We start from the raw sequence: 286,192 nt of genomic DNA on the forward strand, positions 1-286,192 counted from the left end.
CGGTTTTTTTCCCAATAATGTGCTATAACTGATACCGCATTTAAATGAAGCAGAGGTGTGAATGTGTTTACGAGCTGACAGCAGTAAAGCGAGCCCACATCCCCGCCGCCATTAAGAAAGAAGAAAAAAAAAGAGTTTGAGTTTATTGTCCCATTAAAACTGGATCCTCGGCATTCTTGTCCCATTGATATCCAGAATGAATCTAAATGATTACATACAAAACCTCCCATCCGTTAAAGAAAAGGGAAAAATATATTAAAATATCACCATTTCTGCAGGAATCAAAAAGTGAATTCAAGGCTTTTCTGTGAGAAGGCTTAATCTGATTGGTTACGATTTCCAATGACAAGTTAAGTCGTTTGTGTTCTGAGCAAGTACCAAGTGGATAAAGTGGGTTGATGTGGATTTACCCCGTGATTCATGTCTGCCTGCTGAACAAGAAGGCTTGATCCTGTCAACCACAATGCACTTTAATAAGCCCTCTAACACAACCAATGCATAATGTCATTAAAAGCATGACTAATTTTCTCTGCCTAAGGGATGGAAATAACAGGCAAATAGTAATTATCACGGGAGATTTCTTTACAAACACAAGGCTTCGGTTCCCGTTTGATCCAAACAGGCTTTACGTTAGCCGCCGCTCGCCACCGATCCAGATTTCTCTGAAAGCTCAAAACAAAAAGCACCCGACAACTGATTTAAAGAAAGCGCCGCAAAAAACAGCAATTACCACACTGACTGTGAAGGAGCCAGCATTGTGCAGTCACTCATCGCCTCTTAAGTACATGTTTGTGACAAAACCTCTCGGAGCATGACTGTAAATCCACAGGCGAGGGAAAAGAGCGCGCAGCAGCAGGCTCGACGTGGCCCCCTGTGACTCACCAGGAGGAGGGAACGTACCTCCGCTCGCTCGGGGGGCCAAAAGGGACCATCCGGGTTGCTTTCGAGAGGACTTTTGTCACTGTAACAGTCTTAAGAGAATGGGAAGATAAGGCTAGAAAACCCGTTTTGGATGGTTTCAGCCATGTCATGGTTTCATGATGGTTTTCAACCAGTCGGGGACCAGAGGGCCAGATTCATTGGAGAAGCGTAAACTACGATGTGGCACCAAAGGAAGTAAAGTAGGCTAGTAAACCCGAAACCTAAACTGACTTCTTATGACGATGTTTCCGTGTTACCTTGTTTATCTGCATATTTAACAAGAGAAAACCACTTCTGTTGCATTAATGGAGCGGCACGAGGTTAAATGCAAGGTGTCATCTAGGACAAGTAAAACTAAAAAAATAAATAAAACATCTTCTAATAAACTGTGTGGACCATTTTTACCATTTATTACCAATTACAAAATGTAATTGATGAGTAGTTCCATTTAACCTCCGTTTGGTGGCAAAAACTCCAAACCTGAGGAACTAAAATCTGCCTGCAAGAGATGTGAGTAACTGACAAAACACTTTTTTTTTTTTTCTTTTTCAATTTGGTTGAACTGACCCTTTAAAAAGGAAGGAAAACTACATGTTGACACATCAGTCAAAGGAGTCGATCCTCCGACAAATTGTCACCATAAGAAAAAGATAAAACGCCAAGAATCAATCAAGTGCAGAATGCTGCTGGTCGAGCAATAACAACAGGGAGCTTTATGAATGGGGAGAGCTTTTTCAGTCTAGTAGCTTCCAGTTTCTGGGGCTCGGAGGAGGGAGGGAAGGGAGGGAGCAAGGGGAGGGGGGGGGGGGGGGGGGGGGGGGGCACTCAAGAGTTGGGATAAGGTTACCCACCCAGATTAGCTGACAAGAGTGAGGGAGTGAGAAAAACAAGCAAGCAAGTTAAAGGTCTTAGTTTACCTGGCCCGCTGTGCTCGGCTGCCAACCAAAGTGCTTTAGGAACCGACCGCTTCAAACGGGGGCCCGGAATGACCCCCCTACCCCCCCCCCCCCCCCCCCCAGCATACGGCAATTCTATTTCAATTTGGATGAAAAAACAAATGGGACTTTTAGAGGCCAATGATTTTATTCAGACAAAAACCCCGGGCTCCTTTTTCGGGGGCCTTTTGAATTCGCACCTCGCCGCGTCGCCATGCAGCTATGAGTGTCGACGGCGACGGGGCTGTGGGAACGTCCCCGAGGACCTCTCATTGAGGCCGAGGGAGGACGCATCTGAAGGCGGGCGAGCGCTCGGCGGTTCAAAGGGCCTCTGGCAGGCATTTAGCGCTTGACAAAAGAACTTGGCAGATCAGTAAGTGAAGCCCAATGTACTACATTAGTGTCAGGACCCCCTCCGCGTCCCTCCCACTTTGCACTTTCATCTCTGACACGGACGTATTGACTTAAAGGAAAGGAGGGGTGCCAGGTCCGCCAAGGTGGGGTGGGTAGCTGTGTGTGTGTGTGTGTGTGTGTGTCCCATTCAATTCCCGAGGTGAGGCGACTGATGCCGAGGGGTGACCACTGACTCGTATAAGCCACCCAGAAGCCCTTTTTTTTCCTCAAACTAGAAGTCACAGGCCGACAAGCGTGTGAGACCTAAACGGGACGGCCCTTTTCCTCTCCTCTCACTGGAATCAGCCTCACCCCATTAGGATATGCTGACCCTGCCGCCCTCCACCCTCAATGAACACACATCCCTTTTCACACCGTCGCCCGCGCTCTCCCGGGGGCTACTGAAGTCCAGCGGCTAACGTGGGTTTGGGTCGTAACGGGGTCGCGACACCTTGACATTGCGGAGGGTGACAGGGAGAGGAGCCAGGGGAGGGAGGGGGCAGCTACCTAGGAGACCTTTCAAGTACTACCTTAAGGAGTAAGATAAAAAAAAAAAGAAAGAAACAAAGTGTTTTAGTAATTTCTCCCCCGTCACACGTTGTTTGCATGGAGTCATTAAGGGCCATTTAGGGTTTTGCCTCAGAGGGAGGAGGCCGGAGAATGTGGGTGCGGGCGCTCCTCTGGGGCAGGGGGGAGGCCGTGGGAGTGGAAGGGTGAAAATGAAAGCTTCGCTCTTCGACAAATCATCCCTGAGTGCCGCTCTGCATGCAGAACATGTGAAATGCCCCCCCCCCCCCCCACCCCCCCCCCCCCAAACACCGCCAACCTCCCCCAATTCAGCAGGCTGTTGGACATTAACGACGACTCCGCTCCTTCCAGTCCAGCGGGGAGTCCAGAGTTGTTGCTCTCTTGTCGCTAAGACGTGAAACAACTTTGTGACTACATGCGTTTCGAAGACATCGCTAAACTATTTCTCGCTCTGACAAAAATTCTCTGGCCGTCGCTCGGTGCAGAGAAAGTGCCAGAATGTGTCACGGAGCAGCAGCTGAATAACAACCCCTGGTGTTCCAGGTCTTTTTTGGCCCGGGGGTTGACGGATAAACGTTGGGTCTCTTGGACGAGCTGAGGCAATCAAAAAGTCTCGCTTCTCAGACTTTTTTTGCTGAACAATGTGAGTGCCTTAATGACATAATAAGCCTTCAGAGCTGGCTGGACCGGCGGTGAAAGACTGGGAAGTCAAATGATGTAAGTAATTCTTTGTCAGCTCTTAAATTTGTTTTTCCTCCCGGAATTCGACGACCCCATAATTGTTTTCTTGGATTGCCGTAATTATCTAATTAAGGGGCTGGTTGTCTGTAATGTGGCACAAAATTGCTCTGAGACTCAAAAACTGGCTGAATGGTTTGACTAATTCTCACAGAGGGGCTGATTTTTGGACCGTTTTTAAGACAACACCTAGCGTGTTCTTTGAAATGCATCTTCAGCCCTTGATGAAAGGCCGTCTTCAGATCTCATTAACGGCACAAAGGCCGACAGTAAATCAAAAAACAGCTTTAAAACAGCTTTAGAAAGGTGACGCTTTACAATCAAAAGGATGTTGGAGCCCAGCAAGAGTGTGACCCGGACCCACCCACATAATTTGATAAGGACTTTGATTTTAAGTCATTAGCTTAATGTTCGGGGTGAGAAGTACTAAGTGAGTGTTCAAAGGAGAGACCTGTCAGGCTAATGTTTATCTGATTACCGAGCTGTCTGAAAAGAACTTCCTCAGGTGCGACTGGTCTGTTGGGGAAACGCACACCATTGGCCTCATCTTGTGCAACTCTCTCAAAGTCAGTTTGGAATTTTGAATGATAACAATGGCACTTCCAATATTGTTAAAGACCCTGCACTCCATCTGTCAATTACAACATTTTGGAATTAAAGCAGGTCTTTGTGTATTTGGTTCAAAGCCTTTTCACACCCATATTTGAGGCCATTGTGCGTGTTTTTAAAGCTAAATTCAGCAGGTTTGCAGCTTCTCAAAGATGAAAGACGGGAAACGGCAGAAAAAAAGTCCACAGTTTTTGCTTCTAATCAATTACTTCCTGTTTGATGAAACGTGTCCAAGCCTTTGAACACAGCCTCATTAAATAGGACAAATATATGGCATCCGGTTTGGGCAGAGTGAGGTGTTTTGCTTTACTGCTGGCCCATCTCTTGTTTCAGGCTAACATATGCCACTAAATGTTTGCTTTCAGGTTACGATGAACAGTTCACGACAAATCAACGACAGAGGTTTCCTCTTTTGCATCTGGACCGAGAGAGAAACCCAATCCAAAAGGAATTGGAGGGGTCAGTCGGCGCTCTCTCGACGTCCCCGATTCTCCCCTTTACAATTTAACCTCAACAATAAGTCGCACTGGAGTGCGGCCGGTGCACAAAAGTCCCCTTTTTCCCAGTGGAGAAAGGTCCCCCGGCAGTTGGGAGTCGAGTCGCTCCTTGAGCCGTTCTCTGCTCCGGCAAAGCTAGCCTGAACCTGCAGTTCCACTCATCCTAATCGCTGAGCCCAATCCATTCCCCTGTCTAGCACCTCTTCAGAGGCCGCTCGCCCCTTTGTTCTGACAATACACAAACGACCATTCAAATGGAGGGACTCTGTAATCAGTGAAATACTAGCCTCTGGGCTTTGTAGAATAGAAAAAAGGGAGGGAGAGAGAAAGAGAGGAACATAGAAAGAGGGGAGAGAGAGAGAGAGAAAATCCATCCATGACCAATCAACTCTAACTACCTGTCTGGCTTTTTAGCTGCAGATGTTATTTGTGAAAAAAAAGAGGGAAAAATGTGCCCGTTCCAGATGTAAGATGTACAAAGGGAAGGCAGGCTGGTACCTCCACCCACCGAGAAAAGGGCTGGACCGCTCCACGCCCATGCAGGTTTTGATATGGCTGATGTTGTTCTTGCTCATGCCTTACGCCGTTTCCCCTCAAAGAACTATGTGATGCATTGCGTCACCTTACGCTAAATTTAGACAGCTTGGAAGATAAGATGAAATATAATTGATGCAGTCTCACTGTCGAAGCATGCTGAGATCTTACTGGATCATTTGGGGTTGAACTTCACATAAACATGTCTCTATCATTTATCCCACTAAAGCAAATACATAAATATCCCTACAAATGGGTTAATCTCTTTTAATGTTGTGAGATTATTAGGTATAAAACATTCAAGGCACTATCTTCTCTATAAATAGTGCTGAAATGTTATTTACTATTGTGATCAGATCTGTCATCTGTCTATATCTTGTTCATGTGTTCTTTCTTTAAGCTGTGAGCTGTTGCTCTCACATAAAACTACTTAGAAATTAAAAGAATTCCATACCTGGGATTATGAGCGTCCTTCAGTGTATTGAGTGCAAGCTTTCGTTAAGTGCACGACGAACGAACGATGGTGGAAGTTTACTTTGTTGTATCCGTGTATTTGGTTCAATTAGTTTCACTCGGCAGTACAATGAACGTAACCCAGTGGCAGAATCTACTAAAAAGACCTTTTTTCACGAGTGTCGGACAACATTACGGAAACAGAGCAAAACATTTGGTCTTTCCTTTTCACAACCTCTGACTTTTCGTTATTATGTCTTACAAAGTCTTGTTCTGAAGTCTGAATGGAATCTCATTGATTAAACCATCTCAAGGATGAAACATACGGAAGTTACATTTAACCGATCCATCGAGCGGCCAATAAGAGAAAGTAAATACTGTTCACAATCACTTAAACTCACACTCAAATATCTTGACATTTTACCTTTGCCTTCTATTCACATGGGATTACGAACAAAATTCGTGTGTCCTTATAATTGGTAGCTTTACTAAAAAAAAGGAGTAGCCGTGCTCAAATGAAAGCAGTTGAACCAGTAAATCAGGGCAAAGCCCAGCGCAGCTTTGTGTTGTAGGTCAAAAAATGCATTAGTTTAACCCAAATGAAGTGTGGGACGTCCCGCGTTGCCAACTGTACGTCATCCCTCCTCCGCACTCCTCTCCTGAAATCCATTTTCTAAATGTGAATCACAAATTGTGTGCGGCCCTGCAGCTTCGCCTACCTGTGCAGGGGAGGAACACATGGTTGAGATACTGAGGGTTCTCTTCAGGGTCTTTTCAGGAGGCCCTTAGAGCTTCCATAGGTCCAAACATTTATTTTCGTGTAGAAACCTCCTCCTACGTGTGCAGTTAAGGTATGATGTATTATTTTACTATTTAGTGGTTTTTAACAAACCCAGCTATGTAGTGAGGGTTGGTGAACTGAGAGCCCACACCACATTAAAGCATCGTAGAGAATGAAGGAAACTGGAGATGTCGAGCGAGAAAACATGCAAGGTGCATGACGGCCTCCCACAGAGCTCGGGGCTTAAGTCATTACAAGGTATCAGCTTTTTGAAGTTAAGGGACTGACAAATTACCTTGTTGCACGACACCGGTGTGAGTGAGGCATGTCTGTCAAATATATGATAAAAGGGCTCCCTGGGGCGGCTGCTGATCTCGGAAAGATAAGTGCGAAACAGATAAATGTGTGCTGAGTAAAGTAAACTTGTGTTGGTTTTGTATACTGGTGCATGGTTTCAAATGGAAGATAGATTCTGACTTCCACCTGTGGTCCCCTCGAGGTAGCAGAAAATACATTTGTCAACATTACCATCACGTAGAAAAGATGTTACTCACCACTTAATTGCTGCAGACTGAAGGAGGCAGGGAAATACTTGACTGAAGACCTTCATGACGGCAACAGGAGTACGTCGATATTGTCCCTTACACGTCAAGGATTGATGATTCATCTGAAACCTTGATCTCAATTGTCCACGGCTCACCTTGGTCCGAGTTGCTGGCCCAGTTTCCACCTGCACCGTCTTTAAGGGGCAATTGAATGTTCCCTGTGCTGGAAAAACAACCGATGATCATATCCAGGGTCTTCTCATCCACCGCTGCCACAGCAGACCCCTTCGGACTGACCTCAACCAAACAGAAGAGGGAGGTTCCTCCAGAGAAGTCCGGCTCTGCACCTCCACGGCGGCCCCCTGGAGTCAGTGGTTTCTCCTGAGCCGGGAACCACGCAAGCGAGGACCTTTCTCCCGACCCCCAGTCAATGATGTTGCTCAGACATTGGCACATTGACATACTACGCCCAAAAAGATGAGCACCGAGGCCCCCTCCCCACCCCCAGCTATGCCTCCAGGAAATGCACACGGTAGCTGCCCCGTGTTGGCTCTTTGGGCTTCAGAGGGTATGGCTCCAGGAAAGGGCCAAGATTTGACCAATGTGGGTGAGCTTGACAGTTTGTTTTATGGAACTTGGGAACATGACCAGTAATAATTGATTGTCATTGATGAAGACCAAGCTGGAGGCCATAGTTAGGACAACTTCCACAAGGAAGTAGGTTTGATTGTGGTCTTGTTCTGCCATTGACACACATCGTCACTCGAGACGCATGTGAAGACGCAGTCCATCTCCAGAGGACAACTGGCCAAGTCCTGCAGTCTTCCATTGGATTTGATCTACAAGATATCCCACTAAGCTCTTGTAACAGTGTAGCTCTTTCGTAACAGTGAGATGTTAGAATTGAATTATTCCCCTTCTGGTTGGTTTACTCTTTTTTTAAGGTAGAGCATGTGACATTCAAAGAGCGCACTAAGTCACCGTGATGGTAACCTGATCAAAAACAACACTGAGGTCACATGGAATCTGACATTTTACTGGAAGTAGCTGCGCACTGTCGTACCTCACCCGGTCCAACCTTCGCTGAACAAGCTACAGACTCGTCTTTTCTCACTATGCACCCACAAGGGAAAAAGTGGGAGATAAGGCCACAGGAGAGAGCGGAGGTGAGTCTCTTCACAGTTACTTCAGTCCTGAAACTCCCCCAGACCTGAGCCCCCCCCCTGCTGAAACATAGAGGAGAGGCTCCTGAGTTTATGGGCAGAGGAATGCAGCTCACATCTTTGCCATAGCAGCCGTGGCGGTAATGCGCTCACATGTTGGCGCTTGTCGAGGTGAGCGCACCTCCCTCTCCTGTATTAATAACCGAGTGTCCTCTTGCTGTACCAACGGGGCTGTTTTTTTTTTTTTTTTTTTTGCTTACGGGAAGATAGATGACGGACTCCCCCACCTCTTTAATTTACACAATTACTTCCCCCCGTGTCTGTTTTTCTGAGATGTTCTCAATCCCTGAATGAACAACACTCAACCCCCCGCCCCCCAGGAGCAGACTTCAGCTGAAGTAATGCGACTACGGCATGAAAATAAATGTGACAGCAGAGTGCAAGGAGTGAAATACTTAAAAATAGCTCTTTTTGTACTCACACTGTGATAAGGCCACATATCCTGACAGGAAAAATTTTTACACAAGCGCATCAGCCGTGACAATCGACTTATAGATATAAGGAATTGTTATGAAGATACAGCCGACTGTCAAATTCTGAGCCCTGAAAGAGAAAATCACTGGCGATGACAATGATGGCTTCCTTTCCGTCTAATATAAACATACCAGCATGATCTCTTTTTCCCCCCAGGGCAAAGTCATTGTTCCAATTTGAAAGCTCCCCGTGAACGCTTGAAATGTTCCCTGGATATTTTTTCCCTGTGCTCCTTTATTTGCTCGTATCCAGGTGATGTGCCAGCCTGTCACATCAAGCACAGACGGCCTTATTTCCTCAGAGCAAAGGTCAAAACAATTGGTGCTGGTTTGAACACCAGTTTGCGTTCGAGGTGTTACGAGCTACCCGAGGAAACTGACATTGTTAACGACACACTCAAGCGTGACACCGGTTTTGACGTCCTGTTGTGCGAAAATACAAAAAATTCTTCATCAGTTTATCAGACAGACGTTGGCCGACGTGCCGCCGTGCGTTAAAATAAAATCTGCAAGCTTATTTGAAGAGATGTGGGAGCGGGAAAACACTCGTCACGCCACGCGGCCGATGAAGGGTAAATAAGTTCAAACACCAAAGTTGAGTCTCGGTGCCACTTGGGGCCGCCAACGTGCACATCTGCCCGTGCACGTTGAACGGAACACATCTGCATGTCCCGTTGCAGAGGAAAAACACTGAGCTGCGTCTCGACCTTCATGTGATCATGCTCATCACTGCTTACAGCGCTGACCACACGTCTTAACCACTGAATTACTACATAGTAGTAACACGTGCTAACACCTGTTGTCATAACATGTCTGTCTTTTTGTCAAAGTACACGCACAGATGTGTTTGAAATCACATATTCCTCATGGTCGTGAGTAAAAGGAAAAAAAAAAAAGGGGCGTAAATGTACATGCCTGCAGAGACATGACCTTACATTTCTTTCCAGCAGAGAATGAAAATATTGTCCTCAATTAGACGTCCTGCAGCTAAATCCTACAAAAAGACAAATTGACTGACTGACACGAGTTTGCTGAAGTTTTGAATAACTTCGTTAAACCGTGATCAAAAAGAGCTACCAGTTAAAATATACACATGTAAGGTGACGTTACATGAAAACTAGTATATAATAGTGACACTGGGTTTAGTGTCCATCCACCACTGCTTCGGTAGACACGCAGGCTACGGCCTTGTGAGTGGCGTGGAATAGTGCGACAGGGAGGTTAGCATTCCCTGAAGGCACTTTAAAGAACAGTGTAGAGTGAGGTTGCACAGTCTCGGCCTCGGACTCATGGAAAAAGAGACCCCGGTCTCTCAGGGAGACGGACTGACACTTCCAACACGTCTGGAGGGAAGCGTGTGCAGGATCACTCTTGGCAGCGAAACACAGGTGATTGCATCAAATGGAAATTTGTAGATGAATTGATACTAGTTGCTACAAGCTGGACTAACACGACGGGGTAATGCAGCGATGGCACACATGCACATCTAAATGTGAGTTTGAGTTTGTTTCTTCAAACACACCAATCCTGGAGATACCGTTTCATTTAAATTGTAAAATGTCAGCTTTGTGAGTCAAAAATGACGAGGTTTAAGGAGTGTAGCGACGGGTTAAATCACATACGGCTGGTAGATCGCACATACTTAGGACTTCTTCTGCCAATATTTGCGGCGTGTACATTACCGTCACGGCTCATTGAGCAGGTAAATCCAGGTGAAGGCTGTAACACGGTGCTGCTTTCAGGAATCAAATCATCAATCAACTGCAGCCATCACAAAGAGGAGACCGGGAATAGAGGAAGTCTGGAGGAGTTCGATCCGGATCCAGAGAGTCTACAAACACGTTGGTTCTTAGGTTTGGTTGGTTCCTCGGCCACTTGTGTAACATCATCTTAGAGCGCCCCCCCTCTCCTTCTCCTCACGTTGAACTCCCCATTGCATTGGTATGGTCTTTTTTCCAGTCATGAATGTAATTCTGGTTGGATTGCACCTTTAATGTGCGCATCATCCCAGAAAGTTCTCCCAACGCCATCTCAACACAATCGCACGCAATGTACATTTTGCTTGTGATTAAACGGCCCGGAACAGTACCGATGATTCGCTATGGATAAAAGACTTTTGAACAACCCCCCCCCCTTCACCACGCCGACAGACACACAAGAGGAAGGCTTTCCACTCGGATGTCGCGTCTGGACGGTTCCTCCCCCCGTGGGACTGCTGGACTTCGGGGAAAGGGCGATATTCCCCGATTGGCCCCGTGTTGCGTTTGGCGGCCTCACACGGTAGTGACACGTGCACGCTCACATGCACAGCCCACTTTCCTTGTCCTGGTGAGCTTTTACTGGGAACTGAATGAGGACCACCATTACCATCAAAGGGTCAGGTCACCCAAATTACAACACAAAGCCACATTGTGGCGTAGCTCTCGGGTCCAAGCGGCTTTAATGAACTCAGCGTTAAAACTAATTCTCCCTCCACTTGATGTGCACCAACTAGGACAACTTTACACATGGATATATAAACACACACGCTTGTGTGCGTGTGCCAATACCTGCAGGCTGGCTCAGTCGAACCCAGGACTGGAATTCAAGACAACCACAGCGGGGGGGGGGGAAGAGTCGTCTTGTTGGGAGCACGACGTTGTGAGTCATCCCGCCGCTCTTCTTCGTGGCTACGCGTGACGGCTGACTCACACTTCGGGTAAAAGGTCAATTAATTAGAATGTCGTTATGTCTCCCCTTGAAGTCAACGCCCGGGCTTCAGTGCCATCCAGTGGTGGTCGCAATTAAAGGGGACGGCTCACGCGCTCGCTTTAAAACACGACTCGTCACGCGTGTGCGTCTGAAGCACTTTTCCCTGCAGCCATTCTGAAATGAGCGGACGTCGGGGGCCTTGATTAACGCTATTAATGTCCAAATGGAAAGTTCACTGAGGACACACAAAATACAATAACCAGGAACAAGTTCACAAGTCAGTATATTTTCTTTTGTGGCTTTTCCAGTGTTGCAGCTCAATAACATAAAAAAACAAACCTTGAACTTATCGTGAATTCAAAAATGTATCTTTAAAGTGGATACAGATGCTTTTGAGAAGTTTTTATTTTTATTTTACCAGTCTGAATACATAAAAAATGAGAATTAAGAATAAAAAGCAGTAAAGGCAACAAAACACTTTCTCTCTAAAATGAGTGTTGTGAGACTGAAATGATATTTACTGGTTTACCTGTTTAAAAAAAACATCCACATATTTGACTCAAAACTGGGATTTACTTTATTCAGGTCAATGTTACATGTAGATAAAAAAAACAACAATGGATGGATACGTTCATCTCAACAAAGCATGAATGAATGAATACCCATGAACCAATGAAATGGGCTAGTTGGACCTTGTTGCGACACATTCAGGCCAGCTAGCGTCTGAGCATTCCAACATTTCACTGTGTCACAGTTTCATCTGCGTTGTTTCTGGCCGTGAATCGCATGCTGATGTCCTACAGACGGTTTCTCAGCTCACAGCCGAAATGAAATAACTGGATGGAAACAGCACGGATCACAGAAAACATCAAAGGACTTTAGTCGGGTACTACCGTAGATACTTGAACTACTCATTTTAACCACAAGTTACTAAATGATGAACCCTAAACACACAAAGACCAAAACTGGTCTTTTTTTTCGACCAGATGAAGATATTTAGGTCCTGGCTTCAAATTTTTAGAATAAAAAGTAGGACAAGTTTAAAATGACAAAGAGGACAGTATTTTGATCCAATCCAATGAAGGAGGGGGGGGGGGGTTACATTCATAAAACACTTCAAACTAGAACACAACATTTCAAACAAAAATGCAAAACCAGCTTTTAGCCGGGGGCGGATTACACAAAAATATCATTGTTTAGCTGCCGGCTGTTAAATAAAAGATTTGCTTACAGGAAAAAAAAAAAAAAAAAAAAACGTTCATTGGCTTTGACAAACGGAAAGTAGAAGATTAGAAAATCCTTCTTGAAGGACTCAACCATGAACTCGTAGGCAAGCCAAAAATAATTCCTAGAGTCGGCATCCAGCTGCTACTGAAACCTCCCTCCAAAAGAGGACAACAAAGGAACCAAACAATGAAACATTTAGGTGGATTATCAGGGAGACTTCAATGGCCCGAATTAGCTGCAGAAGGGAAGTTTTCCGACTATCCTTCTCAGACAACCGGAGGGTTAAAGATGGTCCAACGGCCAACATTCGGCTCATAAAAGGCTCGTGAAAACCGAATCAGGATTTATGATCAGAAACACGTAAGCACGGAGCCATTGAAACGCTCATTGTCACCCGAGCATCGGTATAAACACTGCAAACGATTACCTGCTTCTTCATGTGGTTTCTGCTCAGCTGACGTGGTTTTCTGGCCTTTCTGCACCTCATGATTATGTTGTAATAAAGGAGATGCTCTGTGATCACAGTCCTGTAGCTGTTATTCCATTAGAGTTCATTGAAAACGGTGTTCGCATTTGCTTTTTGAACCCTGTGGATTTCTTTAACAGGAACACTTGAGTCGGGGCAGCTGCGTTGGTTTTATAAAAACAATAACAGTATTATTAAGAATGTTTTCTGTAACCACTGAAACAAGAACTCTGTCAAACGAAATGGGGTTGATATGAATTCACGCTGCGAATAAGTTCATGCTAATTCAAACTTCAACTGTATAAACTCATCTACTTGAGTTTTGAAAGATTATAGGTTTAAAAAACCCCGCCGACATCCCCCCCCCCCTCGTACATGCTCCTCAGACTCACTCATCTACCTCAGTTCACAGAAGAGATATTTAAAGGCACATTCTGCAATATCTCCTATTGCATTGTTGACTTAGCGAGGACACACAGTGTCACGGATGCGAAGCACCTGAAGCCGGACTCATCATCAACACCGCAGAGCGTGCGGCAAAGACGTCTGCAGGAAGTGAGGGCGGGGAGCTTTTGAAAATGTGATTTTGAAATGTGGTTTAAAAGTAGAGATTTTTAGCAATGACTAACTTTACAAAGGACTTTTGCCAATTTAAATGTCTGTGAGTGGTTGCAGCTATAAAAAAAAAAAAAAGAAAATCTGCAGGTGGGACATTTATTGCCTGCAGGTGGCGCAAGTGTGATTGAGCGGCAATGTGAGTGGATCAGGGACGAGCTCCGGGAGGTGCTTTGCATCTCAACAAAAAAAAACAAAAAAACAGTGACACCTGCATCATTAATGGCTTCACCCACTTGACGCTCCGCGATGACGATACGTTAGGACGGAAAGTAGGAAATCTCGCTGACTGTGCCTTTAAATGTCTTTCAGGTTGTAAAACGCTCCCACTTTGTTACTTCTTCTCAATCTTCAGTGTTTGTACAAAATCCCAAAGGTCCTTGGCCACCTGAGAAAGAGGAACGGGTGGGTGTGGGGTGGTGGGGTGGTGGGGGTCCAGACAGAGACACAGACATGGAATTATAAACCCTGCAAATGAAGTGGTGTACAGCGGTTGACGTGGTGTTGGGAGCGCCGACTCGAGACGGACGGGGCTGCTGGGGAGCGACGAGGGGTTGGGTGGGGGCAACAGCGCATACCAGAGCGTATGACTCGGCGCTCCAGGTCTGACACATCTCAGACCAGAGCGCTTCCACAGATGTTGCTACACACTGGGAGCAACAAGCCCCGCCCCCCTTCACTCTTTTCCATGTCCGTCCCGGGCCTTTTTACTGGTCCGAATCGCTTTCACCTGCTCTCGTAGCTGTACGGCTTTGAACAATGTTCAAATGGCCCTTTATAACACTTGTGACACGGAGCCAAGAAGCATTTAGCCAGCGGTTAACATCTAAAAGGGTCCCGGGTGATTCATTCCTGCTCCACCACACAAAGCAGGGGCTGTTGTTTTTCTCCCAAAATGACAAGCAGCATTAGAAAAGATTTAAGTCCTGCATTGAAGAAGGAAATGGGGTTGGTCAAAGGCCTTGAATGTGAAAGAGACTGGTACCATCCACATACCACCAGTCCCTTCATTAAGGCTACAACAGACACTCTCTCCAGTAAATCACAGGGAAAGAGTTCGCCGGGGCAGGTGTACTCCCGTTCCATCTCCAAATAGCCCGCTGACACAAAATGCATATAATTCAAAGTGAACACACTCTGGACGGCGTGAACAACGGTGCATTTGTGCAAACAAAGCCCTTGTGGCTTAAAAATGGAAGGCGGCTGGAGACGCGCGCCCCGGCTGCCAACCAAACAGCTGCGTCGCGTTTGCGAGACGAAATGCTCGGGGCGAAGAAAAATCCCAAAATTGCCACGAATTGTCACATTTGATGTCGGAGAGAGCTTCTCGAGGTCGGGACCCTCAAAACCATCAGAGCATCCATCGGCTCACCATCGCTTACCTTTTTGTCCGAGATCCTGAAAGAGCTCCTCACGTAATTCTCAAACTTCTGCTCGGTCTTTGGCAGCGGTTTTCCCTGATGGAAAAGAAAAAAAATGGTCAATCGTCAGCTCAACCACGGCTTTCAAATTACGCGGGGCGATTGGCGGCGAGAAGGACTGCGGCATCACCTCCTTGGCCGCCTTGGACAGCTTGCTCTTAATCTCGCTGGGGGAGAGCGGTTTAGACGGGCCGGCCTGGGCTTTGTCCCTCCCCGGGGCAGGTGTCTGGGGGAGAATACATCAACCAGATAAGAAACACGGAGGGAGACGTCTAATACAGGGAGAGTTACAGGCGCTGTAGATGGAAAGATAACTTCATATTAGGCTCAATCACCCGTCCAGCTGACCAGCGGGCCGGTCTGGGCTACAGCCGTGACCCGTTGGGTCGGGGTTTACGGGCTCGGCGTGGGCAGCCAGCTGGACGAGGATGAAAGCGCCAGAAAAGGACAACAAATTCTGGTCTAATTACACCGTCGTTTTCAAACAAATACATCAGGTAGAAATTATGCTTTTATTGTTTGCAAGCGGGAGAGGGCATGCCCCGACTCCCCGATGAGTAATAGAGATTTGTTTGTCAAAAGCGGTTTTCCCCTTGATGTCAAATCGACCAAAGGAATAAAATGTTAAGAGCTTTTTTTTTATATTGAAAGTTATGCTCAAGTGAACGACTTCCATAAGACAAGATTAAGACTTTTACACTTTTAAGGACGGTCAAGAGTGAAACAACACTTCTCTCCCTTTTATCTTTATGACATTCTTAGTGACCCACAGGTGTGTTCGGACCCCCCCCTCCCCAAGAGGAAGGCCTCTGAATGTGACACAACAACGCCGACACGCACAATGTTACACAAGCAGAGGAGCTTGTCTCTGCACGTGAAGCAGGGGAGGAATCCGGGGAAATTGCAGGGCTTCATTGATAGCCAGAGTTTTACACTGTATTATTTAACGGGAGGCAGTCGGACAGCGTCAGTGAAGGATGAGAGAGTTTCTTAATCTCCCACTTGAACTGGTCGTTTGGATGAAAGTGAACAAATATCAAGAAAGTCTTCTTACTTCAAACAACTTCAGCAGCCACGGGACAAGACTCAAAATCGTTAAAAACAGGTGGAATGTCCTGGGAGGAAATAAATTGTCTGTCCCTCGTTTTGAAAAAAGAAAGACAAAATGCAATCATCTGTCCTTGTCCCCAAGAGAGCAGCCTTTTACGGCACAGATCAAAAGCTATAAAAAGGGGGAGAAAGCCTGACGCACACATACCACACCACAAAAGAGACGGCGCGTATGCCTCTGGCTCCCGGCCAGACGAATGTACTACGCATTTATTATTTATGGGAAGCCCTGTACTTCCAAGGGACAGCTGTGGACCCGAAAAACAGCTGATAAACACACAGCACCGGCTTTTTCATCTGGACCGGACGCTGATTACAGATTACAGCCACGAGACACGGAACTTAATCACAAGCACGCGATCATTTTGATGAGCCGTCTGGTCCTCGATCCGCGGCGCACGCACGGCGGGGCACCTCAGCGCATCGGCTCGGACCAGCGGCGGCACTTTGGATATTTTTTTTTTTGCGCCTTCCGAGTTGGAAGCGAGCGTTTCACCCCCCCCCCCCCCCCCCCCCTCCCCCCCTCCCCCTCGCGGGAATCGTCAATAAACCCCAAACAACACGAGCACCTGCTGCAACACATGCCAATCAGCCGGCGCAACAATGACTCACACCCTTTCGGGATGAGCCCGACGCGAGCGGCGCGCTCGCTTTACGACCGTGACGTGTGCTGCGAGGCGTCGTCTACTCCCAGAGCCATCAATCAGGGGACGCCAGCTGCCAGATGAAGTGACTTCGGATCAGCGAGCCGGTTCTCACGTCCAGCCCGTCGCCGCCGCGAGCTGCGGCGGCACGCTGGGCCCGCGAGAGGTGAGAACCGCGGCGCTGGCAACACATCTGACAATCCGATCTAATGACCAGTCACCTGTGTTTAGGAAAGAAGAAGAAGAAGAAGAAAAAAAGACAAGACATCCACGCCCGCTTCCTCGCTCCTCGGGGGCATCTGGAAGCGCAAAGCTGCACCAGACATCAAACGCTGGTAATGGGGAGCAATTGGGAGAAGGCGTGTCCAGGAAGTGAGGGGTGTGAAGAGGTTGCAGAGAGGGAACAGTTGTTGTGTAGAGCAGATCGGGGAGGAGGAGGAGGGAGAGAGGGGGGAGGGCGGCTCTATAAGGAGGGGGAAGAGGGTTAAACTGGCGGGATGGTTTCTGCTAATCCCCCGGAGCATTTCAAGAGCCACTGTTGTGTTGTGTCCGGACAACGGCCAGCGCAGAATTAGCTGCACTCGCCGACACGCGGCAAGAAGAAAAAAAAAAACTGGGGCCATGGCGGTGGGGTGTGGGGGGGGGGAGTTGTCGCTTCATCGCTCCAGAAACTCAGCAAACCAGAACACGATATAGAAGTCACAGATCTTTCCTTCCAAGGCGTCAGACAGGAAATGCACAAGTTGCGTTTTTTGGCGCGGTCGCCATTCTCGCCTTCGCCGACTTGTGAAATGAGTCAACCTGCACGGCGGCTGGCCGATTTCCCTCGTGTGCACGTGTGCAACGGGAAGCTGTGAGGACATCAAAGGGGGCGGGGGAGGGGGCTGCAACTCAAGACGCCGGGGGTCAGGCCAAAAAGGTCACGGGGTTTAAACCTTGCCCCGGGAAGCCCGCTTGGAGGTCAGGTGTGTTTGCTTAAAGAGAGGCAGAGTTCAAGCTGTGGGTTTTCAGAGGCGGCCGCCCGAGACATTCCATCCGAGAAATTAACTATCAGGTTGAGCTAATTGCAATGTGCGTTTATCACATTCCTCGACTGGGGGGGGGGGTGTCTTCTTTTCTTTTCTTTTCCAGGTATGTTTTAATTGTAAAAGCCAATAAATGCAGATGCGGAAGAGACACCTTTTGTGTCGCCAGTCTCCAGTTCGAACCGCTTTGACAAAAGGAAAGCTTTTTTTCGAAGCATCGTGTGACGCACTCAGCTTGAGGGCCTCGTCGGGGTTTTCACCCCAGACACACCGTTACAGGTAGGAGGTCAGATCGCAGAGGCCACATTTAAAAATGTGTCTCTCCACCATTTCATTTGGTGAAGATTTTCCTGCTCGTGTTTACGTTAGCTCACACTGCCTCCTCCCAGCAAAGCGGCTCCTCGGTTATCCAGTATGTGCATTGCTCTTCATGGACACCATTACCACTACGTTGCACGGAGAGACTTTATGTGACACGACCGCATGAATAATGAATCAGTCGGATAACAAAGCCATGACACATGAAACAACTCTTCTAGGTGTGAAGTCTGTCCATCAACTGATGGGATTTTCTCTACCTTCATCTGGGGTTTGACTGATGATCCTGAAGGTTTTCCCGCGGGGCCGTTTTGTTTCACCGGAGTCTTGTTGGGCTTCTCTGAGCTCTGAGAAAACCAAGAACACAAATTCATGAAGAAGACGTCTCCAATATGACAGGAAGCATGTGAATAAATGTGTGTGTGTGTGTGTGTGTGTGTGGGGAATAATAAGGAAACAAGCAACCTTTTTAAAGCTTTCAGACTGTCCCTTCTGCTGAATAATAAAAAATGACATTTTAAGCTGAGGAAATAAATGCAAATGTGGGATGGGCCCAGGCGGGGGTCCCACTGAAGATAAAAGAAGCTGACAATTGACCCATCGCGAAAGAAAGTGCTGTGACTAACTATGAAGAATGAACCGTTTTCTTATTTGACGGCAACTGAATGAAGTTTGTTAACGTTGTTTGAAATATTCACGTTAAAACAACTTTTGGGGCTTTTAGTATTTGTCATGTTGTCATAAAACCTCATTAAAGCTGAAATTGCTGCGCTTCTTTTATAGCTGAAACATTTTACAACAAACAAACTACATTAGTGGAGTTTGCACTTGTCGTTCTTCTTCAGTCTTTTGCCGTCAGGTATTTTCACTCATCCCTGTAAAGTCATAGTTTACAGGGATGAGATACAACTGTATCTATGACAAAAAGGTCGGCACGGTCCGCACTGTCCGTTAGCTCATACATGAGCTCGCAAATTTGGAATTTAGCGCCTTGAGAAATGATGGTTTATCTCAGCAAGTATCTCGTTAACAAGGCCTGTGTGATACACACATAACTGGAACCAAATCAGACAGGTAATGATACTGCAATCCTCTCCACGTGGCTGAGATGACATCACTGGGTAATTTGTCCGTGGTCATTGTTCTGCACTCTGGAGGCCTTCCTGTCAGGTTACCGTTGCTCTCAGTCACCTGTGTAATTACCTCGTAATAGCCGAGGCAGGTACCTGCATTTCCTGAGCACCAACCCTCTCCTCGGAACGGGCTGGAAGTGTAATTGCCTGTGTTGACATAACTGCTACAAGGCAATTACACATGTTATTTCCTACAGCCGTGGCTGGTAGCAGAAGAGGCTGTAAGGAGCCTCCAGTCGGGTTGCCAGATTTAATTTAGCAAATTATAAATGTAGGGATATAAATATACAAAGCACACAAACACATGAAGTAGAGAACTGTTATTCAAATCCTTCATAGATGCTACTCGGGGTATGAGGTTGGTATTCTCAAGTCAGATTGTGTTGGGTCTCTCGGTCTACATCTCAATACATGCTCCCAAAATCCCTTTGATTCTACCAAAAAGTGAAAGACTTTGTGGGCGTTTCTGACGAATGAGGAACTAATTCTTTAGGCTGCTCCTGCGGCGTTTGGTAGTAAATTTAGGAAGTGGAAAGATTTTACCACAAAGGTGAGACGGCGGTCTGTGTCGCACTGAGGACGCGCTTTCACACATTGAAACAATTATACAAAAAAAAATGTTTCAGTGACTCACACACCCACTGTGTCTTTGTCTTAACATCAACACGGCCTGCTCTGCTTTTCAGAACGGTGATCTTCATCATCTCAATGGACCCAAATGTCGTTGCCACGGCAATGCGGTCAAATAGCAATTGAAATATTTTAATACAAGGCAAAGACAAGCTGAACAACCGGTTTCCCTCTTCACAAAAAGCAGAAAAAAACCAACATTGTGTGAAAAGAAATAAACAGAAGCAAACTTTCAGATGAACGAAATGTGTTTGGATCAGATATTTCTGATCAAAGAACAAGTGCACTATAGATTAAGAACCCGTTGAAGCATTTGTCTCTTAACAACCCCACGGACACGCAAAACAAACCCGACTTGCTGACTTGGCATTCCGAGCATAAAAGCCGCTCCTACTTTGTTAAGTTCAGTTCTTTGGTAACTAAAGAAGGGAAAACCACGGCGCTGAGGAGGGGACGGCTGAAGGAAAGGGCTTAAGGTCATGGGGGAGGAGGAAGGGGCGGGGGAGGGACGAGGAGACGGGAGGTTTTGGACGTGAAGACAACAGAATAAATCAACAGGTGACAGAAAATGCTCAGCTGTCATCTGACCCCGAGGCCGGGATGGGCGCTCACGTCGCAGGTATGCGCATCTGCCCCGCTTTGATCTTCCGCCTGGCACACTGAGCGCTTGGATGGCGTGTTTTTAAAAACAAAACCAAAAAGAAGAAGAAAAAAAACAAAAAGGCAAAGAAATCACAAACAGACAGCGACGTAAAATGAAAAAAGGGGGGCAGATAGACACATGCGTCCAGACACTTGCAAACAATTGTGGTAACACGCAAAAAAAAACAAGTGCTCAAAGGGAAAAGGCCAGGTGCAACGCCACAACGGCACGAGAGACGATAAAAAGGAGCGATCGTATTAACAGTGGGATGACAGAGGGACAAAGATATGCGGCGGTACACAAAAATGTGGTAAGAGGTTTCCCATCACTGAGGTGTGTGTGTGTGTGTGTCTATTGTAAATATATCCGGTTATGTTTTTCAAAGCATGTGCATTTTCCTATGCTTGTGTGCGTACACACATACAGTAGGTGTACATTGTGTGAATAGACACACTACGTCCGTGTGTGTGTGTGTGTGTGTGTTGGTGAGAATTCAAGCAGATTACAGAGGAGAAATCCGATCATTACGCCACACACACCCTGTGTTTTACTCGGGGAAAACAGGTGGGTACATGAGCGAACAGGATGGAAAAAACGCTCCGTGCAACAAAAAAAAAAAAAAAAAAGGTGTCCGGTCAGTGAGTGCAGCGATGGGACGGGCCTGCTGAAGGAAATGCTACTATAGGACACGGCGGGTGGGAGTCTACGCGATGCGCTGCAGGCAGAACGCAGACAAATGCCCCTTTCCAAGAAGACGTAGCCGAGGGGGAAAGCCCTCGGCTACTGTGACACCTGGTGGACGACCGGGGGGCCGGAGAACATCCGAGCTCCTTTCATCCGGCGTGAGACGTTTAGTTTGAACCGCCACGTCTCGAAGCACAAGTATTTATTGCACTCCAATAGAATTTAACTTTATCCAAACGCAATCTAAAACAACCAATGTTATTTAGACCTCATTAGCCATTAGAGAAGCTGCATCGGTTCACACTAATTCTATATGGAGAGGCCCTGAAAAAACATGTGAACCTCGTCCTCCTAAACCCTTTACCGAAGCGCGGACGGAAATGAATCCTCGGTGCGACCGTTCGCTCCCACTCGAGTTCAAATAACGTTTTCCGCTGCCCAGGAGAGGAAAACCGAGCAGCAACGAACAGAAGCTCCAGACGGACGTCCCCGAAGCAAAAAGTCGTGCAGATTAATGATCGGTGGAGTGATTGATTATCGGTGACGTTTGCTTCTGAGATGCAAACTTATTTTTGCTGTTTTGTGACATCAAACATTTTACGCGCTTCCATGCGACCACATCGGTACTCATTGAATTAACTCTTGTGTCCTAATGTTTGAAAAAGAGTCAAGCTCACTTTTTTTTGTTCTTTTCCGGCATTCTTCTGAGGCTTCACATCATTTTCATCGCTGTCGTCATCTTCATCATCACTAAGAAAAAAGAAAGGACAAACAAATATTACTTAAACTTACTTATTTGTGCGTAGAACTTTAAATTCTCTCTTTTTTGGGGGGGTTTGCGCCACGACAGGAAGAAAATGATCCTTAAAAGACATACTCGTCCTCATCCTCGTCACTGTCGTCTTCATCATCGTCAGAGTCCATCTTTAGTTTTTTCTACAAGAAAAAGGAATCAGAATCTCACTCCAGGTGAATCTCCTCCTTCGGGAAGATCTGCCTTCAGTTCTGAAGCAACTAAATGAAAGCACCGAGGTAGCTACCAACGGGGGCTTCTTCCCCGAAACGAGGCCCGCGGGCCGCTTCACCGGGGAGCTGTTGTTCTCCTCCTCTTCATCCTCAGAATCCTTCACGCCTACAAAGCAAACACTGGCTACTAGTGATCAAAGTTCAGGTTCACCTGTAGAGCTTTGAACGGACACAAACATTATTGGAAACAGAGAATGGTATTGAGTATAGTCTGAAAGTGATGAGTTTTACAGTAAAAAAAATAAATAAATAAAAAAGAGTAGAAATGCTTTTTCTATTTGAAAAATGGCAAAGTTCATTTGTTTTACTCAACTGTAAAGAAGCAAATCAAGTCCACCCCAAAATAGACACCTTATGTTTTGCGGGTTTATAAAATAAAGCCAACTTCACCCCCGAGCTACGTGGAGCTAAACGGCTGCTTCCGGCTGACTTAGTGTGAAGCAGGAGAGTACTTCTTTTAAATGAAGTGAACCAGCACCCCAAATACTCACTAATGAAATGCTGCCCGCTGATGTGGACCGGGCCGGAGCCGGACTGGAGACGGAAGGTAACTGGAGGCGTGATCTCAAATCCACCTAAACTCATCTGGACAAGAAAAAGAAGAATCACACCGCAGCAAAAATAATCATTGTTAATACACCATTTGTATCCTATTTCAGGGTGAAGAAAGAAGAGGAAGATTCCTGTTTTCTATAAAAAACTGCTATAATAAGATAAAGGTATTGCTTAATAGATGTGTATTTTCTTTAATACTTCACGTGTTCACTCACGGAGGGCAGGACGGACGGCTTCAGGACGACCAGCGGCACTTTGGTAGATTTCCCATCATACGTGAGCCCTTCGATTTCCACCATGTGGAACTTGTCCTCGGCCTCGGCTCCCAAACACACCTGGAAGAGCAGCAGGCGACCCTTTGACCCTTTTACTGAACTGATGGAGACTATTTGATGTTTATGCAAATAAATAATGTTTTATCGGTAAGTAATTGGTAAGTTATTGCGGTAAATATTTTCATTATGAAATGATAAACTAGCTGTGTGAAATCATGAAAACAACAGCAATTACACTTGCCCCATCAAAACAAAGACACATTAACTGTGTCCAAACATTCAAGAGCGAGGGACACCAAACGTGTGTGAACAACGTGTATTCTCTGCGATGTCTGAAACTAGTACGCGCGACAAAAAGCGTCTTCCTCACTGCTTTGAGTGACAGCTGCTGCTCCGCATCATCGTCGTCCGGGTCGACTCTGAACTCCCGTTTGTCCGATTTGAGGGTGCAACCTGGAGAAAACGACAACCTGGCGTTGGCACCTCTCTTGAATAGCGCACACACAAAATGCATTGAACAGTGTGTCTGGTTTTTTAGTGCGTTAGCTGTGGCCGCGGGCTCTGCGCGCTTCGCTCGGCTAGCTAACAAAGGGGCTCGATTGGCGCGCGGGCAGGGAGGGTGAGCAGGTTAGCAGCTATTTAGCTTGACTTCATCTAGCTAAAAAAAAAAAGAAGATAAATGGCTATTTGTGCGTGATAACATGGCAGTTAAACAAATTGTGTAGCGGATGGTTTTCTTTTAAAGGTATTTCATTATAAGAGAGCTCACCAAACAAATACATTTGAGGTCTGCTCAAATCTGAGATATCGTCCTCCATCTTTGTTGTGGGTGGTTACACTTCCGTGAACTGGCTTGATGGAAATGTCAACAAGCCAATGAGGAAACAGAACGTCACCGCGGTTTCTGGAGTGCGCGGCCAATAGAATTAAAGGCTAGGCGGGACTTTTGAAATGATGCGTTCTCATGGTAGAACACTAGATAGAGCTCTAGTAATAGAGATTGAGTAAATTACCCTAAAAACAAATTATAACCATCATAATCAGGGAGGTTTGAGGCCATTCATTTCCTTTCACCAGAGGCTATTACAATATTATTAATGCGTGTAATATAATATAATATCATGACAGTAGGCAGCTGAGGAGGTAAATAACGTCCAAATGTTGTTGTTTTCATATCAATAGGCTATAAAATTAGATAGAAGTAGATGCATTTGTACTTTGCATGACCCCCAATTTACTACCCGCAGGGTCCTTTTTACAGTAGTTTGTATTTTTCCTAATTTGCAATGTGGCTTCCTCAAATAATCTTTACAACTTCATATCACTTAATGCACTGTTTGGGTGAAATAAAAGAGGCCTTTGGTCAGTAATATTAAAAGGGCAGCCCAGGGGGCAGTTGCAGCTTTAAATGAGTCTTCTGTGGTTGTTAAAAATGTTGATAATAAAATGGCGAGCAATTGCAGTCTCAGATATTACGGAGAAGATAAATTAATCAGGTTTGGAACTCACCAAACACATATTTTCGAGGAAGGGCTCGTTTTCAAGGAAAACACTCAAGTTTCACGTTTCTTTTGTAATTTTTGTATTTTGGGATTATATTCTCATTAAATTTGCACAATATGAATCAGATCATTAAATATGGCCTTTGAACCACAGTGTGCTAGACACTTTTTAACCTCCCAGTTCAGGGGTGACAGATTATTTTTATTTCCTTGGAAGGTGAGCAGCCTTTCACCTTGACTCATCTGGCACACTTGGCTTGGATTCAGTTCTGTTGCATGACAAAACATCAGGGAACGCACTCCCGTGGCCTCCAGAACATCCGAAATGGGGCAACAGCAGCTGTGTTGCTTAATTGTGAAAGCGGTGTGACCCTAATTAGCGCCTCGGAGTGAGTCAGCATGGCCGGCCGGCGTCGAGCAGGTGCTGAGACGACGCTGCGCAGTGCCAGTACAGTGTGCACCCACGAGGAATGACTTGTCTTCATGCATGCCTGCAAGCTCCAAAGGGTTTAAAGAGCAACAGGCTGCCAGGACACGTCCGCAGATCCCCTCTCATATCACGCTCACGTGAACACATTTTTTTCGTGCAGATTCCTGGAGGTTTTGATTCCCATTTGTGCCCATTTAAAGATTTAAAGACACCTGAGAAGGAGCGTACTTAACAGTGCAGTAAAACGTTCCCTTTCATTACTTCAATAATATATGTATGTACAAGTATGATGTTTCTGTAATCAAATCATTGCTGTATTATCATGTTTTTACTGCTAGATGTTCATGGTTGTGCAAATGATTTAATATGGGCCATTTTAATCGACAGCACTGCTTCATATTCCAGATCGCCACATGTTTGTGGGCGTCACTGCCACGTCTGATCCAGAAGAACACCCTGGATCTTTCTACTGATTCAACATGATTTTAAAATAGTTTGTTTTGATTGTCTCTCAACACATTGAGGACGAGGACATACTTGGTTTTCAATCGACAGGAAGGGTTTTAAAAACGGCACACTAAAAAATAAGCTGTCGGACAAAGTGGAGTAAAAAACCTTCATTTCCCTCTGAGGTGTAAAAGTGTGAAGCTGCTTTAAAGGGAAAAGCACAGTGCAATGATCTTTAATGTGTACTTAGGTGTACAGTACAAGTATTACTCATGTGTTATACATGAAGGGGTTGAAGAAAGTTGAATAATCGTTAAATAAATCAAACTAATCTTTATTTCCACATTACTACTCTTCTCCTTTGTATGAAGTAACAATTGTGTGTACCTGAAAACACTCGTTTATGTTGTGGGACTAAAATATTAGTGCTACTTGATTCCAAGTACGCGTGAGCTTTTGTATGAACAACGTCTGATGAAGGTTTCAGCTGGTTATGTTCACCTTTCGTTGTTGTCCTATTTGTGTTGTGCAGGACGTGACACGCAACTGCACACCTTGTTTTCCCACTATTAGTACCGAATAAACTGCATAATCTCACAAAGTGACCATTTAATACTAAATATGCAACGTGATCTCCAAAACCTGTTCGTAAAAATGTGTACGAAAATCTTGAACATATAAATTGGTAACAACACGTAGGAACTGGCGGTGGTTAACCACGCCCCCTGAGCGAACAACATGGCGGACCATGTCGGATTCTTGAGTGAACGTCTCTCCGCCATGTTGGATTTTTTGAGGGGGTTAGGGTTAGTATTCTGTTCTTACAAGTTAACATTGATTTCTCGTTAAAAATGCAATCATAACACGTTTATTTTACACCGTTAGACTTCACAAAGTGTGTTTACGGGGCGCAGGTCCCCGTTCACTTTGAACAGGGTGACGTCATCAGTTGCCAGTCCGTATTTATTTCGTATGTATCACTACGAATTTGTATCTTCAAGATTTTCGTATACATTTTTACGAACAGGTTTTGGAGATCAGGCTGAAATATGAGATTCCCCGGAGGCTTTTTGAAGACCTAAATGTCGACTGCGTTTCACAAGAGCGGAAAGAAGCGATGGCAGCGTGACGCAGCGTGGCGCAGCGTGACGCAGCGTGACGCAGCGAGCGTTGGTGAACAGCTTTTGCTGTCGGCCCTGTGCTAAAGAGAGTCCTCGATAGGAAGTCTGATAGACCCCCGAGCCGCTCTTGTTCATCTTGTGTGGTGACATTTTATTGGATAAGGACGGGGCCCTTTGGCGGCGGGAGAGACGGGGGCGGAGAGGGGGCGAGGGAATGAAAAGCCGTGACAAGAAAAGAGGAAAAACAAAACAAAAACCAAGCTTTAAGCACCTGTAGTGAGACACAATGCACGGTTTTGAAAAACCGTGCATGGGAGGAATTTTTGGGAGGAAATGGGAGGAATTTTTCTAAAACGGCCCGAGTCACGTCAAGTCAAGGCGCCCGAGACGGAGAGAAGAAAGCAGGAGTGAGCGGAGGAAATGGGGGTCGAAGAGGCGTCGCCTGGAGAACTGCCCGCCATTGACAGGATCCCAACCGGGCGAGACGCCCCGAAAACACTGACTGAACACAGGAGCTGTGTTCCAGAGGCGGCAGCGCGGTCGTCGGGGGGACCTGATCACCAACCCCTGGAGTTTGTAAACCAGAGCCTGTGGCCGAGGTCGAGGCGACATCACGCTCACGGTGCAGCGACTGGATGTCGAGGAGAAGAGCTCGGCCCGCCGCCAGGCCCCGTGTGCTGCGCCGCCCATTCACGGGCCAATGACCGTGGGTGACGCGTCTCGCTCTGTTCTTAGATAAGTTGCTTTTGTTATGACGGCCGGACGCTGTGATAAACGGAATGTTTACGGCTGTCTGGTGTCTACGTGGACAACAATGGCAGCCAGAACCCCGAAATGGTGGGGAAACTTTGTTCTATTCCACAAGAGAGTCATTTTGGACTGTATAATACTGTGTGTGTCCACTTAGTTTACATGTTTGATCCGCATTTAAAAGAGCAAAAGGTGTAACAACCAGCTAAAGAGACACCAGCGTCCCAACGGAAATAAAAAGATGTGATGATAAAGTTTGCCATCTGACAGGTCGAGGGATTGTTTCCATTCCTCCTGCAGGCGTGAGCTGATTAACTGGAAACAGCTTAACGTGAGCTTCTTGCTTACAATGACTAACAATCTGATATCAATGGTTGTTTTTTCCAACAATCCGAGGCAGCAAGATAGGGCACGATGAGGAAGAGCCACACAGATGTACAATAGAAATGACTGTGCACACTCTGGCCGTAAAAGGTAACGCGTTGAGGGACGACCGTGACAAAAGCAACTTGAGGTGAGCGCTCCTTTAGGAACAAAACAAAGACATAAATAAAAACCAGGCCGCTGCATTCAAAGCGCTCCCTCGGCATCTGCACAACGTGCACTTTACTCTCATTCTAATCGGAGCAGGCGTCGGCTTTCCGGCCTTTTATTCACCCGGGGAGGGTCTCGCAGAGCGGCCCTCCTTCACGCTCACGCCCGGGAGCTGTGCTCATCAGTTTTTATGGATGAAAAAAAGGCATTGCGCTGTCCTTCTGTTGCATTTCAGGAGGGTATCTTACCTTTGGGTGGTTTGAAACTTTAATGTGTAATTATAGCTAAATCCCACGGGGCTGACTTACCTGCTAAAATCATAGAGCATTATTCCGCGGTTTTCAACATGGCGACAAACGATACAAAGGAAGAGCCAGAAAGACAAAGAGAAGCGAGAAAAACAGAGAGGTTTGTCATCTTTTCAAAAAGTCACAATGTCATTTAATATAAAACACCTTTAAATTGAACACAATGATGAATTTGTCATCAAGAGTTCCACCAATTGAATATACCACTTTGAAAACTGCAGTCCACCTCGGCGGCAGCCGGCGGTCCTTCCGGGTGCACACAGAAGAGGGTTTGAAACATGCATTTACTACATTGTACAAAGTCAAAAGCAGGAGTTTTTTTTTTTTGTTGTTGTTGTTGCTGTTACTGGCAGAGAGTCTCTGCCGCCTCGGGAAAGGATCCAGAGGCAACAGGGAGGGGAGCGCAGGGGGGGGGGGGGGGGGGGGGGGCAGTCTTGGTAGTTGGGCATGTACAGAGGTGTCCATTTGTTTCCCGGCACTTATGGGTAAAGTGCCCTCCTCTCTTTTAGACCGTCAACTGAAGGGAAAGCGGAAACTTGGTGTAAGGCAGGAATTTGACTCAACACACATTTCTGTCAACAGTTGCTTCATTTGGACAAACGTGTCGGTGCGGCTGTCTCTCTCTCTCTCTCTCTCCACTCGCCCGCCCCCCCCCCCGCACCCGCCCGCCATGTTGCTGGTGGCGATTAATGAGTGAGGAAGCACGATGTCCATTCAATATGTGTATTTATTACTCCCTCATTAATGACGTCCCACAGCGGTGCTCGTCCTCTCCCTCCGCTTTCCTACACACACACACACCACGCTCACACTACAGATGCCGCGGAGGTGACGGAGGTCACCTTACTGTCATCCGCCCAGGGCTGCAGGTTTTGCAGGGCGTAGAGGGAGGAGTTGTGCAGGCAGAGGGGGTCCGGCTGCAGGGGCTGGCTCAACGTCTTCTGGAAAGCTTCCTGCTGAAGCTGCAGCATCAGCCGGTTGGCCTGCTGCCTCTCGGCCTCTCTCTCCTCTGCAGTCTGTCTCCTGGGTGGATGGGGGGGGGGGGGGACAAAAGAAGAAGATATAAGACCTTGAGAGTGGGGGGCTTTTATGAGGCATGTACGCAAGATGTATTAATACCGCAGCTTTGTTCGTATTGTTGGTCTCACGTCCTCAAAGAGAAGCAATTACGTTACGAAAATACGAAATAATCTTTCAATGTTTAATATTTAAGCGGTGGCTCCCAAACTGGGGGGGTCCGGGGTCCACGTGGGGGTTTCAAGCTAGAGGGGACATCATGTATTTTCCTCGACAAATGTAAAAATGTGCAAGTGTCTGCATTCACTGAATGTTCAGTACACCTGCGCCTGATACTCCAGCTTCAGCGAAGCAACAGCTGATCGGGATGAGTGACAGCTGCTGGCGAGGGGACGTGACTAACAGCGGGTGGGGGAGGCGAAGAACACGTCCAGCCTCAAGGTGTTAACGGTAACACAAATCCTGTCAGTGCCGTGTTCCCGCGAAGCACACGGAACCAGTGTGTTTTAAATGACACCCACTTTTATACGAAACAAAAAGCACAACGAGGGAACGAATGAAATGACAATAAAGAAGAGGTTACCTTCAAAATGAACCACAAAATACAAATGGCAGGTAGAAATCACAGGAGGAAGCACACCTATAAAAACACTCTTTGCACACCGACTTCCATCCATTAGCCACACATTATTGTTAACAGCATTATCATAATCTGATTCCCCGGCTGTTGATTTGATCATCCTCTTGTTACTAGCGTGGTCGTCACGCAAAGACATCCCTCATGCTCGTCCTACCAGGTGCACACTGCATGGCGATGGCATGAATGGCAGCAAAACTAAGAAATAAAAGAAAAATCCACTTAAGCCGATTTCCCTGTTACCTGTGACAAGCTGTTTGGTCTTGGATTTAGTCAGGCTAGTTTTATTTCGTTTTTATTACATCTTTTAGGAAAAATATAGATCTTGGTTTTTCACTGCTGGAGAATGTGATAATTCATTAGGTGACTTTTTCTAAGGGGATCATCAAACTAGTGCAAAGACCAAAGTTGCCAATGAACGTTAACCAGCCACGAAAAGAACGATGTTTGTAAATGTTTTCCACGTGTGTTAAATTCAAAAGTCATTGGAAAAAGCTTAAGGATCATTTAAACATTAAAACCCTGTGAGGTAATTTAGCTGTTTGTAATACGCTGATGAAAAATGTGTCCCGTCCCTTTAACTAAGGGCGGGGCTGCATAATTAGATTTCCTACTCATTTACTTCCAAATGGCTATAAACAACAGTTAGAGTGAAGTGAAGGAGTGTGTGTGTGTGTGTGTGTGTGTGTGTGTGTGTCTTCTGTCCATGCAGTCGATTCCTCCAGTGAGTGTTTCAGTATTGCTTTGGACAGCAGCTTTCTAAAAGGCCTTTCAGGAGGCTCGGGAGTAATTGTGCTTGGTCAAGTGAACTGGCCTCGACCGGCAGCCTCGGTGCAGCAGAATAGGTGTCGCGTTGTACGACGCCCTCGCCCCGCCTCCACCCGCCGATCGGGCCATTTTGCTCACGTTTGAAGCGACGCGCCGGTGAGCCTTTTGCAAGGCGAGAACAAACGCGTGAGACGCGCCGGGAGGGAAGTGAGACGGAAGGAGCGGCTCCTCCGAGTGAACATCCTGCCCTCATGGGGACAAACTCGAGCACATCTTGAGGGGCGACACGAGCCGCGTGGAGGAGAGAACCGCGACGCCTTTGCATCGACCCCACTCCCCCTTCCCTCTAATCTTACCGCCATTTTGTCCGCCTGTTCTGAAACCAGGTCTTGACTTGTGCGTCGGTCATCTTCAGGGCCTTGGCCAAGGTGGCGCGCTCGGCAGACGCCAGGTACTTCTGCCGATGGAACCGCTTCTCCAGCTCGCAGATCTGCACCCGGCTGAAGGAGGTGCGAGGCTTTTTCCTCTTGGGCGGCGTCCGGTTCTGGTAGGGGTGGCCGATGCGACGGGTCACGGAGAAGGGTGACAGGGCTGCTGAAAGAGAGGGTGGACTTAGTCTGGTTTCTTCTCATGCGATGCATCGTGGATGTGATTGAAAACGCCACGAGAGCATCAGGCAAGAGGTTATTGTCGCTAATTGAGACTTTCCGACTTCATGGCGCCAAGATTCATTTCCGCCAGCGGAGTCATTTCCCTTTCAAAACCGCAGCTTCTGAAATATAAACTTATTTCCCTTGAGGTTTTTGTTCGTCTACGCTCACGTTATCAACACAATCTTGTTTTCCGACCCTTGGTTCAGATAAAAGGATTGTCCATTTCGTTCTGACTCTGGAAAGGCCGGTGTTGTTTGGGGAGTTTAGACAAAAGGCCCAGAAGCTGCCAATTGAAGGAGATATATGTAATTACAACTAATATTCCCCAGCAAGCCGGTTCGTATCGAGAGGACGCTTGAGGTAAAGTCAGAGGCAGAGATATTAACAAAGCCGGGATGAGCGGCAAATTCAAGATGAGATATACCGCTTTGATATAAGTCAAAGGAAGAGTTTTACACTTCAGAAACACAGTTCAATCGGTAAGCTGCACACAAGGAATACACTTGAAAACCAGCTGTGACACAGGTGTGTGTTGGTGGGTGGGGAGGAGGAGGAGAAGGAGGAGGGGGGTGACTCACCTGGACAAGCCCCCTTTGGAAAGGGGTAGTCTGCTAGAAGGCCACTGCCCTCTCGCAGGTGAGCGAGCTCGGGGTAATAGCACTTAGCTAACGTCTCCACTGTGCTCCAGACGGGGACCCTGCCGATGTCTCCCTTTGGGAGAGGACAGAGGGACCCGACGGGCCCCGGGCCCCCCGCGGCCTCTCCAGCTCGGCTCTCCTCTGCCTGCTCCCCTAAAGAAAAGGGAGACACAGTAAGGTCCCACATCTGGAGCTCGTGCGGGCGCCAACGCACAGCAGCTAATCACATGAAGGCTGAACAGAGTCCCCGTTAACCTCATTTACTGCTCCCCTCTTAAGTCAGCGTTTGCGAGGGTTTCGCTCCAAAACGTCTGCCGTTTAGAGGAATAAGTGACAGCAGAGTTGCAAAGATAAATCCCGCATGCTGCTCAGCCAATCAGCATCAGGCAAGCAAGTCGTGATGAAGGTCAAACTAGGGTTTACAAGCCAGTATAATAATATCAACCTATTAAACGCTGATGCTAGCAATCTATTCACTGTCTGTTGTACATATTTTGGAGGATAACAATGTTGTAGTTTTATAATTTATTTTACACAAATGTATTCACCGCGTCTTCCACAAAAAACAATACGCATTTGTCCCTGAAAGTCTCACAATTATGACAGGATTAATCATCAGAAATGACACAACTTCACCCACTTTTGAGAGTAGACCTCATTTAAAGCTGTTGAATTGTTTTTCAATTCATTACATTTCCACATATGTATGTATATATATGTGTGTGTGTTTGTGTACGTGTACTATTTCGTGTCTTGTGTTTCTTGCATATGAATGCGAGCCGTGTTTCTCTCCTCTCTGCCCGGTGGCTTCATTTCACCGTATTAATAACAACGTATCTCCTGCATCATAAAATATCTATGAATCCTGTCTATTTTGTCAGCCGTGGGTAAACAGAAGATCGATGACTGTAACCGGATCGTTCTTGGCCATGGATCCACTCCCGCAGACACATTCTCAAATTTGGAGGCACAACGCAAATCGGGGAATAGTCTTTTTTTTTTCTCCTCCCCGTGTCGTTCCTCCCCGCTGCACGCTGTCTTACAGGCTGTTTTCGTCTGTTTTTTTGTTTTTTTTTGTGTGAGAAAAGTTGCCCGGAAGCCAAACCGAATTATGCAAAAAAAACAAAAAAAAAACATCTGGAGTCCGCCGTGGGGAGCGAGGCCACGGGGCCTCTGCTCTCAGGGCCCCGACGACCCGCACGGGCAACCCGGGCAAGTCTTGAGACGGAGCATCGTCTGCGGGGAGCAGCCAGACGTCAGTAAAGAACACATGGAGATGAACAGCTGCAACGTGCAGTTACGGGAGGTCGCGTTAAGTTAACATTACCTGAGTGCATTTTAGAAATGCAGATTTGGTGCCTTTGATTGTGTTTTCACAGACTCTCCTGTCGTTAACAGCTTTAATCTCATATGTTAATATCGCGCTATATTATCATTACGGGGTTATCTGGTGCTCAATGATAGTAAAACCAACGCTACCCGTGTGACAGTCCTCCCGGGACTTAAACATGCTTCTGTGGTATTTAATCATGACACGGTGTCTCTGACATGCAGATGCTGCGCGCTGCAGACTGCGGCGCCTCTGTGCCACCTTTTTATGCGGAGTTCCCGGTGACTTTATCGCGCTTCTCGCTCCGCGTTCGAAACCCACGGATGTCTCGCTCCAATAGGACTTGTCCCCCGATGGTTCTCACGCGTGCACGCGGTGCAATTAGTCCTCTTTGGTGGGCGTCGCGTCGCCCCACGAGCAGCCCTGCGGGTCACAAGCTGCGAGCGGACGGGCCTGTTGTTGCTCCCAGCGGCAGCTCTGGCTAAATGATCCCGCATTAGGAGGCTATTTCGGGCCATCTGTGGGCTGAACTAATGGACCAGGCACATGCGAGCGCGTTCAGAGGCCTCCCGACGTGCAGGAGGAATAAAGGTTGCCGGGTTAATAAAGCTCAACAGAAGGATGAGAAATATCCGTTCTGCATTCTGATGTTTTTGCACACGGATGTGCACATCTGGGTTCCCCCACGAAATCATTATTATTAAGAGTGAAAACTACTATGAGAAAGGATGTAAGGTCTGGGTATTAAGCCAACATCAAATGAAGACTCGGTAAAATGAAATTATCTTTCGTGGCCCTCGAATGTGGCCCGCGATTGTGTTCATGGTACATTAAAAGACAACGTTGAGTTAAATTATATTTCACTGCAACATTAAATAGCTTTAGAAAATATCCTAATAATCCTGTCATTAATGCCACAATCCCATATAAAAAGTGCACATTTGAAAATTAAATACATCTACTTATAGTGTATGGAGCTTTAATGTCCTATAAAGTCTAAATCTCACGAGATAAAAACGCAATTGTGATGAAAAACGCAAAATGTAGATCAAGATTTTTCTTTTTTTTTTATATAGGATATTCATTATTTTCGACACAAAAAGAATAAATCGTCACATTGCTTCGAACAGCGTGCAAAGGACCGTTTAATCCTAAAGGGTCTCACAACTGAACCACATCGGACTATTTCGTATTAAAAAGAGAGGACATCGTATTCACATTAAAAAAATAATAATTAAAGAACGGAAACAAAATGATCTGACTTTTTATTCCTCTTCCTGAAATGGAAAAAAAGAGAGAAATAAGTGAGAATACTAAATCTGCTGCCTCTGTAATACAATTTAGCATGAGCATAAAAAATGCTGCCGCGTAGGACATGTTTCCCTTAATAATAAAACCAACTATACTTAATAACACTTCCCGGTGACAGCGCCTCCCTTCCCCACTGCGGATATTACCTTTGTAGCAATCTAATAAATATATCCGTGAAGGATTCTAAAGGGGATATTGAAATATAACATGAGCATGTATTGCTATTTATTACACTGCGCGGGACAAAAAGCAGGGACACTGTCTTTTGTCACACCGAGAATCATGGCGGCGTGAAATCACGAGCAAATCAAATCGGATTTGTTTTTATTGGCGCTCCGTGGAGTGTAATGTGCCTCTTTCTGTTTATTGTCAGGAAGCCTTAATAGTCCACTTTATTTTTTATTCTCTCCATTTTTATTATTACGGTGCTCGTTGCTTTTTATATATTTATTGTATTAGTTTTTGGCCCTGTTGATTATTTGCATCAAATTAAATTTCATACACATAGGTGTAAAATACAAATTATAAATAATTTATTTATTATATTATATTGTTAAACAGCTTGACCACTGCTTTTATTTCTATTTTAAGTATTTAAAGAGCCTACAGCAGGTTTATAAGCTCATAAGCATTTTTTAGAAGATTGGCAGAGAGAAATGACGCTGCTGTGGCCTAAACTGCTGTTCCTTTCAAAATAATGATAATAATATTCATAAATTCACGCTGAAATTCGGGCAGCAATGACTAAAAGAATGAAGTAAATATAATGAAATTGCCCATGTGATATAACAAAAACCCACACGTATTAGTTTCATTCAGAGATGGATTAAATGATTATTGTATGCCCTGAAGTTTAAACCCTTCCGTGTGAGTCTGAAAACGCTTCTAGTGATTTATAACGAACATTTAGGCCACGAGACCGAGAAACTAGAGAACCATATTGTGCAATTTGAAAGGTTTCGTTGACGTCCATTAAAGAAGAACCAAAAACACTCCCATGGCTGCAGAGCTGGGAGTGTTTGGCTCAATGTTTAGCTGCTCAAAGCTGCACAAAGACGTTTTTTCTCCTCCGGTTTCAACTCGAAGAGAAAACAGAATAAAACAACACCAACGGAGGGAGAGAGAGAGAGAGAGAGAGAGAGAGAGAGAGAGGAGGGGGAGGGGGGAGGGAGGGGGGCGTTTAAAATGCGCTCTGCCCGTCAGGATGGATGATAGTCCATTTGATTTACGGCCTTTTATAGGAAACAGAGCAGGCTAAATCTGGATAGCGAGTGGGCTATGCGTGTGTGTAGGTGTGTGTGTGCGTGTGTGTAGGTGTGTGTGTGCGTGTGTGTGCGTGTGTCACTACTGCAGCATGCTGCCGGTCTCCTCGGCTGATCAATACGGTGGAAAGATATAAGCTGCGAAATAATTACAGCGACACGAAGCTGGGAGAAATTAAACGAGAGGCCCTCGGTGACTATGAGCAGAATTGATAAGCCTATTTACACTGTATCTTTTTGCAGTTGACATATCGTCCCCCAGTATTTAATAATTAATCCGATAGAAAGAACGGAATTGTGAATATTTAATGCGGTGGAGGGAGACAGGGAGGTGTGTGTGTTGGGGGGGGGGGGGGGATGCTCTTCATTTTCATCTTCATAAGGATGAGGTCATGAGAAGCAGGCCAGTGGCACCATCCCCTCCCACAACGAATAAGGAGAGTACAACATTAGAGACATGGTGCTCCACTCTGTAACTCATAGTATATACATACATATATATATATATGAAATGTTATGCTGTAGAACGGCAAAGAGTAAGATACATTATAGTATTTTCACTGCCACATTTTGTTCAATCGATGGGCATCTACCGGTCAAAAAATAAGTAGAATGAAAATGGAAGCTATGAAGACGTGATTCATCCTGTTTACGTGTAATATATACAAGTATGTCAACGATAAGAGTCTGTGCAAATTCTTGACGTGTGTGGAATTAAAATGACATCATGTTAACAAATATCTATTGAATGTAACACAAATGATCCGTATACTATAACAGTAGAAAGGGATTGGCTTATAGGGAAATATACTTATTATATTATTTTATTTTACACGTTTTATAGAAGCAGTTATTTGGTTAGAATGTTTTCTGTAATTATTTTCTTCTTATAAACGGGGGAAAGTGAATTCTAAAGGTCATTACGTAAAATCTAATCTACAAAATAGTTTTATGATTCCTGCGCCATAAATATTAATAAAACCAAACGATAAAAGAAAAAATCTGGAGAGTTTATGAATTATGGAAATTAATTGATGAGACTAACACCCAATCAATGTATTGCTTTCAAGTTATTTCCTTCTCTAAATGAAAACAAAATGTGCTACGTCACTCTGAGGTTCAAGCATTGTGATTGTATGATAATAATAACAATAATTATACTGATTGCAATAATAATAATAGGTGTCATTTCAAATGCCACGTGTTATTACAACCATGACTCATCTTTCTCAATTGTATCGCGGACGAAAAGAAAAAAAAAAAACCTAAATCATTCTTCCTCATGAAAAGCTGGAACGTCGTTATCCGTCATCCCGTGTAAATGGAGAGTGATGGTCCAATACGGATTCATCAGAACGTCCGTGTCAATTTCCCCTCTCGTTCATCAGACTGCCCTTCCAGCGCAATACAAGTGCATATTCGTTATAGATTACAACCTGGGGAGGAAAGCGCCCCCCCCCCCCCCCCATCCAGCACACATTAACATTCAAAAATCACATCTCACACCTGTAACACCAGGAGGTAAATTGTGTGCAATAAAGCGGGATAACCCGTGTATCTGTTTTTAAAAACACATCCCGGGCGGTGTTGCAGGATCACCAGATCATTATTTACCTGTTAGCCTGTCCTTGGCGAACCTCCTACTGCTCTCCATCCACGGGAAGGTGAAGTTCGTCGCGTTCCCCATCCCCATGCCGGGCACCGAGGCGATGCCGGGTCCGATGCACGGCGGATGCGCGGAGGGGGGCGGATGCGGCGCGGCGGCGGCCGCCGTGGCGGGCGGCGGCGGCGGCGGCGGCGGCATGGGCCTGTGCGCCGGCACCCGGATCACCCCTCCGGCGCCGCCCGAGTTCACGTTGACGTTCATGTTCATGTTCATGCTGACGTTCATGTTCATGTTGACGTTGTAGGAGCCGGCCAGACCCGCCGCCATGGAGCAGGCCGGGTTGTAGACGCTGTTGTACCCGTTGCTGTAGACGTTGGGGGCCAGCGCGTAATCCGGGTCGCCGGTCCGGTTGGGCAGCATGCAGCCGCTGGACTGGTCCGAGCTGTTGAGGATCTGGTCGATGCCGAAGCTGATGGGCTCATGCTGCTGCTGGTGCGTCTGGTTCACCTCCTCGGTGCCGGTGTGCTCCATAGTGGTTGTATTTTACGGTGGCGCGTGTGTCAGATTTAGATCAGCTCGCGCGTATATCTGTCATATAGTGTTTTCAACGAGTTGCTTGTACGGGCGCTGCGGTGACGGACTGTGTTTGGGGGATTTCAAGCATCGACACAGACCGGATCTACTCCCAGGAAACCAATAACGCGACCAGCGCTTTCCAAAATCTTGCCATTATTTTTTGTTGTTGTTGTTGTTGTTGTTGTCCAGCATCGGGATCAGATGTTCCCTAAATAACATGCCTATCCATCGGACCGAGAAGCAGCGTATCCATCTTTAACAGCGCGTTCTTTCCCAGAGAACTACACACTTACACGGCGGCCTAGCAACAATAAAATTAAATTTAAAAAAAAAACACACAACCAAAGAAGCCAAATGGTTATCCGGAGTACTTACAGGCCAAAAACACATCCGTGATTCAGCTCTCTGGAGAGCTTGACGCGCTTTGTTCGCCTGCTGTGGCAGCGGCGGTCCACGCGCAGGGAGGGCAGATACCCGAGCCCGTCGCATCCAAATGAAGCCACAGGCGAAAGCAAACAAGAACCAAAGAGGCGCCGGCGATGCGCGCAGCTCGCCGGGGCTGGACGTTAACTGGAGTCGGCGCAGCGAACCAGGGCTCGGCGGCACTGAGTGGCGGAGAAGTGCGTTTCAGCAGGTGAGACAACCCTCTGCGTAAAAGCTGCCATTCAGTTTTCCACCCAAACCTCGCCTCCCTCACCTTCTCTATCCCCCTCCCTCCTCCTCCCCTTCGGTGGGGCCGTTGGGTTTTGCTCGGATCTCTTAAAGAAGCCGCAGCTGTCTTTCTCATCTGTCGCTTCTCCGGCGCTACGCCGGGAGGTTGTGCGCCTTTTAGTGCTGCTGGAGGCCCAAGTCGCCAACAAATGCGCGTCTACATGTTCAAAATAGTGAAATAGAGGTCAATACAAAGCAGTTTGGATTTATTTTTAATAGCATTTTTTAATTTTCTGTTTTCTTTCTTAATTTATGAAGAAATATTATTCTCCTAATATCAAAATGTGATAATAACTAAAACATGTATGTTTTATTTATTCATTGTTAAATCCTTGGCGGTCATTTATTAGCATTATGAGTTTATCAGGTATTCAGTTAGTTGTATATGTGAGTGTTGATTTTCACTCTAAGACTGCGCATATTAGGTTTGCTTCTTTGTAAATATTTGTTCTAAATGATGTAATCATTCACATTCAGGCCTTTGAAGAATATTCCACGATCCCACCTGAATGTTTTAGAACAAAATGTTAGAGCAGGTGCACAATTTTCTTTTCAAGCCGGCAATAAAACATGAGAGTAGTCTAACGTGATCTCCAAAACCTGTTCGTAAAAATGTGTACGAAAATCTTGAACATATAAATTCGTAACAACACGTAGGAACTGGCGGTGGTTAACCACGCCCCCTGAGCGAACAACATGGCGGACCAGGTCGGATTCTTGAGTGAACGTCTCTCCGCCATGTTGGATTTTTTGAGGGGGTTAGGGTTAGTATTCTATTCTTACAGTTTAACATTGATTTCTCGTTAAAAATGCAATCATAACACATTTATTTTACACCGTTAGACTTCACGAAGTGTGTTTACGGGGCGCAGGTCCCCGTTCACTTTGAACAGGGTGACGTCATCGGTTGCAGTCCCTATTTATTTACTATGTGTCACTACGAATTTGTATCTTCAAGATTTTTGTATACATTTTTACGAACAGAGATCAGGCTTGAGTAGTCATGTGTGTGTGTGTGTGTGTGTGTGTGTGTGTGTGTGTGTGTGTGTGAAGGACCCCTACAGTTTCCCGGTACACCACTTTAGGATGCACCAATATTTGGATCAATGAACGCTGAGCGAATATAAAACAAAATGGCAAGCAGCATCAGATGCTGAGAATGGGCCTAAATGGGATCCCCTTGTTGTTTATAGCAGCCTACATCAGTACACAGTGTCCCGCAAGATACAACAACTAGTGCAACACACTTAGAGAGGTTCAAGCAATAATCCGTTGCATAGAATGAAGCCATAAATCAAGTTGTATGATGGGAATTGAACGCAGGAGAGGCCTGATTTAAAGCCATGATAGGCCCATTCCAGACAAAGTAATGAAATGTAAAGCAATATTTAGTCTGTATTAGGAAATAACATAACGACTCAGGAGTGGTATGAAGGTCTTAAATCTCCAAATGAAGAGGTAAAGATAGATGGATAGATGCATGGATAGATAGATAGGTGGATGGATGGATGGATGGATGGATGGATAGATAGATAGATAGATAGATAGATGGATGGATGCATGGATAGATAGATAGGTGGATGGATGGATGGATGGATGGATGGATAGATAGATAGATAGATAGATAGATGGATGGATGCATGGATAGATAGATAGGTGGATGGATGGATGGATGGATGGATGGATGGATGGATAGATAGATAGATAGATAGATAGATAGATAGATAGATAGATAGATAGATGGATGGATGGATGGATGGATGGATGGATGGATGGATAGATAGATAGATAGATAGATAGATAGATAGATAGATAGATAGATAGATGGATGGATGGATGGATGGATGGATGGATGGATGGATGGATGGATGGATGGATAGATAGATAGATAGATAGATAGATAGATAGATAGATAGATAGATAGATAGATAGATAGATAGATAGATAGATAGATAGATAGATAGATAGATAGATAGATAGATAGATAGATGGATGGATGGATGGATAGATAACAGCTGGAGTCCCATCTCGGAGACGAACATGCTGATTTGAACCAATTATTCAAACTTTTTCTAACCAATAAGATGGCGCGGATCTTCGGTGTATCAATTCAATAAAAATGAAAAATGTCTCTCAATAAAAGCGCGACACGGGGAAAAACGGATTTAATATATCACCGTTTTATTACGCACTTATTTCACTTTCCGTGCGAATAAAGATATCTCTCAACTGCACAAGGTGGCTAGGGGGAAGCATAAAAATCAATTGCGAGAATGCAGGGGCCATATCAATAACGTGCGGGGGGACGAGAGCGGCTGCTATTAGGCCTGTTTATATTTGCGCGTTACAATGAAATGAATAGAGAGGAGAGCGCGCGGCGGGCCGCAGATCAGCTTACTGACAAGGCAATTGTCCTTTTATGCAAAACCAGGGAGATCTATTAGCCTGGAGGCGGGGACGTAATGTTGGGAAGCGTGTTTGCAGGAGCACATCCCTCCTTGTTGTTGTCTGATTGTGTGCGACACAAACAGGGTTGTTTACTCCAGCACGGGGGTTCCCAAACGTCCGTCCGTCGGCCTGGTTCCCGCCGTGTATTTGTCAGAAGGTTAGTTTTCAAGGAGAGTTGACACTTTCCCGCACATTATATTTGAATACATTTTTGGGGGGTGGATCGAGATGCTCAAAGTATACGCTTTTCTATTTTTTTTTCAATCTTTTAATTATGGATCCGTTTCCATATCAAAGACCTATAAGTGGGGTTTTTTCCGGTTTCAGATCGTTATTATCATCTCACATCGGTAAATTCCTGGACAAAGCCCAGAAGTAGTTGCATAAGACGACCAGTCACTGTGTGAATAGGATCACATGAGACAGAATAAAAGGTCAATGTAAATATAAAAAGAACCCACTTCAATCTACTTCAGGATCAAGTAGCACACATATAATGGTAGACTCATAAAAGTCATTGTTGGATTAAAAAAATAAAATCACCTTCAGCTCAAAGAAAAGTGTCACATTATTTGGTGACCCTGCACGTGGACGAGCCGTTGTGTTATTGTATAATGGAATTGTGACAGCACCGAAATATCTCATTTATTTCTTCTTTTATTGCCGATTAAAGACTATTTCAAAGACCAAGACAAAATATAACAAGAAGAAAGTAAAAAATGTATTTCTATTAGTAAGAAAGAAACAGAGACAAAGAGACATCCTGGGTGTGAGAAAGCTTGCCTCATCTCATCACGTGATGCTCTTTAACCTGTAATCATCACGAGCAATATCACAGTTGTCTTTATTGAGCCGGACAACCAGATCTCACACTCAACAACACACCGAGTGTCTCGTTGCATTATTGAGTCCGTTCTCTGGGATCAGTTCGAGCTGCTGCTGTAATGAAGCACAAGGGGATCAAAATGGTTCTTAAGAGTTATCTGATTTCTGATGTGCAGTTTGGGACTCTTCGGGCTAATATGTCACGTTGAACTCCACGTTTGTATTAAAGACTCATCAGAGCAAAAAAAAAACAAAAAAAAAAGATGACTAAACGGTTCTTTTTTTAATCGAAACTACAAAGTAAGCCTCGTTATTCGCCCGCATGTCCCCTCGCTTCTTATTTCCATCAGAGCTCCATAAGAACATGTAGGGTCAGCCAACACCTTCTGCACCAACCTGACCACGTAGTTCTCCCTTTTCAGAAGCACTCTCGTTGTTAGTGGATTTAATGAGATTATTCAGCATGAACTGCTCTTAGTCGCTGTGTTCTCTGAACGCTTTGTTGAAGAGTTCATTTCTCTCCATTCTGACACATCTCTCCCTCTCTCTCCCTCTCTCCCTCTCTCTCCCCCTCTCTCCCTCTCTCCCTTTCTCTCGGCTAAACCCTCTTCCCCCATCTGAATCATTAAAATTCTATCTAATAAGCCATGGCTGCAAAACACCGGGGACGTTAAATGATTATTATCATTATTTAAATGGAGATCCCTTACTTATTATGGGACGCCACTTGGAAAACTAGTTATAAAATAGGCTAATAAGAAGTCCACCTATAGCTTTTGAATGCAAACGTGAAATTATGTTGTGCAAGACAATCAGCAATTTTACTAATGCAATAAGGCCCCATAGCCAATTAAGGACCCCAGCACCCCCCCTCTCTCTCTCTCTCTCTCCCTCAATATGTGAGCGCCTCTCTGCCTTTGCCCTGAGGCGTTGTCTATGGTTGCCGGCTGTGCGTGATGAATCGTTATCTGCAGGCCACGCTGCTCGTCTGGGTAATAAAGTACCAGCAAAGCGCAGACAAAAGGAATTTGTCACAGGTGCCTCGCCGGTGTAGTAGCGACCTGCCGGTCGGCTCTGGTCGGCGTTTTGGGGGGACCAGGGGCCTGCAAACCACATTTAAACGAAGAGAAAAATAAATCGAGAAGCAGAAAATAAATAAATGTGCATGTTATAATGTGAACGTTTTCTTTATTTGTCATTTATTACTATTTTTCCACAATCAGTTTATTGTAAAAAAAAAAACCCGCTTCTTTTGGACCGTGATTGTGATTGTGTTTTTATTATTACTCTGCTTATAAATAACTATCTGGTTGGATTTGGTTCTTTCATTAGACCGAACTGACAGATACTGGCAAACACGCACGCGTGTATCAACAGAACGTGCACGCGCATGGTTCAACTCCTTTACCCGCTGTCAGCTGGTTGTGTGGAGTCTTGTCCGAATTGTGCCCTGACAACAAGGAGAAAAACAGGGCTGAAGGGATTATGGATGTCTAGCCGCTAAGTTGTCCGATAACAGACGCATTTAAATTGACAGCAGAAATGATGGCTGACCTGAGGCAGAAGGGGGGGGGGGGGGGGGGGGGGGGGCTCTGTAATCAAGGATGTCACAGGTTAGCTTGACGAAGCCTGGCATCCTCCCTCCCGCACTGGTCCTGTTTGGCTCTCTGTTCCCATTTGGTGGAGTTTCACAAGTTACACCCAGAAATAAAACTGTAGAAAAATAATTAGTTCATGCATTCATTCATCCATATTCCATTTCAGATGCAACTGCAGTGAATAAGTGCAGCATTCATTTTCAGGAATGTCACCAGACGCCCAGTTCGTAATAATGCGCAACTACTTTTGTGCGTCACTTCGGCACAGAGACCTCCAAAGACACGGTCCTGCTTTTTAGATCCATGCTGCAGATTAAAAAGTCTCCTCAGCCCAAAGATCCACCGTGTGATTCTGTGGTCTTGGTGGAAGTTTCCATTGAAAGGCATCAAAGTTCTCCGTGAGCTTCTCATCATTCTGCAAAGCCAACTTAATTTGCCTCTTATACATCTGTTGTTGGAACACAGGGTATAAACATTGTAAGAGCATGATTATTATTATAAACATTATTTACCCGTTTTAACTTGACTCTTTAATGCATAAAAAGGAAGCCTAGACTTTTAGAAAATAAAACAGGTCCTTTAGTTATTTATGTATTCCCCCAAACTCATTTTTTAAAGGGTGGATTCCCTCATATTTTATTTTTTTTAATCACCAGTGAGCTTCTATAAGGACGCGCAACCTGTGAAACCTCTTTGCTTCAGAGTGTGGAACAGAACGGAGCAGTAAGCACCACCTTTCTCCACCCTTCAGGCTCCATCTTCCCCCAGCGTGCACGCGCGCCACGTGGAACCCTTTTCACTGAGAGTGTGGAATTACATTATTCTGCATTTGGAGGGTTCAGTCCTTGACTCCTCGCCTCCCTCGGGGGAAAACCTGGCGCCTCCTGCCCGGATCAGACGACTCGGAGCTGGACGGAGTGGAGAGGGGGAGGCGGGGGAGGCGGGGGAGGAAAAACAGTTTTTAAAAAAAAAAAGGAGAAAAAAAAAAGGAGGAGAAATCGGTGAAATGTGGCGCGGGGAGGATGGAGGGATGTCATGAGTGGCAAGAAAAGCAGGTAATTCCTTTGTAAATATTTACTACTATTATTATTATTATTGTTACTATTGTTGTTGTTGTTGTTGTGGTTGTTGCTGTTCTGACTCAATCGTTATTGATAAAGCGAGTTCCGTTTTGGGAAAAAAATCAAATCGAAACCAAAGGTGAAATAAAACCCGTCATTTCATTACCCGACGTGAGATTTCTCAACGTCATCTTTCCCACTTTTCCTTTTAAATAGAAACCGATTCATTGGGCTCTTCCCCGCTGTTTGCCTCAGATAAACCTATCGATTAGACATCAGTGAGATTCTCAACCAGAGCTTTATTGAGTAAGTTGGTGAACCTTAAAGTGAATCACAGGAACTGCTCTGCCCCTCCGGTGAACTATTTAGTTGAATCTAATTTACTTTGATAAAGACCATCTATTTTATTCACTCCCATCGCCATTTTCATCGGGGTTTATAGTGCGACCGCGAGGGCATTGTGTGGAGGAGCTTTGGGTAGAAAGAAAGTGAAGACAGTCCCTGTATTCATTGTCACGGTCATTCATTCAATAGAAAATACACCTATAATTATCATATTATTACTAAAAGAAGGACTTAGGAGAACTTACGTACTTGCTATAATTAGTCAAATATGAATCAATTATGTCAATGAGTCAATGATGTGCTAAAGCACCATTCATATTTTCTAAATCAATACTTAGTCAATACATTCACATTTTAATGTGCATTTCTCTTTTGTCTGCAGGAGTCACGACGATGGCACAACTGCTGCAGGAACAGGGACCGTCCTTAATTTGGGGAGCTGCATCCTGCTTTGTTACTAAATCTAAACAGATCGACCATTGATGGTGTTTCATCGAGATCATCCATTCATCATATTAAATAAACAATTCACGGGGTAATACAGTTTTTCTTAGCTTACATTTTAACCTGTGATTTTTCTTTATGCAGTTACCGAAATAAGAAAAACGCGTAATCATATCATAATATTTATATACGTTTATACGTTTTTATATATTTTCTATATATATTCTTTCAATGCTGCTGCAATTGTATGCAAAGTGCTCTATATTTAACTGAATAAACTGGAGATAGATCCCTCCAAAACAAATAAAAACAAAAACAAGTGTGTGTGCAGCGTGTTTGCGCTCCTCGCGCCCTCATTCCACGGCCTCCTCTCCACGTGCGTCGCCTGGAAGCGTAATTGGCCGTATCATTGGCTTTTGTCGTGTTTACAAAGCGGGCAACAGGAGCGGTAATTCAATTTCCTCTGGCGCATCGAAGAGCCACCAGCCGCCTGTCAGGCCGAAGATCAGCCTCCGCAACCCCGGGCGGCGGGCAGGAGATGGGCCCGGGGCGATTCTGGAGAGGTGGGGGGGGGGAGATCTGGGACATCTGCCTGCAAACAAAAGTGAAAATGAACGAAACCCTGGGACGTCACTCGGTGTCTGGTGACATAAAGCCGTGGCCGTAATAGTGTTTATTCAAACGTTATAATCGTTAATAAGGAAAGATGCTTCATTGTGTACATTTCTTTTAATCAATGTCACTTTGTTATCATATTATTTTTATTAACATTTCCATTATTGATGTATGTATTATTTATTATATTCATTTACCCATATTCATCTCTTGTTTTTACTTACTCAATATTTTCTTATTTTCCTTTTACAATTTTTTTTTTAACAATCAAATTCATAATGGAGATTATAATGGACATTAAGAGCCGGGAAACGCAAATAAATTATTGTACAGGATGTCATTCTGGGTGTATCAGCTGTTTGGGTGATAACAAACCTCCTTCAAGGGCCGACAGACTTGCAGAGCCAAATTCACATTTCATATTCATGTGGACACATTATGTGAAGGACTATCAAATCATCACAGGGATGTGGAGTCTGTGAAGAGGGAAACATACTGCTGATTTTCTAAACCACAGGAAATTAGGCTTCGGTTTTTAATGATGATCAGCAACTAGAATTTATCCCCCGTTTCATTAACCACAGATGCTAATGGGAAGGCTTTATTTCCAGAATGAGGAGATTTGAGGATTTAGGAGCCGAGAGGCAGCAAAAGACAAAATGACCACAGCCCATCAAAATGATTGTGTTAACATGCAAATATGATTCGTTCTTTTGCAAATAAATAGTGTGTGACAGTCAGTTATTGAAGACAAATGAACATTATAGTATAACAAGTATAAATCTGCTCTTCCCTATTGTACCCAGATTATGTCCAAAATCAATTACATTTGGTCTACAAAACCCTTCCCTTGTATATGTTCCTGAAATGTAATAATACATTTAAATGTACTTGTAACATGGAGGAAAAAATGCCTCTTTGTTGGCATCGTGCACATCTGAGGAAGAATGAAAGATGTGCCGTGCTGTGTTTGCTAGAACACAGAGAGAGAGAGAGAGACATTGCCCATTAGGCCTGAGGGTACATATTTATTAGAGAGCCTGGCTCGCCCCCCTCTCTCTCTCTCCCTCCCTCCCTCCCTCCCTCCAATCAGGGGCGGTCCAAAGGACGAACAGAGGCGGGGAGGCCGCGGCGGTGCACCAGCTTCCGTCCGGTGTTGGCGCCCAGTTTCCTGCTCTCTAATTACGCCGTGATACAACGCAATATTCCCACATAAATCCACCGCGCAGCCCATTAAAGATACAGCGGGTGGAGATCATTCACATCACGGCCTCCCGGTGCAATGCAGCACAATTTACTGGCGTCCGCGGTGCCTCCAAATGTGCCAGGTCCCCCCCCCCCCTCCCCCCGCCCCGGTTGAACGGCAACCATAGGCATTAACTCAACATAATGTCTCACAAATTAAAGTATTGCTGGGGCTACCACCGCCGCGTCAGATAAATGTGCTCTATTAGGAGGCCTCAAGCTGTGCGCAAAACAATTGATTGCTTGTTGGTGTTTTCATATGGCGTCCGCGAACCCCGCGGAGCCACGGGGGCCACGGGGCCCCCGCCACCTGCAGTCGGTCTTAGTCGATTGGTGTTTTTCCTTCCCTTGCTCTAATAGGATAGCTGGTTACACACACACACACACACACACACACACACACACACCGTTTATATTTTCTTTATTGAGGCTGTAGGAAGACGGTGCAGAAGGGGGCTGGGATTTCAACCAGGGCCAATAAGGGCAGATGTGATTGCAGAGCCAGCAAGGTGTTGACTGTTCACTTTCTGAGATTTCATATTGTTGTTGGTTCATATCTTTTTGGTTTCTTTTGAGGATGTGACCGGTTTCTGATTCCTGACATGTTCATCCCGCAGAGTGCAACAGCAACATGAAGGTGTCACATCGGTTTGCTGTAAATAAAGCTCCCCGGCTTCCTTTGCCAACATGCCAACACGGACTCATTCCTCGTGAGGATTGAGGAAACAATGAGGAATGAGAAAGGGGAGGAACTGAATTCAGGGTGTTACACCTAACTTATGCGCTAAGATATTAGCCACGCTTTGAACATAGATACTTTAAAGGGTTCTAAGCTTGTAATAATCAGCCATCATCATCATGGAAGAAGCCGTCATTGTTCACATTGCTAAAGTCTGTAAGAGGTAAACAAACCGAAGAGTGTTTTGTTTGAACATGGCTGCGCACATACAACACACCAGAAAAAAAAGAAGTAATTCCCCCGATTGCAAATTTGCATCGTTCATCTCAGTAAACGAACTCCGTTATTTGTTGCACTCCTCTCCGGATTGAAAGGAAAAAGCTCAATGCACCTAAGAGCGAAAGCACAGCACTCCGAACCGCCGTCTTCCATCAGTGTCTGCTGGTTGGACGCGGCCATTACTGGAGTCAGAAGCCGGGTGAGAGCGAGCCGGCGAGGACGCCACGGCATTAATTGACGTTTAGCTCGATCCGTCTCATAGGTGTTTGACTGCAGGTGCGGCAGCGGAATTGATGCGAATGCCCCTCCAACCCCCAAAACCCCCCCACACACCCCGCTGCTCTTCGCCATCCCTCACTTTCGCCACAGCCATCAGCCTCCTCCGGCCCTCCGGCCGCTCCTCGCACGCCTCTGCCCGGTGATGAATAATACGAACACGGGGCCGACCGCGACCTCCGGTATTTGGTCATCATTAGGACACAAACATGCTCCTCTATGTTTATTAGCAGCCACTTGTCTCGAATAAAAACGCAATCTTAATACTTCCTCTATAAAGAGAAATATAAATCATTGATATCTTGAGGGTACATATCAGCTTTAACATTCACGACATCCTAATGAGACAAAAGCGTGCTTGGACAACAGAAGGAAAGGGTGCAGCCCTTCATGCACTATAGATGCTGAGCCTCCCGCTGTAAACTGGGTGTTTTATCTTGGGGATGTGAGCGGCCAAAAGGAGGCCTGGCTTTGCAGCGCCAGCCAAGGCGGCTAATTGCATTTTCCATCTCGACAAGAATGGAGGATTCCTTCCTACGTTATTAATCATAATGAGTGGAATATAATAAGCTACCATACATCATGCCGTTGACAGTCGTAGTTCACCATTTGCAAGGCTAAGCATTCTTTTTTTTGCTTATAATGGCCGTAAACTGGATTAAGTCACCCTGTGTTGGACGGCCTTAATCAACTGACTTTTGGCCTCATCCGCCGAGGTTCTGGACTAATATCAAGAAAGTCACTGTCCAGCTTTCAAATGCTGTTCATGAATCTGTGGGACGAGATTCGAGAACTGTTTCACGCATGGCTACCATTATAATCATTGAAAATGATCATATTTAACAGCTTTTTTGTAACATGTTGTAAGTCGCTTTGGATAAAAGCGTCAGCTAAATGACATGTAATGTAAATGTTATGTTAAAATGTTGGATGGAAAACATAGCTAAAAGGTCCCAGTCAATGATTTCATTTCTCAAAGTAGGAAACAAAACACGATTGAGATATTTATGATTTTAAAAAAAAGTAAGTATTTATTTGGTGGCTCCGATAAATGTTCTGTTTGCTTAAGGGCTGAATTGTTAGAAAGTGGAAGAAAGTGGAAGCGTTCGCGGGTGGTTAGCTTAGCCTACCTTGCGTTAGCTAGCTTAGCTCTGCTTAAAGTCATCGCAATCTATAGACCTCTCTGACAGAAAGCAATAAACAATGTTTTCCTAAATGTCAAACAATTCCTTTAAATGCTGATGAATTATAGTCTGATGAATAATTACTTTACAGTCACTTTTCCCTGCGCTATATACCAATAATCCCTGGATTATCTCTGAAGGATGCAGACAAGCCGCACTATTTGTTAGTTGGATGTTAGATGTTTGCAAGCATGTGCAGGTGGTCCCTTTTTTCGGCAGGTCTTATCCCAGATATGATGTTCAAGGTGACAGTGACAAACAAAAAGCCACGTTTCTTCTTTTGTAGTGGTTTTGTAGTCAACCCTGACATTTCTGAATCAACCAGAGGAAGCCGATTCCATCGCCCTGTTTAATAAAGCCCCCCGAAAAATGAAAAGATCCTGAAGAGTGGCAATGCCTCCTGAAGGCCATCTGGAGAGAGAAACAGCACTGCATGTAATTCATCATGACTGAGCTCTCTACCCCCGGGCTTCTCCTACAAAGGAAAACGAAAATCTAAGAAACTAACAAATAGGAAATAAAGGCATTTCTCCTCTTAATCCCCCTCAGCTCAAGGGTGAAAGACACAGTTTAAAGACTTCACAGCCGCGCACCAGCGAGATAAGGTCTGAGTCATTCTGGTCAGTATTTTCGATAACTTCATCAATTGTGGGAAATGCAATCAGATCCAGTCCGACTCTTCACTGCTGTTGCCCTCTGGGAGGCTGAGAGAGACATTCATTTTGGCGAAGAGGGCACACAATCTCCCTTTTGTAATTAAGAGTACCCAAATAAACTGTGTGTGTTACCCCTGAAGTGGAACAGTTAGAAACAAATAAAAGGCTAATGAAGAAATGATTGCTCTCATACAGGGAAGGAATCTTGAGGCGGAGAGCTGCTTGCGTGCAGCACTCCCAACTTGCTTTGCTCGTGGTGGAAACCCGTTGAAAACCAATGAGGATGTAAATGTGCGCAACTCAAGAGGTGAGCTAACTGACCTCTGCCATCTGTCTGTTGTAGCATGTCTAGGTGTTCTATATATTTGCACGATATTCCCACATCGTGCGAATGTTTGTCTTTGTCTCCACACATCACGAAACCTGACCAATGGATGAAAGAACTGTCAAAGTTTTCCGAATCTGATCAAACTACATCTGATCGACTCCATGGCCGGTTGATTTGCTCCAAAGCAGCTGACGTAAAGTCCAATCAAGACGGTCTCATCCAACGTCGCCGTAAAATGTTGGGTATGTTAATTTAAAGGACACCTAACTTGCGCAACGTATTTATGGCGCTTGTTTTACCCCAGGTGACGAGTAGTTTCCAGGGACGGAGGAAGTTTATTTCTCGCGTTGATGGCGTTAGGTCCCGCCCCCGAGCAGCTAGTCAGGCTCTCAATCCTTCTGATGCCACGCTATGATTGGCTAGTCTGCATTCACATGGCGGGAATTTTTTACAACAAATGTTTGGTTAAAAATGACATAGTTGAATAGAAACATGGCTCTCAGCGACAGTAAACAGGACGCTAGCTTGCCCTGGCCACTTCCCTGCCCCCTTCCTCCCTCCTCTTGTCTTCCACGTCCCCGGCTTGTTTCTCTACATGTATATAGGAGTGTGTCTGCGTCTCGTCTTGCTGTCAGCCTGGACCCAGTCTACCTTCACACCTGCCTGCGATCGGCTCATCGCCTCCGTCAGCTCGCACATCTGCCATTCCTTGGCTCAGCAACGCATCCGCCTCGGCCTTTTACCCGTAATGATCTTATGCTCAGCTGCCTTCCAGTCTGTCAACCGTCGTCCTCGCCTGTGCCTCGTCCATTCAGATGTTAAACGTATTGAAACACCTGACTATTCATGTGAATTTAGTACTTTTGGTAAAGATCTGAATACTTTGCCTCAGTCGGTCTCCAGTCACTGCGAGCTGGGGATCACTGGAGCACGTCAGGCGTCCAGGAGCTTCCCATAATTAAAATGTTTCTCAGCGTCTCCGTTACCTTATATTTCTTAAAGTGTGAGCGGTGTTGACTTTTCCTCGGCAGATAACTGACGGCACATCAAGACGCTGAGCCACTGGCGCTGAAAGGTTTCGACTGAAAGGTCTGAAAGTTTGCGAATTCCAAAGTACAACTGCGTCTCCGGTTACAAAGCGAGGTCAATCCACTTGCGGTGACTAGATTTTAGCGGTGAGGGCGCCATAGGTGGATGAAAACACAACATGTCGGCTATTTCAGGGATTCCAGCTGCCTCGCCCCGTCGACACATTTCAATATCACCTCTTTCTCTCTGGGAGTGCCGCAGAGAAGGGGTTGAAATTTGCAAAAGTGCCATGAAAAAGTGGACGGCCCGTGGAGAGCGTGGCACATACCTCCACCCGGGGCATTTGCAGGGGCTTGTTGGGCATATTGGCGTATCAACGCTCATCTGAAATGTGATCTTCCACATCTGCGCCGTTGCACCGCGGCCAAATTCCTGGCTACTGTAACTAAGGGGATTGTTTTGTTCCACGGCAGTGCAACTTCTACACTCCTTTGACTGTCCACACATAAAAGTGTCAAGATCGAAGGGTCTGGATTAAAAGTGAGTGAAGCGGCAGCTTGTGTGATGCGTGTCTGTCGTCGGCAGCACGGCCGTCCAGCAGGAGGGAAACGCATTAGTCCCGACGGATCGCAGTCCCCCGGAAACCAGATATGCCGCTTTTATTAAGAAGGACACAAGTTAATTTATGTCAGAGCTTAAAACGAACCCGTTGCTGCTTCTTATGTTAATGATGAAGCAGGTGTGGTGGGGTTGAACCAGAGAACAACAACTGGCTCCGTCTCGCGGTCCCCCAAATGGATCCTTTAGACTATCAGCCATTTGAAGGGTTTATACCGTTTACGTTCTAAATGGATCAAACCCACGGGGACCTTTTAGAAAAATAAACACAAGAGCGTGCAGGTACAGGTTTTGACCTCTAACAAGTCCCGGGAAGGATGTCAGGCGAAAGCGTTACTCAGCAGCAGAGTCGGAGGAGGAGGAGCCCGACACCGGTGAACTTTGCACGGCGTGTCCGTGCTCGCAGAGGGCCTCCGCTTATGTATCGACACATTCCCATCCGCCGTTGCCTCGGCAGAGCAGGAGCTTGATGATCGCAGTTTGAAACCATCTCCCTCCCTCCTTCACGAGCAACGGTCGACACGCTGACTCGAGGAATGAGCGACTCCGACTAATGCTGAAGAGAGGCATCTGGATAGCATCGCCGGTCCGGATCCTCCGCACTCTCCGGCCTCTTGAAAACGTTTTGTCGCCATGCTGTCCAGGCTGCGCCATTTTCATTCCAGCGCAGCCGCTCTGCTCTTCCACCTGTCATCTGCACTCTTGGCCAGGCCCCCTCCTCCCCGGCCGACCTGCTGACAGCTCCTGAACGTGAGCGGAGTCACAACAGCAGCAGCGCCAGGGGAGGAGCGCATTGATACGGCCCACAAACTGTATTTAGCTGCCACCGCGCTCCTCTGCTGATGGAGGACTCAATATTCTCGCACAATTAAAACTAACCTTTGTGGGGGACTAATCGTTCCGCGAGTTACTGAAGGGAACAGAATTTTATTAAGTAGAATATCAATAATAGTTAGAGCTCGAGCCCCTGATGTCAGCGAGAGGCAGCAGCTCGGAGAAATTAGAGGCTTAATCATGGAGAAATAATAAAAACGTGAGCCCTGCTGCAAATCCTTTTTTGCTACGTCATTTACGTTTTAATTGAACTAAATAAGTAAAAAGAGTTCAAAATGTAATGAAATTACAATACATTCAACAATCAACCTAAATATTGGCGAATTTAGCAGTGCATGTTCGACAGGAAACGCATGACTTCCACTCAGGAACCTATTTTTTGGTTTATTTACAAACTAATTGATGTGACAAGTAGAAGTAGAAACAAACACAAAACCGACGCCTGAGAACAAGCGGACATATAAATAGATTTGGGTATAATTTGTTTCTGATGAAAATATTCCTAATTTTCTCGCTTATATAAAAAGGTAGAGTTTGATGCGTAAAAAAAATGACAATGCTCATTTTTCAAAAAAAGCTACCTACTGAGTAAGAGCACCTTCCCTGACTACTTCGATGTGGTTCCCAGACGCCCCGTACTCATTTGAAGCCGAAATTCCTCCCAATTTGTGTGAGGAAAGAAATGTAAAGAAAAATGAAAGAAAAGTACCCTTGGAAAGCGCTGTTGGAAATAATCTTACATATACAAAATACTGGTTAATAAATGTAATTTCTTTTCTTTTCTTGTAACACATACCATGTTTCCTGGGCCTTGTGGGCGCTATGAGCACTCGCGCACTGCTGGAGACTGTTCGCATTTCACTCTTAAATTTCAATTTGTATCTTGCTGTTTCCTCAAGTGCCCGTATGCTATAATTACATTTGGGCAACGGGGTCCACGGTATTTCAATTAGGAAGAACGGGGCCCGTTCCACCGCTGCAGCCCCACTTTGTGAGGCAGGCTGACAGGAATGCAGCGATGTCATGTGATGAAGGCCAACCAAGCAGGACACTCACCTGGGTGCAATTTTACAGCAAAAATATTGCCCAGTTAAAGCACTGCAGCAGCGAAATTTACCTTGGTGCAAAACTTTAGTAATGAAGAAACTGCATTACATGGCAGTCTTATTACAAATGTTCCATGTAGGAATAATTAGAAATAGAATAAACAAAAATTAATGTCTGTCTCTCTGCAGGTGACAGTAAATTATCTTTGCCATGGTTCCTCGGTGAAAACACAACAAAAGAAAAACAATTATACACCAAACAGATACACGCAACATTGGTTTTGAGCCCCCCCCCCCCCGCCGAATCATCACGCTCAGCATGTAGACCTGCGGGGGGGTCAAACATCTCACAAAAATCTCATAAGAGCATTTGACCACACCAGGAACAGGACAAGATTCGCAGTGGTTAACATTCGCCTCCATCAACAGGGAAATAAATTGGACAGGTTGCAGCTTCGTAGCTTTTCGTAGAGCCTCGATACTGATCTCTGGGTCTTCACAGGATGTCTCCCCCCACAGCGGGCGTGGACGCCCTCAGCCGCCGCAGCCGGAGGCGTGACATGTGCGGCTCGAACCATTGATGTCGGCCCACAATAACCCGGAGACGAAACCGAGGGTGTTTGGAGAAACTCAAACGCTACCACCATGGCTTTTGCTTTCAACAAAGCCGGCCCGGATCGAGTCACCGGCCTGGCTCTGATCTCCTGCTCCAGTTGCGTTTCCCCCCCCCCCTCGGGTTAATGGCCGTTAATGCTGAAGATGGTAACACGGATGAAATTCTCTGATCTTTCCCGATAAGGCCGACGACTGCACGAACAGTCGACGTGTAAACGTTGCTAAACACGAAGGATCAAAAGACACTGTGTTAGTTTCTGCTCTCTTCCAAGAGGAATTTTTCTTCCTCAACTAACACCACGTATGTAAGTGGCTTTACGCGTGTGAGGTAAACATTTAAAAAGAATATTCACCATCTTTTACTAAACTTGATCCCGCTGCTGCCTGAACACGTTTTGCCCTGCAGGTATTCGGTGAAAAGCCGGTATATCTGATGAAAAATATGAACAATAACTGTTTTATGTCATGCGATACGAGTTTATGTTTGTTGGGTTCCACGTCCAGTGTGGGGGGCTCGCAATCATTATCTATGCAAAGCTTATCCTGCCCACCATTGCGACCATATAACAATAATTCATTTCCATAAACAAGACATGTGGTCACACTAATATGGATATTATCTTTTGTTGGTTATTTTTCACCATTTTCTGTGCGATGGATGCAGTTTTTTTCCAAACGAGGACATTTTAAAGTAATTATCTGTTGTTTTTTAGAGTCAACAAGTAGCTTTATTCTCAACACTTTTACCAAACCTCATTGAATCTCTCCGCTGAAGTACATTGACGCGAGTCAGTTTAGTCTGCTGCGAATGTTCACCTGACACTCTCCCCTCTCAACATGTTTTTAAAGCCTGGATTGGCTAATCTGAAGAATCTAGATAAGAAGAAAAAGCAATACTTAGGGAGGAAGTACCCCTATGAGACCAGCGAGCCAAACAGCCGTCATCCTCCCGCTCTCACATCTCAGACCGCTGCAGGTCCACACACACTGAGGCGAGATAGGGGCCGCAGGAAGGCTCGTCCAATTGCACATTTGACTCATGACTCGCCCTAATCGTGCAATCTGCTTTGTGAAGGACGGCGGTTAATGGGGCGAGGATGGTAGTTTCTCACTAAGTGCCATCATTCATTGGTTTGAAGCCTTCGCTTCAACTGTCAGAAATGAAATGCTTAATTGAGGAGAAAAAAAGAGGCTCTGCATTCACCCCTGCACAAGAGGATCAACTCGTTTTACTTGTGCCGTACTCATTTGGAACCAAATCTTTTTTTTCTTTTCCAGCACATGGAGCGAGGCACCCGTGGCAAAATAATATTGTGCATTTAGACGCTGTAAAATGTTAATAGCTGATTCTGTGAGACGGCTGAATGGTCGACAGTCAAAATCCACATCCCTCAAATTGTACCCCAGCTGTTTGTGTAATAATAAGTGTTTTGTTTTACTTCTGCTGAGTGAATGAATGAATGTGCCATTCCACAGAACAAAGGCCGATACAACATTTCACCTGAAGCGAAATAAAAGCACAGAAAACTCCCGTCACGAGGAAACCAACTATTAATTTCTGGCGTTCGCCTGGCAGCGACACAACCTCAAACCCGTGTGATACGTGATTACCTTCCTTACAACCAGATTCTCATAACAAGATAAGTAAAAGCGGCCGCCTCCCCCCTCGGTTACCTCCCCGCTCAGCGCCCCGCCTCCACTAATTGGAACAACAACCTAGCTAACTTTTTCGCCGATGTCAGCAACATGAGCGCCGAACCAATTGCATCCAATCAGTTTAATTCGCGCTGGGCTGTGGTGGCGGACTCACGCTGATCGTGGCCTGGTGGTTGAAATGAATCTCTGAATCTCTGCCCTTCCTCCTCCTCCTCCTCCTCCTCCTCCTCCTCAAGCTGGAGCTCTGCTACTGCAAGAAATGGGTCCGTCTTTACTTCTTTTGTTATTGTTTTTGTTTATATGTGTAATAAAAGAGCAATTTGGTTTAATTGGCAAAGGCATTTGCTCTTTTTTTTTTACTTCTGATGATGATATTCAACAATAAAGCATCTTCCCCCTCATGGCAGATTATTTGGCACCAGAAAAAAGGAGGAATAATTGAAAACCTTTCAACTAAAGAGCAAATAAGTGTGAGTTCACTTTTGGGGTCTGTTTCCACAAAGGAAAGGAGCCATTTTTGAAACGAGCTTCTCATTTTTGCATTCGATGCCAAAGCGGGCGGATCCTGTAATGAACCAGCGGGTATCAGCAGATGTGGGTCCATAACTTAATTTCCCCCCTCAGCTATAGAGCAGATCCTATGGCGTGTAAGTGGCCTTGATGGATGAGCACTACAGCTCATCATACCCCCACCATCAGCACCCACCCCCGGCATCCAGCACCCCTCCAGCCCCGTCTTCACTGTCCCTCTTTATCCACGTAACTGCGTAACATTTTTCCACTCACTCTTAAAGCGGCCTTCATGATAGCGAATTGAATATGTGCAATGTGGTAATAACGGAGGGCGAAATGGTGTGTGTGTTTATACCACGTTGTCTCTTCTTAAGCCCCGCCCACTCCTGGATGCATCCACGCGTGAAGCACTTCGTCCCAGCGATATGAGCGAGACCCTAAACAGATAAAGTCACTGGGATGTGGGATCCAGCGTGACGGCCCGCAGTGTGAACGCAGCCCGAGAGGTGGCGGAGAGGCCAACGAAACACACGAATCCAAACCCACGTACGTCACGCAAACCCAAACACGCACGCACGCACGCACACATCGTCTTCTCGACATATCCTCTGTCCCTCTCAAGGGCAGCGAGCTGTGGTTGCTGCTGGAGCGCCGAGGGGGGAGCATGTGGCGAGGCGTCCATATGGGGTAACCCGAGTAAACGCGGGGTAGGCCCAGCGTGCGTCGGTGCACTCTGTTGACTGTTTCAACAGACATGTTTTCCCAAAGCAAGAAAAGAGTACACTAAGAGGGGTGCCTTAAGTCACGGCTCGGCTCACTGAGCTATCTGATCTCACTCACTTAAGGACCGCGGCTTCCCTCAGCTGCACTGCTTAAAGCGCTCCTCCTGCTTCCGATTTCAACCTTCATTTAGCTGTTAAATTAAGGAATTACTCGTGCCAAATGGGGGGGGGGGGGGGGGGGGGGAGGAGGTTTAACGTCTTTGTTTATGAAATGTGACATTTCTCCGCCGCCACACGCTTCTCCGATGTGTAAATGTAGTTTGTGCTGGTCTTTTATCTTTCCCTCCCTATAATTCACCTGCGGATGCAGTTGCAATCAAAAAAGCTAATTACCCAAGTGGCTTAATCAACATTACAATAATTACGCCATTAGAATACATGCAAGCTGTGATGAATATGGGTTGGAGAACTCGTGTAAAACATATGCTGTTTATTTGATTAACATCCGGATGCAAAGATGGCTCCCCAACCGCCAAAACAGGTGATTGATTGAGCCTGAAAAAAGTAAATAGTGGCGAAGCAATGCAGAGGCGTATTTCTTTAGTGCGGAACGTTTGATGCGTTCCTCTTGGTCCTTGTTGCTACGTTGGCGATGTTTGTGGCGTGTTTTCCAAAACCTTAGCGAAGCACTCCACCGCATTTGTTGGCGTCGCATCTCCAAACTACGATTCCCATGAGCCTGCTATGAAGAACCAAATGTCGGAACCGCTTTTGTCAACTTTCGAAAGGCTTTCTTGTTGCCGGTTTAAACAAAACAAAATCCATCAAAGGGAAACGATCAACAATTGTCTGCCGTCGTCGGCCATTGGCGGTTCACGCAATGCATCGTGGGAGTTGCGTCCAGGATGTGATGCACACAGGCTCCAACCTCTACGTTTTTAGTGAGCAACATTTTAATGTTAAACGACATCTGAGAAGAACTACAGTGGTACACGGAAATATAACTTTCATATTTTTAGAATCAGTGAAATCAATAAAAAAAAATAGTTTTCAAAGTTGTTTTAAAATTACTCCAATTTACAAAATGAACGCAGAGCCTACTTCCCTTTTTTTGAGAAACAATTGATTTCCAATTGAACGGGAGGCTCACCCACTCAGACCATCATCAATATTTAAGTGAGCGGGGAATAAGTGGGTTTTGAGCACTGTTTTGCTGACGTTTTGACCTTAAGTGTCTAATTTTGGAGACAAGTAGGGAAAGCGTTATGGGGGGGGGGGGCGGAGCCACGTTAATATTGAGCCTCACAGAAGTCAATTAATGCCGTGAAGTGTCTTTTCTCCTCTTTCCCTGTTCCTCGTGAGTGACAGGCTGAACTTTAAACACCATCTGCTGAGAAATCTCCCCAAACTTGACCCCCAACGGCCCGAGGGGGTCAGCCGACCTCTCGCCGGACCATCCAGAAAAACAGAAACGCCGGGCGTGTGTCAACTCGACGCGGCGTGAAGGGGTTTCGATGATCCATCGCGTCCCGGCGAAAAACAGGTCACAGGAATACAGCGGGTGAAAGGGGAGGACATTATCAGCCCATAAATCTGCCGGAGAGGTCCTCGAGAGTTCTGTCTCTGCTGCCGTTTGAGGTGACGGACACGAGGGCCAGACATCACGTTACCCAGAATGCATTCCACTCAGGCGTCGGGGTGGGGGGGGGGACTGATGCACTCGCGCCGACTCGCAGTCGTCTGTTCTTCATCTTTTCTCACAGTTTGAGACGGTGCCTGAGACGCCGCGCCCAGAGGCTGCAGACCGGCTTTTAATTACACGGGAAAAGGTTTTGTTTTTCTTTTATTCAAAACAGGAAAGTAATTGATTGTGTCTCCAATATTGTTTTAGAAAAGGCGAGAATGCCACGATACTCATTAAAAGTAGAGGTATTAGCATTGTTGCTTTCCTCTAGGGGGCATGCGGGGCAAAAGGTTTTGTGTATAAACAGTCACGTAAAATTATTCTTATTACGTCTGTTAATGAAAAATTTGAGTTACAGAGCATTTCACGCAAAATCCTTGTTTATTGAAATTGCCCTCATGAATGTCTGAATGAAGTTTGAATCTCTTTAAAAGTTTGTACGACGGATGACGTTGTTTTGCAAGTAAACCACATAATTAATAAACCTTTGAAACCGTAAATTCTAAAATCGGAATCATGCTCAAACCTTGGGATTCACTGAAATCCTGCATTCCGTCACATCCGGCATTCGATCTGCAGCCTCAACAGTTTCCTGTTTTACCAACTACAAACACTTGTTTGCTTACTCCAAAGGGAGAAGATTACATTCATGTTACGTTTCATGGGCATGTTTGAGTGAGGCGCAAGGATTAGAGTGTAAATGTAACACCACAAAGTTCCTGTATGTCATCAACATTAACGGGGGACATGACCAGTATACCCAGCAAGCATTGAGGTCTTCATTTTCAGGTCCAAAGACATCTATTGGTTTGGATTAATGGGCTTTGGTGAAAAACCATTGTCACTATTACGATAACTAAATCTAAACGTTGTTTTACCTTCATGTTTATTCACGTTTGCATGTGATTTGAGCTAAAAATCACCGCACATTCAGTCGGATCTGCCACAGGCGAGTTCGGGATCTATCTGGACAACAGACAACATGCTGCAGCTATTGATCTCTGCTGGTATTTTAAGTTTTGGGTGAGGGGCGCTCTATCGGGTTTCCAGGCACAACTGCTTAGTCTGCCCGCTAGCTGCCCCGCCGTCGGAGCCCCCTTATGTTCCCAGAGCCGGAACCCCAGTCTGGGGAGGAAGGGGGGGGGACTCAGGCAATGCTGAAAGGAGTACAGATAGAAGCACAAAACCCAGTGTGGCATCAGAAATAGCCTTAGCTATCGGGAGGGATTGAACAAACCTGTTGGCATTTGTCCACAGTGTCATCATTGGGTCCTGTCCAAGCACAACTAAAGACACACACATACGAAGGTATCAGTCCACATCAAATAACCAAAGATACAATCACACACATTGGGAAGTTCGACAACCAAATGCCAAATTCCCATTTCATTGTGAAGGGAAGATAAGTGCCATCTATTATCTTGTGTTTAAACATAAAGCGGCTTGTTCAGTAATAATAACAACAATGCTTTTAAAACTCTGGCTAATGACCCAAAAGGAAACATTTCATCTGCAAATCCAATGCTTTTTCACCAGCGCCAACGTAATCAAAAGCAGCACAAGTGGGAAGAAACCAAGTTATTGGAGAATCCTACATATCAAGATGTGTTATTTTGAACAAAATATTCTCAAAAATAACTAGAAGGATGAACTTTGGTCATAGCTGAAGATGCTGTATAAATGGTTAATAACTGCATTGTGTCCTGCCCTTAAATCCAGATCCAGACACAATCGCATTCACAACAATGGGAAGAATGGATGCGATGGCTAATTTAAACCCATCAGCCACCATTAACACAGTGAGACGCAGAGACCCTGACAGCGGATCTCATTACAAATACTCGTGTGTTATTTAAGAAGTTTCTCATTTGGCAAATGTTCGTGTCATCTGAAACCTACATGTTCATTTTCATCGATGCGTTCCATGGGATTTGTTTTTAATTCAAACCGACAAAAGAGAATCCAAAAAAAAGAGACATATGGAGGGACACATAATCATCGACGCATAACCATTCGACGGTAGAATTGAGCCTCGCATCCAACCTTGATAGACACATCCCTCAAAACAAAAACATACGACTCACCGGGGAAATAAGCAACAGTGAGCCTAATGATGGAAACAACTTAATGTGGCTGCAACATCGCCCAGACTCCTCCCCGACAGCGCAGTTTGGCATCGCGTGCGCGCGTAATGTCCATCTGGGACGGGCGAGCTAATTTAGCGCGAGACAACACCGTGCGGCCCTAATGATCGCCGAGCCGCCGGGGGCCCGCCCCAATCGCAACCGTTCCGGGGTCCAGTCGCAAACCCGGGCGCGGCTGCAGAGAAGGTGGGGGCTCGTTTGAGAAGCGAAGCCGGAGGGGTTTGGGGGGATGACCTTTGCCCGTTAAGACAACCCGACAGGAAGTACGTGGACGTTGATCAGGCACCTGGCAGCGAATCACACTCACTGGGTCCCAATTTGTGGTCCCGGTATTCCCTTCGTGACTCCCTCTCAACCCGCACTTGAGCCCCTGGACTGGAGTTTGGGCCGGTGTGGCCTGTGGTGTGTCTCCAAAAAGTCCTCCCCCAGGGAAACGTCTTCTCCACCTCGTTCCGCTGGCCTTCTCTGTAACGCTATATCCAGGGAGGATGGCCCCATTGATTTAGCACTTAGCTCCATCGCCCCATATGAACAGTTATCCTTTTGTGGCCGGGGGCCAGAGGCCACGCATCAAAGTTACCGATCGATGATCGGAACTTTTGGTTTTGGATTAGATTGCAGGAAATAAGGCGTCTTACTCACCTGGCTTTTAAATATCACTGCACATGTATGTAAGTGTTACGGACCAATCGTCACATTCCTTTTGTTTAGAACGTTGACTAAATGCACCTAATTCAACAAATGCGTTTCAGATCCTCGTCTTCATCTAAATGTTTGCTGTTTACTCTTCATTTTTAACGTTGAGCACCTGGTTGATCGGTGAAGCAGTGACAGTTTTCTTCTTCGTCGCGACTCTCTTAAGACTGCTGGGCAACAGCCGGGCGAACCGCCGCACAACTTTTTTTTCTTTCCACAAAGAGAGTTTCGGGTGCACTTCCTAATTTCTGGGCAGTCTGTTTAAGCTCTCCCTCGGGACCGCGGGGCAGCATGGCGGGGCAGATGGGAAGCTTTGCTTAGAGATCATCTGCATGAGATGTGAGACCTGACCCCTTTCACAGTGGCGGCCGCTTGTCTGCATGTTTTCATGTCCGACTGAGTCGGTCTGTGTGACCTCTGAGGTTTCATTTAGACTGGAGACATTTGTTACACCCTTCACCGAAAACCTGCTCTGAACAATTCATTAATGACGTCAAATTGGCTAAACGAAAGTTCTCACGCAGGTAGCCACACGTTTACAAAAAATAATGCGCCTTAAGCTGTAGCTATCCCAATTGTTCGATGTGTTATCCGAGCCAGTGACAGCGCAAAAGCAAACAGCGGTTGTTGTTTCCTGTGAAGACGGAAATGTGAAGACTATGAGGTCCTTTTTAAGATGTCGTATGAGCCATCATCATCTCCTGTGAATTAAGTTCATTGGATCTCTGCAGCACCATTCAGCGCCGGCCCTTTTATTTAGGAATGTCCAGCGTATGTGTCGCTCTAGCCACAATCATTTACTGGTCTCAGGATTGCTTTAATCAGTAAAATGTTTAAAGTTGTTCAGTTCCGTCTTAAGCTCAACCATCCAGCAGCTCTGGAATGTGGTGTTTGGCAGCCTTAAGTGGAACCATGAGATAACTTTGAAGTGGTTCATTAAAGTGTAATCTGCAAAGTGTCATTAGTTAAATCTGTATTTGCTCGACTAATTAACCAGGGACACGAGTGATAACAGAGAGAAGGCAGCAGCGGAATCGAGCATTGGTTGATTATTCCTCAGCAGAAAGTTGTGTATCTTCATCCTGTCACGCTCACTTAGGTTTCTTAGGTCTCACAGGAGAGGGACATTTCTGCAGCATAATGTCTCCATTTACTGCTGTCAAAATGCAAATCTAGTCCAATTAGATGTGCCACAGGCCTGTTTGAAAGAAATTTGTCATTTTACGAATATGACAAGCTGCTAAGTACCGTTAGAGACATTTAACTTGGAAGCAGACAGAAGTTCACATAGTAGGTGTCATGAATCTGCAGACTGCTGTCGGATGTTCTTCATCCTTGCAGCACGCTACATTGAATATATTTGTCTCCTCCTTAAGTGACATTCGTAATTCAAAAGGTTTGCATATCAAAGCATGAAATGCATATTTTCACTGTGTTCATGCTTGTTTATGACGGCGGTGACTCGGTATTCATGTAAAATCTAAGCTGTTAAAGGAGGATTTTGTTCCCAGGATTTCCATCATGGACAAATATCCCTCGTTAATCATTTTATAAATAAACACATTTTCCAACCCAACATTTTTCTCCCAAAAGGAAGCACGTCTTGTTTAATCCAATGTTATTACCCGTTATTGGAAATGCTATTAAAAAAGAAGCGCGGTAATTAGAATTTTCCTCCCACGCTGTCGGAAATTGGGGCGAGCAAATTATGTTATCATCGTCTTGTTAATTGATTTAATATTTTTTTATTTTATTTAGATGTTTATTTATATTAAACAAATAACATCATTGGCTATGCAGCACCTCATACAGGTTTTCTCTGTATAGAAGCGTGCAATGACCATGTCTTCTCAGGAACCCGCAGGTGGTTACCAAATTCATATAAAAGGATTTAAATATCCATTTAACGTGTTCCGGAGTTCATCCTGTACAAAAGAATCCGCCTGCAGCCACAGCGCCTCTACACTGTTTGCAGACATATTTAAATACAACTGCAGAACATCAACAGCAAACTAAAGCAAACTCTCCTGCAGACATTGTTCAAGTAAATGAATGAATTAAAAAGTGTTAACGCAGTCAGAGCAGAATGTAAACAGTAAATTAAGATGATTGTGGAGGTTGAGGTGGTTGATGGTTGAGGAGAGTTTGACTGTTTTTTTCTTGTCCCACCTCACGCTTTTAGTCATTGTTGACACCTTGTTTGACTGTTAACTACCGTCTTCATGTAAAACCTCACATCCATTCACATCTTTGCATCCAAGCCTTCCAGAGGTTATGTCAAGAACGTCTGTATTTACAGCATAGACACAAAAGGTCGGCTCACTACGCGCTACGAGCTCACTTCACTGAACAGTGAGCACTTTAAACATAATTAGGAGTCCGAGTCACGGCGGCTGTCTTGGACTAATACGGCTCCAAAGGTTTTGTTTGACATCCTTAAACTAAATTATTAACCCGCAGGCTGATTTGAGTTCTGCTCTTTGCCGGCTTGTGGCAGATAGCAGAGAATATTCTGTAAGTCTTAAGTCCTTACGCTGAAAATGCAATTAAACTGAAGACGTCAAATGTGGGTTATATCCATGCAAATACCCTGAATTGCGTTTTTGTTTGCATGAATAACACGCGTGAATGCTGTTCTATTTGTCTTTACGTGCATTCAATTTGTGCTTTCTGTAAGCGTGACTCATACCTGACATGAAATGCATTGAGTCGTCATTCAATTGGTGGCGAGGGCCAGATAGGTCGTGGTTATGGGAGGGTGACTAGACAACAAAACCTGTGCTCAAAACTCATCAGCAGCTCCAGTTTTCTTCTGCGCACTCCCTCAATTTCTCCCTGTTTTTGTAATGTTTCATCGCACTCACAAAGCGAAGAAAAGCTTTGGGAAATGCAGGAAAGTCAAACAGACATATTTTGCTACATGAACTCTGTTGAAGCTGTTGCACAAAAGAACCAATTGTTTCCTTCTTTCCCGGCGTGCCCCCAATTTACCAGCCAGACCTTGCAGCTTGCATTGAGGTAAGCGACCAATTCCTCTCTGGACACGTCCCACTCCATGGTGCTAAGTAAAATACATTTAATATAAAACAAATAATATGATCAGTGAGAGGCAGCCAGGAGGGAAGCAGCATCGTACAGCACTCCTTAACTCGGGCCGTACGTCTCCGTTTAGGAAGCCTCGTAAAGATTCGCAGAGTTCTGTGCTATGAGCCAGGAGAAAATTGCGTGCCATTTCGACAAATGAATACCGCCGTGTCTCGGAGGCAAATGAAAACCCTTCACTCCGAGTGGATCTGAGCAGCCAGGAGTCATCGCCGGCCCTCCCTGGTGTCACCTCCAGCCTATTAGTCTCTATAAAGGATGATGAATTAGAGACTGAGGGAGAGCAAAGCCTCAGCACCGATGCCTGAAGATGGGGGTCATAAGAATGATAAAGTGAACAGCGTGAGCGCTTTAATGGGCGACGCCAGCAGAGAGGGCGGAAAGAATGAGGAACGGGAAATCTTAAAGAGGGGGATTTCCATGTCCTTCCCTCCCTCTCCGGTCCGGAGGCCAGTACGAGTACGGGAGCATTTCATTCTCTCAGGCGCAAGTATTTTCTTTTGCCCAAGTTGACATAGCGGATGAAGGACTACTGACGGGCGGAATATAAACACCAAGTTATTACCAAGACGAAGAACGACAGGAGCCATCTGTCTTGGCCCAGATAAAAAAAACAGATCTGCAAAATCAAACACGCCGTTTTGCCATTTCTTTATCAAGATGCACTGACATTTAGATAAAGAGATGAAAACAAGTCCTTTTACCACTGCTGCAAATGTGAATATTTATTCATCTGACAGTAGATCTCACAATTACATCACAGTCCGCCAATGGTCGACCAATTCACACATGCAAGTGACCGGAGTTGTAATTGTGTGCCAGTTGTCACAGTTGTGGTGTCCTTAACGTTTCACTCTTCGTTTTCACACTTGTACCAAGCATAACAAACATTTCCTTACCAAGCTTTGCAATATTATTAGCACTACTTCGTCCTAAATGTTGACCATGTACATGGACTTTGAAAGTCTTTGGGGTTTGCTGAAGGAGAGATTGGCATCCCTTCATGGTCGTTACATTAACAACTGATGGTGGCACATCACTCGGAAATAAACCTTTTTGTCTCCCGAGATGAGAGTCAATCATGTCTCCGCTATGTGAGGCAGTGAAAACAAATGGCGATCATATAATATTCCGAAAGAAGAAACATCTAGCCTGAGCTCTTAATGGGTCTTTGTCTTGCAAAACCTTTCATCTGACGTTGACAAACGAGGCTCAGTCCTACCTGGAAAACAGCTCGTGCATTACTTTAATGCTAATGGCAGGACGCAATGAGGTCATGTGTTTTTATTGCTTTACTTATTCACATTGCAGCACTTCTACTCTTCCGTAAGGCTAATAGAATGCAAAATAATCAAGACAAGTTTGAAAAAGCAGAAATCCATCGTCCTAAAATTAAATAAAAAGAATTAGCAGGTCAATAGATTGTACATCATAAATCTGCAGCTGAAGTCAATATATTTAAATATTCAAAAGAAAGAGGAAAGACCGTCTGTCATTTCAATGAATGCTTCAAAGGGATTTGCCATTTTTCATCCGACAGCTGACATTTGTTTTGCTTTTCAACAACAATGCATCAATAACAATTAAGTTTTGCCGTTATTACAAGTCATTTATCAATAGCCGGTAATCTGCCATTCTGTCGGTGTACACATTCACTATTTTGGGGGGAAATATTTGCTCTTGCTGGAAGGGAAAGTAACTCAGACACTCAGAAAGCAGATGTGTGACACATCCTCTCTGCGAGTGTTTTAACCTCTGCTTCGGGCTCCTCTGCCACGTGAACCTGCGGTATCCTCCTCCCTGCATGCATCGCTGACAGCTGAGCAGCTAAGTATTGTGTAATTGCAGGAGCCGCGGCGGCATGCTGTGCAATAATACGCTAAGTGACTATTAATCATTTTGGTGACCAATAACAAAATAAAGGCGAGGTGTGGGAGGAGGCTTCGGTTTGATTGATTGCTGGTTGCTGTTTTCTTTTTACCCTCTTTGGAAATCCACTGCATGAAAAATGTGACAGCAACTTTCACAATGTAATTGCTTGCTTTTGCATTATTGAAATTTAAAGAAGCAATCAAAGGCCGACTCTTCTTAAGTGGAAATGTTGTTCTATCTTCTCTCCTTGGAAACTGTCTCCTTTGACATCTTAAATGCTTGTTTTGACAGGTGAAAAGACGTTGAGAGGTTCAAAACAGCTGAGTTGACTCTATGTTTGCTCATCGCTCAATCATTTCTGTTCTCACAACTACGAAGAGGAAATGATCAGAATCAAGTTAAAGTCATGTGATTACCAGCGGGGAGATAATCCTGGTGACTGTTTGACATACTGTAGGATGATAAAGTGGGTACCACAATGTGTGTCGTCTATTACGCTTCTGCTGAAGTGCCCTTGAGCAATACAAACAAGTTAAGAATCCACAAAATATAGAGAAGGAAAGTAGTGAAGGAAAGTGTAAATGTATGAATCAGTAAAAACGCCCAATGCACCCCGGACTGATGAGTATTACCATCGCGCTTTATGGTTTGACTCCAAACGGACCATCACCTACTAAACGGACATCAAGCTCTAGCGAAGAAGACCTCACGCCATAAACTCGTGTTTACAGTGTTTACTGAGGCATTAAATGAATTCCCTCTCAAGTTCCGAGTCGCCCCCCTATTGGTCAGTGGAGGTATTGCAGGTTGAAAGCGCCATTGGTATTTGCAGTTTTGAGAGCCGCCTGATTTGCTCTCCGGCAGAGGAGGAGCAGGTTTAACTTTACCGTTCAAACAAAAGCGATGGCTGACTGAGGATGAACAGTGATGCAGCCTGATGGTCTCTGCTCAACAACACCCCCCCCACAGCCCCCCCCGCCCGCCCGCCCCCTCCCTCCAACCCTCCTGCTCTGGATGAGGCCTGAGAAGAAAGTGTCCCACAGTAGACGACAGAATTGCTTTTGTTGTGCAACAGACACGCGTCTGTCATCCAGAACTCTCTCCTCCTCCTCCTCCGTCCTGGACGTTCTCCATCACTGGGTGATTAGGGCTCAGGGATGATGGATGGGGCAGAGAGGAGCTCTTCCTCTTCGCCTCTTCTCGGGCCCGCGTTGTCACACACTCGCTCCCCGGCGGCCATCAATCTGGCAGCGCGGCCTCGCAAACCCGCGTCCAATAACGCGACGGCACTTCAGACTAAAGAAGAAATAAGCGGCGTGTCGGGGGGGGGGGGGGGGGGGGCAAGAAAAGGAATCAGAGGGAGGGAACGAAAACAAGCTGTTCATGCTGACATCAAATGTACCTCTGAGGGTCGTCAAGAGGAAGCGCTGAGCGAGCGGCGTCCCGGTATGAGCGCCCACAGACGGGAAGTGAGCGCCAGGCGGGGAGAGTCTGCGAGAGGAGAATGAGCTAATGCATAGAGGGGGGGTGTGGGGGAGGGAAGAGGGAGGCAAGAGAGAACCTCTTCCTCCTCTTGATTCCACTTGATTTATGTGACAACTTTAAAAACATTAGGCACAAATAAAATCGCAGAGCGTCGTTTCGGTAGTAGATCAAAGACTTGTTAGTGCGATCCACGCGATGCCCAGCAAGCGTTTGGTGAAGCGAGTGGCGAGGACGCGAGGCTGCACGCAGATGGGGATCGAGTAGATTAATTGTCCGAAGGCAGCAGCTCATCGGCGTTTTTACGACCTGATACCCTGGACGTGTTGAGTGAGGAGGAGTTCAGGGCCCCTCAACATAATGTAGACCTTCAAGTGAAGCTTCCGTTTGTAATGTTTTAGCTCAAGGTCCTGAATTGATTGTGTGGATATATTGAAAGACCTCAGTTACTTTAGGCAGCGAATTGGCTTCCATTCACTTCTCTTCATATGGGTATACCCTCAAATGTGCTCGAGTTGTGTGATCCATCACTGTGGACATGAAGTTTGTATAAATTCTGTCAATGTTGCATTATCATTGTGTGGTAATGCAGTTTAAGAGCAGCGTGATTTGATTTGAAACATCTGCACTACATTACCTCATGCCGATTATGTAACTTTGACAAAAACGAAGCCCGACTTGGCGCTCACTGTGATGGACGACACGACCCACAAGAGCTTCCATAGTTTCATGGCAAACAGAAAGTCGCCGTAGTCATCGTTGTGTTACAGTATGGAGCCCAGCAAGAGAAAGCGTGTCGCCTTTTTAATTCTGAGCTGTTGTTACGCCACCAGGTGTATTGATTTATTGACTCTGCTTCAAAGCTTCTTTATGAGTTAATTCTTGATGCCAAAAAGCGAGAGAGGAGGGACTCGTGGCAGCACTGACGGGCAGCGATGTCATCAGTGCCCTGGTGGCAACCGTCATGGACGTGACTGTCACGGCCTCTCGGGCCTGAATACACTGTATTTAATTGAACTGTCATCATCTTTAGGTCAAAGTGAAATGGTTCCAAATGGCGAGATGCTGAGTAAGATCACCTCTGACAGCAATTACAAGCGATTCCATCTCCAACGATTCTATCCGCCACTTGGCCAATGTCTCCCGTATCTGATTGATTGTCCCGTATCAATCAAACTGTCGTTTGTAAGAGGAAGTTAATATGATGAATGGTCACATCGTGAAGTAATACTTCTCGTTTTGCCATGGTTGAATTAATTTCGTCTCGACCGTTGACTGACAAAGAACATCAGTCTTTTCTAACTCTCCATTGTTTATACAGATAGATAAGAGGAAAATATCCTCATTTTACATTTCCAGTGGGCGGAAGCATCCATCCAAGGCAGGAAAGCAGGAAAGCTATTGCTGCTAATTAGCATTAGCAGCAATAGCTTCAATGGTTGAACAAAGGGGGTAAACGTCCCAAACAAGTATGTGGTGCATACTACATTTTAACAAGGGAACTGAATTTAAAATCACAAATCTCAAACCGTTTTGGAACGCGCTCTGTTTCTACCGAACCCACGTCGTTGGCTGAGAGAGTATTAAGTCATTAGATTGATTTAACCCCTCTCCAGTGACTCCCCAACCATCGAGCCAGACGGCAGTGACAACAGCTAACACCCAAAGCGTCGTTGCAGTCGGACGGGCTTCAGGAACTGACGGCTGGACGGGTTTCTCCCACCGATAACGTGTCCTTACTGTCACAGAGCCGCTGCTTTCCTTCCTCTCGCTCCGTCACAGCGCTCCCTGTCAAAACAGCACATGTGTCTCCCCAATGAAGACGGATGACTCTGTCGGATGGATACAGAGGGATGCAGAGGAGAGGAGTGGGGAGGGAGGGAGGAGGCCGGGGGGGGAGAGACAGAGCCCAAAGAGGTGGTGAGGGAGGGGCAGCCGAGGCAAAAGATTAAGACAGCAAGAGGGAGAGGAAGGGGAGGCTAATAGGGGAGGGCAGGAGAGAAAAAGATAGGGAGGCCAGAAGAGAGTAGAGATGGAGGAGGTTGGTGCTTCCTGTGTAGACGGAGCATTCATTAAGATGTGTTTCCTGTGTGGGCGCGTTGGCCTTGCACCAAAACCAAAGAATGGGAACCTTTATTTTGATGATCTCCCAATACACAAGACACCAAAACACAGCTGATGTCAGCATTTCTCGTCAGAAGATAGTAAATGTCTTTTTGCTTCCTGTTTTTATGTTTTTCTATTTCAGGGATGTCAAGCTATGTCAATTCACGTGAAAGGTTTTATCCTAAAAAGAAACAAAACACAATAGTATGCATTATAACAGTGAATGTAATGCCTTACGAAATAAGGATCAAAACCTGCTTTCCATATCAATCTCAATTCCTTAAATAGTAATAAAAACAGAGTGAAGCGCGTCTTCGATTGTCTCCATATTGTACCCTAGCTGGGATTCTAAAAGTCACATCAAACTACTTTCATATGACAAAATACCACAGAGGCATTTCTTAGAAGATGCCACACATCAAAATAACTGCCAACATGACAGGAAACTCCCACAGTCTTTATGAGAGTACACAGCACACACACACACACACACACACACACACACACACACCCTGACACAAAGCTGCTTCCCGTGGCGCACCATCCATTAGCGTCGACCTTTGACCTGACCAGTTGTGATCATGTGATTGTGCTACACAGGGGTCACGCTGGCTTGTCAAAACACCGGTGCTGATGCGTGACAACGCGATAACCTACGTGCCAATCAGTTTGAGGCCATGCTGCTGACTCACTCACTCCATCGCTGCACTTCCACGGCTCTCAGGCTGAGGAACATGCACCGAGTACTTTAACAGCAGAAGGTCCGTCATGGTGAAAAACACGGTGAATCAAAAGGCATCAGGAGAACACTTCTGAATCATTTATCGTGCAGAATCCCGTCCTGTGATTGAGGAGGCTGCCGGCGCACATTCTTTCTTATATTTGTCCTCATAAGCGCGCTGTTTTTGTGTCGGGTTGGAGGTGGATTGTGTCGTAGTTTGTAAGTTTGTCCTCGTTTTCTTGCAGTTTGTGCAGAATAGGCATTTTGTTCTTCAGCATAGCAGCATTCTCCAGCCATCTGCATCATTGGCATTTGAACATTTTGTTGTTCCAAATCTCTCTCAAGTCCCTCTCTCTCTGTCCAGGAGGCAGTCAGCCACCTGACATCGCACCGCAGGTGTTATTCACCTTGTCAGAACATGAAGGATTAGTTGAGGAGAGGGTTAGTTGGAGCTCCAGCCGCGGTGATTCAGGTAGCGGATCGGTTGGAGGAGATTGGAGGCGGGGAACATTCCCTGACACTAATGAATATCAGTTTTATTAGGATATGATTGCGGCCATCAAAAAGGTTATTGCTTTCATAACATTGTATATTAAAAACAATTTAATCTCATCCTTGTAAACAGTAATTCAATATCTTTCAGCCTGCATCTCTGGTGATTGATAGAAAAAGCGCACGTATATCATCCATACAATGTCACCGGGAGACAACTTGGAGACGAGAAGCATCTCTGCTACGCACTGACAGAAGAAATACAGTCAAGAATACTAATTGCAAAGATGAGAATTCACATTTTCCAACCCAAAGGTCAACGACACACGAGCACATACACACTCTCTACATGGGGCGTGATGGAACGTAACGATTCCCGAGACGACTAGAAAATTGACGGTGACCTCAGTTGTCCTCAATTCGGGCCTCCGACCATTGTTCACGCCGCCTCCTTTCGCCTGGTGACATTAAAAAAACTCTCACGGCAAGAGTTGTGTCTTCGCAACTGTGTCCCAATATGACCAGAAACGAGAGGGAAGGCCGAGGCGGCAAGAAGGGGAGAGATTAAGAGGAAAAGAGAGGGAAAGAGAGAGAGAGAGAGAGAGAGAGGCTTTTGAAAGGATTTTGTCGGTTATTGACTGGTTGCACTCTTCAGCTAATAGCCATTTAAAGATTATGGGCCTGCTGGTGGAAATCAAGGCCTCCATTGTTTGCCTTATTGCATTCTGGCAGATGGGGGCTGACACAACAACACGCAGCATCCCTCCGGGCACGCTCGCCGAGCACCGACCCTCCATCAGCAGATCTCCTATTGAACCGGCCCTAATAACCGGCCATGAATTATTAATCCACGCACCATATTGAAGACAGAGAGGGAAGAGGGGAAAAACAAGGGCGGGCTGCGGGTGGGTTGTAGCGAGTGTGATTGGCGTGCAGGTGCCAGTCGGGAGAAAAAAGGTCCGTTCAAAAGAGTCCCACGGCGACCATTTCTCGGAACGGGGAGGACATTCCGATAACTGGCACGAGAAGATAAAATATATATTCATTAAATGTCAGATTGCTGATGAAATGGGTCCGATCCATTAGTGGGCAGCGCAGCGGCCGGTTAATGTTTCCCGGTTGCTCTTGGGTTGGGTGGCTTTTAGTGTTGCTCTGGGTTGCTGCTGGAAACAGAATCACTTGATCTAGAAAAGGAAGAAAAAAAAGTTTCCCAGAGTCGGAGCAGGTGCTACTCAAAATAAGAATGAGACGCTTTTTGAAGTCGAATGCACCTGTTGGTGAAACCCAGTAACTTTGTTGTGTTTGGCATTGAGTGAACACGATCGCTGACTTGCAGTTTATCCGTCTTCCCTCGTCCGGTCAGGTGATTTATCTCGGGGATTGATTGCTGACTTTGGCTGGACTCACTTCTCTTTTCTTTAGGCTGCAACATAAATTGCTGGTGGGCAGATTATTTTAGGTTGTTTCGATTATAAACAGGACAGTTCAGAAAACTACAAATTATCTGCTTCATGGTAAAACAAAAACAAAAAACGAATCGCGAGAAGATTTTAAAAGGAAAAAAAACAACCATAAAAATAGTGAGAATATACCATGAGTGAAGAGGTCTAATGGTTTGTGTTCGACAGGTTCTACAGGTTTGATAACGGCCATCTTACCTTCAACCTGTCAAATTGGCCACACCCATAAAGCACACCTCGCTTTATTATCGATTTGACTAAACGAGACCGTAAACTCGTGTTTACTGAGGGAATAAATCTAGAGAGAAGAAGAGTCATTTCCTCATAAACTTCTGTACAACCAGACTTCTTTTCTAACCAGAGGCCATTGGAAATAATGCAAGTTGAAGGCACCTCTGCATTGTCTCCATAGACATGAAACAGGCCCAACGTGTCACATCATGTCCCGTATCATCAACACGACGTTGGAGTTTCTTTCTTGGTCTTTTCTTTCCCCCGGGCGACATTAGAAACGTTTACTGAATTTTGTTTCATCGATATAACGGTTTCCCAATTTGATCGGTTATTTTTGGCCGTACTTTGGCTATTTGTTTGCTTGTTTGCTGGGGCTTGTTGTCAACGCTTGCCACAGAAATGTGTCAAAACATGTCAATCAAACAGAGTTGCACAGCACGTATTGATCGCAGAGCAACACACACTTTTTATTTTGACTTACAGAATCGTACTTATTAAGAATCTTTATCTGAAAAGCAACAGTCACAGTGAAGGTTTTTCATGATAACTACAAAAACAACACTATTTAACATTTGAGGCGCTTTCCAATGTTTTCTTTCTTCTTTCTTTTAGTGTTTCAGCCGCAAGCTCCCAGTGAATTAAAAGTCCTTCGGCCGGGCTCGTTCTCGCTTCCCGTTGATTTGAAATGAAAAGTCCACGCAGGGCCTGATGAATTGAATTTCCTGCGTCAAAAGCCTGCGATTTCAAAGAAAATAACGAACAACGCCTTTCAGAATTCATTACGAGGGAGCGGTTTCTAATTGCGAGGAAATTAAATTTCCGCCGCTCCCTCTCTCCCTCTCTCCCTCTCTCTCTCTCTCTGTCTCTCTTGCGGGGGTTCGTTTCAGCGCGACACTTTGTACCCTTTTCAAAAGGCCGATCGCCTCGTGCCAACCGAAGCCACGGCGGGAACAAGACAAACAACGACACGCCGAGGTGACTCGTCCCTCATCTTTCTCCCCCCCCCCCGTAAGCTTGCCGCTTGGATGAGTGCCCCCCCCCCCACCCCCATTTCAACGGATGCACTGACATCAAGAGCACGGAGGGAAAACCGCAATAAGCAGCTGAAAGGGAGCCAAGGCTGAAGACGAATGGACTTGGATCCTTTTCAGCGCTTTTCAACGGCCTCTCAGTCACATCCAGTCGAGCCAGTCGAGGGAAACGTAATCGCTTCACAGCGTTTTCGCAAATGTTGATGAAGCATGAATATTACCAAATGGAAAAACACTAAAAGCACCTAGTGGGTACATCAAAGTACACTTTAATCGTAACCTGTATACGTTTTTTCTGAACTTTTTCTTGTGATTACACCACATGCTGCTGTGCAAAAAAACCATTTTAAGTTTCATTTCCTGTTTGGGTTTTCCCCTCGAAAGACTTACCTGATGAAACGAACCTGTTTGGAGGTTCAGTGCCTCGCGTTTAGACTTTTATTTTACCGTAGTTTAATAGATCGTACAGATGTACAGGGATTTTAAAAAGGCATTTTTTGCACGTGAGGCCTCAAATGAACCGTCAAAAAAGTGACTTTTTAAAATCTCATTCTAGGTTCATGATAAAAATAGTTTTTAGCTTCTAACTGTGTTATTCATTAATTATGCCGTTACTCATGTTGATGATTTAAAAAGAGCCTATATATATATATATATATATAGGCTCTTTTTAATATATATATATCTATTTCTTTAATAAGCATACTTATATGTTTTCACAGCAGTCAAGGGGCACGACATGGTATTAATATTGTGTCCTCATTTGTCAGACAACACCAGTCATTGCGCGCCTCTTTACCCTCTTTCATCTGCGTGATAGAAACAAAGGGTTGGCGTGATGCAGGAAGCCTGTTGAGCACCTCATTGGATATTCACCACAGGAACACGCGAGCTGCACTTTGGATCACAGCCGCAGCGCAAATAAATCATCACGCCGCACAAAAGCCAAAGGCCACGAAAATGAGCTTCAATCGTGCGCCGTGAGACAATGATGTGAGTGAACGCAGTGTGTGAGAGCGGAGGGGAAGGGGATGGGGGGGTGGGGGGGGGGTCGCCTGCAGGCAGAGAATGAATGGGACGTGGAAATGGGGAGGTGGAGGAGGAGGAGGGTGTGGGGGGGGGCAGCAAACACAGAGCAGGTCAAAATGAACACCATCTGGGTACATGAAAGAGAGACGAGGAGGTGGAGGGAGGGGGGGGGGGGGGCAAACAAAAGCACCAGTGCTGCCAGCATGTAGCCGTCGACGCCACAACACCAGCACCTTCGACGTCCCACCCACCCTTCTCCAATCAGGTGGAGGAGAAGTGGAGGGGCTCCCCATCACTCATGCCCCCCCCCCCCTCTTCTCTTATCCCCCTGTGGGTTCAGATCATTGCCAAAGGAGCCACAGGCCACTTGCAGGCTGACAGTCAGCTCCTCTAATGGGCCTGGCTGTTTATTTTGTACCGCTTGGAAGTGGATTAGCTGGAGGTAATTATGGTTAATGATCTGCCCGTCTCACCCCGCTGATCCGTAGTCACCCGCTTGCTTGGCTAGCGGCGGCGTGTAGCCACCGGCGCCATTAATGCGGGGTAATGTTACCTATTAGAGCGACAAAAGGGAAAGGGGAGATGGAGATTTGTCAGATGGATCAGAGTGTGAAGGGGCTTCGGAGCGAAATGACACGGATCCATTTTGGATCAAAAGTGATGTTCGCTGAGGTTGGCGGAGGCTTTTTCAAATTAACATTTGATTACGTCCTCTGACACGTTGTTGTTTTGGAGGGAAGGGCCTCGGAGCACACGTTATTAACTTTGTGATCAACTCTGGGTATTACGCCGCGGGACGCTCATTTGGAAAGCAGCATTCTTTTTATAAACCGTGTGTTAAAATTCAGACTTGGTTGAAGTTATATAAATAGAATTATACCCAACGTCCCACCAAATTAACTTAAAATACGTTTGAAAAGCCTCAATTGCGTAATATCGACCCGCTCTTTTTCTTTGATGACTTTGGGTTTTAAAGACCGAAGTTAATCTGTTATGCATTCAGGAATATTTACGCTATTCTCAACCATCTCTGTTCAATCCAACTATTAGTAAAAACTATATTCTGCACTGAGAATTGGTAATGGGTATTACCTCTTTTCTCAGTTGTATGGTCATAGAAAAAATTTAAATAATAATAATAAAAATGTAACAATCTTAAGGAGAAACACATCTTTTGTTGAACTCTAATGTTGAAATAAGGACAAAGTTGAATGAAAAGAGACAAAAGAAGGTGGTACAGACTTTATTTAGCTCTACCTCTCAATTTGACAGTAAAGATAAATATACATTTAGCCAGCTAAGCGCACCTTGTTGTGTTGGGAAAACACTTTCACATGATTGAAGACACTTTTTGATGTTTTTACTTGGGCTGTTGGCTTCAGGATTAGATGCTTAATATAACGGCTCAACTAGGAAAAGGAAATATTATCCTAAATTCCTAAATGCAGTGCTCCTTTTTTTAAATATTCATTACTTTAGTTCTCTTAATGTATATTATATTATATTAATCAAATAAATTGCGATAGAACACAGGTTTGAGTTCAAAATGACGTAAATGTCTTTAAACCTAATTTCTCAGACGGATGTTGTTAACTGGCACATTTAAGAGTTAAATGTAATCAGGAAGTGGTCCTCACTTATGGTCAATGTAATTCATGGTCATCCTAAACACGTTTGTCTCAAATTGCTGCATTATGTTTTATGGAAATGTGAGAGTCTCTCTCCTTAAAACAAGACGTGCACGCACACACACACACACACACACACACACACACACACACACGTATAGACCGCCTGTCAAGTGAACCAGCTGAGAGTGACATCAAAAAATGAGGTCTTGTGCAGTTCGCATTTTTTTTTCCTTCTTGAAAATGCGGCTGTAATAGCAACAAAGTGGTTTTTCCCCTCAAAATGAAGTTTTACTTTATCAAATCAAGGGTCAGAGAAACATATATTCGCGTGAAAAGGACAGGACACATCAGGGTTAAACCGATTACGTCCTGTTAAACACGCATTTTCAGAGTCTCCATCTCAGACACATTTTCCTGCCTTTTCCAGTAATTTTTGAAAGCCTCGAAGCTGTAATAAAATATCACTTTTTGTGCATTTGCGCATTAAACACTCTTGGTCTCATTGCATTTTTCTGATGATAATCTAATTTACCCAGAATCCTCCCCTTGGTCTATTCCCATCTCCCCTTTTAAAGCACTTTGCTCCTGTTTCAGTGAAGATGACACTGGCTCGGGGGGTGGAGGGGGGCCTCCGGCTAACGGTTCCAAATGGAAAGCTTTAGCACGCGGCCTTGATGTGCAGGTTACGTGGCGTCGCGTCTCATTTTGACTGAGCCTCCCCCCCCCGTCGCCACCACCCTCTCAGGGACCCTCTTAAAGTGCTCTGATGCTTCATAATGCAGATCATTACCCTGAATGCCTCGGAAGACCCCAGGTCCCCACTTAAACGCGGAGCCTCCCAGAGCCCCCGCCGTGTTATGTATCCCCGCAGATCCCCCGCCGGCGCTCTGATTGTCCATTTTGTTGCCCGCGGTCGCCCCGCCGGCAGCGAGGTTTATTGACACTAAGTTGCCCCCACAAGGCGGTGTTAATACCAAACGACAAAGACGCTCCCTTCCCTCTGTGTCAACCTGAAGGTGCTTACGAGCCGGAGGTTATTGAAACGCGGAGCCATAAACGGCGATATGACTTGGGTTTGCCTCCTTTCACCAGGTGACCGTCGTGTGAGTGCAATCAAGCCGCGGGTAATGACTTCACAACGAGAACGAGGAGCCGCGAAGCCGGCGCGGAGGCCTAATGAGCCCCGCCCACTGACAGTAAGGCCGAGCAGAGCCCCGCCCCGAAGCAGCACGGTGTAAATGGACCACAATTTACTCAATTAGCATAATTGAAGAAGACGTGAAACTAGACATTGAGCCCCATGAACTCATGTTCATGAGGAGCGTTTTTCCAGAGACTTCTTCACAATCCGATTGATTTTTGCAAACCGCAGAAGTCGCCCCCTACTGGTCAGTAGAGAGAATGCATGTTTATGACACTACCGCTCAACCTTTAACCGTCTGATTTCTTTCCAAATAGCAGCTTCCTTCACCTTCCGAGTTCTCTGAGTTTTCATTTTTTACAAAGGTCACAAAAAACCCCAATGGCACCCGTAACCATGCACAATCCTGTTACGACGTGACATGTTTAGTGATATTATATTGAATTATGTGGAGGCCAATGTAACACGTCAGACATCAGACTTTTTTTTAGGAAGATATTAGATATTTTTGAGGCCACAATTATCTGGGGCCTCTATCAAATGAGTATTCGCACTGTCCTCCAGCGATCATTTATTCATCCTCACAATTAGAAACAACACGGCCGCTGCTGTATTAACTCTTTCCCTACCTGGCCGCTGTTGAGCGAGCGCAAAGAGGGCTTCAGGTGTTCAGGCGAGAGCGAGCGAGAGAGAAGGGAGGAGCGGGATTTAATGAAAGCTCTGGCATCTGTATCCGATTCATCTTGTCAACGTTGCGCCACCATCCCTGCCCCAAACCAAACCCCCGGCATGCCTCGCCCGCTCACTTTAATTACTTTTCCTCTTTGCGTGGAAATGGCGGACCCTCGCAATTGACAGACAGGTGCAGCGATCCTGATTAATTAGAATAATAAAGAGAGGACGAGGAGGGGGAATATCAATGGTGCGTGGACGACTTTTCTCGACGGGCGAGTAGCGAGGGGACGTCGGGCCGGGGCGGGAACATTGATTTACTTTGTGACAACGCGGTTGGCCCTCCGGGCTTGACAGGGCTTTATGGAAAGAAAAGGGCAGAGAGTTTAGGGGGAGGAGTGGCGGGGGGCAGGAGGGGCGGGGGCGGGGGGCAGGGGTCCCATTCACGTCCTCGGGGCCTCGGTTTGGCTCCCAGTGTGAGGACATGAAACCCCTCGGTGCCTCAGCAGCTGCAGTGTCCCCCACTCCACCGAAAACACTGGTGCCATCACACCTAGCGTCATGAGACGGAGTTAATAAAAGCCTCCTCCTGGGAATCATCAGCTCTAACAGCCATATATTATTTCAGCAGACAAAGGAACCATCTTTTTGAATGATAGGCCCTGAGAGAGTGCATACTTATTGTCCTGTCACTTCCTCCTCATACATCGATATCACATAATGTTTGCGGACCGCACAGCGGACTACAGGAAAACTAAAAAGGCATAAAAGCACGATTGTTAATGGACGAATATGTCCAAATAATTTTATTAGCTTGAAAACTGCATTGAAGTTATTTGTTGGTTTCATCAATATTTTAATACATCTGAAAAGTCAAAGAGGTTTTAAATTCAAATCGTGAATGTAGCTTTAAGGAAGCGCTCTGTCTTAAAAGCCAAATAAATCAACCGACCAGCATATCACCCTCTATTTACCCCCAGCAGCTTCCCGTCTGGTGGAGAACCGCGTCCAGTTGATGCAGCTCGTCAGCGTTTAACGCCAGGCCCGGCGAGGGGGACACCCGCAGTAGCGTTTCGCCCGTATCGTGGAGCTGAAACGTGAGAAGCGTTAAGTTTGCTTGTGTGAAAGCCGACCTGCGGTGCCCACATCCTCGAGGCCGACACTTTGGAGCGGCTCTGTCTCAGCTGAGCGTGTCAGAACAACAGAGACGTGGAAGAAGGCCGGCGTGTTCACCGCCTCTCTGTGAAATCAAATACAAGCTGCTCGCAGCGCCGCGGCCTTGTGAGAGCGACACGTCGAGTCACGCGGGAAATGCACATCGGGGTTAGAGTATTTGTGGTAAAAGAAAAAGAATTGTACTAATAGGATGCTAAACTGCACGAACACTACTTTTAGAGATTAAAGTTTAAAGTTTTTCCAAACAGACAAATGCTGTTCACACATTAATGGCATCAGTTCCACTCAGGACATTTAGTTTGCGTTATGAGTCACTTGTACATACATTTAGCTAGTAATCATTTAAGTGACATTCAGTGCAGGAGATTTACTTCCGCTAGTGTTTTTTTCAAAGCGCCATGCTGCTGCTTTTACTTCAGTAAAACACCTGAACGCACCACCACTACTTTTTAATCACTGAAATTCTCTCACAGTTATTGTTCCACTTTTCTCTAATTAAAATAAACAAATTGAAACACATCATCAGCCTTCAAAATGATTGCATTTCTGTAATTGAAAGTAAATACACAAACATTTAATGTCCATGTTTCAAAGGGTTCTCGTACTCTTGATCATCCTCCCGTTCCTCCACTGCAGAAGGACACTGAATGTAACACTATACAGTTTGTTGACATCGCGGCAGTAGATCTGAATGCTTCTCTCCCACCACCGGCCCTCTGGGTACCAGATGGTATTTTTGGGTGACATGTTTGCTGCTCGTGCTGCCTGGTGTCTTTCGCAGCAGAAATCAGACCGGTCGGTGTGGTGAGTGAGAGCGTGATACGCCACCCAATGGACGAGGGATGCTTCGCACGCTGGCTGCTGCCACTGAGCTGAGAGCAGCTGTGTAGCGTCACCATGACCGATGGCAGACACACAAAATGGATTTCTTTCTCACACTCTGAACCTTTTGTGACTTTTCCCAACATGACTAATAACAAATACACCATTACAGCGAGTAGTAGGGATTATGATCCCACGTGTTGTTATTCTGCAGAAGGTGATGTTTTTGTCAAAACCTCAATGAAACAGAAGACCATGAGTATCACTAAATTAGGTTTTTAATAATCCAATTCTTTAGCAGAGAGATAATGCTGTACGCTGCAGAGGAGAAGAAATTGATTTTCACTGTGCCTATTAATGCAACAAAGTCAAAAGCTCTCAAAGTAGCTGCTATTTGATATATTCATAATCAACTGCGCTGATGTACTGCGTAACGGCCTTTAAACGCCGATGGATGTGGCAGGAAATGAAAGAAATTCGATTGGCTTTCTGCTGCGTGCACTGAAGATTAGCTGCTTTGTTTCCCTTTGATTGGTCAATTAAAAGTGCGCTTCCACTTTCAAAAGCCCGGGCCCATTACAGAAAGTAATTTCAAGAGCCAAGCTGTTTGGCCCGCGCTGTCTGCTGCGAGGAATTCCCTCTCCACTTTGGCCAAGTCCGGCCGAGGGAGAGCGAGTTGGTAATATTAGCTCCCGTTTTATTGAGAGATCCATTAATCGCAGCCTTCTGCCGCTGACCCTTTGACCCCTGCTGACCTGCGGACATCATGTTACCAGTCGGGCAAACTAGAGTTAAAGCCAGCCGGGCAGAAGCAGCTCCCCCCCAAAAAATGAAATAACAAAAATCAGCTCACGCGGGTTTGTCTGACTTCAGCGCTCGTTATTGTGAGTGAAACATGGCTGAACTGAACTCGCGGGGTCATTATACAGGTATTGCCGATTGTTGTGTCAATAAAGACATTATATACTGACATCATGTTATTAATATATTCTGTTTTTTTCCCTTATATATTATATTATATATGCATATAAAATATGTATTTTTTAATTGTATTTTATGTTGTCAGAGGGTCAAGATAGTTCACCAATGAAAAGGAATGAATTGTTAAAGATAAATATATACTGTCCGTGTTGAGGGAATACATATTGGTTTTTATGATAGCAAAAATAAAAGCGTATAGATTATTCTCCTCTTGTTTTTATTTTTTATTACACTGTATATTTAAATTTATGGTAAAATCCCTCACACACACACACACACATTTACTTGAGGAAATAAAACAAAAATAAAACAAAAATCAATGCGAGTTATTATTTTCTTGGAGCCACAGATTGTACTTCTCAAAACAGGGAAGCAATCCTTGCCCCTCATGAACGTTTTAGTTTGTCATGTGATATCCAAAATGTCAGGAAAATATCATCCTGTGTTGTGTCCATTTCTGTTTTAATTAAGATGCACATGGTGTCAGCAGTCTAAAAGATGACAAATCTGCTTCCACAGATCTCCTCGAGAGCTGAAAAAACATTAAGGCAGCACGAGAGCACATGCATTAGTTGATGGAAAAAACATCTCACCAGGTGGGGTGGGGCTACGCACAGTAATACACCCCCATTAACTATCCTACTCGTCTAATACCATTAAGGATGCCATGTCTTGAGCAGCAGCAGCATTTCTTCTGAAATTACCCCGCCGTGATTGTGAGGACGGGTGTGCAAAATTGTGTTGATAACACGTGTTGACAATGTGAACTTCTTATGCAGGAACCCGGGCGCTATTTCATTTCCAGCTCCTTGACAAGCTATTTTCCGAGACGATCGCTGAATACATTTATTGCAGCTTCATGATGGGTCATTTAGGAAGTATCATTCCTCCGGTGCTTTGCAGAATCTCTTTATCAGCTGTCGAGCGGCCCACAATAGAAGACCTGTGTAACTTTATATACGCCTTTGTCTGATGGCTACATAAACTGCACTCTACCTGTTTTTCGACAGCCGGGCCCGGGCCCGGGACGGGCGTTGAAAGCAAATACCTGATTGTATTAGTGTCTCCCCTTTAAGCTGTTGTCACCTAGCTGACCGATTATGGGCAATTACCTGCTCTGTCGGAATCCTAGCCGAATAGATTGAATTCAGATTGATTTTTGCCCAGGAAAGAGGAGGGAATTTAAAGCCTTTTTTAATTGGGTATTTGGTGTGTGCTGATCTGAACACCGTGGCCTTCCCGAGGGATCCTTTATGGGCCAATAATGGCATTGGAGTGGGGGGGCGCTGCAGTCTCGTCTGCCGGCTCCCTCCCAAGGCCATAACCCTGCATTTGCTCTGAGTGCTTTTCTATTATGCATTGATAGTTGAGCATCAATCAATAAGAGGGGAAACAGAAAACCCAGCGAAACCAACTTCTTAAGTGTAAAATGCCTCTTAATACCCGGGGCCTTTCAAACAACTTAACCTGGACGCTTTTTACCCTCGCCCTTCCTCCCTCTGCTCTTTGAGGGACACTTACCGGCGCCTGGCGACACAATGTTTTATTTAGGAGGGCTGGAAATGTGCAGCTCTCAGGTTAAAATGTACCGCAACCCTCTGGTTAAACCTCAGCAATACATCACTGTGTGTGTGCAGACGCAGACGCGAAGAAGCAAAACAGACGATTGCATTTCCATTACAGATACACGCTCTGTTTTTCTCCTGCTCCTGAAACCTTACAAAAGGAAAGAAAATGTATAGAAAAGGCAGTTTGTCTGTGATTTACTTTGGGATGGGTTTTGTTTCCATCCGCATCAAATGGATAAGCATCCTGAAGGTTGTTACGGTCAGCAGAAACCCAGTTGATCGGATTATGAACGCGTCTTGAAATCAAATCCTACAATGGATTTAAAGACGACACTAAAAAGATGGAAAAAAAAGAGGACCACAAAGTCACTTTTCACGTGACCGATGCCTCGGTTCACTGAAGTGGGACGATTCCAGGAAGGCATGGGGAGAGAAACTAAGTCCGACCCGCCAGATAAGAGTAGCGGTGGGCATCGGACCCCCTCAATGGAAGAGATAAGAGACAGACAGTCACAGCAATGGCCGGCCACATAATACACAAGCCCACCTCCAGCCGTCTAAATCTCCCATCAGCACCAGTCCCCACCGGCCCCCCCTGTCACCACTAATGCGCCTTTTCCTGCAGGACGGAGCCCCAGATGCAGTAAGGTTATCTGAGGCTTTGCACGACTTCTCGGAATTGGCTAGTTCACCTTTCGTTCAGTCCAGATGACAGTAGCTGATAGAGTTGGGTCGGGGCGAATGGGGAGGGAGGGGGGCGATTGTTGGTCGCACTGCGCATCTTCGTTCGACATCTTCGATCTTCGTCAACAGCTGATTGCTATTGTTAAATTTAGGCTTGTGGACACAAACTAAAAGACAATTTCCAAAGGGAAATTATTTCACAGGCCGTCCCCGTCTCTTGCTAGATTACATTCCCAACTGCGTTCTCAAAAAGTTAGGCAGTTTGAAATAGTTTGAAACATGTGCTGAACGTTGTAAATGCTATAAATTCAAACAAAACTTTGGAAACATTTGGTACAAATGTCACGCAAACGTAATCCACAGAAAAATTAATTTGCACTCGAAACGTAGATCAAAAGGTTAGTGGATACTTATCGTACTCCTCTCTAGTCCACGGTGACGTCACAGCCAAAAGTACACCAACAAAACATGCCTCTGATTGATCATCCCCACAGAAAATTCCACATTCTAACCAGCAAGTCATTTTGTAATCAGCACATTAAACGGCGTCATTGTCTCATCCTGGCAATGCCCCCCCCGTCCCCGCTGTTCGAAAACGGGCGGACATGAAGCTGGTTGGGGGAAGGTGTAGGGGGCCGAGAGACGATGCCCCCAAACTACTTTGGTTACACAAACTTTGTTTTCGGCCTGGGTGCGTCAGAGCCCTCTCCCTCCCCGTCTGCCATCTGCTGCTCAAGAATCTGTTTCAGTCGATGAGCCAAGCCCAGCCTTTATTGGTCCTAATGGCACTATCAGCTGAGCCGCCAAACCCAATTACCTTTTAAAAAGGGAGGCCACCCCAGCTAATCATAGCTGCCTAACCTGATTTGCCTGTGATGAAGAGACGGGATAAAGAGCAGTTAATGGAGGGAGAATGATCTCACAAATACAAAAAACTCAATTCATTTCTCCGGGAGAGCAATCTGTCCGATTCAGCGGTAATGGAGTGGAGATTCATTAGTCCTCGGGCCTTAGTAGCAGCACCGTTTCCTTATCAACTGGATGACAAAGGAACATTCAGGCTGCTGGTCTTGTAGCACTCATGTCGTTGGGAGAGACGAATGGACATCACAATGCGATGGTGCTGAAGACTTCCTTGTAGTGTCAAAGGCAAGTAGTGCTTGATTTGTCCTTTTCAGGCAAAAACGCTCCAAATGGCCAAGACAAGACTTGATTACAAGACTGTTTCCCAAACATGTGCAACATTATACAGATTGTATTGTTCTGTAAGCCATGTTTTTTTTACATTGAACCAGTGTTTGGCTAAAGTGAGTGATCTCAACTGTGTATCCAGCCACGGGAGATTACTGCCTTTGCAACAAAACATCCCCTGTCTGTTTGCCTCATTTGATCGATGTCCACAGTGTCTCTTAAAAAGAATCAGAGCTCTCAAAGGTCTCATCGTTCAGCATCCGGGCCGAAAACTTGGCGCGGGATGTCACCAGAAAGACATCCGACATCCGCTCTGAGCTCCAGCAGTCTCATTCACACGCACGTCTCCCCTTCATGATGTAAGTCGCACGCATGAATGACCAATTGATGACCAGGAATGTCGTGCGGGGCATGAGTCACCCGAGAGCACGAGGGCGAAGGACAAGGATGACCCCCGACCCCGCAAACCCCGCCAAGTCCACACGCCGCCTAGATATGATCCAGAGGACGTCTAGATGGGGCATAGGGCCACAGCCAGGGTTTGCAGACGGACATTAGGCCAAAGCCAGAGTTAAAATCCTATTAGTTTGAGTTGGGAATCGGATTATCGTCGTTGAGAATCACTCGTCTGGCAACTAGTGTCTAATTTACGCCAATCAACGGCAATTATTGAGGGGAAGGGAGCCCCTATTAGAGAGCCTCATCCACTTAGTCTAATGAATGGGGAAGATTCAATCTCGGCTGTGGAGACGCATCGGAGAGCTGCAGCTGAACGCGACTGCACCAGCAGGCTAAAGAAGAGCCGCTGTTATTTATCAATGCTGGGGGGCTGTCAGACTCAACGTGCGTTAGCCACGGGGCGCTGGGCTCTGGTTTCTGATCGTCTGGGGGCACTTTACCGGGCAGTGTCCAGTAAAGCGGTTAGTCGCAGCTCTCTGCAGCCCATTATGCGTAGCCCGTATTCTGACGGGCCCGAGGCTTGAAGATTAGCCGGCGTCCAATAAAGTGATGATGTGGGATACAGTCAACGTGCATATTACCCAGCAATCATCACTGCATGTCTGTATGGTCATAGTAGAAAAAAGGAAATGAAATAAAGTGAAAACATTCTTTGGAGGTTGGTTATAGTGTGTACAGTTCATGTTCATGTTCTAAAGAAGGTTCAGCTAATGGTACCACCATGATATCATTTGGATTTCACTGAAAGGCCCTTTAGATATTGGCATTGACTTCAGTTTCTTGTCCATTGCTACACTGCCCTCTACTGTCAAAAAATCTAAATACGATGTGAATACAGCAGGAAGTTTGACTATACAAAAAATTGTATATTGCAGTATTATACAAAGGCATGAAAGGGATATTGGAACGTCTTAAACATTGTTAAATTATGTTTAAGAAAGCCAGTTATAGGTATATCGACCAGAATTGCTGCCCTGTGTGTGGAAGCGGAAATAAGCTTGGAAGGCTGATATCTCAATACACATCATGAGTGTGCACTCATGTGTGTTTGTGGGTATCTCAAAATGACATCATATCCTGTGTGACCTCATACCTGTGACCTCTTCTGGTGCTACTCTATCTTTTTTTTTTTTGCAACATGCCTGGTTTCAGGCTTCAATGTTTCTTGAGTTTGATGGTGATGGTGGAGTCCTGACAATTTCACTTGGGTGGAGGGGGGGGGGAAATTCCCCTGCGACTAATGGCTTGCTGCTGGGGTTTAAGGTTTTCCAAATTTTGTGGGAGGCTGCAAATGTGCATCAAGTTATTAATAACAGCCAATATTTCCAGAGTTGCGGGTTTCAATTCCGATTGAGGCTGTTGCCGTCTTTCCATGCTGAACACACAACCCCACAATAGATTGATACTCTTTCTGACCTTTTTTCCGCCTTAATCATTTTTATTTAAAGCACAAGCATACATTCATTTAACTTTACACCTGTTTACTTCTTGTTTTGCAACACTCTCTCCTCCAGCTTCATCATCAGGAACTCGGGGTCGAGGTTAAGGTCGAGACTCAACCTTTCCTCAGTCTCATGCTGCTTATGGGCAGACCAAGAGAAGGAGGGAGCGTGCACACTCATCTCAGACCACGTCCTTTCCCTTTTCATGCGTGACTGGTGAGAAAGTCAGTTCAGAATTTGTCCCTTTACAATCTGCGGGGGCGTAGTGTCGTATTTGTTCCTACGGGGACCTTCACTCTTGCTGGCTGTGGGCTGCTTGTTCCAAACACTGACGCCGGTGTCCTGTCGTAACAACCCCTTCTCATACAAAAGTTTCATTTCTGCCAGTTCCTGACCACACGGACCGTCAAGCCCCTAACCACAGCCTGCCACCCCCTCGAATCCACTGCTCAGCACACCGTGGTAGAGACAACCAGGCACCGATTAAACTGTTCAAGGTCAGAAACACTGAATCAAAGATTCTTAACTTAAGACAAATCATATTTATTTGCCATCAAAGATGCAATTCTCATTTCACTGCTTCGCTCTTTGGCAGAAAATACTGCTGTTTATTCATCTAAGTTGTGGAAAGCGAAACACAGTCATCTTCAGCTGGGTCAGGCGTTTGTTGTTGTAACAGAAAATTAGGCCAAGTACCTGCCTCCTCGTTTTACCGTTGTCTTTTCTATAAATAGCGAATTGGGAGAGTGTAAAAACCCCTCAGCGTTTGTATCAGAATGAGGTGACTAAAGTATTCGAAGTGATCCGCATGAAGGGAAATCCCTAAACTATAGTTGCTGGGACGTAAAGAGCTCCACTGAAGGTCTTTAAGATGAGTTAATTTAGTCAATAAAAGGGAACCCCTTTTCAATGCCTCCCACTTCAATGTTCCACTTATTACTCTGAGCTGCATTGGAACAAAACCCAAACACATCTCAGGCCTAACAAGTGCTGACAATGCCGATACTCAATCATTTTCTATAAGCTCATGGTAGAGGATGTTAATATGTGAGGCTCTGAACTCTCTCCCCATCAGCATCCAACGAAAGCACCATCGGGAAAGGAACGCGTGGCGCTGCAGTCCGTCCTCCCGCGCAGACGGTCTCTGCAGGCGCGCCAGACACGCGCACGCGCCCCAGACACGCGCCCGGGGGTCCACGCGAGCCGCGTGCGAACTGTTCAGTCATCTAACTTATAGCAGCAGTTTCGAACCAGGCGAGTTGGGACCATTTATTTAGAACATTGGGGTGTGACGTCTGCTTCTATTTAAGTTCACTTAGATTTTAACTTCAACTTGACGTCAGGCAACATGCGTGACTTTTTAATTTTTTTAGCAGGTTATAGAAAGAGTGATATTAATAGCTATAGCTAACGCTAGTGGGCCTGATACGCAATTAGACGAAAGGTAACTAGCTAACAGCCAACAATGAAGCTAGCTATGAGGCACGTTAGCCAGCTAACAGCTAACAATGAAGCTAGCTATGAAGCAAGTTAGCCAGCTAACAGCTAACAATGAAGCAAGTTAGCCAGCTAACAGCTAACAATGAAGCAAGTTAGCTAGCTAACGTTAGCAAGTACACATTGACGTCATGATAGAAAACTCTCAACTTGTAGCGATGTAACGTTAACTACTCCATGTGTATTTGCGGATAATGGTGATTCTGTTGTATGATATTCCGCCATATGTTTTGATGTAACGCTAGAATGTCTATTGACGTTACACCACTCTTAACATACGCGGTCACAGCTGGTCACACTCGTCGCCCTTGAACCTTTTTGCAACCCAAGCAAAGATGTCATTATCAGTATTTATTTAGGTTCACTTTCGGGTCAGTTATAGAGTTTAGGATTCACCTTCTTCCCACAGTAATCGTCAAAGCCTACAGGATGTCTCATCGAAGTTCCAGAGGAACAGCTTTCTCTGAAATGTTCATGAAGAACGATCCATCTCGACCGGCTGACTCTCACAGAGATCCATCGACCTTGAGTTCTCCCACCAAAGACCATTTCTCCCATCAAGGGAAAAAAACGTTTAAACGTGGTGAGTTTGCTTGAATGCTGCTCCGCAGCTTCTAATAATAAATGCAGATGATATCCCCCCAAAGGTCAATTATCTGCTCAGGTGCGCCTTATTAATCTTTCATTTCTACACTTTTTCTTGTTCCGCTAACTAAGGCTATGCTTCCAAGCCACCAGTTTCATCCAAAGTTCTGATTGACAAATACACTGAAGGCGAGTTGGACGCTGTGTCTTTGGTCCATCAGCTCAGCAGCATTTTGGAGTTCCACCTGGAAATGAAGGAGACGGTGACCACAGGTGCAGTAAAGTTTACAAGGGAAATTCCAATTAACTGCGGTGCACTGTTGGTAATGGTCCAGCAAATGCCTGTTGGTTTATTATTTATTACTTATTACTAATCTTGGTCTTGTGATTCCCTCGTCTGTCAATGAGTAATTCATTATTAAAGTAATTTGATTTAGAACAGCGGCAAACTATTTTCTTTATTATTCATTCATTTAATTTAACTTCCCCGTTATCTTAAGCCCACGACGTGTGTACAACACTGTAAACCAAAGATGTTCAGTTTCCTATCATAAAAGACAACAAAAAACATCTGTAGATTAGTTCATGTATGCAGTTTCAACCAATTGTCTTCTCAGGCAACCTACCAGGACTTTATTTTGCATTTTGTGTGGTCATTGATGGGGTCGAGTACAAGACCGGCATCGGCATAACGAAGAAGGAAGCTCGCCAGAAAGCAGCGCAGCTCGCTCTGCTGGACTTCCTGCCCACCCTTGAAAGCCCAAAGTTTTTACTCCCTGAAGCATCAGGTTCGGAAACTGCACAATATGTTTTCACAACGTAGATAATATAAATGAAAAGGGACCTGTAAACCATTTCTTTTAATGCATACAAATACTGTATTTTATGTCCTTATTATTTTAATTGTTTCACTGAAGAAAAAAACAATCTAGGTGACTATAACTAAGAAATATAATTTTGTATTTGTGATGGTTTACACTGACTTAAGACCGCTGTTGTCAGCATACAATTCTGTTGACTGTGTATTTTATCTGCTATAATCAAATAACAAAGGGATTGACGGTGGCGCACGGGTAGAGAGGGTGCGCCCGGGCAAAAACGTAAAAGCCATGGGTTAAAAATGCAATGTAAGTCGTTTTGGATAAAAGCGTCAGCTAAATGACCTGTAATGTAATAATCTTTGTCCGCCAGCACGGATCATTAATGATCAGCATTGATGAGTGCAAAAAAATTCAGGGATTTCTGAAAGTTACTCTTGGGACTCGGATGATAAAATCTAATAAGTGTACCGCTGCTGCTCTGGTCTTCATTCATGTCCACGCCTGATCTTCTCTCCAGATGTCCCTCCTCCACTGCCAGTAAAAGAGAAGCTCTCCATTTCTGACATGCATGGTAATTTAGAATATTTATAAGACCCTCTTTTTTGAATCTGTCATTAGCGAGATGGCAAATCTCTCTCTCTCCTTTCTTTTTCAGAAAAGACCTGTTCTGTCAACCTCCAGATTTCAAACGCTGTCCGAGATCAGCTCACTAAACAGATGAACAGCCACCCGGAGTTCTCGCCTTGTGCAGGAACCACAGCGGCGTTCATTATTCAGACCTGTAAGTGAGCTCTCACAGTTTCCTGGTCCGTTTTTAAAGATAAACATATTGCTAACTTTCAGTCAACTTCAATTAGCATGTAAATATTTTACTGGTGATTTTTTTTTTTTCGCTGGATAATTTCAATTTCGCATGGTAACAAAGGCAGTCGACACTGTGTCGACTTGCACGTATAATAAATATGATGCCGCATACTGAGTAAAGGTTGTTCCATGCGTTTCCTCCTGCACGTATTCTTCTCTCTCCAGCCAGCGGTTGCGAGGCGGTCGCTCTGGGCACAGGCAACTTTAATGCCAAAGAGAGCGCTTCGACGAGTGGGAGAATCGTGCACGACTCCCACGCGCTGGTTAGTGCAAGGAGGTCCCTGATGAGGTAAGCTGATGCAGCCCATGTGGTCAACACACAGACTTCTGTTCTGATGCAAGTGCTCTTATTGATACATATAGGTCCTATCGGATTCTGAAATTGCCTTGTTGTTGTTGTTTATAACAACAACGATGTTTCTGACGCTGTACTTCTAGGTTTCTGTACCGGCACCTGCTGATGTTCTTCAGCAAAACCGCCAATCTGACCGAGAAGTCCGTCTTTGAGCAGAGCGGCAGCGGCCTCCTCAGCCTGAAGAGCGGCATCACGCTCCACCTCTATGTGAACCAACTGCCGAAGGGCGCCGCTCAGATCCCGTCCCAGCTGTGAGTGTGTGATTGTTGGCCTCATGGCATTGGTAGCTTCACGGTTGCCAGTAGGTGAAAGGTCATAACACCCAATTGTTTTGGAGTTGTCGTTTACTCGCCCTCTTATGACTTTGCGGGTCTGTAGTTGGGTCTGTTTGGCTCGGTTTTCCTCAGCTCTGTGCTCTGTTCATAGGCGCCTCAACCCGCTCTCCATCTCGGCGTGGCAATTCAACAACGAGATCAGCCTACACCTGTCGGTGGAGGGAAAGGTGCTTGTCCTGTTCCTTTCTCGCCTCTGGGGGCTGTTGCTCTCATTATGTATGCAACCAAAATGAAGTTGTATATTGCGTGATTACAAACTGATTTTCTTGTTGAAGGTGTTCTCGGTTTTCTCGTCGACCTTTGATCACTCCGCCTCCAAGGTGGTCAGCATGTCCGCCACGGACAAACTCACCCAGTGGCAGGTGCTCGGGTTCCAGGGGGCCTTGCTCAGCCACTTCATCGAGCCCGTCTATGTCCATAGCATCCTCGTTGGTAGGTAAGGTCCTAATGGGACAACTTTAATTCTACTTGTTGCCGAGATGCTTCGGCAACAAGTAGAAATGGAACCGATGCTCACTCCATGGAGGGCGTGGGGTCAAACAATAACAATAGATCTTAATTTGTGAAAAAGCAGCAGTTCCAATATATTGTAAACGTCTGAAATGTTGCAATGCCACACGATTGTAGCATTAAATCGTGTGTTAACTTGAGTGTACTGCTGAAACCTCATGTCATTTAACTCAAACCACTTTTATTGCGTGTCTTCTGTAATGAGAACATTGATGTGTCCTGTACACCTTTTTATTAAAGAGCATTAGTACATTTACAAAACAGAATATGAAAAACGTCTCGTAAAATGGACTTTTTCAAATTTATTCTTGAATTTCCAGTTAATGTTTTAAGTAAAACATTGACACAATCCCAAAGTGAAAGAAGAACGAAGTGATTGAGCTAACCTTTGAAATGTCACAGGCAACGTCGGCTGCAGTGACGTCCGTGGCTTGAAGATGTCCGTGAGCCAGCGCGTGGAGGGCATCACCTCCCAGCTGCCCATGTTCTACTGCATGATGACGCCCCACATCAGCCTGGTTCCCGCCGTGGCCTCCAACACCTCCGACAGGGGCCAGTTCACCCTCGGTATCAACTGGAGCGAAGGAGACAGCTCCCTGGAGGTGGTCGACGGCCTGGCGGGAAGGGCCGTTGAGCAGTAAGGATCACTGTAGAAAGTTCGGGACGGGAGTCAAACCGTAGGTTACTAGGGGCGACAGGTTCCCCAGCCTGCTTCTTTACAGCGACTCTCCTGTTGCAGGTCTCCCTTTAAGAGCAGCCCTTCTCTGGCCAGCCGCCTCTGCAAAGCGGCGATGCTGCACCGCTTCAAGTTGGTGGCCAAAGAGGCCCGGAGGCTGGACCTGCTGGCCACGAGCTCCTACAGAGAAGCCAAGGTAGGTTCAGCCCCCCCCCCCCCCCCCCCCGCAACCCCTCTCCCCTCAACCACTGTATAACGTTTACCTAAAGCATCACTCACAATCTACCATCAATGCAGGAAATGACACATTTCAAAATTGAATCGGCAGTTTTCATTTTACGAACTCGACTCACCCACCCTCGCACCCAAATTCACCGTTTCACATCTAAAATGTATTTTGTGAAGTTGCATATTTGCTTCTGGAAGAGCTGTCTGTAAGAACCTCCGTGACGCATCCTCAATTGCAATTTTTCTTTTCACTGAAGCGGATGGCGAAGCCGTACCAGGAGGCCAAGAACGTGCTGCGTGCGCATCTGCTGCAGCAGGGCTTCGGCCCGTGGCTGGAGAAGCATTCTGTTAGCGATAACTTCAACATGTGAATAAGAACCCCCAGAAGCACTAGGACAAGGAGCACCGCGGGGCCTATCACGCCGGTTATTGGTTTCTGTTGTGAATGAGATTAAGATCTCTACACCTGTTTATTTATAAGGCGTGTTTTGTTTGGGAAGTTGTGGCGAAAACCTTTAACCTTCAGGGTTAGGTCTGACTTTCAAAAGAGTACAAATATGCAACATTTGTATAAAAGGGACATTTGTAGAGGCATTGTTTTCTAGCCCGCTATTAGCTTTAGTCTACTTAAGAGTTCTGCTTTATTGACATGCATTGTACCTGGTGATTACTGCATGCGTCATTTAAGCATTAATCTGAGTTCAAATAGATTTAATCTATTATGTCTAAGGGAAATACCTATTCCGGAAATACCAGAAACAAAGTTACTGTTTGTGTCTTCATTTCTTGGAGAAACATTATTTTGGTTGATGTTCAGTGTGTGTGCTTTGAGCCTTAGTTTTCCACTGTGCATGAATATATATCAATAAAAATAAATCCATCCAAGCTCAAATGATGATGTTTAGTTTGCCCCGACTACGTCAACCCCACAAACCCCACTTTTCCATGTGCTCATGTCTCATCCCTTCGGTGGGCTTCTAATGCGAAGTGGCCTCTGCTCATTCACAGCCCGTCCTTGCAAACACGGACTGGTGCAAATAGTCGTTTTTTGTCTGGCTGTGTTGAAGCGCATGCAGGAAATGCTTTGGTTTCCTGTGTTGGCGACGCAGTGGCTCGTTTACTGTCAAAGCGTTGAGTGCTCCTGTGAATGGAGTAGCGTGTTTCGCTTCCTACTAGTCGGGGGCACAGATGGGATTACCAGTGCATTCTGGGAGCTTGGATCCAAGGATCAAGGCTTTCAGCTGTATGTACAGCTCCAGGTTTTCTACTTGTTTGTTTTTCATTTTTTTGGATCACTCATTACTTTTTGACTTGCGATGTTTCTGCTGATATGTCATACTTGGGTTTGTTTTTTTTCCTGCAATAATTGATGATGCAGTGGGGAAAACCTGCACGGCAGCACATGTCTAAAGCCGTATCCGTGTTATGCTAACGGTCCATGATGTTTGGAGGCACTGCATGCAAGTTACCCTCCTTCCTGCTGCAGCTGGTACTTAGTAGTAAATATTTCGAGGGGGAAATTCCTTTGCTTTGCCTTTGTTACGAGGGAAATTGGCTGCTTTGTCATTCAGGGACCAGTCCATTGTAGAACTGAAGGTCATGTAGTGTGTGGGTGTCTAACGTCAAGCAGCCAATCACTGCTGACCTTTATGTGGAATGTGACGATTGAGTGCTGAGATCTCTGCTGAATCTAAATGTTGCACCTGCAATTAAATACTGCCTCCTCTTTTCAATCTTGTGTTGGACTTGACTTTATTGTGGCTTTTGGAATATTTCATCATGTCACAAAAACTAATGTTAAAAGTTCATTTTTCTTGCTATTAGTGTTATTTCATGCAGTAGGTTTCCCCGATTCAGTTACTCCAAATAGAACCAGGTTCATGTCGTGTAAAATATGAACGCGCGCCCATTTCTGAGGTGACACTACTAGGTTTAGAGATAAACAGGATGTGCTACTATCTTGATGTGGTTACAAAGTGAAATCATTTGAGAGCCGTGCTCTTAGAAGCTGTGCACTTAAGCACAGGAGGACGTGTAACATGTTCAGCATGCTGCTACATCGTGGCTGGATTAACCTCCTGCAGGGCTTTTCATTCCTGCCAGTATTTTGTTGTGTCTATTGTTAAATATTTGAATAAAATATAGGGAAAATGAGATCAAGGCATCGACAACATCGACTGTCTTTGCCACCTTTTCCATTTGATAAATATACATTTTCTATACGGATTTCATCTAGATGCTCATTTGAACTTTTGGCACCACAGCTAGCCGTGCACACTTCAGAATATGCACACATATATATATATATATTATATGTATATATTTTATATATTATATGTATATATTTTATATATTATATATATTTTATATATTATATATATATATTATAACGACCCATAAAATGAACATAAAAGCCTAAACTATGCGCCTACACTGCCCTCAGATCTTGTTATTATCAATCAGATTTTTGGATCTAGAGTGGATCTAGAGTGGATCTACCTTTTGGCTCAAATGAATGAGCAATGTGGGACTTCTTAAAATGACATGACAGTGAATGCATCACTGTGACTTTCCATCTTCAAACCTGGACAGACCGAGTGGTTCGACGTTAAGGAAACTCTGCCTTGCCTACTTCCCCACATTTTTGCATCACTGCTGAAGTTAGGGGGGAACGTCTGTCCCTGAAGGCCCTTTACACAAAGAAGCGACAGTTTATTTAAGTCCAGAATGCTGCGAGGACTTTAAAACCGCTCGAACCAGCAGCCTTGCGAATTTACAATATGAAAACTTTTTAAATAAAAGTTTTGTAGATTTGTCCAATCTGAACTAAATACCAGGTTCCTTTTTGACCAGCGTTTTATTTTTTTTTTAATTTTACAGCCTGAACCATTGTAAACTATTCAATTTAGTCAAATATTGAGTTTTGTCCCTCCTCTGGTACACCGTTGTGTAGTAAATATTTTGAGCTTTTATTGTGAAAGATGCATCCGTTCTGTCCAGGTTAAGAGGAGTAAAAGTTAAAGGTTTATATATATATATATATATATATATATATATGTATAATTATATTGCGAGAATGAAAAGTGTGTAAAGGCCTGAACACACACACAACTACATATTTTGTAAGTGTTCAACTCAAATAGTTTATGTATGTACATAATGGCAACACACACTTTGAAATAACATTTTATTAAGTTATACCATCAGGTTTAGCGTGTCAAGTCAAGTTGTGAAATAAATAAATCAATAAATACATGCAGAGCTTTCCATGAGCTGACATCAAATAGGTCCTCGTTGATGGAAATTTATGGAGCACTTTTAAATAAATTTCACAGCAGATTCTTGTAGAAAAGACAGAGAAATATCTAAAATAGTAATAATATAGAAATAATATGCTTAATAATTGTAGTACAAATACATTCATGAATAAATAGTTGCTTTCTCTACACATTACAATGACTCATTTCACAGCAGTGTCAAATAAAAGGATCATTAAATAAACAGATGCCTGAGATCAGCCAGATACATCTTCAGACCGCGACCACGCACGCGAGTTCCCCCTCTGGTTTCATTTGGCGGCGGAGGGAGTGGGGGGGGGGGTTATTAACCCATGGTGTTTGTCATTTGAAGTAAATTTAACGTATTTTCCTTAAACACAGCGTAAGAAGCTAGAGGCCATCTCTCACAGGTGCACTCGTTGGAATCTGTCCGTGCCTGGGGGAGGAGAGGGAGGAGAGGGGAGGGGGGGGAATCAGTTCGGTCCATCACGCACGCTTCTACTCCCTCAGCGCTTGATTTGGTATCACACACAGAGCCTAGAGTCACTCACGTGGCCGGCCGTCGTCCGGCGGTTGATCACGTGATTCAAGGACTCGACTGCGTCCAGTATGTCCTGCTCGGAGTCGTCGCACTCCTCCTTGACCGTCCCATTGAGTTCTCTCATCACGCAGTCCAGCGCCGTGGTGATGCACGCCTCCTGTGTTTTGTTAGAGAGAGAGAGAGGTTTTCTTTTTGCTTCCTTCTACGGAGGGCCGCTCTGCGGCTGCACCGGCAGAAATCGGGTGAAGTCAGCGACAGCCGCCGCGCTCACTTCCTGTACTCGAGAACCTTTCACATGTGGTTGAGAAAAGGTTTGTCTACACTCTGACACTCGAGCTCCTTTGATGCTGAGGAGTAACCAAAGGGACTCCTTTTGTGCTTGGCTTAGTATTTACAATCTGATCAACCATCATGATGGTGATGAACGAAGCGGAGTCAATACCATTGATTGCACAGTTTCTTAAAATGCGATGGTAAATTACAGAATGTCGTCTTACCGTCACGTCACTTGGAGCATAGAACCTCGAATCTGACCGCTGCATGGAAAGAAAGAAACACACGGCACTGTTTTAGCCACTATTGGAAAAGGTAGAAAATTGATCGACTGAAATGCATTTGGCTGAAAAGGACTCACGCATTCGACGTGCGACTGTGTTATGGCCCTGAAGTCACTTAAGGGGAACGACCGAGCGAGAAGGCAGTCTGAGAGAAGTATCCAATAGGCCATCTGAATAAAAAAAAACATCTTCAGCTTCAAGTGTGATGAGCAGGTTGTCTGGTGCAGGTGTTGGGTTGCTTTACTTACCCCCCACCGTGTGCAGTTTATATATCCTTTGGGTGGAAAGGGTGGGCTGAAATAATTATATTTTGCTTAATGCGTGCAGCGTTGTTTTTTCCTCTTTAGATGACACTTGGAATTTTTTTTTCTATTTTTTTTTTTTCTTCTTACCCGGCTGCTACAGCATGGTAAAATCCCTCAGGTGGCCTATTGCAGCTCAACCTGCAAGACCTTCTGAAAGTAGGTTGGCCGTCACTAGTTTGCGGTGCACAGGGTTTTTTCTTTCTTTTTTGGCCCGCTCTGCTGAGGTGTTTCACTCTGCAACACCTCCAGCAATCCGTCTCTACCCAAAGAAGTTGTAGCCGCAGCTGGTGCCGTTCATCGCATTAAAAAAAAAAAAACTGGACTTTGTCCTGTATTTGATTATACTTTTTTTTCTTCCAATGGTGGGACTAAGTTGCTAAAAGTCTCTGAGGAAATCGGCACTGACCAATATTACCTCTCAGAGAAACTATTAGATGGTTCTACTAACACTTCTATTAATGTGTGCGCATGCATACAATATCCTCAAACTTGAAAGACTGTTGCACGTCTCCTGACGTATGCGCTCATCATTTTGCCTTCATCACCTCTGACGACGAGGTGTGTAAAACCTTCAGTGCCTCTAGGGGAATTTTAACAATGACACTCATAAATTAGTGAACTTCTTTCTACACCAGATTTATTTAGCTATGACATGTAAAATGAATTTGCAAAAGCTATATAGTAAATGCCGGTGCGGTTAAACGTGCACCTCTTTGTTTGCATGTTGTGTTTGTGTGATTCAAATGGGTGCGTGTGTGCAGAACAGTAACATCAGATCCATCAGGTTCCTGATGGCGTCGCTCACAGCGTTAACACAGAAGCATAAATCAGGCTTTTCAGAGCGACGCAGACGCAAGACCCCCTTGCGTCGCTTTTCACACCTCTTTGCGTCCTCGCGTGTGTCGAGACGTCAGCAAGCAACGCAAGCCTCCCGCAGCGACCAGGCTGCGATTGGTCCGCTAACTACGTCCTTTACGGAGTCTCACATTTCCGCTTTTATAGCTCGATGGCACCGTTATTAAAACGAAGAATGTTTACGAGAGAACGGAGCAGATTTAAGAACTTTTGTTGGAAGAAATGGTCGAGAGGTGCACAAAGTTGTGGAGGAAAATACGGGACAAATGTGTCCGCGATGAAAAGCAGCAGTGGCGATGCACGGGGGAATAAAGTCTATGATAAATAAATAAATCGACGTGATTCTCTAGGTCGTCTTCAACAAAACACGTCACTCCGCCTGTTGTTCTGGCGGTGAATTGCTCTGCAACACACGCAGAACCATGAATTGAAACGAGTGCGTCGACGCAGACGCAGAAGAATGCGCAGCCTTTACAAATGGACTCATTGAGGAAACTTCAGAGGGCAGCTGTCGCTTTAGTTTCCTTCCTTCTCTACGCTTTGTCAGATAGACGTCTACATGTCCCATGATGAGTTAAAAAGCCAACCAAGGGATTTCTTCACTGCTGAGATCGCTCACATAGTGACTGATATGGAGGGTGAAAGGACGCAGCCTTGTGGCACAAACCGTAGGTTTATTGTCACTTTGTGATATTTGCTTTATACGTGTTGGTTGTAAATGTGTGTGTGGGGCAGCTTGAAGGAACCTGGAATTCTTTAACTTTAAGAAATGAATGCAGTAGTACCTGATGATGATGATGATGAAGAAAAAAAAAACACAACTCACTGTTGTAATTGCTCACAATTTATTAGTTCATTTTTACTTATCGTGCACACACATGTAGTACATCAGTTGAATAATAAATATATAAATAACTGGAGAACTTTTTGCAGTGCTTCAAAACTGCCGCCTAAAGGCTAATTGAATTTTAGTGCAGTGTGTAAATATAAATAATAGCAGCTGAAGTAGAGGGGGCATCAGCTGGCTCACTTGTCGCCGGAGGCGTTGATCAGTTGCACAAGTCTTTCGAGGTCTTTCACAAAGTCCTCAAACTGTGACTCCTTGGTTTGCAGTTTGCAGTTTGTGGAGTCGGTCTGGGGAGAAGAGGCCAGTTTTAGATTCGCTGTCGTGCCTTTTTCTATCCGAACGGTCTGAAGTCAATACTCACGGTGGGGAACTTCCAGGCCAGGGACTCCAGAGTGTCCAGAATTGTCTCTTGGTCATCTTGACAGTCGGTTGTGGCGTTATTCAGTCCCTGCACGAAGACTTGCAGCGCGTCACGACTGCATTTCGCCTGAGGAGAACGACGCGGCCCATCGGGTCACACTTTGTCCAGTGAGGAAATCCACACACGATTTATTGTGAGGTAACGTGTCGAGCTGCTGTGATCTCTTACCTGCACGTTGATTGGATAAGTGAACGTCACATTCACCTACAACGAATTGGAGAAAAAGACCGTTACCGTTGACTTCCATTAAACTGGAACAGATGTTCCGGGTCAGTTAAAAAAAAAAAAGTGGAGATAAAAAGTAACGACTTACACATTTGACGTGTTGTTGTAGAAAGCAGAAGCCCAGGTCGCCCTGTCCGTAGCAGGGAGGTGTTGCTTGAAGAAAGCCAAAGAGGCAAAATACCCAGAGGGCCGTTCTCAGACTGTGCTCCATATCGATTGCTGATGCAAGAAAAAGTTTTAAGTCTGTTCACCGGTGGCTTGTGGTGTCCTCTGATTTGCTCTGATGCCGCTCCCTAATTTATAGCCAACAGCAGATTAGAAAACGAGTAGGCCGGTGAAGGGTGTTTTTTTTTTTTATGGTATGGCTTATTTTTTCCTATTAATCATAGTCTATTTTCAACTGCATTGTGAAACCCCAAAGAGAGAGAAAGGCTAGGTGGGAACGACCTCTCTGTGGGTGGCTGCTGATGACGACATCATTTACTTTTCAAATGGAGATACGTACATCAAAGGGTGTTGTGCATTTGTAGTAAAATGTTTGTCTTTATTGAAGAGATTTGTTTTTATCGAGCATTGCTTTGGGTTCCTTGGCGAGAAACCGCTTGCAGAGCCACACACCTCATCAGGGACATGCGTGTCTTTTTACACTTTTGGGTGAGGGTTCGAGGCGTTGCATCACAAAATGATCGGGCTGCTGAAAGTGAAACAACTAGTAGAAGTAAAAAAACAAAAAGTTACTGTGTTTTGTATAGCACAAATCAGTAACAAATGTTGTACGAATTACCATAATTGTTTTGCACGCTTGTGCATCCCACTAGGTAAAAGCGTTGAGCATGTCAGAAAAGAGAGAAGGAATGAATGGTTTCTCCTCCACCTCTGACCACGTGGGGATCCCCCACAACCATCCCAGAGAGCGCAGGAGCCAAACCGCTGCTTGTTGCCCCGGGCGAAATAGGGTCCAACCCTTTGATAAGGCGGGGGAATTTCTATCCATGGAATAAGTCGCTCCGCGGGGGCATCCCTGCTGTTTCCATGCCCAACAGGGAAACCCTCGCCCACGCCTCCATGTGGAGATACCGGTCTACTCAGTTAGCTAAAGACCAAGAAAACATATTTTAACTCACAGTGCCGCTCGAAGGCAAACAGCAACTTTTAAGGTGGAATATATATATAAGTTTTTTTTTGTTACCTAATTAAGTAATTAGAATCAAACAGAACGTCAACCTGGCCACTTTGACCTTTTACGTCCGTTTTTATTGGCTCTCATAAATGACAACAGATTGCAAGGGCTGCAAAAATTATTTCCAAATTTTAAATGCATGATGGAACATTGAATATTGTATCTTACTTGGATGAAACTAGTGGAGCGTCATTCCGGAAGCTTTCAACGAGCTGAAGGCCGGGTGGATCCGTTCAATGGTGGTTCAGTGTACGTAGCGGATCAAATACGCCTCATTAAAAATGGTTTTGGCTCTTCCACTGACTGAGTCAGCTACGTCGTATGAATGACAGTGAATGAATACAAAAGGAAATAAGTCTCAGTAGTGATGTCAGGGAAGCTGCTGGAGGTTTGGTGACCACAGGCCACGTCAGAACCAACTTCTGATCAAAAATGCATCCCAACTTTCATTATATTTGTTCTGTTTCCTACAAGCTTGTGTGATTTGAAGAGGAGGGGTCATTGTTCTTTGTTTTAGTCAAAGGGGTTTTACATTTGACATCCCCCCCCCCCTTTTTTTTAACTAACTCTCACTTCAGCACTTTCTCCCTTTTTTCAGAGTAAAAGAATTTTTAAAATTATACCTCAGAATATTGGGTGTGACCTATTTAAGCAATAAGGTACGAGAGGATGTAAAATAATGTGTTGTTAAGCCAGACGCGCAGCCTAACTTTTATAATACAGTCACCAAAGAAATCATAAATGGTAAGTAAATCGCTGCCTCTCCACACAAAATAGTATTTGCCACCAAACGTTCAGTAGCATAGAGAAAAATCGTCTCCTTGCAAGATCTCGCACCATCTCATTCATTCACAACGCTCATGACGTCCACCTTAATTGTCCGGTTGCAAAAGCTCGCATTGCCCCAAACCGATCGTTGGATGTGGGATTTCCATGTCAGTGATACGGAACGCTCGGGTCAATGTGAACAGCAACTGTACATTATCGCTGAATAATGCATCCTCCATGACCCACTCTCAACCAATCAGAACGCTGGATTTCATCAACCTGTTTTAATTTGATTTATATCTATATATGTTGATATCCAGATATGTCTGTCTATGTAGACCCATATACTCACCAGTCGCTTTATTAGGTACACCTTACTAGTTAAAGGGTTGGACCCTATTTTGCCTTCATATTCCATACATTATGTATATATATATATATATATATACATATATAATCTTTTTTACTTCAGCACAGCCTCGTGGGATGAATGCCCGTTTAGATGCATAACTGCCCTCTCGAGAGCTTGCAGGGTGCATCTTCTCTCAGCTTGAAGTACGGTTGCATAATCAAGCAAACAAAAGCATGGCACTTCCTCACCGACTCAACATGTTGGAGCATGCTAAAAAAAAGTTGTCTAAAATGATGGCTCAAACCACAAAGGATATATAGAACTTTTAATTGTATATAAAAAGTTAAATTTATAAACCAAAAACCCAATTTAGCAGCTGAGTAAGTACTTTGACAAGACCATTTGTTTTGTAACATTTTTGAATTGTGATTTTAGTACTTTTAAGTCAAGGATAAACAAAGCAAAGAGAAGCTCCTGCACAAACCCGGCCTGACCGTCCACTCAACGTGTCAAAACAGTGGTTCTTTGTGTGTGTTGGTTAGATAGTGTGGAGTGAGCCCATATCCTCCCAAGAAAAACAACATGCATTATCATTGCTGTTACTAAAGCATCATGTCCTGACGGGGGGGGGGGGTCGACCTGAAGCACATGGCTGCCTTGTTTTGGCAGCGCTGTTTGCTGGGTTCAGTTCAGTACACACATTACTCATAATGTTGTGGGCACCGTGGAAAGCCCAGAGCCCCACGTAGCACAAACACCAGCGGGGAAAAAGAGAAGAGACTTTGGTTTGGCCGGTACGCAGTGTGTTTTTCTCAGATTCACTTTTTTTTTAACCCAATCAGATTAAAAACCAAGCCAGTTTTTTTTGTGAATTCATATATCATACTTCATGCCTGCAGGGTGTTTTGCTTGAACTCTGATTCTACGTTCAAACTGATTCTTTTATCATAAAACATTTAATCAGAGCAGCATAACATCAGCAAGATATATGTACATCTATTTAAATAGATACTACTAATAACTAATATTGTCATCATTGCTGATTTTAAATATTCATGTCGAGAACCCCTCCTGCCAAGAATATCCTGTAACTACAATACATCCAAAACAGCGCTGCCAGGATCCCAGGAGTCCGGAAATATGAACTCCCATCCTACACTCGCTGCACTGGCTCCCTGTCTCATTCCGGATTGACTACAAAATTGTACTACTCATAAATGGACATGCACCTCCCTATCTCCTTGCAGGTCTTCCAAAAAAAAACTGTCAGGCAGCTCCAGCTTGTTCAGAACGCTGCTGCTAGAGTTCTAACAAAGACCAAAAAATGTGAGCACATTACACCAATTCTTAAATCCTTCCATTGGCTCCCAGTAAGTCAGAGAATTAATTTCAAAATCCTACTGCTCACATATAAATCACTACATGGTTTAGGGCCAAAGTATATCACTGATATGCTTCCACTACATAAGCCTTCAAGATCACTAAGATCTTCTGACACCAATCTGTTAGTGATTCCCAGAGTAAATACAAATCATGGGAAAGCATCATTTAGTTACTACGCAACAAACCGCTGGAATAAACTTCCTGAAGATTTAAGACTTCTGACCACGTTTAAAACAAGACTGAAAACTTTTATGTTCAGCTTCGCCTTCTGCTAAATTTGACCTACATTGCACTTTTAACCTCTGGTTTTAATTAAACAATTTAAATAAGATTTTAATTTATAATTTTATTTGCTGTTTTTAATTGTCTTTTAATTCCTGCATTTTATTTCACTTTATTGTATAAAATGTTATAATGTGAAGCACTTTGAGTCTGCCTTGTGTATGAAAAGTGCTATACAAATAAAATTGCCTTGCCTTGCTTACCTGCAAGAACTACTCACTCCCCAAACCCCCCTCCCCCCCCCCCTTTTACTTTATTTTGAACTATTTTACCATCTGTCGCACTCTTGGTTGTGATGATGAAGAGTGCGTTATAAATCAAATGTATTTTTATTATTACTGACTACTACTAACAGGACAAAATGTAATTGACATATATGTGTATTAACTAGCCTATCAATAAAGACCCAAAACCCTTAGATAGATCAACTCAAATTAGAATCCATCAATGCTTGTCTCTCTCAATCAGTGCTAATGGACGTTTTTTCTCTATTAATGCATTGCTGCTGTCAGCCATTTGTCCAAAAATGCAAAATTATAACCTTATATATGTAGGAATGAGGTTGCGTCCTGACGTTGCGTCAGGATAAATGAGGGGTACCACAGGGGTCTGTGCTGGGACCTTTTTACATAAACTATATCATCGCTCCCACAGACTCTTTTCACATGAATCTATTTTAATATTCCATTATGGGTTTATACGTATCGTCTGGCTCCTCTGCATTTTCTTACACTCTTTACGCGATGCTGATAAAAACACTCAACAGGCTGCTGTGTTGAGATTTCTCTCACAGGTGTGAAATACATCTCTCTGAAGTGTGTTTGCCCGTGCAGCTGGAATGCCCCTCTTACAACTGGGAAGTCCGCCGCGAGGTGTTTTGTTGTGAGGACACCTGCTCGCGTGTTTGCACCTGTCATTGTGAGAGGTTTCAGAGTTGTTCGGATTGCTTTGTTGTTGCGCATACAGCTGCGTGTGTCAGTGTCTTCTTGCGGTAGTGGTAGACGCCCCCCAGCAGTTAAACACACAACTAGTGCTTGATGGTTTGAGGTGACGTTAAGTGTCCGTACACCCTCTTTAGGTGCGGTTCAGCATCACGCTGCACGAAGCCGTGCAAAGAGGCCCACGAACCCGTTCCACAGATCCACCAGAGGGAGGGGAGGTCCCTCCTCTCAGCGGCAGGAGTAGGGGCTTTGTACGTCTCTCACTTGAGTGTTTGGAAAACCTGATGTTTTAATGGCGTCATATCTATGGCCAATCTCAAGAGGAAATTGGTCCACAAAGCTGGTCTTTCCCACGGGGGCGTGCGCTCCTGTTTCCATGGTGCCGAAAGAACCCAGAAGTACATCAACCTTTTATTTTTTGACCGGGGGCAATGTTTCTTTAAAATATTGAAACCTAAAATGGGAATGATGGTCATGGGAGCGTAAAAGACCACTCAGAAAATACCGTCTAATAGGAAATTAATAATAAACCAGGCAAACCAAAACTCAGTGTAATCTTTTTATTTTCAAATGGTACAATTATTTTAAAATAAAATAAGTCATACATAATAGAAATGCAATAATATACTTTAGATATTCTTTGAGAACTACAACATAATCAACTTTCACTTTCAGTGAAAACGAGGGGAAGGATCTTAACTGCCAAAGTCCGCTGGGGGGCGGCAGAGGAGCTTCCCCGAGAATACAATCTTCATAGCTTTAGTGAGTCTGACACCACCATCAAAATAAATAATAAATAGGTTAATTATTAAGGAGACTATAGCACGGTTAGCATCTTTTCAGCCTAGTGTCATTCAAGCCTTGGTCACGTGAAGATCTCCACCTCCTCTCACTTCATGCTCAGTCTGGTTATGCCCTAAAAAAGGAAAATATATTCTCATAAATCGTTGTTTCATATAGTTAAACCGTTAACACTTTAATGTAGTGCTACAGATCTCCACCCCTATTTATGTTCAAACAGAATGTGTTGGATAAGAAAAGAAAAAAAGGATTTACCTCTTCAATAAAAGACTGGAGTCTTTCGAAGAATACCTGCACCGTGCCCGGATGCGAGTTGTAGGTTTGGCAGTTTGCCTTTAAGGGGAAACGATCAAACACAAAGTTCAATAAACAAACTCATGACCATATGAATGTGTTTCTATGCCACAGAAATACCCAGTAAATGTATGTATAGACTGTTACCTGAATGTCTCCTGAAGGGCAGAGAGCTCTCTCCTGAGAAAAGAATCAGAGCGGGGTCATTAGCTTGTTGCGTAGCCACATGTGGCTTTGTGCAGGGCATGCTTCCCGTTGACTTACAGTTTTGCGCTGCTTGAGGCTCCTGTAAAGTTTGTCTTGCGACGCGTTGAATTGCTTTTCCAGATTTTCCAGGAAGTATTTCAGCGTTGACACACAGCAGCGGTCCTGTTCACACCAAAGAGAGCATCATCCGTGATTAGACGCAGCTTATGTGAAACATTGTAAACACTTGCACTTGTGATCAAGTTGCAGGGGGAATATACAAAATCTTCCACAATTTCTCAAAAAAAGAAGATGACGGTCTTGTTATGACTGTTGAAATTGCTTTTGTGTTTGATATATTAGTTAAGAAAAGTTATATTGAAGAAAACTGGGTTGTCGTCCAACGATCTATACATTTGTTGGTTTTAAAAATTGTGCTGTTCTACGTGTGTTCATTTGAGGGAAAAATGCTCTCAAAAACATTTCCCAGAAAGCAGTTCTTTCTGGTTTCATGTGATGACATCATCGCAGCAGTTGACTTTCCAGTCCGATACATGCATAACACTTTTACTTTAAAAATGAAACTTCACTTTTTCAGAGATAGGTTTCTGTTCCCAAAAGTGCTTTGACTGTTATTTATTTAGTTTCCGCGCAGAGATCTCAATGAAGGAGTCGTTAATATGACACATTTCTTCCAGCTGATTGTGCAGCAACGTGTGACTGAACCCAACTAGCTCGGGTCAGATGCTGGTTCTGCACCCCAGCGTTCACCTCAATTGACTTGATGCTTCTTTACTGCTGTTTGAGCTCTAATCCCCTTCTACGGAGGTTCTGTAGTATTAAAATCCAGTGTGATCTTCGCTCCGTTGAGTGGGGATCGTTTTTCCTGAACATTAAGTATGTTGAGCTTTGTTGTGCCCAGCGGTGGCTTCACGTCCCCTCGGGCATCCTTTGCGGTTTGAGCCATAACTTTAGACCAAAAGTTGACTCAAATCATTTTTTTTTTTTAGCATGCCCGAGCACGTTTCGAGTCGGCGAGGAAGTGTCATGCTTTTGTTTGCTTGATTACTCAACCGCAGTTCAAGCTGTGAGAAGTTGCGCCTTGCAGGCTCTCGACTTGACTCACTCAACAGCCGGCGCAGAAAGAGGGCAGTTATGCACCTGAAGTAGCAATGCATTTCCTTTCAGGCAATTAGGCTTTATGTAGTTTGTTTTGTGATTATATTTTAAATTAATCTGATTGACTGCACAGTATTTTGCTTTTAAAAAAAATAAGTGCATAATGGTTAGTTTGTGCATTCTCTATAGCACTAGTGAAATATAACATTTAATAACACAGGCCTAATACGTTATGCAAATATATACAATTACAATGGTGAAAAACCGTTGGTACTTTTGATGTTTTCCTTATCAATTACAAAAAAAACGTTTTATCTTTTTTTTATACCTTTTTGTGTAAATGCGTTGTATGGAAAACATAAGTCAGTCTGAAATAAATTTAATTTTCAAATGTATTTGTTCAAGATAAACTGGCACATGATTCGTAATGAGAAACAAAAATGAATGCATTAAAATAATGATCAATTTGCAAGATGAACTTCCTTGTTTTATTTTAAAGCTGATTGTAGTAAGCTAGTAATTAAATTGTATGTATTTATATATATGTATATATATAATCTAAACCCAACACCTTTCTTTTCACACACTGTGTGATCTACTCCCACAATGGCGGGCACATGACTGTTAGCATCTTCAGTAGGTGGGAGAATATCAACGATGACTAAGCAAACCCAAATATTAGGTGTCAGTGACCATGGTGTCAACATTCTAGTAAAAGTTGTCTTACCTTGAAAGACTGCGGCGGAATATTCAGCGTCTTCTCATTGTGCTGTGAGAAGCAAACCGAAAAAAAACTTAGTCACGAGAACATGCAGGAGTATGAAACATTTTCTAAAATGAGTGTAGAAGAAGCTACCTGCTGGCTCTCTTTCACACGATGCAGATGTCCCAGGACCTCTTCCAGCTTCCTCCTGAACATGGGGGGCCGAGTGGTGGGCCGAGAGGTCGACGCGCCGACCAAAGAGCCGCACCAGGCTGCGAGGAAGCAGAAAACAACCAGCTTCATATTCACTCTTTCTCAACCGAGGGAAACGAGATCACCGAAGGGAGGCTTTTTCGAGACGAGATTTACTGTAAATGCAGACAGTTGTGCGGCTCACCCGTTTTATACTCATCCCTGAGGACACAGGAAAACCACTTGGAAATCTGCAGAAACTGGCGCGAGTGAGTAATGACACATTCCTTTCCACCGGCAGTCGCCACTACGTGATACGAGAGTGTCGTCAGGCCACGCCTGCGTGGGACCCTATAGGTGCGAACGTAAAGCCGCTCTAGTGCACCCAACAGGAAGACGCCACTTCCCATTTTCATTCTGAATCAGTGGAGCCGCATCGTGTCATAGATGGCACTCGGATAAGATGCGGTATCGACAACCTAAATGTTTTCACGGCATGAAGGCCACCTACACAAACGCACATCAGAGCATGTTTCATCAACAGGAAACCCCTTTTTTTTTTAAGCGCCGAACCAACAGAGAAGTGAGGAGGTCGTGGGTTATGTCATTGGAGGAAGTCCACTGCTCCACAATAAATATAAATACTTTGGATTATGACCTAATGCCTTTATGTCGGCCTTTAGGCTGCAACCTTGGTATCGTTTCAGGAGTCTCAGGAATTATGTGAGAGCCACTGAACTGGAGTACGAACTCATAGTTGTCTAATTATCAAATGTTGATCACAATATATTGTCACATTTGTGCACATACTGTGGTGCTGTGTGAAACTTTTCCAAAGAGAGAAAAGAGAACAGCAAACTGTCAGTCCGGTACAGACGCACACTCTTTACATTGGGAGAGGAAGTGAGGCTGAGAGAGAAAACCCCTCTCGTCTGTTCTCACTCCGTCAGCGTAAGGGAAACGGTGGGTGGAGGCTCCGGCTGGTTAGAGAGGTTTATCACCCTTACACAGGAGTCCCTTCTGTGATGCACATGCACCAGGGAAAACCTCAGGTAAATTCACAAGAACACCATGCAAGGCCATTTTATTTTTTGATATTTTGGTTTTATGTGAAGCATAAACATAAAGCAATACAAACCGTTAAGAACATTGATGGAAATACTTAAAAAAATAAACTAAAAATTTAATAAATTTGCGATATAGTTTTAGAACTGGAGTGACTTTCCTGGTCCTAGTGAAACTCGAGCTGCAGCGTTCTGGATCAGCTGTAGCTTTCTAAATGACTTCTCACAGAAACATGTAAAACACCACAGTAGTCGAGTCGACTGAGGATAAATGCTTGATAAATGCATGGTCAAGTTTTTACAAATCTTGTTGAGACATAAGTGCTCTGATCCTTGATATATTCTTTAGGTGATAGTGGACCGATTTTGTAACTGTTTGGATATGTTCAGTTTGAGGTCCAAATCCATAATTACATTACATGGCTTTGTTCTTTAACGAGATTAAAGCTCAGTGCTGACTTTCAATTGTTCACCCGTGTTACCAAGAACAATTACTTATCGTTTACTTGAAAGTTTTGACACATCCAGTTGTTGATTTGTTGAATTTAACCAGCCACTGGATTGAAGTCCCCTGGCAATATAACGTTAGTTACAATTTGTGTGTCATCTGCGTAATAGAAGCATGTAGATGTTGAACAGAAGGGGCCCCAGTAATGAACCTTGGGGAACGCCACATATCTTTTTCTACAGCTTTGTGTAATTAGCTACAGACACAAAGTATTCTGTCTAATGAAGTACAATTCAAACCAGTTAAGTGCTGTGCCAGAGAATCCCAGTTATTAGTATGTCCAGTTTGTCATGGTCGACCGTGGCAAATGCTTCGCTGAGATCCAGCTATACTAAGACTGAAATTCTGCCATTGTCTGTGTTTAAGTGGATCTCCTTAACAAGAGTAGTTTCAGTACTGTGGTGCTGTCGGAAGCGCGACTGGAAGGCATCTGTTATTTACGCCCAAGAAGTAGTTTAGCTGTTGAAAAAACACCTTTTTAATTATTTTAAGGCAGTTTTCCTATAATTGTTTGTGGCGGTGTGTAAATTCACCCTCTTTAGTAGGAGAACCCACTTGTGTATGTGATTAGTAATTACTAAACAACTCTGATAAATTGAGTACAATGAAATTAGAAATAAAATTAAACCATTCCTATATATACATATATAACTTGAGCACAGAAAGAAGAGACTCAGCAGATTTAAAGAAAATTGAATTTATTTTTTGGGTTGCCTGGATTATAGTTTTGAAATGCTTTTCGACCGTTATAAAAAATTTATGAAGATACATTTTCTGGTTGCCTTCACTAGACCTCATCTATCGACAATTAACATTTGTAGAAATACTATCAAAAACCTTTGAGTTTAGTTGAGCTAAAAAGAAAAAGTAACACCAAATACATTTTTACACGCCAATTACAATTTACAAACACTTTATGAAATGTTGGCAATTGAATTACTTGATTTTATTAACTTATCAAAAGTGTTGTTTGACAAAGCCCAACGCAGCTGTTCATCTCTCCACATGGTGACAAACGCAACTCCTCTCGCAGTGGAGGAATCTAACTGTCACATGTGCCTCATGCTTTTTCCACCTAAATTTACCTTTTTTATCGTCAAACCTTTGTACAACAACATCTGCTGCAAGGGATGTTTTGGGGCGATGACTAAAGCTCTCGGCCCAGGGGAGAGTTTCTCTTTGTGGTCAGTGTGTTAAACGCAGCGCACAACGTGTGAGTCAGTGCCTGCCTGTTATCTGACCGAAATCCGACCTTTTAACAATTCATTCATTATTGTTGAATTGAATTATTTTCATTGAGACTTCTGAGAATCTGAGCAACCGGGATAATTTTTAAACCAACAAGAAGGAACAGCTTCAAATTAGATTATTTGTGTCAGTGTGTGTGTGTTTGTGTATAATTTCTCTCCTTTGTAGCTTTGAGCTGTACGACTTACAAACATTTTAATTATTTTTATCTCTTGGTGTTCGGACTGTTATTTAATAATAAAGTTTAGTTTTTAACTACAACAGATAGAAGTTAGAATTTACAAATGGTCTTGAATGAGGTAAAGTCATTCTGAGGGAGGGTGGGGCCGCACTCTGCTGCCAGGAAAAGAACAAAAGAAGAACATAAAGATTTAGAATAAATACAATCTCCATCATGGGATGAAGTAGTTCAGATAAACATTGTATTATTGGCAGAAGTCTGGTGACGCTCTTCACACTTACGTCACTTACTGTGAACACGGGCCGAGCCGGACCGCTTAATGTCATGTGATGCTCTTCTGCACACACATTTCACTATTACACCTTCTGGTTTGTTCTGTTGTGATGATGGGTTTTGTTGTTTCATGGTGTGTTTACACACAAATAAAATGTCAATAAACAAGCGAATTATTGCTGTGTAATTCATTTCTGTGTGTGTGTGTGTGTGTGTGTGTGTGTCAACCTCGTGCTCTCTCTGTTTATTTGGCCCTTGTCTTAACAACGTAGTCTACTTCATCCTCCCCCGGTCTGTAGTATGATTTTTCTACACTGCGGTGTCCCCTTTGTGAACACTTTGCATTTTCCGGGGTGAGTGGGTTGAAAATCAACTCATATTACAAAATGTTGTTTATTTGCGGTTCTTTTTTTTTGCACGCGTCGACTGATCTGGAACAAGGACGAGTGAAGGTGATTTGGAAAAGGAGTGTGCTCGATATTACCGTAAGTGTACAGGAAGAGCTCAGGGAGGCCGTGGGTGGGGGATCGCCTCGTCTGGGGCGACACGGTTTGTTTATGGTTCGCTTTTCAAAGTCGCCGGTGGCGAATCAAAAAACTGATCCTAGCAGAGCTGAGTTTCAAAGTACAAATGTGGAATTTATCTCTATTTGACATCGTACTTGGGCTTATTATTTCATATTAACCAAATATGACAGATACAAAAAAACCTCATGCAGGATGGAGATGTTTGTGAGGTGTATTATAGTCCAAAACACAGATTGCAGCAAGCTTCAGATGTTCCTTTGAGATTATGGAATAGGGGGGATGAAATCTCAACATCCTAAATTATGACTGAATTTCACCACGTTAATCAACCATTAATTATTAATTGATTTCTGTCGTTCTGCAACGACCGCCTCGTGATAGTAAAAATGTTTTGTGTGTTTGAAGAGAGTGAAATTTCCCTTCGTCGCGTTGACTCATTACATCTCTTACATGTCTGTCTTTTGTTTGTTTGTTTCAGTTTGTGTCAAACTGCGACACTTTGGATGAGATTTTGGCCGGTCGATGTGGCGCTGGGATAGCGCGGGCGTGCCGGAAAACCGCGAGGTTTGCTGGTTCGAGTCCCGGCTGCCCCATGTCCCATGTCGTAGTGTCCCTGAGCAAGACACCTGACCCCTAATTGCTTCCCGGGCAAAAAAATGTATTAAAAAAAGAGCCATGGGTTAAAAATATAATGCAATTCGCTTTGGATATAATTTTATATATATTGTTGTATAATGTTGTGTTTTTTTATTCGGTTTATTCTTTTTTATCTTTAATCACATTTAAACCGAAGTTCTTAACAGTTTGTAAATCTCCTTGTTTTATGTTTGGATGTTTTTAAGTTTCATGTGAAGCGCTTTGAATTGCCTTGTTAATTTGTTAATGTGCTAAACAAATAAAATTGCCTTCACACTGAACAGATTTTCCTCTTTCATTTTGTCCATCACGTAGTTGATCAGACAGCGAGACATCTTAAAGTAAAACTCATTTTTCATCTTATCAACCATTAATGTAAAGTGAAAGAAACGATCATTTCAGAATATGAAGACTAATAAAAATGGAACAGAATTAAAGTTCAGAAAGCCAGATCAACATAATAATCTCAGACTATTTTTCAATGTAAACTCTCATATTCAACATGTATTGCTCTTGGAATCCACTCTTAAAGCTTCTGACTTCCTTCTACCTCCTTTAGGACGCTGTGCTCAGTAATGCTGTAAATTAAGGAATAATGTCCTGATGGTTGTTGAAAATGTTGAAGAACAATCTGTCTTTTAATACAAAAACTTGCAACCCTCAAATACTCTTTGTTGAGCTAGCTCTTTTTCCACAGTCCTGCACACTCGATCTACCTAAATGCTCCTAGGTGATTGGTTAGGAGGTTTAGACTCAGATCTCCACTAACACTCAAATCATCATTCATGCCTCCGGCAGCACATAAAAAGTCATTAAGGCTTCAAAGGATTCATTTGCACGTTTTCTGTGCATTGTATCCAAAGATGGCAATGAAAAGAAGATGTAAAACAAAAGCATCACAGTGTAAAATATTAAAAGACTTGCTCAAATGTTGAAAAGCAAACGTACCAGCAGTGCAGTCAGTCCCTCTTTGCTTCTTCTGGGCACAATGAGGCTTATTAGCTTTCCTTCAGCTCGTCTTACTTAAAAGGGGGTTTGTGAAAATAGGTTTCCTACTTAATGGTGACACATTCTTGACCTTTAAGCATTAATAATAAAATCACCGTTTACCAGCAACGACCAGACTCTCGGCGCTTTGTTGTTTTGGAAATTGATCATATTGTGGGAAAAGAGAAAGCGTCAGTGGGAGTATTGCACAGACGGTGATGTGAACGCCGTTTAACCACACGAGCAGGGGAATAACGAGGGGCTGTGAGCAGACTGCAGGCCCTGAAACTGCCGTTTCACAAACGCCAAACTCCGAAAGAAGAGTTTTGTTCTAAAATCAAACACCCAACGCTTAAAAAAAAAACGCCCAACTGATCCGAAATGCCGGCTCCACGCAGCTGAAGCACCTTCTCCTCTCCCGGCGTCTGAGTGATCGCCTCATTCGCCCGCTGGATCCGCTTCTGAATCGGACACGACGCGTTCTCAGAGCGAGGGGTTAGCTGGAGGGGCTTCGGCGGGACGTTCCTCCACGATGTCAGGTCGCACTGTTTGAAAATCAACATGAAATCCAAATGAGACTCGTACGGATTGGTAAAAAAAACGGTGCTGCACGATTGAATCATTTAAACTGGTTTTCTATTGGCACTTGTGGCGGGTGGTCGCTCCTTCCTTACTGCAACTGGCCCATTGAAACCATTCCAAGAATTCCAGTATTGGATCTATGGGCAGACAAGGAGGTGCCTCTTGGTCTCTGGGCGGTGGGGCAATTCTTTCTTCAACTATTCATAGTTCATGTTTTCAGTCAGGTTAATATGTATAATATGTATACCTTTCACTTCTTCGTATTGAAGACAACTCCTGTGGAGCTTTGTTACATGGTTCTGTTCCCACGTTGCTCTAAAAACACAAGTAAAACACCGCCTTAAGCTGTCATTCTGTTGCCTCAGGTGGAGTAACCCGCCGTTACCAAGCAACCAAACCCAGCGCGGCGGCGACGGAGTTTTGGAAATTTAGCAGCAAAGTCCAGGTGGCTTTTTTCTCCCCGATGCGTCTGCGTCCGTCTTGGATGGTAAGAGTAAAGAGTAAAGGGGGAAGTCGCGGCGCCCTCAAGTAAAAGGCTGCTTTCCAACGATACGACATGCGAACGGCCCCTTAAAATACAGGCTTCCCGCTGCAGCGTCTCCTCGCAGGTAGGAGGCTGACGACAGCGGTGCCATCTCCGTTCTGTGGTGTTTAGCACAGGAAAGGTGCTGGAACGGCCCTTTGGGGCACAGCTGTGGTTAAAGTAGCGAGTCCGCGCACCCGCAATGCTGTGAAGGGTCAAACGGAAAGTCTCCTCTCGCAGAGTTTCACAAGTGCCGTTCAGCAGCTCTCACCTGGCACGAGGGGCCCTTTGAACTCGGAGAAGTTCAGCAGATTTGAGTCACGGGGGGGGGGCTGACGGGAAGTGAACCTTTGAAATAGAGGCCTTTTGACTTGGCTCATCTACATCAATTCCAAATTTCAGTTTGGGCAGATGAGCAAAATGAGTAGAATTCATATCAATTCCATATTCTGGCACTTTTGGTATGAAGCAAAGACAGTTATTTTAACTTAGGTCTAATAGGAATTGTCTGAGTCACACACGTACACAAAAGTGCCACGTAAAGGACATATCGTCTGTAAAAGTTTCTATGAGCGTATGCACACTTTTACTCTTGTGCCAAACATGTCATGTGTGGAATAATCTAAAAATGAAAAATCTCATTTTACAAAGGACACAAATTGTAGATCTGGAAATCTAAAACTTCTACGAACCTTTGCACACTTTTATTCTTGTACCAAACATTGCATGTGTGGAATAATATAAAAATGAAAAATCTCATCTTTACATATTTTCCACCTGATGTTCCTCCGCCGTCGACAACAGGTTATCAGAACTTTCACAACCGGTGGCGAGCATCCTCAAAATCACAGAGCGCCGTCTGACGGCTCGGAAAAACACGTCACTGCAGTATCCTGTTTATTTTGACGAGGCACGGAGCGTCGGTCCAAAAGACGCCTCCGGCGGGAGCGTCTTTCCTAGAAGACGATCAGAACCTGCAGGAAGGAGACGCGCTGTGTCTTCTACAGACGATGACTTAGTTCAGTAGCTCGCACCATGAAGTGAGAGTGACTTATTCTGGGTTACTCATGTCAAGTTTCCGCTTGTCATTACTGTCTACAATAACTTAATTCTGGTACGCTGTGCCGAATGCACTGCAGCGTGTACAAAGGGAAACGCTCAACTCCGGCATTCAAGAAAGTAACACGAGACAAATGTCAGGAAATAGATTTATTTTTCTTGCCACGTAGAAAAATCTGTGCAAAAATACGGCATCTCAAAAACATTTATTCACAAACGGCCGAGAAAAATCACAACACAAACTGTTAGATGGAATCAAAGGGTCCCACATGGGGGCAGCGGTGGGGGGGGGGGGGGGGTCAGTAAAGCTTGGTCTTCTGCATTATCCTCAAAAACTCCTTCTCGTTGACCTCCCCGTCACCGTCTTGGTCCGCCTCGTCGATCATCTCCTAAAAAGGACGACACACAAGGTCTGAATGTCCACATAAGAGACGGAGGACTTCCCGATGCATCGGGTATCACTTTGACCGACGGCCTGAGAACATGACGGCAGGAAGGGAACCAGGACGCGGCAGTCTGCCAGTCCGTCTAACAAACAGGTTACCGTTACCACCGCTGAGGAGTCTTTATTCCTCCATTTTACTTTAATACGGTAAGAAGATCTATTTTTTAAGCGCTGTGCTACAAATCAGTTACAGTTCATCACCGGATCATTCTGCTAACTTTACTGTGGCTTGTAAAATGTATCTGCAGCCCCCACTTCTCTGTAATTGCTGTGAAAACTATTGAAAAGTGTGTTCCTCCACATGCTGCCCCATATTCAGGGTTCCGGTAGCTACAAACAGACACAGCAGGAGCATCAACAGCCTGCATGCAGGAATGCAGAAACTGAATAGATGTCCATTGATGTCTTGATATCTCGAGGAGGTAATGGGCGCCTTTCTTATAGTCAAGATGAAACCCGTGCACTCTGCTCTGCATCTGCTAAGCTGCTTGTTCCTCCCTCACTGAGAGCAGAACACTCGGCTAGATCACGAGTCTTTGCTGTCCTTGCTCCGAAATGGTGGAACGAGCTCTCTGATGACACCAGGACCGCAGAGAGCTTCACATCTTCAGACTAAAAGACTAACAAACTGTAGCACTTGAATTGTACTTTTAATGGCACTTAACTTTAGCAAATTGTAACTTGGCTTATTTGATGAAATTGCACTTTCTTGCTCTTCTGAGTTTGTATCCTTATGGTTGAATGCACTTATTGTAAGTCGCTTTGGATAAAAAGCGTCAGCAAAATGACATGTAATGCAAAATATCTTAAAAGTAATTGCAAAACAGCAATCAATAGAAAAGCTAATATATTGTACATGCACCAGTGTATCGATCGATGCAAATGCAGTCCTTGGAGGTTGCTCTTATAATAAGGTTTATTAAATATCTTTCATCTGACATTTCTACACATACTTTCTGAAAGCAAGATAGATACTTTTGGGCAGTGGCAAGGCTGTGTGACATCATTCTATTTAGTACGTGGAAAACATTACACGTCATTAGAAAACAAAAATACCTTTAATTCTTCATCTGTGAGGGTCTCACCCAGCTCCTTGGCAACTCGCTTGAGATTTTTGAATGAGATTTTCCCCGTGCCGTCGTCATCAAACAGACGGAACGCCTTCAGTATTTCTTCTTTGGCGTCTATTTCACTCTTACGACAGCAAGGACATGACAAATGACAAACGCCTCTATTAGTTTTCCAATGCATTTTCTTGACTCTGGTATGTTTAAACACTTTCACTGTAACTTCATTGGAGTATTTGCTTCTGATATACTGTTTAAAAAAAACAACAACTGGTGACCAAAAGTGATGAGATGGGCAGATTTGTGACTTTATTTGTGACTTTCCCAGATGTGGAAATAGCATGTTTTCCAGCTCACCATTTTATCGGTCATCATAGTGACAAAGTCACGGAACTCGATGGTTCCAGAGGTCGCCATCTCACTTTCTGCGGTCATCTTCCTGATCTCCTCTTTCTTTGGTTCAAGCCCCAGCGCTCTCATGGCAACCTGTTGCTCAGACACACGGGGACATCCGTCAGGGTATTTGTTCACCGTGGCATGAATACATGCACTTGTTTTACATCGGATCCAAGCCCGATAGGACCAGGAAACGAACCTTTAGATCCTTCACGTCTATGCTCCCACTGCCCTCCGTGTCAAAGAGTTCGAACGCTTCTTTGATTTCTTGCTTTTGCTCCTCGGTCAAATCTATTTTAACGAGTGTCTTCTTCTTTTGGCTCGCCGAAGAAACTGCTTTTCGGAAACCTGTAGCCTGAAAGCACACACAAAACGGCGTAAAGACGTGGTCGCTGCTTCATATAAGGTATCTCCTCAGTCAGCAGTGCAGCAGAGCTAAACTGTTGCTGTCATGCTAGCTAACGCTAGCTGCCGTGCTGCTCCACGAAACCAAATAGAAACACGTTTTAAACTATTTTATCGAATAGCTTTTCACTGTAAATTTAGAAATTTCACGGAATTTTAATACAGCGTACGATTAACACTCGACATTTAAATGAATATATACCATTTAAATGAATGATTCGGCCGGGAAGGTTGCAATTTTGTCTTCTGTGATGTCAACAAAACATTCAGCAACGGCGGTACTTTTTTTCCCTGTTGAAATGACAGGGGAGATAGCCAATGGAAATCACGAACGCACCGAGACGCATACGTACTAGCCAATCTGAAAACGCAATGGGCGGGCCGTAGTCGTGTGCGCCAATGGCTGCGATCGTTTCTTGTTGCCCAGCAACCAGCATATATAGCGCATGCGCAGTCTTTCATCGCTCGTGCAGGCAACTGGATAGTGGCAATCGGAAACTATACTGTAAAACATTATTGAATAAGGTATCATTATTTATTTTTATGTCTGGATACAGTTTGTTTAGCAGAATGATCATTTGGAGAAACTTCCATATGTTTTACTGCGCGCTTGGTCTCGTTTGAGAAGTGAATTTTTTTTCTGAAGTCAATAGCCTGTTAGCTTAACTTGTTAGCTGCTCGTCAGGTAGCTTTACAGGCTAATCTTAGTCACCTGCTCATATAGATTTTATGTTTTGTGTTGTACAATGTTCATTTATTAACTAGTAGTTGCAGTTATATCTATGCTGTTGACCAAAAACGTAAACAGTGGTGGAAGTATTCAATCTATTTATCACATTTCCTTTTTAAATATACTAAATAATTATGCAAATTGGTTAATGACATGACTAATCTTTAGCGCTAAGCATGTTAACTTGTACTACCTATCTTACTTGGAATAACATATAAACCAATATTAAATGTCCTTTTACAATTCAGGCCCCTCGAGCAATGCTGGCGTGTACAATCGTAAACCACCGGCAGCATGTTGGACTGCAGAAGCTCTCGGCGCTGGCAGGAATCACACATTCCTCTCTGGGCCCCAACAAAATGTACAAGTTTATCCGAGATGAAACGAGCGGGGAGTCGGCTCTCGCGTGCTCGTGCTTTCGCCTCTTGGAGAACTTGGAGCTGACCTGCGGCGTGGGTCAACTGGTCTACGAGACCGTTCGAGCCCACCAGAAGGTCTACGGCGCCGGGTCGGGATGCCTGCTGTTTCTCGCGGGGGCGTGGAGCCGCGCCGCCACCGAGTGCCTGCAGAAAGGAGTTCCGGTGGCGCGCATCATCTCTGCCATGTCTGAAGGGATGGATGTGTGCTTGGATGTTTGCAGGAAATGCAGCGTCTCAACTGAGAGCCTTGGTGCGGCGCCGGCGGAGAGCTGCGCCGCGACCTCTCAGGGTTTGGGACTTAACCTCTTAAAAAAAAACACTGCAGAGGCCTCACAAGCATCGTGCCACCTGCGAGGCACAAGACAGGCTGCTGACAAGACTCTAAATGCCAGTGGACGAAGGAAAATAAAGCTCAGCAGACATTTTTATGAGACCGAGGCTGAAGACGCCTCCACGGCAACGCAACCTCCTCGGCGCAAGGCTCCTGACGTCGCTCTCGTTGCTGCGGGATTGAGTCACGGTTATGTCGGAGCAATGAATTTAGTCATCGAAGCCAGCCGTTTACAATCCAAGAATAATCCACAAGATGTCAGCGGTTCTACCTTCGATGTTTCTAAAGTGGCCACTTGTGTGCTGCCTGGTTTGCCAGAGGAGAATTCATGTGTTTTACAAGGCTGCGTTGTTCACGTGTCTGATGAACAGGCCTCAGTCGCCCATCATTTAAAAGAACAGCACTTGAAGGTTGCTCTGATCAATGGAGATTTATCAGATACCTATCGCCATCTCGGCTTCAAAAGGCTACAGGCTGTACAGTGTGTGAGCGACCGGGTGCACTTTTTGAGTTCTAGCAAAGCGGAAGAGTGGACGGAAAAAGTGTTGACACTTCTGCTGAACCTAAAAGTGAACCTGATAGTCGTCAGCGGGCTCGCTAGCGAGAAAGTGATTCAGCGTTGTTGCAGACTCCACATTCTTGTGGTGGAAAAAGCGAATGTCTCAGTTTTGAAGGCCCTGGCTGATGCGACGGGAGCGGTTCCGGTGACCTACGCCACGCAGTTGAGTAATCGCTGTGTTGGAGCCGGCGTGAAGGTCGCCATATGGGGCGACCTCGCCGGCCGTCAGAACAAGCCCTCTACGGCTGTGAGTGTTTCCACCGGGGAGCGCGGCGGGTTGGTCACCGCCGTCCTCGCGAGCTGCGTGCCGAGCAAGCTGCAGGCCCTGGAGGACCAGTTCTGGGCGTGTGCGTACCGCTTACACCACGCGCTGACAGACGCCGTCCTCCTGCCCGGTGCCGGAGTGACAGAAATGCTTTGCGTTCATCACCTACGAGAGCGAGCGGAGCAAAGGCACGACGCGGGGAGGAGTGGGGGCGGCGTCCAGCAGACCAAAGCAGGGAGAGCGGCCAACCCGTACAGGGGTTTAGTGATGAACCTCATGGCAGAGGGTTTAGTGGATTACATATCCACCGTAATGGTTAACGCCGGGGGGGTTTCAAAAGTCCGAGCCAGGACCGCTGTGAGCCAACGACTGAAGAACCATGCGGAAAATCAAGCGAAATTCTCACAACTGTCTTTTGCAGGCGAACAGGAGGATGGTTCCCTGACATGTAGTGACGCACCAGCAGCACAGGTCTACGACGGTATGAGTGTGAAGCAGGAAGCGTGGAGGAGAGCCTTGGACCTGGTTCTCCTCGTCTTACAGACGGACGCGGAGATCATCACAGGCGTCGGCCCAAATCATGACGCTGCGGAGGGAGATATGATGCTGTTGTGACCTCCAGGCAACATCTGGAACGTTTCAGACTTTTCAGACGGCGACAATGGATTTATTTTTTGCGACTGGCACACGGTGCAAGCAGACTAAAGCGTTGCTATTGCTGTAAAGTGATAAAACTTATACCACCACTTGGGGGAGACAAACAATTATCTGACGCTGATGCAGGCAAATAAAATGAGGAGAATTCTGTCTGTCTGTAGTTTCTGAATGCTGACACACTAAACAATTGAAGGGATATTTATTTGATTGCCCTTTTGACCTCCAGTTAGTTGAATAGCCACATCATAAAAGTAGCACAGAACCTTAAATATGAACTACTGTTATGTAGTATATGTTTACATATTAAAATGATATTTAACTTGCCGTCTTATCATGTTCTCTCCCTCGTAAACGCTGCATATTGTTCTAATAGGAGGTACAAGTTAAGTTTATTTGACTTAGAAAAAGTCAACACGTTGAAATATCATGGGAAAAAAATAAAGAAATATTACGTCAAAGTGTTTTGGAAAAATTCAGTCTAAAAATATCATGGAGAATAAAAGTCAAAATATTTTGGCTCGAAAAATGTGAAAAGCAACAACTCGTAGCTCTTGTGACAAAAAAGTGTGTTAAGTACCCCCCCACAGCTGCTTATGGGGGAGAGGAGAGTAGTAATTAAAAACCAGTCTGTGCTAGTTTTTCTTTTCCACTCCTCTCTCTTCTTTCTCCGGATGAATGAAAAAGCTGGTTTCAGGTTCACTTGCCGGTCACTGCTTTTGGCGCTCTGAGGGGTCCTGAAGAGTCCATGCCCCCCTCCCCCTCCCTCTCTCCCCCATGCACTTCTTCTGCCAGGTCGGTTGATTAAATCAGTGGAGCATAATTCAATTAATTTTATTTTGTGTAGCCCAAAATTTGCCTCAGAGGGCTTTACAGTCTGTACACATACGACATCCTCTGTCCCGAAACCCTCCATCGGCACAGGAAAAACTGCACAAAAAATGAAAAAAACCCTTCCAAGAGGGAAAAAAAAAAGAAACCTCAGGGAGGACGTCAGAGGAGGGATCCCACTCCCGGGATGGACAGACTACAATGGATGCCATGTGTACAGAATGAACAATGTCTAATACATGCAATCATATGACAGAAATGATTCAAGTAATTGTGAGTAGTAAGCCAGGCGCACAGCAGGACCACTGCATAAGTGTCTGTGTGTGTTGGTGCTCCTAGAGCGCATGCGAACTGAGGCCCAAAGGGGAAAAGCCTTCCACACAGATCTAAGCCAGCTGCCCTGATTCAAGCACTTCATTGCAAGAGGAGTGGAAGCGAGGTGGGGGCCGGGGGGGGCGCACATACTAACAGTGTGCTCAAACTGCACTGGCGAAGCAGTCGCCAGCTCTGAAGGAAGAACTACGGACCGGCAGCTGGACGCCGGACTTTAGACGCGTGCTGTCGGCTCGAAGCCTTCAGGTTTAGGAGTCCTTCTGCCTCAGGACTCCGAGGGCGGGTCGCCGGCCCTGAGCAGCGGGTGAGGGGGGCGGTGGGACGCTCCGTGGGGATTACCGTGCAAGACTCTGTGGAGGAGGGGAGGAGGAGGAGGCCCGGCGGCAGTGGGTGGGAGGTGGTGGGAGGCCACGGCGGGTTCTCCTGCGCCGCTCCAGAGGGAGACGAGGCAGTCGCCGGGGAAGCGGGCAGCGAGGAGGATAATGGCCACGGCAGGCTTCGCGACGCTTCCCTCCACGCCCGAAGACGGCGGCAGCGGCGGCTTCACCCCCGGGGGATTCAAGGATCCCAAGAGGCTGTACTGCAAAAACGGGGGCTTCTTCTTGAGGATCAGGTCCGACGGAGGTGTAGATGGAATCAGGGAGAAGAGCGACGCCCACAGTAAGTACTTCCAGTCTTCTTCTTCTTCTTCCCCTCTGTGCTTTACACACACACAAAGCTTCTTTATGCACTTTTTTCCCTTTTCAAAACCATCACGGAGGAACGATGTGAACTTTCCAGCCGTGTGAGGCTCACACGCCACGATGTGTGCAGGCCCTTGTTCTGGAAAGTCTAATGAGAGAAATACACCACACATGTGTCTGTTAATCAATGCACACTCTGATGGAATGTGGGTGAGCATGAAATAAGGAGCCACAATAAGTGTATCCCTGGTCGGAAGATCCCTGTTGGTGTAGGTTATAGGACTTTATCCACTTTTAGTGCGGAAACAGTAACGTGCTGGTCTGGCCTTCAGCTGCGATACCCCTCCGTGCCCCCGTACCGCCGGTCGCTTTGCACCGTGTGTGTCTACAGTTGCATCAGTAAGTGGGAGGGGGCGGACTTCAGAAAAATCAGGGTAAAAATACGCGTACCGGCCGAGCTGCAGGGTGACGTATCGAGCAGGTGTGCCCAAACTAATGCCTGATATGCAACCTCGAGGAGAGACGAGCTATTTTGAGGATAATCAAACTTTTAATTAACCTTCAGAGGGACCTTGCTGATGTTTAGTTTGGTCGTGTGAAAAATAAACTGCTGCTTCAAAGAGTCCACATTGTAGCTTCAGAATATAATACATCCCCAATGAGTCACTGACCAGGAATTGGGATTAATCATTTAGCTCTTTACCATAATGCATTGTTCCAGCTAAATGCGCCTCGAGCTGTGTGTCATCAATGGTCCTTTTGTTGAGGCGGGAATAGGCTCGCCAACGTTTTGGACAACGTAACGCACCTGCCAGTTAGCATTGGAAACGTTAGCGAGACGCTTCCAAGAACCCTCGAGTGGGATTGTTGTGCTACGGCAGATGGAACCTCTGGTGGTCCTTTGTGTTTCCCCACGCGCCAAAGCTCTGCGAGGACAACGGTGCACGTGACACCGCCGTTCCCAGTAGCCGTGGGACACATTCTAACCAGTAAACCTCCAACACAGACCAATTATAAATGCTTCTTCCAGGGAAGAACCCGTCTTTGATCTGTCCCATGAATGATCTTAACTGCACACAGATGCTCGTTTATCTGAAGTCTTAATGTGGATTCATGCTGCACAGATGCCCTTATTTACCTTTTACGGGGGCCCCTGCTTACTTTTTGGTGGTTTGGTTTCAAGCAAAACGCTTTTTTGGTTGCCGAGGTGCTTCATTCATTTACTGCAGCAACGGGGGGAACAATCTGCACTGTGATGTGTGGTTCCATCGAGTCGGTTGAGCCATACCACAAGCAAACTGCTCATGGCCGGTGTCTTCTTCCTTTTTGCTCAATTAATCGTTTGTCTTTTTCCTCAGTAAAGCTCCAAATCCAGGCGACGTCGGTGGGGGAGGTGGTCATCAAAGGAGTCTGTGCCAACCGCTATCTGGCCATGAACAGAGACGGCCGGCTGTTCGGAGTGGTGAGCGAGCCGGATCGCCGTCTTCAAAACAACGTCACGCCGTTTGTGTTCTGTAAAGGCTTTCGGGGTTTACCGCCAAATCATCGAGTGGCGTTTCCTCCAAGGGTTCAAAGTGCAAAGTCTCTGTTAACCGGCCTCCGTTGAACGTCAACACGAGCGGCGTTTAGGAAACCAATTACCCCCGAAATCCTCCCCCGTTGTTGTCACAAGAAAAGTTTTGCCAAAACATTACAGACGATGTTATAGACGAGATTCAGAGAGACAAACAGCATCAGTTATTTTCCCTTTCCCTCTCCAGTAAGGAGCGTAGGAAATGAGCCACTATGATAGTTATGTTATTTACTTGGTTTGGAGAAGACATTTAAGGAGCTGCACTTTATCAGTGTGTGAAAACAGCAATGACGGATGTCTGAATGCGGTTTGAAGCGCTAAGAGACAGAAGTATATCAGTGATACAGTTAGAGAGAACTTCACACTTTAGACCTTAATTATGCCACAAACCGGACAAAAGTCCACCTTTCCAGCGGCGGGGGAGGGAGGCGTGGGGGCCCGATGTGGTCGGATGGCTGTGAAGGCTTCGTCCCGGTCCGTGTAATTGGAGAGAAGCGCTTCCTCTTTAATAGGAAGCCACCCAACACGCTCTGCTAGTTAAAAAAACACTAACCATTTGGAGTGAAAAAGAAAAAAGCTTTTTCTGTGATTAGGTTATTTATTCCATAATTGGTTTTAAAATGAACAAAGACGGAGTCTGTACACAGATATTGAAACAGCAGGTTATTCAAATAACGTCCGAGATCGGACTTATTTTCTATCTATTACACCTAAATAAAATAAAATTGCATATATTATATTGCAATATTTTTCCTGGAGTAAAAATACAAAAAACATTTCAAACTAATTGGTTGACATATATTCTGTTTTAGACTCGTACTACTTTGGGTTTAGGGGGCCGTACCTTGTCACAGCAACATTTTGTCCAGTCAGCACAACAAATAAACACGTTGTATTAATCTGATAGTCATTTAAATTACTTTCTTTACTGATGTTGTTTGTTCTCCATTTGTTTAAATTCTTCGCGTCATAAAGTTTGACATTTTAGCCCGTTCACCTCCATCTTTAAAGTTCAATCATGAGTCGAAGAGGCGGAAGACCGACTTTAATAAAGGGCCTCATCAGGAAGGGCTTCCTTTAAAAAAAAATGTGTTTATTGTATAAGCCAAAATAAGTCAAATAAAGGGGGGCCTTGAGCTCTGAATGTTTTTTGTGCTAATTTAATGTCAAATTGTCAGAGTTAAAAATATTCTCCCTTTCCGACAACATAAACGAGAGAAATCCAATAAGTTCTTCAGCGCTGATGTCCACACAACAAACAAAACACTCATTAATGGACTAAATTACCAAACTTCATTACAGGTCATTTAGCTGGCGATTTTATCCAAAGCGACTCGCATTGCATTTCTAACCCATGGTTTCACTTTCCAAGAGCAGTTTTACAGTTTATTACATTTCCTCAGTTTGTAGAGTAAAAGTCTCACTGTGCGAGAGTTGATCTTTGTCTCTGTAGCCTGTAGATTTAATCTCCCCCCCTTCTTCAATTCTGTTCCTCACAGATGAAGCAGAACTAAATCCAGCTCTGTCTTTCCTCCCCAGAGACGGGCGACGGACGAATGCTACTTCCTGGAGCGGCTGGAGAGTAACAACTACAACACCTACCGCTCCAGGAAGTACCCCGGCATGTACGTGGCTCTGAAGCGGACCGGCCAGTACAAGTCCGGGAGCAAAACCGGACCCGGTCAAAAGGCCATTCTGTTCCTCCCCATGTCGGCTAAGTGCTAATCGGATCGAGTCAATGCCAACGAAGAAGACGAAGAGCTCCATCGAATGCGTCTGCTCTCCTTCAGCTTCTACCGGCAAACAGTGCAGCGCATTCACACCCGCCTGCTTCCCAGTGAAAGAAAGAAACAAATAAAAATAAAAAACAAGCTTTTCCTGCCGACTGGCCATTTGCGACGCTGCTACGGCGTTTGTCTGACCCGTACGGGTCGTCCCTCTCTGGCCGAGGGATTGAAACCAGCGACCTGTCGATAACGCCTCTGCCTGACTGGACGCTGCAGGACGTTGGCCGCGCGCCGGAATATTCTGTTGAAACGTGAAGGGCTGTTTCGGCGTGACGGACTTTTAGCATTGTGTGATAGAACAAGGTTTGACGGAACAAACCGAGCAAACTAAACCGACTAAAACCCAAGAAGCACTCATTACACTTCATAGCTAGTCCACGGGTGACCTGAGCTCGTCCCGACGCACGTAGACCAGATAAACATCATAAAAGGCACTTGACCTTAAAAGAAAAGGTGATTTTGACCTCTAACCAGCCATTTTGGAGGCCCGTAGTGAATATTGCTACTCGCCACTGACTGGTTGTCCGCTCGTGTCAAACCAAACCAAAGAAAAGTGCTTCTGGCAGCCAGTGCCGTCCAACAGATTTGGACTTCCAACATGGCCGCCAATTAATTTTTTTTGTTAATTAACCGTATGAAACGCAAAAAAAAGATTGGCACCATATTTCTTCAGAGCTTCCAGCTGGCGCTGAAGAAAAAAAAAAAAATCAAAAACACACTGCAAACCCAATTCCAGCCTCGACTACTCCTCAAATACCAGTAACACTGACTGTCAACGCGTGTAGCCGCGGCGTGCTAACCCCGCTAGCCTTTCAGCGGCCTGAGGTACAGCTGGTAAAACACCCCCGAGTAGACGGCGGGCAGCTCCTCCATGACCAGGTCGATTTCGCCGAAGCCGCGCTCCAGGCCGCGCAGCAGGAGCCGGGCCACGCGGGAGGTGATGGGCGTGGTGCGGTCCGTCCGGGCCAGCTCGGCCAGCTCCAGCCACTCGCAGCGCAGACACTCCTGGGTGCAGAAGTCGATGTCGTAGCTGAGCGGCCGCAGCCGGCAGATGATGTACATGTCCGACATGGCGAAGGCGCCGGGGTGGTCGTGCTGCTGCCGGATGCTGAGCAGCGACTTGAACTCGGAGCGGACGCCGGTCTCCTCAAAGACTTCCCGGACAGCGGTGGCCCCTGGGGGAGCGGGAAAAACAACAAAGGGTGGACTGTTCACATACACACACATATTTACACAGGTTTGAATGTAGATTCTCCGCATATGTATCCTCTTTTAGCTTAGCACCGAAGGGGAAGGCTTCCAGCTCGATGTACTGTAGGAGTGGTCCTTTGCTCACCGATATTTTCTCCCGGATCAGACAAGCCGCCGGGGAACTTCCACGCATTCTTTGTCTGAAATACGAGGGCAAAGTTAACAACCAACATCCATTGTGATGGATGGCACTGCTGTAGCTGTAGCTTGTGTTCACAAGGAACCTTGAAATAAATGTTGTCTATTAGTCCATTTTATCCACGAGGCCGTATCTTAAAAGCTTGTAAGAGAAAATTGTGTTCAAAAGGATTCGACTGCCGTTCACTCATGTTTCATATTCAGTGTTTTTGCAAAACTTGGTATTTAATAACAGTCTGCTGCTGGTTGAGTTATGGTGTCAGTGTTGTTATAGGTCGATTTTTGTAGTTAAAAAAAAGAAAAAAAAGCATGCCGTAGTTTATTTTTAAGAAATGCTATTCCATCTTAGATTCACCTCGTTTTGCAAATTGTGTCTTTGTGAGGAACACGGATACACTGCAGCATTTATTTTCATGTCCTTCATGTTAACAGGGTGCTGTTCCTAAAGTGTGCTAGTATGGATGTAATAAAGGGATCTTGTTTGAATCGGTGTGCTTTTTCACAGTAGTACCTCAGAGTAACACGCGTAAAACACATGCTGGATTTGGGAGTAAAACGCTTGGGCGCTGGTTTAAATGAAAAGGGTGGAATCCCTCGCGGCCCATCGGGGGTCCGTCGCTGGTCTCTTGTGCTGATGCGAGAGCAATAACGCCCCGGCTTCGGGTCAGGAAGTCCGATGTCCCCTGTGAGCTCTGAACCGGCTCAGTCTGCCAAACACTTACTGCAGAACGCCTGATTCCAGTAAACGGCTCGATGTGGGAGGAGGAGGAGGAGGAGGATGAAGAGATAAAACTCCCCCCACTTAAGGGCCACTAACTGTTTCCCTCTGCTTCTGGACAGAAGACACGTTAAACCCTCTTAGAAGACGGCCGGCACACGTTATAAAACTACGTTGTGTGAAATTGATTTTGTTCCTTCTCAGATTTTTCCTACTAGAACCGAAGAGAGAACTTTAACAAAATAATCAAAATGAATGGAACTTGACAGGTGGTCACATGACCTGACATTGACGTCCAGGAGCCGCCGCCGTGCTGAAATCTGGTTCCCCCTCGAGAATGTAAACAGGTCTGTGTAGCAAACATTTCTCTTTCAAAGCGGACCTTATAGCAAGCCGGGGGGGGGTGTATGTGAGGGCGTTGGGCCTGAAGTCAGCTGGCGTGTTGTGTGTGTAAACAAACACGACCAAATCACCGGAGCGTTTAGCAGCAGGGTGTTTGCTCCGGCCCTGGGATTCAAACCAGTAACCAGATCCGTGTCTAATGTGTTGCTTTCAGGCTCCGTCAGGCAACACCCGCCCAAATGTGAGAGATTCTTTCTTCTACAGGAGTTTATCCGGTTGTGAACTTCGCCCATTCTAAATAGAAACAGTTTATCCTTTTCATTAGGAAACAACCTTCCTTTCACTAGGAAAGTAGCTAAACAACAGCAGAGGTTTACAAGTATCTTCAAATCAATTCCATTTACCTTGTTTCTGTCTTGGACCACAAGAACTTTTCCATTCGATTCATCAACAACTGCACCTGCGAAACAACACAATCATTCAGGAGGTTTTATGACGTGCGTTTTGTTCCTCAGCGCTGCATACCTGTCGAGAATAAAAGAGATAGTAATGCTGCGTGTGGAGGACCTGCTCACTGAGAGCGCCGGCGTTCCCCTTCGCGTGCTCGTCAGGCAAAAGCCGGCGTTACACTTAGAGCAAAAGTGGACAAACTCCGGCCTCCGTGAGTGTCACGGCTGCGTAACGGAAGGTCGTCTCAACGGCCCGACTTGGCCTTCCAAGTGGAAACTGACGTCAGCCCCGATCCAGCGGGCCAAACGGCGCTTCGCGGTAGGAGGCGCGCCTGGTGCCAGCGGAGGGCTATCATTATGGAGCGTAGCAAACCAAACGCTCAGCGGGAGAGAAGGAAATATGAACTACGAGGGGGGGAAAATCATCACAGAGGAGATGTGGGTTCTGTAGTGGAAAAAAAAAAGAAAGAAGCAAGCTGTGAATCGCTTGAGGTCACGGTTGGTTTCTGAGCCAGAACCAAGCTCAGAAGTCTTCTCGTCATTTATCATTTCACGTTGGCTTCTTCTTCTGACGGTGATTTTTGTTTGGGGGAGTAATTCGGGTCACAGCTGCAGACCCGTGGTGCACCTTGAGGTCACGATGGGGATGGAGAGTCGCTGTAGATCACTGCAGACGTGTTTCATTGCTGAAACCTAAATCAGCACACGTTCTTAGCGTCCAGCCTCTCGATTCGGCTGCCTTGGTTTCCGTGAAAACAATTGCATTTCTTCAGGGCTGGTGGATCGGTCGCACGCGTCGAGACGGGCTGAGGGCATTAAAAGAGAGCGGACGCTGTCCAAAGGACAATTACTGCATGGTGTTTAAGTTATTGACCCCTGTCCTGAAAAGGTCAGAGTTTAAGTGCAGCTGGGTGGATTCCGCTAACAGCCACCGGGAGGCGACTCCTCTGGTCCTATAGACGTCCCTCCAAAGATCCCCAAGGTAGGAACCCATCAACCCTCTCAGTCGATTGACTGTGTCGTCATTGTTTGTACCGGGGTGTTAAGGGGAAACATAAGGGGGGGGGGGGGGGGGGGGTTCTGGACCCTCTTCTATCCTGAAGGGCGCTGTGGACATGTTCTGACATGCTTCAACTACATCCTCCTGAAAAAGAAAATGAGTAAAAAAACGGCCCTCTGCCCTCTGCTGGCCAATCAGGAGAGTCGCCCTGTTCAGGCCGAGTGACTCCTCTTTTTGCTCCTCTCAGCACACATCCATTTCCACCACTGCAAGAGTTATTTTCATCATGACCATTTTCAGTCAATTCAAAACCAACCCAATAGTTTTTAGCTCTATTGTTTTTTGATGGCGGTCTGTTAGTTTTTAAAATATACAAACAACAGGCAATAACTGAAAGATTGTGATGTACGTGACGAATAATTGCTGGAAGGAACAATGAGACAGATGATCTTCAACTCGGAGTAAAGTTAGTCAGCTGACCTTTTTCAGGTAATATTGTTGTGTCAACCTACTGCTTCCCAAGAGCCAAGGAATTTCTACCTGCCACTCCAATTTGGTGAGTCGCGAACCCCGGCAGCCTGCTCTCCCCGTCCCCCATCCAGAGGGCCAACACGGCGTGGTCCCGTTTGGCGTGATGGAAGGTGAAGCCGTGGGCGGAGGCGGCGGCGGCACACCGGCTCATGGAGATGGGCACCCGGAGCCACACCGCCACTCTCCCCTCGGCTTTCCACTGGGCCAGCGAGCCTACGGAGTGAGCAAAAGGTTCATCGGGGTGGAGAGACTCGCTGCTTTATCGAATGTCCTGGAAGGTTCCTGATTCGAACCCCGGAGTGATTGGAAGAATGCAGGTAGAGATGCAGTGCCGGTACACAGACAATCAATTTACAGCAATAATAAAACAATTATGCGTCATCTACGAACTTAAATAGGTGTTTTAATATATAATGTTCACTCTTAAATCAAGATAAATTAAAAATATTTGTTTAATATATGTTTTGGAGTTTAAAGACCTAACGTTATATTGCATGCAGTCTATTCATTAAGCAACGTATGTTCAGACACGTTGTCAAGCATCCATGCACCTGCGTCTTCTTCGGTGCACGTGACACAGTGTCACGCACCCACCTGCACGGAAGACACGACCCGGTGCATTAATCTCCATCCACATTCACACTTTGCGACCACCAACCTTGAAGCAATCTGCCGAACGAGCTTTCGCTGACGTCCTCCGGTAGACCGGTGTCGGCCAGGTCCACGGTCACGCCGCCGAATCGGTCCCCCTGGCCCGTCAGGGCGCCGGTTCCGGTTACTTTCGGGGTACGCGAGAGCGCGCGGGCAGGTGAGCGCGCGCCGCAGAACCTTCCCATTGCCGCCGGGAACAGCCTCGAAGCGAAGGCCGCCATGTCTCCGTGCGGACACACGCGGGGGTTTAAAGGGTAACTGCGGCTACGACCGGGGCGTCCGTTCCTCCGACCGGCCACGTGACAACAGAACGGTTACGTAAACCTCCGCCCCGCGGGTTGCATAAATACCGTAATGCTCTGGTAGAATAGCACCAGCTGACCGCAAAACGGCGCACGTCATTCGAACTTTTTACTATTAAGCTTTTAAATACATACATGGTAGTACTAATTTTACCAACCGTACAGAAATTGCTTTGAAAACAGCCACCACGGCATTTTTGTTGAATTCGGCGGACAAATAAGCCAGTCAATCATTTTAAAACCGGTCAAATAACAACTTCGACATAGTTGTTACTGTTTGCTGTGGTTCCTGCGAGACGCCATCTGGCTCAAAGAAACGCACAACAATTACAGACTAACCGTGGAAAACTATGAAAACGTGCTGATTGGCATATTATATGTATGCCGAATCGTAGACTGTATTTGAGTTTCATAATACCTTAATGTTATTAAAGTATGTGTTTCCTCTAGCTAGTGACTAATACACTTACACTGTTTTACAGCCATATTTACACATCTTTTCAAGTCACTCATTGCAAATTTTGGTATTTCTGTTGTCCAATGGAATAAAGTAAAACAGGTATGTTCTAAAATATAATAAATACAAAAAAGAGTTACCCACTGTCGCAAAGCGAGGCTTTACGGTAGGAGGGGGCGGGGCTAAAGTCCAACCAGGAAGTCTACAAAACCGCTCCGTGTTTACACATGCTGGCGGCTTCACGTGGAGGATATTTTCACTATTAAAATGTCTTCAAAGAAAAATAAAAGCAAATCGAAAAGCGCGAGTGAAGGGGACAGCTTGAATGATTCCTGCGGCCTGACGACATCCGGCCAGGAGGGCGGAAGGAGCAGGAGTTTGAGCAGCCACTCTTTCACTGTCATCGATTTCATTGACAAAGGTGAGTCTCTGGGGGCGAAGACACTGGAGAAGGTTGTAGGGGGTGTGAAGGTAAACAAGACATTGGACCAGTCTGCAGGGTGGAGATGGACCAGCCGCCCGCCAACGGTTATTATCTTTTAGCTGTATTACTCTGAAAGCAGGATTTGTGATGCTGATGCTGATGCTGATATTCCCCCCTTTTGATATGTGTGTATATATCAGCATCATCAGGAAATAACATGATGTTATTATTTATAAAATATGATTACGCTTGTGAGCAAAAACTACTTGTGGTCCTTTTTATAAAAGATTTATCTTCACCTGATGTTTTTTGTTAACTTTCCTCGCAGCTGACGACAAAACGCCTAAAAGTTGCAGATCAACTTTAGTCCAGCTGAGCCTGAATTCCATGAAGTCAGCCGGCGTTTGCATCGGGAGGCCGGTCCTGCTGACGAGTCCCGCGGGACGACAAGAGGTGCCCTCTCCTCCTCTTTTCTCTCCTCGTCGGTTTCAGCGCCAGATAATGTTCAAACATCTGTAATGATGTTTAAAATATCCACTGATAAACACGTTATGCGGTTTTCTGTTAAGTCCTGACAAATCCCTTCTGTTCTGCGGGCGCCACCTTCCTCGGCTGCCTGTGAAATACTTTTGATAATGTTGAAAAATGTGTTCTCCCGCCTCTTCCAGGTGTGTTTAGGTTGGCCGACTGCCTCCTTTCCCGCTAGAAAAGTGGGTCTTCAGAGATGCGCTCAGAACAACCTGAGAGTGAAGTCTGGGGACGAGGTGATGCTGCAGCCGGTAACGGGTCCCGTGCTGCAGGCGGAGGAGGTGCTTCTCTCAAACAGGTCAGATCCAGCTCGCCCTCATTGACACCATACATGTTAAGTATCATATTCACAGTGTGCTGTTTGTGGTGGAACCTTTTTCTGGATATTTTGGAGCGTGGGGATATACAGATGTCATAAAACTGCTCTTCTGTTCACAACTAAATTCTATTCAGTAATATCTGCAGCCGAACATTCAGATCCCAACGCAAAACTAATGTTAAGAATTACAAACGTAAAAGATCAGAGTTTCCTCTATTAAAAAGCTGATGTGCACAGCATGAGCATCTTTATGCTGTGAGTCAGGTGAATGCTGCCACCTGCTGGTTACACATCACAACTGCAGCTAAAATGCCAAACAATCAATTAGTATTGTCTAGAATTAATTTATCTACATTTTGGTCTATATTCTATAATATTTATTCATATAATCTGTTTATATGTTGCATGTTATGCCATATTTTTTATTTATTGTTTTAAACTGTGTTATGAAATAAATTATTTAAATGTTTTTTAGTATGTTTGATATTTTAATGTCAGAAGAGCGCTTTGCTGGATAATTGAAACTTTAGTCCAAGAAACTTGTTACACATTAATTTATATGATGACTATAGTTAATTCATCGCTTACATATAACTTTGATTCAGGTCCAAAGATGACACACTAGAGACGGACGAGTTCATGAACTTCTTCGTGCAGACTCTGGGTGAGTGGGTCACTTCCTCCTCACGTCGTCGCACGTTCGTTGGCTCATAGAAGCAGAGGACTTCTGGGAATCCTCTGTGGTGCCGTTTCATACACACATGGATGGATGGATCGTTCGTACACTTCACCCCATTTGACGAAAAAGTAACACTGTCCTGTTTTTGAATGTCCCGAGGGACTGATGCGCTTCCTTTGGATGGAATAACTTGTTAGTAACTAGTTTGTCTCTGTCTCGTGCCAGTTGGGAACGTCGTTTTGCCAGGAAACGTCATCTCCCTGAACTACTTCGGCCGCTCCTGCGGCCTGCGGGTCGAGTCCGTAAGGGGGGAGGACGGCGTCACCCTCCGGAGGCCGGCTGCCGACACGGAGGACTCCTCCGTGATGAACTCCTCCGTGATGAACTCCTCCGTGATGAACTCCGTGCTGGACTCCACCTCGGCCGACCTCTCCCTGCAGCTCAGCCTGCTGACTGTGGAGGACGTCGTCGCCGACGCGGTGCCGAGCCCGTCTGGAGAGCCCGGCCGCGCCGCCAGCACCCCGCGCCGACCGGCTCACCCGGCCTCTGTCTCCTCCCCCTTTGCTCTCTGCACGCCGTCCTCCCAGAGTCCTCCCGCGGCGTCGGCAGAGGAGGCGGCCGTCGGCCCGGAGGGCTCGCTTGGCCCTGAGCAGGCCGAGCTAATCCCCGCAGCGCCCCCTGGCTGTGCACTGAGCTCAGACACCTTCTACTGCCTGTCTCGCTCCACCAAAGTCCGCGTGGGAAGCAGAGCGGCGCAGGAGGACCCGGACGCGCAGGCTGGAAGGTCAAAGGTCACCTACAGCATGATCGGTGGGCTCAGCGGCCAGTTGGACGTCATCAGGGAGACCATTGAGCTGCCTCTGAAGCACCCCGAGCTGTTCTCCACCTACGGTAGGTGGCACCGCCAGCGGGGACCTTCATTTATCATTAAGATGCGAGTGCAAGCTGATTTATGTTTTTATTCCGTGCAGGGATCCCACCGCCCCGAGGCGTGCTCCTGTACGGACCCCCCGGCACCGGAAAGACCATGATTGGGCGAGCCATAGCCAATGAGGTCGGAGCTCACATGACGGTGATCAACGGTGCAGAGATCGTGAGCAAGTACGGCCATATTGCTCCAAAGCTCCCTGCATGAGGAGGATTCACGACCCAATAATGATGAACACTGCGTGTCATCTGAAGGCGTAGTTCAATTCCCTTAAATCTGCTTTTGTTTTTATAGATTTTACGGTGAATCTGAAGCGAGGCTGAGGCAGATATTCACTGAAGCGTCTCAGAGGTAAAACGGCTGATTAGATTTACGTCGTCGCCACGATCGTTTCCTGTTCCTGCACATCGCAGGATGTTTTTTCACCGTCCTATTTAGTATTTTTTCTTCAAAGAATCCACGTCAGTGTAATAAGTGTCAACGGCTTCTAATACAAAGCACTTTTAATAGATTAATGAATAGTGAAAGTTTGTCCCATTACATAAACATCACTTTGTCATAACATTTTCTTTTCGTTTGCAGACCACCTGCTATAATCTTCATCGATGAGCTGGATGCTTTGTGCCCGAAGCGAGAGGGAGCGCAGAACGAGGTGGAGAAACGAGTCGTAGCTTCCCTCCTGACTCTGATGGACGGCATCGGTTCAGTGAGTGCCCTTTTTTTTCACCTTTTCAACCGCAGGAGGGTTAGATCCACCCTCCCCTACAGCAACGCAGCCTGCAGCGGGACGTCCTCAGCGCCGCACGCACGCACTCGTCTCGGGGGTGCCGTTTGTCCTCCGAGCGCTCCGTCGGTGCCTGATGAGAAACAAAGACGACCCCCGTCCACACACAACGCGCACACACACGCATGCACACACGCGCACGCACGCACTGCGGGAGCCTGGAGAACGAATCACCAGAGGTTTCCTCGACCTGCCGATTTGGCGCAATTGTATCAGCAAAGTTCATCTCCCCGAGCGCCTTCCTTCGGCCCGGTGATGTTACACGGATGCACCGACGCCCTCCCCGCTCCTGTTCCAGACCAGATCCAAGGTCACCGCCTCTGATTGGTCGGTGGATGCGGGGGGGGGGGCGCTTCCTGCTCCTCCGGATTCTTGCTTGCGCTGTAATTTATTCGTGTTTCGATCCTCCCTGCGGTATTTGAAAGGTGGAAAAAGAGAAATCTCGTCTTGCAGGCAGACCACCTGGAGGAAAACTCTTTAGCATCAAATATTCTCTCTCGTGAAAACCAGAATGGATGTAGAGTCTCTGGTTCACGAAGTGGAACACAAGGCTGGTTCACTTTGCTCCTGTTGTACATCTCAGATGTAGTTCCGAATGGACCAGTCCGCATCCATCATCTGTTATTTCATCACGTTCGATGGCGTTGTAAAGCTGCCTCACAGTCACCCCTGTGACCTTTACTGAAGAGATTTGACCCTTTACTGCGTTGCCTGGAGCAACGTGAGCACCAGTGAAATCTGAGCATACACGTCAGCAGCATCTCGTTGATCAGAATACGTTTGCTCCGACGCTCCCTAAACCCCGGCGGCAGTGCTAATGTGTGACAATAAATGAGCTTCACGTGCCCCCTTTTGGTTCTGTGTCCAAAAGACGGACCAATCAGAGCCGAGGAGTCGCCAAAGCAGCTATTGATCAAAGCTTGTGTAAAAGGTTTGCGAGCACATTGTCTAACTGATCTGATCTGAGCTGCTTTTCCTTCGTCCTTCCCTCCAGGAGGGTCACTCTGGTCAGCTGTTGGTTCTGGGGGCCACAAACCGGCCTCACGCCCTGGACCCCGCCCTCCGCAGACCGGGCCGCTTCGACAAGGAGCTGGAGGTGCGTTCAAGCACACGCTGTCATATGTTTGTCACATATCTTTTTTTTTTACACTGCTGGAAACGTCTCTGCAAAAGAGCCTGAAGTGCTCCGTTTGTTTGTGGCATCGGGCTTTTTAAAGGTTCCACCCTAATGTTTGTCCCGGTGGACTCTATGCCTGCAGGTCGGCGTCCCCAGCGCTGCAGAGCGTGCCGACATCCTGCAGAAGCAGCTGAGTTCCGTGCTCTGCAGCGCCGGCGCCGAGGAGGTGACGCGGCTGGCCGACGCGGCCCACGGATACGTCGGAGCCGACCTGGCGGCGGTCTGCAAAGAGGCAGGCAAGTGGCCGCGGGACCAAAACCTGGTCGGCAGCGTTCGTCTCACACACCTCGCTCCCCTCTTCTTCTTCTTCTTCTCTCTCTCTCCAAAAATGTGCCAGCCGGGCAAAACTTTTCTGTTTTGACAAAGTCATGAGCTTGCATCGTACAAATTCCACCGGAGCCAAAGGCCCGACCGCACCAGTTGTGCATTTCTTTTCGTTGCTGAAACATGGCGGCCGGGTCGACTTTGAGCAGCCCGCTTCCCCCCCCCCCGAGGCTTCAACCAACCGGCGGTTTGTTATTGAGCCTCCTCGGCTCGCTCCACTTTGCCCAAACCACGGTCCCCGGTGGCTTATTTCCTCCTAAATGAGTTTTTAACCATTTTCTGCAATGTTTTCCGACACGCCCCTTTGAACGCGGGAGGAGGGGGGGGGGGGGGGGGTCGACCGTCCTTTTGATATTTGCCAAAGAGGAAGTTGTGACTTACCGCGGTATTCAGAAACCACTGAAACCACCACTTGTTGTGAAGTTCCTCTGCCCCCACCCCCCCCCCCTCACCCCGACGCCAGAGGCCGACCCTCCTCGCATCGCCAGAGCCGGTTATATACAAAACGTCTGTGTGTGTGTGTGTGTGTGTGTGTGTGTGTGTGCGCGGGCACGGGCACGTTTGTTTCTTCCTGAGCGTGACCCCACGTGCCTCCTGGGTGGTCCCCAGGTCGCCATGGGGAGGGGAGGGGGGAGGGGGGAGGCGCTACGTGGCATATTGCATTTCCAGCTGAGGAGGAAGCCGGCGCCGCACTCCGGTCGGCGAGCGTGATTTACCGTCCGCAGAGGACTCGACGCCACCGGCCTCCGACAAGAAGAAGAAGAAGAAAAACCCCCGACCTCCTCGCGCCCCCGGAGGGGACACAACAAATGTTTTGACTCCGCTCACTTCCCCTCCGAGCCTCCGAAGCCCAAATCACTAAACAAACACAGGCGCTCACCAGCCGCCGCATTCCAAGCGGGTTTAACGCTTCGTTTGTTTCCGTCGGCTCGTTCAATCTGGAGATGAAATTGAAACCGAGGTGAAATGTACTCGGAGTGCCAGCTGGATCCGAGTGTAAACAGCAAGGAAAGCATCTTGTCATCACACAACGCTGTGTGTGTGTGTGTGTGTGTGTGTGTGTGTGTGTGTGTGTGTGTCCGACTATTGAGGCTGCCAACACATAAACGCACAATGACCCTTAATACGTGTTCTTTCCTTCATTGAAGAGGAACCGAAGCTGCAGAAGAGGCACAAAAACACATCGCGTAGGAACCGCAGTTGTTTCCTTAGGTAACAATGAGACGGGGGGGACGTACGCACCGACCCAGCGCTTCCTGAAAAATACAAATGGGGTCCGGGAGTGGAGGGGGGGGGGGGGTAGTGGCGGCTGCGACACGCTTTGGGTCAATGCACAAGATCCCGCCACCTTGCACAGCTGCTGTGGGGGGGGGGGTCACATCCTGCCTACTGCTGAATGCCAACCTGCTTATAGAACAGAGCGACACTAAATCAGGTCTTCAGCCGGGCGGCTCGGCTTTCTCCGCGTGTGCTCGGGAGTGGATGGAAATCCCGATGTTACTCGGGGGGGGGGCGGTGGGGGACGGGGGGGGGGGGGGGGGGGATTTGTTTGTCCGGTCCGAGCCGCAGGACTTCTTGACGACAGATGTGTTTGTACAATCGGCTCTTAATTGCGGCCCGATCGCAGCGGAATGCCGTGCGCACTCACAGCAGATCCACTCGGATCCCGTCTGAGCCGCTTCACATCGCGTGGGCGCTGACCGAGGGAATCCGGGGTGGACGGCGTGATCCTTTAATGACAGGGAGGGGCTTTAGAAGCTGGAGAATGTGTCTTAGTATTAACAAGGCACAATCGTGTTTACGCCAAACACGTTGGTCTTTGTAGGCGGTGAAAAACCCCAAAAAGGACGTCTTTCTGGTTATAATTAAGGTCGTTGTCCAATGATTGAATTTCCCCCTAAAAGAATCAACAAAAAGTTGCTAAAGGAAACCAGAATATTTAGTTATTTGAAATATTTCTTCATTTTGTGTTTCAGGAGGGGATTGTTGTCAGTGACTCATTTATTCAGTTTATTTATTGATCCATATTTACCTATTTAATTAACACATTTAAAATATGAACCAAAACATTTTTGTTGAATATATATAAAATATAATATATATAAAATTAAATTAAAATATATATATAAATATACATATTTGAATAGATAAAATAAAGCTTCCATAGATCTGTCTCCCTTTTATTCCGACCCTTCATTATGCGCTGCTTGTCTAGTTACTAGTAACTTATGAGAGTTTTAAAGTCTCAAGAAAGAAGCAAAGATTCTGTTGAAAGGCTCAGAATTTTTGTTCCAGGAGTTTCTGTGTTTCTTCTTGAGCATTGAAACCAGGCAGTGCAACTACAGGCTGAATCGCAGTGAAAGGTCGGACCCACGTTGACCTTAAACAGCGACCTCTGGTGGGCAGATGGTGTGTGTGTCTCTCTGCTGCTTTTTAGGGAGATTCAGTGTCTGAGAATCCTTTTTTTTAACTACATCTTTCTCTCTTTTCAGTCAGTAATCCTGTCAAAGATTTAACAAGTCAACCAGTCGAGGCCGTTTATCTCTTGAGCCCCCCCCTCCCGTCCCCCCCTCTGAACTTCATCCGTCTCCGTGTCTGAGGGGGGACGTGGCTTTCATCGCGCCTCCTTGCAGCTCGCCGGATTTACGTTCACATCAAGTCGATCTGCTGGACGGTGTTAGTCACAGCAGAGAAATGTACAGCCCCCCCCCCCGTCCCCCCCGTCCCCCCACCAGCGTTCTGCTGCAACCTTTCCTAAATTTGTTTATTGAAATTGTAGTGTGCGCTACGTTGTGTGATTCAGGGATCCCCCCCTGGCCGCCCCCCCCCCTTCCACGGACGCCGTTCCCCGTTGTACTCTCTCTTCTTGGTGGAAGCCCTCACCTGGTCTCACGTGGTCTCTGAGGCGTCTCTGGGGCGTCCCACTGATTCCGCCGCTGGCAGATGACTCATTTCCACGGCCTGTGTGTGTGTGTGCGTGTGTGTGCGTGTGTGTGAGGGTGCTTGTTTGGTTTGTGCCACATCCGGATACACTGTTTACAGGCCTCTCTAAACAGGGGAAGCCCACTGGAACAAAAAAGAGGGGGGGGGGGGGGCAGAACAATTGATTACACGGAATAATAAACATGCAACTCTGCACTTTGTCGGCTGAAGGCTTTTCTCCTCGGCGTCCGACTTCCTCCCCGCGCGGAGCGAGCTCTACGTCTTAAGCGTCTAAGGGGGGGTCCCCCTGACGCACTGCAACCCCGTGCAGCTCAACGCTCACCAGGACGAGGACGAGGAGGAGGAGGAGGAGGAGGAAGCGGCGTGGCAGAGTGGCGCAGAGGTCTGTGTGTTTGACGTGAATCCCGCAGAGGAGGACCAAGTGTTCACATCCCGTGTCCTTATAAAGCTCGCTCCCCGACTCGCGTGTCCTTTTAAAGACACTTTGTGGACGAGTCCCATGAATATCAGTCGGATCAGCACGTGAGGTTTATTTGAGGCCTCTGTTTATAAAATCCGGAAATGTGCTGCTTGTACTCCTCAACCCCAGCACGCACCTACACCCAGGGACAGCTGTGCGTGCGTGCGTGTGTGTGCGTGCGTGTGTGTGTGTGTGTGTGTGTGTGTGTGTGTGTGTGTTTCTGCATATTTGGAGTGTGTGAGCACTTTGTCTTTTCTCAGGTCTGCGTGTAGTTCTGTGTCTGTGTGTGTGTGTGTGTGTGTGTGTGTGTGTGTGTGTGTGTGTGTGTGCGTATACATATTACTGCGGTGTTGCGGCTCTGGGACCAGATGTTGGCTCTTGTAAATACAGGTGCACGCTCCGGAAGCCCCGGCGAGTAATGAAAACCTTCCTCGGCCACGGCGATGCCGCAATGGCCAAACTATTTCTCTGCCGCGGGAGAGCTCGCGCCATCGATCTTGCAGCGACCCCCCCCACCACACCCCACCCCACCACACCACACCCCTCCCCCTTACCGACTCCCCTATTGCAATGTGGAATGCACTGTTGAGAGACGTCCTGACGCACCTTCCCGGGCCGCTGTCTCTGACAATGGAGCTCTGTGAGCGTCTCCCTTTGTGAGGTCTTCTACTGGTACTCAAACTCCCGACCTCGTCTTCCCTTTTCTCTGCCGCGCAGTTTCCTCGCAGTTGCACAAATGAAAGCGCATGACGCAGCCGCGCGGGTTGCACGTAGCACCGTGCCATACATATCTACGGGGAGGGGGGGGCCTCGGTTTGGTTTATAGTCAAATACATCAATGTTTGAGAGTATCCGCTATTTATTTTGTATACGCGTATTTACTCTGTGAGTTGTCCTTAGTAACGGTGGACATGCTGGACATACTGTACATGCCGGCGCCCTGATGTGTCCCTGGTAGGTGTTGATTGATGGATCATTAGACGCTGGTTGAATCCTTGTGTTGGATGCATCCACGTCCGGGAGCGTAGGCGGTGTCTTGTTTTCGAGGTGCTTGTGGTGTCACGTCGAGTTGAAACATCTCTGGGTGTCATAAACAAATGTAGTTTTGTATTCAGGGCTTTGATCCGGTGCCCTCTCAACATTTCCCTTCAGGTCTCGGGCAATTCTGAAGCGTTCTGCGGTGCAAACAAGAGTGGAGGAGGAGAATGAGGTCCACATGAGGTTCAGATTAAATTCTGTTGTGTTGCCTCCTTTTTTTTTTCTTTCTCCTCCCATCGGATGTTTTCATAACTAAACCAAATGTGTGCTTGGAGTCAGCCAAGAGCAGCGAATCCCCCGAGGCGCATCGTGCTATCAAGTTTTCCGCTGGACTCAGAGTTCTGTGGCTTCTGAACCTCGGGTTCTCCTTTGGTCGGGCCGCTTCATTCCCCCGTAGAAGACGGATGATTCCTGGAGAAGCAATCGCTGAAACGTCCACGGGGCCTTTGAACCGAATGTCGCACGGCTGTGAATTACCGTCTCACTTTAAGGTGCAGGGCGATAAATAAAACATTCAAAAAAGTGTTGAGTCTGCAGGGCCTCCGAATCTATTACGAAGAAAGGTTTCAATCTAATAAAGCGTCATACATCAACCGGGCAGAACCTCGTTGCTAAATTGGATTGAGTTGGATGTAAAAATGGAAAACTTAAACTCAAAGAAATTCATCTTAAAATTTCACAAAATGAAAAATGTGTGTGTGTGTGTGTGTGTGTGTGTGTGTCTGCGCGCTATACTACGTGACCCTTTAGTCAAGATGTCCCAATATAAAACCTTTTATTATTAATGTATAACAGCTTAATAATGCATGTTGAAGTTTTGTACATCAGGATCCACAGTGCAGGTGGCTAATGGTAGGGGGTGTGGGTGGGGTTGGGGAGCGAGATGGAGGAGGCGTCGGGGGGGCGTGGGGGGGGTGGAGAGAGCTAGAGAAAGGGACATCGGACGGCACGCGGCCCGGGACGGAGGAACGCGCTGACCCCGACTCGGCGTGCTCACGGAGGGCCGGCCTGCATTACTCCTCCTCCTCCTCCTCTCTCCTATAATATAAACCAGTCTGCAGTCTGAGCTAAAATCCTCTGTCGTCTGCTCCCCCCCCCCGCCCCCCGCCCGAGTGCACGCGATAGCGCCACCAGCAGGCGCGGCGGCCATTTCTCTGTAAAATGAAAAGCAGAAAAAGACACAAAAGATGGCGCGGTGTTTCAGGCGTTTTGGTTCTGGAGAATCTGGGGAATGTCACAGTGTGCGCACAACAAAAGCAACGGGAGGAGGAGCGCCGTGAGAGAAAAAAGGCCCTCAATCAACGCTCATTTCCTCGCTGACAGAGAAAACCACTCAAGTGGCTGCTGAAACAGAAGCGTGGGGGGGGGGGGGGCGTTGGTTTACATCTGATGACTGACTCAAAGGGCGGAGGCGCAAGAGATGCTTACATAGCTGCCTTTGAGCAAGGCACTTGACCATCCCTGCTTATAGAAGGAAATGATGCCCTCAGTGCTCATCCAAGTCGGTTTGTAAACGATCTAATGGAGTCGTCTCCGTGGTTCTCTGTTCCTCACATAAGAATGTCCTTGGGGGCAAAGTTACTTACCGGTCCGTTTCCCCTCCACGACGTCTCGGATGAAATGAACGGTGTCAATGAAGAACATGGATAGAAACGCTCCTAGCGGCGTTTCGCGGCCCCCCTCCTGTGGATGAATCCGCTCCTTTCTGTGACCTGCGCCTCACAAGTATGTGTTGCATGTGCGTGCTCACTCATCGCCGTGGCATTTCGCAGAGCCGTCTGTGCAGAGATCTTTTCTTTTGCCATCAATCTGCCGTGTCCTCTTCAACGAGACCAAACAAAGGCTCATCGCAGTTTGTTTTGCTGCGGTTGTTTTTTTGTTCAGAGGGTATTCAAACCTTAAGCGCTTCAATTACGCTTCCCTTTCCGTCAGCCTTTTAAAAAAAAAAAAGTTTATATCCCCAATAATGCAGGACCAATTATTTCGGCGGTCAAAAGGGGAATTAGTGTTCATTTTGAGATTCACATGTATCATCACGGCGTGTACGAGCCTGAATGTTTTGAGCGGTTTCTTGTGGGTTTTGAATGGAAAACCATAAAGACACAACAACACGAGCATCGCTTTTTCTTTTTTTCTTTTTTTCTTTGCTTTTCAACTCTACTCACATGCATTAAATTCCTCCAATGATTCGCTTTAAGCCGTCCCATTATGCTGGTTTCTCTCTGGTGGATTCGGGCTGAGCCTTTTGAACCGTCTCTCTGCAGGCATGCGTGCACTGAGGCGAGCGCTGGGAAACTCCCCCCAAGCGTCGGACCGGCAGCTGAGCGGGACGGTGACCGTCGCTCTGCAGGACCTCCAGTGGGCCATGTCTGTGGTGAAGCCCAGCGCCATGAGGGAGGTCGCTGTGGACGTCCCAAAGGTACGCCCCCCCCCACTCCCCCCCCCCCCCCATCATGTGTTTCATTTATCCAAATATGGTTACACTAGTTACAGCGGACGCGGGTTCTTCGGCTGTTTTATTCGACCGATTACATGCACACTGCAAACTCTGCCCCTGTGGTTTATGGGTAATCTCTCCGTAGAAGGAACTAAATCCGTTCCCCGGTTCCGCTGGTCGAAACAAGGGAAAGGTTCGTGAGACGGTTCCGGTTTCTGTCGGTGTGGAAATAAAGGGGCTGTGTGCAGTAATTGCCGCCCGGGAATAAAATAAAAGACTAAAAGGTGGAAAACGTTTGCCTTCCAGGCCTGACAGACGTGGTTCTTAAATCTTTGCAAAGTGTGTCTGTGTCTTCTGTTTATTTGGCCCGGGAGGGATTAAAGAAATGCAGCTGGTCAGAAGTAATTCAAGTCTATTAGCGGCGTTCACAAAGTGCATCGCAATAAAAGACAAATGAAGCAGCTGTGACACAATAGGACTTTAAAGCATAAATGACTAATGAATAGTGCGTACAGGTGGGTCTGCGGCTGCTATCGAAAGAATGTCCACAGATCTTCCAATGGGACGGAGTTCTACAGTTTAGCCTCGAGGCTTAAATTCGAATTGGACCTGAAGCCGTGGGCTGCGTGGGGTTTAGAACCAGGTTCATCTACTAGGCGACAAAATGCCCAAATCTGATCTCAAAACAAATATCCGGCGGCTTCATCAAAAACGGCAGCTGAGTGAGCGGTCAGGCCCAGGAAGTGACTCTGTGGACTATTTTACTCTCCACTGCAATGAAGATGAGGCTCTCTGCGGATGGCAGGGGGAGAGGGAGGGAGGGAGAAAAGGAGGGAGGGATGAGAGGACAGTGGTGAGACTCCAGGATGTTTTGAAGTTTGCATGTGCAAGACATAACGGACAGGAAGAGGCCTAACATCATCCTGCACCGGTAATTGGAAGCAGATCGGGTCGCTGAGTGTTCCTGCCAGCGCCACCCCCCACTCCCCCCTTTCCTCCCCTCTACCCCCCCCATCCTCCCCACCACACACACAGAAAACGGATGGAGGAGGAGAAGAAATGCCCTCTTGCCTGTGCGGCGCTCTGCACTGAGCTCCGCCACAGACGTTCCTGGAAACGAGAGCGAGGAGAGAGTTTGCGTTTGCGGAGTGGGGGGCGGGGTGGGGGCTTTTTTTTCCTCCTCCCATCCCCAGCTCAGCTGAAAGGCCGGACGCAGAGCAAACATTTGTTTCTAATCCATATTACATAACAAACTTCCAACGGTGCCGGACGCCTTCAGAAAGCTCCTCACATCACGCGTGTGGAGGGTCGAGCTGCGCAGATCACGCCTCTCGATCCGTGTCGTATGAATTATAAAGTTCAGCGTTTGATCTTTTGTTTCGTTTGTGACAAGACACTCTCCCCCCCCCCTTCCGACGTCATTCCCGTTATTGTTTTCTTTTTAAATAATCGTGCAGTCTGGCTTTAATATTTTCATTTGGCCGCCGCTTAACAAGCCCATTTATTCCTGCTTTTAAAACGTACTCCACGTCTCGCCTTGAGTTCTTGAGAAGTCCCCCACACCCTCCTTTTTCAACCCCATCAAAGGGCCAGAGCCTGAGAGGCCCCTTGTAAAGTTCAGAAAACAACAGTAAAAGATAATAACTGGGTCTTGTACCAAAGGAAAGGAGGGGGGGGGGGGCGAGAACAGCGAGGTGTGAGTCAAAACGTTGCCTTCTAATTCCACAGACGCTTCATTCGTGACAAAAGCCGCCTTTCAATTAATGTTCATTTATATTGTTGTTTATTACAATGACTCCTCAAAGCAACAACACGGGTGGAGATGAGACTCCACGGCGTCGCGCTGCACATCTGCTTCCTTGCTGGAAAGGGGGGGGGGTGGGGGTGGGGGGATTTCGCAGGTCTCAGGATTTTATGTTATAATAAAGCCACTTTGTACATTAGCAGTCATCTCGCTGTGCTGTTTGGGCAAATTGTCTAGAAACAGACCGCGAGCTTATGCAGAAACCATTTAGTTCACTTGTTTGTGATGCAGTTGCATTGAGAGAGATTTTGGGCCCCGATCGAAGGAACAATCGGAGCCCTCACAAAGTACCACAGAGCACCGGTGGTTTGTTTAAACGTTTGCCAATCAGATTACCGCCATTGATTGACCGCTACCCATTAAACGCGTTTCTTCCGTTTCCCTCACTTCTCCCTGCGTGGGGCCGCTCATTTGGCCGCACTTTACCTTTTTTTAAAAAAAACAAACGAGCGTTCTGGTTCGCCGGCCGGCCTCCGGCCTATCGCCTCATCTCCGCACCACTCCTCTTCTCCCGCTCCCTTTTCTCCTCTTCCCCGGCATCCGTCCCTTCCGCTCTCGCTCCCTCCCTGTCTCTCTCTCTCGCTCGGCGCTGTCCATAAATTGTTTGGTATTTACAGTATGTGGCCAGACGCCAGGTTTCCATTAGGTGCCGTCGTTCCCCGGAGACGGCGCCGGTGGCCTGGGATGTGTTACCTCTGGGGGAGGGAGGGAGAGAGGGGGAGAGAGAGAGAGAGGCTGCAGTATTTAAGGGAGGGAGAGATGGCGTGATTGTAAGAGTCAGGTGAGAGAAAAAGAACCACGGCGGTGCAGTAAAGATGAGCCGGATCCGGAGGAGAGGAAGGAAGAGAGACACTTTATGTGAAGCTGGAACCAAATAAGAACATTTTCACCTCCAGATCCGAATAGATGATTGAATGGTTTGAATACTCGATGTCCAAGAAACAAGAAACTGGTACAATTCCCAAAAGGCAACTGAATAGCATTTTTTTTTGCAAACCCTCCTGTTTAACTGCACTCAACGTATTGACTCCTCCCACCGATGATGACATCGCTCTCAATGAGAAGTAAACTTAAAAAAGAAAAAAAAAAAAAACCTGAGTGCTCCTTTTAAAATAAGGCATTGCTCAAGGCAAGGTCACAGATGGGGGGGGGGGGGGGGGGTATCTGATTACCAAGCTACTACAGTGCATGTAAACACATTGCACTTCCTGCATAACCCGATTTCCTCCAGTAACCAGGTTTCTTCTGGCCGTGTAAATGTACTCAGAGAGCCGAGCTCGGTCACAAAGGAGAGGAAGTGAGCAAGATAAGACGGCTCAAGATAGCGGGAAAGGGAGGGAGTGAAGGTAGATAAAAAAAAAAAAAGAGAGGGAGGGAGGGTGCAGAGAGAGGCGGGAGAAGGGAGGGATGAGGGATTGGTAATGAAGAAAAGCGAGACAGGAAGGGTGAGATAGAGGTCTGAGATGCTTTTGGATGAGGGCTTCTCTTTTTATCTGCTTCATCTCCTCCGGTTGTTCACCGCTGGACCCTTTGCCTCCCTCCCTCCTTTCTTCCCTCCCTCCCTCCCTCCATCCCTCATCCGGCTGTTGGCGGACTCCCGTCTATAGTTCTTTGCTCCGTCCAGATCCCTCGGTTCCCCCACCTCCATCCAAATATGCTTTTATATTTCACAAGCCTTCCTCCCCCGCCTTCCACCCCGACCCCGTCACCCGCCGGGGGAGACTCTGCGACTTGAGAACGCAGGGTGACCTCATCGTGTACTCACGGTGTGATCGGTCCGTTGCATTCATTGTTTGCGATCACAGCGGTTTGATCCTGGAGCCAGTAGGTGTTAATCATCTATCAGCACCGGGCCTCTCCTGCTTCTCCACTTCCACTTTGCTTAACCGGATGCATTCTGTCTATTAGCATGTTGACTGTGTGATGGATTAATGCCACTGAACCGGATGCAATCAAATGATTCATTTTGGCTCCAAATACTACGCCTCGTTCTACTACTTCCTACTTGGACGACCACATCCTCTTTTAATCATTATTTTAACATTATTGTTCTCCTCCTTCTCAGTTTTGTCAGTTTGATTAGTTGCTTGTAAACACTGAAGACCAAACTCTCATGTTGCGTTCATGGACCTTTCAATGTTACGTTAATCACACAGCTTAGTGAGATCCTGATTTGTCTTTGGGAGCGAAGGAGGATCATTCCATCGTCCAAATCTGCAACGTAAATAAAAGAGGCGGCAGAATCCGCCTTCTGAGCATCCCGACTTTACGCCGCTCCGTCCCTCCAGGTCCGCTGGTCGGATGTGGGCGGGATGGACGAGGTGAAGCTGAAACTGAAGCAGGCCGTGGAGTGGCCCCTGAGGCACCCCGAGGCCTTCACCCGCATGGGGATCCAGCCGCCTAGAGGAGTCCTGCTGTACGGGCCCCCGGGCTGCTCCAAGACCATGATAGCCAAGGCCCTGGCTAATGAGAGTGGGCTCAACTTCCTGGCTGTCAAGGTGAGTCTTCATCACAGTCGTAATTCTAGATGCAGCCCCTAGCGAACAGTTTCCCTTTCGTTTCTTCACTGCGCGATTGTCCTGTGGCGGTTCTGTTTCCCACTTTCACACAAGTCCCATTAGACCCATTAGATGTGTGACAGCCAGATGTTCTGCATCTCATGACAGAACCTTTTTAAGGAGCTTTAAGTTTAAAGAATTCGTCTCGTTCCACACTGTGACAGCATCACTCTAAATACAGCACTTTTAATACATACGCATCATTTCGTGCACCTTTTCATCTGGGTCACGTTGGTTTTCACACTTCCACATATTTGATACAGAGCAACGAACGAGTGTCTGGTGGAGATGTTTCCCTGATGACCCGGGGGGGAGGGGGGGGGACGCGGCCTCGACTGCCCAACTTCCTCTGCACAAAGCTTCCCTCTTCTGACCTCTGACCCCGTGTTTGTCTCCCCCCCCCCCCTCATTCGTCACCCCATCCTCCAGTCGGGCCCGGGTGACAGGGATTGATTGATCAGCTTGTTGAATTTTTGATCGGTAAACCCTCCCAGAGCTGTTGCCGTGCGAGACGGGACGCTTCGACAGAACCTCTCAAGCGGGGTTTTGGTGGCGCGTCGGGGGATAAAAGGCAGCAGCGCTTTTGTGCATTTTGCATTTTCGTGCATTTGTGTGTGCCGCGAAGACGACGAAAAAAAAGGGCTTGCAAGTTTCGAAGAGGTTAAAAAAAAAAAACATCCTGCCGCTGCTCTTCAGCGTCTGCAATAACAGTATCAGGTTTTTCCAGTGCAGCGGTTGCTTTGACATAGATACGTTATCCAGATTTAAATGTGGATACTTTAAGGCTCAGCCTGTTTCCTCTGGGTGAAAAAGCCCTATTATCATCTTGTCAATTTCAGTTTCCTCCCACTGCAGCCACAAACACACACGCACACACACACACACACACACACACACTGTGGCGCGGCTTGTATTTGTATCTGTCAATGGCTTTAAACTCAGCGTGTCCAGCCGAGGGCTTCTGCCCCGGAGAGAGAGAGAGAGGAACCCGGGATTAACGAGTCAGCCTCCACACTTACTGCGGCAGACAAAGGGGCCGGGAGTCAAGTGTCGTCTCCCCCGTCGGCCCAGAGGTGTCGAAAGGGGCGGATTGCAGGGGAGGAAGTTCTTCTCGGGGGGCTGAGTGGAGCTTTTAAAGGAGGGAGGAATGGGGGAGGGGGAGGGAGGTTCAGGCTGCCGGTAGCGGTAAAAGTAAGATTAGCGGCGCCGGTTGTATCTCCCACCTCAGTGGCTGTGACCATCTACTAACCACCCTGTTGGCGTCTTCACTCTGGCACATGCTGGGACTGCAAACGATTAACTGCAGTAGCCGTGATAGTTCTAAGCAAAGAGCTGCAGCAGTTAAATGACGATGAATGGCGTTCGCCCAGCTGACCCACGACGTAGAAACACAAACCCGCGCTGCCCTGCGTGACATTCTCCCGCTGCGTGATCCCCGCGTTCCTCTTTCTGATCTCCACCAGCTGCTCCTCTGGTCCGTGCCAAAGTTTACCCCCGTCCAGCTGTTAAACCCGTCTGCCACCTGGTGACGCTTCACACGACGTAACCACGGTTACAGCCGGCATCGCCTCGGGCAAACACAGACCCACACTGACGCGCGCACACAAAGAGACACACACATCTCTACATACAATGAAACAAAACGTAGGGTTGTTATTAACAAGTCCAACTCAAATTACAGACCAACTTTTTATTTTTCTTAGGGTCCAGAATTACTGAGCAAGTATGTCGGGGAGTCTGAACGGGCCGTGCGAGAGGTAAGTAGGTCTACCGGCCGTCACCAAGACGGTTCTGCTTTCTGCGACTCGTCAGTCGTTTTCCTCTCTCGCCGCTCCGCTCGCAGGTGTTCCGGAAGGCGAGGGCCGTCGCTCCCTCCATCGTCTTCTTCGACGAGATCGACGCCCTGGCCAGCGAGAGGGGAAGGTAAGGCGCCGTCGTTTGAAAAAAAAAACCGTCGCCGCTCCCCACGGTGTCCTCGTCACATGACGCCCACTTCTTCTGACATCTCAAAGTTCTTCTGCTCCTGAAAGCAGTTCAGCAAAAGGTGGACTTTTCTTAGTAGTATTTATTAAAGTACAGGTATCTACTATTATGTACTTTTTACATATAAAGAAATGTTTTTTCCAGAATCAAACCAGATTGAGACAGAAAAACAAGATCTGCTCTTGAAACAAACTTCATGTCAACTTTTTCTTCCACTCCATTGCGACACGTCTTCTTCACTCCATTTTTTGCAGTTCCACTCTGATCTTCCGTGCGGCTTGATTGACATGTGGCTGGACCCGCCCCTCCTGGCCACTCGCCACTTAGCGGGAAATAAATAACGCGCTGAGCTCGGATTCGGAATCGTTATTTATTGATCTTCACTTCCTGCCATGTTTAATCAATGAAGTGGCTAACGCAGGCCAGCAGGACCTCAACTTTTGACACAACCAGAACGTAGCAGTGTGTACGTTTGTGTGTGTGTGTGTGTGTGTGTGTGTGTGTGTGTGTGTGTGTGTGTGTGTGTGTTTTTCCTCTCTGGAGGCAGGAGATGAGAAGCACCTGTAAATCTGTCAGCCTACCTGCCACGAGTCTAAACTGGTGGAATAAAATGAAAAAGACAGAAGGAAGACAGGAAGAGAGGGGGGGGAGGGGGCTGGGGGGGGGCAGTGGATGTCAGACAGAGGAAAAAAGACAAAATAAAAACCTCCATGATTGACTGAATTGAATTTAAAACCAGCTGCATTCCTGAAAGAAAACCAAACAAAAGATAAAGATAATTGTGAGAACTGAAGGCCCGATGGATTTGAAAGAAGAGAACGATGAATAAAAGACATTCAGATGCTTCAAGGAAAGTCGAAAGCCTTTTCTTTCTTTTCCTCGCCCCCTTTCTCTCTGCCTCCTTCCTCCCTTTCCTCTGTTCCTTCGTCCTTCCTTCTATCGCTCACTTTCTCTCCCCCATCTCACCACCTCTCCTTCGTGACCCCCCCCCCCCCCCCCCCCGTCTCTCTCTTCATCGCTCGCTGTCCTCCTTCCTCTTCTCCTCACAACCCCCCTCCCCCCTGTCTCTCCCTTCATATCTCAGTGACAGAGCTCCTTTGTGTTCCTCTGCAGCCTTCTCTCGACTAACGACGTCTGGCACTTCCGCCGGCCCTAACACAGACTGTGTGTGTCTGTTTGTGTGTGTGTGTGTGTGTGTGACAAGGGTGGCTGTCTGCACGGCGTCATGGAAAAGAACCCCCCCCCCCTCCCCCCGTAATGCACTGACGAAAACCTTTGAGAGTTTTTAAAGGACAAAGCTGCAGGTCATATTTTTCGTTTGTGTTCTCCGTCTGCTCGCAGTTTCTCATTACCACGAAACTGTAGTTCACTTCCTCACCGGAGCGTCGAGCGTACGCTACTTTACACTTAAGCCAAATGTTTAATGTTCATTCAAATATCACGCAATTTCAGGAGCTTTTTCTGTGATTATTCGACCGAATACAGACTTCAAACCACCAGCCACCTAAAACGCACCACCACTGCCTTACGATGCCATTGCCATGACAACGAAACCGAAGCCATCGCCTGCTTGTTAACTGGGGTAACGGATGTGCGCCGGGTGATCCACGATGTTGAGATTTAATTTACTTATTTTATGGTGCGAGAATGAGAAACGTTGTATGACTTTGAATACGACGCATTGCTCGCGCTGATCTCGCGGGCTCCCCGGCGGGATGAACCCCGCCGTTTCCAGCTGAATTTGGCGGCGCGGAGGCGCTACATTTTACAAGTCCAAACAAGGGGACATACTTGTGAACTTTGTCTCAAGGAGGGCCGCTTCATTCGGGAGGGATGACGTGGTCTCAGCTGCAGCTCGGTGGGACGTCATTGGCACGAAGGCTCGCTCTCCGCTGCCAAAGCCTTTTCTTTGCCGAAGACGAATTGTGCAAACGAAAGAAGCCGCCATCAGAGTGTCAGTGAAGCTATTCAGACGTTCCCTGCAAGGGTTCAAGAACTGGCGACTATTTTTCATTACTTGAGTACAGCAAGGCACTGGGGAATGAGTGAAGCGTGAGGCCTGTGGTTAATCCGACTCCCGCTGCTAAACCGTTCCTCCGCTGGCTTTCCCTCCTCCGTTTGCATCATCCATAATATCCCTTTTCGCTCGTTCTTGACCACCCTACATACGTTCCTTTCCCTCTCCATCATCAACCCGTCTGTCCACACGTCAACCTCATTGTCTCTTCCTCTCTCTCTCTCTTTCCATCCCGTCCACTCATCCGTCTGGCGTTCTCATTCACCCCTCCAGCGCCTCGGGCTCCGGCGGTGTGGGCGACCGGGTCCTGGCTCAGCTCCTGACAGAGATGGACGGCATCGAGCAGCTCCGGGACGTCACCGTGCTGGCTGCCACCAACCGGCCCGACATGATCGATAAGGTAAACAGACGCCGGCGCGCTGCCTTTTTAACTCCCCTTCCTCCTCTTTGGTCCCCTGATTGATACGGTCGGGGAGATGTTGTGTGTTTGTCTCCCTTGTCACCTCCTGAGCCTCACTTCCTCTGTTGTACGTGATTGATGAGGTCAAAGGTCGCCCGCTCCGGTTTGTCTTCCTTGACATTTTGGTTGTTGGTTGGTACAATTTTTCTTTTTTTGGCTGCGGTATTTAGAATTATTTTGGAGCTCATGTTCATTTAGTTGTTTAGTTTTAGTTTGTCGAAGTGGAGCCAAAAAACTTCTGTCACTGTCAAATGGTGCCCCGTCATGACCGAAAAGAAGAAGGAAAAACAGATGTTCCTAACCCAGGACACAACAGTGGAAAACTCCATCTTTTCATCCTAATGGCTTCTGGGATCCACTGTCTTTTCCTCCTCTGCAACCATGAGGTGGACATTTTATTCTGGATGAAGCTAACTTGCTGTGAGTTCGGGTTAGCATCAGGATGTTTGCCATGTCATTGTAAACATGTTAATGTTTTGACCAAACGACGAGGTCCTGTGTCAGATAAGGGAAGCCATTGCAGAAGCATCTTAATGATGCATTCTCCCTGACGGCCACCAGGGGGCAACTCCGCTGGTTTTATAGAAGTCTATGATAAAATGATTTTATCTATTACCTCAGTAAACATTTCAGTCTCATTCAGTACAGCACGACTTTTATTTGGTAAATATGGTCCATTTAGAGGCAAATGGATGCTAATTATAAGCAAGCTTTGGTGATTGACACGTCGCAACCCCAGTGTTGGTGTGGCGCTGTTAGTTTTGAAGCTTTCACCTTTTTGTTTACGGTTCGTTAAAGTTCATTATAACATTCCGTAAGCACAGGCCCTGATTCTGATGTTAGCATTTAGCTAAAACCCTGCTTTGATTGCCATGTCGCATCTCATATTTGGCTTCTAGCTATGGCTTTTAGCTGAGCTCAACCAAAGTTTACCTCTGATATTTGATTTAAAATAGGGGGGTAAACATTCATCTCTCCTTTCTCTCTTCTCCCTTCCAAGTCACACCGCCCCTCCATTTTCTATTTTCTACCCTTTTATCTCCATCTCTTCCTCTTCCCATCCACAAAAGCTTTCTTTGGTCTCTTATCCACCCATCTCCGTCCTAATGAAATTTCCTGAGTGCTGATCAAAGGGGGAGTCTGTGCCTTGTCAAAAAGGACACAGGAAAGACGCGGTGCTTCTAAGCTCCTTCTGGGGCAGCCGCACGTCTCTGCCTTTCTTCCTCTGCAACTTTACTTTATACTTTTACATCTCTGATGCTGTAGCGCTGCGTTTCATTCTGAAATGCCATCTATCACTGAAAGATAATGATATATATTGGGAATAATAATAATAGAGGCTCTAAAACCGATAAGAGATTTTTTAAATTCATGTTTTACAAACAATTTAACTTAAAAAGCAAATCTGGGAATTATCTGTGTGTGTTATCTGTTTTCAACCTTCTACTCGTTGATTATATTTTATAGATTTGGAAAGCAAAATTCAAGCAGCTTTTCCAGTGTTCAACTGTTTGTGTTATAATACAGGTTGAAAAAGTATTTTAGAAAATATTGGATGTAAAAAATCTAATTGAAAAAAAAAACGTATGTCAGGTCTTATTAAATCTCATGAAAAAAGACAAAAAAAATTCGCTCAAACAATGAGCTAAGTAAAAATGAATGAAAAAATGTCAAATATGTTATGTCATAACAAAAAAAAGTTTTAAAAAATAGATCAAAAATATTTTGAAAAAAAAATAATTTTATGTCAAAAAAATGAAAGAGAAAGTAAAAAAAGATTAGGTCAAAAAATGTTTTGAAAAAACTATTTGAAAAAAGTTTAAAAAAAAAAACAGTTCAAGAATAAGAAAAAAATGTTTAAAGCTAAAAGTCCAAATATATTTTGGAGACTCGATCCACCAGTGTGTGTGTGTGTGTGTGTGTGCACGTGGTTCAGCAAGGTTTGAGTCATTTGAATGAGGAACCAGTACGTTGCATCGGGAACGGAAGCTGCCAAATGGAGCGATAGGCACCCCACGTTCAGCACCCTGCCGGCCGTTATGGCCCCCCTTTGGGGGCATTACCATACCAATGGTAGGAAATGATGGGACAAATGAAGATTAATGGCTCGCCGGGGTGTCAATGAAGTCATTCAGGAAGCTCCTGGGGGCCTCGATGAAGTGGGGGAGGTCTGGGGGGGGTTTGAGAAGAGCAGGCCTGATGTCCATCTTTCAACCATCCTGGATCAAGCCTGTACATGGTGGTCTTAGGTTTGAAAACACCTCCTCTAACTTCTTTTATTATTAAATAACAACTTGAGCGTTGTAATCCTGTTTTAATACACGAAGCTTCAACTTCTATAACTGAGACATCCTTTCCTTCTCCTACACGCTCACAAAGTCCTCCGACTTCCTCCGGCCTTTGTACCATCGGTGACAAACACGACCAAGTATGCAACAACACGCAGACATAATGTGACTGATGCAGCTGAATCACATCCTCACAAACGGAAAACAAAAGATAGCGGATAAATGACTTCTTTTTTTTTTGATTTCATACAAAAGGACACAAAGTCCTGCGATTTCCTCTCGCTTTTGTATCACTTTCGATGGTTCCTACGCACTTTATTCCACAGTGCAGGCGGACCAGAATAATCTGTTCTTGTGCCAAACACACACACACACACACACGTTGCTCTGTTTAACTCCGGCGGCATCATCTACGGCCGCATATCTAACCGCACTAAGAAGTGACTAATGTAAGTAGGTTAGTCCATTCCTCCACGCGATGACATGTCACCAGACCCCGGCCCCCCCTTAAAACAACGTCTTACACTTCCTCTTCCCTTTTGTATTGCGCCAATCAGCCGAGCCCACCTCTGACCTGCTGTGACTGGGCCGTGGTGATTGATTAGCACCGCTGGGGATATTTATCCAGCCTTTTGAGGAGGAAGAGCCTCCTGTCACTCTGTTTGTCGAGCAGCTGTCCCTCCAGTTGATGGCTCAAACACCCAGGCGTCGCTTTTCAGCCACTTTTTAGGCTTACCGCTCCACCACTCCACTCGTTTGGACTTTTAATTTATTTATTTGTACTCCTCCGGTTGTTTTCTGTTGGTCGCTTATTCCTCAGGAGAGATGGTGTCTATTTTTTCACCGAAGTTCCTATGTGTATTTACCCAAATGTGTGCCAGGCGTTATCTATCAGGACTGCTTACAGTGGAGATGATGACAAGCAGATGGGCATTTTGTTTGGGAACACAAGTTCCCAACTGGGCTTTTATCAGATCGGGGGGCTGAACACCAAACAGGCATTCGAATGGGCAACACCTCCATCCTGGAACTCTAAAAGGAACAATTAATGTGGCCGATGAGACTTTGACACTTGTGACGCCCTGACTATCCTGTCAATACACATCCGCAGTCAGGAAAATACGCGTGGAGTGGTTTCAACGATCACGTGATGCATTTTAAATGTATTATTCTGATAACAAAGATGTAAAACCCAGACAATACGTACATTTAAGAAGCCATGCTAGCGCCTTGACCCGAGGGGTTCCTCAATTGGCAAGTACACGCTAAACCGAAATGGTGAACGGTTGACATTATAGCGGCTGATGGTCGGGATTCCTCCGAGGAGGGAGTTGTACCAGCTTTCAGAAGACCAACCAAAGCGGCTTCTGAGAGGTCAAACGGATGTTCTCTCTCAGAGGAGTCTGGGGCCTTTGCGGAGAGCGAGGAGATGACGGCTGCAGTAGATCCCAGCACTCGTCTCCACTCCAACATGGATTATTCCTGTGTTGCTGTCTGGAATGCATCTCGACCAAGAAAACAAAGCAATCAACAGCATTTATTCATTGCATATGTCAGTGCCCCCCCCACCCCCCCACTCCCCTCCTGCTTTGTACTGTAATGTGGCTTCTGAACAGGAGGTGGTGCCAAACCGGACACGGGTCAGTTCTTTTCACAGTTTTGACAATGCTGACAATCGCTACGGATTAAAAAAGGCACGACGGAGTAAATGCAGGCGCTCCCGGTGAAGTAAGGAACCCGTTCCGCTGAGGAACACAGTGCGCACTCAAAGGGATACGAGGAATTCGGATAAAAGCCGTGACTAATTGTGGCCAACTGTCTTTGTGGTGCGGGCGACAGCGGGGAGCACGTCGCGCTGAAAGGAGTTTCACCACATGACAACGGGCCGCAGGCTGACTCACGGCCCGGCGGAGGATTCCGTAGTATTCCCGTTGTATTTGGTTTACGATACCTTGTGCAACTTGCACTGCATTTCACTGTTGTCTCCAAATATAGCTGAAAGCTCCTCAGCGCTGAGACCTGCGAGGCCTTGTGAGATGTTTCACGAGCCTCCGCGGTCTCGTGGTTCTTCTTGCTCTTCTTCCTCTTGTTTTTTACCGAGTTAGAGCTCCTTCTTTTTTGTCAACGTCCATTGAGCGGACCGCGGCCGCCGTGATTCATAACGTCTGCCCTCAGGCGCATTCACTCCACGGAGCTCCACTCCGTGGCTCGCCGGGGCTTCAGCGCCACTCGTGCAAAGTAAACAGCCGCCACCGGGCCAGTCGGCGCGGCACCAACATCTGCCAGTGTTTTCCCGAGCCGGTCTGGACGTTTGCTAATTGTAATCACAGTCGAATTCCCCCAGACTGCAATTAGCGAGCCACTTGGTAAATATTCAGGCACAAGCTAAGTGGACCTTTGATCATTCTTTTTCTCCTCTCCTCTCGTTCTGTTGCATTTAAAGCTCATGTCACTGTGTGTGTGTGTGTGTGTCCCAGATTTAATCAGTGGTGTTTTGCAAATGATTTACACTTTCATCACATGCCTGGTGAACCAGCATATTTGTTTTCCCCCTCATGACTATTTAAGACAACAGCGACCAAATGAGTTATAAAATCATACGAGCAGATCGCACGTTCATTTTTCTGAAGCTGTTCTCGCGGAATCGTCGTTGAATCGGACAAGTGCCTTGTTTTCCCCGACCGAGGGTCCCAGAGTGGAAGTTGTAACCCCTTCTGGCTCCAAAGTAAAGAAATCGAACTTGGCCTCACGCCTCCTTAACGTTTCGCTGCGTCAATACCTTTTTTTTGGAGAAAACCCTCCCGCCGGCCAGTCGCAACAGGCCGCGTTTTATTTTTCGTCGGCCCGACATCCTTGTCTCTCTTCTGGTGACGAGCGCGATGGAATCTCTCCTGGCGTTTTCTCTCTGATTGAACGCGGCGCTCTTCTCTTCCGGCTGGTCGCCAGCGCGGGTTTGAGTTCTCGGTATCGACCAGCGAGCTTTGCTTTGCTCAAACGCCGCTCGCCCGCCGTCCTGCTTCCAGGGTATTGGAAGTATTTCCGGCCCCGGTTGTGTTTCTATGGTGCAGTAATTAGAAGGCAGAGCGAGAGTCTTGGCTTGTGGCTTTCGAAGCTACAGTGGCAAAAGAAAACAAAAAGTGTGTGTGTGTGTGTGTGTGTGTGTGTGTGTCTATGCACGTAACGGGATAGCACCGAGGGATGGATGAGCTCTGGGAAGCTGTGTGCATGTGTGTTTGTGAGCATTGGGGGGGGGGGGGGTAGGATCCCCAGGCAAGTATCAAACTTCAAGGGCTGTATTAGTATCAGCTTACACGTGTGTACAAGAATACCACCGCAAAAAGCCTCCGATGAAGAAACCGACCTGCCAGCCCAGCTCTGGCCACATTAGAAGAAAACTCCAAAGTTACTGCAGGATGCAGTATATTAGGCACAGCAGGAGGGGCGGCCTGTCAGAAATACACGCCAGGCAACAACTTTAACGCCTTTCAAACTACAGCGTGGCCCTCTGAGAGCGCCATCCTCCGGGTTGGAGGTTTGTATCTGTTCCTTTTCATCATTTCCGTTTGTCAACCAAGTGCTCTCTTTGTTGAAGGAGTCAAGCTTTATTATTCTAACGACGATCTGCATCTCAGTCAGCTTCCCCAGACACGAGGACGGTGTGTGTGTGTGTGTGTGTGTGTGTGTGTGTGTGTGGGGGGGGGGGGGGTAGGGAGGAAATGAGGGCTCTTTGTGCTCTGCTACCTGGCAGACATCTCCAGCATGTGTCGTCTTGCCTCTTGGCAAGCCGAGACCACCGGCGCCCTTGGAATGCTCTCAGTTCAGGAAATCTCGTTTATTCTCACAAATGCTCCCCCCCCCCCCCCCCCCCACAACGCCCTCCACCCCCCTCCCTGCTCTACAGCTGCACACAGTATATTTCCCTCTTTTTTACGCCTCAGTCTGACTTTAGTGCCTTTTTTTAAAATTGCCTTTCTCTGTATATGGTTTTGCCCGTTTGTGTTTGTCTGATCCGTCCGTGCTCTTTGTGTTGTCCCTTTAGACACAGCAGGGGGGTGATGTTGGATGGGGGGTGATGTTGGATGTGGGGTGATGTTGGATGACCAGTAAGCAAAACACACGTCACAATGACACAGTGTGGCTACTATCCAGTCCATGCACATGCTACTGTTAAACAGAAACAATCCATTTTAACAGACAGTCACATCTACTTACTCTCCAAGTATCCCCCCCCCCCCATCTCCAAGTATTGTACCGCACTATGCTGTGTTTTCAGCATCCGATAAGCCTTCAAGCTGATAAATCTACTACTCAAACTGGCCTCGCCGGCTTGTATTTCACGGCTCTATTTCACGCGTGCCTGAAACGACATGCCCCCCCCCCCCCACCAAACACAGACCAAGTACGGTGCCGACACATGTGGAGAAAGTGTCCCAATCTACAGAAAAGTGTCCCAGTAAATTGGTTGTTAGAGAATATGCTGACTTAAATATGATGTAATCATTCATAAGAACTGAATCAGAACATAAGAATAAAGAATAATGGGTACAACTTATTTAGTTTGACCGGATCACATTGTACTGTGTTGATTTATGGAACTCAGTGTTTCTGAATACATTTCAATGTCCATATCGTTACTTCTGATGCCTCTTGGCTATTTGTATTTCTTGGCTTTTTGTTCCCTCAAATCCGAGATGGCTCCCCTTAATTTCCAAAAAATATATATTTTCACTGAAATATAAGATTTCTGTTACACATTACACGTTGTTACAATCAGGGATGCTAACGCCGGCGTCTTAGGCCAGTAATTGAAAACCTTTGCGCTCGATGAGCTGCGGGCTCGTGAGACGTTCTGCCCGGTCGTCCTCTAGTCCGTGTGAAGCCCGGGGCGAGAGGAAGAAGTCATCATTCGCCACCATCTTGGTATCCAGACCGACGTACAGAATAGAAGCTGGCAGGGGGCCCAAGAGGGAGGGGTGGGGGTTGCAACAAATAATACCCCCTTTGTAAGTCCCAGATATCTGCAGCTGAACCTCCTGATCCCGGCTCTGTGCTCCGCGGATCCCGACACCACATTAGGAGCTGCTTACAACTGGACCAGGTGTAAGTTCTGGGCGGATTTGAAATGGGAGTTGGAGGAGGAGGCGCAGCGATGATGATGCAAAAGGAGCCGCAGTGTGAAAGACGGCGAGACAAATGCGCCGTTGTGTCCAATGTCGATGAGCGTCCTCCGCCGGCCTCCGTCGTCTTCATCAAGATTTAAGTTGCCCAACGTGGCTGAAGGGACGTGGATCCCTCTGCAGCCCTTCTGTGTGGCCCAGCTGCACGTTTACATCGCTGCGGGTGAAGGGTCAAGGAGATGCCTTCGGACACTGAGGCCTTTGGCAGCTTTTTGCGTGTTCTTGAGGAACGATGCATATGAGTGATTAGTTGCAACCAATTAAAAAAAAAGACTGAACTTTGCCGACTAGTTCAACTTTGAGGAAACAAGTGACGGCTTGGAGCTTCCTTTTTTTTTTCTCCATGTCATCTCTGTAGTCAGAGTAATTAATGTCTATCAGGAAGCCCCCAGAAACACTCTCAAGCCCAGAAAAAGGAAACCCTGACTGTGGTCAAGGGGGGGTCACACCCACGAAAAACTCTGATGTGTTTCTGGTGACGGGGGGCTACGGGGCGGGTCCGTCCTAAATCCTGTTGCCCCGAGAAATGAAAGAATTGGAGAGGCTGCCTGACCAGTGTCCTCCAGGCCAGACCCCACAACTAATCTCCTTCATCTCGTCTTCTCGCTGGGGGGGGGGAAATGCTACACTTTCTTCCTCTCCCTCCTCCTCTGGGATCCTGATCGCCTCAGGGAGCTGTGGCCCTTCTATCGCCCATCCATTGCCCCACTGATCCCCACCGCACTACTTACCCGCCTCACCTCCCCTCTCTCCCTCGACTAAGCCGCCCCCCTCCTCCTCCCTCACTCCCTCCTGGGCCTCCGAGCTGGACTGCCTTCCCTTTCTGGCTTTCCCCTCTTCCTTCCTTCCTCAGTTCCTCCACTAATAGCTCCCTTGTTGCTGACTGCTTGGGGCTGCCAGCTGAGCGGTCAATCGTGGAAGATTCATTCGCGACGCGGTAATTGTAAACAGACAGCGAGAGAGAGAGAGAGAGAGAAAGAGAGAGAGAGAGAGAAAGAGAGAGAGCGAGCGAGCTTCGGACCGGCTGGTCGCTGACAGAAAGCAGAATGGAGGAACTTTGTACTCTTTCTCAGGCTCCTTCTTCCCCTCCTCTTTTTTTTTTTTTTCTCGCTTTCTCCCGCCTCCCTCATTTTCTGCCCCTCATAATTTAGGCACCGCTCACATCGGTGGCCGACCTGCGTCTCATTCCCCCCCCCCCCCCCCCCACGGGTGTCTTCATCGAGCCCGGCTGAGCGCTCGCTACGTGCTTCTGCTCTCGTTTTGTTGGTTGCGTTTTGGCCTCCGGGAGGATACACGAGGAATCACACAAAATAAACCTGTTCAGCCCCCAAACTCCAAACATGGGATGTTCTTAGATGTTCTTGAGTTTTAAGTCATTTGATGTTTTTTTGTTTTTTTGACACTGCTTGATTGACTGCCGCCTCACTGCTGTGAGGAGATCGGGATTTCTGTGTAATATATTTCTTTAAGTTGCCCCAGTAACAAGAAGATGTGCCTGTTGGAAACACTAAACATGAGAGAGGAGGACACACTGTGTGTGTGTGTGTGTGTGTGTGTGTGTGTGTGTGTGTGTGTGTGAGAGAAAGAATCCAGTAGTGCCGGGCAACCAGACCCGTCCCTGACCTCAAATGATTGCTCCTCTGTGCCGGTGCTGCAAGCCGTCAGCAGCCAACCAGTCTCCCTTCTGCGCTTTTATCTCCTCCTGTCCTTGTTTTTGTGGTTCTGTGTTTTTTCTTTTTCCTCTTCCCTTTCCCACACTTATCTCTCCGGCATTCTCAAAGTCCAGCAGCGGTTGTTTGTGGGGGGGGGGGGGGGGGAGATCTCAACGCTCTTATCAATCCCCTTTCGTCCGTTGCTACTTTTTAACGGCGTTCCAGCTGTCTTTGTTTTCCTTTCTTTTTCTCGGCCGTAGCCAAGAGGACGCATGGAGCGACCGAGGGACGTCCGTCCCCGGCTCACCCGAGTCCCCTAACCTCACGCACCCTGAATGGACTGTTACATAGGAGTGTTTACTCATCTGCACAAAACCACTAAAAGACCACATAGGCCGGCTGTAAACGCACCACGGTGAGCTTCAGTGTCTTTGTGTTGGCTTTTGTTGTGTGCAATAAACATGAGTCAGTTGTTGGGCCACAGGTAAACATTTGCGTTGAGATAATGCACTTTCCACGAGGCATTATGAAGAGGGCTTGTTGCACAGGCAAATGAATGTGGCCTTGAATATTCCCTCCGGAGAGCCGATTCACGTTGTCTTGCATTCTTCTACACAATCACTATACAAGGCAACTATTTGTCTTCTATTTTTTGTACGTCTACGGGTTTGACCTTTGGCCCGACAACACTGGTAAGTAAGAGATTCAGGCTTTTCCACCGTCACACTCTCCCAAGAACGCACGGCGTGTAAGACCTGAACCCAAACGATGGTCACGACAACCGCGCAGCTCTTTTCCCCCAGTGATCCCTGCACTTTTGTTTCCTTTTTAAAGAAAGCCCAAAAAAGAAGGAAGGAAGGAGGACCGGCCTCTGCGGACATTTTGCGCTGCCCTTGAAAAACGTTCATTCCGAGCCTTGATTACGGCGGCCTCTCCGCAGACGGACAAGGCGCGCTAAACGCAGCGCGGCCAATTGGTCCGGTCCCAAATTAAGGCGGAGGGAAACGGAGAGAAATTAGGAGACGGAAGCCACTAATTAAAAGCTGCATGCTCGACAGATTGCATCAATTTTATTTTCTTTAGCGATTGCCAGGACTATAATTTCAGTGCTTTGCTTGTATCCCCGGTGCACATTCCAGGGCCGCTCGTGCACAGAGGAAGCTCTGTCAGTGCGCCGCGCTCCCTTGTTGGTGGTTCGTTAGCGAGAGAAGAAAAAAAAAGCACAAACCGGGGGACTATTTGGAAAACTTTTAGAGACTGCACATCATTCGGAGTAGACGAGGAACCATTCATTAGACATTTTCAACAAGGGTCTGTTCGCAGGAACGTTTCCCCTTCCTGGATTAGGTTCCGTGGACGGCTGCCAGCACATTTACTGTGCGGAGAACGGGAGATTGCATTATGCTCGAGTGGTTCGGGTGGTTAACCAATACGCTTGCTTTGGAGAGCTGCAGGGAAACGTTGAGCACGTTGACCTGAGGGAGGCCGCGGGGGGGCACACGAGGCCCGGGGGGCCCGAGTAATGGTGTTCATCTGGCAGAGCGACCCGGAGCACTTGTCTGTGTGCTCTCATTGTAAAAGGAGGAAGCACCGGGCATGTTCTGTTATTTTTATTTTTTATTTTGTGGTCATAGCAGACGGGCAGCGGTTCCAGAAATAGGTAACAAAGTGAGCCAAAGAGTCACAAAACTCTTCAAATACGTCCTGGCGAATGTTGCTCCGTGCACATTGTTCTCCACAAATAGATCAAAAAAAAAGAGTCAGCGTGACATAAAATCAGAAGAGTTTTTGAAAAGGAAAAAGGAGCTTTCTTGTTTTATATAAAGCTCAACTTCCCGATGCTATTTCTTGCTCATTGTTTTTTGGCTGATTACACCTTTTGGCAAGCTGTGGTGTGACGAGTGTCTGACACACACACACACACACACACACACACTTCATATGCAATTTGTGAATAAATAAAATAAATCGTATTGGTTGCAGATAAACTCCTCTGTATGAAATGGCATTTTTGTGACGCTCGAGAAGTCGAAGGGAGGAAACTCGACAGTTGGACGCACGGCTGTTTGCTCCTCCCGAACGACCCCGTGACCCCGCTTCACCGGGAGCATGAGCGGTACCCCCATTCCATTCCAACACACAAGTGTGTCCTGATTCCTCTTATCATTGCTTCCTTCCCAGAAGTGACAGCTCGATATCCCCCCCCCCCCTCACAAGCCGTCTCCTAAATGATGGAGGCAAAAAGGGAAAAAACGAGAGGAAGTAACGTAGACCTCTTCCCTTCTATTCCACCTAATGGGTTTTCCAGAGCGCTGAAGGCTGACCTCCCCCCTTGAACTGGATTTGTTCCTGTACCCGACACCTTGGGTTTCAGGAAATGTACAAAACAGGATAGCGCGACATATTCCTTGTTTTGTTTGAGAGACAAACACACTTGAGAATCCAGTGACATCAGCGGCCAAGGCTGCCGTGTTTTTCCTTTTCTTATTTTCCTCCTTTGCACGACCAGCTCTTTGTAATGTGATTGTTCAGCAAGACCCCAAACGCTGCGCCAATTATGACATTTCAATTTGAAGTCCTATCCTCTTTAGAATGAAGTCATTAAAAAAGCAGTTTAATGTAACCTTGACAACAGAAACTATTAACTAGCGACTTGTAAAAGTCTTTTATTTATTTTTTTAAATCAAGTTAAACGGCCGCGTGATGTTGAAACCGTCGGGACTGTTAGGACCCCCGGGTCAAACCTCCTGCCCGACCCTCTCTGATCGGGGGGGGGGGCACCCGGAGGTGACTGTGTCCTCTCTGTTGGTCACACCTGCGCCTGAGTGCTCTCTGACCTCAGTTCTTGCTCTTAGACCGAGTTCTCCCAAAAGAAAAGTCTGCTTTTTTTTTTTTTTTTTATGGATTCTCCTGGAACGAGTGCTCACCCCTCCACTTTTTACATTTACAATGACCCTTTCTTGGTCTTACGCAGCGACTGCATCGTATATGTGTCTACTTTCGGCCTTCGGGTTCCCATGGGAACGACCCGTACGCCCACGGCGTTAAACACTTCAAAAGCCGACACAAAGCTTCCCCGCCGCTGTCCTCGGTGTATTCTTAGTACGAATGTGTTCATTGGACACTGCTGGTCACTGCACCTGTTGCTATTTTCGGCGACGCCATGACCGTGTTTTGCGGCCGTACTGCGGACTCTCCCCGCTCTCCCCGCTCCTAACCATGTTTGCTTATCCAAAGTTTCTCCCCCCTCCAGTTTCAACGGGGAATTATCTGTCTTTAGAAAAAAGAAAAAGAAAAATGAAGGCAGCCCACTAATTTTAGATTGACTTGATTGAGGCCAGAGGCCAAAGGGATCAAACCCACATCCGTCGAAAAACCCGGGATGCTAATTCCAACCATAACATAGCTAACATATGTTTTGCTCTCCCCAAGCGCTGATTTGAGACCTGCGGGAAGCGGCGCTCCGCGCCCGCTGCAAAGGGCCATTCTTTCTTGTGGCATGTTCTGTGGGTATTGGCCCACCATGTGTATATTTATAGAGGCCGGGTCATGACACACGCACACGGACTACTTGTTCTCTCTTAAAGACATAAAGCTCTCGCTTTCTAACGCCGGCTGTTTTTGTAAGTGTTAGCAAAGTCGTTTTATTGAAGCATAATTGATTTTCAGGATGTTGAACCTTCATTTATTTATATTAAGTCTGTGCAAGAATGCTGTTTGTACAGCGGCAATCAGCAACCAGCTCTGCGCCTTTAACTTCTAATGCTTGACATTCATTGCAAATGTACCATTGATATCATGGCATGAATATTATCTAGTTGCTTTTCAATTTAGGATCAAACTCAATTAAATAATTTCAGCTAAACAGTTATGGTGAAGGATTCAAATAATACCCCATGTTTCATTAATGTTTCTGTGGAATTCTCCGGCCTGTTCATTCGATTTCTTTCAGCATTCCTGAGCTGCAGTGTTTCTAGATTCAATTAATGGGATTTTGCTTAAACCTCTGATTAAACCATACAGGTTGCCTGATTAAGCTTTTGGAACTGACGTAATCTGAGTGGAATTCATTGTAGTCCATTAAGTGATGCATGTCAAAGTCCGACATCCATCAAACTTTCCCGATTGTTCATTTATTTGAGATTTGTCACCAGCAGCAATACTGGGCTTCCCCCCCCCAAAAAGAACCTGAATGAAGAGCGTAACAAATGGTCGGCCTCCGTCTCAGGCGTCTTCAAAGGGGGCCCGGTAATGACAATGTCGCTGGAGGTTTGGCCCTCGGGGTCCGCCGTTGAGATGCTTAACTGTGGCTTAACTACCAGACCAATTACTCAACCTTAGCAAGAGTCACTCGATGCCGCTGCCACAGGAACAACACCCCCCCTACACATACCTCCACCCGCTCGTTTGGTGTAGCACCCCCGAGCCGGAGCCTCGTCCTCCGTCGCCCCGAAGCCCTTGGGCCCCTCTCAGCCCCACATCGGGCTTTCTGTCGCCACTTTTCCTGTCAAGCCTTTGTTACATTGGGAAGGTGACATTTTACAATGTGTTTATCGGTGTGTATGTGGGGGGGGGTTGATAAAATACAATTTTCAGGGACATTTTTTTCCTGTTTCATGGGAAAGAAATGACAGGAAATCGTTGTATGTAGCCTGTAAAGTTCAAACTCAAAAGCTGGAGGGAAGGCGGTTGTTCACCGAGGTGAAATTGTTCATTAGACTTAAACATCCTTGTATTTTCCTAAAAGATAGGGCTCTTAAACAAGGATGTTTACCACAGAACTCATATTTCCAGTATGTCAGGCACCACTTTTGTATATTTAAGGTCATGCAAACACAAGCCTTTCTCGGCGCCCCTTGTTTGTTTGCGAGGCGCGATACAACAATGGCTGTTTGTGGATCGCCAAAGGCAGGAAGTGTACAGTATCCTTTCTGGAAAATACACACAGCCCCGTTCACTTCATTAGTCCTCCCGAGCGCGGCGGTGTGGGAGGCGTTTAACGCCATCACAGTCAATAAGGGAAGTGAACTAGCTCACGGGCTAGCATGCTATCCATCACCCTGGGAGCCAACGGAGGCGCCCGTGCGGGCGGCGGAGAGAGACGGCAGTCGCGTCTCATTCGCTGAGTCTCCCGCAATCCCCCCCCCCCCCCGGCTTATTCCCCATCTGGCCAGCGGTTCCGTGCTAAAGCCTGGAGATGCGTAGGGCCTAATTCCTACACGCCAAAGCATTACCGTCTGTCCAGCGCCCACGGAGACGAGATGGTCGCCAGGTGTCTTCCTGTCTTCAAAGTGTCGGCATCGTTAATCATGCCCCCCCCCCCCCCCCCCCCCCCCCCCCCCCCCCAACCCTCCTGCGTCGCCTCACATGTGTTTTATTTTACACACACACACACTTGCTCTCTGCATCCCTCTTTATTTTTGGACAGTCTGTCACCCAGCTGCATTTCCTGTGGGGTTTCTATACAGTTTGGGCCTCGATTGGAACCACATTGGCGAAACTGCGTGCCATCTTAATGAAGTCACTGTGATCCAAATGGGTGGGTGGTACGGAGGGGGTGGTGGGGGTAATTGGAGAAGCGGAGCCTGCCTGCAAAGGGCCAAGGGATACTAGCCCTCCCAGCCTGCCCTTTAGCCCCCAGCAGACTGCTCTTTCTCTCTAATGTGGCCACTTTTTTTTCTTATTTCCCCCCCTCCTCTTCGCTTCATCCACTCCTTCAAAGGCAAATCTATCTTTCATCTATCTTTGCTAATGGTATTAACGCAGCTCAGGCTTGTGAACACAGCCTCCACAGCTGCGAGGCCCTAAAAAGCTTCAGAGAAGAAGTGCCAGCAGAACTTACCCCTCCCTGTCCTGGGAGGGGTATTCATTCAAGTCCATGCCATTTCTTTTTGCAGTTTACAAGCCCAGCGATATTACAACGCACAGCAGGTTATCTTCTAACAAACAGGAAGTGTTTGTGGATCATGTCTATTCTTTTTTGTTTTTTGCACATTGGATCTCATTTGGCACGTTGTCCGCCAAGGCCGCGTCCCATTCGCGGCGCGGAGGGCGCACTATCGACGCCCTCGCTGACGCAAAACCAGGCAGGAATAAAAAGAGCTCTTTCCTCTGGAAATGCACCAGGGGGACTATTTCTGTAGTTTTAAATAGTCAAAGAGGGGTCCCAGCCAGAGAAAGGAAGAAGGGGGGGGGGGGTGAGCAGCAGACTGTTTCACGTGCCAGATTCTTTAATGCGTTCCTCCGGGCTGGGAGCTGGCTGAACTCTGGGCCGCTGTGGGAGAGGAAGTCCCAAGCCTGGGGAGTTTCAGACATCCTGTTTTGTAGGGCCATCGGCCAGGACCGGGCCTGTTGCACGCCACCTGCGGACCGCGGCATCACATCTGCCATTGGACCGGGGACGGCGGCCCCAACGCTCACGCACCTCCGGCATTTTTCGATCCAAATGGCCTGTCTTTGTCCCGCTGCGTCCCGCCCGCCTTCCAGACGCCCAACCACAACTTTTCAGATACAGTAATCTCACTCAGCTCATCTAAAAACTACCGCCAATACTTGGGCTCTATCTGCCTCACATTTCTCCAATCTTGGACTGGTTCTCAATTTCTCTTGAAGAGCATGATATCATTTTGAAGGAATGTGTCTTTGAAATTTAGGAATTAGTCCATAAACGGGGCGTGAAGCAGAAGAGCTGAAATATCGGCCATAAAATGTTACCTACTGTGAAATTTAGTGCGTGTGACTCCTTGAGTGAGAACGACATACTTTCAGAAGTCCAAGGTCAAAACCACGCTTTTTTTTTTACCAGTAACTGGCCAGTGAATCGGATTTTGATGTATCCGTCGTGCATGCCGACATTTAGTTTAAATACGTTTTGCAAAATATGCGTAAAAAGGACCAAACGTTCCAGCAATGACCTGCCATTTCTTTGTGTTCTTCTTGGCATTTAGACAGCACGGCACGCCCCAGAGAAAGTCCCTATCCTTGTTCAACGTGACCAAAATACACCTCCTTCGGAGTGTAGTCAGCGTCTGGCCGCCCCCCCCTGTGCTCGGAGGGCAGGAAGTTTAGTGGGGATGGCGCTCCCCTGGCCGCTGCTATTTAGGACAACAGGAAAGCGTTTGTGTCTGTCTCGACCAGCCCCTCCTCCTCCTTCCTTGATTGGCCCGGCCTGTTCCTTCACAGTCATTCCCGCTGGAGCCAGCTGCATTCCACTCCGTCAATGTCCAAATGGCCACCATGTGACCTTTGTTCAGCGGGCTTTTTTTTTTTTTTCCTCCCTCAACGCTCTTTATCTTTTCGGAACGGTGTGATCCTCGTATCCAGCGAGCGAGCGAGCGGGCGCATGGCGGCGTATTCCTCGTTGTGATTGGTACCGGTAGCCCGCGTGGGGGGCGTGCGGAGGTGTCATGGGACTGTGGAATCTTCATCTGGCATCCTTTAACAGTCCTAAATGCTGTGGGGGGGGGGGGGCTCAACTTCTAACCCCAGGAAAACACCAATAGACCCCGCAGGCCGGCTTCAAAGGGCCAGCACATCAAACGCAGCAGAGCGCATCGACGGTCAGCCGGACGAGCGGGAACCCTCCCATTTGTCAGGCCAATGACTTATGTGCATTTGCTCCCCGTTAAAGCGGGCGTTTTGTATGGGGGGGTGGGTGGGGGGGGGGGGCTGCTGCGTCGCCAGGCACACGTCGCAGGGCCCAATAGTGAGCTGCTGGTCTGCTGCGCCAGGTAGTGCTCATGTGGAATATGAAATGTCAGTGTGCCCCCCCCCCCCCCCCCTCCGCCCCGAGCGAAATATAAAGAAAACAGCTGTCCATCTGTTTAATTCTCAATCTTTTGCCGCTGTTTAATCTCTTTGCAACCTTACCCCCCCCCTCCACCCCCCCGTAACCCTGACGCTAGCTTGTCTGAGTGGCCTTTTGCCATACATTCCTCCCTTCCCTGTTTGGCCTCTGCCTCAGGAAGTGGCCCAATTAGTGGATAAACACCATGGAGGGGATGGGAGGGAGGGGTCGGACAACTACCCCTCTCGCCCCCAAGCGTCTATGCCACCACTCTGTCGGCAGGAAAGATGGAGAGGAGCAGGGGATCCGTGATGGGGGGGACCGAATGCGCTTGTCTATCTCTATCGCTTTTCTATCTCAGAATGACCTCCTTTTGGTTTGAGAGCTTAGGAATATTACACAGAATAAAGATATACCATAAACGCATATATCCAATATATACCATAGAGCAGTTTGATGGATTCATAGCTGTAGTTTTCGGTTTATCAAACCACAAACTTATGTAATCGTCAGACTCAGACTGCCTGTGTACCTTTTTAAAATATACGAAGACAGTCATTTAAGAAAAGAAAAAGCATCATGTTACATTTGAATGCTGTGCTACCAAAAGATGATCTGCTGGAAAAGAGCTTCGAAGAAATAACTTTTTTTTTTTTTTTTTTCTCCGTCCCAGTGAATTTCCAAATTGTAATTTGCCGTTCCGTTTTCATGATGCAATTATTGGTTGGTTTGCCTGGAGTGCCGTGGTGAACGTATTTGCGGTCCACAGATTGAATAATGCAGACTGTCGACATCGTAGCCTCGGGACAGGAAATCGTGATCCGCAAATAACTCTCTTAATTAGGTACGTTTATGATCAACTCAAACCACATTTTTTTATAGCTGTTTTCCTGTCAGCTTTTTGATGTAGTGGTTTCCTTTTAACAAGAGGTTTTCTGATTTTCCCCCTCTATCAAATACGGTCACCATGGACCAAAACAAAGAAATCCCAGTTGTGGTTGTTTGCTCCTCTGCAAATGTACATTCATACAATCACACGTGCACATCTCCTCCCCTCGGACGGCGGTGGAATGCTTTTTGGAATTTAGTGTGTGATTTACAGGTGACACTGACTGGCTAAACTCAGGAAGCACTTAGTTTGACATATGACACTTCTGTGACCCCCGAGGTAAGAACCATGTAGTCTGCGGAGGATGTTTGTAAAGAATCGACGTTTTGAATAAGGTCAAGATGGCATTTACAGCTGTTTTTGTTATAGACCATTTAATGCCCCCAGTTGCAGACAGCAACCGTTAGACAGAATATGTTTTAATATTTTAAAACAAGGATGTTCAGGGCGGATTTATAGACTTTAATAACTTGATGAGGCAAGTTGTAGCAGTACACATGAAGTAAGACCGTCACCGTGGGTGTGGACGGATCCTCAGCAGGGCCCTCTGGGGGGGCTTAAAGATTTAAGCTGAGGCTCATGGTCTGTACATTTGATACTTCCTCTTTGAAATGAGCTCCAGAATCACACAATTTATGTATATATATATATATATATATCAAATGCCAGTATATATATGTGTGTATTTTGTAGTCCAAATTGAATTAAAGCAGTACTTTGCCTGTCAGTCCCCAAATCAGTGACTTGATTGATTCTGCCCCCCCCTTTACCATATGACCGTTATTCAAACCGGCGATTCCTTCCCGCCCGTTTCCCTGAAACAGCCAGTTACCGTCCCCGTGTGCCCAAACGCAGACGGAGCCGATGGTCAGATAAGCAAATGTTATCCAATGGGCACAAATTAAAGCTGTATGGTCCAAATTATGCACACACGTGTCAATCTTTGGATGCCGGACGGGTGTCTATGCATCCTCGTTGGTATGGCAGGAAAGACGCCCCGTCGGGCTGTGTGTGTTTTCTTTGCCCCGCTTGGTGGCTTCAGGCTTTCAGAGTGTTTGCGGCGCAGAGCAGGATTCCATGTGGCCGTCAGCGGGGATGAATTACTGCAGCGGTCCCAGCGAGGAGCGTGGAGGTGCAGAGGAGAGCTGGAAAAGCAGTTTACATTCTGCCTGTCACAAAGCGCTCACCTTTGACGGAGGACTTCTTTGCCGCAGAGCGACAAACGGCAGAATGAGTTATTTTGCTCTGGGACCAAAGAGGGGAAAAAGCCTACTTCAAATCTGCTACATAGATACAGGAGAACATGTCCTAAACAGCTCAGAGTAGTCGCTTTAATGGGATACTCAGGACATTCTGCAGAAGAAATACAGTTTATTTCATGAAAGGGAACAGTCGGCGTAAAAGGAGACGTTAGAATCCAGTTGTTTGCATGAAATATGTTTACAAATGTTTCCCCGGCGGCTCGCGGTCGACGTGGGCTCCGTTGAAAGGAGAGAGGCGGTGCGTTCGAGGGTGACGGTGAAACTGAACAACCCACCGGCTATAAGACAGTGGCTATTATATTATCTTAATTACGAGCGCGACGCTCGGAAACGAGATCTCCCAAATTACACATCGCCGTGTTTGGTGCATAAATAGTCATTTCCGCACACAAAAAAGATCGTGCCTCTCACTGAAAATGGGATTCTGAGTTGTCAAGCCGAGCTATTTATGGTATGCACCGCTTTCCACCACTTTTTCTCCCTCTCTCCCGCTCTTGACGGACAGTAAAAGCCGCCTGGAAGTCAAACTGCAGCCCAAGATTAAGTTTGACGGGCAAATAGCCGCTGTTAAGACTGCGATGCCGCGTCTGTTGTCACAGCGTGCACACACCGCAGTCCCGTCGCCGAGAGATTTACGGGGTCCGAAGTGCAGGGGAGTTACAGTGCGAGCGTGGAGGAGGGGGGGGGGGGGGGGAGACAGACAGACAGAGAGAGAGGGAGGCAGGCCGGGGGTTAGGGGCTCTAAAAAGGTTGTAGGTTTTAAATACTTGACAGCGCCGTAAAGCTGTCACGCTCTTCCTGAAGCAAGCACGCACGTTTGGACACACAGCTGAGGGACACATTTCCACACAAGCCGTCCTCCTAAAGCATAAAAAATCACTGCATTACTTTGTTTGTACGTTGGCATCATCATGCTTCTGCGAGCTCCTCTTTTTTTTTTTTTACTCTTCCGTACCATTTTTGTGAAATCCATTATTGACACACACCTGCGTGGGCCTCCACCCGGCACATGCAGGTCGGTTGTTGCTGATGCTCGACGGTGATAACTCGGGGTCGTCCGCAGTCGGGGGAGAGAAGAGGGCAACTCACAACAAAGTCCCGACCCTCACAAGGAGCCTCGGGAGAAGGCGGAGGCCCTTTTTAAAGCCCGCCGCCTGCATGCAGCCGAGGGAGAAGCTGCTCGCCGTGCCGGTGATGTTCAGGATCCTTTCTCTTTGAACAAAGGCCCTTTTTTTTGTGGTTTCTCTTCTCCTTTTTTTGTATTCCTATGCTCTACCAAAGGTGGTGGGGCAGGACGATGGTTACCTACCAGGGTTGCAGTTCCCATGAAAGGAAACTGACAGGAAGTCCCACTTTGTTCCGTTTTCTTTTTTTTTAGTCATTAATCAATTGAGCCCTTGAAGAGGCACCGTAAATATTATAGTAATAAATAAAGACATTGTAATGAGCAACCCAAGAACCTAAAATCAACCCAACACATCACAGGTTTTCACAGCACGTGGAAACTGTTCAAGATTCCTCTCTCGTTCTCTGGAGGAGACATAAATGTGACTTCCCGTGTGCAGTTTGAGTGCTGCAAGCGATGATTATTTTCAATACCTCAGTTCATTGTTACCCAAATGCCTGGATCCCTGAACGTTGGGTTCCTTTAACATGATGAATTGGTTCGGTTGTTGAATGTTTGGGACAAACAAAGAGGACTTTGTACCCGGAGCCCATCTGCCCCTCGTGTTTTATCCCTAATGACTCAAAGCTATCACAAGATATCGGGCTGAACCGATGAGACGGACAAATACTACAAGTTTTCCTTCACTGACATTTCTAAAACATCAGGCGAAGCCCGACGTATCACGTTATCTCATCCAAAAAGTACATTATGTGTTAGATCCCAAGGTCCCCATTTCCCTTTTCTCATATCTTTTTGCATCTGTCCATCTTTTCTTCTTTCTCTCTCACACACACACACACACACACACACACACACACACACACAGATATGTACATGGGCCCGGAGAAAGAAAGCGAGAGAAGTGAGGTGTAACTGGTGAAGAGGGACATGTACATGCAGCTCCTGGTCTGAATAGCACTTCCTGGCGTGTGAAAGGCGAGCTGAGGAGGGAGGGGTGGGGATAAAGAGAGTGGGTGGTGGAGGGGGAGGGGGAGGAGGAGAAGGGGGAGGGTGGGGGGGCGCCTCCTCTTCCTCCCTTCTCCTGCTGCTGAAAGCCTTGTTTGTCATTCTTGCGAGCACCTCTCTGAAAAGGGAGTCAACTGGGGAGGTGGAGGACCGATGGAGGAGGGCGCGGGGGGGGGGTGTTTACAATGAGGCGAGGAGGACCACATCCGCGTTTGCCAGGTGTTCCCTTTGTGATCCTCACCTTGCATTCAGGCATGGAGAGAGAAACCGAGTGCCGGAGAGGAAGGACTACACCGAGTGAAAGGGGGAGAGGGACGGGGGAGGACGGAGGGGGGGGGGGGGGGGGGGGGGGGGTGGTATGGAGATACAACACACACGCAGAGAGAGAGAGGCGGAGAGGGGGAAAAGCCCCTAGATCCCGCCATTCTTTCACAAAGATAATCTGCAGGAAGGGTGCAGTGAAACGCACGCTCGTCTTCCCGAGGGGGGGGGGGGGGTGGGGCGCTGCCTCCTATTGATTCAGCGCAGGTTCACGGCTCTCGTGCACGCCATTGTGCTCCAGTGATAAAACGCTTTTCCACAGCCCATCGACGACGCCTTATCACAGGCTCGATCGCAAGCCAAGACCGCAGCGGCCCGCTGAACCCGAACGCGCGCCACGACGTGATAACGAGCGCTTTCCCAGCCGGGCCCGGACCCCCCAGCTCAGTCAGCTCAGACCCGTAGCACTATTACCAAAAACAGGCTTTTCTCAAACTTCTGCTCTACAGAAGACATAAATACAGATAATCGGCGCAAATTAGAGCGGGGACCCTCATCTGAGAAAGTTTGGCCCAAAAGATGCTTATCTCAGAAGACTTTTGTTCTTAGAGTGGATTTTTACACAAAATTGCAAGCAGATGGCAGCCAGCAAATAATGTTCTTTCTTTTTTTTTTGCGTGTGATTGATGCACCAGTGCAGCGCTGTTCTCACCAGCCTTAAGAGGAGTTGTTTGTGTGATCCTGTGGCAGTAATGTTGGGTAGTTGCAGTAAGCGGGGAACTGTATTATCCAAATTAGGGGGCCTCCAAAGCGTGTCTAAAGCTCACACGGTGGAAGGTTCCGCCTTTTGCTGACCACATTAAATATCCACTTTCATGGCACCGCCACAATTTTCCAGCGCCCAAAAATTTAGAACCAAATTTAGGCGTTTTTCAAATACAGGCAAGCAAGCCCCCAACCTAAGAATAATAATATGACTTCCCAAAGGTATTAATGAAGCCTTTATCATTGCCACTGACAGACCACTTCAATGTCTGATGCCAGCGTCGTACAGTTGATCTGTTCTTTAAGTTGTTTTGAATTGACACTTCCTAACCTGACCTCAGGTGGAGGAGCCGAGGCTTGTGGGAATCCGGAGACTTTCAGTTTGCGGTTTGAGATTAAGCAGTTGACAGGATGTGAATAGACCAGTTTATCTATCTTTAGAAACTGAAGATTGTTGTTTTCTTGCCAAAGGGAATCACCTAGATCCGGAGTAGTTACACAACCAGAGGTGTGGTTGTAGCTGGTGGATTTCTTATGAAGTTGAGGCAGACACACGTTTTTTCTTCAATGGCCAACTTGATTTGCATGGGCTCCATGCACAGATCGACTGAAAACCTTCCTCGTGGCATTCGATAGCCCACTTTTTAGGGGTCCTACCCTTCTTCCGCTGTTTACATCACACCTCCTCTGGTGTAATCTGTCAAAAGACGCAGCGTACTGAAGACGTGAGTCATGGCAAATTAACCACTGTGCCAAAAGCACTTGCTCACCTGCACTTTCTCCGTACACGATGTTTTTTAAGATGCAACACCCTGCCGTTGCCTTTAAAGTTCTGTATATCTTTTATCCTGATGGGATTACGAGCATAAAGAAGCACACTCACAGAGCTTATTTAGGATCGAGGTGCAAAAGTGTCTCCGAGCAAAGTTTTATTAAGAATCACCTGAACTCAACTGGGCGCGTAAAGCCTTGCGAGTAAAAAACAAAACAAACATGATTCAAGTCACAAAAGCTAAACACAGTAGCCGCAAGATTATGCCTTCTTCTTAACCGCTGTGACTGGGTCTGAATGGGTCCACAGCACCATTCATGTCAGCCAGCCCTGGAGAGCATGATTCAATTACCGGCAGCTTACTGTAAGAAAAATACCGAAATAGACTGGTGGGCGGTGTTGTGTTTCACTCAAGGTCAGGAGACTGTAAAATAATATCCCCTTGTAAGAGGAAGGATGTATTTCTCTGCAAACAGGGCGTTGCTGAGTCGACGGAACAGATAGGCCTGCGTAGGATGCGATTATTACTTTGACTTCGACTTCCCGGCGATGGGTCAGCCCTGTTTGATTGATTTGGTTTTAACGTCGCCATCATGCGCTTTTAGGTGCGCCCAGAAGTGATCTTTACACCATGTGGCAGTGCTCCGGAAAACCGTCTGGTACAACACAAAGTGCATGGTATTAATTCCATGGCTGCAAAGATGGAACAAGTGTTATCTTGTTCCATCTGTAGTCTATTGGCCTTGTTACTCTGTGCAAAGGCTTTGCATTCATCGCTACTTTTCTTTTACTTTTAGGTATTATAGTCCTGGTACTGTTACCATACTGGATTTGGTACCATTACTAAAACAATATGTTTGGTCGTAACAAAAAAAGGAATCTAAACCTCTCAAATATTCAGTTTTATCCAAACACAAGCACCTCTACAAGACAAGACAGTGTTTATCTGATGAAATAATCCGATAGCACACATCTGTGCACAAATGCACCAACAAGTCTTTTAGCCAGTTTTATTGGTCAGTCATATTCAGAAGCTCTAATATGACTTGAGATGATTTGTTAGATCCATCCATTTTAGTTCAGAGGTAATTATAAGGAATGTTTTGGCAAACTCCAGGCGCTACTGCACCTTGCCGTTGCCTGTGTTGGTGTATGCAGTGTATCCATGGCGATGATGCAGCGAGGGCCCCTGGCCCTCTGGGGTAACACCCCCCCTCCCCGATCAAATCGCTTTGCCCTAGTGAAGGATGCCTTAGCCTTGTAACTGCAGTGTGTTATGCGGCCCGTGGCCCTAACCTGTCAGTCCGTATCCATTTCCAGCATCCAATCTTGTCCACGAGTGGCGGAGCTCGCCCTCGCCCCCGGCAGTCGCCATGGAGACAGCCAGTCTGACCTGGAATGCCGCTGTTCAGCACTATAGAGGGTTTTACTTCTCTTTAGAAGGTCTGGAAGTATCAGTTAAAGACAGTCCAAGCCCCTTTTTACCCAACTCTAACCTTCAACACCCTCTCCCCACCCCCCACCCCACACACTTTACCCCACCCCCTTACCCCTCCTGTCTAATAACTCATGCAATCGGAACTCAAGAGGACACCAATTTCTCCAGATTCCACTTTCTCAAATTGCAGGAAAACGCACTTAACTGATGGGCCCTCCCGACTTGAGAGGGGCCATTGTTGTGCGCCTTGACCCTCCACCCCCGGCTCCTCCCCTCACCTTCCTCTGGCCTGTCTCCCCTCCGTGTCACATAACAAGCTAAGAGCACACCTTTTTCCAGCGGGCCCACAAACAGGCAATCCTTTGACAAGCCTCGGGCCTCTTTGGGCATCTGAAGGGCCATTCTCCAGGGTCAGGGACCACAGGGGAAAGTGTGTAAATGATACCTGATGGCATGTAAAAAGATCATTTGATAGGTCTAAATAGACTGACATACCTGTCACGGCTAGACTACAACTGCACTGCATGCCAAAGGGTAAATTTGCTTGGACAATTTTGGAATCTACCAAACCTGGAACAGTGCACACTAGAAAGATGTACATTTTCTAAAGCTCCCCTGTACAACCATGAACGCATGATTCGGGACTCGACGATTTTCATGCTCCCTTTCCATGCAACTCTTGAGAGACTTTAGCAGTTTCCCTCTTTAAATCCGGGGTTGGCCCCTGTCAAAGTGGTTTGAAATGGTAGTATTGCTTCAACAGTTAGATTGTCAGATTCAGCATCAATGCTCCCATTTGTTTCTCCCACACCTGTGCCCCATTCTCAGCTCTCTTGTTTGTCAAGGTAACCAGGCCTTCCTTAACTATATTCTTTAGGAGAAAATGGGGTGTGTTTTGGGGGTGCGCTACCTTTACCACCACAATGGCCAAGTCTTACAACTATAACCTTTTTTTTTCAGGTTCCTGGCAGTTGCTTGAAACATTTTTAGTCTTGTGTAGTGCTCGGTTGTAGTTAGTCAATCCCATCTAACATCGGGCGGGAGACTGAGTTCACCCTGGACTGGTTGCCAGTCAATCGCAGGGCTGACGTAGAGCGACAAAAGACCATTTAATCTCAATTCACACACCTACAGCCAAGTTAGACCCCCCACCCCCCCAGAGCAGCTTGGACTGTGTGAGGAAGCCGCAGAGAGAACCCACACAGTCCCGGGGAGAACATGCAGACTCCCCACAGTAAGGCCGCGTCAACTATGTCAGCCGTTATCTATTTTCAGCAAACGGCGAAGCAGAAGTAGTTGACGAGGGTGTAATCCTAACAACAGCACCCCACAATTATTCCGTTGGCCCCTGTGTGTTTACCTGAGGTGATTCACAGAGCCGTTCTCTGAAATCCTGCCAGGGTGTGCAGAAACCTTTGAGGTGTACGACTGCAAAGTTACAGTGTGCTTTGGCTCTCAATCTCTCAATCATCACCGGGAGACATTCCTTGACGCACCGTGTAGGAAAGCTCAGTATGTAATTTTCACTGTTTGAAAGAATCATTCGACTCAGCTGCTCCGAATCTGATGGGAAGTTCCTAAAAAAAAAGACCAGTGATTTGAAGGGAAAAGAGGTCAGCGGTCACCACATAAATCTGCGTACCATGGCAAAGGATTTCCCGGGAGCAGATGTGACTTTGGCACTTGGCACAGTATTGCTCTAATGGATCAAAAGCCTAACCCTCAGACCATAAACATGTCCTTCCTCAACCCCGAACGGAGGCTACAGCAGCACAGCGTGCCTCCCTCCTCTCTGCAGCCCTCCCTCTTTCTCTCTGTTTCAACACATCCCTCTCTCGACTTCCTTCCTGCCCCACCCGTTGAATTTTAATACCTGCCTGTCATGCTTTCTTCTCTCCTTTTTTTTTTTCTCTCTCTCTCTCTCTACCTCCCCCCTCCTTCACCAGACCCTTGCTGCGTATCTAGTAATTACCAGAGCGCTGAGAAAAACCCTTTCATTTAAAGGATTGGCAATTATCTCAGTGGAACACAATAAAATGGCTTCCCCTCAAGAGGAAGGGGAAGTTTGGGCTGCGGTTCGCCGCTGCATGTCGCGCTGCCTGGCTCTTGAAGTGGGAGCAGAGGTGGAGGTCCTGTAGGAGGTGTATTTATTTATTTATTTTTTGTTCCATTTATCTCCCGCCGCTCAGATATTTAATCAAATAGTAAGCCGGGAGCGACGTGGTTCTAATGGTGGGATTTTATTGCCGTGGATTTGTTCCTTCTTGCTGTTACGTCGCCACTCTTAAAACTATGAACGCAGCTTAAATTGAAAGAGGGCGACGTGGTGACCTTTTAACCAGCCGTGATTTAAAGCCGTGGCCTGCTTTTCACCTCCAGGGGAATCTATAAAGTTGTTCAGGCCATTGTAAATAACACTTTTTATGGCACTGTGGGGAGTTTGATCCTCACACCGCATCGGGCCCAACGCCACTGTCAGGTAGATCATTCGGTTTTGGGCCGTTTTAGAGCAAATTATCGTAACCGTAAATATGCATAAACTACTATTTGGGGAAGTGTGGAAACGGGAAGCTGCTGCGTTTGGCTTAGTTAATAGAATGTGATCACGTGACAACGCAGCTGGTTAGCAGCAGCCTCCATTATCGCGAGGCTCAAGCGGGAGGTTGACTTGTTGGTTGAAGTATTCTAAAGATTTGCACCAGCTAAAGGTATCCCCACACCCTCTTATAATGTACTTACTGTAGTAACGAGTAATGAGGCCCAGTCACGTAATCCCTGAATTGTGTCATGTCCATTTCTGCCCATTTTAGACCAATATCATAAATGCTGCTTCGGAGGTCTTTACAATCTGTGCAGTGGCCCAAACCTGAGCAACGTAGAAGGGATCTACTCCCAGGGCAGAACATTGTAAGACTACAATTAACGTCCACCTAATGAGGTCAGCACTGGCATATTTACTGAGCTCTGCTAGTGGAAGCCTCAAAAACCCTAACCCCCAATAAATGAGGGTCAAAGTGAGTTCTGTTGACCTCCGTCGATCGATTAACAGCAGAAACCCGTAGCCGCGTACAATACGCTCGTTGTTGTGCTCAGTTCCTGTGTGTTTCTCACGAGCGCCCCGGTGCCACGTGGAACCGCCTCGCCGCCCCACCTGTCGTGTTTTTTTTTTTTTTTTTTGCCGTCAGGCTCCGAGAGCGAGCGAGAGGGCGAGAGAGAGAGAGAGAGAGAGAGAGAAACAAAGTTTGGCTGGAACAGCTGGTTGCCTTGGCAACGCTTTGTGCCACCACAGCGGATTGGAACAGGAACTGGCCTATCCATGTCGGTCTGCAGGCAGGATCTGGGCCATGCCTTGTGTTAACAGATTATCTGATTTCCATTCAGACGGCTCGGGTATCGGCCCCACTCCTCCGCTCTCTGGAAAAGCGACCCCAGCCAGCCTCTTTCTGAAAGCCCCCAGAGCCCTCCTCTCTTCTCCCATTTCCTGTCTTAATTACGCGCTCCTTTGTGCTGCTGTTGTTTTTTCTTTCTTCCTTCCCTCCTCCTCCTCCTCCTCCTCCCCGGCCTCCCCTTCTACCTCTCTTGATCCGTCATCCCCTCCCTTCTCGCTGTCTGTGTCTCTCGCTGGTTTTTTTATTCTTTTTTTTGTGAAGAGATGAGGACCAAGATTTTGAAGTCCGTTGCGGTGACAGTCCTCGACTCTCCCGCCGCCGCCATCCGCCACGCAGCTCCCCTTCTCCCCTCCGTCGTCCCTCCACCTGAAAGGGAATACTGTGTTTTCGATGCATAAAAGGCTTGGCGCTGTCAACGGGATGAATCCACCAGGGCCCATGGAAAACATACTCCGAGCTGCAGCTACAGTTTCTCTGAAAGGGGGAGAGAGGGCGGAGGAGGTGAAGAGGAGGGTGGATGGGTGAGTGAGGGAGGCAGCTGGAAGGGATTACTGTGCAGTTTCATAGGCAGTACAATTACAAACATACCAAGTGTTAACTTGGCTGTGCAGCATAACACCAATGATGATGCTTTGGCTCCAGTATTAGGACACGCTTTTTTTATACATTTTTCGCGGGTGTTTGTGTGCACACGTGTGCGTTTGAAGCCTCCCTTTGTGTGCACAGTTACACACAGCTAACTGAACCCCTCCTCGGGTACATTAAAGGCCCTCTGCGGGTGCAAAGGTAAAAATGTAGAGGTGTTATGAACACAACGTGCATGCAAACCAAGCGGGCACCTCTGCTGTGACAAACACGGGTCTGTCGCCGTCCGCCCCCCACCCCCCCACCCCACCCCCCGGTAACCGGAGCCAAGGGGGGGCCCGGGTGGCGAGACCGTTAGAGAGGGTGACCTTGTCTGCGGCGAAATCTGACACAGGTTTTCACATGCTGGGTGGGGGATTTTTTTTTTTTTTTACTTCTCCCTCTTCCTTCCCTCTCCGTCTCTCTGTCGTTATCTTCTGCATTAGCCGGATAATTGCCTCGATGTCGTCGATTACATTTTTACAACTTGCAGCTCTTTTTGTTCGGGGTGCGCAGTGCAGTGAAACGTTTGGCTCGGTACTTTGAACTATTTAAATATATACCAGTGCATTTCTACCAAGACGGCATGCAGATTCATGAAGAACATCAAATACGTCAGAGATTCGCGTAGAAAAGTGAAATTATTGGAGTATTTGTTATTTCGTCAAATATATACGTTCTAAAACACATTGGAAAAGCCCAGTTAAACTTATAATAAACAAAGAGCCAACAAGCGAATCATATTATCTGAACTTTTAGCTTCTCTTAGCTGCTACGGCTAACGTTCGTTGGTACGAGTTATGGGCCTCACCGCATTCACAGCGGAAAAGTGAAATGTTTGATTAAATACAAGCGATCTAGTCGGGAGCTTCCGATATGACTGCCAAGAAATGTAGCCGGATACAACGAGAGAAGGACGTTTTCCTTCGAATCAACGTAATTTCAGAGCGGCGGCCATTTTTCACGTGAAACTGTTTTCATTGCAAATGAATGTGAGGCGGCGGCTCATTTTATTTCTGCGGTCGACATTTTTCTTTCAAACCGATCAATCGACCCGTTCAATGTCCGTTTTACTCTCGGTCTATTTCTCTGCCCAGAATGCACGATGCGTATTGAAGTGTATTTTGTAATTTTATTATGATATTATTTATAAGTGGCGTGTCTTAATATGGCCCGCATATGGACAGAACTTATGCTGTTGACTAACAGATCCAGTTACTTATACTGGGGTTTTTACTGGAGCCACAGACTAAAACTCTGCCTACATAATTTCTATGTATCATCAAAAAGACCTTGAATAGTCACATTTGAAAATTATGTCATTTCGTATTCCAGGATATTCCAGGTTTCTATTAACACGCCTGGCAACATGGACGCAGACACACACACACACACACACACACACCTAGAGACACACAGCCCCGTCCCTCACCTCGGCATCGTGCCTGTTTATGTTTGTCTCTTTGCTGAGCATCCGGGAGTAGCGGCATGTGTGTGTGTGTGTGTGTGTGTGTGTGTGTGTTTCTGAGGTGGTGAGTTTGTGTGGAACACATTCCTTAATATTGAGCCCTGAACTCACCGAGCGGAGCTACAAACAGGTTGTCGGGGGCCTCCGCGGACATCGAGCCGGGCCTCTTGATGGTGATATGGAAGTGACGGAGGTGTTGGGAACTAGTGATGTAGCGGGTGGTGGCTTCGCTATACGCCCTAATAGTGCTGTGACGATGCCCTTGTCAACTTTTTTTTGGGGTGGAGGGGGGGTTATTTCTCCATTGGTCAAAATATGCAAAACGCCAAAAGTATTTTCATTAAAATTCCAAAAGTGCTTCTGTTCATCGCATGCAGAGTTTGGGTAAATTTGGGTGCAATTGAACATCATCTGATCAGATGATTGGAGATTCCCTTTATTCAAGCAAATGTTAAGTATCTGCAAGCGTATCTTAGGACAATTTAAAATACTGTACCGTAAAAAGCTACGAGTACCAATAATTCCAACCAAAATCTCTGCCTTGTGGCTCTGTCAAATTCTTGGAAGCAATAAGCCCTGAAGTGGACGACAGGCGCTGTCAGAGAAACACAAAGCACTCCGGATTGCGTGTTAGGAGCCGCCTGAATGGCACCGGGCCTAACGAGAGCCCGGCAGGGACCGCGAGGTGGGCCTGGCACCTGCAGTCTGTGTCTGGGGGAGGGAGGGAGGGAGGGGGGGGTGTAAATGTCGAGCTTGATTAGAAAGTACGCATGAGTAGATTTAAGGTAATGTTCTCGTTGCCCAACCCGTCTGTGAGGTGCTGAGGGCCGTTCAATAAAACCACATTTCTACTCTACGGAAAGGATCCGAATGTTCAACGATTAAGAGATTTTAATCGCGTTCTAGCCTCTTAATGGGGGGACATTTCGTTTTTTTCATTGTTCGACTGAGTTTTGTAGGCAGATTTCTAGACTAATGAGTGGATTAATGGACGATTCGTTTTAACTTGGGTTCTCATTTATTATCCGATTCTAGTCGAGATCCCATCTCTTTTCTGTTCTAATCACATATTTCAAATTGTATTATTGTCATTACTATTGTGCCATGTGATGTAATAACTGATTGACGGATGATATTTTCTAGTGTGACCTGATTTGGTCCATGTGGCCCAACCGTTACATCAGAGTGAATATTCGGGGGAAAGACGGCGGTCGCTGGTTGTCTCTGGCGATTTGACGGAGGCGGCGACTCCGCCCGAGAGTTTCGGACTTCGGCCCACAAGCTCTGGAGCAGATTATGTAAACCAGACGTGGCGAGTTTACACCGAACGCGAGGCCCCGTCGAATTAAACTGCGAACTGCGGACAGCTTGCAGGAAACACCTCTTTGTAAAGCAAACATACACATGTTTTATGGCGCCCGCTTCAATGCTTTTTTTATTTTGGGCTCCAATGAGTTGACGTTTCAACATGGCCCCGGTCTAATTTCCTCTGCTTTTCTTCACCCTTTTTTTTTGTCTGGCGGTCAACCTCCCCCTGTCTCCCCCCCCCCCCCCCCCTCTCTCCCCCTCTCACCCTGCGCCTACCTGTTCCTATTAAAACAGGGCTGCTATTTTGTCAGTGGCAATTTTTATTTTTCTGGATGTGAGAACCAGCCAGGCGGAGGGTTGTTTTGACAGATTCAGGGACTGTAAGGGTGTGAGCGCCCCCCCCTCCCTCCCTCCCTCCCACCCTCCACCACCACCACCTCACCCCCACACACAAAAGGAAGGCAACACAGCTGCTGCTACCTCTTCTCCCCCTTCACCTGGTCTCCATATGATTGTGACCCTCAAACGCACACACACACACACACACACACACACACACACACACACACACACACACACACGCCATAAAAGGTAAAAGAGGTGTGACATCTAATTCTGTAATGACCCTGCGCTCAGCAACACCCACCCTCTGACACACACACACACACACACTGCCAGGATTAGAGTCTGACTCCTGCTGGGCCGCACATGCTGAAAATGTGTAAATTCACGACTTTGTAGGACAAAAACAATCAACGACCTTGTTGCGTGTGTTACAGGTTTTACGTCCTCCCGGTAGACGTGAATTGCATTACGGCCTCGTTGCCAAAAAGGGCGAAGAAACACAAGCGGTTCAGAGATCGTGCATGTTTAAAAAGAAGCAGTCCTAGCATGAGGGATTTTACAGTGGTTTTAGATGAGCTGGTCTAACATCTGTATTTGCTCTGTCGGCCGTTGTTGATGTGCAGTTCTTTTTTTTTTTTTTCAGATTTCCGTATTTACTTTGGTGAGGCAAAATATAATCACCACAAAGCAAGTTGTAATAAAGCGTAATTATCCTCTTACACAAGCAATGCTGTAGTGGGTTGGTGAAAATGTATCAATTTATGTAGTTCAATGTTTTGAATTCTTTAAAGTAGATGTATAAAAACTCTCTAACATCTGGCATTGTTTTTCATGCACTGTATTTTGACAGAAAAAAATACGATTTTTATTTTTATCTTTTTCAGCTGGGTTGCTCCACAAAGTGCAGTCAATTTCCAAAACGTGACTATCCTTTTGGCCGTGCGGAGCAGGAGGGGCAGCATGGGGTTAACAGCACCAGAGTGATTCAGTTCTTGGACACGGTGGCCTCGGCAGCCGGATGCAAGTTTGACTCAAGGGCAAAAATCCAGAGTGAAAGCCTCTCATGTTTTTGAACGCTTGCCAACTCTGCTTCTCGCTCGCTCTCTCCCCCCCCTCCCCCCCCCTGTCATTCTCACCCCTCTCTCCATTCCACTGCCCCCCCCCTCTCCTCTCTCTTCCTCCCTCCTCTAATCCCCTCCCACATCAAAATCGGGCCTGACACAAAGCAGGCCCGGTGTCCCTCTGAACACAGCGTGGCCTCAGCCAGAGTTATGTCATATCCAAAGAGAGACGTGTGCAGCGCTCTTCAGCAGATAGCGCGTCTGTTTGAAGGAACTGAACAAAACAAAAATCCAATTTGGGTTCACCGCAAAATGTGCTACAAGGATTGGACTCCGCAGAGCTTCACATTACAAGCTTCTCCCACACGTTAATGGTGTTGTTGTGCAACGGGCAGAGTCATCTTTGGGGTCCTGGATTCGGAAAAATAGCACATTTTATATGAGGTCCAAGGATGTCGTGCTATTTGATGTGTGTGCTCAAGTCAACGTAATGACTCTGAGGTACGAAACGAGGCAACACACCTGGTTCTGGATTCAAGTCTACGGGCCAAGCCACTGATGAAGGACTATTCCCCTAAAAAGAACAAAATCTGCCCTGTCGTGCAAATTACTTTTGCTAATTTAACGTAGACCACGGGTTGGACAACAGAATACCTATAATGACATTTTATATATTTTATATTTATTTATAATTCATTTTCCAAATGTGAACTCCAGAAGTCGACCTCTGACCTTTCCGTGGCGCGCTCTGCATTTCTTTTGTTTCGTGTGCGCTACGCACGAGGCCAGGGTGGCCCAACTCCCGAGTCAGCGTGACTCACCGAGGCCTCTGAGGATTGCGGGCTGACAGGTTAGGAAAAACCACACACAGCAGATGCCTTCAGGCGGGGGACAGAGTCAACTCGTGTCTCCCCGGGCGAGCGCCGACGAAAAATAGGCTTCGGCAGATGTGCGCGGAAGAACTTAGTCAACGTGTTTTCCCTTTCGTTTCCGCGGTTGACCCCCAAAGTGTGTCGAGCTCGCCGCCTACGCTTCCACCTAAGAATAAGACGCCTGAGACGCGGAGGCGTCCGTTTGTAAACGCTTTGCAGACGTTGCTCAGAGGAGTTCAGGCTCAAGAATGAGCACATTCTTGGGCCGCGGAGGAGAAGATTCCCAGCATTCCTGGCGGGTCGGGGGAGAGGTACCGGCCTTCGCAGAGAGGAAGTCGTCTGTCATTCGGTGGGGGGGGGTGATCGCTTCTCGATGAGGATTGAAACGCCCGGAACGATTACGGTCGTCATCGGCAGTGAAGAGCGGATGACTCTTGTGTGAGTTTTGATCGCCCTGATCCAACGAAGCCCCCCCAACCCCTCCCCCGCTTGTTTTTCACGACTTTCTCTACCAGCTTTCACTGTTCGCAGCGCGCAGCTTTATGGCGTATACATGCTTCAGTGTTGACTTGAAGCAAGGTGGTGTTTCTTACCCAGAGGCATTTCCCATTACTAATGGTTCAGGTGTAATGATGCCTATCATGTCAGTGGTGCAACAAGGTGGATGTGATCCGTCACGCAGACTGACGGGATTTTCTGTATCCTGCATTTCGGCTCTTTTTTTTTTTTTCTCTCTCTGTCTCCCACCCACTTGTCTCTGTTTGTTTGCAGCCTTTTGGTCCTGAGGTCCCTTCAAGTGGCTCGTCTGGCTCTGGCGGTCTGAGACTTCAGGTGGAACGATGCCTTTTCCAAAAGGAGCCCATCAACGCTTGCCCAATGTGCTTAGCCAAGTATTTGCCTCTCAGCCCCCCCCTCACCTCCTCTTTTCCCCTCCTGCCCCCGGATCCTTGAGAACAGGAAGTGTATCTTGTTAAGTGATGGATGGGCCCCCCGCTCTTCGCTGAGAGGAAAGAGAAGGGAAGAGAAAAAGAGAAACCTTTCTTTCCCTCCAGGGCAGTCGGATGAGTTTAGCAGCCTCAAAGCTGAGGGTCGGCTCTGCTCTTTTCACGGAGCGCCTTGGAGCCCTTGGAGCCCGAGCGCCTGGAAGCCACTTCTCCGTCATGTGTGTGTGTGGAGAGAATTAAAGGCTGCGTCTTTGCGCTGGACATGCGGGTCCCGAACGTATGAAGCCGAAGCGAAGAACTCACTTGCTGCTGCAAATCGCTTGCCTGGGAGTTCGCTCTTTAGCCGGGGGGGTCAGCAGGTTTGTGTTGGCGTGCGGCCAGCAGATCTTTCCGGGGCGAGCGACTCAGGAAGTGTTCCTGGCACGTGTCTTTGCACGGTGCAATACGCCCTGCCGCGACTGGCTCGACCCGATGTGACAAAGACGAAACTTTGATGCGCCCGTCTCAAACCATCCCGCACGCCAACGCTACCCGAAAATGCCCGCTGGCCTGTCGGGGAGTCCCAACTCATTTCTCACATGCGCCTTCATGTGCGGTTTTGCCGGATGCATCTTGTCAGGTCTCCCGCTCGGGCCTCGTGGCGCCGCTCTGAATCACAGCGGCTTTATTCCTCTCAGCGACAGATCGCCGCACGCGGCCGGACGGACGGGAAGAACGTCTCCTCTCATGAGCCATCGCTCCCTTGTCCACCGCGGCGGCTCCGTTGCGTTTACCTGAGCGTAGCTGCTAATGTTGGTCTCCAGCTGCCATCCTCTCGTGTGCCGCACACAAAAAAAGCAACAGATAAAACGCAGGAAAACTCTCCATCGCCCCAGCGAGCAGGAATTCGTTGCCCAGCAGGGAAATATTAAAGAACATAAAGCAAACCAGAGTTCAAAGGCTGCCGCTCCGGCTCCTCCAACCTTCACTGATCGCCGCCAACGTGACCGCCTGCGTCTGCGCGCGTCTCCAGCCTCGTCTCCGCCGGCCCGCGGCCCGGCCTGTCTGGCCCGAAGCCAGTGGGCGCCGCTGCCTTCACAACGAGGCCTCGCCGAGTTTCGGGCGGTGAGAGGGAGGGAGGGAGGGAGGGAGGGAGGAAGAGGGGGGGGAGCAACAATAAAAACTGTCAGTTCCAGTCGACGTTTGTCTCTCTGTTGATTCCTTGTTCCAACGCTGGAATTAAATCCCAAGTTCTCAAGAGTCGAGCGCACTTTCTCTGTTTTCTGAACCGGCGGATGGATCCGCGAGCCACAGCACAGCTGGTGAGGAGAGCGAATGCAGAGCCGGCTTAATGACGTCTGACAAGCGAGACGCGGGCGGCTTTGGGTACTCAAAGACTGTTTTGGGGTCGCGGAGATGTGATCTCTTAGGAAGTGGAGGGTTTATCAGATAACGTCGACGTTGTCTCCACGGTGAGGGGGGGTCAAAGTTCAGAACCATAGTGTCCTCACAGCACACATTTCCATGAGGTCGAGGACAGAACGTGGGCCCAAGACGATTCTGCTGAGGCCGAGTATTGACGACTTCTTCTTGTTTTTTCCGTCTCGCAGGCTCTGATGCGTCCAGGTCGCCTCGACCGCATCGTCTACGTGCCTCTTCCAGATGCGGCGACCCGACGGGAGATATTTTCCCTCCAGTTCCGCAACGTGCCGGTGGCTGAGGACGTGTCCGTGGACGAGCTGGTGACTCGCACGGACAAGTATTCCGGAGCAGAGGTGAGCTGTAGTTCCTCTGGTTGCTTCACAATGGCCGCAAACGGGAACCGATACTGGTGACAAAACAAAAAGCCTCATAACTACGTGTGCGAGATTATTTTCGGTGTCGCTCTTTGGTGAAGTTTGAAGGCTCTTTTTTTCTGGCCGTTGAAGACCACGCGTTCCCCTTTCCAGTCTCTTGAGATGTAGTTTTGTCTGATGTTTCTCCAACTGGCAACCCTGCACTCACGAGCCTACGTCCTAATCATCTCACCCCCCCCCCCCGACCTACCAAATAAGAGACTGAATTGCAGCGAGATGTTTATGAGCTTTTCCACGATGTGCTTGTGGTGTCTGTTCTGTGTCACGTTGCGCCCTCGTGATCCCCCCCAGCGGGCCGGCAGTTAATCGCACAAACGCTCCTTTGTGTGCCGCGTGATTCACATTGTCTTCAGCGGAGAGGCCGGTACCAGTAAGAAACCGGCAGGAAAAGCCAGATAGTGATAGAAATGTCACGCCGGTCTTGTGACGGGCTCCGAACCGTCACAGTTACTGAGACGCGGTCCCGCCCTCCGGGACGACTCCTTTCGTTCATGTGACTGCCTGAGACGGGTGCAGAGGGCAAAGTGCGTTTGGGTCTTGGAGCGATTTTCTTAATCAGCTCCGTATCGCAAAGGTAGGACCGTTTGGGTTATTCACGGTTCTGCTTCATTCGTTTTTTTGTCCCGTTTTTGACCCGTTCCCAAAACACACCAACGTGAACTCGAACTTAAACCCCACACATTCCCAAAAAATACATTTTCACAACAAGAGACCCAAAGAGAATTTGATCCGAATTCAACTTGTTTAGTACCTGCGTCTCGTATATGTTTTTTGGAGCAGTGGTTCTCAACTGGTCCGGCTCCGGGACCCACCAACACCCCTTCATGACAAGCCGCGACCCAAATCGAGGAACATTCTCAACTTCACAAATGTATTTAATGAAAATATGGTGCAGTTTGAACCTGAGAGAGTATGGAGACAGAATACGTACGCCAACACAAAAACAAACAAGCCAGCTGGTAGCGATGCTAGAGAGGGAACTATTCCCTACACTAAATTACCTAAGGACACAAGTTATTACAACATTGAAGAATCTTCAGCCATTTCAAACAAACTCAACAGCTTTCATGCACAAAAAAAAAGTCGAAAAAAGACTCAAATGACCTAACTTTAATAGATCTATGACAAACACTATGTCTTCAGGAGCAGCTTTTGCACAAATTCAAAATAAATTAAGTAAAAAGTGCAATTCAAAAGGATTCAGATGTACAAAATGAACGTCATCAGGAGCTAAATCCTGAAAAACATTGTGCTTTACAGACAATTAAGCAGCACTCACTTCAACCTGAGGGGAAAACTGACAGACGTGAGTCTGGAGGAATTTCTACTGGGAGAACTGGGGATGTTTTTTTGCTCTTGGCAAGAGTCTCAAAGTCTGGAGTTACAGTGGACAAGGTCAGTCTGAGGTCATGCTCGATGTCCAGTCTCTTCCTGTGTTTAGTCTCCAGCTGAACCAGAGCTGAGGAGCCACACTCACACAGACAGGTAGTGCTGAAGGGTAGCAGGGCTTTTACTGCTGGAGGGAAGGATACTCGCTGATCTGCACCACAACTGGGAGAGGCTCACCTCCGCGTACGGTCACATGACCGCTCCATCAGCTGACTCTCCGTTGCTTGGCAATGTGACACTTTCTATGTCGATTCCAAACGGGTCACGTATCCCCGTAAGTTTATTCAGACGCGTCGTGATTGTTTTCTCCATTACATTGTTGTCTGCCGTGCCAGAATGGTTTGACCCAACCTGGCACACGCTGCTGAAAAACATGGACACGGACGAGCCGGCAAAAAAAACGACATTCACACTGCATTAAAAAAAGTCCCTTCAGAATAAAATCACAGGATGAATTATTATTATTTATTTTTTTTAATTGAAATTTTTGTTTTCCCAGGCAAAGGCCATTAAAAACCGGTCCGCGACCCACCAGTTGAGAATCACTGTTTTGGAGCATTCCTCTAGATTCTGAAAACACTTTAAGAGCCAACATTTAGTTCCTTTAAAACACACGCGGTGCGGTTGTTTGGGCCCTAAAACGCTTGCGGGGAAACCTTCCTAACCTTTCCTTCAGCGAGCCCAGAGATCCGCTTATCACTTCTCAGATCAAGTCTGATCAGGACAGCGAGGTGTTGAGGTGTTTCCGTCTTCGCTCTTGACACTGTGATCCCTCTCGAGGGCGGTGCGAGGTCATCTATCGGGCCTCCTCGTTTCCGAAGAGTACACGCTGTCTGCCACCCCGAAGGCCGCCCGGAGCAGGCGTACACCTGGAAGAGGTATGCAGCGGGAATCCGATCCTCAGCTATCGGGTGTCGTGTTTGACGTCGGGCTCCCCGGTGCACCTTCTCGTCTGCAGAGTGGAGGTTTGCAGCCACTTACCACCGAGTTCTGGAAACCGCTGCAAAGATTCAAGGAAAAACAAGTGAAGCTGATATGAGGTCATAGGTGGAAAAAGAGAAGGAGAGCAGGTCTCACCCGTTAACGGATTGCATTTTACGCTCAAACGCTGGAGATCCGAGGAGATGAAACGCAACTAAAATCTCCTATAATCACTTTCACTCGCTTGAAAAGTTTAGTGTTTTCCCGTTTTTTGGATTCCAAAGAGACAAACATTAATAATGCATCTAAAAGCACAATGACGTCATACCTTTGAGACAGCTTTTGACTTCAAACATGAAAAAAGTGTCTTACTGTAATTGAATTAGCGCAATAAAGGATGCCAAACCCATCTTCTTCTTTACTAATATCACACGTGGGTCCTACCTCCTGGCAGCAGATGTGATGTAACATAATATTTGTAGGTATTATAACTGTGTGTCTCCTACGACACATCCTCAGGCGGAGATGAGAAGCGAAATGCCAGGATGTGGACGTGGAGAGCGGCTGCTTGGCTCGCTACGCGCTAATGCAGCCGTCGCGCATCGGTGGGCCGTGGCTCGAGCCGGAGAGGCCGCTTTCTGGCGTCCTCGTCCGCCGGCCCCCGTCGCACCGAGGCGTCGCAGTTGTGGGAGCAAATCCATCCGTCAACCGCGGAGCTTCAGCGGGGATTCTGTTTGGGGTTCGGACTTGTTGAAGTCCTTTTTAGCAAAGCGCCTCCCTTCAAAGTTTACTGGGCTGCGTCTGTCGGAAGGAACATTTCCACGTGTGAAGTTCTGAGCTCTTTTGGCCAGAAAAGTCGGCCAGTTTGTTTTTTTTGTTGCTCCCCGTGGACTTTTTATCATTATTATTATTATTTATTTATTTACTTTTGAAACGCCCACCTCGTCGTGGGGGTGACGCACCTTTCGGCCCTCCGTCTCTGGCGGTGTGACCACCCGCAGCTTCGACTTTAATTACATTCCTGGAATTTCAGACCTGTTTGGGAAGAGAGGGGGGGGGGGGGGGCGTCACGCTTGAGGACACAGTTGTTGTCGGCTCAGAGCTAGAAGCTTGTTAAAAATCACCTGTCTTCCTACCTGCCCGGAGTGACACCTGGTTTCCCAACGCACACACACACACACACACACACACACACGCAGCTAAAACTCACACTAAGCTCAGAAAATGGCTGTCGGCTCGTCCTCCTCACCTGCGCCATCGCTTTCCTGAATGGAAGCCACATTGGATACTGTGATCGCAGCGTTGTTCAAAGAGGAAGAAGAAGAAGACGACGAAGGGCTTAACCTGCTGCTGGAGGAAAGTGTGATGCCGTTTTTTTTTTTTTTTCTCCATTTATGATCAAGCCCTGACAGGAGGAGACCTGGAGGATTTATTGCACCTGGTCACATGCCGGCTGCCGGCTGCAGGCCTTGTTTGTAGAGCAGAAGCTCTCTTCAGTTTGTACGAAAGCATTTCAAAACAATTTCCTTTGTATTTGAAAGATTCTCTCTTCGGGGGGTGAGGATGATTTCAATCTCATTAAAAGAGAAAATACCACATTGGCAGCGTATTTCAGTTGACTAAAGCCTTTTATTTAATGTACATTCACTATTTTCTGACCAGGCAAGTTTAGTCAATGGCAAATTGCACATTATGTCATCTAATTTCCTTATCCTACCTTCAATAGTCCTTACCTGCATACATATTGCATCCATATGGGGGCTTTCGCTCGACCCATTAAAGGAAGAGGAATGGTACCGCTGAGGGGATCGTTACGGCTCCAAGCAAACCAAACTCAGTGGGAAGTCTTGGTTCTCGCTGGGACGGAGTCGATTGAGAAGGTAAAGCTGGATATTACAGCATGTGGGAATTAAATCAATATGTGATCGAAAGTAATTAAAAGAAAAAGCCCAATGGACGCGCTCAGAAGCCTGACGCCGATGTGTTCTTCCCTGCGTATTCACACACACACACACACACACACACACACACACACACACACACGTGTCTCGGTGGAACGGAGTCCAACAGGAAGTGGAACCGAGTCACTTGCAGAAAAGAAGGCCGAGCTTTAGCGGACCTCCCTGTGCTGCTTGATTGACAGGTGACCTCCGGGGGGGGGGGGGGCCGAGTGCAAAAACACCACAGTGATGAGCACTTAGTAGATGTTGACAAGTTGTTGACAAAAAGAAATCAGGATCCCAACCCCCCCAACCCACTTGAACCCGGTTGGAACAGAGCTGGAAGTCGCTGTTGGGACGCCGAGCACGTAGAGTTGACGTACGACTGACAGGCACTGAGACACCCCCCCCTCCTCTCAGGGGAGATCTTTCAGTGCCGTGACTTCCAGCTCCCACGAGGTGGAGGGTGGGGGGGGTCAGTCGTTCTCAATAAAACCTCAAGCAGCAGAATTTAGCCATATCACAATATCTTTGTGTTCCTTTGACGGAACCTTCGAGGCTCAGTGTGCATGAAAGATGGAGAAAAACAGGAAAAGGGGAATTTCAGTGGAGCACATCACACAGGTGGAGTTTTACCTACCCTGACATTACCACACGCGCACACACACACACACACACACACACACAGCTGAGTCTCCAGGTCACTTCAGTGTGGGTGTGTTTGGTAAATATGCCATCTCTGCCTCCCTGAGTCCAGGGAGAATGTTGAGCTTTCATTCGCCTGATTAAGGGGCGAGGACAAATATACCTTTAAAGCAGAGGCCCAGCTATACACACACACACACACACACACACGGAGACAACTTACTGCGTAGCCCCAACACAGGTGCTGTCCCACATGGGTCTTTCCAAAAAAAAGTTCCTCTAGTTTCCAGAGGAGGTTTGTGACATTCAGCGAGCATCCGCCATCTTCAGTCTGCGGTTCTTTTATTCAATCTGGACACTGAAGGGAAATGTACAGTAATAATTTAGATATTATAGCTGTTATATCTCCACCACCCAGTTGTGTGTGTGTGTGTGTGTGTGTGTGTGTCTGTCTGTGTGTGTTCTCCGCTTCGTCTCTTATTATCTCAAAGAAATACGGAAAAAAGGCAGGCAGCATCACACTTTTCATCATCACGCTTTATACTGAATCTAAATTCCTCTGCCGAGCGCACGCACACGCACGCACACACACACACACACACGCACACACACTCAATCCTCTCTGCTATTCATGGGCATGTACCGTGTTTCCGTTCTCCCCTTTTTCTCCCCATGTGACTCTCCTTCCTCCACCCCGACATGGTAATCTTCAATGGGTTTCACTATGTGTGGTCAGGCCTGTCGCTTCCAGATGAGCTCTGCTCCCCTGACGTGGTTGGATTGGTACATTATTTCATTTCCTCTCTTCAGATGCAGTCAGTCAGATGCAGCATCGGCCCATTTCTTTTCTTTCTTTTTTATCCAGTAAAGGGGTCAGGGTAACGGTGGTGATACGGTGGTGTGGTTGGGGCGGTTTTAGGGATGGGGGGTTAATACTAATATTAATCATATATATATTTTTTGCAACATGCTGTTAAATGTCCCTTTGACTGAATTGGCTGGTTAGAATTTGCTCTGGAGGAGCTTCTAGTTGTGATTTCCGGGGGTGAAACGAGTGCACATCCAGCCAGAAGCACTGCATGCAAAGTCCTTCCCGCTGAAAGCTGGAGCCTCCATGCCGACTTTTTACCGCGCACGCGACTGCTTTGGTGTGTTTTTGCTTGTGTGAGCCCGCGTCAGCCTCCGCTGCGTCACTCGTGACCATGCACACGCGTGTGCAAATGCATGTTTGCTGCTTGCAGGATCGGTGAAGCGATGGAGGAGAGGTTTTCTTTTTCTTCTCCTGTAACTGCTGCTGTTTGTTTGGGGGGTTGTGGGGGAGGGGGGGTACTGGATGCCGCCCGCTGTAGACACAAGGGCGGATTGATAGTAAACACACACACTCGGGGTCTAGTGGCTCTGCTGCTAACAAGCCCTTCATTAAGGCCGTCTGATGCGCTCACTGAGGAGCCTTTGTGGAAGTAGGAAGCGAAAAGCAACACCAGACAGATTTGACCCCCCGAACGCCGGCATGCGGTGGTTTCACCCCCTCCACCCCTGGAGAAGGGTTTTATTTTCATTGTGCCGAACAGGTTGTCCGACGGCACGCGCCACTTCTCGCCTCCTCCGGGGGAGTATATACATTTACATTTACTTCTACTGTGTGTGAGTGTGACTAGGAGGAATGTAAAGACCTTTGGAGGGTCCCCGTCTGCGCTTGTGGGGGGGTTTCAGTCCAGTGTGAACGCCTGTGTGTACGTATGCATTTCATCACATTATCTTTCGGGGTATTTCTTTTCACCACCATTATCTTTTTATCATTGTTAAATTCTAACACGTAAGGGCTAAAGGTTGTTACGTCACTATTTTGCACTCCCATCCGGATGTTTACTCTCCTTATTCCTCTCATGCGTTCTTGGTTGCCATGTTCTCGCGCTAAAACGTGTCAGGTGTGTTTGTGTAACCCCTGCCATCCTCATTTCTGTTCTGTTATTCTCTGCTGGATCTCGTTACCATTCGCTGCCCAATTTCCTCTCTGGGGGTGGTTCAGGTTTTGTGTCGTCTTATCTTACAACAGGGCCGCGCACACACGCAGTGCTGGACGCGCTGCGGCGTATCGCTCCGCGCGCGGATATGCGTCCAGCGTGGAGTCGCCTGTGTGTGGGGGGGGGAATGAGGTCGCCCCGACGACTGGGAGCAAAAGAAACGACTAAATGTAATACGGTGGTTTATAATCGCATCTTTATTCTGAGAAACCTACTTAGTAGAAAGCTAGACCATTAACCCGTATCAATTATTCACTGAGCATAATAACACTTGATGGCTTATTGTAGACCGTGAAACCTGAAGTGTGAAGTCAATGGTCCACTAATAAATACTGTTTAGTTAAATAAGTATTTATGAAGCTGTTTCTTCCCCTCTAATATGCTTGAGAGGCCTTATAGCAAAAATAAGGAGTCAGTAATCAAGTTTCCACTTCTGAATGTAGCCAGAATTAGTTTTATTCCTGATACAACAACCAAAAGGTACACTAAACCTGACAAAGAAGATCTCCACAAAGCTCAAACATTGATATCAAAGGCTTTGACTTAACTTTATTTTAGCAAACTCAGAGTCCGTTTGTCCATTCCTCTCCCCTTCATCTCCATTATACCAAACTCTTGAGTGGAACGAGGGCCTGATGGACCTCTTGGACCTAATGGACCCGGTCTGTTGTGTTGGTGACTCTCGTCCTCTGTGCTTTCAACTGAACCGACCCTCCATCTTCTCCTTCTCCTCCGTCAAAGTCTTTTTGGAGCGTTCCACAGGGGATGTCGATCTCCCTCCCTCTCCCTTTGGAGACGGACCCTTGAAGACCGACTTTTGGAGACGGGACCATTGGAGACGGGGCATTTGAGACCAACTTTTGAAGACGTACCTTTGGAGACGGACCTTTGTTCCACTTGAAGTTCCAAAGCAGACCAGCCTTATATTCCTGTGAATGTACGGCTGCATTTGACTCTCGTTGGCTGCATTTCCGAGGAGTTAAGTTAACATTCTTATACATGGTCACAAATGGATAGATCCATATCTTTTAATGTAATGTAAATACATACGACACCATGTAACAATGTAATCATATCGCAGACGTGAGGTCTGGTTTTCAGACGGGGTTTGACAACCACCAGAGGAAACTTGTCATTAGAGGAATATGTGGAAACGAGGATGTGGTGGGCGCTCCGATCCAGAATCTATCACTTTTCCAGCGACGCATTTTAGAAGCTCTGCGGCTCACGAGGATCTGCAGACATTTTATTAAGGGGGAATGACTGACACGAGGGTTTCCGCTGGCGTCGCAGGAAGGAGAGCAAGCCTCATGCTTCATGCTCCTGGCCCGGACAAGAGAGGTGATGAAGAAAGGTTGACCTTTGGGTTCAGATTGTTACCTTGTCATCATATCATATGACCCTGGCCCATGTCCGTGTTTTTCACTCACAACGTGACTTAATTCTTCATTTGTCGCGAATAAATGGCACCATTTATCGGATGTCACCGATAATGTTTGTTTGTACCGCCGGCGATTAAACACTGCTGATTAAACACGCTGAATAAAATGAGTCAGTGAACATTCGGCCGCGCTGGCACTGTACACTCTTTATTTTACTTTAAGCAGCTTTTTGCTGCGTCATCAACCCCCCCCCCCTTTGACCCGCTATCGGGCCCTTAAACTGGGGGCCTCTTGATGATTGCTTTTTTCTTGTGTATATATATGTGTGTGTGTGTGTGTTGGCTACGTGCCACCTTCAGGGGCTCTGCCCACATCACCAGAGAGCGACCGCCGATATGCATCAGCTCCGCCCGCTGCATCTCTCTAGGTAATCGCTGACATTATTTATGAAGGGAATGAAAAATACATTTTTTTAAAAAGAGAGAGATATCGTTTATTTGGCCTGGCACAAGTCAGCGCTCTAGGCCAACGCCCCCACCCTCACACACACACACACACACACACACACACACACACACACATATACACACACACATATACACACACACATATACACACACACACACTCACACACATCCCATTTCTGTGCATTGGCAGTACTCCTTCCTCTTTCTCCCTGCGGAGGGGCCAGCTTTAGGGGACTGCTTTTTTTAAGGGGTAACAAGGTGACTCTGGAGGTGTGTGTGTGTGTGTGTGTGTGTGTGTGTCGGGGGGGTCGGCGCTTGGACTTTTGGCTCCGGTCTAGGAATAAACTCTCTTTTGCTTTCCCTGTTTGCCGTTGTGGCTTTATCTTTATTTATTTCTTTAAGGTCTGTATACGGGCAAACACACAGCGGGAAACACTGGCTTGTTGATCAGCTAGACCAGCTCATAAACCCAGCGACCATGAATATCGGGGCCTGTGTGTGTGTGTGTGTGCGTGTGTGTGTGTGCGTGTGTGCGCTTCATAGCAGAGACATACCCGAGGGGTGTTTTTGGAAGTAAACAACCAAATAATTATTAGCTGTTGAGTCATGCGATTTGAAACTCGCCCTGTGAGTCTCGGCGTTAGTAAGAAATTACACTTCTGATTGTGCTGCAGCGTTTTTTCTGTTTGTGTTTATGGGCGCTGCTTGGAAACAAACACTAAATCACATTGTTCAACATGTGGCATCTCTCCGGGGGGGTGTAGGGGGGGTGGACGCATGGCCTCATTGTTTCGCATCATTATTACTGACAGGCCTAAATGAATTGAATGATGGGAGGCATTTACCCCGGCCCCGTGTGTTTACCCTGCCTAAATCATGTTGCTCGTTGGCTTGAAACAGTAGAGGGGGGGGGGGGGGGGGGGGGGTAGGCCTCACATCCTGACATCTGCAAAGCACCTGTCCCGAGCTGAGCCTGCTAGCTGGGCTAGAGCTCATTTACACAGTTATCTCTCCTTGTTTTACTATCCAAGCCTATAACAACACTCCGCTTTGTTTTCTCGCCGTCTCCCCGGGGTCTGTTTACTGGGCGGGTTCCGCGTCCTGGTTATCCGCTCATTAAAATGTGCAGACGTAAAATCTCTCTTAATATTGGGTATTTGAATGGTGTTTGAGAAGGATATCAACCGCTGAGAGGACTCTAATTTACAACTGGGCTGCACTTTAGCTTGTTAGGGTTTCACTCACTGTTACTTTACTGTTCATTTATATTCCACACAGTTTTTCCTTTACAACCTGCTCAGTCTTGCACTTTTCCTCCTTACCTCATTTTTACTTTTTATTTCATGTACATTTATGTAAATATTGTATTTTTATTTTTATTTTAAAATTGGTCGGCTTTCCGGAAAGGCAAGCACAAGAATTTCAATACAGAGATCCTGTTTCCATCTCTACATTATTATCGATATTTTCTCGATAAACTGCATTTCTTTTAACTACAGAAGATTGAATTTTGTACTTTTTTACATTTAGCTGTTTACGTTCTTACTTCTGCGCGACTCACTGGGGCGGAGCTTCTTAACCCGACCATGGGAGATTCACGTTGTGGTTTCGTGTCCTACAGGTGGCGCCAAAGACGCGCGTCGTGCTAACGGGTGTCGAAACTGAGCTTTTTGGTCCATCGGTTTTTATGTGGCCGCGCTGAGTGGAGGTCGGGATGAGGGGTCAGGTGGCACATTCACGTCCGTTTTACCGCGTTGGCAAAATTCGCCACTTACTTTGTTGTCGGCATCCAAAATGGACACAAATCGCAAACAACAAAAACAGACCGTAGACGAGAGTATCTGATTTGGTGTGGAGAACCTCATGGAGATGGAAGGGTTTGACATGTCGATGCTGACAAAACAATAAATGTGGGCTAATGACCCCCCCCCCCCCCCCCCCCACGTGTCCCATCCCTGGTTCATCTGGTCGCTGTACATTCAGCAGCATTCAGCGGCGGCCGTGGAGCAGTGAGCAGCGCCGCTTCATCCCAGTGAACAATACAAGCGCGCTCCCACAGTCACGTGACCGCCTGTCCCACTGACCCCCCCCCCCTCCCGCTATCAGCGCTCATACAAGGAGAATAGCTTCCTGCCGGAGGGTCAGAACAAAAGCCGTGGAGGAGAAGTGGTGCGCCGCTCCGCTGCCGCCTGCAGAATCTCCCAGAGGTCACTGCTCCGGGGTCGGCCGCTGCAGAGCGCCGAATTCACTCTTTTGAGTACAGAAAGATTAGAAACGTTGATTAAACAGACAACTTTTAAGTAATTTAATCCTATTATGTAACTCTTTACCTGCAGTATATCTCGTTATATTGAAAAGAAATGTTTTTTTTTTTAACAGCAGTCTGGTTGATTAATCTTCATATTTTTATAAGGCTCCCTTTGTTTGTTTGTAAGGTCACTCGTGTTCCAACAACATGTGCTTCTTTGGCCACAAAGTACATCTGACGCAGTCAGTAGGTGAATGTTTGTCCCTGGGGCCTATCACTACATTTCCAAAGGCTCTTTTCCAAAAGGGATAAGAGCCCAGTTTAGTGTCTTGTGGGGGAAAGCGGTTAGAATTGCGCTCAGCTTAGCGGTCCGGAGTCTTTATTTGCGAATGAGGGGAACTGAAATGTGCATGTTTTGTGATTAGTTGTTGCGATTTTACTCCTCGACCCGTGTAGTTGTTTGACGTTCTGTGACGCCCTTCGGCCTCTTTCACCGTGATCCAGCGGTGCTTGGTGGACGGAGCGCTTCGGGCCCGACAGCTGAGCGCCTGTGTGTCTGTTTCCCGTCCCAGATAGCGGCAGTATGCAGAGAGGCCGCCCTCCTCGCCCTGCAAGAGGACATCAAAGCTCAGCACGTCGAGGCCGGACACTTTGAAAGCGCCCTGAGGACGGTGGAGCCCCGGATCCCCGACTCTCTCATCCAGTCGTATATCAGCTATCAGCAGCGGCGGAGCGGCCTGAGCTTCTTCTGACTCGAGGGGCGGCTTTCTTGTGTGAAATAAAGAATTCTGTGTGTTGAACATTACTTCTTTTTTTGTAATTGTAGATGGAACAACATGTATGTAATAAATGCATTGTGTATATTCAGTTGTTTGCCTTGTTTTTAACAGTGAAATAGCGCCACGGCATAAAGATAAGTCACAAATGAGCTGATCAGCACAATAAATATAATGTTGTGTTGGTGCCACTTTGGGATATTTGTTAGTTTTTAATTTTTTTTTCTCAAGGAGACGAATGAGTAATTGCAACCATTCCATTATTGCTTAAATAATCCCCATCACAAAATAATTGTTATTATATGTATACGGCATTAAACAGTGGACTTTATCTGGAAAACCGCTGCACCTCCTTCAATAATCTCGAATGCGCTCCGAAACCAGTTCGGGGAACTGCTGCTCCACAGGAAACAACCCATCCGCGGCCGGTGCGTCCATCACCTCCATCCGTGGAAAATCACATAATTGCTGCAATCGTGAGATTTCCGTCCGCACTTCCGACCACTAAGAGCGGGGATCCGGGCGGCCATCTGTCGGTCTACCGGCTCTGCTTCATCCCCAACGAGCTGCGTTCTAAAAGGGCACAGAGCCGCTCACCGCACCTCGGTGCCCCTTTTTCCTTTTCTTTCTTTAAAGCATGTGCTGACCCGAGGAGACACTGGAGGTCATTCATCCATTGATTTTTCCATTTGAAAGGGATAAATTGACTTTGTATTGAACTTCCTTTTCTCATGGATCCGGATGTGGCGCATCCGCGACACCAATCAAACCAGACAGTCAGGAACAGAGGAGGGGGAGGTGGGGAGGGGGAGAGGAGAGGGGGGAGTCTTTCCCCTGCAGGGCTGCTTTTTTTCTTAAGGTGGACCCGGGCTAAACCCTCAAACCACCGGGCGTCTCTTCAAGTGATGAGGAAACATCCTTATCTCAGTTATCGTGGAACATTTGATTGCAAACTTCAATGCATAACATCCAAAGACATCCGGGTGATAACACCCCCCCCTCTCCACACACACACACACACACACACACACACACACACACACACACACACACACACACACACACACACACACACACACACTCACTGAATGGTCTTGACGGCAGACAGTGTGGTTCCAGCACCAGCGGGGGTCTTTTAATTGAGTCAGCTTTGCGGGGCTTCACGTGTTGGTAACTTAAAGTTGAGATGCCTTCAGGGCCCTGGATACAAACCATGTTAATAAAATATCCACAGCAACGTTTTGGAAATGCGCTGCGTTTTAGTTCAAGCCAGCCTTAAATTACAATTAGGCTCTTTGGTTTATTTCATGGTTTGTATTCATTATATTTCTATTGAGTTGTGTTGAACATACGACAATACGCATCACAATACCTCTGTTTCTCTATGTTGGTGTAATGCTTGTATTTATATCTGTTAAATGCTTATAATTACATACAACTGAGCAGACAAACGCTTCAAACTAATGTAAAATGTACAAAAACTGGGTTTTTAATGTTGTTTGTCTTGACGTAAATAAATGCCCCCCCCCCCCCCCGTCACATGCACCTCGTTCACATGGTTATTCATAACCCACAAGTCGGCAAAGCAGCCGAGGCGACCGAAGGGGGGGGCAAAAAGAAAGGAGGAGAAGCCGTTCCACCTTAAAGCGCGCGCACGTCTCCGTCCACATCTGCCCAATGAATCAGGAGCGGATGCGATGTATCCTTTTTCAGTGGACGCGGTGGCCAATGGGAGTCGGCCCTGCGGAGCCAACACCGAGCCGTGCGTCCCCATTCATTCAGAGCTGAACGGGCCCGCGGAGCCGAAGTGAGCGCAACGACGCTGCTGCTGCTGCTGCTGGGTTTTTCCCCCCCCCCTGTGTTGTTGCGCCAGCGCAGTTTCCCCGCGACAAACACGCGAGGTCCACCGCGGCTCCTCGAAGCCGGACGACGTCTTGGAATCTACACGCGCGCGCCTGACTTCTCCGACAACGTTTTTTTTTCAAATTTTATTTGAATTAATATTAGTATTATTTGTTGTCTGTTCCTGCGGGACTCCTCTATAAGTAGGTCGCCTACAAAACGGCCTCTCCCCCCCCCCTCCCCGCAAGTGCGCAGTCCGGGTTCCTTCCTCCCAGAGCTCCATCGTGGATTTACTTGGTTTTATTCTGGGACGAATTGCACGCGCAACCCGCGCTGAACTAAGACCACGAGAAGAGAACCACACTAGTAGTGATAAGGGAATACCGCGAAGGGATACGCTCCTACTTGGATTAACCGGCGGTGAACGTTATGCACCAGACTTCGTAGTCTCCGTCTGGACGTTGTCCCTTTTCCGTGGTGGATGGAGTTTTTGCAGCTGCTTGGTTGATGGATTCGACGTTATGGATGGTTGCACATAGGTACGTGTCTCCCGCACTGTTTCAGCCCTGTTTTAACGTGTAATGTGACGTCTTATTAAGCGCTAACAGCGCACGCAGCGCCGCAGTTTGCGCCGCTGTAGCGATTAACTTCTTTTTTTTTTTTGTTTTCACACCGCTGCAACGATCCAACCACTTTGCGTGACGTGTTGGTGTGTTTGACACGGACATTTCTGTTACACCCCCCCACCCGCCCCCACCGCGCCGACCCCCCGCTGTGGGTTTAAATGACTCTCCGCGGACGCGTCCTCGCGCCGTAACGAACACCCTTCCCCCCACGGCGCTTGTTTTCATTCATAAGTTGTCCCCGTCCGCGCGGACGCGTCCTCCAATGTCTCCTTATCTCCGGCTGCGCGCGTCTTCATAGGATCCCGTGAACGCGCCCTGTGCGGATAGCAAGGTGGTTCGTGCGCACTTCTCTCGCTATTCACAATTAATAGTTGTTGTTTTTGTTGTTGGGCAAAATAGATTATTTATTTTTTTCTCACTTTTCTCTGGGAGGTTTGACGCGTGTCTACGAAGGCTCAGACCCCACATTATTAATCGTGTTTACGGGGTGAAGATAAAAAAAATACCTCAAATGCGCTCCAAGAAGTCGCGGCGTGCTCCGATCGTTCATCAGGCAAAGTCCGTATTCTGTCGGAACTTGATCTGACCTTAGTTTCCTTCTCTATTTTTTGCGCTACTTTTGTCCCCTTCTTGGCGCAGTAATAGAATACTAAGTGCGGCAGCTCATTTAGTTCCCTTGGATCGCGTTCTCATCTCGTCGCCGCGGTGCATTTAAATGTTAACTAGTCATACACATGTAAATGAGGAGGGGACGTGTTTGTAGGTCCCACTGAAGTTTAGATGTGTGCATATTGGGGAGGAAGCTACGAAAAAGTACTTGTTTAATAGTCAACTTTCTTTCTCTGCCGGGTTGCCTCATTTAACGGGATCAAAAGTGTCATTTTGTCATCTTGACAGGACAACAACCATTCCGGGTCAACGTGCCCTCAAACAGCTCTGGTATTGCTCATTTGACTTCAAACTGCGTTGCGTTTTCTACTCCTGCGGAATCGTCCCGGTGTTGTTTAGAAGCAGCCTTGATGCTAACACTTTGAATTTGAATGTTCACCCCTCTTCCATCAGCATGTTGGCTCCGTCTGACCATGTCCCCTCCCTCCCTCCCTGCCTCTCCTTTGTCTCCCCCCCCCCCTCTCTGGCAGGTTTTCCGATGCATGCCAAGTCCACGGTGAATGTCGGAAGTGGTGATCCCCCCAGATGGAGCTCCAAAGTCAACATGGCCCCGGCGGTTCATTAGTGGTGATCCAGCAGCCTTCCCTAGAGAGCCGACAGAGGTCGGATTACGAGCGGGAGCTCCAGCATGCCGCCATTCTCTCCCTGGACCAAATCAAGGCCATCCGCTCCAACAACGAGTACACCGAGGGGCCCTCGGTGGCGCGGAGGCCCCCTGCGCCCCGCGTGGCCCCCAGGCCCCAGGACAAGCAGGAGAGGACTCACGAGGTCATCCTCGTCAATGTGAACAACAACTATGAGCGCCGGCCGTCAGGCGGCCACCACCACCACCACCACCACCACCAGGCCGGCGGCGGCGTGGTGGTGGCGGCGGGCGGGGGACAGCAGTACGGCGGGTCCCGGGCCCCGGGGCTCAGCCGCTCCACTAGCACAGGAAGTGCCGCTAGTTCAGGGAGCAACAGCAGCGCCTCCTCCGAACAGGGGCTCCTGGCCCGCTCGCCCCCCGCCCGGCCCGGCGCCAGCTTGCAGCACCACCACAGAGCGGAGCGGCCCGTTCGGACGCAGCCCAAGCCCAAGGCGCTCTCGCAGGGCCAGCAGGGACCCCACTTCCACCAGCCTCCGCCGGAGGCTCCGCTCAAGCCTCCGGGCAAGGGCAAGTCAGACTTCTCCGCCTCGGGCAAAGGGGTGGGGGCCGCCGGCCACCAGTTCATCTGCGAGCGCTGCGGCAAGTGCAAGTGCGGCGACTGCACGGCGCCCAGGAGCCTGCCGTCGTGCCTGGCGTGCAACGGCCAGTGCCTGTGCTCGGCCGAGAGCGCGCTGGAGCACGGCACCTGCATGTGCCTGGTCAAGGGCATCTTCTACCACTGCTCCAACGACGACGAGGGCGACTCGTGCGCCGACCAGCCCTGCTCGCTGTCACGCTCCCACTGCTGCTCCCGTTTCCTGTGCATGGGATTAATGTCGGTACTCTTCCCCTGTCTGCTGTGCTACCTGCCCGTCAAAGGGTGCCTGAAGGCGAGCCAGGGCTGCTACGACCGGGTCAACAGGCCCGGCTGCCGCTGCAAGAACTCCAACACTGTCTATTGCAAACTGGAGAGCTGGGCCCAACAGAGCCAGGAGAAACCCTCCTGATCGCCCCCCCCCCCCCCCCCCCGTTGTGTTTGTGGGAGACTCTCAATGTGGATCTTATGATGACAATGATAAGTCACAAATTAACGTTTAGCAAACACTCTGAGCGCCTCCCACCAGCCGCCCATCCTCGATGCGGGAACCTAAGGAGCTAAGCAGAGGAGTAACGAAAACCACTCGATTATTTTCATTTTTTTTTTCTGGATCAGGACCATGTTTTTTTACAGACCAGTGTTTGCCTTAACTGTTTCCATGTCTGTCCCCGGCTCGTCATTAAGTCTATTTTTTTTTTTTTTTTTTATGTATATGAATAAGTTTCTCTTCCGTTTTTAGGTAGGCAGTTTCCTCTGGTCCTGTGTGCCCAGGGGCAGCTGCCTCGCACCATCTGTGAAGGATGATCTACTATAGGGCAATTATGTAGCTGTTACCTGTTATTCATAGCAAGCAGGTATCTTTGAATTTATTGGTTTTCCTGCCACACTAAAACCGTGGTTCCTCTGCTCATGTTGCATTAACGAAAGCACATCCATCTCATAGTATTTCTTTTTTTTTTTTCTCCACTTGGATATGTTTCTCTCCTTCCACCCATCTGGACTCATCATACACATTTGGTGGCATTGTCACATGTTTGTTTGTTGTTGTTATTTTCTTCTTTATTTTTGTGTCAACTGTATGCTCAAAATCCATAAGAGGAATTCTGGCTATTTTTTAAAAGAAAAAAATGTCTGTTAAAACATTTTTTTTTTTTTTGATGTAAAAAATATTTATTATGTGAAGCTCTATTATTTTATGATATTTATTGCAAGAGACAGTCTTAAATTTACTCATGTCTGAATATAACAAAATATCAAATACTTAATGAAAAATTAAAGGGTGGCACAAAAGAAAACTATGTTAACTTTAATGCAGAAAATATATTAATTAATGAAAAAAACAGCCCTGTCTGGTGTCTTGATTGAGCTGCTGAGAAGACAGCGACCCTCTCGAGGAATGAAAGATCTCCTGATGGCTCATTTTAAGGCTTCAGGAGTTTGAGTTCAATGGCGAACAGCTAATCACTGTTTGTGTGTGTGTGTGTGTGTGTGTGTGTGTGCGCGCGCGCGCGCGCGCGTGTCTTTGTCTATGTTCATGCCGAGTGTGGAATTCCTGCTGGGGGGGAAAAAAAAAAAAAATCCAGCAGTGAGTAGAAACAGCTTGTAGCTTGAAATGTGGCTGTTTACATTCTCGGAGGGCTCCTTTGCTGCGATTCTCCTCGGCAACCTTGAAAGCTAAACAATGCAGGTCGTTGACACGATTAGCCCCGGAGCTACTAGCATCAACAGAGCCTGCATGTTTCCATGAGTTATGCTCGCAGGAAGTAGCTTCCCCCCCCCACCACCCACACACACTCTATGTCACCGCAGAACTACGCCATGCATTTCCCCGCGTGGGCTTTAATACAGCTCGATCGGGATGTTCCCAAACTCCCAAATGGTCTTCACATTGTGGAGGCCGACAGTGTGAGTGTGTGTGTGTGTGTGTGTGTGTGTCTTGGGAAACGAGAGGGACCATTACGAGCCGCCGGGCCACCTGTTCAGGGATAATAAACCGGGGCTATCAATGCTGGGCTTTTATGGCGTGGTTCCTGCACTAAAGGCAACGACAGGGGCGAACCCAGAGCCCACGTCCCCCCCCCACCCCATTTGGCCGCCTCTTTTTGTCAGTAAATTTATCACTTGGGAAGTCTGCCGCAAGCCCCCCTCCCCACACACACACACACACACACACACACACACACACACTGACACCCACTTCCCCCTTTTCACCTCTGGGCCCCCGGGGGGATGAGATCATCACTTTCAAAGTTGGTTGGTCAGCCAGTAATGCCAACAGTTGGGGAAACACAAACTGTGACCAGGAATTCCTCAGGGACAAAGAAGAAGGGAGAGAAATACTCGGGGGGGGGGGGTGTCAGGGTTGGGAAAACTGCAGAAAACAACGCAACTGGCGTCTGGAATCGGCTGCGTGCGACGGCGGCGCCCTCGGTAAAGCTCCGGGGCGACAGGACCGGGGATCTTTGCACTGGGTTCTGCCCGTTCGGGAGCTCGGACCCCCTCACAGGAAAAGCTGAGGCAGTTTAGCAAACGAGTTCTTAGGAGAAGCTGAAAGGTAAACGCGAGCCCAAAAGGAAGTATCTCGTTGCTTTTGTTAAGTTAGCTGACCATGCTTCCACCAGCATGCCGTCTCATAACCCGTCCGCCAGCCGCCTGCGTCGAATGAACCGTCCCCCCCCAAACGGGCCGTCTGTGCTTTCCCTTTTATTTTTTGGGGTGGAATGTACCTTTTGTTGCCTTGAATAGTGAAGAGCGGATTAGTGATTTGTCAATTTCCTGTTACCTTTCAGAGCTGCAATTCGAGCCCCGTTTGCTGCCGCCTCCTGGATGACGGCAAACAATAGGAGGCCTTTTTTTTCTTTTCGGGTTGCACTATAGCTCCCCTGCACGGATGAAGGCGGGCGGACGAGATCGTAGCTGCGTTCAGGAGGTGGTGGACAGGAAGCCGGTGTTTACTTGATATTTTCCAACCCTAAGCCAAATAAGGAAACGTATCCTACTCGCACCATTTCCAGAACTCGGCTGCGTTAAAGTCTCTGCTCATCCCGGGACCACGTGTGTGAGTCAGTAATTCAATGTTATGGTCACAAGGCCTCCCTCCTCCTTCGCTTTGCACTTGTTTCAGACTAAATTCAGCTGCTCCACACACCCACGTAACGCTATTTAGAGTCGTCAGGCTTGGCGGGTCTCTTGCTTTAGCTTTGGGGTTTTTACTTGGGGGGGAGGGGGGTGGTGTACAAGTGCAAACACGCATGACTACCAAGTGAGTCATGGTGGAACCTCCAACCCACACGTCCTACCGGGGCAGTCCTCCTCTGAGCCAGGGCACCGCGATGGAGCAGGATGCTCCATAAACAGTCATCCTCCACCTCCTCCGCCTTCCTCACCAAAAGGCCTGCTTCAGCTTCCCTCCGCCTCCTCATCTGGCTTTCATTATTTCACCCTCATGGCGTATAAATAGAAATTAGCAATCAGGGGAGACGTGGGGGTTAGTGGGTTTTGGAGAGGAAGGCGGCTTTTTTGGACTTCAGCATAACGACCAAAGTTTATGGAAGTTATCTTCTCAGATATTCGTTTTTTTGGATGAAGTCGGCGTGCTGGAGGGACATGTGAGAGCCGATGTGTTTAGAAACGGCTCCAACATCCACATTCGGCCTCCACGGGATTAAAATCCCATTGCAAAAAAACATTAGACGGTCATAAAACATTTGAGTGCAGGTCCTGATGAAGTAATTCACCATTTCCAAAATGTAAACATCTCGGTAAATAAGAAAGTTCGCCGCGTGTTTGCCTCGACCACCCTGCATTTCAGAGTTCATATAACAGCTTTTGGTTTGGAGAATGTTCTCAATCCACAGAGGAACATGTAATCCTTCAATTCAACCTAAAACGTCAAAATCCCCCAACTGGGAGATACGATCTCGTCACCTAAGAGAGATGATGTTATAAAGACGCGTCGGCACGACAACGGAAAAGGTCGACTGACTTTGCAGATCTGAGAGAGGTGATTGTAGACTGGAGTTCCTACTGTGGTTCGTGCAGAAAATAAATCTCAAAAAATGTCACGGAGGGATGTTCTGAGCGAAGGTAATCCCTTACAAATACAAATGAACCCGACTGCTCAGCAGCTGGGAAAACAAGTTCCGTTTGAAGCTGAAAAACACTTCTATTCACATGTAAAAAAAAAGTTTCCTATGCGATTTCTGCCTCCACATCAAAACTTTACTAGGTATCTTAGTCCCGCTGAAACGTATAGAAGACTCCGGTTAGATGCCACTGGCTGCTTCCTGTTTGTCAGACGAGTGATTCGTACACGGTCGTTAGGTGTCCCAGTTCCTCCCCGGGACCCATAAAGGGCCCGCGGGGGGACGACCCGGTGTTTTATCAGGTGTTGAGGGCCATTCAGGACGGAGGTGTTTCATTGGGGCTTGAGCCCCTTAAGCTTTTGCTCCTGGGTGCACACGCCCACCCACAGGAACTGTGGCGTAAAACCTTCACACACACACACACACACACACACACACCCCTCCTACCCTACTTATGTGTGTTTGCAGCGTTACCAGCTATCTGATACCACATTCTTCTCCCCGAGCCCCCTTCCTGTCGCTCGTCTTTGTGTGCCGTTTTATAGACAAAGGCCGGTTGGAGCGGGCGGCGGCGGCGGCAATGAGAAAGGGGGAGGAGCCCCGCTGCTCAATGCAACAACACACGACCCTTGGCAAGCGTTCAATTGGCTCCTTTTTTTTTAATAATTAATGGTCGGGCGTTATTTTTTTCGGGCCACGGACGGGATTCCGCTCTTGACAAATGGCTCCTGTCTCATCGGGGCGATTGACTCATCAGTATTCAAAGTGTCACTTCTTTCCTGCGAAGTTGCGCGCGAAGGCCTTTGGCAGCTGCGGCGGCCCCCAATAGGCCGGCTTGTGATTTCGTATTCCGCCCGCTAATTAAACCAGCGGGGCGTTCGTCTCAGTGTCCAAACTGGAGACGGACACTGGTCGAGAGGCGTTCGATTTGCTCAGAGCGGTTTAAGGGAGGCCCGGAGCTCACGGTGGGGGGGGGGGGGGGGGGGGGGGGGGGGTTGTATTTTTTTATTCAACTGTCCCAAAAAAAATCTGAATTTACACGAAAATCTTCACCGTAGCGTCAAAGGAAAATGGGCCAGGAAGTGGTCAAGGAGCCTGCGCGTCGCCGTGTCTGTTAGCTGTTTCTCACGCGGCCCGACTGACAACATCGCGTCCTTGTCCCCCTTTTTTTTAACGGCCTCGGGGGACCGTTTTGTGTGCTCGCTGCGGCATTCCAGGCCCCCTACAAACACTTTTGTTCAGTTCCTCCCTTTGATATCCCAACCGAGGACAACATAAAGCAGCACCACATACGCACGTCAGATAAATAGCGGCAGATAGACGGACTGATGGACAGATTTGCGTGCGTCTGGAGGAGGAGGAAGGAGAAGCTCATTCTTCATCCACCCTTTCCTCCCCATTCATTCCCTCCTCTTCTTCTTTTTTTTTTTTCAGATTAGACTATGCATCCAGACAGATGGTTCCCGTCTGCTGGCCTTTTTCAATTCACTTCCTCTCCTCACAGACAGCCCCCCCCCCCCTCCTCCCCCCACACTTCTGCTGTCTCCCTCCCTCCCCTCCCTTCACCCTCCCCCCCCCCTCAACGGCTCCTCTGTTATGTGGCCAGAAATAATCTTTTATTGCCCAGTTGTTCGGAAGTGACCTCCTGCCCTTGATTAGATAGGGCCAAGTCCTATCACACGATTGTGTTTGAGCTGGCGGGCTGACCCCCCCCCCCCCAAAGCACACACACACACACACACACACACCATACTCACCCCTCCCACACCAGCCCCATCCTTTTTTCCAACCCCCCCCCGTCCCTCTCTCACCGCCGGGGGCCCTGGTGATCCTGTGTGAGGGGACAACAATGGGGGGCTTTACTCCCGTCCGGCTCTTCACGGCTGGGGGGCAACCGGGTGGGGGTCATGAGGGGACTTTCTTTTTTATTTCCATCAGTCAGGCTAGTCCCCGGGTAGGAAGTTGCAACCCTCACTCCCTCCATGACCCCCCCCCCGCCCCCCCCCCAACGCCCCCATCCCATCACCAGTACGGTGGTTAACCTGACAGTTGCTGCTAACCCTTCGACCCACCACTCCTCCTCCTTGCTGATGACCCCCCCCCCCCCCCCCCCCCCGACACAGATAGATCAGTGGACCTTTGAGTCTGTGTAGTGGACTGACAGGTGAGGCTCACTGAGATATTCGGCCATTAAGTTTTCAAACTTGTTTGGGATTCAATTCTTGTGTTTTATTTTTACCAAAATAAAATATAAATCTGAATGAAAAAGACGAGCTCAATCGTTAGCCCGCTTTTCAGTATTTAATGATCTTTTCCTATTGGTTTCCTGTGAAGAGAATATATTCTGAAAGGACGCCTGCAGCGAGGAGGAAGTGACACGTGTTGAGGATGAAGAACGAAAACAAGCAGCAACGCCTCATCATCTCTGATCAATAACTCACATTCAAGTGCTTTACACCCAGAAGAATGTGTCGAAAGCTTTCTCTGCTCTTAAATCACATGATATATATGAGTGATATTTCACTGACACGCAGTAAAAGTAGGCGTCGTGGTTTCAAGCACCCGGCTGTCGAGTGGAGCAGTTTCCCGACTGGAGACTCGACCTCCACACGCGACTCCTTTTCCGCTGCGGGTTTGCATCCGTCAATCGTGTGACGTCACAAACCAGTTTAATTAGTTTTAACAAGAGACTGAGCAATCAAACCGCTGTCTCGATCAAAGACACAGCACAAAGTAGCCGCTTACTTTTAACGTAAACTGTTTTTCTGACTTTACATCGGGGCAAACAACTCCGGTGTAGAAGCAGACGTTATTTTTTTCTTTGCTTGTTTGCCTCCTTGTCCTCCGGAGCCGTAAAGCCATAACAAAACCCTCGGTGTCCGGTTTCTCTTTCGGAATGAAGGCCGGGCGGAGTGAATGGAGGGGAGAATAGACAGGAAGACAACTCTGATTACCTCCATAAAGGAGGTTGACCTCACGTCCCTCTGCTGCTGCTGCTTCTTCTTCCTCGCCGCCTTTTTCTACGCTTCAGCCACGATGCTCCAACTGAAAACGCAGCGAGGTTCTATTTTTTACCCTTCTTATTAAAGATAACAAATGTAACCGTCAACGTAGCCCCACCGAGGTGAAATTACGTGATACGATTACAGAGACAATATTTCTGCACCTCCATAAGTCCTAATGGAAATCCTTCCATCTGCAGCCTAAATAAAAGACCAAGCAGATAGATGCTCAGATGGGACGCCGCTGGTTCTCCGTGTAGTTCCTTCAAAATGTTTTTAATAAGAACTTAACTGGCTGTTTACAGTGAACGAGACAGGCCTCCCTCTCTCCAGGGTCTCCAGCCCCCAAATCCAAAGCATTAGGGGAGGGGGGGTCCTGAACAGGAAGCTTATGAGCCCCCCCCTCCCCCTTCTTCCTTTTATCCCCCCCCCATGCTGTAAGAAGGGGGGGGAGGCTCTAGATCAAAGGGAAGGGACACAGAAAAGGCTTATCTGTTGTTGATTTTAGGCTTACGCTCAAGCACACGGTCCTAGAAATGTGTCAAGGAATTACAGGGTTGGATCATTGAATCTGCCCCTTTCATCCTTTTTTAATGCGTTTATTCTTTGAAACCAGGGTGCGAGGAGGAGGAGGAGGAGGAGGAGGAGGAGGGGGGGGGGTGGGGGCAACGAAAGGCAACGTGTAAGGGAAAATGAGGTGTTGAGTAAACAATCGCGCATGAAATAGCAAATTGTTTCACAAACTGACCCCCATCGACTGGCGGCTCTCTGTTGGCGCCCTTTGGCGAATTTGCCTTCTTGCTCTGTCAAAAAAAAAACACCCAGTAGATTTAAATGGCTTCTCTCTTCTTCTCTGCGGGCTCTTTAACATTTCAATTTCCAACTCTGCAAGAGGTACGATTCTATCTCCTCCTCCCTCAATGGCTGCATTATGCCGAAGGGGAAATTGGACCTTAAGGGCAGGCGCTTTCCCTGCTGTAGATCTTATTAAGTACGTACCTCCATAATACAACCCAGCTTGACTCTCTGAGACCACACCCCTTCACAGAAACTGACCTGTCAATCACGGCTCCCGGCGAGGATCGGACATGGCCAACCGAGGCGTGATTGGCACGTCGTAGGCCGGCTCTGAGGGAGTATTCAGAAATGCTGGTGTACCACCGGGAGAAATTATTTTCCACACCATTGCTCAGGAGTGTTGTGTGTGTGTGTGAGTTAAGTTTATAGGCCGCCACACTAAGCAGTTTCAGTGACGAGAAGCGAGGGTGGATGTCAGCCATTAAATGCGTGGCGTCCCGTACGCCGTCCTGCACTCCATCCTGTGGGACGGGGCCGGCGCTTCAGGGGTTCCCCAACTCTCTCTGTGGACGCACTTTTCCAATGTCATTTCCCTTGCAGCTCCAAATTGATGAAGCTGACTACTGTGCAGGCTGGTCGAGTCTTTCCAGCTTTTTATTTTGGCCCTCCTGATAGAGGAGGCCCCCGCGAAGGTTTGGCACCGTAGAGGGAGACAATTAGGCCTTTTATCGTTAGCGTTAAATTCACAGCAGTGTCAAGACGCATCCTTCTTCTTCTTTGAGATTCCATTACTTATTTTTCTTGACCATCGATCGGAGAATTGTCTAAAGAGGATCTTCTGTCTCTCATCTCACTTTGTGTGTTCTTAGAATAACATTTAATGAACAATGATGATGAATTACAATATAATGGAATGTGTTTTTTCCATATGTATTGATTCCAGTTGTAGTTTGGACGGAGGGGGAAGAGAAACTGATTTGTTTTTTTTAACGTTAGTTACATCCTGCTGCTCTCCCTAAACAAAAACATACTCTGGCATGAAGTACGTATTTAAAAGGGACGTACTACTTCCAGGATAACATTGCACCTTGAACTTTGCCCATCTGGCTCTCACGTCCTCTGCGCAATGGATTGTGCGTCGCAATAGTCAGCAAAGCATGCTGGCTCACTGCAAAATGCAAACTATACTGCATGGTGTTTTAGTGGGTTCAGCAACAGTCTGACTGTCTTCAGCAGCATCTGGGTCTTGGTGGGTACGAAAGTCCTGATATTCCAAGTCGGTCTGCATCGCCACCAGTTTGCCTGAACTTAGAACCTACAGTTCCAATGCTGTTGGTTCCCGCTCACACGCCTCAGCTCCTGAAGGCCCGAGAGCGCCGCAAAGCAGATGGAAAGAGAAGACATAGCCGTCACGCAGGGGCCTATAGCTCCTCGTCTGCATCTGTTCCAGGGTCCTGCTCGGGTAGACGGCCAGCTGTGGAGGCCGTGTGAGAAGTTGAAAGGAAACTTCAGCTGCCCTGCCGAATCTCACACCATTACTCAGGATCAATCAAAAGAGGAACACTTTGGTGGAACAAAAAGGAAAGCGAGAGAGGAAGAGCGAGTGAACGAAAAAGTGAAACCAGCTGTCTGGAAGTGCCTTGTCTTTACGGCGGCGCGCGCTCACAGTTTGGCCACAATCAAACGGCCAATTTGCTTTTACAGGAATATTTAGAGATGTTTCGCCAAGGTCCATTTTTTTTTAAGGGGGACGAGGAGGCGGGGGAGAAGGGGTCTTGTGTTTGTGCCCATATATGTGAGGTGTAGCTAGTGCGGACAACAAAGGCCCCCTGTAATTCTTTCCTTTCCCGAGGGGTTGGAGCACACACTGCGCCCACATCAAGCCTCCAGACGCGCGCCCACCCTGCTGTACAGGTGCGACTTTAAAAGAGCTTTAGTTCAAGGCGGTCTGCAGTTTAAAAGAGAAAAATCCTCCCTCATGTTTCTTGCCATTTCTCCTCCCAGCATGCTTCACTCTGATGTGATCGTTTCGTCGGTCGGGGGATTTTTTGTCTTTGTTGATGAGATGCCGGGAGACTATGACACTATTTTTTTGCACTTTTTGTTTTCATGTATATGAGGGTGAAGATTGAAAAAATGTGGTTCTTTGCATACAGCTCTTACTCGGAAGGAGGAAACAGATTGATTGTGAAGTGAGGAATGTATTGTTTTAGACGTGCATTATTATATGTCAATCAAACTAAAGCTCTGAATCAAACGTGACTTCGTCCTGGAGTCGAGATGAGACACACACACACACACACACACACACACAGAAAGAGAGACAAAGGCAGAGACGGAAGGGCAGACAGCGAGCATTTGGCCTCACAAAAGCCTTTTCATGACTGAACTTCAGCTGCGGTGGAAGACTCCGATGAAGGCCCCGACCTCTAATCAGAGACACAAATTACCGCCTGTCCTCCCGTGCAACCCGCCCCTCCATTCGACGCGCAGGCCGACGATGTCACTCGTGCAGCTCTCAGGTATTATTTGGACTTTGTGACTTCCTGTCCGCTAGTTACGATCCAACTAGCAGATAACAGGAGGCCATTGAAGGGACAGTACCCCCCACCCCTCGATTAGGTAAAATTGCCAAAGGCAGCGGCTCTCTGTACCAGACGAGTTGATCTCGTATTGACCCCAACGGGTCTATAAAACAGATAAGGGTATCTTGCATCCTCAGGAAGTTGCTCCATAAACACTGTAAGAGTTTACAGCCTTTAAGACAAAAATTGCAGAGGATTGTAGCGACGTTGTTGAATTCTGTGTTTTACTATTTGTCTACATGTTATACCATTACGAATGAGGTACTATTTTTTCCAATTTAAAATGACCTATTGTCCCCTTAAAAGACACATCACCTAATAAACAACCAAAAGGAAAATAACATAACCCCAAAACCGAAAAGAGAGGATAAACAGAGTTGACGTCTTCTGAGACACATCAGCTTTCTAGTAATCACAGCCAGATAATTGTGCACCCATTTCCTTTGCAAGACAGCAATTTCCTCATGCTGACTTTAATAATTTTGCAATTCATCATTTTCTTCGTTCGGAAACAGTGAAACCAGAAAGAAAACCGGCCGTGAATGTTAATGAGACAGCCTAATCAACGGTCAGCCATTATTCAAGCAAAGGTCGCGCTCCCTGCGGAGGAAGTGCAGCGCTATCATCAATCTGTTCAGAAGGGCCTGCATGAGAAAAGGGCCGGAGGTCGTGGGCAGGGTTAAAAGTTTAGTGCACTGTAGGTGCCAAACAGTAAATTCAATACCTCCACACCACGCCACCGCCCCCATCTACATGTCAATGGACCCTACGTGTAGACTTGGTATGTTCCACTTCCACAGGGGCCTATTGTAGCTCCGTTGTCGTTTATCACTTCTTCTTTGTCATCCCACTTTTTTCTTCATTTCCGCAGCAGTTTTGACTAACTTGGCTGTTCGACTCAGGAGGGAGGGAGGTCTGCTGGTAGGGGAGCGGGAGGAGGAGGAGGAGGAGGAGGGGGAGGAGGAGGAGGGGTGAGACACACATTGAGTTTGCCAAGTCAGGCAGAACGAGCGACAGGAAGCCGGGCAGGAAGGAAGACGAGCCTCTCCCCGTGAAGTGCCATTGTTTATGTGACGTGACTTGAAGCAGCCAGAAGTGGCTGGTGGGCTCCTCGACCGCTCTGACCCGCTTCTCCGAGTGGCACAAAAACACTCACAGATGGAAAGTACAAAAGATAAATAAATCACAGGAGGAGCAGTTTCCTCTCAAATAGAGCCGTAGGGTTAGTAAACTCACAAGATTGAGTTGCACATTTATTCAAGATGCATTGTGTATGTATTTAACATGTAAGTGTACTGCGTAGCCAACTTTGAATAGACAAAACTCTTATTTTGAAAAGTAAAAACGAAAAGACTGATGTTCACAAATAATGTCAACATACGGCCCAGAGTTCACAAATTAAATTTCTTGCACTCAAGTTGTCATTGTGTTTACGGCAACAACAAAAAAAGCTTACCCTGAATTTTTCCTAAAAAATAAAAAGTTAGTTGCTCCCCACAAAAGTGAATATGCAAATGAAAAGTAGCTGGTTTGCTTTATAACAGACAAACACAAAGCTTTTTATCACCGGATGTGAGTTCAACAAGGTAAAGCTAGTTTACTTTATTAACAAACTGTCATAAACATTAAACCCCGCCCCCAATCCCAAAGACCCAATTGGTTCATCGCAAGCCCTCACTGTTTATGTCCCGCCCTCCCACATCCTGTTTAGTCAGGAAATAACCAGGAAGTAAGACTCTTTCAAAACTGGCACGTCACCTGGAGACTCTTATTTTCCGATGATATGTTTTGGGTTCTGCGAGGAACAGTTACACCTGTTGGTGATTTTTAGAAAATGATTCCAGACATTTAAATCGTTTAAAGCTCAAACTTAGACAGTTTGGGGAGTTATTTAACCTGTGGAATTTCCAGTAACCTCTGAAGTCATTTCAATCATTTTGTTCAAGATGTGAGATAGTTTAAGTGTGTGCTGTTTGTGCTATCTGAGAGGTTGGAAAATACATTTTGAGATTAACGTAAGATTTAGATTATTTGTTCTGCTTGTCTAGATTGGTTCTTCATTGGTTTGTGCCAAATTAATCTACATTGATATTATTACATTTGGATGCCGAGCTATGACAGCGAGAGGAAAGCTAAATTTCAACAATTGTCTTAACTAAAATAACTAAACAAAAGAAACAAAATGATTTGGCAACAGGAATAACCAGACGGCCCTTCTTTTGCAGGTTTTGGGCGGGTGAGACGGCTCACCTGGACCTCCTGGACACCAGGGAGAAAAGACGAACTGTCCGGCTCTCCATCTGCTCACCACTCCTCGCCTTCTGGAATGCTCTTCTGGTCCCGTTGAGCTCTTGGACCCGTCCTCCCCCGACTGATGATCAGCCAGATAACGTTAGGCCTCCCGACCAATTGGACGCCAGGATCCGCACCTCATTCCACAGGTGAGCCTTCCAAGAGACGAGCCGCTATGAGGAGCGTTGCTTTCATTGAGGGCCAACAAAAAGGGAGCGCCCAGACGCCATCCAGCGCTAAAACGGGGCCACCTGTGCTTTGTGGTGTTTTCTTCAGGCAGTGCTCGGCGAGCACGTGGAGCCGGCGGTCATTTTTTTGGTGACGTTGTTGATGCTTCTTTGTGCTTGTGACTGAAGGGGGAAACGTCGGCTTTAATTGTCACCTTTTTTAAATATCTTTTGCAAAAGGCGCGCTGCACTGTCCTCGCATTTGGAAGCGTCTTACTTTAAGGTTGCTCCGACGGGAGCACTTTGTTAGTTAGTGAGCGTTATTCCCTCTGCTGTGCTCGTCTGAACTGAACTTTCCCTTCTGGTCTCAACCAGCGTGGTGCCTCCTGTCCGTCTGCCACCTGACCTCCATAAAAACACTTCCTTAAAAAAATCATGTGACGTAATGATGTTTGCTAATATTATTTAACTGTCAGTTTGACAAAACACTAAATATCGGATCCCCCCCCCCAACTACCCCCCTGTGTCCAGTGGGGACCAAACAGACGGCCCCTGTGTTTGTTTCCCCTCTGGTATTTCCTGATTCCGGCCGGCTCTAATCTCGCCGTAAAACAGCCACCCGAATTAACAAGAAAAGCCATTCGACACACGTGCTTCCACTTTTCTGTTTGTCGCCCCCCCCCCAACCTCTCCCCCCAACTCTGCTTAATTCATACAACTTTTCCTTCATTAGGCTGCATTTCAAGCTGCGGGGCACAGGTAATGCAAAGCATCCACCGCCCCCCCCCCCCCCCGCCTCCTCCAAATTGTGGGCCCCGGCCTCGGTTGCTAGGAAGTGGAAGAGCCTCAATTGCAGCCATTTCCTCGCCAGCGTACTGAGAGGTCCTATTACAGCGTTTAGGTCAGGGCAATTGGTGTCATTACAGGCAGCCAACTTCCCTCCACCAAAGCAAGGAATTAGCCCGAGTTATTTGGGCTGTATGATTGCAGTTGCCAGGGGAGATGAGTATGAAGTGGGGCCGGTAATTACGGTGCGTATCCCCGAGCGGATGTGCGCCGGTGTGGGCCGGCCACACTTGTGTAATGGCTCAAGGTAGCTGCTGACAGGCAGCCGGGCAACGTGGAAAGGTGCTACTGTGCTCTGCTTGTGGACTGTGACTGACGTGCCGAACCACGCCAACCTGCTTCAACCCCGCGGTTCATTTACTTTAAATGGCTCAGTCCAACGTCCAAGAGGCCTCTCTGCTCGGGAAACGTGCACAGGGGATGAATAAAGCTGATTGAATGGAATTGTTTGCAGAGCCCTTTTAAAGATAATTTGTACGGTAATAGGCCGTAACTTTGTATTATCAGCTAACTAGAAATTGTGCTGAAAGTTCATTACGTTTTTTTACAAGCTGTTGAGACAAGGCAAGGAAACCATTACGGAACACTGATAAATTACCCTCCTAATAAAACAATAGTGGACTTTGATTGTGTGGACCATTCATAAAAAGCCACAAAAAACAACTAGCAGGAGGTGCTAATTCATTTACATCGAGGGGGGCATGCCCTGTGATGAAAGTATCAATGCTTAATATGGGCTTTATATGCAGCGAGGTTTAATGCGAAGCCTTAAAGAATGATTAGAAAAATACCACAACCTGAATAAACAAGCTTTGACTAATTTGTGAAAGAAAACAAGGAGGCCAACAGCACAGAGCTGCATCGCCAGCGCCACGCTCGATGCCGGTGGCGGAGCGGTGTTGGGTGGGTGGAAAGCAGGGAGGTGGGGGGGTGTGGGGGGGCTGCTTGTTTTCTCAATGGGAAGTCGAGCGCTGCAATAGGAACCCTGCCAGAATGAAGGCTTCACCAAACAAAGAGGCCCGGGAGGAAATAATGCCGGTTGAGGCTTGTTGGGCCATCTATGGGCTTCTTTCCAAGCTGTTGTAATCAGCCATAAGTCTTTTTATGGGGACACCCCGAAACAGGGGGGGGGGCCCGCCGAGGACAGGAACCTTTACATTTCTGCTTGAATGGGACCTCTGCCAGCGGCCGAGTTCAGAGTGCACTCTGCAGTCATTGGATTTAACTGCTTTGAGTTTGTGATATGCCAGCGGTGAAGCACAGGACCTGAAGTGACGTCCCCTGATTTCCATTCTTCCTTTTAAGAGTCAAGTCAGAGGGGAAAATGGGACAAAACTTTGCCTCTTTCTGCACACACACACACATACACACTCGCATTTAATTTCTGGCTCTCGGTCCTTCCCTCTGCTTTTCCTCTCCATCCTGCACATCATATCTCATGTCAGCGACAGCAGAAGAAGAAAAAAGTGCAGCGTGATTATTTCGCGATACAAACACCACGTGTTCGCTGCATCCACATGTCACGGCGTCTCTCCAAAGCTGCTTTTCACCTCACTTTTCATGAACGTCTGTGTGCCATAAAGCGGCGTAATGTGTCCTTTAGGTTCAGCTGTGGTTCATTCTGCAGGAGGAGTGTCATTTGGTTTTGCCGATCCACTCAACACATTCTCCACCTCCGGTCAAATCTGATCAACATAAATCCGTTGACCCAAACCGAGTCTTTTATGCACAGCCGCACCACAAGCCCACCGGGGTTTTGATAAAAAGATGTAAGGAAATTGGTTGACTAAAAAGTCACGGCCTCTCGCTGCGTTGAGTCGGAGCCGTGGTTTTCCTCTGCAGAAGGAAAGCGGCTGCATGTCTTGCCAGCGATCAGCTCCGAGCCAGACATTCATCCTGTCTCTGCTGGTAAATCACCATGAGGGGTGTTCTGCCAAATGGCACCAAAAGCACGACGCCACCTGGTGGTCCGTGACTGAGGCCCCGCCAAGAACTTCAATGAAATTACCATCACGCAATAGTTAAAGCAAGAATTAATGGGGTTTTTCCACAAGCTGTGTTGGCAGAGAAAAATAATCCCCCAAAACTCCACGGCGCATATGTTGAAATATATTTATATATATATATGTATTTTTTGAGTATTTACTTTCATTCAATTTTATAACACATCGGACGGCAAAGCGAGAAGCTTAACGCTGCTCAGCTGCTGTAGAATCAGAATAGTGCAGGATGTTGTGGATTGGATGTAAATAATAATATCAATGTACACAAAACTGACTGAAATCGGTTCAGGTGTTAAAGTTCTTTTAAATATTATTAAAAAAATAACATAGCAAAAGAAGCAGTGCACTAAACACATTATTCTAATTAATGCTTCTGTCCGAGCACGACTAAATAGAGGGAAAATCAATGCATCTCTATTTTGTAGTTCATGGATTTAATTTCAGTACATAACACACTATTTTGTTTCTTATTGCTTACGTAAGCGGGTTTCTATTTAACATTTAGTATTTTTTAGACGCAGCTATCATACAGATGCTGTCAGAGCAGTGAGCATCTCACAGATGTTGACGGAGCCTCTGAAACATCTCATTACATAAGTGAAAAGAAGAATAACTCTTGTACCGCACCAAACACGGAGTGAGTATTTCCACATTGCCGAGCACAAAGAGTACGAGCAGCTTTTGCCGGTCGGAACATCACATGGTTGTTCATCTCCCGTGGCTGCCGGCGTGTTTGGAGCACGTCACCCCGCCGCGTGAGAAGCAACGACTTGGTGTCGTCTTGGACTGTGGCCTGTGATGGATGGAGTGCGCTGGGGATGAAGTCATACGGCTCTCGGTGTGTGAGAGGCAGTTTCACTTCCTACCTTTTTGGAGGAGTACGAGGTTTCTTCTTCTGTGCACGCCGCTTGCGGAACAAGACGATTTCATGTGGTCATGAGGCCGCCCTGTCCTTGTTGCTTCGGAGGGTTGCAGCAATTAGCGCAGTTGCCCATTACAGCGGCTGTATGATAGGGCTGCAAAGCGTCTTAAGTGAGTGTGTGCATGTGAGGTGGAGAGCTGCAGTCAGTGTACATGATGGTATAATTGGAATCTTTGCTTAGTCGGACTATGCTGTCTTTCGGGGGGAGGTGCTATTATCCCAATATACATGGCAGTGAATAAATCGAATCATTGGCCGAAAGCATGTCCTATCTGATACGATAGGTGGCGCTGTTTTCATCACAACTAGTTGTGATGCAGCCATTTCCGCTTGAGCTCTTCACCACTACCAACAACAACCAACAATAACAACAACATCAACATTACGAGAAAGATGGTGAACGGAGAGCAAGGTGAAGCTACATCCCTCTACTATCTGTGCATGATGTTAATAGGAGTACAGCGAATGCGAATGGCGCTATTGGCTGATTTGATAACGGAGAGAAGACGCCGTCGGGATCTCAAGCACGCGCAAAGACTCAAAGTCCAGTTCCTCATCCGATTCACCGTTACATGCCGCAATAGTCCAACTATCAACTGGATCGGATGGAGTTATCCAGGCGTGTTAGTCGGATCGTAGTCGGGCCGCACGTAGTCGGACAAAGGTGTTTACATGAAACGGATCATTCGATTTCAGTCCGACTAAGCCGGTTATTCCAATCCATGTAACCACACTGACTGTCTGTGTTTGTGTTTCGTAGCTGTGAATGTCAAACCTCACCGGACATCGCTTTAAAACCGCACGAAGCAAAGCAGTGTCCCGTAAATCGTAACATTTAATTTTGCGCTGTGATATCACAAATAGGATCACTGCAGTTAGACTCATTGAATACATTTAAGAGTGTAGGAGACAGAGAAATATCAATAGACACAGTCACCAAACTGGCTTACAGGAAATTCTTCCAAAAAGAGAGTGCAGTGACGCAGCACAGCCTCAACTTTTCACACCTTGAAGCTCTGATTTGTTTGTGTAAGGTCTACCCTTCGCCATGGTTTGTGCAAACTAGACACCTCTCACCCACAACGGCGGCCATCTTGGATATGTTGCGGAAGGAAACGGACCACAAATTTTGAAAAAAGTATTAATATTCATGTTTTTCATCCATTTGTGTTCACCTGATGGTAGGAATAGTTGGGGTCCAGGTCAACTTCACCGAGCAACAGTTTGCTATTAAAAAGTCGAAGAAGCAGTCAAATGTTGAAATTGAAACAGCCATGTTTTTGTACGTTTTTGGAAGGCCGTAAAAATGTCACCGGACCTTGAAATATTTTTTGTTTATATTTTTCTGATTAGATGATTCACAAATGGTGAATCTAAAAAAGACAAAAGAAAAAGTGATGCTGTTTAACATTATCTGTGGAGTTTCTATATGCGTATAGAAAGAGATAAAGAATAACAGTCATCCATAAACTCCTCTGATCTGTCTTCTTCTTCTTCATCTTCCTCCTCCTCTTCTCCCTGGGCCATTGCCACCATTCCACCTATCCTTTAGTTATATGACACTGCAGGAGACGCCAGGCAGTCAGGGCATTCTTTGTCCCTGGAGGGAGGAGGAGGGGGACGGGGAGACGGGGACGGGGGGGCTGCAAAGGGGGTGGGATGCAGGAGGGGAGACAATGCGAGAGGTTCCACTTCGCTCAGCTTCAATAAGAACCGCCCCCCTCCCCAACACCACTTTCCACACAAACAAACGCACTTCTCGACCAGCTCGCGGAAGGGGCGGAGTTGAGGGCGGCGAGCCAGTGTGGAGTTCAAGGAAGGGGGTGGGGGGGGGGGGGAGTAGAAAGAGAGAAAATGTGCTCCACCACCATCCACCCACCTTTCAGTGTGCTGTGGGTTGCCAGCATGTCCTTAGCCCACTTCTTTTCCCGCCTCTCCCGGGAACACCCCCCCTTCCCAATATACCATACCATGTGTGAATGGTATACACGCTGGTCCTGATGGGCGGGCGGCACTGGGTATGGTAGCTCCTGTCATCAGTGCATGAATGGGGGTCGAGTGATAACATGTAGCGTACTCTGCAGCTACAACTACTATGATGCAATTTGGTGCGAACTGGAAGGTTTTCGGTTGTGTACTTGTGAGAGATTTCATGTCTCATGTTAACTCACCAAAGCCACCGGTTGGGCCCTGACGTGTCTGTCTTCACCGCATCAAGTGATGATCATGGAATCCATCATAGTGATGTTTTTTCATTCCCAGATGTGCTGTCTAATAACTTTTATGTGTAATTTCGTAACATTTGGAATAGAAAGGAATATTTGTGAGGGAAGACAAAACCCATTTGAGTAAAATTCCCTGTTTTTCCAACCGTACTTATTTGGAGTAGTTTTTTCTACATTGGACCACGAGTTACCAGCAGTGCACTAACTTCACAAAGGAAAGTCCCAGTAATGACACGATGGCTATCTTTGACTATTTACACGGCTATCGGGACTGAGGTAATGCAATTTGTCTCCTCATATTAAACCGGGAAGACTTGGAGCCAGATGCCCACTTTTACTACAGTGAGAGCTGCGCAGAAACCAGTACGTATTTGTGAAAAGGAGGGAAAAATGAAGAAGCCAGCTACAGATAGCGCTCAAACACGACAAAGTAGAATGTAAAAATAATCCAGCATAAAATGATTCCGTCCCAAATGGTCTTTTAAAGACATGTTACAGAAGGCAATCATGAATGTGAGCGACGTCAGCCAACCTCAGCCTCATCTGGGGCATCCAGGGTTACTCTGTGGCGTAAGAATTACTGCCGTGGCCGGAAACGGGGAGTTATTTTTTTTTTTTATCTGACCTGAATATTAACATTCTTCTGGAGCTGCCTGAGTGAAACCTTAAACCTGTGTTTAAGAAACATCACTGAGATGGAAAACCCATACATCGGCAAAAGGCTTTTTATTCAGGAATGAGGTCAAGAATGTACCCGCCCCCCATTACACGATAAGCAGCACAAACATTAAAAGTTATACAACTTCTTCAACAAATACGAAACCACGTCCACCTGGTTTATTCCTCCACACGGAAGCCGACTGTTGTTGACCACGCTCACCTGTCGTGGCTTGGCTGACATGTATGAGACGTCTCTCACAAGGTCAATTATATACGGCTCGTAGTGTCTGTGTGTGTGTGTGTGTGTGTGTGTGAACTTGTAGCGATCTTCATCTTCAATGGATAGTTAGTTGACTGATGATCGTGGCTTGACGTAAACAAGAGACAAAAAACAAGAAACCACCACAGATTTCCTCTGATTCCAATGAATAAAGTTTCCATTACGAAGCACTCATGTGGATCTATTGCAGGAAATGTAATATAAAATAGAGTGGTCGGGTTTTATTTTGTGTATAATCCCCTGAGAGGGAGGAGTTAGATGGGTTCATTTAGGTTTTGTAATATATCATAATATGTTTTATATAAGTCAGTTGATGGAACATACTACACCTTTTTTTTAATGTTCATTTAAGTAACGTGAAAAAAGTGCAAAGAATCCACCATTGATGGCGTTCAGTTATTTATCACCTGGTAGTTTTTACCACCAGAGTTCTATGGTCTGAAGGTTCAGGTGGTGTCTTCTAGTCTTCGGTTTTTCTCATTCAGTCACTTTTGATTGGCCGGTGCAACAATTGCTAGAATCTGTTGGAACTTTATAAAAACCATTGTGGCGTTTAAAAAGACCTAATCAGAGGGATCTTTGTGCATGCAAATGTTGAAACGTTGATTATTTCATTTCGAAAGGGCTTGACATTGGCTATCCAAACTTTGGCTAAACTCGTTTTTACTGTGGTTGTATTAATTCTATATTTAAAGACTTTGTGTGTGTGTGTTTGTGAGAAGCAGCGAGGGAGAACGATGGACTCAGTCCCAGAGGCCTGCAGGTAATAATAATGTTACAGGAGGAGGCCGGCGGTCTGCATTCTGGAACAGTTTATTACGGGGAAGTCTGCAATTCCATATTTTCTGGGTAAACATTAACTCGATCTGCACTGTAACGAGGTACGGCGTGCAGTGCGCTCTGGTGTGAATCACTTTCACACAAACGGGGCCGAGCACAACCGCCTGCTTTATTTAAGCAAACGAACAATCCAATTCTGGTAGTTTTCAACGGAGACTGTGGAATTAGAATTAAAAGGACACTTTTCAAATGCTGCTAAAATATGTGGAATGAGCATTTGAAGGATATTATGTTAATGGATATTAAATCCTACGTCATGTTTGTTCAGTTCAGAGATGCTACTGAGTTCAGATACTAAAATGCTGAACTGATGTCATTGATAATAATATTACAGTAAATGTTGACAAGGCCAATACTAAGTTCCATTGTTACGCACACAAACGTACACACGGTGTTCAGAAAAGCTGTTCCCGCATCCACCAACCACATCCGTCATCATCCTCATCATCATCGACATCGACAGAGCGATGGTTTATGAACTAAAAGAAGAGGTGTACAAGAGAAAGAAAGGCTAATTATAATAGCTCACAAATGTTCACAAACTCTTCGCCCATCTGAGGGGCAATTTCCAGACCGGGGCAGTCGTGATGGATCTCTGCCTCTCAGGTGTAATTATTTTAAGAGAGATTGAGCTGTTAAGCACTTGAAAACCATCGCGCAGGATCAGCGGGTGTTTATGCTTTTTCCGCTCCGTCTCTGAGGTCCCTGCAGAGGGGGGGTAGGGGGGCACCATGGTGATGTGGCACATTATGGGACAGCAGCACTTGGGTAAATAAAGTAAGTAAGTAAAACTCACACATCTAACACATGCAAAGGGTGATGTACTTGGTTCATGCATTATTGGTCTCTTCCCCTCCCGGCGTTACCATGGAGCTGCTCGGTGCTCGGAGCGGCGGTGGATCGGGCCGGGGGCCTCAGGGCGAGGTAAAGAAGAAGCTGCCGTTAGAGCCGGAGGTACTCAGTGAACATATTTACCCCCTCCAGCCCCACAGGGGAGCTTTCGTTTGACTGATCTTATCTGACCACAAGAGGAAATTGGCTTTGATGACTTCCATAAGTGAAAGAAAGTGCAGAATACATTCTATGTGATTTATTTTGCAACCCCCCCCCCCCACCAACCTCCCCCACCCGTCCCCAATAAGCCGACTTTTTTAAATTTCTTCTTCAACATGCAATAAAGAAAACTCAATAGTTTGCTTAGTCGAGAGGTCAAGTTTAAAAGTTATAACCCTAAGTTTAGATTTCTGTTGAAATGTTTCGCCTCGAGCCGAGCACAGAGCAAAGGAGGTGTGATTCTTGATGGAGCTAAATTTAGATGCTTGTTCATCGTACAGCATCAAACCCTTTCTTCTTTGGGTGTGGTCGGTGCCGGAGGATGTCTTTGGCTGAACTGTCGATCCTTTCGAATCAGTCACTCGGTTTTGAATGCTTTTGTTTTATCGTAAAAAACTTCCTGCCCTGCTGTTAGAGGCGAACCGCACCCGGCGGGTTTCAGCGGTGAGGCGCGTACGAGGGTTTGTGCTGCGCAACAGTGGTTGTTACTGACGTCACTTTTGTCTCAATGCAAAAAGCGCATTCTACCTACTTGGTCACCTTGCACTGCTCAGGGTGTATTTCATCAGTTTTCCTCGTGAAGTTCATTAGAAAACAAGTAAACCGTCTTTTACCTTTACAATAAATCCATTATTTCATAATGGCATCATTTATTTAGAATCCCCGGGGCCACTTTGTTACACCAAACTAGTTTTACATTTACAATCTATATTATCGCCCTTGTAACAAGCGTAGATGAATGGGTAACGAGGCCCTTTGAGTCTTCATAAGATGCATATGACTATTATGTATTGAGAACATACAAGTGTTAATGACGGCATTATCAACATATTTATTGTTGAATCGTGACAGAATATAGACTGCTTTAGAACTAACTTTTATTAGCCTTTCTGGGTTGATTATTTGAGATTTTTACCTACTGATCAACGTTTTCATAGTCCAGAAAACATCCATCCATCCTACTTCTGGTTTGCAGAAACTTTCCTTAGAAAGATTTTCTTCAATGGGTTGTTTAAAACTACTGCTACTAATTATATTTTAGTTTGCATTCTGTTTAAATGTGCATAAACAGGCTAACCCGTACAGCGTGCGCGTGTGCACACATCTGCTTTTCTTTTCCCCTCCAATGCGGCCCGTAGACTGGAAACACCTTTCCTCCTCTTTCACCCTGGACAATAGCAAAGTCAACCAAGGAATCTTTGTCCGTACACAACCTTTGTCACATTAGGTGTTATTTCCAGACATCTGTGCCCGTCACACTCGCTCAAGAGCCATCTACACACACAAGTCAAACTGATTCCTTTAATAAGTCACCTCTGTGGTATTTAAGTGAAGCTTTCGGATTTAAGACTTCCTCTTTTGCTTGATGGAATTCGCCCGGCCTTTTAGAGCTACCTTTGTGTGACTTATGTGCCTCCGGTGGATTAGGAGTACTCAAAAGCCATTTAAATCACAATCCTCTGCGTTGCACAGCAGTGCTGGAGGAACAATGTAGTGCAGTGCAGAAAAAAAAGGCCAGCAAGTACTAGGCCGATAGTTATAAAGCAGCCATATTGCAAAGAAGGGCCCATGAATAAAAGTGCAAACCCCTCTATTAGGGGGATGTGCCTGAACTTGAGCTCAAAGGAATGTTTTGGATTCACAAGGTTCCTGTGTGTGTGTGTGTGTGTGTGTGTGTGGTTGTATGTGACTATGAGGTTTAAGTGTGTGAGTGCATGAGTGCGCCGTAAAGCTCTGCATGAATGGATGAATTGACCCCAGGTTAGCGTGTTCCATTTATAAGGAGGAATTCAAGACCGCAAAAGTCTTCGGTCTGATACTCGTCCACTTCCTGCGTGCAGCTGATAGCGCCCTGAAACGATGCACGCTTTCGGCGGTGCGATATCTCCAGCGTTTTTATCACGAGAGACTGTTTGTGTGCCTCCTCACAGGCTCGTGTTTGTGCGTTGTATGTGTGGTCAGGGGAAGAAAAAAAAAAGAGAAGCCTTTCCTTTCCTTCTGAAAATGCTGGGAAAGGGACATAAATCTCCTCGGCTCCTGGTGGGACGTCACGGAAAACGGAGACCTTAAAGGCGGGAAGGCTAGCAGCTTGTGGGAGGGAACGCAAACATCAATCGTGGAATCCAAGAAGAACGTGTTCTGGGTCCTGTCGGATGCTCAAGACCGGGCCAGTGTGTGTGTGTGTGTTAGCTTTTCTCCCTCTATGCTTGTGTGTCTTTGTGGTGGAGTTGTGTGTGTCTGTGGATGAGCGCTGAGAGTTTCAGTGTGTGTAGACTCCTGAAAAAGCCTCTCCAGACTCCCCTCTTCTGGGGTGGAAACGGGCAATAAATAGCAGGGTATCTCCTGGCTGCGGTCCAGCAACCGAGGCCCTGGCAAGGCAGTGACTCATTCCAGCGGAGAGAGGAGGGGGGGGGGGTGTCTCTTATTATCAGTCAGCCAAGGCAAACCACACTGGTAGGTAGGCCAGAGAGGGAGGTGGGGAGGAAGTAAAGGGGGAGAGGGGGAGCACTGCCGTCTGAGGAGGGTATTTGCCTCTTTTCAGGAACTGACTCGCGACCCTCCGATGTGCCGCGAGCCAAGAAGCACGCTGGGAGGGTTTGTTGGCTGACACCTGAGCGATGAATGCTCCCCCTGGAGGTTCCCGTGTGTTGGTTTTGATTGAAACTAAAAAAATCAAGTGTTTTTTAAGTTCCTTTTAGGTTTTCAGCTGGGTGAGGAAATAAGAGCTCTGAATAACCTCCCCCCCCCCCCCTCCCGTTTCCCACGGCGAGGTGTTTCAGGCAGGTAAGTAAAACACTTCTAGACGATTGGGTTCTACGACGTGACTCGTTACCGGAGCAACAACAGGTACGAGAAGGGGCGGGGCTAGCGGGTTAGCGATGCTAATTTCCGCCGTTATCGGCGCTACGCACCTCTACGACATGCTGCAAAAAACTGCACGGTCTTCACATTCTGTTGATAACGTCGCCGCTGTTCTTCAAATCGCATTAATGATTTGCACTTCAAGGCGTCACATCCACGCGGAATGAATGAGCGCCCTGTTCCCACTATCAGCACTACACGTCCTGTCCGAAGGGCCCTTTTCAACTGCATAATCATAAGTCACACAACGAAAAGCCACCACTGTTGAGCAGTGAACACCTACACCTCCACTCGGTCACCATCTGAGTTCCCAGGTGGGTGTACGATATGGCAGACCTTTGTTCCGCGTGTGTGTGGAAAAGCACACACTGTCAACACGGGGGAGAAAAGCTAATATTTACCACTCATGGCCTCGGCTTTAATATTAGCTGGAGGCGCTAGTCGAGGGAACAGAGGTCTCACTCTGCTCTCACTTCCTGCCTGAGCGCAATATCCCAAGATGTGTTTCTTTTTTTTTTGTATCCGTTGCTGCTTTATTAGACAGGATGCAAAGTGTTAAGACAACATCATGCATACAGTACTGCAGTCTACAGATTTACCAGGAACTGGAAAATCATCAAAATGTGTTGACAGTTTCAATAAAAGTCTAATATGTCACACGCAAAATTATTCATTAAACCCTTCCTAAAGAAGAACCTCTTCATTTAGTAACATTGCAGCTTTTGGTTGTGGATTATTATTCAGAAATGAGCGTAGGCATGTTCTTTGTGCATATAAGTGGTAATCCACGCAGTGAATATTCCACGCACTTCTACCCCTCTCTGCTCCTGTAACAGGAGACAATCGGCTTCTTTTGTCATCAGCGGCGTGCATATTAAAGACAAACGGGCCCTGAACTCCAGACGAGTTCTTGTCCAAGCATTCTGACTAAATACCGCGTGGAATGAGCCCCGCTGTGGGTCTCTGGCGCGGGACCCACATCAACATCGCACTCATGGCGGCAGCCAGGTGTTTGGGGAGGGGGGGGGAAGGGGGGGGGCGGGATGCCGTATCCCGCTTCCTGGGAGCTCGGGGGAGCTGTATCGTGTGGATATTGGTTTCTCCGCCTCGCTATGCGCCCCGTCTCCGCTGCTTCCGTCTTGTTTTTGGCATTCCTCCGATCCGGGCCGAGTGCAGTCGGCTGCGTCTCCCACTCGCAACACCTGCCACGAAGAAACAGCTGTGGTCCGGTGCACAACATCATTAGTGCAGCTGAAAGAGAAGGGAAGGCCTGGCCAGCCGTCCCCCGCTCCTCCGTTTGCCCTCCAGGAGAGTTCAACTACGGGGCATCTGTACAATGGACAAACATTTTCACGATAAAGACGTGCCGTCCCCCCCCCCCCACACACACTTTGCCTTAACTCTTCCGGATATAAGACGAGTAACACGGTCGTGATGAAACCTGTGGGAGAGCAGGTGGTGATATTTTTTGTTTTTAACACTAGAGCAGGAATATCTGGTCAAGCTGCGTATGCAGCATTGAGTAAATACAGGAAGGTATTACGAGCTGTATGTTGCAGTAATTGATACGTCTGCAGGGAACGCGGTGGACGAGAGAGGGAGGATGTGCTGCCATTGATTTGTGAAGATACAGGAGTGTAGGCCTTTCTTAACGGCGTCTGTTCCTCCAGAAACGGAGGAAGGAGATTTGACCCCTGCGGGTACCAAGGGCTCCCGCGGAGAGCAGACGGCGAGCCGCAGAACCGAGGCCGCTGTGAAAAAAAAAAGTCCAGTCATTTCGTTTTTCTCGTGAGAAAAGAAATCCTTGTTTCCCTGATCCAATTCATAAAGTTGTGTTGCGCGTGGGTTAGGTTATGTTGCTTGACTAATGATTGCATCATCAGAAAGTGTTTACATCACACGTCATGATCCAAGGTGCAGGATACGAGATCTGAAGCACTAGTGTTTATTATCAACGGCTCGCCTCACTTTTATATATTCTTATCTTATTACAACCATGTTGTTGAAAAAAGCATGAAGACTGTCAAGCATTTCACCCTATTAGCTAAAAGCCAGACTCTGGTGTCTCCATGTTGGGTAAAAATTCCAACTTTTTTTGCAATTTCGTGCTCCCCTTATCTTAATTCCACTTTTAAATCATTTTCATCGAATGAATAAGTTTGGTAGCGTGTCTTTATTTAATTTCTTTTTCTGTGCAATTTCACTTAAAGAAATACTGAATTATTGGAAAAAGCCGTAACGAGGTCAATCACTCCACTTATTCAAGATGACGTCACTTGGCTGAAGGAGTTTCTGGAAACACTTTTCAAAAAGTGAAATCATTCCTTTTTCCTATTTGCTGTTTTTATTCCTCTTGCTTAGAAGAAGGGGGGCAAAGGGCCATTTTAAGACTCAATCCTAGATTAAATAACCTCTTTTAGATGAATATTTCTTGCAGTGGTATACCTACTGGAGAAAATCAATCCGTCACCATGCGCGCAGGAAGGAAGCCTTGGCTGGGGAGAGATACTGCTCTTAATGACATGTCTCTGTGTGCCTGGACCAGAGGGGGAAGTAACCGGATATTTAAACAGAGATAAGAGTGTGTGCCAAAGGGGCCGGGATTGGATATGACTGAAACCCCATGGCAACCGGCCGGGGCTATCGGATATGGAAAGGTAAATAGTAATGCAGCCGTAGCATGTTTTAATGCTGTAAATTAAAAGCTCGTGTAACATCCATGTGAGGGTAATATATAGGTGGGGAGCTTCTGCCAGGTTTTCATTAGTGATTTCCTCCGCGCTTTTGGCGGCATGCTTGTTTTTAAATCCACATTTTGAATATTGGCTAATCAGGATCTGTGCGCGCAGAAAACAGATATGCCGTGTTTCCAAGCAGGAAGATTAACAGCCGTTCTACGCGGGAAGGGACGACGGTATCGTAAAGTCAGAGAGGAACAAAGACCACGAGGAAAATGTGTGTTGGAACAAACTGGGGAAAAAGACCATGAAAGTTTTTTGTGTGTTTATCTAACAAATATCTGTGGCAGTTTGAAGCCCCCCCCCCCCCCCCCCCTCCCGCCTTCCTCTCACCTTGTCCTGTATATGCTGATATAATCTACTCCTACATTTTCCAGAATGGCTTTGACATATCCCAGAGAGCAGGCCTGAACTTGTTGAATCCAGCTGTGGGTTATAAAGATTACTCACTGTTTAACCGCAAACTGTGTTGTGGCTGCGTTGCATTCTGGTCTGTTGGGCCCAGAATGGAGGGACTGTTATCGCTGGCTATTATCTCGCTGTAGGTCTTTTTCTCTCTCAAACCTGATGTATATAATCAGATTTTCTCCAACCCAAACTTTTCTGATGTTCGGTTTCGTCATCACGTTATTCTCAGAAAAGTGTTTTTAACCACATAAGGCTGTGATGTATTAAACCAAAAAGTAAGGATCCAGTGCTCCCCGTTTATACCGGGACCCAAACGGCCCACGTAGAGTATCTAAAACTGGAGCATGTGCACAGGATGAGCAAGACTCGCTATTCTCTTAACCACTAACACTCGGATGCCCTTGAGCAAGGCATTGCAACTTCTGACCGCTCTAACATCCTCAAGTGAAACCTGCCGTGGCTCCGGGAAGTTCCCGAGGATGAAAGCAAACAAATATGTTTTAGAAATGGAGATATCTCGGGCCTTTTCCTTCCCCTGCGCACTGATCCCTGTGTCAGGTCGACTCTGTGCCAGACAAAGGCCCAGCTCCCCCTCAGAGTCACGGCTCAGAACCGATGTGGTAATAGGAGCCGCTTAGTGCTGCACATGCAAACATACACAAGTTTGTTTTTCCTGCTCTCTCCATGCGGGTTGAACCTGAAATCATATGGAACATATTTTTCCCCCTTGCGATTTGATGATTATGTTTCAAGACAATGCCGGAAAACGATGTGATTGTGGAACTGTGGATTTCTCGAGCCTCGATGGTCCACGTGTCTGAAGAGTTGCTGACATTTCTGGTTTATGAACCCAGCTGACGCTGTTATTCACCGTGATTTACTGGGAGTCTGTGACAGTGGATTACCATTAAATTCCAACAGCGCAAACAGTCCGGTGCTACAGAGCGTGACGCGGGTGGCTAACGCAACGGGCTAACGGTAACGGCGTCTTCCTTCCACGGAAGCGCGACGAGTGTATCAGAAGAAGCAGAGTGGCGGATGTGTGAATTCTGAAATGTTATACAAGATTTGTCGCGAGCCACTACGTTACTAACCTCCCCACAAACACACACACACACACAAACGCACACACCCGGCGTGTCCGCGCTCCGAGCATCTCCGACCATTGGCGGGGCCGCAGCGCTAACTTCCGCCGGGCGTCGGGGATCAGGTGATGCTCAGCAAAGGGGATTAGCGGCAACCGGATCCTTTTGGCAAAGGCACAGGAATTTTTGCGTTACAATGACCTAGGGAGGGGTGTGCCAGGGAATGCCTCCTCTGAGGGAAGGAGAGGACTACGCCGGGCTGAGGTGGGGCAGAAAGAAGATGTCTCCGGCCTTGTCTCATCTCTCTCTCTCTCTCTCTCTGGTTTTATTCCAGTATATACGGTATACTTCCTTTAAATTACCTATTAGTCTATAAAACGGGGGTGTTTTTATATGCTCAATCTTTCACATATTCATAAAGGCAATGCAACAGTCACACCAGGGATTCAGCTCGGTTGCTATGAAGGTGAAAGAAAAAAAGTCTCGGTGGGGGGGCAGCTCCGGAATTACCTCCACAATTTAAAAAAAAAAAAAAAAAGTCAAAGCTGTTCTTGGAGGGGGGCCACAAAGGGCTCTCTGTCTGGGCAGCGCCAAGGGAGAAATACTATCTGCCGCCATGGTCGCCCTCCTCCACCGCCCCCCCCCCATCCTGCCTCTTGGGCAGATTACGACAGCGGGGCAGGGTGGGCAGGGTGCCACGCCATTGCCTCGTCCCACAGCTCCGTTGACGATTGTTGCGGTTGGCTCCTTCCGTTCGCACGCGGAGGACGAGACGGAACGAAACTAAAGCTGTTAAGTCTTTGGCGTCCGTGTGAGATCCAGGAATCCGCCCCGTTGTTTGCCAGTTTTGAGTGTTTTCTGTATCATTGTAAATAGATATTGAATGAATTAATCAACTGTGCTACCATAACATCTACATTTATACGGTTCTGTTTTTTTACACTGCCGTTTAGAGCTGTTTATTCTATTATGTTTTATACTCTGTGGTGTTCGCAGGTGATCTGCGGAAGTTGAATTTTAGGTTGTGAAGTTCTTTTGGGACATCCAAAGAAATAATAACAACTCAGCAAATGGTGAGATTACACGCGATGCACTGGTGAGAAGAGCAATATGTGTCTCTGGCTCCATTTAATCCAATTAGTGATCCTCAACCCGGCTTTCTAAGGCATTACACGAGGAGAATAGAAGGTGGAATCTCCCAGCATCCTGCAAAAACATCTCCTCCCCCTCTTTCCTCAACTAGATGTTCTTATTTCCCAATGTGCAGATGGTAACAGCTGTCTCTTGAGCAGCTCGACAAAACTGCAGCAACTGCCAAAGCATTTTAACTTCAGCTTGGTCAGGTGGCGTCTCCAGAGCCTCTGAATGCCGTCCATCTATAAGACAAATATGTCACAAGCTTGCGAACCGATCTAGACCTAATGATTGTGTAATTACGTATATCTTCCCATTTTAACGATGCTCGAGTGCCTTCTTTAAATCTGCATTTCACTTTTGAGCCCACATGGAGGAGCGTGATTATTCGTATAATTGTCATAACTGACAAAAAAGATTACAAACACAATCCAGCAAAAAAAATGCTGTTCATCCGGACAGATAGGACTTCGTTACAGGACTCAGGAAATAGGGGTCGCCAAATTAGGAAGCCACAAATCACTACATAAGGCTCATTGACATGGATTCCACTTCATCAGACGCTGCTCCTGCTTGGCCACTCCTCCTCCTCCTCCTCCTCCTCCTCCTCGTACTAGACAGAAGAGCGAGGAGGGAAGACACCGATAGGCAGGGTCACACCGGCGCGCAGGCCAGCAGGAGACGACTAGCACCAACCTTCACCACAGCAACACCCCAAACGTACCCCCCCCCCCCCCCCCCCCTCCTTCCACCACCCCTCCATGCGCACCTCACCCCTCGGTCCTGAACAGAGTCCAAACCTTCTACATCCACAGGCCGGGGCCCAACTTTCACAGCTGTCACACATTTTCAACAGATTCCAGCAGCCCCCGATGAGGCTGTGGAGAGGACATTCCTGCGCCATTACACATCGGCTAAAAGGAATTACCGTTAACATCTGATATTGTGGAAGTGGGAAATTTGCCACCCTGACCTTGCCCAAAGCACTCCGGAACTCCGGGTCATGGATTTATTATCTCAGATGGCCCTCAGAGGTCACCGGGGGCCGTTTGCCCCCCCCCCCCACCCCACCCCACTCCCTCACTCACAGTTCCGGCAAAAACCCCTGCAGCCCCAAGTGTGCTATTCATTAAGTACACTATGCAGCTTTGTGTGTGTGTGGACTGGGACGGTGGGGGTTTGGGGATTGAGGGGGGGGGGGTTGTTGACTCGTTGGGGTGGGAGACACATGTTACTGCTGCTCTACGGGTATTTGTCATAGGAACGGCATGTCTTGTCAGACGGAGGGGCCGTTCCCAGCTGTTGCCCCCCCCACCCTCGGACCAGGGTGGACGCATCAACCTGCGATGTACATTTGCACGCGTGTCCCTGCAGCCTGTGTGTGTGTGTGTGTGTGTGTGTAGACTTGCGCCAAAGGAGGATGTTTAAATATTTCCATGTGCTTTGCAGGTTATTTTTTATTTTTCCAGCATGTTTACTGCTGCAGGCAAAACGGCACACTAGCGGATCGGCTTAGATACATTGTATAAAAGTATACAAACAGCACATTAAAACGACAACAATGCTCACATGCTAACATTTCGCTGGTTCAATTTTTACCATTAGTTTAGCAGATTAGCATGCTAGCGTTGTGTAATTAGTACTGTGTCTCATCATGTTCCAAGTGGACAGGAAAAATGAACAAAACGCGCTCAGACATTTTAGGAGGGCGAGCTCACATGGAAAATCTATTTATTATCCATTTTTACGACATATTCTTGCATTTTTCTGCAGCTCTTTGTGTATACTCCTGGTTGCATTCAGTGACCTGTAAACCTGTCAGCGGTTAGTTTTACCATTCGGTTTCAGAGCACCTGCAACGTTCAAAAACTCTTTCGCCTCAGAACATATTCTTTAGAATGCTCATAACAGCTAAATATTTATAGAAAGTCAACCCGCCAAAGTAACTCACCCAATTTTCTAAATAAGCCCTCTTTGAAAATAAAGCCCAGATGTTTCACGTTTTTCTTTTCTTTTTTTTTTTGGTTCCCGAGCTTGACGACTGCGAGGAGTCAGCGTGTGTTTTCACCGTTTCCATGACCGGGAGTGCGATGATGGTCGTCTTTAGTCATTTCAAGGCAACCCCAGAGCTCCGCTTCCAGGAAGTAGAGGGAAACTATGCCCGAGCCTGCGTCATCCAGTGAGTCGACTAAACAGTCTGGAGGGATATTCTTGTGAGTGAGTCCAGACCCGGTCGTTCCTCTCACTTCCACAACGGTTCAATTTCCTCACTGGATGTTCCCTCGGTCCAAAAGCATTTAAAGTACTTATTCAAGGGCTTTGCCACCGGGCCGCTGGATTCGTCACACGAAGAGAGCACTCCCAAGAATTACTAAGAGGATAATGGCAAAATATGTCTGAAACCAATTTGTTCACTGTTAGTGTGGTCTGTCCCCGTGGGAACAAAAGACTCACAATGGTAGCGAGAGTTGTGATTTTAAATGACGTATCCTGATAACTTTTAGCTGGATGTCATTCAATTTGGTTAAGATGTATGTGCCACTCAGAAAGAATCCCCGAAATGTGAAACCATGTGGAACTCTATCTTTAACAATGACACTCATGGTATTTTTTGCTGCAGGCACAAAATAGTATCCCAAACTGCAACACAAACACACTGAATTCTTGTTAACAGAAAGGTTCATTCCAGAAATGTCTGAAAAAAGCTTCGGATACCAAGAAATGGCCAAACTGAGATCCATTTTGGATGAAAGTAAATGTATTATTTTCACGTTGTTGCGGAAAGTCCCCGTTAGAATCACAATGGTGACTGTAATTCACATCCAAGCAGTAGCCTACAGCTTGTGCATGAGGTTAAAGACGATCCTGTCCACCTGTAATCCTCTGCGTAGACCAAACACTGGCATTCTTCAATGAAAAATACCTCTTGTAAATATGCACAAAGCCAAATTCAAGCTTTGAAGCCAGCCCTGCTGATATCGATATCCCCTCACTGCATTAGCTGATATTAAAAGGATCCCTGCCAGATGACTGAAGAAAACAACAAAAAAAACATGTCAAGTTGCTCTGGTTCTGCTTTGCCTTCAGGGCGGGATTCTTGGTTTTCCTTTTGTCGGAACAAAGACATGAACAAGTCTGTCATTTGACCGTCTCCCTGTGCGTGCGTACACTTCGGCACCAGGCCTGACAGACTGTGATTCATCAGAAGGGAAACCAGGTTGGAGCACAATAGGCTCTTCATGAAGTAACGCGGTAAGGTCGTGAAGCTGGAGGGAACATGTGCACGGCGGCCATCTTGGAATTCAAGTCTGAGGAAACCCTGAAGACGGGGCTTGTTTTGCCCCCTGCTCCATTTTCAGGTGCAGCAATGGAATCCATGCAAAATAAGCTGGGGGGGGTTAATGACAATGAATGTTAAAAAAGACCACCGCTTTCTCTATTAAAATACGCTGCTGAAAAAAAAAGAGCATGCTTTCCCCACCCGTTTCTCCCCATGCATTATTAAAAACACCATCAATATTGGCTCTGTACGCCTGTCGCTCAGAGAGTCTGGATTTTGGCTAAATATTTTAACAACCTCTCTTCAATTTATACCTCTTTCCCCCCACGAGTCTGTGCCCACGTGTTTCAAGCCGTCGATATGAAGTTACTGGCCGCGCTTCGTGTCCGGTCCACCTTACAGCAAGGAAATGAAATGTTAAATATTTACCGTTCCCCTGGTATGCGACCCCAGCAGATTCCAGCTGTGATGGGTAGCAGCCACATTCCTCTCGCAGGAAGTTTATCCTAACTGGTTTTCTTTTTTTCTTTCCTTCGGCTTCTCGCCGTCCCGGCAGTGCTTTTGAACTTGGCCAGCGGCTCAGGCCTCAGCCTCCATCTCTGTCATGGAATACACTAACATGTGTCACCGCGGTCGGGGCGTGAGCCTTTCCAGGACTAACGGGGCATTTCCAACATCTGTCGTACTCAAAGTTAAATCTCTACATCTCTGTCAAACAACCAGACCCATCCGATTACTTTATTTTCTTTTGTTTTTAAAAACATATACAGCATGTTAATCCTTTGCTCCAGTGATTTAATGAACTCTGACTTTCTGTGATAAACGACGTGTTGTTTTCATGTGGCGCTCAGGAAGCGATGCGCTTCATGCATTCGTCTGGTGATGAGAAGTAACGTGAAAAAGTAGCTACTGGCGAGTTATGACATTTTCAATTTAACGTTTGACAAAGAAAAACTGTCGATAATTATTTGATTTGAACCGAGGATACTGATGAAACTCTCCCCCCCCCTTTGTTTCCCATCTCTCTTTAGAGCTCTACAACGGGGGGAAATTGAAAAAAGGGGCCTAAAGTTGTATTCACAGTGCTCAGGACAGTGCTGCAGCCTCTCACAGTGCTTCCCGTAGTTATGTGATAGTCACATAACATGTACCACTGGCCAGTATGTTGTTGTTTATACTATAAAGATGCATAAAGCTTAAACACAGGGTGATCAATGAGAAAGACTATCGGCATTGGGATTATACATTTACTCTAATCTGTGACACCGCAAGACTCATTGCGTTACTTTAGTGCAGAGGGACAAAGCCTACAAATGAACCTAAAGGGTTGCAGAGATGATTCGATGCGGACTGATCCACGGCCTGCGTGGACTAAAGGCAGCATAGGAAGGAAAATCAGTGCCTAACCTTTCGTGTTACCAGAAATAACCTTGATATATGCAGGCTTGATAAAAGCTCCACATGGACAACATCTGTGATTTTTTTTTTCTTCCCCCATTTATAATCAACTGATCCATTAAAATTGCATTTTGGACTAATCCTTCACATTGAAAACTGCACTTTAGTCACAGCAAAGAATACGACCACATTTCGAACACAGCTCCTGTGAAAAGAAATGGGAGTCGTCTAATTTCACAATATCCCCCAGCACAAAGCATCTCTTTGCCCCCGAGACCCCAGGCACCCCACCCCCTAAGATGTCGCCTTTTGTTGGGGTGCATGTGACTGTAGAAATGGCTCGGTAGGAAATGCCAGACAGCCACAAAAAAAAAAAAAAAGCAAGAGAGAAATAGTTGTGGGAGCCACCCTCTGCAACAAGAAGCAGTTTACAGCTGCTTTATTGTTATTCCTCCGCTGTTTAAGCTGTCTTTCATGTCAAAAGTCTTTTCCTGCTTACAAATCACCAGGAAGCAATCCCTTTGGCCGCACCGCTGTGCCCTAAGCCCCTTCCTAGGGTCCGTTCCTTTGATCACCTGTAACGTTGGCCGTCAAGTTAAAAAATAGAGAAATGGGCTGCTGGGATAAGCTTGTGTTCTTGTCTGGAACAGAGGACGCCCCCCCCAAACCCCTCCAAACCCCCATTCTCCTTTCAGCAATTCCTTTTTGTTGTCTCTGCTCTCTCAACGAGCCTGGGAACAAAATCGCGGCAAGGCGGGGGCTAAGGCGGGGGGGGGGGGGGGGGGGGCGGGGGGGGGCGCAGTTGCGGCCGTTGAATTGTTTGGGAAACGATTATGCTTTGGCTGCATTAATGAAGAGTCCTCACGGTAAACAAATGTATTAATTAATTAGCTTAGAGATGCAGCTCTAACCTTTGACCCGAGGCTTTGGATTCAAGGTTAAATGTGCGGCAAGTGTCCCCTGAGTGAACACCACTGTCACACAGTGGCCCTCGGCCAGAGGCCCAGACCCAGTTGTCACCGCTTCTGAGTTTTAAGACCCGCTTAATTGGCTTCCCCGAGTGCCGGAAGGGGGAGGAAAGGGAGAGAGAGCGAGCTTGTTACGAGACCTTCTGTTCCAGAGGAGGGAGGGTCGGTAGGGGACCCTTATCAGCCATCGTAGGACACCTCCGGTGGCTATTAATCACAGCCGGAGCCTGACTGGAGCCAGCAGAGGATCCGTGGAGGGGGTGTGGGTGGGGGGGGGGGGGGGCTGGAGCCTTCCCTGGGCCTCACATAGGGAACCTCAACAGAAAGACACAAACAGTCCTTCCTCCCCCACCTCCCCCCACGAGTCCGAGGTTATACACAAGTACATACCCCCCCCCCCCTCCCCCCCCTCCCCGCGAGTCCTACTTCACTCCTCCAGCCTCCTCACTCAGATTGATTTAGGCCGCGTTTAGCCCCCTCTGGCCCGGGCTGATCCATTTCAGCTGGTGTGACAGGTTTATGGTGCCCTCTCACTGTGTTATTATATTGGTGCTGTGCTGGCAGTTGCTATTGTGCTAATGAAAATTTAGCATCGGACACAATATTCTTTTTCACAGGACGTGCACTCAGCATGCGAAATATCTTGAGTGCATTTATTGGATTGAAAGCGCTCATTATTTTTAACGTTTGCGGCGGACCGGGCCGAGAAACGGTTTTATTGACAGGAACACAGATATTAGGTGTTGTCAGTGCCGGGCTTCCGTTTTGTAGTTGCTAGTAATACTGACCAATCTCCTTCGAGCAGGCTTCTGTTGCGTGCGAGTAAACAGTTTGACAGGCGGAACGGAGGCAGGAGGCCGAAATGCAACCTCGCAACCACCCATCAGCTGTCGTCTGGAGCTTTAGGTTTTGTATTGGTTTGAAATTGGCTGGCGACTGGTCTCTCGGGTAGAGCTTCATTCTCGCACCCAAAAATAAAGAGTAATCCGTGTATCTCTTGCTTCACAGGAACCCATAATATTGTTCGTCGGACCCACAGGCCGAATAGTTGTCAGACGGATAAACCAAACGGTTCCCAGTTGGGCAAATTGTTGCGACACGTGCTGGCGGGAATGTTTGATTCATGGCAATCCATCGGAAAGCGGTGAGAATATTTCATTCAAAACCCGCAAAATCATGGAAGCCTCGCGTCGACATCAAAGGGAAAGTCACAGTCACAAAGTCGGGAGGTGTCAATGAAAATCCATTCAATAGTTGTGGAGATATTTCTGTCTGGATACTGAGCGGCATTGTGCCGCACCACCAAAAAGTTCCCATGTTGAGTTAATCGAACGAGTGATTCCACAAGTCACCGGAGGTCCTAATCTGTAAGACGTTTCCTGAATCCTGCGTCGTTCTTAACATTAACCAGAGTAAAAACATGTTTGGAGATTCCATGTGTAGACCTTGAAATGTGTTAATGACCAAGAAAGCTTATTTTCCCCGCACAGAGTTTCAAAAGAAACTAGCAATCACAAAGCCAAAGGAGCGAGATTCCTTATTAAAACAGCTACTATTAGATTAGAGTCGAGGGGGGGACTTTCTGATGAATTTCAAGTTTAAATGGAAAGCTTCTGTGGCGTGCACTACAAAGCGCCATGTGTAAATATTGAATAATGAGCCGCTTTCAAGTCCTCCACTTTGTATCTGCCACAGAAAATCAGCATTAATGACAGCTTTTGGTGTGGTTACATCACACGGTCTCGTGGAATGCGTTCCCTGGAGACAAATTTGTTGGTATTGGTCTCCAAAGGCAAAAAGATTTACAAGCTCTCATGCATTTGCACTCAAGATGTGCTGACAAAAATTCATTGACACACATGTGACCAATATTAACGAGGCGCTGATTTGCAGCTAAAGCATGACGCCGGATATTAGTCACCGTTCGGCACACAAACCAAAAAGTGGATTTGCCTACTTTGTACATACTGCAGATGGTGGACTTGTTCATGTAAATAATATTCATGTTTATCACTCAGGCAGTTATGACCTTTAGAAGGAGCAGAGATAAACTTCAGGAGCAGTGTTGAAGCTCAAGTGCCTCCAAAAAGATGATTCCTCCCACTTTGGTTGTGACATTTTGAAAACGTCTAAAAAGAAAAATAAGGCGGAGATTGAAATCATTCAGTGTTTCTCACAGGCTGGACATCTGCCGAACGAGTCACACAGAGCATTTGTTATTCAACGTAGCACCGAGGTCGAGATTTACTCAGCGTTGACTCAGCGCTGCTCGGCACAAGTGTTTCTTACCAGGACTGGTGGAAATAAGTGCTGAAAGTTTGCGTTTTCTATTTTTTTTCTGTAGAGCCGTCAAACCTATTTTTTCATTTCTCATCCCGTGGTCAACTGACTTCAGATGAGTCATGAAGTAACCGCAGCGGAACACTTTGGTCGTGTGAGTAACACCAACACTCGGCCCCCCCGACGGCTCCTCGTGTTTAAGTGGAGCAGATCTCAGATATGAAACGGAAGTTTGCCAAATAAAACAAATGGTTATTTGAAGTCATAACCTGCGGTGCAGCTGAAAGTGTTCCAACCCACCGCCTAAAAACATACTTTTTACACTACAGTAAATTCAAAAAAGCTTGGCCCGTTGCAACAAAGCTTCGCAAAGCCCAAATGACGTTGCATCTTGAAGGAAACGGCGATATTGAGTTAGAGAGACAAACAAATGACACACACCCAAAGTGGCGACCTGTGAAACCGAAGAATGGGACGCATATTAATCATTACATTACATTACATGTCATTTAGCTGACGCTTTTATGCAAAGCGACGTACAATAAGTGCATTCAACCATAGGGAACAAACTCAGGAGAACAAGAAACAAGAAAGTGCAATTTCCTCAAATAAGCCAATTTACAATTTGCTATAGATGAGTGACGTTACAAGTACAATTTAAGTGCTACAATTTGTTAGTCTTTAGTGGAGGTAGAGTCTGAAGAGGTGTGTCTTTAGTTTGCGGCGGAAGATGTGAAGGCTCTCTGCGGTCCTGGTGTCTTCAGAGAGCTCGTTCCACCATTTCGCCGCAAGGACAGCGAAGAGTCGAGACCTAGTCGAGTGTTTTGCTCTCAGTGAGGGAGGGACGAGTAGTAATCACCCTTGTGAACGCGACGGAAGACCCACCACTGCGGGTATCGTCTCTTCCCGAAGAGCTTCAGCGCGTCACCAGCAGAGTACGTGGAAGACCTTTCAGACATGACACGCTGGCCCTTAATCCACATTACACACAAAGGAGAGGATAGATGGGCATCACGCACACACACACACACACACACACACACACACACATCACTAGAGCAGCAAGACAGGTTAACAGTTACTCGTGTGTGTGTGTGTGTGTGTGTTCCGTGTATGATTAACGCGTCTAAATGGCGTCCTGCACAAAAGGCGTGGTTGTTTGCTTTGATACTCCCGGCAGCAACGTATGGTGACATATACAAAACACCTGCCTGCGCCACACAAAGGACTCGCACACAGGGGGAAATAAGAGACGAGGAGTCCCCTCGTGTGCATTTCCCTGCAGAAGTGTGGCCAGTCTTTCCCCGACGACTCCCACACAACCTTTTCCCACTTCTGAGAGTTAAAATAGCGTTAGCATTTAGCACGCTCGCGTTACAGTCGTGTTCAAACAAGTCCAGAGACGAGAGTGACTTCTGAGCTTTCACAGAGGAGTACCTACTCCTTTGAATCGAGATCTCATTTCACAAACACGCCGCTGGTTCCAATGCTTTGCCAAATGCCCCGCAGCGTGTGCCAGTTCCAGGAGAAAAAAAAAAAAAAAAGGGAAGCGGCTATTAACTTTGGCCATGCTACAGCGATAACCGGAGGGCGATGGTTGCACAATCAGCTCCCTTGCTAGGTATGATCGTTGGTTTAGCAGGTTTCGGAAGTAAACCTGAAAGCCCTCGATGACACGCAAACAACAGGAAGGAAATAATCAATTTGGTGCTTTTAATGAACAACTCCGGCCTCTTCGTCAAGTGCAAAATTGCCACACGCAGGTTAAACATTACCCCCCCCCGGCTCCTTCGCTTTTAAGGTAGTCGCGAGCAGCCGAGCGAGTCGGCACAACGGAAAGCCAGCGCGGGCGGGTCGCATCGTTTGAGCCGGGAGCTCGAGGTCAGCCGGGTACAAGTTAAAGCAAACGTTAGCCAGTAAATATGCTGAGTTCAATATATTTTTACGGCTCAAACTATTTGTGTCTTTGACAGAGGCACTTAAAAAAAAAAAAAAAAAAAATGCTTATTGCATTTTGTCTCGCTTGGATCGTAGTTTTAGTCGAGAGTGCTGAAGTGTGTCAAACTGAGCTGGATATTGCACTTTACTGCTCGCCCCGTGCATTTAGAGTGCACTCAATCTGTCCATTCCTTTAATTTACCCTCTCTTTCGGACAGATTTTAAATTTACATGCTTTTCAAAGTACACCGTATTGGAGGGTTCCTTCTGCTTCATGGTGGTGGAGGCTGAACATTAGCTTTGATTTAGCTACCACTGCTGTTTACGGCATATGCTTGTCGACGCGTTAGAGAGAGAGACGTTGTGAGTAAACCCGCTCTCCCGACTGGAATTTAGATTATTGCATGATACAAAGGACAAATAATGTAGAATATTTGATTGCCTACTTTGAGAAAAAAAGAATAATTGCTATATAAATGGTGGACAATTTGTCCGAGGATTGGACAGTACATTTTCTCTGCAATACAGTTTAAACGATTCACTTGAACGGTTCATTCAAGTGGCGTAATCACCGATGGCGTCATCACAGAGCTTCACCAAAAAATTAAAGGGACCAGCCAGGAAGTGTGTTAGAGCGCTTTCCACAAAAAAAAAAAAAAAGGCGCACTCTGACACCCTGGGATCATTTGAAGTCGCGGAGAAGGAGCCTCATTACCGCCCGGGCCCACACGGGGGGGTGACTCCCAGACGCAGTTTAATGGAAGAAAAAGGAAAAGGCTTCAAGGTTACGAGACGCTGAATGGCTTCAGAGGAGACGGCCTGCTCTCCCTTTGCCCCGTATACCGCGTCACTGGAGCCAGTGGAGTCGTAAATTGCTGCAAACACCAACAGTAAACGGATATAAAAGACTCCCAGTTTCCTTTATACGACCCGTTCCCTATTGCTCAGGGGGTTTGTTGATGGGGGCCGGGGGGCTGTCGTGAATGAAAGGGGATGGATGGAGAATGTTGACTGAGGAAGCACGGCGCACTTACGGCGTTCCAGGGAGGTTTGGGAGACTTTCAAGGCAGCCTTGGCCAAAAAAAAAAGGACAGATGTATATATCTAATGTATGCTGATCCTGATTACTGTTTGACTCCTACATGCATAGTTTTCTCCCTCACAAGACGCCGCCCACCCCTCCCCCTCGGCCCCCCTCCCCCCCATGACTTTGTTAAAGACTAATAATATTAGAAACGGATTTCAAGAGTGAATAAGAGTTTAAGAGATGTATACTTGTAGCTTCCTCTATACGTGTCCCTTCAAACAGATGTGTAGAAAGCGCATGTCGGTAAGTAGGAATAGAAATCGCTGTGTCGATACATCTGCCTCGAATCATGTTTTATTTTTTTCATGTAACTGCCAACATTCAGTGTATATCTTATAACAGAAAGTATAGAAATATTCCAATTCTGCAGTGGAAACTTCTGACCTCTGTCCTTGTCACATGAACAGAGAGTCAAAGCCAAACACACCCAGAACCACGAACCCACATTCAGTCTCTCAGCGGATCAGCTTGCCTTTAGGTGGCGCAGAGGGTTGATGTGCATCAGCGCTATCATTTAAAGGTATTTCTCAAGGAAGGGGGCTGCTACGTCTTCTCCACCAGTAATGACCATAATGCCTTGTTAACCCCTTTCACCAGAGGTTACATACCCGTGACTTTGGCTTTGAGTCATCAAAATGGCGCTGCAACCAGGAAGGCCGGGGCTTCTTATCTCGTTTCCACTCCGCCAGTTCTCCCTCCGACCTGTATAATGTCTAGGAACACACAAACAGCTTCCAGAAGGGGGTAATCATTCACAGAAGAAGTACTTTGGAAAGTGCACATCATGTAGATAACTAAGCATGATGTCAAATGGTCTTTCCGACCAAAACGTCCAGATGCTGTAAACTATCCAAATGAACAAATTAAGCCAAGTGACTCATTTTGAAAGTATACGTTGCTTCAATCTACTTCCTCTGTGACCTTTTCATGCACTTCATGCCGAGGCCGTCCTCGTCAAAGTCGGCTGATTTCGAAGGCCCCAGGCCCGTTGCATGAACTCTGACCCCTGCACTGGAAAGGGAGAGGCTCAAACTCGCTATAGCGAGGCTGATGGGAAAATTCGTCACCGGCATCCTTTCCATGCAATTTTTAAGCCCTGCGTTTACGCCGTCCTACAACCCCCATAAGCCAATGCTCCGATCCACCAAGTCACCTGTCGTTAACACTTCTGGAGTTACACGGAAAAGAAACAAATGCACACAAATACAACTTTTGCAGACTACACACATGTTTTATGATTTTCTCTATGACTTTGTTGAACTTCCTGTCTTTGCCCGTACAGAAAAAGGCCTTAAAGCACTTGGACGTATCCACGTTAAGTCTTTTACGCCAATTCTTCCAGGTCACATCCATAAAGAGCTACAGCAAAGAGAAGGCCAAGACCGTGTCATGTATGTCTGCAGAAAGAATACGGAGTTTCCACTGACGGCGATGATGAGAATGACACTTTTAACAAGAATGTAAACGCGCTGCTCTTCCTCTTACTCAATAAGACGTGGTTTAAAATGGAGATGGATTATTCACCGAGCGAAGCGATGAGGGACCAAAACAGACTATAATTGAGTTAGTGAGTATTCATCACAATTTATCGCAGTACATTTAGAACACCGTCATACGTCACATCACATGGTGCACGCGGCCGCCTCTTCACCTTAGCAGGTGTCTCAATGGGACGCGATAGAGAGGTCGTAGGGCGCCGTTCCATGCTTCGCTTCACATGTGTACTTTACAGTGACTGGGGGAAGAGAACACCTGTCTGAATATTGCATGGGACCGGCCCTCCACACCGAGACTGCAGTGTTATTAAAATGCTACGGAGCATATCTCAACAAAATTAAAAATTTCCATGATGAAGAAGTTACGGCGTATTTGCTCGGCGGCAGACACATTATGCTTGAAAGAATTGGCTTTGTTAGAAGGTTCGCTGAGCTCCGGGTCATAAAACTTCACCAAAAGAAAAAAGGCTCAATTAATGTAAGAAGAAATGCCGTAAAGGTTTTTTACAACATCGAGAAGCTGTGTAACTGGCTACGCGCTGGGGTGAACTGCTGCCACACTGTGACAACTGTGAAACCGCATAGATATGCTATAAATGAACCAATGCGAAGCCCCCGTTTCTCCTTCTCACATGGCACCCACCACCAGACATCAACCAAACGTTGTTCTTTCATCTTTCGGGTTTCCTTTTATGGCACATTTTCATGCTTTGCCACACATGTACCGACGTCTAACACACTTTATGGGCCGTATATTTCCAGTGCAATTTGTCCTTGGAGCAAAATTGACTTTGGCGTAACATTCCGAGGCTGAAAGCCTCATAAAGCGCTCTCCTTCTATTTCTAACCATGACCATGTCCTGACTCCCCTTAACCTCTGCCTCTGTGTCTAATCACCAAAGACCCCTTCAAGTGGAAGCCTTTCTTTAACATAGATGGGGGTAAGTCCTCGGTACGTCCCACTGTACAGTATGTGCAGCGATGCTGGAGTGAATGTCATTCCACAGTCACAGAAGGCTGCATGTAACAAACACGCCGGGTCAGGATTTCTGGGAGAAACTCTTTCTACAGAAACAAAAGCCAGGAAGAGAGCAAACACTTCACAGAGTGGATCACAGCTGGTTTCCCTTTTCAATAGCAATGAAGTCAGAGTTGTTTGTTGTTAAGGTGCTTTAGTGCCCGAGTTGAAACTCTCTTATCAACTAGAAGCCATCAAGCAATCATCTAAACTAACCGCATTGTAGCTCTTATTGGATGATTATGCCCATTTTCTACGGTCCAACATGGTCCCAGAAACGTATCTTTCTTGTGCTTTTCTGTGCTGACTGCTGTGCATTAACTAACTTGTGAGGGGAGCGGGACCCTGGTGGTCCGGGAGTGAAGCTGGACAAGACCAGTGTCCCAAAGTCGAGTTTTCTGTTGTGTTGTTTCCGAAAATGTGTCGGTGCCGTTGCCTAAACACAGCCACGTAACCACGTGGAGTGAAATGACACGCGTAAAGCCAAAAAGTGTGGAACAATGACACGTGGAAATCAGTTTGCCAGGTGGTCACCCGCAGGCACGTGCACATTCTGCTCTTATGGTACATTCGCCTGTTGACCCATTGAGTAGTCTGACTGCTGGAAATATTCACAACACGCTAGCAATGTTACGTCTGATTTATACGGTTTTTATTTCACAAGAAATACTTTTGCAACACAAACTGGCCTCAATCCGTCCCACATTCCCCTTCCATTAAAAGTCCCTTAATCAAAATCCAAACCATTAAGCAGTTATTCTTTCAACTTTCCAAGTTGAAGTAAAAGAGGAAGAAAAGATATGTGAATCCCTCAATGCATAATGGGCTTTGGAACCCCATGGTACTGGCTTCTCCGGGAAGTGAACATCGACCAGCAGGAATCCAGCGAGAAGGAATCCGATTAGCATTTGAAATAAAGCTCTGTCAAGACGCAGAATTGAAAGGTATGCTGGGAGGAGAGAGGTTGGATACAGGGAGTGCTGGTGGTGAATGGAAAGCAGAAGAGGAATGTCAGGAGAGGAACCTGCCTGTCATCGTCAGGAAGTGGGAGTAAAGGGTTGTGGAGAGAGCAGCAGCAGGAGGCAGGAGGCAGGAGGGAGGAGGGAGGAAGGGTAGGAGGCTTTCGAGGAGAGATGCCACTAATTTAGAAACACTTCCTGTATCAGCTTTACCCCCCACCGCCCAGGACTGAAGAGGACTGCAAACTGGAATTGAAATGCACATTTCCTCCCTCTAAACAAATTTCCAACACGTCGGCACGATGTAGTGTGTAAATAAAAGAGTGAACACGCTACGAACCCTGATTGAGACACACATTCTCAATGAGCGGTACATGTGTACAAAGATTGCTGAGGGATTAACCCACAAAACGTACATGCAGAAGGTCTAAAACAGAGAAAGGAAAGATCAACATGGCCAGTTGTCTGTTTAATGACCAAACAGCTTGTGTTGCTTCAAACCGATGAGTGACAGGTGTCGTGCACCTGGGTTCTTTAAGGCAAAATGTTCAAGCCTTGAAAGAGAAAGTTGAGGGTAAAAAGTTGAATGAGCGTTGATTGTACCATGTCGGGCAGAGCAGCCAGCGAATTCCAGTCCGTTAAAGAGGAAGCACGAAGAAAAGAGAGCGAGATGGAAGTAAACACAGACCAGTAATGAGACCGACTGCGCTCTCCTGCTTTTTAACGCGGAACATCTGGTTCAGTCCGGAGGCAGCCTTTGTGTGTCTGTTAGCGTGCATGTGCATACATGGTGTGTGATCTACAAGAGGGAAATAAAGAGAAGATAGTGGTTGTAAAACTGAGAGATCAAGAGTGTGTGTGTGTGTGTGTGTGTGTGTGTGTGTGTGTGTGTGTGTGTGTGTGCTCTGAGGGCCCGTTCGGGGACCAGGAATCAGGAACACTCCAGCAAAGCTTCCTTCTCACTCTATCAAGAGGAAACATTCCACGTGGTGGCTAATTTCTCTAATCACCTTCACGTGAAACGGCTGCCTGATGACAACAGGAAATCAACGCTCACTTTAGTATTTTACAACCTGCGTGATAAGCGTGCATTAAGTGTGCGTGAATAAAGATCTTCTCAGTGTTCACTGTCGATTCTCATCTGTTTCCTACTTTCCTTGTTATGCTTTTAAAGCGTGTTTATTGCAATAGTTCGTATCGCAACGAATGCAAACCTCAAACTGCAGAGGGAGCTTTCCTAACACGGCGCGCCTGAAAGGCCTCGGCGTGCTGAAAGTCTTCCGCAAACACAACCGGAGAATAACCCGCGTCAAAAACAGGTGCTTTTCCATAACAAATATTCAAAAATGCATTTCCCGCAAGGTCGCGACCCCGTGAGGGTCACACAACGCAATGTGTTGTTTTTTTTGCCTGCGTGGCCGGCAGCGTTGTGAGCGGGCACTTCCCGGCCCAGCCTGCCGAGCAGCTGTTTGGGATCAGATCAGCGAGCCCCGTGTGTCCATGCGAGGCTCAGCGAAGCCCAGCGATTAGTCCCAGTAGAACCGAGACCGCTGGTGCATTCCAGCAACTTGATCTCATGCGATTTCATCACCAGGGGGGTAGAAGACCGTCAGAGGGTTCTCGTCTAGAAAAAGGTAATTGTTTATCCGCCGTAGCGTTCGGGCTCGTGTCTTGCGCTGCTGAAAGTGAATTTTCCAACTGCAGATGCAACGGACGGACTTGAATATGCCCTAAAAGGACTGTGCACGGCATTGGGTAATGTAATAACTGTCGGAAGGGTAAAACTACTCCTTAAGCATTTTAAAACAAATTAGATCACTTTTGCATTACAAAAGAAGGTAACTTAAGTCCGTGTTTAAAGGCCAATTACCTTTTGTTTATTCAACGCTTGTACGTCATGTCGTAGGTTCCCAGTGTTGTTCCTTATGGATTTAAATGTCAACGTACCGCACCGGTCAAGATGTTTGGACACAGTCTTTCTCTCCCTTCAATTGAATAGGAAAGTGTGTCCAAACGTTTGACTGGTACTGTAAGTAGCCACAGTGCAAAAAAAAATGTACCTTCCCACCAGAGGATCTTTTCTGCAAGGTGATTGTGTGACATTCGGATCAAACTAACGCACCATCCGCACCGGTGCTCCCCACGGCTTCCCGGCTTCTCATCTGTGAAGAATTGAATTAAATCTTTCAACGATTTTACTGAGGCACCAAACACCGGCGCAGCGGGTTCATTTTGGACTTTTGACTCTCCGTCGGATTGGTCTTTGTGGCAGCATGCGCGGTGTAACCGGAGCGCGGCAGATTTATGGCTGCAAACATTCGGAGCAGGTGGTGCCTCGACCCCACTTTCTGACGCGTCTCCATTATTCACTTGTCCTCCCGTTGCAACGTATTTTCTAATGTACAACTTGCTCGAACGTAATCGGAAACAAACATCAGAGTGTGGTGATGGGAGTCAACAGCTCCAACGTTCATCTCAAACCTGTTTGGTTTTTTTAACTAAACCCTCGACTTTTGTTCCCCCGCAAATGCTATATAACTGTAAGTGAACGAGTTTGAGATTTTCTATACGATAAAGTAGAACTTCTACGAGAGGATTCAATCGTCGGGAGGCCATGGACAGCGGCACGGGAGGGGAGGGAAGTATTAGAGGAGGTGAGGAGTGGAGAGAGGAAAGGAATTATGAGGAGGAGAAATGGGAATCCGAAAGCGCTGCAACGCCGAGCGCAGCTGCAGAATGGCATTTCGTTGGGATCCGTCAGCTCAACTCTGATTGGCCTGACATTGCTAATCCCTCCAGATGTTCAGCATTAACTGATGAGTGCGTGACTGTGTCGCGCGGGACAAAGCGGGGCTGGGGGGGTCTGAGGGCTGCTGTGGCCGGCGGGCCCGGGGGGGGCCTCTCGGGGGACCACTGTCCGTGGGATTTGGGGAGATTTGGGAGGACAGGATGATCCGGCATCCGGGAATTAGGGTGGCACAGAGTGCAGATTGTGTCAACAATTTGGGGGCCGAGGCTGCACACGTGATTTCCTGTGTGCCCCCCTCCCCCCAGCCCGCCCCCTCCTCCCGCCATCCACATTCTGGAGATGTTTGTTTCCCATGTAAAGAAATGTTCCGGCTCTGGTTTCTCTCACAACACAGGGAAGCGTGTGCTGAACTCAAGCACTCGGAGGACGGACTACATGCTGCACTGGGTTGCGTCTTTATGCATGTGTGCGCGTGCTTTGGATGCACTGTGAGATTCAACTTCTTGACGTCATGCAGTGAAAAGAAGAGGTTTACAGAACGTGGTCATGGTCGTTGTTCTTTAGACCCCCGCCTGTTTTCAAGGAACGGACGTCACATGCTGCCGTGACAGGCCTGCCTGCCTGCCTGCCTGCCGGCCTGCCGGCCTTTTTCTCTCCAAAACAGAGGAGCAGAATGGACGCAGCTGCGCTCGGGCCCCTCTGGGATCCGTGCCGAAATGAAACTATCAAATGCCTCCGGACCGAGGACAGATTTCTTAATGTGTGAAAGCTGCGTTGTGTTCACAGACGTGTTTTGTCTGCACTTTTGGACTTGTTAATACAAAAGCCCCCCCCCCCCCACCGCCCTCTTCCCCTTTTTTTCCCTTCATATCGCTGTGGGGTTATTAAGAAAGCGGAGCTGGAAGGGGGGAGTTGGGGTGGGGGGGGGGGGGGGGGGGATTCTGTTGGTCGTCCTGTCGGGAAATCAACTGGTTAGAATAACTCTGCAAGTCCTTGGCGCAGCGAATGGGGAAGGCTGTTTGGTGGAGGGTGAAGGTTTGATGGCGAGACGAGGTGAAGAGGCGGGTACGCTGTGGGGCGTGAGGTGGGGGTGGGGTGCAAAGACTTTTAGGAAAGAGCTGGCGGGCTTCCTGCCCCTCGTCTGAAATCGTGCCCCAATCACCCCATTCGCATGCTCGGCTCTGCGTCTGTTTTTCTCTATTAAAGCGACTTATCACAACCGACAAGGCGCATGAGGCCATCAGAGAAGGAGCCTGTCAGAGCCCCTCTGTGTGCTCGGCCCCCCCCCCAGCCGCCTTGGCCTTGGCCTAACCGTTGACTCTCAGCTGCCGACCAGAGCCAGAGGCATCATGGGAGCTGCGAGTGCACTTGTGGCACAAGTTGTGATTGACAAAACTCTGGCAAAGGAGAATAAATTACGAGTGAATAAGCGGAGTTATGGGTTTTTTTTCGGGGGAAAAGAATAATTTATTTTGTAAGAACTTTACGAAGAACATTGCATTGAGGTCAGAAATCCACCTTTTCGACCTTTTGGGAGTCGACGTTACGTGGACATGAATTTGGGCTGATTGTTCTAAGCTCGTCCAGAGCAAAGTTCAGATTAAATAAGTGGAATCTTCCAAAAGGGTTTAGCCTAATAAGTGATAACTCGTATCACTCGTCGCTTCACAACCACTATCTAGATTCCCTTGAGCAAGGCACCCCTCCAAAAAGTGCAGTGGTGAAGCTTCTAGGTGTAGAAGGTTGCTTATCAGTATAAATTCTGTTTCTTTCCGTACCATTGACGATGATTCTCAATACGATGCAATCGTTGCAAACACCACATACGCACATGTGTGTATTTATTAGACTCGGCACGCACAATATCATCCTGCGTTGCTACGGTTATTCTGGAATGCTTTAAAGAGTAAAATCAGATGTCCGCTGCTAATTAGGCTCTCTCAACCATCAAGTCAGTTAATGGATCTGACAGCAGACAAGAAGCAAACATTTTCCATTTGGAAAAGAAAAGCAAAGTGCGTTCGATTTAAAATGAAAGCTGAACCAACAATATTTCCTTCTTCCACATCCGCGTGTAAACACTTCTTTCTTCCCTGTGCTGTTTGCAACTTGCAGGATGGTGGACCGAAGGACGCCCCCCCCCCCCCCCCCCCGTTTTGGAAACACGCTTGACGCGGTTGCCATGGCGGCTGCGGTTAGTCGCGTATGTTAGTTTGCACAGAAACATTTCCCACGGGCGTCCTTACATTCAGGTGTTCCTCGGCGGCCTCCAAACAATTCAATGAGATGAATTACATTCGCCTCCACGTTCTCCATTGTTTGAGCCATTTGTCACTTTAACACCTTTTGCTCTCCAAATTCTTGCGATAAAGACACTCCGCTTGTTTTTCTGTACACTTTTTTTCCCCTGTGTCTTGATTGTCCTGTTGTCAAAAGGAAGAAAACACCAGCTAAATATGATATCACAGATATTAGATATAGCTGGTGTTATGGAAGGTACCACCTCTTGTGTCACTGTCACGCTATGGAAGTTTTTCATGTTCAGGCAACTAAACAACTTCACAACTTTTCAGGAAAATCATCATGGCTTGAAATAAAAGAATAATATAATTTCTTTAATAAGAAACAACATCACAGGAAAACAGGTTGTACGCTTTTGTTGAACCCTGCACCACCAACAACTTTCTTACTTCCTCAAACATGATCACGTTGATAAGAATCTAAATAGTTAACGGTTAATCAGTTTTTCGGAGCATTTGCCTCCAAATGATTGACGAGAGCAGAGCGATGGGAGTCGGCAGCTCGTGTAAGTCGAAGCGTTCAGCCTCTTCTGTCCTCTAATTCTTTTAGTGTTTTGTTCGTGCGCTTCAGGCTGTATTCAACTCCGCATTTCCATGGCGATGCGAGCGGATGAATCTGACGGGACACGTTTGGAGAGAATCTCTCTGTTGTTGTTGTCATGGAGAGGAGGCCGCATGCAGAATGAGTTTGTCTCCGCACGGGAGGAAATGCGTCTGACAACTGCAGAGCCCCGAGGACGAAACCGAACACCGAGCGGCTCGGCGGAGGCGATCCGCGATGGGCTTCTTTATTTTGGGGTAATAATGGGATGAGTGGCATGACGCGACTTGCAGAGGTTGAGAGCCTGGAGAGAGAATAAGAGAGAGAGAGGAGGAGGGGGAGGGGGGGGGCAGATAACTGCAGGCCTTAATTTTGGATCAAACTTCACAGGTCGGTGAAGGAAGGAGCAGATTGTGCAATGTTACACTTTGTTATTCTGTTGTGAGAAGTTCTGCACATGTCCACACGTTGTTATTACGGTTAACACTTATATAAATGCCTTTGAGTTGAGTTTTGAGAAGATTGTTGATGCCGGGCTCTTTTGCAATGTAGGAGCAACCGAGGACACTTTCGAGGAACTCGAGGTTCTTGTTTTTGGTTGGTTTCCCAACCGGGGTGGAGTCCGCAGTTCAGTACTTCACCTCAAACGCCTGAGTGAAAGGCCCAAGTCGTCACTGGTAACAAAAGGAATCGATTGTTGGTTTTTTTGTGATCTTATTGACGTAGATTTTAAAAAAAAACTTGAAGGCTCAACTGGCTGAAGAAGCAAAAGCCTCATATTTGCTAGAGGTCAATAACTACACCCATGACCACAGCCATGTGTAATTATTTGTTTTAGTAGTGTTGTTGAATCAAATATAAACTATTATTAATCAGCATCCACCCAGAAAATACGGCCCATCCTTCACAGATCTCCATAAGACGAATGCTCTGTCAATCCCTGCTTAGCAAGCTGCTCTTGACCTTATAAGTGCAGGAATTCAGGAAACGTATCGGAGTCTGTTGGTGGTTTTTGTTGCAGCCTCTCGACGACTTTAATGCTCGATTTAACTCTTACATCATTAGCTGGAGCCAGACAAAGTTTAAAAGTTGAAATGGAAATTGGTCAATCTCTCGACATGCGGCGTATTTCATCAACGTGACAGGCTGATGAGATGCCAGCGGGCACGAGCCCGGCTGACGAGCAGCACTCGTTTGCATTCCCGGCTGCAGCAATCAACGGCGGCCGAGGCCCGAAAACGCGGCGTGGCGGCGGCGGCGGAGAGGCCCGTCGCTGCGGAGGGGCCCCCCCCCCCCGGTGTGGCATGCGAAGCGCCCTCAACACCTCGCTAAGTATAACCTCTAGCTAAGGAATAAATAACATGGCTGTCTTTCCTCGTGGCAGGGCCAAACATGCTGGTTTTGGACGCGGTTCAAAAAGCTTTGATTTTGAAAACTCGGGGAGGTGAAACAAAATTACATTTACAGCCTTCGACAGCCGGCAGCTTTTCTTTTTTTTTTTTTTTGTTCATGTTCTCGCTCCCCCACAACAGTGAAAGCTTCTCGTCGGGGAACCGTCATCTTGATCCTCAAAGCACTCCGAGTGTCAGGGCCCGTCAAACTGGCTGCCGTCGATGACGCGTGTCACCCCGCAGCCATGTAACAGGTTTAGCAGCAGAGAGGAAGCGGAGGCCCGAAGAGGGATGCCTGCGTCCCCAGCAACATCAGTTCAACTCACGTTGAGGATTTTCCAAATCCCCAGGTCTGTTTCGCGGCACCTCGTGCATCTTCCACGTGCGGCTCCACGTGACTTCTCGTGAGTTGGCAGCCGACCGCAGCACGAACTAGGTCGTTCGTGTCAGTAACTGACAATATGACAGCGAGCTAAAAAAAACATATTTCACCACCAGCCGAAGCCGGTGGAGAGTTGATGTCTTCCGTGTGCACCCGTCTGTCCACAGGCTGATGTGGCTTACAACTGGACCATTCAGACAAACATTCAGCCCTTGACTCCTTTTTAACTGCCAATCGGGGGGGTGGAGGTCGTCAATCCCTAAAGTGGCAAGAGGCACTTTTGTTGTCTTTCAGAAACTGTGGTTTGGTCTCAATTTGAAGCAGATTACCTCCGTGACTGATATGTTGTGATACCCTAATGTTCAGTTCCCATGTTGGATATATTCGCCGTGGTCTCGTCTGTAAGGGGGCGTGATTAAACCTTAAGGAAACCCCCACCTGGCAAAGATCTGCACTCAAACCAGTGCACTTTTCTAGCCTTTTCTGTTATTTTTTTTATAGTAACAGTTAGACAACAGTGCCATCACAAGGCCAAAACGCTTTGCATCCAGCAAACTGTGAATAAACAATGAGCACTAAGAGAAAGACAGATCGTCACAGCTGTTCTAAAGCAACTCTACTCGAATCAAACTGCAAAGAAGCATCTTGGGCATAAATCCGTTTGAGTAAAAGCGGCAGATCAAATGTTCCGTTGCAGAACAAAAGTGTGATCATCCTCCAACACCCGTACGGTTGTCTTATGATGAAGAGTGAAAAGAGAAGGTCAACAGCTCCGGTAACTAGCTGCTGTTGACAGTTCAGCTTTCACCGGCCTGTCGTCAGTGTCCAAATGCTCAATACTGTCACCCTGCTGATGACCTTACTGACACCGAGTTACTCACAGTACACAAACGCACGCCTAAAGACACAAACTCACCAGCAGAGGTTACACACAAGTTGCCAATCACTATTGCTAGGAAGCTGCTGCCACATTCGCTGTGTCCAAACTTGGATCATGCGCTTGTTTGAGCAAAGAGCATCAACACATCTGGTAAGTTAAGAATGCTTAAAGGACAAGGGAACACTTTGGGTTTCTGCTGTCTGGCTCACGGGTTCCCTTAAAGTGTTTCTTGGCTCCAAACTCCACATTAGCTTCTGCGCGTGAGCCACCCGCACGCCATTATGAAACGGGCATGCTATGAAGACTGAGACAGGGATGAGGTCGGGTGGACGATTGTGTTAATGTCCTTAACCAATGTGTAACATCACGCAACAAGTTCTTTTATCCAACAGACATGCTCGTATCAACCCAAAACCCTGGTGCTTTTTCTCAAAACTCATCGAGCACGCTTAGAAATGAAGTTCACCTGCGTTGGAGGTTTGTCTTGAAAAGCGATATATAGGTCGACTCTTGGATGTGTTTTGGTCTTTATATATGAAAACCTGATGAATGAAGCTGCTTTCCCCGCGTGGACACAACCTGCTACATCAAACCAAATTGAAAGAATCCTCCAGTTTGAGCTCTGAATCCACTGCAAACACCGTTTGCCGGACCCCCCCCCCGTCGGCGACGTGCTGTATTATTCCCTACCTTCGCTTTCAGGCTCCATCTGGTAACTTCTCATTTGTCTCCGGCGGTGGTGACACAATGAAAACGGCAACACGCGGCGCCGGGCCGCCGCACGCAGCGAGGAGGCGCCCGGCCGCTTTATTGGCAAAGGTGCTCCAGTGAATTAAGCAGCCGCCTTTGTTCCTAAACCAATATTGCGAGACTATAAAGGGGTCGGGGGACGACAGGCGCACACAAAAGGCCCGCTGTGGAGGTGGACGGGCCGGCAGGCGGCTCTCCGTGGACGTACGGACTTTGGTTTAGGTCAAAAGGGAAATGACAGAACATTCCAGAAGACCACAGCTGTCCCGCCCGGCCGCACAGCTGCCGTCGTCTCGTCCGTCTCCTGACTGCCCGTCTTTCTCTCGCCCTCAATGAAATGTTTATTTGACGTCACACTGCCTGCGTCTGTCTCTCTGTCCACGCACAGGCCTCCTGTGTCCGCTGAGGATTTGACTGGCAGGGTTTTATCTCATTAGACTCACGGCCAAACGGTCGTTTGTGGTCGTTGAGGTTTTAAATCAAGGAACAATCAGAAAATGAAGAACTGTAACCCGAGTACTCTGAAGCGCCTCCATAACAGATACAGATACTGTTTGAATGCTCCTGCAGATCAAAGTACTACATTTACTACACGAATATGGGATATTCTCTCAGATCACTCACAAACAAAAAATTTGGATTAGCCTTAAATTGGTGTTGGACTCAAGACTTTCACATTCTTTCTGTGTAGTTTTATAAATATCAACACAGAGTAATAAATGAATGATTGATGAATAGCGAATAGGTTTTTTTCTGGTATAATTGTGACTCATTTCGCAGACGACGGAAAAATCTGTTTTTCTATGCATAATATATATATTCTTAATTGTATTATATGAAATATTATCAAACTTTACTCCTCATAATAAATCCACCCTCCATGTGCTCCATAGTTTTTTCCCCCGATGACATTAACAAACTGGGTTGTTGAATATCATCCCAGCTAAAAGAAACAACAAATATGGTCTCATGAATACAATACACACAATATAATGTACAACTTCCAAAACATAATCACGTATAAATTGTGAGAAAGCCAATGACTGACGTTCTTATTCTTGGAAAAGTTTGTCACTCGTGTCACCACACACACTTTATTATTTATTTATTATCATTTATCCCTTTTTTCGACGCCTTCATTTTGATGTTTTCTCATCCTTGGAACTACAGCAAAGGATTCCTTCATCTTCTAAACCGAGGCCCCCGTGGATCCTCCTCCCTGTCGATGGCGTTTTCGACATGAACTCGATAGCACTCAGAGCGCAGGCCTGCACACGCTTTGGCATGCGTGTGTCTGTGTGTGTGTGTGTGTGTGTGTGTGTGTGTGTGTCCCATGAACTTTCTATTATGCAACAGCCAAGTGGTGAGATCCAAACAAAGCCAATGGATAATCGCTCCACTTACACCCGTGGATTGCCCCCCCCCCCCCCCCCCCAGCCGTGCGTTGTCCCACAGTTGCCACTTGTGCGTCCGTGCTTTGCATCATTCCTCAATCCTTATCAACACAACGAGGGCGTCTTTCTCCAACGAGCCGCAGCGGTTGATTCCTCCAGCCGCGCTCTGGGAACAAAAGGGCGTTAGTGAACGATTTGATCTCAGCGATGGTCCCACATCACACAGCTGAAGATAAGTTTGGAGACGGAAGGCCCTCGGGGGGGGCACAACATGTGGGTTTCCCCTTCGCCTTGTTTGGTGCTGTCAGAAAGGGAAAAGCATCAAAGCAGCCCGAGCCGGGCGGGTTATCTCCACCTCGCCGAGGAGCCGGCGTAGATAAAGGAGGAGGAAGCAGTAGAGCTGGTGTGAGCACACACACACACACACACACACACACACACACACACACACACACACACACACACACACTCACACACAGTGTGTGCGCTTGTCGTCTATCTTTAGAGCATCGGGGTCAATACGCTGATGGTGAACAATATGCTGATTTGCTGCTCAGGTTCTTCTGAATGCAAAGATCTGCTGTCTGATTTCCTCCTGCTGACGCCCTCGCCATCCGCGGGAGGTGGAGACGGTGGACGCGCGTCGTCCTACGCGGCATCACATGACCGTACCCGACAGATTGTGGAAGCCGTGAACACCTGAAGCAGCGCAAATAACTGTAACTCACAGCTGTGAAGGTGAATAACTCGGGACTCTACTGATGCTCACGTGAGGAGAAATTTCAAGCCAAGCTCTCCTACAATTCTCCACTTCGCCTCCAAACCTTTTTGGTCTGTGTTTACTTCTCACACCTCACAGTTGTGTAATATATATATATATATATATATAAAATGTCGGGAGATGCACGCTGCTGTAAGTTCTCCTCTGGGGGCCGATCATTGAAAAAAAGCTAATTCTGTAAATTTGTAAAAGTGAAATAACTGACAATAATGATTAACAATGTGTTCCCTCCATAGGTGCATCAGGGCTGAAAATCTTCTAAGCGGTGACATACAACCAATTACACAATAAATTCCCCTCCCCTTTTCCTCCTGTTGATATAGAAATGTGTTTTGAAGAAAATCTTTTTTTTTTTTAAATCTCAAAATCTCCTCAAGTTCAAGTAATAGGATTAAGCAAGTCGACAAATGATCAGTGATTGATAAAAGGGGAAAGGCATGAAGCATCAAAAGTAACCTGGATCCTCTGCGAGGGGGGCGTTAAGCCGGCGGGCCGAGAAGCAGCGTCCCTGAAGAGGGAGAAAGAAATAAGGGGATTTATCCACAGACACTAATCATTCCCAACTTAGAGCATCGGCACAAAAAGGAAAGAATGTGTAAAGAGCCCGGGGACACAAAGGCTCCTGGGTGATCAAAAGGAGAATTAAGGGTGACTTCTTCCGCTGAGCCGTTGTCTGTGTGTTTCATGAAGTATCGCTCTCGGCAGAGGGAGGGGGGGGGGTCGACGATTTCTTGAATTAAAGAGCCTCGATACGCTTTTCTCTCTCACCTTTTAATCCACCACCTCGCTCTCGCCCTCCCCGTTGCCACTTTTTTCACTTTTTTTTTCTTTCACCCTCCACAAATAGAACCCCCCCCCCCCCCCCCCCACCTAAAAAGTTGGCATGGTGCACATGCTTTGTTTCCAAATTCTGCTTCAAAAAGCTAAGGCGAGGACTGGGTGGGCTCGCTGCAGATGTGTTTGAATGGTTGGTACATGGGTGTGTTTGAGGGGGGGGGGGGGGTTAGAGCCAACAGGATAATGACCATGACAGCCGCCCAACATACTCACCCCCCCACCCCCCCCCCCCCTCCCCACCCCCGCTGTCCTTTTCAGTCCTTGTTTGAGGTTTGGCTTCGGCACCCGCTTTGAACCGTAACAATGATTCCCGACGGCCGCGGAGCTCCCAGCAGCCCCCCCCTCCTCCTTTGGGCCGCGGGACGCTTCGGGACGCTCCGGGACGCTTCGGGACGCACTAGGTCTCGCCCCTCTGACCGGCAGAAAATGACGATCTACTTGATTAGCCAGCCGCTACATGGAAAGACACACACGGGCCGCACACCTGCACTCAGGATCTTCAGGAAGTTCTCTTTGGTTCTGATTTATGGATTTATTAGAGCAAAGCAAAAGTTAAGCCTCTTCACGTGTGTCATTTTATTTTAGTGGTTTATTACAAAATGAAATTCTGTGAGCTTATAGCATCATTTGTTTGCGTATCTGGCTTTTAGCCCCGTCTTAGCATCGACCTGTTAGCGTCGACCTTTTAGCATTACTGAATATCAGAACACCATGTTTGGTTGGTAGAAGGGGATTGTAAGAAAATACAGCTGATGGATTTCAGCATTTAACCTGATTGATTATTTGCAAATACTATAATTGCAGACTATTGTTTTAATTGGATTGTGATAATTAGCTTGCAGTTTGAATATTGTTTTAGTGCTATGGTTCAGGATATGAAAAACCTCAAACCTGATAAACTAAGCTGCATCTTTTAGTTACTCCGGAGAAATGATCTGTCAGAGCAAAGGGTGGAAGTATCAGAGTTGGAGCGTATTCTACTGATCTACTACTGATTTGAATCAAAACTTGATTTCCAAAATGTCAAAATCAATTACCGTCACCAATGAAACGCCTCCTCACATTTACCCTCAACCATTCAGAGGCCGCAACGTCCAAACGGTGGCTCAGTGGCTTCCATGTAGTATGTGATGTCTCCCAAAGAAAGAGTTAGTGGTGAACATACCTGTGCAAAGAGAGGTGGAATCAAACAAACTCAGCGCTCCCACACATGGGAATGTCTGCACAACTTGATTCTGCTTTGGCAAAGTCTTCTTTAAAATGTGCTCACAAAAGCCATATGTTGAGCGCTGGAAGGGTGACAGGGATACGCGGGCGAGAGCACAGTGATCTCATTTCCCAGATGCTCCTCTTCTAATGGCCAGAAACGCTAGCAGGAAGCTGCCAAAACCATTTTTCAAAACGGCTTCAACGTGTTCGTCGGTGACAACTGAGAGAACGTCTGCGCTACAAAGAGGTGCGAGCGTGCAGCCGCCTCACAGGGCTGGATTTTAATCACACGTTTATGGCGTTTATCGCCCCCCTCTATCGCTTCGGTTACCGAGTAGCTTATTTTACATAAGAAACCAGTGCAAGTATTAAGCTTATAACGAGCAATACAGCATCGTCTAAAGATGAACAACAAAGTAGAAGTGTTTGTTTTTTGGCCACTTGGGGGCAGCAGAAGAAGCTTTGAACATCACGAGCGTCACAAGGGGCCTTTTTAAACATCCAGCAGATCACATTCAACATTGCATCTAATCAGATTTTTTGGGGATTAAAAGTCAATTATAAGAGGCCACAAGGGAAAAACGACACACGAACAAAGCACACAACTACTCAACTGCACAACAGCAGCTCGGCCGGCTGCTCGCACACACTCCATCGCGGTGACTCAGAGCGTAATTATTTGCGAGCAGAGAGGGAGGAAATACTTTGCGTCGCTGCTTCTAGTCATGTAACAAATTGGCGTAATTGCCATTGTGGTGGAATAGAAATTGTGGTTAGGCAAACAACTTCTTATTTTTCCTGCGCCAGTGCCATGTTTTTTTTATGCTGCTTTTCAAACAAGCACTTGTCTTGTGTGGTGAGTTGCCTTTTGCAGAAAAATGGAATACAAATTGTCACACGTGGCAAACCGCCAGACATGTCTCACCATGAACTAAACTAAATGCGTGACGCAGTGTTTCACCGGCCAGCTAAAATGAGGCCTCGATGCTCAAAATGGAAATGGTAACGTTCACAAACCCTAACCTGAACAAGGAAAAAACACAGGTTCGTACACGGGTTACCGGGTTCGAGAGAGGGGGGTTGACGGTGACCCCACGTGAGAGCCGAGATTCACGGCGAAGAGGAACGAACAAAGCAGAGGGTTGAAAAGTGAAGGCGGCGCTGCAGTGCAGCCGGAGCGGGGGTGCTGATGTGGCGGCGGCGGCGGGGGGTTAGCGGCGGACTGCTGGGGATCGACACTGGATTAGAGCTGTCACCATCGATCAGAGGCGGCCGGAGGACACGCGCACACCTTCTGTTCAGGAGAAGCTGTGCGCGGACTGCAGGTGGAGGAGCTCCAGCGCGCTCAAGCCGAATACAGGGAACGTGTTTATTCTCTTTCTTGCAGCTGGATGAGGAGATTGAAAGCGCTCTCGTGTCATGGCGGCTCATTAGCTTAGCACAAAATACTACAAGAAAATAGGTAGCTTAGTTTGATGTTCTCCCACCTTTTACGGCACTCTGAACCATGTTGGGAGTGAAGAAAAGTGAATTATTAACAAGTGACACAAAGAGTGGGGTGGTGTTTTTTTACTCATTGGCTACTTATGTGTGAAATTCAAAGGCCGATATCTAATAGTAGCCTAGACAAACCAGCAGGGACAGCTACTTAACACCTGAACGCACCACGACCTTCAACTTCCCTCTAAAGGAGTAAATCAACGTATTTTTATATTTCCTGCATGACTCAGGTTTAGTTTTGCCCGTGTTTTCCCGTTGAATCCCAGAGGGAAACCTCACTTCCTCCTGATCTAACCTCTCCTGCAGACTCCACAACCTCCTGCACTTTTTGGGATGTCTATTATATTACATTAGCAGCAGCTTTCTTTTCTTCACCCCCCGGCTCCTCACTTCCTGCCCTCAGGAGCACCACAGATAAGAGCCGACTCTCTCAAACAAACTTTTGTAGAAGTTTTCCCTCCTCCACGAGTAACAAAAGCGTCAGAAAACAAACAAACATGGCGGCGGTAGGGGACGGCGGGGACAGCGGGGACGGCGTGTGGAGCAGCGTTGTGACCCCGCAGGGATGTGAAGATCAAAAAAAAAACAGACTATTTGAGCTTATCTGAGAGAACTCCATGGAAGCAAACAAACCCCCCCACGTCCTTGAAAAGACCCGGGAGAAACGGCGTTTCCTGCGGAAAACAGCGTTTCCTTTTTGCTGGGAAAAGCCCACCGCGGCGTTCTCTTCTGCTGGGACGCCGCAGGGCGAGTTTACAATACGAGGAAAGAAGTCACAATGATGGAGGCACGGAGGAGGACGCTCTGTGTGGCCTCGCGTCCTGCAGGAGACGACAGGGGACGAGAGGCGCGTCCATTTGGAACGGAAGATGTCTCCCTGATAATTACTCCTATTAAAAGCTGTGGATCAAGCTTCTCCACCACGTGTTAGAGGGAAACATGGTACCTTCTGTTGTATCGAGTGGATCTCCACAGTCTCCATGGTAACCAACTCCATCCACCAATGAAGACCAGGGGAAGCTCTGAAAAAAGATAATAAGTTGATTTATGTGGATTCATTTAGTTTGTTTATAAAGTCAGTAACTTTTATGCAATAATATTCCTGTTTGAAACAGGTTATGTCTCCTTTATGATTCCTTATTATTTATGTGTACTCCTTTTTGTTCGTGTAGAACAGATTGCTTCATACATCAGTTCAATATACTAAATTTGGGTAAACTGATGGTATCAACTTAAGTTATTAAAACCCACCATTCTATAAATTAGACTAATTTCTCTCTTTGTAAAGTAACACTTTTCTTGTTCATAAAAACTAAATTGTCTAAAAAACCAAACGTGCAAAAGCCTCACAAGGAAAACCGACGTTGCCGTTTAAAAGCTCAAATGAACTTGAGAAAAATGTGTATCCATACAAGTCAGAAGTGTGGTGAACCCCTGCAGACCGCCCCCCCCCCCCCTCCTTCTCAGCTCGTAGTCTGACAGAATCCCCGTTGGGGGGCACTTCAGACCTCCCTCCTGTGTGAGCTGTTGGCTTTGTACCGGGTTCCTGCGTGAATACGAGTGAATGGCAGCACGCTTTTTTGCACGACGAGCTCACTTGCGTTTGTGCGACGCTTTCTGGGGAGAAAACGCGCTGCCTGCCGGTGCACGTGGACAAAAGTGACTCCATCTGTGTGTGTGTGTGTGCAGCTGGTTGTGTTTTGTGTCCGTATTTTATGTGTGTGTGTGTGTGTCCCATCTATTTACAGAAGGGGTATGTTTGGCCAATACTTCCTGACTTCCTTGCTCTTGGCAAACAGACCGACTGCCAGAGATGTGTATTGTTTCAGAAAGGCGGAGATTGTTGGTACTTGAAAGAGATTCGGGCCCGCTGGTGTTTGATTTACGCCGTGTGTCTGTTTGATATCGATCATGAACGATAACACAGCTGAAGGAAGGAAAACGCATCTCCTGTCGAAGCGCCGGGCTTTGATGTCCAGGGTTGAAAAGAGAACAATGCTCCGAGGTGCAGAGGCCTTTTCTGCGTTATTACATATCCCGTATTTCTCTCATGTGTCAGACAGAACGGTCCAACTGTGCCAAGAGGAGCTCAGCTTTTACTTAAGCTGATGATGCGTGTTCGCGTTTCGTTACACCACATGAGAAAACGTTCTTTCAATCTCTAAAAGCACAAATTGTTTTTCAAACGTGTTTTCTTTCCGAAATAGCCTCATGAACTAAAGACGTGCTTCCTGTAATTGTTGCCTGTGCAAACGCCGCCAAACAAAACGCGGCTGCTCAGGAACTCGTTCACTCAAACGAGCGCCGCTGGTTTCTACAGAGGTCAACTGTCCGACTGTGGGACTCGCCGGGACGTTTCTCTGCGTTTCCCTTCGGTGTCGCCCTACTGGCCTCTGCTGGAGCTCCGGGAGTTCGCATGTGGCGGCAGAGAGAGGTTCGCCTCAACGAATGAGTATTTAGGACTGTATCCTTTAAAAGAGTTGGTTTATCAGAGAGTATTGAAATACTCCCTCATTGAGGCCTCCTTCGTAGATGTTGGCATCTTCCGTGGCTCTCAAATGATTATAAATACATTGGAATCGTTAGATGAATTAGTCAGATGAGCAAAGTCGAATCACCTCCAGCACAATTAGCCCCCGTTTACAAATCAATCCAGGGAACAAACACGTGGACCTGAATTCCTGTTACATCCGCATCCGCAGCCCTTCACGTCTTATTGCCTTTCCTTTTTAAGCACGTTGTGTGCTCACGGTTCCGGCCGCTCGGTATTCATTCTGGATCCCTTTTAGTCGATGTGTCACGTTCTTTGTTACGTCAGCGACCGCCGGTCAAACAGAACTTGTGCGACAGGCGAGTGAGCTAATAAGAGATGTTTCGGGACAACGGAGGAAACGACAGATCAGGAAGACAAACGGTCGGGATCCTCTGACGCACGCGGGCTGTGGAGTAAATGAAATACATATTTATATTTCTAGTCAGTAAACTAGTTCCGCAACTAATATTTCCCATTACAGTTTGCACTGACAAAATGCACGACTGGTGAGGCCTGTTGATCTCTGCGTGAATAACCAACGTGTCGCGTCACAGAAGAGTCCGGTTCGACCAACAATCCGGCCTCCAAAAGCTTTTTAGCTGAGGAATGACTGCAGTAAGGAAAAGGAGGCAGGGACCCCGTCCCGCTGACCCCAAAGGGGGGGGGACTTTACTGCGTTCAGACGTACAAGAGGAGGTTCGGAGTCCTGAGACGAAGGAAAGGAAATGAAATGTTTTACATACTGCAGTGAAAATTTATGACGTGGAATTTGTGCAAAGGCTGTAGTTACTGGCTCGTTCGGGACGCTCACATGAATTTACTGCTGAGATGTAAATGTCCTTTTATGGCTTGGATTTTTAAACCCAATCACTTACGTGCTCTTTGCGGGATGATATCTGGCGCTGACGCCGAGCACACCGCACAGACGTGTTTAAGTTTACACGTCCTCCTTAAATGCTGCGCGTCACGTTGGACTGATGGATTTCTCCATCGAGTGTCCCGAAGCCCTCCAGCTCAAAACACACGGCGTAGCAGAACACTTCACGTGCACCGCGACGCCAAAACAATGTCAGGTGCTGTGATTGTGAGAGTTCAGCGTTCTCCAGCGCAGCGTCCAGCTCTCCTCTAGCCGTTATCACTCGCAGAGAAAAAACAACAAAAATCTGAGGAATTTCTCCAGGGGCTCTGGGTATTTGTGTGTGTGTGTGTGTGTGTGTGTGTTGTGCGTGTTGTGTGTGCCCCGTCAGCCCTTAACCCCACCTCATTGGGCCCTAACCTCCTCTTTCCTGTGAAAGGCTTCGACTCAGGGTTGTTGTACTTGAAAATTCCATAGGAATCTCTATTTTAACACATGAAGAACTCCCTTTTAACTGCTGAAGATAAGTTTAGGTGATTTAACGGGAAAGAGGAAACCTATTGGAAGATTTAAGCTCAATCGGATTCAAGAGCCGCTAACATCTTTTAGGTTTTACAGTTTCATGCTTTTGTGTCATTGAAAGGAAAAAGAACCACAACGTGTGCACCCTGCTCGCCTTTCACTTTACACGCTGCACCCACGTTCATCATCAAGAAGGAGAATGTGGTGAGAAGAATGTGAAGTCAAAGAGAGGTCCTGATGATGTTTTGGCTGCAGACCATCCAACCTACTGCACATCAATCCCGAGCGTTCTGCCTGGACAGCAGACCCCAGACTCACCCCGGTGGGAATGCTGGGGGCCTGGCCGGCCCTGACATCCAGGCTACCACATGCTGCTTTGCTGGGGCCTGGAAGCTGTAATTATGTAGAGAGAGAGAGATTCTTTCCAAACACACACACACACACACACAGAATGACAAATGTGTAAACAGAGTAACTCGCTATGCATAACGAAGCATTCAGAGGAGGAAACGCACACAATCGCAGCACTCAAGGAACGCGTGCGCAGACACGTGCGCAGGCAGCGACTCACGCAGGGGGATGAAAAGGAGGAGACACACTCCGAGGTACGAGCGCATGTGCACGTGCACGTGTGCGCCGAGCTGCCGGACCCGTCGTAAATCAGCCAGCTCAATTAATCAAGCGGCTCCCCTGGGGGGGGGGGGGGGGGGGAGGGGCGGCTGGAGCCGGCCTCAAACCCCGCTGACGGGCCTCCGGCTCCCACAGGCCTCCGGGGGCCCGTCGCCCCCCCCCCCCCCCAGAGAATGACAGGAGGAAATAGAGAGAGAGAGAGAGAGCTGCTTTGCATTCAGTGATGTGCTGTACAAGTCAATCTCGCTGCCTGAAGGCAACACAACGCATTCTGCTTGTTTCGTTATTTCACGTTTTGAATCTAATGACTGCTGCAGCAGAGTGATGTCAGGCTTATTGATGACTCTGCTGTTCTTACTTAGCCGGTTGCCGGGTAACAAATGGCCGTGTTGTTGATGTCTTTATTTTGTGAGTTGTGTTCTGAAAGGCTTTAATGTTCTTTTTTTATTGTTGTGGTACTCAACCAAACCTTTACTTAATAAAAGTAGCAGTGCCAAAGTGAATAAATACTCAGTGACAACAATTCTCTGCAACTATTCTCATGGTATTAACAGTGGAATGTCCTTTATTATTATTAAAAAGTGGCCTCTATGAATGTGTAAAAACATTGAAATGCAGCTACACAGAAAATATTTAAGTATATCTGCAAATAGTTCAAAGCAAACGTTAGTGGCACTTTAGGAGAACCAGGGTTTATATTTTATGTCCTTTCTTAAAGCAAAAAAACACATGACTAGACTCCCGAGCTGAGAGACGTATCAGTTCAAAAGACAAAAACAGCTAAATGTGACTTATTTGTGTTTTCTGACAGTGATCGGAAAATTCATGTTTGAAATCAAAGCAATAGAACGGACCTGCTTTTATAATTTCAGTACATATTTTCTGCCTTATTTGTCAGGAATTGTACCTTTTAACCATCACAGAAATATCAGATTTGCAGCATGTGGGGAAAGAAACGCTTCATAAGAAGCAGCCATGCTGCCGGGCAGGTTTTCACGCTGCTCACTGACGCTTGTATCTCATCTCTCATCCCGACAGATCAAACTCACATCAACATCCGTCTCACTCCGCCAAGGAATAAACAAAAAAACACACAATATCTATTTCTACTCTGACTCGGATGCCACAGAAAACTAGACAAACTGCCAAAGTCGCCTGGAGAAGGAGAAGCGTGTCTCTGTGAAAACGCGGCATCGAACCAGCAGAGGGCAGGAGAGCGCCGCTCAGAGGGCGGCCGACTTCCTGTCCTCCAGGATGTGCCTGACTGCCGACTCGGGCCTTATTTCAGCCCCCGTTTGATTCCGTTACCCGGCCAGAGGAGGGGAAATAGGGCCAGCTCACAGGCAGAGGAGGACATCCGGGACGCAGTGAGACTGGATCTTTACTTAGTGTCTCATTACAACCAGCAGCAGTGCCTTTTTTGAATGTGGCTGCAGTTCAGTCACTTAAGGTCACGGCTGCCGTGTGCAGAGTCCTGTTGGCAATAATCATATTGGTTCTGGGGTTTTGTCTTTTTTTTTTTTGCATGCAGTCGATGGAGGAACTCCGCTTTTTAATCGGCTCACGCTGGCGATTTAAGATGAGATGCTCACTGAGGGGAATGACAACTAGCTGCATGTGCAGATAATTAAAAGTAGACGGTCAAACGGGCTGGACAAACAACGTGTCCCCCCCCCCAGGCAGGGACGAGCTTCAGGGGACAAAATAAGTAATGAAATACCAAAATCCATATTGCAGGACTGAGGATATCAGCAGTCATCATTTTTCTACCACCATCTGATATCGGACCATGAGTTGCAGTTTTAGCATCGAAGAAAAAAGGCTTTTGCAAAAGTAATGAGTTTGTTCGTTAAACGGATTAAGGAAATGTCGATAAGTAGCTGAGTTTTATTAAGCCATACATGTACGTCTTAAATATGAGAGTTTAATGTGATATGATTAGTCACAGCAGCACGCACGTCAAAACCCTCTTAATCCGCATGTAGATCCCATCATCTCCAACGTACAGCAGAGGAAGTGATAAAGTCTGCAGCAGGACGAGGTTGACGTGGATGAATGAGCGGCCCGTTGATCCGGGAGAACTAAAAATAGTCCACAAACTCTGCAAATGAAACTTCATTCTTCAACAGTACATTCACAATCGATGGGTAATCTATATGAATTAAACATGTCCGTCTGCCTTTTTGTTTCCAATGATTCATTCGGCCTATGGATTCTTTTTCAGATGATCACCATCTCTTCCCTCACTTCACAAATAAATAATTCACGTTTACATTTCCAACAGAATAATTCCATCGTTACGCACCATTATCAACCCCTGCACATTTCTCTAAGTAGACGGCACGCTGCTTTAAAAGGTAAGCAGCCAACAAGTGGTCTCTAGTGGAGGAAACCGGTCTCAGTGCCAATTTACTACTTGACAACCAGAGCAATGGACCAGCCTCGGTGGAAGTGGCAGTAACTGAGCAGCTGGGTGATAGATCATCACATGAAGAACCAGCATGCCCGCGGTAGTGATGGTGTGGGAGTGAGCAGAGGATTCCGCCAAAGGGCCTTAAAAAAGGGTGAAAAACATACTTGAAACTAAAGGCGTTCAAGGAATTAAACAAGTAAAAAATAATTGATGATGAAAAAGACCAACTAAACCAAACCAAACAAACAGGGTGAAGTCACTTAAGTCCTTTCCATCTGTAAAACAGTTATGGCAACAATACACCGTGTGATTGCAAACAGATCCACGGCTGCTTGATTAATTCCTGTTTGTCACAGCATGCATTAATCTCTGGTCCGCGTGGCTCTTTGGGGGCCAACATCTGCACAGCTGCACATGGGGAGAAGCCCATGTCAGGTCCAGATGGATGTCGGGACTTCTGCTCACTTGCACAATGCTCTAAATCAGGTTGCACCATGTCAGCAGTGCAGTTGACGTCATGAGCTACACGGTTGTGTTCTGGAGGGAGGAGAATAATATCCCGTATCACTGATAAATACAGTGCTGGAGGCTCCGGTTTACATATACAGGAGGGGGCATCTTACATACAGGTCATTTTTCATGTTCCATGTAACGTTTTTCGCATTTACTGTAGAATACGTGCAAAATAATACTGGAAACTGATCTAAAAGGGTTAGGAAGTCCTTTCATCGCGACATCTTCAGCGTTTTTCTAATAATGCTTTATTGCAACCTGCGTAACTCTGAAAGCCCTTTGTGCTTCGGGAGGAACAGAGTATGTAATAATACATTTCACATCCCACGTTTCAAGTTATCAAAGAACATTTATTGTCATCGAGCAACAAAGGGACGTAGAAGGAATTAAGGAAAAAAAGATACTCAACAGAAGAAGAAAAATAAGCGAGCCATCCTTCCACTGGGTTTCAAATGTCTCTATTGGGTGAAAATGGAACTCAATGGGTTGTTGAAATGCTGCTCGAAACGATGGTCACTTTTTTGCCTGGTAATGACCTCTAAGTGGTTGCGCGCCGAATAAAGAAAGATCAGAAATTAACAGCGGCATTTAAATCCGTGGAGCTGCAGGACACTTTAATGAGGCCAAACCCCAAAGGAAGCAGCTGTATCAGATCCCGTACGTGTCATCACGAGCCGTGTTTCTGAACCTGATCGAAAGTGCCGACGTCGCCCTCCCTCCAAAGGCGTGACTTGAGCCAGCGTGTCTTTCGGGCGCCACCGTCGCCGTTGGCCCGGGCCTCATTGATCGCGTGTCTGTTGGCTCCCAGCATCCGACGCCGCCCGGAGAGACACCAAGTGTCACCGCCTCCCTCCGCGACCCCTCTGAGGGGAGGCCAGCCGTCGGCCTGTCACTTTGCGCCCCGCGCCTGTCATTACGTCTGAGTGGGGAAACCGCCGCACGTCTGCCCGGGGGCCGAGCGGCCGCGCATCGGTTCAAAGGCTTCGGGGAAATAAGTCATTTCAGTCCCCCGAATGGATTTCTATAATAGAATTTTCAAGGGCAGTGGAATATTGAATAAAGCTCGTATGAGTGTTTGATGTGAGCTGATCACAACTCAGCAGAATGAAGAGTTCTGGCTTGGCTCGGTCTAATGACAGCTAAGGAAATGAGCGCAATGTCTTCAAATACAAATCCTGCAACGTGCGCTCGCTGCATGACAAGTAGGAGAAGTCCTTCTTTTCCTTCCAGCGAACATAACACAACGCCAAAGTAAAGGGGGGGGGGGCAGATGCATCGTTTCAGCCTCATCGCGAAAACCCACACAGTTCAATAAAAAACCTCTGCAAATCGTATTCCATTTGCCATAAAGACAGATGGGCAACATGAAAAAACACATCATAAGCATGCAGAGCATCAAATAACCAAGGTTGAGATGTTAGATGAAACATCAATCCTCAAGGAGGGCAGATGGGCCCCGTGTCCTCTTCAATGATGGCGCTGTCCTCCGTTGTCCCTGACAACCAGCGAAAACAACTAGATGAGTAGATGAGACAGAACGGAACCTTGAGAACGCACGTTTTGTGAAACCCAACCATCAGACGTCCAACTTTGTGGTGAGTGAGATCCTCCTTCGGATTTATAAAGCAGGTCTGTGCCCACGTTGAGAAACCGCGTCCCCTCGATGAAGCACGTTTCTGACCAATCAGAGCAGACTTTGTCCGGCCGTTGAAGACACGGGCACTGAGTGTGAAGGCAGATGTGTCCGGACAGACAGAATTCCGGACATTAAAGAACAACAGAACCAAAAATACAAGTAAGAATCGAAAAAAAAGTATCTCCCCTTTAAGATAATTAATTAGACAATAAATAATGTCCTCTCAGAGTCCCATCGGTAAGATCGAAGGAGAAGGAGGAGGAGGAGGAGCTGCTGTGCAGCAGCAGTTATGGTCTGACTGGTGCTCAGCAGTTCATCAGACCAGTTGTCACTTTGCATCAAACACCCGCCGCCCGCCAGCCCTTCACTTGCAATCATCTCCCTTCATGCATTAGGCTCCCGAAATGGGAGGCTTCCTTTAGACTCAGCAACGCGGGAAAACCGACTTTCAACGACGGATACGGGGTCCTTTGCTTTCAACGGAATATGTTCGCCCCCGAGAGGGGAAGCGCGGGGGCGACGGTCCTCACAAGCCGCTGCAGTCTTGTGCTTAACAAACGGACGGCACCAACCCCCTCGTCCCGGACACTGGGCTGCTTATTTTACACTGGACCACTTCTCTTTAGCTTTTCGTTGGACTGAAATCAGCTCGTAAACTGGCCACTTGTTAAACAAAACGAGCTGCTCCTGCACACGCCGTCCCTCACCACCCGGAAACAAGCTCAGGCCCTCGGCCCCCGGAGGCCGATCCTTCGTCAGACCCATAACCATGAAAAGCTCAGACTGCGGCTCGGCCTGTGAAAACAGTCTGATGACTTCAGCATGTCTGCAGAGAAAAAACACCCGTACTGTAAATGTCTGTCGTTTAAAGGATCGGGGTGGGTTTTTTTTCTCAGGATCTGCGGTCTCTTAAAAGGTGCTATTGATTGTTTTGGTGTCTTGGCCCATGCAGAGTCAGTGTATCTTGGCTTCTGCTGCTTCAGGGCGACGGTGAGGCAATGCTAAAACCCCTGAGTGCTATTTTATAGCACTACAACAGAACGGGTCACTGGAAGAAATAGCAATTTGGCTGTTTTATTTGTGTTTCTGGCAGACTGTCATGCACTGTATACGTACATATTTACACATATGTATAAATATGTACATATACATACATATGTATGCATATGTACATACTCATGCAGTGACTATGCTAAACAGCAGGATCCTTCCATTTAAAACATCTCCATTTAACTTTCCTCTGCCCACTTTTAATGCGCAGCGCGTGCACGGTCACAGTTCTGCACACCTGCTTAAGACACTCTGTAGAATAGTAGCCAGGGGTCTGTTTTATAAAGCGATATGGCGCCGAGCTAATAAGGTCACAGCAATCCGGCACTCCGGTTTGACCTGCAGTCACGAGGGTTGGCGGAAACTCATTTGAATAGAGGAGTTCTACCTGCTGTTGTCATAAAAGCACGTCGAAGCCGTAAATCTACGAGACTTTTACAGCACTAACGAGCACTTCTGCGCCGCTGCGGTTTACGCCCTCGCCGTGACCAAACACTGCATGTTAATGAGCCATATTAGTATTCTCACCCGCATTTGCGCAGAGTTCAAAGAATAAGAACCCCCGATCCATCAGTATGCATCATGAGCGTCCCTGAAGAAGACAGCGGGTTCAGCCGGGGATTGTTTATGAATGTTTCACATCACAGTACGGTGAAATGAATGTTTCCTGAGCTTGTGTGCTGAGTCCAAAGGAAGCCTCGCACAGTCAATGAAAAGAGAGAAAAGATAGCGAGGCAAATGTTACACTTGTAAATTCTCAACGAGAGCTTTCTTAAATGTTAACATTCTTCTAGCCGAGGGACGTTCGGGGTCTTTAAAAGTGCAGTTTTTTCTAATCAGGCCACTCTGTCAGCGGGATTATTTTAGAGCAGTTATATCAATATTTATAACGGGTCAGACACGCGTTGCGACGCAATAGTGACGAAGCTGCTCAGAAATGTACCACATCTTACGCGGCGTCCTATCCATCATCCAGTGCCCCCGTCTCAGCGTGGGCCTTTGCTCTTTTTCTCTGTTGAAAGACGTCTCTTTGTTGTCGTGGAAAGTCCGGCTCCTCACACGATTCCAGCCAAATGGAGCCACGCGATACGCTCCCAAACGCGCTCTCCTGCACTTTGACGAAAACGCCAGGACGCCATCGCACACAAACTATCGCCCCCGGCCCCGCGCCGCAAACGGAGCCTCTGCGGATTGGACCGCTGCCAATGCGGCGATGCGGAGCCCTCCGTCCCGTCTGCGAGGGCCTTTCGTCCTCGGGCCACTGTCAGCAAGAACCAGGCGATGCTCCGGGGGTCCCACGCGCACCGATCATCCCCCGTGTCTCAAGGGCATTATGACATCGAGGCACTTCACTTGACAATTGGTTTCTTTTATTTTGGTTGGCAGGGGTCCACCTCGCAGAGAGGTGCCGACGGTTCGGGTCCCGCCCTTAAACCGCGGCAGATTTTTCTAGCTTTTTCCAAATCGCCGCCAATCAATTTGACCGTTTCTCTTTGTGGCGACACACGTCGTTAACGTCTCAGTCAGCGGTGTCAGTCGTGTGACAGCCCGCCTCCCCTTTGTGAGGCTAAATTATTCATTTATTCTGATTTACATCCAGTTCCTGCCAATTACATGGCAGTCGTCTTCGCGGCGCTTTGTTTTAAGGCGCATCAGCTGTCGGGCCTGCCGGTCGGCGCGTTTTGGCCTGAGGGGAACATTCTGGCTAAAGCACCCTGCACACCACATCCCTTCTCCTCCAACGCACAGCTTCTTCAGCCCGGGTTCCCTTTCAGGGCTCCGCGCTGTTAGCGATGGAATGCTTTTCATGGAGATTGGTGCATGCCAGGCTTCCCTCGGACTGGACGTGTCGGGGTGGCGGGTGTCTTTGTGCTCGCTAATTACAAGCAGCTTGGTCCAGCATGCCTGTGCGCACAGCGGACCCTCGCAGAATAAGCTCTTCCCCGGCTCCCCTCATGGCAGGCAACGCTGTGAGAAAGAATTAAAAAGGTTCTGGCGGGGAACTATTTGCTGTGAGCCAAATTCGCCAAGCCGGCCGGCTTTTTCAGGACATTCATACTGTAATTATCTCACTGGGGCATTCAGGTGATGTTGGCTTGACTCCCCTGCAATGAAAGGCCTGTCACTTTGTGTTGTCTATATTACTACAACTGCTATTTAAGCTATTTGGGTATCGGCTTAAAATACATTGGATACATGAGTCATACATCAAACTACAGTAACATTAAGCAACCAGAGACCTTATTGTACTGTTTTAGCCTCAGTCTGGACCAGAGGAGCCGCTCGGATATTTCCAGGTGCAGATGTGCCGTTACAACCAAATAAGTCCTCCTGCTGGCTTCGGTGCACCAGGTAAAGGGGTTTTTAATCTACATAAAATGATTTTGTTCATCATGTCACATATTTTTCACGGCTCTAACAACCGTGGCACAGTTCATATTGTAATTTTATCTAGATTCCTTTTAATTGCCACTGGTTTGTTGGTGTTTATTTAGCTCAGCAGCAAAGACAACTCCGGATTTTTTTGCAGTTAAACAGTAACCTTTAAACAGGACAGTCTGTCCCATGAGGCACATTAGATCACAGGGGACGGATGCGTTGTTGTGGCTTCGCTATATGCAGCAAACTCCATCCCTGACATCAGTGTCACTATCGATTTAAAGCTTTTGTGAACATATTACTGTGGACATGCATCTAGAGGCTGTCTACGTTGTATAATTTAAATGCTTTCCAGAATGTTTTTTAAAAACGCGTTGTTAATATTGAATCTTAATCAACTCATTCAAGCCTAACATGGCGTGCACAGGACTTTTAGCAATGAGCCGTCAGAATTGAACGTTAATTTTCCATCCACATACTTTACATTTGTCAAATGTCAAGTCGTCTTGTTTGTCCAAGGGGCTGCGATCACGCTTATCGGGGGAAAAAAACAACGACACATTTTCAGCCTTTGTAGGTCAAGACTTGCAGGTTTTGGAGAGAGAGTGGGGGGCAGAACACAGAGCGAAAGCAACGTCGCCCGGGGTTTAATTGGAAGAGCTTTGGCATTTTTCTGAAATTAAACAACAGGGAAACAGGAAATGCAATTACGCCCACAGAGAAATGTGTCAAACGGGCCGTGAGCTCCCTCGCCGCGCAGTCTCACTCCTTTGTAATGAAGACTTCCCGTAGCCAAAGGCACCGAGGGTGGCTCCTTTCACAAAAGGTGTGAAGTGAAGCTGCTGTGCTGTGAGGTTTTGATAGAGACGGCGATGTCCCCCGGGCCCAGCGAGGGCCAGATGAATAACAAAAGAAGCCGCGCAGTCTTCAGCCGACCTCGCCGCCATCTGGAGTGGCGGAGATGAGATTAATCTCTAAATAGCTCCTTTAATGAATGTAAACGTTGGGCAGGTGATAAGATATTAATAGTTGTTCGGAGGGGATAATGGACATAAAGAGAGATGCTCAATTACTCGATGCACGCACGGGATAATCGCTGCTTGTCTCTGTGGTGTTGCACGCTGGGTCAATGAGCAACTGTCACTCGGAGGAGTTTGACACGATTGTCAAGGTGATGAACGACCCGGTGCAGAGATGAGAGTGGCGCCGGTGGGACCTGTGTCACATGACTCGCGTCTCGTTATCCAAACTGAGACAACATATTCCAGATGTGTCACCTCGTTATACAAACTGCAGGGAAAACAAAGTCACTCAGCCGCCAGTTGGTGTTTTGAATCCGCTTGAGTCGAGCTCTCGGGACATCCCGGGAGACCCTGAGGTGTCCTGGAAGCTCAAGGCGACTTGAATCAACTTCTTCCCGCCATCACCTGACCTTATGTGAACGGCCCAGAGTAACTCTACTGGTAGGTTCACGACTTACAAGGACATTTCTGTGTGAAAGTGTCTCTGCAATGGACTTACAGTCCAGGACAGATCTTCTGAGGTTGCAGTGTGACTCTTTCCAGCTTTGCTAGTTTTTGATTTGACTTTAATTTGACCCTAGCAGGCGGTTTTCTTTAGGATTAAATTAAAGCACGCAGATGTAGCATCTGATATTGTGTTGCAATCAGCACGTGCTGCAGCTCCGTCATGCAGCGCCGCCGCTTTGATATCTTCCAAATGAGCGGAACCTTGTGTCATGTCAGGAGGGCAACTGCTTACGAGGCAAATTCACAGTGTGTGAAACATGTAATCACTGTTGTTCTGGATTAACAGCCCCCTCACCCCTCACCCCACGGGGTCAGGTCGCTTGTGTGAAGCCCCCCTCTCTCTCTGTGGGACGCCCCGGCAACATCTGGACTTGCGACATGGACGACTGTCCAGACAAGGAATCGTCATGAGCGTATCAAGCTCTTGAGACGGGGGTTTGATCAAAGCTTGGTCTGGTTCCCCCCACTGTGGGATTATCTCCTCGGGTAAGAAGCCAATCCAGAGGGATTAAAGCAGCCGAGCAAAGACACAACAGGACGGTTGCAAAAAAAAAAAAAAAAGGTGTCAACAGAAAGTGCTTCATTTGGTGTTTAATAGTTTTTAAAACTGCAAACACATACAAGTTACAACTACGGGTTCTTTCAGTTAGAAACAACATAGCCTTGAGTTAAAAGTACTTTAACTTGTATTTATTTGGGCTCGAAAAGGCTTGGGAGGATCAAAGGTTCGGTTGGATTTAATTTTCTCAAACCAAAGACCAGAAACATCATAACCCGTCATTTAAAATTAAAAAATGGAACTCCCCGAGACCGAAGGAGGAATTATATTAAACTTTAATAGAAAAAAATGTTAATGCAGGTCATAAAATAAATCTATGCCCGCGTTTTATTTTAGATTTCGCCCCGATTCAAGGTTCAAAAGGATGCCTCTAAAGTTAATGATGAAAGTTCAAGAGGAGGCTTCTCGTATAACACTAATCTTTTTTCCACACGCACTCTTTTTTTTTTTTCACCACGTCAGGAATTTTTCTCAAATCTCCATCACCGTGATTCATTCTTTTCACTCCCAATTTGGGTACATCACCTACACACTTTTGACCTAACTCTTCTTTCATACGCCCCCCGTCTCCATTTTCTCCTCCCGAATGACATCACACACCACATACCCATTGTCCTCTCAATAAATACGAGACACAGGCCAGCCGTGGTTTCAACACAACCTTGAAGGGTGATGGTGACCTCATTGCTGCGCTGAGCCGAATATGTTGCACCCTCATCCTGCTGCTTTCATCTTTAAAACTTGTCTTTTTCCTCCTCTTTCAATACCAAGGCTGGTTGTGGGGATTCCGCACGGCACTTTCTAAAGAAACTTGTTTTTTAGAAACGGGACATCTCTTTCAGGAACTCGCTCCACGTACAAATGTGTAATATATTGTAATATAACACGGCAGCCGTCTCCTCAGTGTTGTGCAGAGCGTTCTGCTCTCAGCTCTGGAATAGAGACACACGTCCGCCTGCAGGGATTCAGCGGCATTGACGTTAAACCTTAAAAATGCAATACGGGAGGAAAGAAACAGCGTTACTAGTATTGCGTCGGGTTAAGAGATCGTGTCAAACTTGATGTCCTTCGTATTACTGCAGAGAGGGAAAATGTCTGCTTCTTCTCATTTAGATTCGCTTTCGCTCCTTTTTGCGCCCCCAGCAGACCCGATATGGAACAACTTGTTCTCATTCCCCTTATTGCTCTTTCTGCTCACCTTCTGTCTCGTGAAAGAGAAAGTTTGAATGATTTGCTCCGCGGAATCAATAACACGCCTTCATGTTATGCCCTTTATAATTTGTCACCACTTGCTCTCGGTAGAGTAATTACCAACTGGAACAAACCGCCGAGAGCTCTCGATTATCCTTCAACAAAGACAGAGCTACTCAGCCGGAAAGCAGCGCTTTTTGGGGACCTTTATGCACCGTCAAGTGTTTATGCATTTGTTCAAATTGCATGTCACTTTAGTCAGTCCAGCGAGTCCTGGGAAATAAAGTCCAAGTATTCTTGAGAATAGAGGGACGATGTTACAGCTAAACTCCTACCTGTTCAGTTATAATAAGCTCATCTCACTACCGGTTCAGGTCAACCCTATCCAGTTGTTTCTTGTTCTTTGTATTCATTGACGCTTTCTGTGCTTCATTTGCTAGAAAATCTCTTTATTATGGGCCTTTGTCGGCCTCGGGGAAAGCAGCGGAATGGGGTCATTCATCTCTTATATTGGTTGTTCTTTAGTGTTGTTATTTGTTTCAGAGTCCAAAAAAAAACGTTCTTACGCTCGCGGGTCAGTTCAACATGCGGCGGTGTGAAAGTGCAGGCAACGCAGTGTCAGCGCTCAAGTGGATTTCGTCTCTTTACTTTGCTAGAAGCCGCACGCGATCAGAGGTGAAAGCCAATCAATCAAAACAGAATTGACGTTGTTACCGTCACGTCTGAGAGAGGCGAGATATAGTTTTTTTTGTTTGTTGTTTCCTCCTGTAAAGTGATTCCGTGTGAAACTGGACGGTGATACCGATTTACACGGTGGTGGCAGATTCATGTCTCCCACGCAATTCAGTCTAAAATGCTAAAAGGAAAGCTAAGAGTCTGCAAGAGCATCACATTGGTACCCAGAGTACCACTTTTACATTGTAATGGCTTTATTGGTTGGTTAGTAACTCATTCATCATGATTTGTAGCATTTATAAGAACAGTCTTACGGTTGTCATGAATACAGATTTTTAATGTAAAGTCTGAATTTCCTGGCAGCACAAGTCATTTGTGATTTTAAATGCCTTTAAACAAGCCGAGTCTGCAGTTGCAAATGTACAAACTGAAGAGCTGAACGAGCCGGCACTGTCGATCCAGGGGCCCAAAAGTTATTACCTTCAATGTATTGAACCAATCATTCTCACATCACAAATGGTGCCTTGTTATGAAGTGGCCCCGCAAACACTTCATCACCACTCCATTACCTTTACTACTCCACTGAAATGTTTGGAAACTTTGAACTCTGCGGCGATAAATAAAGTTGAGAATCTTTGGATTGGTTGGGAAAAATATCTGGTTAGCAAAAACAGATTACTTCCCTGGAAAAAAAAAAAAAAAGAAGTCCCTCGGAGTGTGTTTTAGAAAAGCACTTACCCACCACCTGCTCGCCGGCAGCTGCTCGGCAGCCAACAGAAGACCGGCTAATTGTGCTGCAGAGCTTCCGACTGCGAATATATGCAACTGACCGAAAGGAAAAGCAGCCGGCTGCTTAACCCAGCGTGCGGCCGTCAATAAGGTGCATGAATAGATGGATGGATTTAATGTTTTGACTCTTAGCCAAAACAAAACCAAATCTCATCCTCCCCCAGCGTCCTGCACAATCACCCTCTGGTTAGCCGTGTGACAGATGTGGCACTTTGGCAATCAATTTCAGGCTGGTGTCCTGCTGTTTATCTGCAGGCGGGGCCATTGGGAGTATTGATGGGCGGCTCGGAGCGGACTCTAATCTCCCTCTATGACACGCCTGCGACGGCAGCGTGTGAATCATCTCCTCTAGCGAGGCTGCAGGAACGTACGCGACGAACCTCGCGAGAGAGTGATGTTTAAAGCTTTAACAAATTCTTCGTCGGATTCTTTGCTGCGTGTTCAGTGCTGCAGAACTTAAATTGATGTATTTTACAATTGTTCCTGCAATTAAGACTGTTGAATTAATATTCCATTTTGTTAGAGCAAATGACTGATGATTCCTTAATGTCCTTTTGTGGAATTTCTTGATAAGCAATGCAATGCAATAAAACAATAGCGATTATATGACTCAAGCACTTGGTGGCGGTTTGTAAAAAGCAAATCCATCGCAAACACACACCTCAGACACCCGTGACACCGTTTGCACCTCCATTGGAAGGTGTCCCGCTCTCCTTTGTCTCCTTCCATTTGCTTGTTTTCCCGGTTGACACTTTTTCCATCTTTCTCCGCCTCACTTCACAGAATTAAATTTCTGTGTCCTTTCACCTGCGCGTCTGCCTCTGATTCGCCGGGAGAGTATCTCGGGTCTTAGCCGGCAGCCCCACTTCAGAGCACTTGGAATACGACGCCCCCCGCGAGCCACAATCCACCGCCATGCAGCTCCGGCCGGGCCGCCGAGGGGACATCGCGCCGCCTTACAAGTAGATAAGCCACTTGGGAACTTATGGAGTGCCTCCCCGCAGGGATGGAGAACGAGGAGACAAAGAGAAGAGAGCCAGTTTATATGGAAACAATGAACGTTGCCACCTAGGAGACGTCGCTGCCTTCCTGAAGGACTCGTCACTATCAACAAAAAAAAAAACACATTTTAAGGACATGAAATGCTGTTTGAGTTTTGGATACCGGACCACCAGACATCATTTGGAATACAATTATCTAGCTTGAAAGCCAATCCAATGCTTAACATTGGATTTGTGCGTGTGGTGGCCATCTGAGGAACTGCAGCTTGTGGTTCGTGGGAAAAGTGATGAAACTCAGGCGACAAAACTGGTTTGTTGGGTTTAGTAAAAGTTCATCATTTGGGTTCACATACACACGGACTCAGCTTCTGACCTCTTGCTGGTTAAAAGTCTGTGGTGACCAGACGTCTCTGCAGTGGATGGAATTTAAATTCGTTTTAGTGACATTTAAAGGCCATTCATCCCAGAAAAGAGACAAAAACACGTGTTGTTTGCAGCGAGAGGGAGGGAGCATGGAACCAAAGTTCTATTGAATAGTGTCACTTAGTTTGATTGAATCTTTCGCAGACTGACTTAATGGTAACGACAAGGAACATGCGATGGCTCTAGTGTGCATTTATATTTCATAATCTTGATATTTTCTAGTATATGAAAAGGGTTTTGCTGAACCAGGACGTTTGACGGCTGCTGATGGAACATTAGCTCAACAGAGACAATGTGTTCTTCTTTCAATACCGAGGATCTGAAATAAAAACGCTGTCGTCTCAGAGCCGGCGTGCGACTCGTCAGCTCCCGAAAAGGAAAAAGATCACATCCGTTCCTCAGATATACCCGAGTGTACTGAGTCCGTGCGCTTAATGAAATATGCGAGACGGATGCTAACGGCGAGGAAATGGAGAGATTTCAACCGTTATATTGTGGTTTACTTGTCGCCATGAATCAACGCTAACAGGCTTTGCTGCGACCGATCTAAATTGCTTTGTGTTGCCGGCGATTTAGCAGGTCTCACTGCACTGTCACTGAATGCGTCTCCATCTACCTGCTGAATCATTTAATTAGTCAAAAGCAATTTAGAGGATTTATTATTGGGGCAACTGCAAATGACTGTGTCACACACACACACACACACACACACTGCATCTGTGCTGGCCCGTCCGTGGAGAATGCCCAACGTGACAGCTGCTGGCTCGGGGTTTTTTTTTGTCTGCATCAAGATAAACACACAGCCTTTTTCCCATGAACCGTTTTTCCAGGCGCCTCGGAGGCACATCGCCCTCACGCATCAGTGTTCCTTCTCACACGCACACGCACACACACGGGGGGCACGGAAAGTAGAGCTAGTTAGCTAGTTAAAGTAGTTAGTTAGTTTGTTAAAAAGGTAAATTCTTCTTTCTTTCAAAAGGAAAAAACAAAGAAGAATGTGTCACGTCTACAAATGCAAAGAACAGCTCATTAAACATGGGACGGGAAAACATGAATTTAGAATGAGGGGGCTTTTCATTGGGAAAGGTGCGAGCCGCCGTCCTTCATGAAGCTCCACATCCACGACGTGAACAAAGATGAGACCGGAAACGTCTGTGAAGCGTCTTTGCAAAGTGGTCTGAACACTGACACAATGAACCCGTGACCTCTGGAGACGAGCAGACGCTCAACATCTGCTGCTGACATCGCTGACGAGTTCGTCTTCACATCGGAGCAGCTGCTGTGGATGAAGGACTCACCTGACAAATGGATCTGGATCTCAGAGGCTAAATTGTTTTTACGTCTTAGTTAAAATAGGATTAAATATTCGCCGTCGATGCTCAATGCAATACCCAATGATTTGTTCCTGTCATTTTGGCTAATTACTTTCAAATGGGACAGTTTTGCTAGAAAGGTAACAGGATGAATCTACAGGTCAAAAGTGGCTTTTCAACGTTTTCAGTTCCACTTTGACCGTCCACACGACGGCTGTTAGAAATGTTTCGACGTTTGCCAAACGGGGACCGACCGCGCAGCAGCTTCGCGGTTTACGAGGGACGCGGCACCGCGGGGGAGGAGCCGCTAATGTGGCAAACGGTGCGTTTGCCTGGCGCTTCCCCCCCCCCGCAGTGGAGGGACCGGCTTAACGATTGGACCCAAAACGCCCCGTCTGCTGGCTTCCATGTACATCGCAGGGTATGAAAATTAATAGCTTATCAAAATGCTAATTAGTTATCATCCAAATTAAAAAGGGGTGGAATAACATTTTTTGACTACTTCAGCTGCCGCAATCAGACCCGAAAGGTGCATTTGGCTTGCTCCTGCATTGGGAAATGCCTTTAAGGGGTTATTGGTCCCACATGGGGTTGTGTTCAGGCAACATACTATATTTTCATTAGCAGAGGATACATGCAGGTAAATAACCCTGTTCAGCAGCCCTGTTTCCATCTGGTGGCCATTGACACGACTCCAAATAAAGGCCAATGCTGCTCAATGTCTGCGAGATACCTGCATTGCATCCGTTCGCTGAGCCACTCACTATTACTGAAACAGACTCGGACAGAATAAATCCAAATATGTTTATGAAAATTACTTTTCCCCTTCAGAGCGATTGAACAATGAAATATCTGGATGTCTTGTAGAGCCGGGTCATTGGACTTGAGAGGAGTCAGCGATCTTCTAAGCAAGCAGGAAGTTGTGATTAAGTCGTTATAGCTCCTATTCTCCCACAAAAAAAAGGCTTTCTAATGTTTTTCCCATCAACTATTTTCCTTTATTGCCCAGAGGTGAGAACAGAACCAGTCATTTAAAGAATTCTTGCATCAAAGCTTCTTATCAAGGCCAGCATGAGGATTTCGGGGGAGCTTTAAGCAGCCTCCTTACAGGCTGAGGAGAGACTTTGATCTGTTTGATCAGGACAAACTCTGAGCTTAACATTTTAAAGAAAGATATTCTTATGTGAGTAAAATCTGCTACAAGATAACGAGCGATGATGCGAGTGCCTCCTTCAG

The 286,192-nt window shown here is 46.8% G+C and overlaps 12 protein-coding genes and 1 long non-coding RNA gene across 30 annotated transcripts; 5 read left to right on the forward strand and 8 right to left on the reverse strand.

Annotated features, from left to right (window-relative positions):
• Window positions 1–11,874: 11,874 nt before the first annotated feature.
• Window positions 11,875–23,997, reverse strand: npm1b (nucleophosmin 1b). Of its 2 annotated transcripts, none has more exons than XM_040174251.2 (11): window positions 23,863–23,997; window positions 23,464–23,546; window positions 23,034–23,153; window positions 22,755–22,848; window positions 22,278–22,369; window positions 22,115–22,173; window positions 21,915–21,987; window positions 18,408–18,494; window positions 15,181–15,276; window positions 15,012–15,086; window positions 11,875–14,017 (listed from the first exon to the last, which is right to left on the reverse strand). In XM_040174251.2, exons 1-11 carry the CDS (start codon window positions 23,909–23,911, stop codon window positions 13,964–13,966), a joined length of 882 nt encoding a protein of 293 aa, XP_040030185.2. In that variant the 5' UTR covers window positions 23,912–23,997; the 3' UTR covers window positions 11,875–13,963. The 2 variants fall into 2 exon arrangements, with proteins under 2 accessions (XP_040030185.2, XP_040030184.2); XM_040174250.2 differs by having other exon boundaries at window positions 22,266–22,369.
• Window positions 23,998–28,295: 4,298 nt separating this feature from the next.
• On the reverse strand, window positions 28,296–38,709 carry tlx2 (T cell leukemia homeobox 2). Of its 13 annotated transcripts, none has more exons than XM_078101933.1 (6): window positions 38,359–38,631; window positions 37,416–38,284; window positions 31,839–32,051; window positions 30,964–31,198; window positions 29,028–29,208; window positions 28,296–28,702 (listed from the first exon to the last, which is right to left on the reverse strand). In XM_078101933.1, the coding sequence occupies exons 2-6, from the start codon at window positions 37,936–37,938 to the stop codon at window positions 28,691–28,693; spliced, it is 1,164 nt and encodes a 387-aa protein (XP_077958059.1). In that variant the 5' UTR covers window positions 37,939–38,284; window positions 38,359–38,631; the 3' UTR covers window positions 28,296–28,690. The 13 variants fall into 13 exon arrangements, with proteins under 13 accessions (XP_077958059.1, XP_077958057.1, XP_077958053.1 ...); XM_078101931.1 differs by having other exon boundaries at window positions 30,964–31,201; XM_078101927.1 differs by having other exon boundaries at window positions 29,033–29,208; window positions 30,964–31,201; window positions 37,416–38,709.
• Window positions 38,710–87,215: 48,506 nt separating this feature from the next.
• Window positions 87,216–113,346, forward strand: adad1 (adenosine deaminase domain containing 1 (testis-specific)). 2 transcript variants are annotated; one of them, XM_078101939.1, is made up of 12 exons: window positions 87,216–89,610; window positions 89,745–89,885; window positions 90,230–90,400; window positions 90,951–91,004; window positions 91,089–91,214; window positions 91,463–91,586; window positions 91,736–91,903; window positions 92,079–92,154; window positions 92,263–92,419; window positions 92,900–93,134; window positions 93,237–93,369; window positions 112,911–113,346. In XM_078101939.1, exons 1-12 carry the CDS (start codon window positions 89,457–89,459, stop codon window positions 113,067–113,069), a joined length of 1,698 nt encoding a protein of 565 aa, XP_077958065.1. In that variant the 5' UTR covers window positions 87,216–89,456; the 3' UTR covers window positions 113,070–113,346. The 2 variants fall into 2 exon arrangements, with proteins under 2 accessions (XP_077958065.1, XP_077958066.1); XM_078101940.1 differs by lacking the exon at window positions 112,911–113,346 and adding an exon at window positions 93,659–95,134.
• Window positions 97,005–97,965, reverse strand: il2 (interleukin 2). The gene is given in 4 exon segments (NM_001267682.1): window positions 97,005–97,115; window positions 97,231–97,377; window positions 97,718–97,756; window positions 97,855–97,965. Coding segments are annotated over 4 exon segments (408 nt in total).
• LOC100190874 (interleukin-2-like protein) lies at window positions 99,964–100,641 on the reverse strand. Its single transcript, NM_001267683.1, is given in 4 exon segments — window positions 99,964–100,071; window positions 100,146–100,271; window positions 100,374–100,409; window positions 100,519–100,641. Coding segments are annotated over 4 exon segments (393 nt in total).
• On the reverse strand, window positions 104,839–109,117 carry il-21 (interleukin-21). Of its 3 annotated transcripts, XM_078100232.1 has the most exons (7): window positions 108,837–109,117; window positions 108,593–108,711; window positions 108,464–108,505; window positions 106,696–106,800; window positions 106,579–106,611; window positions 106,393–106,470; window positions 104,839–106,252 (listed from the first exon to the last, which is right to left on the reverse strand). In XM_078100232.1, the coding sequence occupies exons 1-7, from the start codon at window positions 109,045–109,047 to the stop codon at window positions 106,226–106,228; spliced, it is 615 nt and encodes a 204-aa protein (XP_077956358.1). In that variant the 5' UTR covers window positions 109,048–109,117; the 3' UTR covers window positions 104,839–106,225. The 3 variants fall into 3 exon arrangements, with proteins under 3 accessions (XP_077956358.1, XP_077956357.1, NP_001254615.1); XM_078100231.1 differs by having other exon boundaries at window positions 104,839–106,470; NM_001267686.1 differs by lacking the exon at window positions 108,837–109,117 and having other exon boundaries at window positions 106,226–106,252; window positions 108,593–108,742.
• Window positions 113,347–116,354: 3,008 nt separating the features above from the next.
• Window positions 116,355–118,956, reverse strand: cetn4 (centrin 4). The gene is made up of 5 exons (XM_040175109.2): window positions 118,735–118,956; window positions 118,327–118,482; window positions 118,089–118,217; window positions 117,721–117,858; window positions 116,355–116,608 (listed from the first exon to the last, which is right to left on the reverse strand). The coding sequence occupies exons 1-5, from the start codon at window positions 118,735–118,737 to the stop codon at window positions 116,519–116,521; spliced, it is 516 nt and encodes a 171-aa protein (XP_040031043.2). The 5' UTR covers window positions 118,738–118,956; the 3' UTR covers window positions 116,355–116,518.
• Window positions 118,887–121,951, forward strand: bbs12 (Bardet-Biedl syndrome 12). The gene is given in 3 exon segments (XM_040175107.2): window positions 118,887–119,001; window positions 119,003–119,057; window positions 119,511–121,951. Coding segments are annotated over 3 exon segments (2,019 nt in total). The 5' UTR covers window positions 118,887–118,978; the 3' UTR covers window positions 121,452–121,951.
• A 708-nt stretch (window positions 121,952–122,659) lies between these two features.
• fgf2 (fibroblast growth factor 2) lies at window positions 122,660–128,575 on the forward strand. The gene is made up of 3 exons (XM_040173652.2): window positions 122,660–123,314; window positions 124,696–124,799; window positions 126,450–128,575. The coding sequence occupies exons 1-3, from the start codon at window positions 123,137–123,139 to the stop codon at window positions 126,633–126,635; spliced, it is 468 nt and encodes a 155-aa protein (XP_040029586.1). The 5' UTR covers window positions 122,660–123,136; the 3' UTR covers window positions 126,636–128,575.
• Window positions 125,489–132,091, reverse strand: nudt6 (nudix (nucleoside diphosphate linked moiety X)-type motif 6). The gene is made up of 5 exons (XM_040173651.2): window positions 131,785–132,091; window positions 131,136–131,339; window positions 129,551–129,606; window positions 128,034–128,088; window positions 125,489–127,872 (listed from the first exon to the last, which is right to left on the reverse strand). Exons 1-5 carry the CDS (start codon window positions 131,996–131,998, stop codon window positions 127,502–127,504), a joined length of 900 nt encoding a protein of 299 aa, XP_040029585.2. The 5' UTR covers window positions 131,999–132,091; the 3' UTR covers window positions 125,489–127,501.
• Window positions 132,092–132,187: 96 nt separating this feature from the next.
• On the forward strand, window positions 132,188–201,552 carry afg2a (AAA ATPase AFG2A). The gene is made up of 17 exons (XM_040173649.2): window positions 132,188–132,957; window positions 133,289–133,413; window positions 133,629–133,786; window positions 134,413–134,471; window positions 134,712–135,377; window positions 135,458–135,587; window positions 135,709–135,765; window positions 135,997–136,120; window positions 137,193–137,294; window positions 137,458–137,611; window positions 144,405–144,559; window positions 148,670–148,879; window positions 150,643–150,696; window positions 150,783–150,862; window positions 153,213–153,339; window positions 189,424–189,588; window positions 201,258–201,552. The coding sequence occupies exons 1-17, from the start codon at window positions 132,804–132,806 to the stop codon at window positions 201,435–201,437; spliced, it is 2,700 nt and encodes an 899-aa protein (XP_040029583.2). The 5' UTR covers window positions 132,188–132,803; the 3' UTR covers window positions 201,438–201,552.
• On the reverse strand, window positions 150,627–153,341 carry LOC144406281 (uncharacterized). The gene is made up of 2 exons (XR_013467512.1): window positions 152,714–153,341; window positions 150,627–150,962 (listed from the first exon to the last, which is right to left on the reverse strand). It is a non-coding gene; the product is annotated as an uncharacterized LOC144406281 (long non-coding RNA).
• A 1,581-nt stretch (window positions 201,553–203,133) lies between the features above and the next one.
• Window positions 203,134–207,068, forward strand: spry1 (sprouty homolog 1, antagonist of FGF signaling (Drosophila)). 2 transcript variants are annotated; one of them, XM_040174903.2, is made up of 2 exons: window positions 203,134–203,842; window positions 205,069–207,068. In XM_040174903.2, exon 2 carries the CDS (start codon window positions 205,124–205,126, stop codon window positions 206,228–206,230), a length of 1,107 nt encoding a protein of 368 aa, XP_040030837.2. In that variant the 5' UTR covers window positions 203,134–203,842; window positions 205,069–205,123; the 3' UTR covers window positions 206,231–207,068. The 2 variants fall into 2 exon arrangements, with proteins under 2 accessions (XP_040030837.2, XP_077958067.1); XM_078101941.1 differs by lacking the exon at window positions 203,134–203,842 and adding an exon at window positions 204,071–204,260.
• Window positions 207,069–286,192: the final 79,124 nt, after the last annotated feature.

This window comes from Gasterosteus aculeatus, chromosome 4, assembly GCF_964276395.1.
Source record: "Gasterosteus aculeatus chromosome 4, fGasAcu3.hap1.1, whole genome shotgun sequence".
Taxonomy (NCBI): domain Eukaryota; kingdom Metazoa; phylum Chordata; class Actinopteri; order Perciformes; family Gasterosteidae; genus Gasterosteus; species Gasterosteus aculeatus.

What these genes read in the sequence shown, in the direction of transcription:
- fgf2 (XM_040173652.2), top strand. Translation starts at nt 123,137, where the DNA reads ATGGCCACGGCAGGCTTCGCGACGCTTCCCTCCACGCCCGAAGACGGC. An exon ending in GGAGAAGAGCGACGCCCACA is followed by an intron (nt 123,315 to 124,695) that starts GTAAGTACTTCC and finishes CTTTTTCCTCAG; the next exon opens with TAAAGCTCCAAATCCAGGCG. An exon ending in ACGGCCGGCTGTTCGGAGTG is followed by an intron (nt 124,800 to 126,449) that starts GTGAGCGAGCCG and finishes TTTCCTCCCCAG; the next exon opens with AGACGGGCGACGGACGAATG.
- il-21 (XM_078100231.1), bottom strand. Translation starts at nt 109,047, where the DNA reads ATGAAAATGGGAAGTGGCGTCTTCCTGTTGGGTGCACTAGAGCGGCTT. An exon ending in CAGGGATGAGTATAAAACGG is followed by an intron (nt 108,712 to 108,836) that starts GTGAGCCGCACA and finishes GCTTCCTCGCAG; the next exon opens with CCTGGTGCGGCTCTTTGGTC. An exon ending in GCCCTTCAGGAGACATTCAG is followed by an intron (nt 106,471 to 106,578) that starts GTAACAGTCTAT and finishes TTCCCCTTAAAG; the next exon opens with GCAAACTGCCAAACCTACAA.
- tlx2 (XM_078101924.1), bottom strand. Translation starts at nt 37,938, where the DNA reads ATGGAGCACACCGGCACCGAGGAGGTGAACCAGACGCACCAGCAGCAG. An exon ending in TCCAAAGGGGGCTTGTCCAG is followed by an intron (nt 31,202 to 31,838) that starts GTGAGTCACCCC and finishes CCTCTCTTTCAG; the next exon opens with CAGCCCTGTCACCCTTCTCC. An exon ending in AACAGGCGGACAAAATGGCG is followed by an intron (nt 29,209 to 30,963) that starts GTAAGATTAGAG and finishes CCATCCACCCAG; the next exon opens with GAGACAGACTGCAGAGGAGA.
- nudt6 (XM_040173651.2), bottom strand. Translation starts at nt 131,998, where the DNA reads ATGGCGGCCTTCGCTTCGAGGCTGTTCCCGGCGGCAATGGGAAGGTTC. An exon ending in TCACCAAATTGGAGTGGCAG is followed by an intron (nt 129,607 to 131,135) that starts GTAGAAATTCCT and finishes GTTGTTTCGCAG; the next exon opens with GTGCAGTTGTTGATGAATCG. An exon ending in TGGTCCAAGACAGAAACAAG is followed by an intron (nt 128,089 to 129,550) that starts GTAAATGGAATT and finishes CTCGTATTTCAG; the next exon opens with ACAAAGAATGCGTGGAAGTT.
- spry1 (XM_040174903.2), top strand. Translation starts at nt 205,124, where the DNA reads ATGGAGCTCCAAAGTCAACATGGCCCCGGCGGTTCATTAGTGGTGATC.
- npm1b (XM_040174250.2), bottom strand. Translation starts at nt 23,911, where the DNA reads ATGGAGGACGATATCTCAGATTTGAGCAGACCTCAAATGTATTTGTTT. An exon ending in TGTCCAAGGCGGCCAAGGAG is followed by an intron (nt 15,087 to 15,180) that starts GTGATGCCGCAG and finishes CTTTTCCATCAG; the next exon opens with GGAAAACCGCTGCCAAAGAC. An exon ending in TCAGGATCTCGGACAAAAAG is followed by an intron (nt 14,018 to 15,011) that starts GTAAGCGATGGT and finishes CCTCTTTCTCAG; the next exon opens with GTGGCCAAGGACCTTTGGGA.
- adad1 (XM_078101939.1), top strand. Translation starts at nt 89,457, where the DNA reads ATGTCTCATCGAAGTTCCAGAGGAACAGCTTTCTCTGAAATGTTCATG. An exon ending in CTCCATTTCTGACATGCATG is followed by an intron (nt 91,005 to 91,088) that starts GTAATTTAGAAT and finishes TTTCTTTTTCAG; the next exon opens with AAAAGACCTGTTCTGTCAAC. An exon ending in TGTCCATAGCATCCTCGTTG is followed by an intron (nt 92,420 to 92,899) that starts GTAGGTAAGGTC and finishes GAAATGTCACAG; the next exon opens with GCAACGTCGGCTGCAGTGAC.
- afg2a (XM_040173649.2), top strand. Translation starts at nt 132,804, where the DNA reads ATGTCTTCAAAGAAAAATAAAAGCAAATCGAAAAGCGCGAGTGAAGGG. An exon ending in TGATGGACGGCATCGGTTCA is followed by an intron (nt 136,121 to 137,192) that starts GTGAGTGCCCTT and finishes CCTTCCCTCCAG; the next exon opens with GAGGGTCACTCTGGTCAGCT. An exon ending in GGCGGTCTGCAAAGAGGCAG is followed by an intron (nt 137,612 to 144,404) that starts GCAAGTGGCCGC and finishes GTCTCTCTGCAG; the next exon opens with GCATGCGTGCACTGAGGCGA.
- cetn4 (XM_040175109.2), bottom strand. An exon ending in TAGACGTGAAGGATCTAAAG is followed by an intron (nt 118,218 to 118,326) that starts GTTCGTTTCCTG and finishes TCTGAGCAACAG; the next exon opens with GTTGCCATGAGAGCGCTGGG. An exon ending in CTATGATGACCGATAAAATG is followed by an intron (nt 117,859 to 118,088) that starts GTGAGCTGGAAA and finishes TGCTGTCGTAAG; the next exon opens with AGTGAAATAGACGCCAAAGA.